This window comes from Notolabrus celidotus, chromosome 9 (genome assembly GCF_009762535.1).
Source record: "Notolabrus celidotus isolate fNotCel1 chromosome 9, fNotCel1.pri, whole genome shotgun sequence".
Lineage (NCBI taxonomy): Eukaryota > Metazoa > Chordata > Actinopteri > Labriformes > Labridae > Notolabrus > Notolabrus celidotus.
Window position 1 is genome coordinate 18,269,333 of NC_048280.1, and position 236,218 is coordinate 18,505,550.

General features: G+C 40.7%; 16 protein-coding genes, 1 long non-coding RNA gene and 1 other non-coding gene across 29 annotated transcripts; 9 read left to right on the top strand and 9 right to left on the bottom strand.

Annotated features, from left to right (window-relative positions):
• The first annotated feature begins 20,940 nt into the window (after positions 1–20,940).
• Positions 20,941–70,936, top strand: fam222a (family with sequence similarity 222 member A). The gene is made up of 3 exons (XM_034691050.1): positions 20,941–21,879; positions 47,496–47,633; positions 63,930–70,936. Exons 1-3 carry the CDS (start codon positions 21,831–21,833, stop codon positions 65,396–65,398), a joined length of 1,656 nt encoding a protein of 551 aa, XP_034546941.1. The 5' UTR covers positions 20,941–21,830; the 3' UTR covers positions 65,399–70,936.
• Positions 70,937–75,404: 4,468 nt separating this feature from the next.
• Positions 75,405–89,465, bottom strand: trpv4 (transient receptor potential cation channel, subfamily V, member 4). Its single transcript, XM_034691049.1, is given in 22 exon segments — positions 75,405–75,781; positions 75,903–76,024; positions 76,116–76,246; positions 76,802–77,103; positions 77,684–77,750; positions 77,838–78,003; positions 78,353–78,425; positions 78,519–78,615; positions 79,201–79,359; positions 79,494–79,571; positions 79,573–79,674; positions 79,783–80,082; positions 81,544–81,617; positions 81,620–81,647; positions 81,649–81,683; positions 82,411–82,563; positions 86,067–86,242; positions 86,748–87,190; positions 87,756–87,836; positions 88,560–88,716; positions 88,868–88,974; positions 89,090–89,465. Coding segments are annotated over 19 exon segments (2,616 nt in total). The 5' UTR covers positions 87,765–87,836; positions 88,560–88,716; positions 88,868–88,974; positions 89,090–89,465; the 3' UTR covers positions 75,405–75,680.
• Positions 89,466–91,836: 2,371 nt separating this feature from the next.
• On the bottom strand, positions 91,837–96,995 carry gltpa (glycolipid transfer protein a). The gene is made up of 6 exons (XM_034692374.1): positions 96,792–96,995; positions 96,445–96,574; positions 94,113–94,171; positions 93,873–94,006; positions 93,599–93,749; positions 91,837–93,481 (listed from the first exon to the last, which is right to left on the bottom strand). The coding sequence occupies exons 2-6, from the start codon at positions 96,545–96,547 to the stop codon at positions 93,299–93,301; spliced, it is 630 nt and encodes a 209-aa protein (XP_034548265.1). The 5' UTR covers positions 96,548–96,574; positions 96,792–96,995; the 3' UTR covers positions 91,837–93,298.
• A 519-nt stretch (positions 96,996–97,514) lies between these two features.
• tchp (trichoplein, keratin filament binding) lies at positions 97,515–102,993 on the top strand. 3 transcript variants are annotated; one of them, XM_034692373.1, is made up of 13 exons: positions 97,515–97,700; positions 98,840–99,034; positions 99,495–99,705; positions 99,789–99,845; positions 100,157–100,225; positions 100,644–100,817; positions 100,998–101,110; positions 101,187–101,253; positions 101,354–101,526; positions 101,610–101,691; positions 101,786–101,971; positions 102,132–102,275; positions 102,349–102,993. In XM_034692373.1, the coding sequence occupies exons 2-13, from the start codon at positions 98,844–98,846 to the stop codon at positions 102,379–102,381; spliced, it is 1,500 nt and encodes a 499-aa protein (XP_034548264.1). In that variant the 5' UTR covers positions 97,515–97,700; positions 98,840–98,843; the 3' UTR covers positions 102,382–102,993. The 3 variants fall into 3 exon arrangements, with proteins under 3 accessions (XP_034548264.1, XP_034548263.1, XP_034548262.1); XM_034692372.1 differs by having other exon boundaries at positions 97,515–97,654; positions 98,821–99,034; XM_034692371.1 differs by having other exon boundaries at positions 97,515–97,654.
• A 68-nt stretch (positions 102,994–103,061) lies between these two features.
• Positions 103,062–118,065, bottom strand: git2a (G protein-coupled receptor kinase interacting ArfGAP 2a). 5 transcript variants are annotated; one of them, XM_034692984.1, is made up of 20 exons: positions 117,513–118,065; positions 113,525–113,658; positions 113,095–113,207; positions 112,840–112,945; positions 112,647–112,733; positions 112,411–112,541; positions 112,224–112,318; positions 111,946–111,991; positions 111,495–111,546; positions 111,333–111,405; positions 111,149–111,246; positions 110,929–111,040; positions 110,695–110,837; positions 110,453–110,602; positions 108,581–108,829; positions 107,680–107,769; positions 106,151–106,233; positions 105,837–106,028; positions 104,867–104,930; positions 103,062–104,469 (listed from the first exon to the last, which is right to left on the bottom strand). In XM_034692984.1, the coding sequence occupies exons 1-20, from the start codon at positions 117,562–117,564 to the stop codon at positions 104,257–104,259; spliced, it is 2,283 nt and encodes a 760-aa protein (XP_034548875.1). In that variant the 5' UTR covers positions 117,565–118,065; the 3' UTR covers positions 103,062–104,256. The 5 variants fall into 5 exon arrangements, with proteins under 5 accessions (XP_034548875.1, XP_034548877.1, XP_034548876.1 ...); XM_034692986.1 differs by lacking the exon at positions 108,581–108,829; XM_034692985.1 differs by lacking the exon at positions 107,680–107,769 and having other exon boundaries at positions 117,513–118,063.
• Positions 118,066–119,382: 1,317 nt separating this feature from the next.
• On the top strand, positions 119,383–127,462 carry ankrd13a (ankyrin repeat domain 13A). The gene is made up of 15 exons (XM_034692990.1): positions 119,383–120,575; positions 122,032–122,167; positions 122,457–122,581; positions 122,700–122,745; positions 123,057–123,200; positions 123,306–123,495; positions 123,930–123,996; positions 124,105–124,186; positions 124,265–124,326; positions 124,409–124,539; positions 124,634–124,791; positions 124,888–125,019; positions 125,121–125,281; positions 125,389–125,453; positions 125,630–127,462. The coding sequence occupies exons 1-15, from the start codon at positions 120,468–120,470 to the stop codon at positions 125,826–125,828; spliced, it is 1,806 nt and encodes a 601-aa protein (XP_034548881.1). The 5' UTR covers positions 119,383–120,467; the 3' UTR covers positions 125,829–127,462.
• Positions 127,463–135,672: 8,210 nt separating this feature from the next.
• Positions 135,673–143,329, bottom strand: slc6a4b (solute carrier family 6 member 4b). Its single transcript, XM_034692213.1, has 13 exons — positions 143,052–143,329; positions 141,924–142,058; positions 141,582–141,801; positions 141,305–141,443; positions 141,045–141,179; positions 139,959–140,062; positions 139,207–139,334; positions 138,999–139,111; positions 138,385–138,516; positions 138,080–138,179; positions 137,865–137,965; positions 137,198–137,365; positions 135,673–137,113 (listed from the first exon to the last, which is right to left on the bottom strand). Exons 1-13 carry the CDS (start codon positions 143,278–143,280, stop codon positions 137,033–137,035), a joined length of 1,785 nt encoding a protein of 594 aa, XP_034548104.1. The 5' UTR covers positions 143,281–143,329; the 3' UTR covers positions 135,673–137,032.
• Positions 143,330–149,374: 6,045 nt separating this feature from the next.
• Positions 149,375–182,462, top strand: sgsm1a (small G protein signaling modulator 1a). Of its 3 annotated transcripts, none has more exons than XM_034692791.1 (25): positions 149,375–149,461; positions 149,593–149,636; positions 158,749–158,824; positions 166,542–166,704; positions 166,977–167,129; positions 167,219–167,286; positions 167,797–167,941; positions 169,416–169,553; positions 170,549–170,673; positions 171,237–171,304; positions 171,447–171,610; positions 172,014–172,149; positions 172,955–173,084; positions 173,540–173,604; positions 173,760–173,905; positions 175,757–175,885; positions 175,967–176,149; positions 176,516–176,581; positions 176,859–178,037; positions 178,138–178,262; positions 179,757–179,839; positions 179,970–180,079; positions 180,208–180,304; positions 180,767–180,934; positions 182,089–182,462. In XM_034692791.1, the coding sequence occupies exons 8-25, from the start codon at positions 169,443–169,445 to the stop codon at positions 182,175–182,177; spliced, it is 3,174 nt and encodes a 1,057-aa protein (XP_034548682.1). In that variant the 5' UTR covers positions 149,375–149,461; positions 149,593–149,636; positions 158,749–158,824; positions 166,542–166,704; positions 166,977–167,129; positions 167,219–167,286; positions 167,797–167,941; positions 169,416–169,442; the 3' UTR covers positions 182,178–182,462. The 3 variants fall into 3 exon arrangements, with proteins under 3 accessions (XP_034548682.1, XP_034548681.1, XP_034548680.1); XM_034692790.1 differs by having other exon boundaries at positions 149,378–149,461; positions 176,796–178,037; XM_034692789.1 differs by lacking the exons at positions 149,375–149,461; positions 149,593–149,636; positions 158,749–158,824; ... (1 more) ...; positions 166,977–167,129; positions 167,219–167,286 and adding an exon at positions 172,248–172,397 and having other exon boundaries at positions 167,828–167,941; positions 176,796–178,037.
• Positions 182,463–187,194: 4,732 nt separating this feature from the next.
• Positions 187,195–190,164, top strand: pxmp2 (peroxisomal membrane protein 2). Its single transcript, XM_034691967.1, has 5 exons — positions 187,195–187,381; positions 187,749–187,871; positions 188,571–188,733; positions 189,216–189,335; positions 189,430–190,164. The coding sequence occupies exons 1-5, from the start codon at positions 187,272–187,274 to the stop codon at positions 189,496–189,498; spliced, it is 585 nt and encodes a 194-aa protein (XP_034547858.1). The 5' UTR covers positions 187,195–187,271; the 3' UTR covers positions 189,499–190,164.
• On the bottom strand, positions 189,918–195,997 carry isg15 (ISG15 ubiquitin like modifier). 3 transcript variants are annotated; one of them, XM_034691971.1, is made up of 3 exons: positions 195,752–195,966; positions 195,399–195,653; positions 189,918–190,395 (listed from the first exon to the last, which is right to left on the bottom strand). In XM_034691971.1, the coding sequence occupies exons 2-3, from the start codon at positions 195,642–195,644 to the stop codon at positions 190,174–190,176; spliced, it is 468 nt and encodes a 155-aa protein (XP_034547862.1). In that variant the 5' UTR covers positions 195,645–195,653; positions 195,752–195,966; the 3' UTR covers positions 189,918–190,173. The 3 variants fall into 3 exon arrangements, with proteins under 3 accessions (XP_034547862.1, XP_034547860.1, XP_034547861.1); XM_034691969.1 differs by lacking the exons at positions 195,399–195,653; positions 195,752–195,966 and adding an exon at positions 190,777–190,944 and having other exon boundaries at positions 189,918–190,665; XM_034691970.1 differs by lacking the exon at positions 189,918–190,395 and having other exon boundaries at positions 194,902–195,667; positions 195,752–195,997.
• Positions 195,998–196,744: 747 nt separating this feature from the next.
• gatc (glutamyl-tRNA amidotransferase subunit C) lies at positions 196,745–200,296 on the bottom strand. The gene is made up of 5 exons (XM_034691968.1): positions 199,940–200,296; positions 199,809–199,859; positions 197,246–197,415; positions 196,999–197,102; positions 196,745–196,869 (listed from the first exon to the last, which is right to left on the bottom strand). The coding sequence occupies exons 1-5, from the start codon at positions 200,123–200,125 to the stop codon at positions 196,808–196,810; spliced, it is 573 nt and encodes a 190-aa protein (XP_034547859.1). The 5' UTR covers positions 200,126–200,296; the 3' UTR covers positions 196,745–196,807.
• Positions 200,297–202,148: 1,852 nt separating this feature from the next.
• Positions 202,149–202,221, top strand: trnak-uuu. The gene has a single exon. It is a non-coding gene; the product is annotated as a tRNA-Lys (tRNA).
• Positions 202,222–203,805: 1,584 nt separating this feature from the next.
• LOC117819437 (uracil-DNA glycosylase-like) lies at positions 203,806–206,719 on the bottom strand. Its single transcript, XM_034692802.1, is given in 8 exon segments — positions 203,806–204,245; positions 204,335–204,513; positions 204,622–204,710; positions 204,806–204,903; positions 205,777–205,872; positions 205,953–206,153; positions 206,484–206,555; positions 206,557–206,719. Coding segments are annotated over 8 exon segments (903 nt in total). The 5' UTR covers positions 206,584–206,719; the 3' UTR covers positions 203,806–204,104.
• Positions 206,720–207,851: 1,132 nt separating this feature from the next.
• On the top strand, positions 207,852–210,427 carry alkbh2 (alkB homolog 2, alpha-ketoglutarate dependent dioxygenase). The gene is given in 4 exon segments (XM_034692803.1): positions 207,852–207,947; positions 207,949–208,148; positions 208,231–208,429; positions 209,061–210,427. Coding segments are annotated over 4 exon segments (801 nt in total). The 5' UTR covers positions 207,852–207,879; the 3' UTR covers positions 209,395–210,427.
• Positions 210,428–212,395: 1,968 nt separating this feature from the next.
• Positions 212,396–217,849, bottom strand: usp30 (ubiquitin specific peptidase 30). The gene is given in 16 exon segments (XM_034692805.1): positions 212,396–213,138; positions 213,140–213,194; positions 213,501–213,633; positions 213,699–213,776; positions 213,779–213,924; positions 214,099–214,148; positions 214,150–214,179; positions 214,321–214,407; positions 214,524–214,583; positions 214,679–214,773; positions 214,868–214,913; positions 215,040–215,138; positions 215,251–215,354; positions 215,458–215,631; positions 215,713–215,825; positions 217,711–217,849. Coding segments are annotated over 16 exon segments (1,539 nt in total). The 5' UTR covers positions 217,782–217,849; the 3' UTR covers positions 212,396–212,940.
• Positions 217,850–219,436: 1,587 nt separating this feature from the next.
• svopa (SV2 related protein a) lies at positions 219,437–226,693 on the top strand. 2 transcript variants are annotated; one of them, XM_034692806.1, is made up of 16 exons: positions 219,437–219,638; positions 220,809–220,966; positions 221,111–221,196; positions 221,304–221,402; positions 221,875–221,946; positions 222,048–222,172; positions 222,262–222,325; positions 222,460–222,585; positions 222,678–222,806; positions 222,918–222,991; positions 223,085–223,161; positions 223,537–223,641; positions 224,257–224,368; positions 224,644–224,725; positions 224,843–224,932; positions 225,025–226,693. In XM_034692806.1, exons 1-16 carry the CDS (start codon positions 219,604–219,606, stop codon positions 225,235–225,237), a joined length of 1,647 nt encoding a protein of 548 aa, XP_034548697.1. In that variant the 5' UTR covers positions 219,437–219,603; the 3' UTR covers positions 225,238–226,693. The 2 variants fall into 2 exon arrangements, 1 of the variants encoding a protein (XP_034548697.1); XR_004632550.1 differs by having other exon boundaries at positions 219,456–219,638; positions 224,814–224,932; positions 225,025–225,135.
• A 66-nt stretch (positions 226,694–226,759) lies between these two features.
• On the bottom strand, positions 226,760–231,479 carry LOC117819441 (D-amino-acid oxidase-like). The gene is made up of 11 exons (XM_034692807.1): positions 231,380–231,479; positions 229,880–230,075; positions 229,682–229,796; positions 229,206–229,282; positions 228,881–228,946; positions 228,532–228,586; positions 228,186–228,290; positions 228,010–228,092; positions 227,618–227,735; positions 227,205–227,303; positions 226,760–227,133 (listed from the first exon to the last, which is right to left on the bottom strand). Exons 2-11 carry the CDS (start codon positions 230,071–230,073, stop codon positions 227,008–227,010), a joined length of 1,038 nt encoding a protein of 345 aa, XP_034548698.1. The 5' UTR covers positions 230,074–230,075; positions 231,380–231,479; the 3' UTR covers positions 226,760–227,007.
• Positions 231,480–231,574: 95 nt separating this feature from the next.
• Positions 231,575–232,561, top strand: LOC117819213. The gene is made up of 3 exons (XR_004632487.1): positions 231,575–231,686; positions 231,769–231,928; positions 232,282–232,561. It is a non-coding gene; the product is annotated as an uncharacterized LOC117819213 (long non-coding RNA).
• Positions 232,562–236,218: the final 3,657 nt, after the last annotated feature.

Consider the following 236,218-nt stretch of genomic DNA (forward strand, 5'->3'; position numbering starts at 1 on the left):
GGATTTGGGGAGGTAATTCAAGATTTCAGAAAAGTAGTTCAGTAGAACCTTGCCATAGAGAACATGTAATACCAGCTTTAAAAGGAGATTTATGCATAGAAATAACAGTCTAATCTTTCATATTTCCTTACAGTGATATAGAATGACTCAACACAACAGAGTTCCCTTGTTTTTGTGTTTTTTCTGTTAGCTGACTTTTTGCCTGCAACATGAGTGTTACTATTTGCCACAATATCAAGTTTGTAGCTGCAAGAACCCTTACAAACTTTACATGGTTCTCATTTTAAAACAAGACTGTTGGAAATATCTAAACTTTAGCCAGCAACAGCAGATACAGTGTGTTTAGTTAACTTAAGAAGCTAACATTAACATTGTTTGTTAGCTGCCAAAGATGTGAAGGCTGCTTTGGCCTGACCCATAGACTGTATAAAATATGGACGTAGTATCCGTGACGTCACCCATCTGTTTCTGAAGCGCTGTTTTGAGGCCAATCGGCGGCAGCCATATTGCTGCTGTCGAGCCATTGTGACGTAAAGAGGCGGGCTTTGAGCCTTCTAGCCAACAGCTACAGTATTCCCGCCTGTCAATCAAGTCAGCTGGGCCTCTTATTGGAAGACTTGTGATCTCAATATCTTCAAAATTGCCGCATTAGAAAAAAATCCCCCCTCCGTACAGTGTGTGCCGATCGAGAAATTAGCCATCCAGACTACACTCGTATTTTGTACCACGCTGTAAACATGTTTATTTCTGGTGTAAAGATTGTCTTTTTTAATTGGTGTGTATGTGGTTTCCGGTACTTCTGGAGCCGGCCTCAAGCAGATCCTCGATGAACTGCAGTTTTTAGCGCTTCCACGTTGGACTCATAATTTTAGACCAGAGGTTGCCGCTTGGTCTGACCCTATATGTTATGTCACTAAACTGGAAAAAAAAAGTGTGGTGACTCTTTCACTATTGATATGGCAAACTTATTAGACTGGAAAACTATCTTCACAGGGGTTTAAATGGTACTAATTGCGTGGTTTACCAAATGGATTATTGTCTCTACACATGGCCCTTCTTGTCCTGTCTGAGCGCTGCTTCCTGCCTCCACCCACACTTGTCTCCATTTCCCTCTCCTTTGCTGTGGCCGGGTGTCCTCTCACCTCTCCTTCCCTGAGGGCCCTCTCCCTTATTCAGTTCCCCCCTTATCTGCCACATCAAAGGATCTCATTACGAGCGGTGACACCACCCCCACCCTGAGCCAACCTGTTCCTACCATCACATTTAAATAGCATCACATTGTATTCATAATAGGTAATGTCATGCACTGCAGTCTCTGATGTCTCACAGATCTCTCTTTCCTTTCCTTTCCTTTCTACTTCTCTCTCCCTATTTCAACCCCACATGCCCGACAGACGCCCCTCTATAAAATTCTCTTTTATTTATAGCTTGTTTGCTTTTTATAAGGCAGCTGTGTAGACCAAAGTCGCTCGTCTTGTTTGATGTGCACATCTCTCATCTGTGATTACGAAGTGAATCTTAAAAAAAAAGGACAGGCTGTTAAATGAAACGACTGGAGTGGAGCCTCCTTAGTGAAGATTATTCTGCAAGCATTTTATTTGCCTTCTCTCCATCGACAGCACATAATTTGTGTCTCAGATCCTTTTTGAAGATCGCCTGTGCTCTACTGAGGGGCCTGATTTGACAACCCCACCTGGAAACTTAAGTATCCTAGGCCCTTCCTGTTAGCTCAGGCGTCCCAGAGCTAAACGAAGACTCTAATTAACAAAAACAGGGTCCCTTTTTACCGACTTAATTTATTTACTCAACAGAGCATTGGCTCAGCTCTGTTCATGTATGGGTAACACTCTCCGCACTGGCAGGGCTGTTAAAGATCAGAGCTGAACTTTCCTCATGTGTCGTAAAAATCTCTGTGGCAGACTTTACTGGGGCCACTGCGCTCGGCCAGAGATGAATCTGATTCTAATAGCGGATGGGGAGCTTTCGTGAGCTGCATTTATCACGACCGATGTGAAGACAATAACCTCCTAAGGAGTGATGGATCTTTAACTTTGTCTCCTCTTTGACAGATATCACTCATACCTCACCTAGGCAGCCAATTAAATCACTATATGGTCTAACCTGGAACCTCTCACTCACCTGACCCAGAGACAGAATGCAGTTAGTGTGTGTGCTCTGTGTGTAAAGTGTAATGGTGGGAGAGTGGGCGCATGCAGAGTTTAGGCAGAGAAAGCACAATTGCAAGGACAACTTCTCCATCTCTTGCAGACATTCATCCGACACTTGAGAGTAATAGATGAAGGTTGCAGCATTTTTGGAAGGGGATGCTAGAGTTTTATTTCACAGGATGTTTTGTTTTTCCCGTAGAGGATTTATTTGGCAGGGCTGTTACTCACAAGCGCTGCTCTTTCCTCCCTCTACTCTCTTCCTCTCTATCTATCTCTGTCCTCTCTTCATCTTCATCCTTTATTTCTCTCTGAGGTGCTGTCTCTTTCTTACAGTCCCCCCTGCTTGATAAACTTTTGAGATTTTGTATAACAAAGCACACAAGAAACAGCAGCCACATGAAAAAAAGGACATCACACTGTCAAGGTGCTTTGAAGAGCAGAGCAAGCAGTGCAGCAGCAGATTAATGTCCTCATAAAGCAGGGAGCTGATTTTGATGGAGGACTTTATAGATTTTGTAGGTGGACCACCTCCTTTGGGTGATATTTCTTTCTCTTTTGTTCTGCATACTTGAGGTAAAAGAGAGAAAGATGAGAGGAGATGTGAGAGTGGGAGTGAGCGCAGGGGTTGACGGTGACAGTGACAATAACTGGATCAGCGACATAGTCAGTCATGTATATGAAAATCTCTGCCTTGTGTGCGAACTGCATACTGTTTCAATGATTATTACCTCTCAGGAACATAAGAGCATGTTTTGCCTTTAGCCTCATCCTCCCAACACACACTCCCACACATGTAAACAGAGTTTTCAGACAGCTGAAAAGTGCCACTGATATTGCACCATCAAGAGGCAATTGTCCAAAAATGATTGGCCCCTTACAATGAATCACTAGTTACTATGGAAATGGAGTCAAAAAGAAAACATCAGTGGTTGTTGACGTGGGCAGGTAATGAAATGATAATACCCCGCAGACGGAGCGGTTGTCAAGGAGTCATTGACCTTGATTCTTCCCTGGGTTCCTCCTTGTCCCGGAGCTCAGAGTTGATGAGAACAAACAAGAAACCTGCATCATCAAAGACCTGTCAGATCAACACTTTTTGTCTGAAATATTTTTTGAATTTTCCCATGCAACGCTGTGTGTATCTGTGTTTGATGATGGCAAACAAAAAGTGAGGGTCTATCCTCAACTGGTGAGTAAAGACTGCTGGAGTGATAACTCAGATGGTGTTTGCTTTTTATAAAATCAAAAGCAAACAGCAGCCCTTCCTGAACATTAAGTGTATGTGATTGCATGTTTGTCTGGAGGGCAAATGGAGAGTCTGTGGAATACAAAAGCCTTATGTTATATCTTTCCTTTTTCGTTCCTTTTTTTGCTGAAAATCAATTTAAGGGCCCAAACAGCAGTAAAAAAGAGCTTGATGGAAGAGAGTGGAGCCGGAGCCACGCAATTCAGGGTAAGGAGACCTCCCTCTGCGCTTGGCAGACCAATACAGTTTATTGATTTTCTGTCCTCTCCTTCAACATCTGGAATGCACCATACCCAATAGATTATGACAAACGTGCCCGCCAGAGACCAACGATCCTCTAATTGAACTTGATGGAGTGCAGCTGAGGATCAAAGGTTGGGAAAATTCGGTGACAGAGCAGGTTTCTCTACTCCTCCCAAAGACACTCCTTCAAAGTCTATAAAACAGGTCCAGGTCTCGGGGAAAAATGCCTACATTCTGTCCAACTGTCTCTTGTCTGTTGCGTTCTCCATGGCCGTGGACAGCTAGACTTTCACCGCACCACTGAGCACAATGGAGTCAGTGCTTTACAATAACAACCTCCTGCCAAAAGCACAAAAAACAAGGCAGGAGAAAAGCTCAGTGCTCTATTTTGATGAAAGTAACAAGCACAGCTTGTTGTAAATAGGCTTTCTGAAGCCTGAGGCAGCTTTTCTCCCCAGGGGACGTGCTTTCTGCATCTCTCCCAGGGTTGCTGTCGCCAAAAGGTTCTCTCTGTGAGGGAAAAAGGAGGCACAAACAAGTTGCTTCAGCTTTTCTGGGAATAGGAACTCATCCCTGGGTAGGGCACACTAGCTGGGATTTACCATCCATTCAGATTAGGAGTAAGATGTATGGGCTACAATACATGGTTGTTTATGGGCCTTTTTGTTGGCTGCATTGTTAGGATTACAGTCCAGGTGCACACAGACACATTGTTAGCAGAGTGTGTTGAGGTGTTGAGCTGCTGAGGAAAGAGGTAGAGCCCTGTCTGCCTGTGAGCTCTTCCTCCTGATCCCTGATAACTCGGATGTGTGCTTATTCAAATGGGGTTTGCTCCAGGCACCCTCTTGCAAATCAGGTGCCATCCGCACTGGCATTGTCACACAAATTAGAAACGGATGTTTTGGGCAGAGCCGAGGTGCAGAGTCTGTGGACATAGTTAGCCTTGGTTCCTTTGACGTGTTAGTGTCTCTCTCCACACCTCCACAGGAAGCTTAACAGCAGGCCGAGTCTCTCTCACCTCTCTCTCCTTTAAAGAGGGAAGAGGGACGTAAAAGATGATTGTCTTCAACCCACCACCCATATTTGAGAGAGTAGTTTTTTTCTTTTAATAAATCTCCTCAAACCTCTCTCTTCAGTTACCTTTCTCCCCAATGCCTATAAGCCCCTCTGATCCTTTCCAATAATAATGGCATTGCCAGCCAATCTCTCTGAAAATGGGTTCAGCGCATACCTAATCCCATTTAATTACTTAGACACACAGGGCTCAGGACACACTCCTCAGGCGGCAGCCCCCCCTTCTGTAAGCATGCCCTGTTTGCACCCCATCCACCTCTCCTCATGAATTATGGATCCCTGGCTGCAAGGCGAGGGGTGATCATTCCGCCTGCTCTGTCATAAGGCTCAGGGAGAGCCTTAGCTCAGTGTAAATATGGTGCCTGTCTGGGGTTGAGGTGCCCTATTGTGCATGGTATTAAAAGCTCACCACTCTCTCTCTCAGTCCCTCCACCGCTGCAGCGCTCGCAGCAGGGGGGCTGAGGTAATCGCACAGGCCTTCCAGCTCTCTGCTCGACTGCAGCCGGGCTCACGCTGACCGGCATTATGGCTGACAGTCATCATACCTGAGAGGGGGGAGAAATGAAAAGGAGATGGAAGCTGAAAACTGGAGAAATAGGCTGAATCAGCCTACTTATTTTTGTTGATTTGTCAGCACAAACGCCGGTTTACACAGTGAGGAAACATCAACACTTGCAGTGTGATCGAATGTCAAAGTCCGCCCGACCCTGAGCTCTGGGTGATGTAATGGTGATATGGCTTGAACAGACAGTCCCAGAATGATAAGGGATTTTTGAATTCCAGGCAGTGGCGGTTTGCTTTTTCAAACGGGAGCTCTGTATGCTATCTGAACACTCTGAGGGGCTGCTGCTGATTCCTGTTGCTGCCACGAGCTGAGCAGAGGAGCACACTGGATAAATCATGCTGTCCACTGCTCATGTGCTCGGCTGGCAGGATCAGACCTCTCCTCTCCAGCTGCTATCACATGCTGCAACTGCACACACTTCTAGGCATTATATCCCATTCTCTTGTGTCACTACCTGGCTGGAAACACAATGACATGTTTATAGAGAAGACTTGTCTACAGTAGCCTTCATCAGGATCGTATACAACCACAGAAATGGCTAAATAAAGTAGAAGACAGCCACCTAAGGACTCTATAATTGGCAATGTCACAGCTCCATCCTTGCCCTAGGAAAAGAAAGAAAGATGATGTCTGTGTCAGCTCTGAGATGGTTCGATGCTGTCTGTCAGGGCCCTGAGCACATTTCCCTGAGCTTGATACAGACAGGGCTTGTCTCGCTGCCCTCAGCAGCAGACAGACGTCTCATCTTTATCTCTCCAGATTTCTACCTAATCTGTTTCTCTCCCCTTGGCCTCTCTTCATGAATCTGTCATAAATCATTTTTGGATTCTGGCCCCGTTTGCACAGACGGTTTCATAAAGGGAGAGGAACGGGCATCAGATATCCAGACTAAATAGCGATCAAATTACACGGGATATGAAATGCTGTAGTTTGGAATCCATTATACTACTCAATAAGAGTCTTCTCACTGTAATATGTCAGCTCTGGCCCTGAAGGGACAAAAGCACAGATGGTACTCTATATGTGCAATATGCATATGACTGAGCAGTCTAATAACTATGGTTGACAGCTGAGTGAACAACATACAAGCTTAGTGCACACAACTTGTTAAAACACAAGCCTGCCTCTGTATGAGTCTCACCATATGTACATTACACTTGAAGCTTGATTGAAGCTAAATTTTGTTTATTATATGAAATGCTCAAAAACACAATAAAAAAGGCAGAGACCTTCAAAATGCTTTCAAACCACCCACACCAGGTGCTGTTATCCACAGAGGAGGGCTCACCTCACGCTTTGCCTTTTTACTGGTTACATTAAATCTGCAGGTTAATTACAATGTTTTTTTGTTTTCCCTTTTTTGGTGTTCCTTTTTTTCAATTCACGGTACAAATGAAAACAACTAATTACATTCAATAACAAACTAAAGTGATGATTTCACTAAATGGACTGAACCTATCTCCTCCATCTGTTAAAACCACTGCTGTTTTCCTTTTTTTTAAAAAAGGGCTCTTCATTTGGACAAGTATCATTGAAAAAATTCAGTAGCCATGGTAACGGCAGACTCATTACATTTAATCCACTAATTGCTAACTAGCTCCACAATTGGCCGTAATTGCTTTGGGGACACAGTTAACCCCTCGGTTGGTATGCAGAGCGAGGGTACTTCTGCTGCCGTCGGACAAAGGCCAGAAAATGAAAGATGGTGCATTGGAAACTCCGCCCACAATCCCCCCCCCCCCCCAATACACAAAAAAAATCTGTGCACACTCCGTCTTCATCATCCAAGCATCCCTAAATCTCCCAGTGCAATATTAATTAATGGGGATGGTTGCCATGGTGATTGATCACCATATTCTCTGTCAGCAGTATTTAGTCAAATGGACCCTAATGTTTGTTTGTTAATGGAGCAGTAAACAATACTGCTGGAGGTCTTTTATAACCTCCTCAGCAGCTCTGCCAGCACCTGGGCCTTTTAGCCGCACACTGTACGCTTAACATCATCTGAAAGAAGAAATGTATGTGTGTGCTTTGGTGAATTGTTCTTTTTATTGTTACGACCAAATTGAGACTGATCTCGACCTCAGATACATGAAAGAGTGCTAACCATATTTACACAGGGTCATTTTCCCTTGACGTCACACTTATAGTGGAAAGCTCAAATGTTCTTGCTGAGAATGAACGATAAGGATGATTTTGAGCTGATAAGAATTACTACTAATAAGTTGCTCCTGGTGGTTTGTACCAGATACATAGACGATTTTCTTTTTCAAGTTTTGTATTTAGAAATAAGTGGTAGCTTCTGCAAAGTAGTAGCGACTTTGGAAACTCTTCAAAATACAGATTTCACTTGGTCTCAGGAAAAGGTGATCATTGGGTACAGTATAGTCAGTGATTTCTTTTTAAATGGCTTAAGTTTTGGATTGTTTAAAATATCTGTTTAATCAACAATACAGTGCCATCTTTTGGTGCTAGCTCTAGCTTGTGGCTACTGCTGCTTCGTACTTCTTCAATACATCTTCAATCTGATGACAACTTTTTTGGTGACTTGAAAGATTTGTTGGGTTAAACATTGAGGACTTGTCATTTCCTCTAAATACTTGCAACACAGGTTTTGTAAATTGCAATCGTGTAATACCCCTTTTTAACATTGAACAACATACACACTGGTGACCCATTTTACTCTTGTCAGCTTGTTGAAACTGCACTTGGTCTTGCGTATTGCATTCCACAACGTACTGTGCAGTAATGTGAGGTTGGAAATGAAAGCAACTTTGATTGGTTGTTTTTTATCAGATACACTTGTTTAACCGGAACAATGAAGAATAAAATATTTCCATAATCATCTGATCATTTATTGGACCAATATATATTGCGCAACCCCGACTGTAACCTTATGTAAACTGTGTAGCCTCACTATAATTTTCAGGTTACTCTATCATAGATGCAGGCCTCACAGAAACAATAACATTAAAATCAGTTTAACATTTGCTCTTGCAAAGTGCTTTTTTCCTGTAGCCGACTACTTTAGTAGTGCTGACATTGATGTTTCTATCCATTTCCAAATCATGTTAGCTAGAATCACGTTACCCTGAACTTTTTGAATAAAATTCGTAACCCTTTTTCATTTTGTAACCCTTCTGGATCTGCCAAATTCTTCAGCCCATTTGTAGACTTGTTCAGAGGAAAGACTAGTTGGCAATTCAGGTTTCTTGAAATGTACTCACTGTGATATAGTTCAATCTTCCCAACCTTGACTTAACATCTCCAGGAAACTGCTGCCATGTGAATATGGTCAATTACAAACTGCCAAAATCCCTGACATATATAACAGTTTGAGAAAAGCTAGCTGCAGTACAGAAAATAAGAGCACAGCCAGGCCAAGCAAATGATTCTTTCATTAGATCATCAATTAAAATATCTGTTTGATGTCTTTTTTGGGAACCAGTGTCTTTATTAAAATGAGTCACACAAATGTATGTAAACTTATAGGGTGACCCATATGAAAGCAGCTTTTAGTTTCCTGTCTGTGAGTGTGTGTGTTCACATGTCAATGCTAGATTCTGTTTTAGTGTCTGTGTGTGTATGAGTCAGGGCACTGAACAAACCCAAACCCCTTTGAAGAGTGAAAGGCTCAAAGGATGGAGAGGCAATCCGAGAACTTCACAGGCGCAGAGGGGAAATTGCCTTGAACCTTGAGGTGTATGAAAGTGCAATTTGTGTCCCATCTGTTCTGCTTCCCTTCCATTAGGAGGAAGGGTGCTCTAAGGCCACCGAGGAGAAAATGCCCCAGTGAGGGTCTCTGGGTACACAGAGGCTCTTGTAGATTTAATTTGCCAGACTAGTCATTCCCTCTTTCTTCTCTGTTCTTTTAGACCTTTGAATGTCATTACCCCAGTCTACTTTGTAATTTTTTTTCTAATAAAAGAACAATATGTTTGGGGGGGTTCAAATTTTATATTCACCTGACAGAAGTAGCTTTGGGATTTGAGGCCAGGGAGCTAATAAGTGATTTGCGCTGTAACATTTCCACGCTGTATTGACCATCTTTCCAGAAGAGATGGGAACACTGGAGATGAGAGAATGAAAATGAGAGCAAGACAACCCCGCAGCTCTTAAGAGCTGACCCTCTCCACCTTCACTGAATCCTGTGTCTGTCACACCAGCCTGCAAAGTGGCTGCCTCGGCTTCCTTAACTTTTTGCCCTTTCTTCAGAGGGGATTTGCATGACAGAAGCTGGGAGAGAAGTTTGTTTCCCGGGTAACGGATTGCCTCCATCTGCGGTCGGAGCAGAGGTGTTACTAGAGGAGCTGGAAACCATGGCATCAGAGATCAGATTAGACGGATACATGTTTTGTCAGAGCTGAGATAGTAGAGTGTATTACTGGCACAAGAAAAGAGCCACGGTCATTGATTCACATTGTTAAAAGAGCCTCGCAGGAGAGAATTTATAAAGTGTCAAGTGCATTAGGTCAACCATTGACCATTTCAGCTTGCAGCTATCAGCACACAGATTTACATTTGAAAAGATATATCTGACACCTTTTGCTTCAATGGCAAAACTGTGGGAAGTTCATAAAACTTGCGTATTTTTAAGGAATTTCGAGTTACATTTTCTAACATCAGAAAAACTGCAGGTATTCCACAAGATGCAAAACGGTTTGTTCTATCTACAAATGACAAAAAGCCCTGTCTAAATGGAGAAATGGTAGTGGCAGAGATCCATAAATGTTGGACAGAGTAGGGTCAATTCTCTCTTTTGAATCCCTGTTGGGAATTATAAAGAGCTGTAATGGACTTGGAGTGGCCTTAATTGGCCCCTCTAGTATTATTTTTTCCTATTTCACTTATGTGCAACCTTTTTTTGGAATTGTTTTTGTATTAATTAGAATGCATATCTAGGACAAAGTTCTGCTTCCATAGTTTGAGCTTAATAACTACAAGTATTTTCTCTGTGAAAGTTGTGAAAGTAAATTTTGAAATGTACTGGTGATTGTGCTGTCTCTGTTCTCTCTATCTATTTGTTTGCTTTGCTTTGTGCTCTTTTAAAAGCAATACAAGAAAAGCCCTCCTCAAAAATGTATTTTTTAGTCTCTCTTTAGTAGAAGCCCATTTCAATCAGGAGAGACTTCATTATGAGTGAACCATTATTTATTGTGGCAGAGCAGATGAGAACAGATGTACATTTTTGTAAGCAGGAGGAGGTGGAGGCTAAATCTGGTTGGTTTAGTATACCTGAAACAGTTAACGCCCATGATTAGCTGTTCACCAGAACAAGGGGAGACAGAGAAGGAGAGAGATTGGCTGATGGAGTGACGTGAATGAATGATGACTGAAGAATGGATGAATGAATGAGTATGCAACAGTCTTCCTGCTTGAACTTAAGCTGAGCTTCATTTAAAAGGAGTCAGGTCGTGGGTGCAGACACCCCAGCCCCTTCCCTGCTGATAGAGCGAGTCCTAATGGCACCTTTCAGTGAAACGCTCGTCTCGACAAATTGATTTCCATGTGTGAAACAGAGAGTCATCCCCGGAGACAACAGCTCCTAAAACCCTCTTCACACGTATATGCTGCTAATTTAGAGGAAAGGACAGAAAATGAATGTGAAATAGAAATGGGGAATATTAATGGTGGTAGAGGCGAGAGGAGGGGGGGATGCGTGCAGTTGGCGATTAGAAGCACAGTTTATAGAGAGGAGAGTGCAGCGGTCCCTGTTGCCAACTGTGAAACAAATGGCATCTAAATTGAATAATTCAGTCTGGGGGAGAAAGACGTGGGATTTGCACACAAAGACTGACTGACAGATAGAGTGAGAGGAGAGGCAGCCAACCTTTAACAGAGCTGCAGAGAAAAGACAGTAAATGGCAAGTTTTAATAGATTGGCAAGGTCTCACAGAAGATGGGATAATAATTCACCAGGCACAAGAAAGGCAGCTTTTTCTGAGGTCAGAGTTGAGCAAGGAGGAATTATGAAGATGGAAATATGAATATTGAATAATACAGTCAAGATCCTTCCTTGAAACAAAAAAGGGATTAGTGTGGTAGTGGGAGTCAAAGGTTAGAAGCAGTTGTGGAGAGTGATAGAAATGAGTCAGGTGGTGGAGAACAGAAATCTGAAAGGAACTGAAGCATATAGTGGAGACAGAACAACTGAAGAAAGAAGAGTTAGCAGCACCAGACAGAGGTCACCATTTGATAATAATCTACATCCAGCACCACCATCTAAAGTCTGACTTCCCCTCTGTCTGTGCAGCTTAACCAGCAGCTGACATGCAGGCATGAAGTAACAAACGGACATGTAAATGAACACCTGGGCTCCCGAATGCTTCTTCAGATCCAGTTTCTTACAAGGTAATTTAAGCTGAACAAATACAAATCACTCAGAAGTCATTTATGTCATGGTGAACTGGGAAATGGACTATTTAATTTTACAAAGCAACCTCTAACTGGGGCTAATTGCATGCAGCTTATTTCTGCTGGTGTCTCTTCCCATGTGAGGTGACTGCATGTCTCTATCCTCTTCTGGCTCTCAACACCGCAGTTTGAGATTTTTCTCTAATCTCTTTCTTTCTTTTCCACTTTGAGCTTAGATGTCCTGCTGGGATTGTTAACCAGCTTCCAACACAGACTTTTAACCTGCTCTCTCAATCACGATTCCGCCGAAGCTTTTATTACCCTCCTCGTCTTCTTTTGTGTGCTTACTTTTGACTGACAGGTTTTGTATTTGTCTCGGTGAAGCAGCTATGATTTTTTTTTTAACTTACAAGCCATAATTCATATTATTACACCTAGATCATACCACATGACTAATTGTATGTAAAGGGTCGCTTGTAGTTATTCCATTGAGCATTGTCAGAGTACTTTTCAGTTCCTGCTAGCTTAATGAAGAACTTAAAGCATATCTAAAATCATTATTTGAATGTTTTTGCCTCAAATCATAAAGGTGCACTTCATTTCTCCTGCATGTGTGTCTGTGGAAAAAATTCTAAAGAACACAAACAACCAAACAAACAGTTCTTTCCCAGTACCAAACTACAAAAAACTGTTAGTGTAGCTGACTAAACTGCATTGTTAGCTGGAAGTCCTGGCTTACACCTGTCTCCCTGTTGCATCCAGAGCAATCATCCACTCATTAGCCGTTGTACGTTGTAAAAACTAAAACAACTTTATTTTGATGTTCCATCAGTGTCACAAATCCAAAAATTAGCAGATGATGTTGGATTCCATGATAATAAACACAATTCTAACAGACAAGGTAAAAAAATGTGCGACTCCAAACCAGTCTAGCTTCCACTGACTCCACCCACTGTCTGTGCCACACACAAGCCTATATAAAGAGACTGTGTCCTCTCATCAAAAAATAAATTATAATAGTACGTTAAACAACCAAACCTATTAAGTTTTTCTACACTCTAAATAAATCTATAAACAGCCATTAATAACCTGAAACACTGCTTTGCCCCATACAGTAGTGTCTAACTGGTCAACATGGAGTAGCATTTAGCAAATGGCAACATACTTCCTTTATGAGTTAGTGACCAAACAGAGTGCAAATGAAACCAGTGTTGAAAATGCAGTCAAGCAAAAGCAACATTTGGCGACAGCAAGCTTTTCACTGAACCTGAAAAATATGTTATCACTTGTCGAAGTGAGACTTCTGTCATTCAGATATTGGCCTAACATCAAATACTAGTATCTACTATAGTGATAGAAAAAGTAAAGAAAAAACAAAATGACTCAGAATGCAAGTTACATGACACCTATCTGGTGTTTGTGACTTTTAGCGAACATCTACGATCATTAGCTGAAGTTAAACCAGAAAAAATTGATATATAGCTTTGACAGTAAGCCAGGCTTTAGCTTGAAGGCCTTCAATCTGTGGTTGTTTGTGAAAAGCAGACTGTTCTATATCTTCTCACTCTAACAATGATCAATTTTACCATTTGTTAAAATGGTTTGTTGAGTGTTTTTGTTGTTTTGTATGAGAGAAACTATTAGGACAAACTCATCCTCCTAAAAAGGCAAATGCAAACATAAAGGCTAAATATAACAAGCTAAGCATCTTCAGCATCATATGGTTGTCATTACCATTAATATATAATGATCATCAACACTGTCATTATCATCATGGTTCTGCCTCCTTTAGTAAAAACTTCTTAATTTTTATTATACATTCCTTTTGTAATCATTTCAGCTTTACAATTGGTTTTATCAAGGACGATCAGTGTGGAGTTAAGTAATTGGACTAAGAATCCGAATGAGACAGTTTCAGCGTGGTGATTACTTCCAGGAGGCAGCGGTGCTCGAGTGTTGTGGAGAGGTTGTCTCTAATGTGATTAGCTGTCTGTTTCAAATTAAACACAAGCCAATAATGAAACAAGGGACAAAGTATCCCATTGTCCTTAGCATCCTTACAGATATCCTCACTCCTCTATTTCTTTCTCTTTTGAAAGCTTTTGTTCTGCCTTTCACTTCCAGCACTTGTCTTTTAAGAAATCGACAGTAAAGAAGAGGTGACTGTGTGTTCGTGTGTGGTGTGGGCATGTATGTGCATGTGTTTTCGGGGGTGCAGGGTGGGTGGAAAGGAGAGAGCACTCAATCCCAGTGGCTCTGGGGAGCTGTCAGAACTGATAGTGCTCTATCACTTGCAAACGGAGGTGCAAAATTGGCAGAGCTGAGCACTGCGCAAAGCAGAGGATGATGGTCCCTCTGTCCACTGGAGCCTGACTGACTGAGACAGAGAGGACTCGGAAAGTGTTCAACCAGCTGCCTCACAACTTGAAATGAACAGGCCCAAGCTTTTCAAAATGCAACACGGAATTCAGCATACAGTAGCAACAGGGACGACAAAATATCAAAAATCGGAAATCCTTTCTATTTGAAATGCAAATGACTGAGTAAAGATGCAACTATTGTTTCAATGGACATTATCCTGTATTGAGACCTTTTTCACCACCTAAAGCTAGAGAGCAGGTTAGCCTAGCTTAGCATAAAGACTGTCAACTAAAGCATGGTTTTGTACTTCTGCGTTGACACTTCGCAGCAGTGGCTGATGCGGACATGAGCACTACATACTTGTGCATCAATGTGTCTATTATCATACAGCAATGATTGCATGGTGGAATAGAGAGGAGACGTCAGAGAAGGTTAATGTTCGGCCAATGTACGGCAATTCAGGAAGTGCTGTAAATGCAGGAAATGCAATGCTGTCCAGTGGACCAATCACAGGGCTTGTCATCTGTGTCATTTCGATGCATAGTACATTTGGAGGAGGTGCCCGTTAGGCTATAGGAACGTCGGAAAAGAGCTATGCAGACCTATGCTGTAGCCTACGGCATTAATTCGACGCAGATGTATAAACCAGGCTTAAGAATTTAAAAAGGTAGAAGGTTAGAAATTCCCACAACTAGCCTCTACAGAGTTCAGATTTATTGTAAGGGAGTTGCCTTACAGATATAACTTGGTTGAAAGCTCAAGTAAGGCCCCTAAGTGGACTTAGAGTTGCTTTGAAAAACTAAAAACATTGAGCAAACCCCATGAACAGATCAAGACATTTCAATTAAATACCCTGGGATATATATATAGATAGTAAGTGACTCTGAGTCAAAATTGTTCAGTTAAACTATTTTCCAGTATAATGTGAATATATCTTTTTGTTGTTCAACATGATTTTTGATTTTGTTTCATCAAGGGACACACATCTTTCAATGCTAACAAAATGAACGCACTGTGCCTGAAACAAACGAGGATATAGTATGAAACTGGGACACAGGGAAGGAGTTTAATCAACTCTTACAGAGATTACAGTCACGTTTAAATCAGATTAAGATATCGAATTAGTGAAGAGATCATCACAATCCGTCTTTTCTTTACAGTGGGAGAACATAAGCTTGATACATAGGAGGAAATATATGTGCTTGTCCTCTATAATTCTTGTTTTTTAAACACACAATGATAAAAAATGAATACTTTCTTTCAAATGATTTCTGTAGTAATGTTATTAAAAGTGGGTCTTTTCTGAATCAAAGTGTATTCAGTGGCCTCTCACCTGTCCCAGACACCAGTGCTGTGCTGACGCTGCATTGTGTGTAGAGCAGAGAGACTCAACATGTGAAGCTCTCAAACAACAGGAACATAGCTGTGTTCTTGGCAGATCTGCCTCAACCAGCTGACATAAACACACTGTGAATTTGTGAGTGTTTCTGTGTGTGTGTGTGTGTGTGTGTGTGTGTGTGTGTGTGTGTGTGTGTGTGTGTGTGTGTGTGTGTGTGTGTGTGTGTGTGTGTGTGTGTGTGTGTGTGTGTGTGTGTGTGTGTAAGTGAGAGAGAGCACATGGAGGCTTCCTAAAGTGATAGGAGCCTCAGTTAAGCTGTTAATACTTGGTACTTTAGGTGTCGAAGAGGTTATATTAATACTATTATCATATATATATATTATTATAATAATAAAAATTGTTATTATATAGTTATAATATTTACAATAAAACCTAAACTCTTTTGAAACATGTTGCTGGCATCAAAATTAAAATGAGCACATTTTTTCATAAAACAACTAGTTACTAAGTTCAACTTGGGCTATTAAAAATAAAGCATAAATAAGGAGTTAAGGCAAATTTCTTTTTGAGCCACTAATTCTTATAAGGTGCCCTTAACTCATGCACGTTCTCCAATAGTTACCTTCAGCAGGGCAGCAGTAACGTTGTACAGGGCAAGAAGATACATTTTGAGCAGAAATGGATACACTTGAGGACCTTATACTGCTATCAAGTCTCGTTGGCCCTGTGGCATAACATTATTGGAGTCCATGTCTATTAAATCAATTCACTGATGCAAAAACATGCATAAATTGTCTAACAACGTTTTTGAATACAGTTTTATTCCAAGCTTACAGGAATCAAACTGCACAAAGGCAAAGTGGTCATTTGCTCGCAAGGATGGTTGGACATGCTGACTGTCTTTAGGTTGAAAAAATCTGTGAACTTCTGTTGTTGCTACTGTGGGATATTCATCTTTTTCTTCCACTCAAAGCAGCCGTGGTATCTCATCCAAACTTCACAGAAAATCTCACAAATCAAATTAGCAAACAGTAAATGGTACTCTAAAGTAAGAATCCCTGTTAGAATCGTCAGAATAGAGGCTAGTAAGTTAGCTGAACGAGATGACATTGGAATACTTTAAGAATACTTTAAGATCGAAAAAAAAACATTTGGCAAAGGTAAATGAGACGCCACCATAACTTTCAAATGTCACGTCAAGAAAAGGAAAATTCGCGATTTGGAGAGAAACCTGAATAATTCATTTTTTTTGAGCGAGATATAACCAGCAATATATATTCCAAAGGATATTACATATTGCTTTACAATTTGTGTATCATCCCAGCATGAACTGTTATGAGCTTAAAATACTTCAAAACTACTGATTGCAAGTAAAAAATGTGATTAATTTGCGATTAATTGTGAGTTTTCTATAAACTATCATGAGATCAATAGCAATTTTGAAATTGTATTGTTTAGCAGCCCTAGTTTCAAAATTGTACAAGTTGTCTTTGTACTTTTTTCATTGAGATATGTTTTAAATTTACACAGCATCCCAGCTTGTTTGTAAGTGTTTTCTTTGTTTAAAGGCTAGTGACAGCTGGATGCAAGAACCACTACTTCAAAGCCTTCAAATTACTGGACCATAACTTCCTGTATAGATGAAGCAAACACAATAATTCCAGAGTGCCACATCTTGTGTTTCTTCTTGTTTTCTGACGAGGACGAGTTGCCCTGAGGTTTAACAGGTGTGGATGTGACAGAGGTGAAACTGTGCGTGACCTTCTTTTACTTTGATGAATGGAGATACACAGGAGATGGCAATAAGAAATAATCACACCCTTCATCCCCAGATAATCTGTCCTTTCTGCCTGTAAGAGGTTTTAAATGAGAGATGTAGATATGAGTGTTGCCTTTTCTTGTTTCAAGTTCAGCCTCTCTCTTTCACGCCCTTATGCTATTACAGTAAGTGTATTAGGCTGTTTTTTTTATATGACACATGAACCTGTGAATGGCAGTAACAGTCATCACCCAAAAGCATGCTCTTCCCAAATATACAGAGCGTAACGTAACCTCAGCTTAGCATGTCTGTGTGTATGTTGAGGCTATGGGTGGTGTCTCATGAAGATATCTCTGACTGGTCACACAGGAAACCAGATGCTTTCGAGGGCTGAACCCAAACACTGCTTAAGAAAACAGCTTCCTAGGACACAAACATGTGACAATCCTTTTGTCGAGTTGAATCAGCTTCACTTAAACCTGCACCTTGGATAAAAAAAACACAAGGATAACAAAGCCTGTCACGGGGCATCACTCTATTCAGGAACTGGTTGTCCTTTTTAAACATTTATGGACAAAGCATGCCCAAAACCAAACCCACAAATTAGACCAAACTTAGAGAAAGACAGTCTGGGAAAATACCAGAAAATACCAACCAAACGTCTCTGAAAGTTGCTCCACAAGCAGGGGGCCTCATAGCAAACACAGAGCTCTCCTTCAGTTTCAGTGTGGACGTGAGAACAGCCACAGAGAAGACAGAGGGATGTTGTAAAAATACCAAAGTCCAGGAGTAACACTTCTCTGTCTGGTTCTCTGGCCTCTGATCTCTGTCCTGGCTTCCCCTCGTCTCATCAACATTTGGCTGTCAGTGAAGAGTCTCCTGGGAGACATTGATTTGCCAATTGCTGAGACTTAAAATATTGCAAAAGATGCTTGTCTTGTCAAGCACTTGAATATGTGCTTACTCGTACAGTATTATTGTAGCCAGCAGCCTTTGACTGAAGTTGGCCCCTGTTGTGCTGATAAGTGTTGAAACAGGGGTCAGCTTGGTGATGTTAATTTGAGATGCTGAAACTGTCAACAGGACTGAAGTCTTGGTTTTAAACCGGTGGCTTGATGGCTTTTTCCTCTGCCTTCATGGTGATCTCATCTGTCAAAAACATTTAGCACCCAACTTTGGAAACTAACCCCTAAATATAGTGTTGGTGTCATCCTCCAAACATTATTCCCTCTTATCAAACCTCCTTCTGATTACATACTTTGTGCCCTCGCTCTTTTTCCTCCTATGGATGCCCCCTGATCTCTTCCTCCACCTCTGTGTCCTCTAACCACTTGACACCTTTTCAGATTCGTCCCCATCCGTTGGCAGACAGCGTGCATTTCACCCTGCAGGGCACAATGCAGCGATCCCCCGCGAATCAATGGCAGATAAATCAATGCTATCTCTTTTTTCCATGCCTCTGCTGCCATCGATTTTTTCCCCCTGTTACTTTGCTGTTTGTGGAGTCTCGAACTTTGCTCAATTAAACTGAGTTCACTTTCAGGAACAAATTGTAACAGCGTAAGGCTTTCAGCTCAGAGACAGACACTAATGTTGGCTGTGGATGGGGTGAACGAGAGCTTTATTTATGAGATGCTCTATTGGAAGAGAAGCTGCAGAGGCTTTTATTGAACCTAGATTTATTGTGAACTCTCATTCAGATGAAGCATGCTGTAGGCTTGTCTTGATCTTTGATTTTGAATCAGAGCTAATACCTTAAACTGAGACAAAGCAAATATCCTTTGATCCTATTTACTAAGAAAGAAGGAGGCCTAATTAGCATGTGAATAACCCTTGCATTGGTGCTTTAGTGAAATGCTCATAGGTTTCTTGGCAGGAAAATTTCAAATGTGATTTCATATCTAATTCCAAGGCTTTAGATCCTGTCACTGGGAATGATTTCTGGGAAATGAAACCGACTCAGATGTATTATTTTGAAAACTACATTTAATATAGCCCAGAGAAAATTATCCACTGTGATATTTCGCTTGTCTCCCCCATAAATAATTCATTGTTTTTATGTGCCCTCATGCTGCCTTGGGGATTGGAACAGCTGAGTGTTTTCACAACGTATTTGTGTCCAATCTTGTGCGTATTGGGCGCGCTCTAATCAAACCACAGTAAACATGCCTTGAATGTTTGTTGAGTCATCTGCTTATCAGCTAATCAAATGGCTTATTTGCCTGCCTTCCTGCGTCGCTGGAGCACAACACGGCTCTGGTTGAATATTTTTCAATTAATTTGTTCATCTGTTTGATTGACTGTGCAGCCACACAGCAGCTTAGGTGATATGATTGAACACCACAGGCTTTAATGTATGCTCTATAGGTCCTCTGCAGCAATGAGGGGGAGATGTGATTGCACTGAATACATTTAAGGAATAGACTAAGTCAGAGGCTCTATTACACTGGAAATTTTACCTTCCCAGCCACACTTTTCACCATTTTATTTTTGTGTCATGTTGGTGTAAGACCACACTTAAGACCCCATTTGTACATACAGTTCTGTACCTATTTTTCTGTGAAACCAACTAGCATTAAGTGCAAGTCATGGAGAGAATTTCAAAGGCACAAGCCAGGACGGCGACATGGAGCTGCCAGGGATTGGTGAGCAATCAGATAGGGCAGAATTGATGACCTGGCTCAGGATGGATTTCTTGGAGCGGGCTGCCAGACCGAGGTAATACTTTCAGGCTCTTATCAGCACTGGCATAAGCTGAGTGCTGCATCACCCACTTCCCAGCGTCAGCTTATTATGAGAGTCCATGATGTGTGATTGCTTGTTCTGCCTTTGTGTGTCCCGGGGTCTGCTCTGTGCTCCGGACACAGTGTGAAAGAAGGAGAAGAAGAAGAAGAAGAAGAAGAAGAGGAGGAGGGCTACTGAGAGCCTCTGTCACAGTAAAACCCTCCACTTCCACGGTGTAGTCATGACGTTTGAAAAAAAAAAAGGTGCTTCGCAAGGTTTCCTGTGACTCATATAAGCTGAAGATGTCAGTGAAGGAATTCAGCTAAGTTAAATCGACTGTCACATATGCCATATTTTTTAAGACTGTCTTGCTGAAATAGAGGCTATCAACACCTTGAGGCAGAATATTTCAAGTACACACAGGACATGTGTGACCCAGTGCATTCTGGGACATTACCACAGTATAGATTGCTTTATTAATCTCTGGTCATAAGGACGATATACTGTGTCTTGTGTTGTATCTGGGTGATCGCACAGCAGCCATCCTTTCATATTATAAACTGATTATTGCTCTTCTTATTATCTGCGCAGGATATTTCTCCTATAGGAGTTTCAAACCAATTAAGTTAAATGGCATTTACAGTCTCCAATTCATAAACAGTAGATTCATTTTGCATGCTAATCACATTTAATTGTATTCTGGTTGCATAATAATGTTTTATTTCTCCCTGTAGATTAGCCACGGAGCAGCCTTCCTGCAGCTTTGAGTGATTCAGTGTCTTGCTTAAGGGCACATCTGCAGAGAGGGTGCCTGCAGGTTTGGGCTCAGCTCTTTCCATTCAGGGGCGCTGCCTTTACCCTTTAACTGAGCTGCTGATAAAGAGAAAAGAGTGATTAAAGATCTCAATCTGCATCCTGCCTCTGCAATTTATATCAGACGGGTTTTTTTTTTTTCTATTTCCGCGAATAAACAACGTGGTTTCAGACGCATGGACGCCGAGCATCTCTATGGTAACAGTCCTCAATTACCGATGATTGGCCAACCCGTGGGAATGTTTCTATTCCCTCAGCACAGTGATTGGTCGGTGGGCGGTCTGAGCAGCCTGACAGTCTGCAGCGTTCCGGGTTATTGTCAGTCTCGGCAGCTCGGCACAAGGGCAGGACCGCGTCCCGGAGCGGCCCGAAGCAGCTAGCCCTTTATTCAGACCGAACCTTTTCTTATTGGTTTGAACACCAAAGAGAGCATCCTGGAGCACAGCTATCGAGCAACTCCACAGCCTCAGCTGGAAATCTGAGTCTGAATCGGGAGGCGAGACATCTGAGAGGCTGCCGACACCGCGGAGAAAGTGACGGACGGAGCAGAGCCTGAGCACCGGGATTTTACACCGCGTCAGTTTCGGATATTTCAGGCAGCTGCTTTGGCCCAGCCTTGATTTCTTTCAGGGTACCTTCATACAACATTGCCTCAAAAATAATACTAACATTTATATCATAAAAACCCTCTAAGGTCTAAAGTGAGCTTGCGGACCACTTTATACCCATGCGTAACAGCGGTGGATTTTGGAATACTGCGTAGCAGTTCAACAATCCAGTTTTTCGAGTAACATTTCTGTTATTTGGAAATATCTACAAACAAAAAGAAGAGCACCAGGACCCTTTACTTCGTTCTGGGGGCTAAACGCTGAAAACCCGAGGCGCACTTGGTGCGCAATTCTTCCGAGGACGCTCCTGAAATTGCCGACCTGCGCTTTTGCCCTCGACAAAAATTGGCAGCCGAGTCGAGAGAAAAAAGGCAAAGGCTTATTAACTTTGCATGCTAGAGGCTAGAGTGTGGAATCTAATTCGCAGGGTTATACCGGTGTATTTGCATATACCATCGGAAGAGGAGGATAAACTTAATCACCGCTTTACATCGACGAAGCAGCTTCTGGATGTTGGAGAACAGAATGAATCTTTTTAATTTGGACCCCAGAAGTATGAGGCAGATTGCTCAGTGAATGCTACAATCTGCATGGAGTCCTAGTCTGCACTACGGAACAATTTATGGTAAGAATGCGTTCAATTAAATTGATGTTATTGTAAATATATCTGTAAGTCTGACAGTCTCTGAATGGTTGGGTTGATTCTTACAGCAATTGATGTAGCTACTGTAGGAGCTTCGCTGACACAATGTAATTGAAAAAAAGAGGAGTTATAGCAGAAAATAACGAATGTCCCTTTGAACCAGGATGTTGCTCATATAACGATGTCTCAGATTTAAAGCCTTTGTTTCCATGCGTGACCCTCTATAAAGGAAGTGTTGTAAAATCGACTTGTAGAGAGCCGCTCCCGAATGGCTTTAGGGACTGCTTTGATGTGTAATATTGGTCTTTTCAAGTATGGCTGGCAATTAAGTGTATTGTCGCGGGGATTGCACCGCAGGCACCGCAGGAGGAGTATGTGGCATTGGAGGAGTGTGCGGCTCAGAGCAAAAGGTGCGAATTTTTCATCTGCACGCCCCCGTGCGTCACAGCGCGTGGGGAGGGTGACTATACTGTGGTCTGCTGCAATTAGTGATTTTTCACCCTGGAGTGTTAATGATATACAATCTCTTTTTATGGCGTGCCTGCATATTGTGACAGGCTTTTATCAAGGTACTCATAAATCGAGGGGCATGTGTTCGTAACGCTGTAAAACTTTTCACTCCGTGCTCGGCGACATGCATGATGCTGTGTGCTGCATTCAGCTCTGGAGCCAATTTGTCATTGTCCTGTGAATTCTTCTGCAAATTTGTCCTCTGCAGCCCAGGCCTCCAATGCAAATAGCAATGTCTGATTATCTGGTATGTAGCCGAAGTTCTCGTTTATTTGAATTTCAATGTTGGCTGATAAAGTTTTGGCGTTTGGACTCCTGTGAACTTTGAGCTTTAGGGTTTGCTGAGGTTGTTGTTGGAATATTTAGCTTCATCGCTCACACTGCACATAAATGAGGCTGCACATTATGCTGACTGTGCAGTGAGAAAGCTGCACACAGTATGTTTTATCATTAAACTACACGCATCCTCAAAATCTATCTTCCTCACCGGCTCCAGTCATTCTCTCCCCAGCAGCCCTGCAGACAGCCGGCTCTCTGAATGTAATATGGGCCCCTACAGCAGGCAGGCGCCCCCACAGTCAGGGCACCTGCCATAGAGCCTTCCTGCCTGTATTGAATAAAACATCCAGTGATGTATGAGGCAGGGGCTGCACCCGAGGGGGCAGAACTGCCTCATTTACTTCCTCCACTCTGCGCCTGTGACCTGCTGAGCAAATTGTGCTCATATTAGCTCTGCGGCTGCTCCTCACCTAAACAAATAGTCTTCCCAGCATAATGCTCGCCTTAACTCAACATGATGGTTGGACAAGGCAGGGCAGAGCGGACGGGCAGAAAGGCTTTAATATCTAGGTCACTGAATTACCTTTTGGAGTTTGTAGGTCTTGTTTTTCTTTTCTCTTTATTTTCTGGCTTGCTTTTAGATCTTTTTTTTCCTGTAACATTGAAGCTTTAAGTATCCTGCTGCAAGACTTCACTCACATTTCATTTTCCTGTGCTTTCACCATGTTTCCTTTTGCTGTACACCTTCAACTGTCTTAACAAAGCCCATCAGTTATCCTAAAGAATAAAGCACTTTTAAAGTTTAAAAAAAAAAATGTTACATTAATGCGGATCACTCCAAGGTTGTAATACCTTACTTGCTAATAAAACTTTTTAAAATCTAAATGATCACATTAATATAATCTGCTCTTTAAATTTATGCTGCAACAGTTGAAAGGTGGAGAACACATTTCGGCATGACATTAATAAAAAGTAATTCACTGAAAGTGACATTTTTATCAATTTTCAGCTTGAATAGCGTATCAGTTTGGTTGATTGATAGCTTTTGGGTTCCTTACTGTATTCTTTGCTTATTAAAGTGGCTGCCTGAAGTGAAGAAGTGAGCTGCACTCATGAATATCGTTAAAGTCGCTGAAGTTTAATTTCCTGCCCTGTGTATTAATCTTTTTAATCCCTGCATGGTTTGATTGTCTCAACACCTACCCAGAGGCAGCAAAACTCATTTTGTCACTTAAGATGACTAAAATAGTAGATACAGATGTGTGTGCACATGTGTGAGAAAAAGTGTGTGTGTTGCTTCAGATATACCCATCCCTGAAGGGTTTAAGCTTTGCATGTCTATTCTTGTGTGGACTCTGTTAATGAAAGTTCTCCTTTTTATTCACACAGATTAAATAGAATTTATAGAACAGATTTTCAGTCTATATTCTGTCCAGATAGCATTAAAAACATTTTCTACCTCTGTCAAAGAAAAGAACAGGCAGCTCTTCATAGATTATCTGATATCTTTACAAAGCACAGAGCTTCTTGTGGGAAACACTGTCGGACTCTTTATGAAACATGAATGTTTCCTCTCAAAGCAGTGTCAAAACCAGCTCATTAGATACCTGATCAAAGAGTTGCATATCAAGGAAAAGTCTACAACAGTTCTTCTTTTAACACCTTTCATGTGCAGGCAAACAAAAGAGATGTGCCTTTTTTAGTACTTTACTATTTTACATGATTTAATATAAACTTCATTGCCTGGGCAGAGAGATCTGTCTTACACATCAGCACTCAGGGGTGTGAAGACAGAACGTGTTAAAAGCAATGTAAAACAGAAGCCTTACATACAAATGACTGTGGAGATAAACCAACACAGCTTTCAGCCAGACAGTGTGAATGACATGAGGCGAATGTGATGTTTAGTTTCTAGCAGAGATGATTGTGTTGTTGAGTCTAGCATTAAATATACAAGCTGAATTGGTAGGGATGTTTTCTGGTTCTGTAAGTGTTGTTTGCTTGACCTTGGACTTCTGTGTTGTATTGGTTGAGGAGGGAAGACATTGCGACACCTGGATATCTATATGACTGACCTCCATTTATTTTGATGAATACAACCTGTTATAGAACCTTCATGTCAAATGTATTGCCTAGTTCAGCTCCAACAACAAATACATACAGAGAGTCAGTTACTTTAGATGGCTGATAATTAAAGCTCCTGTGAGGATTTTGGCCATGTTATGAAACAGACTGAAAATAAAATTGATAGGTCACAGTGAGTGAAATGTTTGACTGTTAAAAGACAGCAGCAGAAGCAGGACTTTTCCCTATACAAGACAAGATTAGAGTTATCACAGTCCACAGGGGGCGCCAAAATTGATACAAAGTTCTTCACAGGAACTTTAAGTCAGCAGCAGTCACTCTTAAACAGCGTTTTTTTCAGTGCAAGTTTGTTGAAATAGAAAAATTGAGAGGCTGGATGGACATAACATAGTAGGAAATAAGAATTAACTGTCAAATATGATTGATAAAGGTGAAGTGGGATAATGAATCAGCTGATAGAAGTGACACTTACCTCTCCCACAGGGTACAAAAGTGTAAAATGGGAAGGGAAATAAATTCTAAAAGTACCATAGAAAGAAGTTTAAAACTGTTGTACCAGGTAGATTTTGTGTACATTTTACATCATGACAGTGAGGGATTGGGGTACTGTATGAACCTGTTGCATTAGCTGCAACCATGCAACAACCTGCACTTCTATGTTACTGTTTGACCCCCAGGCTTTAGAAGTTGGGCTGTTTTTGTTGTAAGGTTTTGCTTCTGCAACACGGGAGAGGGGAATAACAACAATGTACTTACATAGTTAAAAATGTAATAACAATAATAACAGTAATGATAATATAAAATAGAATAAAATAAAATAGAATAAAATTGAATAAAATTGAATATGGCAATATTACAGATATATACACACTATGTACACTTATATCTGATTGATATATAGTGATGTAAGTTATTGCACAGATAAAATTGCACCAGGTTATTAAAAAAACAAACACAGTAAGAAAAAACAGTGCGATTCAGATGTGAGATTGACAGAATAGTTTGTTGGTGTGAATGATAAACAGTGACCCGGGAAAGACAGAGACATATTGCCAAGTCACTCAGTAACTGCCATGTAGTGAAATGAAGATGATAACAGATCATTAATGGGTAATTAACGGGACATTGTGGTGCTGCTGTTAAATAGTCTGATTGCAGATGGGATGAAGGACCTGCGGTAGCGCTCCGTCCTGCAGGGTGGGTGTCTCAGTCTGCTGCTGAAGGAGCTGCTTACATCTTATTCCATGAGTATCTTTTTTATTGTGTACCCTCACTCTTTAAAATGGATATCAGACGAATTAGTACAAACAAATGGTGACTTGCTTAAGTTTGTTGTAATTTTTCACAACTTTAAATATGCAACAGTTATCTTATTTTCATCAACAGGATCTGATTTGTATTCAAGAAGGTTTTCAGTATCTCCACAAAATAAACTAGTATGCTTGCTTGAACGCATCTCTGCCATGTTTTTGATGATTTGAAACATGTTGGTGAGACCCTGTGTGGTACCCTGCTCATTAGTCTGCAGATAATATCCCATCATCGTAACTGTAGGAAAAAGGTGAGCCTGACCACTGCTCTGTTCATGTGATCTGATCAGCTGACATGGCAGATGTTGGCACTTCTTCATCAGGGTTATCTGCAGCCACTTAGTGCATGACGGACAGCCATGATCCCCCCCTGACCTCCTCCCACTCCGCCTCCTCTCAGCCCCCTGTCACACTGAATGGAAGTCATGTCTCAGCAGGCCTTGAGGTTAATGTATAGCCTTTAATTTGGAAGGTTAGAGCACTCAGTCTACTTTTTAGCTTGAGAATGCTCTCAGGCATGTGGAAATACAGTCAAACTGAACAGAGCAGTTTATATGTGGTTAATGAGTACACTAGTGTGCTGTGTGGTTTGCTCTCTAACCTAGTCTGGAAAGTGCGGGGAGGCCTGCTCCCTTCTAAGTGTTCTTGGGGGGAAGAAAGAGATAAAGCAAATCTGACAAGCTCTCCAACAGCGATTTACTCTCCTTAAAAACAATGCCGCTCTTGCCTTCCTCATGGTCACATTGATTTGTTCTGGGTGACAGTGCAGGCTGCTGTGAAATCACCCCAGCGCCATTGATCTCAAGGAAAGGAGGAGGAGGAGGAGAGGCTGGCGACAGAGAGCAACATGGGAAAATCCTCAGTGTGCCCTCTTCAACCTGAACCAGTAATAAAAAGATGGCCCTGCTTACTATCAATCAGGCCCTGCTGTACTTCTTCAGCCGCTGTATCGCTAGTCTAGTCCTGCGCTTTGATTTGTTTTTGGAGACCCGTACACTCTGTTTGATTGCTATTGTTGCCTCGCCATGTTTCACATATCAGCTGAACTCTTTATTGCCGCTGTTTTCCCATGCCAGAAGCGAGGCTGTTTTTATCTCATGCAGGCCTCTGATTAATTCCCCCTCTATGCTGGTGTACTTTATCTTGAATGGGAGATATCTGATTCTCCTCGGCTATGAGGAAGATCAAACTTTAATGGAACAAGGAACTGCACATCATCCTAATCTCCATCTCCCTGCATTTGGTTGACTGCTCCCCCCTCGGGCTCTGTAGCTTCTGCAGAAGCAGGAAACACATCAGACAGATAAGGTGTTTTCTCTCCAGCTGTGGTAATTTATTCCCTGTTGACAATGGCCACCACTTTACATCTGTTCTGTTTGATTACTTGGTTAAAGGAAAAACTGGAAGAAAACACAGGAATTAATTAAGACTGGTTGACCTAAACGTGTGAAACTCTTCCAGAAGCTTTGATTGATAATTTAGTTTAGTTTAGTTTTTTTACTTGAAAACACGCCTGCTATCTTTTTATTTATTGACGCGGGAGATTGGGTTGTGCATGACCTACGTCACTTGTCTATAAAAGCTGTGGGAGAGCTACATTAGCTGCATGGATGTTTTCAATGCATCTGATTACACTCCAGTCAATACAGGAATTAGCTATTGACTGCTATTCTCTACCTTCACTTTCTCCATATCAACTGAATAACCGCACATTATGCTGACCAGCATACATCTGCTGCTGCATGGATGCATATTGTTGCAAATGGATAACACTTATGGAGTGTCACACCTCCCGCAGACGGCTTGTGTCTGTGACAAAAAGAAGCTATTACCCAATTCTAAGGCGGTTTGCTGTAAGGTAATGAAATTTCCACTGACTGGAGAAAACAATGTTGTCTGGTCCAGATTGTAATTGCAGAAGCCACCTTGCCATTTTTTCAGCGTGAATGCAACACGATTTAATAAAACTCTGGAGATTTTATCATTTATTGCCAGGCCTGGCAGCAGCATCAGGGAGCGTAAAGCTGCGGCTTGCACAGATAAAACTCGTTCAATTTGCTTGTGGAATTTAACCAAGCTAGAGAGCGTTACAAAAAAGGAAACCAGCATGTGACCCAAAGGGACACATTCATGTGTTGTCAGCTGTGATGTTAATGCAAAGCCACCATTTCCTTCATCTAAAGAAGGAAAAGTCTGGAATTTTCTATCATTTCCCCAGCTTTTATTCTTTGTGTCAAGAAAGGGTTGAAAATCTGTGGGATATTAGACCCCGAGGCCAAAGAGCTTCTGTGTGCCTGCCTCCACTCAAATACAAAAACATAGGAACATTGACATGAGGACATGTATGGACACACACACTTACACACACTCACAGACTCACTCACTCACAGACACACATACACACACAGACACACTCACACAGACACACACACACACACCACACACACACACACACACACACACACACACACACACACACAGACACACACACACACACACACACACACACACACTCCTAGCCCGGTTTTATTACCTCCTGCCTGCTGCTGGAATTGCTTTCCTCCCTCGAGTGAGCCAGGCAAAGCCGGCTTATTGTGTTAACCTATTGTGTGTCAAGAGCGATTGCAGCGTTCTTTATCTCTGTTTGTATTCGGACGGGGAGACAGGCAGAGAGGAGAGAGAGAGAGAGAGAGAAGAGAGAGAGAGAGAGAGAGAGAGAGAGAGAGAGAGAGAGAGAGGAGAGAGGAGAGAGAGAGAGAGAGGAGAGAGAGAGAGAGAGAGAGAGAGCACAGTGAGAGAGAAAGGGGGGAAAGTAGAGAGAGAGAGGAGGGGAGGGGGGGTTCGCACAGGAGCCAGGCAAGCCACCAGAGTTAGGACGGATGGCCGGTCACCTCGCTGCACTCTGGAGGATAATGATGGTTGCCTTAGCAATAACCCGCCCCACCCCATTCCAGACTTGCATCCAGAGTAATCACTTTTCACTCTAAAAGATTTCATATATAATTATAAGCTCGCTGAAATCAGCCTAATGGCTCTTTGCTGTTATTTAGCTGATGTGGGTTGACGGTGTGTAGGGAGCTGGAATTTGCAGATTTTGGTGTTGCTGGGTGGCTGCTTATCAGCTCCTATTTTTTTTAGGATGCTTAACTCTGTGTGTGTGTGTGTGTGTGTGTGTGTGTGTGTGTGTGTGGTGTGTGTGTGTGTGTGTGTGTGTGTGTGTCTGTATGTGTCAGCATGTGTTTATATCGGCTTTGCATTGAGCAGTTGGTGGAGTTTGACCTGGATTACCACAAGGCCAAAGCTATGTTTCCTGCCAGATAGCTGCCTCTGTATGACTTTGACCTATGCATTGCCGCAAGTGGCAACATTCATTCAAATAGATGCATCTGCACAAGCATACACACTCAGATATTCACAATTTTTAAGGGCTGACTAGAGGCTTCGAGTACTTCTTCTGGTAAGCTCTTAGTTTTATTAACATTTTTATTGAGTGTTGAACAAATTGCTGACCTTTTGTGGCATAATGAATAGCACAGCCTGCATCGGAAAAATTAGAGTTTTGGCAGAAGTGACTGGCGCCAATCCAAGCTGTTTAACTCATGATTTGCAGTGTGTGTATTCAGCAGGTGACAATATTCAATACAGTTGAGTGTTCTCCAACATTTCAATTCTTTTCTGTTGCTTTTTTTCTAGTTTCTCAGTCAGGTACGATAATTTGTGACTGTCTTCAATTTGTACTGTTCTCCAGCAGGATACTATAATTTAAGCGAACTGTGTTTTGAAGTGGCAGGGTAAAGGTATAATATCTGAACATGACCTCAATTTTAAGTGCCTTTCATCATCAGCAGCCACTAATGTTGGCACAAATTCCAGATTCATTTTAATGCTCAGCCAATTATCCTTTCCTCTTTGGAAAATAGATTTTTTTATGTAAGAAAAAAAGGTTTTGATGTCCCTGTGAACATGTGTGTGATGCAAAAAAGTTGCTGGTGTTGAAACAGATTTTGTGGATCAGATTAAATGTGTGCAGCCAGTTGGTTTTTATTTCATCTTCATTTATGGATATACAAATTATAATTTACAAAAAACAAAATCATCTTTTGTTATCGGAGCTTCTTCAAATAGCATCAGCGGCCGTGTCTGATAGTTACCCATCTGTGCTTTCTCTCCATATTCTGCTCAGTGCCATCTTTCCTTATCCAAGCTCATGCTCCATTGCTACAACTGACAGCTCTGCACGTCCTGGGAACCTCGTACAGATAAACTAAACATACAGCGCTATCCCCCACCCCCATCTCTATGGCATGCTTCTGTGGCTGCGTCTATAGGAACAGCTGTCCAGCTGTCACCGCACCCAGCCAGTCAGCCGCTCTCCAAGGCAACATCTGCAGAGACGGAGCGCACAGGGTTGGCCTGCCGTTCTCTGCTCGTTCCCCAAAGACCACAGAAGAGTGTGTCAGGCCTTTTGGTTGAACATTACGGCTGACAAATCACCGTATCACTGGGTTTTGATTGAATGTTATCTGCTCCTGTCTGTGCCACTTAAATCAGCTCCGCGGGGCATCAAACTGTAATGTGTTGACACCGCTTTACAGAGATCTGTTACTGAAACAACACATTGCAACAGTTCTGAGAATCTAAACACAGGACTGTGCAGCCAAAAGAGCACAAGACATTATCGTTTCCATTAATAGTCATCTGCCTCTGCACAGGTGTGTGTGTGTGTGTGTGTGTGTGTGTGTGTGTGTGTGTGTGTGTGTGTGGTGTGTGTGTGTGTGTGTGTGTGTGTGTGTGTGTGTGTGTGTGTGTGTGTGTAAACAAAATCCCAGCGAGCAAGGTGCAATGGCCTGGAACTGACGAGAACCCACTGGGAGAGTCTCTCCTTGATGTAGCTCCCCCTCCCCAACATCTTTTCCTCCTGGCAGCGGAGTGACGGTGGGGGGTGGGGGGGGGGGGGTTGTGTGTGTGTGTCGGGGGGCACAGAGCCATGTGAGTGGGGAGCTGAACAGAGCTGTGGTTCCCTCTGTCAGCCACAAACCAGGATCAGGGAGATCACATGGGACTCTCTCCTAGGACGAGCAAACAGCTGTTCAGTGTTTTTCTCTTACTCCTTCACCAGCTCACTTTGGTTTTTTTCCCCCTCTTTGTCGTCTTCTCTCAGGCTGTCATTAGCTTCTGTCATGCTCTTATTTTTATGGAGGAGTTGTCTGAAAATGGAGAAAATGCTCTGAGTGTTTCTGCAGACATGGCTTAGATGTAAATTTGCTCTTTAAAAGTGGCACAATCACTCCTGTGCCTCTTCTTGTTGTTTTGAGAACTTTTTAAAGGACTTGATTTCTTCATCAGTCCTCTCAGTGACTGAGGGCCTCTCAGGCATACTGTGTGCCTCTCCCACCAGACAGCTGCAGACTCATACAGGCTCTGGGCAAGCTTTGATGGATCCTGTTTACTGGAGCTGAGAGAATGCCTGGGTATCTCAAATTAAGTGTCACTTAAAGCTTGTCTTTTAGTCAGCTTTCCATTTTGTTCCCCCATCTCCTGTGACAGCACTGTGCTGCCAATTGTAACAGGGATTGAGAGGAAGACATTTGGTGATTACATATTCTGTCATGATTGAGGGGTGAAGCCAGCGACTCCAGGCAAAAACCAAATTCCATATGGCTGCAGTGAAATGTCTCCACCCATTGTGAGTTACACTCTTTGCTGATGACGGGGAATCGCCTGCTCATGACTTATCGTTTTATCATTCAAATTCAGCCCATTGATGCTCGCTGCTGTGATTGACAGCCAGGCTTGAAAGCCACAGCTATCTCAATTGAGCTGCGGCAGCCAGTTGGTACCCGTGACAATGGTCTCTCCTCTTTGCCTTGTTTTCACACTTTTTCTGCTGTCACAGAAACCTCACTGATTGCTTCTCTGCCAAGACAGCATCCTATTAATCTTTTAAATAAGGGCCGCAGCCCAGCAGCATTGTTTGCAGAAAACCGAGAGGACCCTGTGAGACCACAGTGAGAGTGAAAAAAAGGCAACAGGGGCTGAATCCGTCTCATTGTGGCCAGAAAGCCGAGCCTCCTTAAAACCAACAATATTAGAAATCTAATAGCTGCTGTGGAGATAGATGGTGCTGAGGTTTGAGGTTAGCCAACGCTCTCTAGCCCCACCTGATGACTCTGCGGGATCTCAGCTTCACTCTCCAGGTGCATTCTGGGCTTTCATCTGCATTGTGGCACTCTGAATAAAAGCCTCTGTGTTTATAGCCATTTTCTTTTTCTATGCACTTATTGATCCTTTCAGGACTGTTCCAAAAGGCTTTATTTTTTCCATCCTGGGCTCAAACCACATAACAGCGGCATAGTCTGAAATAGCAGAACCATTGATGTATTGTGATGTGACCTAGGGAAGGAAGAATAACAGCTGAACCCTTTGTCCCTCTGTACTTAGCGGTTTAAAGGAGACACAAACATGAATGAAATAAGGTGTCCTTCACATTTCTTACAACCATGAAAAAACTACTTGCCTCTTTCTTGAAAAGGCTTGCTGCTCTCTGATTTCACGGACTCAGCTTTTGTGTTAAATTATGTGTGATTTGTGAACATTCTCCAAGTGTATGAAGTCTTTTTTTGAGGCTCTGTACTTTCTTGTCAAGTAGTTGTTGATGGTGAAAAGCTGCAATGCTCCAGACACCTTCTGCTTTGTAATGAGGGTCATTCTACGTGAAACAGTCTCATAAAGCAAACCTTTCAAGTGTAAGGAACATGTGGTGGCAGTATTTGGCATCTCTGCAGTTTGGAATGTCTAAAAATGACTGACTTTATCAGTCCATTGTGTACCTTTTCTGCTCTCTGGCCATACAAAGCCAGTGAGGCAGTGCAACCTCAATGACTAATTGACTTGCAGGTCAGAGCCACATGATAGCAAGACTGCAGGTCAATGGAAATTGATATAGTTTCCCCTACAGGGAGCTACAGCTGCTTTGTGATCATCTGTGTGATCACGCTCCCTTGCATGCACACACACATGAGCGTTTAAGCATGCAGCTTCATCTTCTGTGCCTCCTGCACTTTGAAAACACAGTCAATCAATCCATTTATAACAACTCCTCAAGAAAGGAATACTGCTTTTTTATATGGCTTGTGGCACTTTCCTGTCATTGTCCTGTCATCTTACATGGTGCAGCTAGAAGATTATTGAGAGTCTGAACAATAACTAATTGGTGAATTGAAGGCCTTCTTTTTTAATTAAGGGCTTCAAAACTATTCAATTATGACCTGGATATGAAATGTTTAACATCAGATTTAAATCCAGTATTTTCTGAAAAATGTCCTCAGGGTTCTGAAACTGTTTTGCAGAGGTAAAGGTTTTCTTTCTATGTCTGCATGTTGTTTTTCTGCAGAAATTGAAAGTTGTCTTTGCTTTACGTGCAGCTTTTTGCACACAAAGACGAGCGACTGCCTGTAACAGTTGGTCCTTGAAATGCGCTTAAAACCACAAGCCAGTGTTTCCTCTCAACATGCAAATGTGTGCACGCAGGGATGTCTTTATGATCTTGTTTGCAGGTTAAACACAACACTGCTGTCCCAGATTCACTCTGCAGCCCCCCTCCACCTGAGTCTGATCCCCGGCAACCAGCCCAAGCGCCTCACATGCAGCCACGAGCCTCCTCCTTCTCCTCCTCTTCCGCCAGTCATCCAAAAAAAACATTCTCTCAGTTCCTCCAGTTTCAAAGCGCCCGAATAGCTCGACAGTGTTGAAGCACACCCCTCCTCCCTGACCCCTCCTCTTGGAGACGGCACTCTTGACCTGCTGCCCCATTGTTTCCAGCGGGGATGGATGAGCCAGCGCGATCCTTCACTCAATAGCCGCTCCATCTGTTGACTGCGTGACTCTGGGTTACAAGCGGGGATTTTGCTCCGTCTGTGCAGGGTGTGAAAGGAGCTATCTCAGGGGCTTCCTGAATAGGGGGTTTAAAACTGCAGAAGCAGGGTGTTATGATGCCCCTCACATCCCCATCCCTCTCCCCTCCACCCGTCATCAGCCCAACACAGCCGGCTGGGTGTGTGCAGGATGAGAGGCCTTCATTGTGCCTGTTCACAGGCCCCTAGGCAACAGGGTCACCTTGTCCCCAAACAAACGCTGCCCTCAGAGGGATTGTTGGCACTGCATGTCTGTGTTTCTGTGTGTGTGTGTGAGGGGGGAGTGAGTATTTGAGTATAAGAATGCATCATCAGGAAGAGGGCAGAGGCCTTGGCTGTGAGGACATTTATCTAACATCTCTGCCTTTCACATCAAGGCCCATTCAGGGCAACCCGTCTGCGTCCGGCTTTCAATGGACATCACAGAGAGAGAAACACTCTGCTGCTTTACAGGTCAAACTGCTCACACTGAGCATTTAGACCAACAAAAGCTGCCTGTGTCATTTTCTGTTCCATTTGCTGAAAGAAAAAAATGAATTCTCTGTGTTTTTTGTATAACGAGTTTGAGCTCACATCGAAGAAGATATTTAGCGTTCTGTTCTGCGTTTTGTTCCTCTTTAATGGAGAGTGCTCATGAACAAAAAGAAGCGAATCTGCGTCTGTTTTGACTGCCGGTTCACCTTCGGTAATTAATGTTGAAATTGCAGTCTGCCAGACATTTGTGCTGAGGTCCTCTGTCTGTCTGCGTGGGAGTTGTTATTTGGCAATTCCTTTTAGATGAGAATAAGCAAGATTCTGCCCTGTAGGATCCCTTTCTTTTTCCAGCATTCAGTTTACATCAGCTAAATGTCAAACCTATGTTCAAAATGATTCAGTCTTTGAAAATGCATTATTCTATTGCTGTTCAGATAGTAAATGCATATATTATAGTCCATGTCATTATCATCCGTGCTCTCTCTTGATTTTGATTTTTTGATTTTTTGATTGATTAAGTCAGAGGCTTTGAATCCAGTTCTTCTTTTTTATATCTTTCTACCAGGGTGGTCCTACAGTTTTTTTTCTTTTCACCAGGAGCTCTTACTAAAGAGGCCCATCTAAGCACCCTCATCTGCCTCATTTCCTGTTCCTTTTCCTTTATCACTCAGCCACAGCCTCCACCCCTCAGCTGTCACAGTCTGTCCCCAGCACACCTCTTACTCCGTTAGGATGATTAAAGCAGCCCGATCTGCTCTCCTCATGTCTCTCACACATGTGTTTCACCTCCACCTTGCTCCCCACGCTGAGAGACGACAAAGTGAGCAACAGTATCAGAGAGAGAAGCAGGCGCTGAGCCCCCTCACCAGACGAGACAGAGTCAAAGGAGGAGGGAGGGGGTATTTGAGTGGAATGAGTGGAGGTAGAAAACTGCAGTGACAGCAGAATGAATAAATTGAAAAAGTCTCTCATTGTAAATTGTCTATCGCTTGTGACAAACGATCTGATAGGCGAGTGGCCCGGGTTTCCGACGCATCCGTCCCAATAGAGCTGTGAATAACCGGTCTATCTCCACACTGCTTAGCACTGGCCCCGCACTTAATAATTCATACAGTGTGAAATATTTTCCCCGGTACAGATATGCCAAAGAGCTGCCGCCAGCAGGCGGAGGGGCGGCGAGGGGGGGTGTCCCTGTGGTGCTAATTTGGGGGATGGTGACGTGCGTAGATTTCTGAGGGGGTTGTAGTGTAGAGGAGACGCCTCAGACACATTTGCTCTCCTGTACACTCTGTCTGAGCAGGAGACACAGAGAGTGCAGATGACATTTAACTCATGGCTGATCTGCCTGGAACCAAGAACAGAGAGGGGAAACACGTTTCCATTTGAGCTGACTGAGCACAGTTAGAAGCCACTGTGGGGACAAAGTGAGGCTGTAAACCTGCTAAGTACTTTTTGCTGTTTGCTCCTGTGAGTGTTGTGGCAGCAGGTTGTCTGTGGACACCTGGTTCATGTCTCTTGTTTCCAGCAGCTGACTCCTCCTCCTGCCTCAGGCTCCTGCAGGAACCCAGAGCAGCTCTCATGGTCCCTGACCTTACTGTCCCCTTCATTCACAGTACTTACCTTACACTACCTTTTTTCTTCATAGCAATGAACCCACAGCTTTAACGCCCTTCATCATAAAGCGTGCATAGACGTGTGCACTCTTGGGCTTCTCTGTAATAGTGTCATGCAATGTGGGTAATTTGTGTGTGATGGTGCCGTGTGGTTTTGTGTGGCTCATTTCACAGCGCAGTCCTGTACAAACTGGGTTTTTATGGTTCGCATTCAGGCCCTGATACCAATTATGCAAACTATTAAAAATTTAAGGAGGACAGTCTTTTATAATTTAATCCTAAAGTAATAGATTCTATTAAAAATGCATGAGAGGAGCTTTATAGATGGAGCTAGAATTAGTGTCTATCAAAGACTCCAGTCAAGGATGCAGAGGGAATGGGCGGCAGGAGTGCTGCTATTGCCTCATTATTCAAATAGGATATGATTACCATAGAGCAAGAGTCCCTCAGAGCTGAGGCAGAGCTTGCCGGCCAATGAGATCACACACAGAAGGAGCAGAGTTTGGTCCCCCAGAAGGAGAGCTCCACTTTCTGGTGCAATGAGCTGGTTTAAGGTTTTAACTTTCTCAAATGGGATTCCAGGGGATGCGCGATTTGTTGTGGTTTAAAGCATTCTGCCGCTGAAATGCTCTTTGTCTTCTCTGGTTTCTCCTCCCTGGTGTTTCACTCAGGATTGTTTAGTCTTGTCCTTCCTGAAAGCATGTTGAAGGTGTTCAAGCATGAAAACAGGAAGCCTGCAGTGCTGTAACTTAATGGCTCATACAGCAAGTGAGCAGCAGACGTTTTAACTGGCCTCAGTGCTCCTTGGTTTACCCCCACAGAGCTCCCCGGACAAGTGGAAAGCAAAGAGAAGACTTCACCGAGTAATGTGCTTCTTTTAACAAAGCAGCCATATTTGCACTCTTTCTTTTTTTTACGCTATCCGACACTGGCAGGGGAGCTAAACAGTTTTTCTGCATCAGAGGTTTTATGGGGGACAGATAGGAAGTGAATTTCCCTCTGTTGCCATTGTGCCTTGCTTCAATAATTACAGGTGCAGCAATTGAGATTCCAAAACAGCCTCTGAAAAGGCTCTGTGCTTATTAGTGTGCTGAAAGAAGTGGATTGTAAAAGCCAATAAAAATTGGAACCTCATGAAGCTTATATGGATTTGAAGTTGTGCCTTGGAGGTAAATTCCTTGCCTTTTTGATGTAATGGTTGCCTGTTTATGGAATAAATCCAACAGGCTTAATCGATCATCTCCGTGGAAAGGTCAAGAGGAGAAGCTGTGGTGTTTGAAGTGCTTATCCCATGGAGGAGCGCCAGAAATGTGACACCTCCTTATGAGTGGGCGGTGGCAGGCAGATTAGTGACGGACAGGGTGGCCCAGGGGTGATTTAGGGAGATTCAGCTCTAAATACGCTGTGTATATCAGCAAGAGAGAGGGGGGGGGGGGGGGGGGGGGGGGGGGGGGGGGGGGGGGGGGGGGGGGGGGGGGGGGGGGGGGGGGGGGGGGGGGGGGGGGGGGGGGGGGGGGGGGGGGGGGGGGGGGGGGGGGGGGGGGGGGGGGGGGGGGGGGGGGTGGGGGGGGGGGGGGGGGGGGGGGGGGGATCGTAAGCTGCCTTCCACCAATCCCCCATTTTCAACAGAAAAGCATATTAGTAGATTATAAGAAAATGTCCAAAAAAGAAGAGTGGGAAAACAAGGGGGTCCCAGCTGGTGGGGAAAGGTGAACAAAAGTGTATTGGTTTTAACCTCCTGCTCATGCCTTCTGTTAAATGTTGCTTGAAGTTAGAGGCCGGTTTCATCCCTCGGCACGCTAATCTAGATCTGGAGTGGGTGCTGTGGGCAGCAGCTGTGCTCCGAGTTGAAATCGGGCTTTCTCTCTGCCTAATCCTCTATCCAGGGATCACTCAGTAGGGTGAAGACAATTACCAGCCTGCGTTCTCATGCTAATGGAATCTCTAACTAGATCTTACAGAAAGAGGAAAAAATTGATGAAGGAAGAAGAGAAGCATGGACAATGGCGCAGAAAGATGACCCAACTAAAATGGGTTTTTAGATTACCGTTTAATTATTGATAGAGACCCAGTTGTAAGGCCTAAGGTCAGGATTTGGAGAGCATTTTCTGAGAAAGGAAATAGATTATCAGGTTATTTGCTGTGTGTGCGCAGAGGAGTGTGTGTGTTGTGTGAGGAAGTTGCTGAGACAGGCCTGATGTCACCCAAATATCAGCAGCTGTGTGCCTTGTAGTCTGCCTTTCAACCTTTTATCACCTGCCTCCAGCAAGGTGTCTGGAGTGGTTTTAAATTGCATTAATATGCAGGAATTTATAGATTGCCTCCCTTGGCATTTCTGCAGGGAGGGGAAGAGAGTATTACAGTCTCCATCTGCACTAATTACTGGGTCTTGGCAGTGTTACCTGTCTCTTGTGAAGGACAAACTAAGGCACAGAGCAGTACACACAGAGCAGAAGGAGCTCATCTTCTGGGGAGTCTTCAGGAAGACACATGTCTCCGTGCCATTTTTACCCCGATATGTTTGATGTGTTGGGAGCTTTGACGACCATAAAAAATCCCTGCTAGCAACATCAATAAACTAACTGCTCTGTCCAACTTGCAGCCTGAGCTCAGGCAGAGAAACTAACAGGCTTTACAACACCTGATTCCAGTGACAGTCGCACGTTTGCTCAAACTGTTGTAGTTGAATGTATCAACATATATCTTCTGTTAATCCTGCTGGAAACTTAAATGGACTGTCTCCTGGTGTGTCAGAAGATTTAAAATCATGGCAGCTCAAGAGTAAATCTTAACAGTGTACACCAATCGTGTTTGCCTTGAAGAGCAGCTCTGAGACCTGAAAACAGAAAGCGAGTCTTCTAAAATAAATCATGGAAGCAACGAAATGTATCAAAATCCTTGGGAGGGGAAGATAATCAGTCACATGTGCCGTTATCTCGGCGATGACCTCGCTTCTCAATTCTCTGCGTGTTGGTCAACTCGCTGATAACACAAAGCCTTATCAGGCTGCTTTTGTCATGGAAAGTATTTAAATCATTACAACCTGTCCACTTTTTCACTCATTCCCTAATCATCGAGCAGTGACACCAAGGACCTTGCCTGTGAAAACGAGATCAATGCTTTAACTCTTTCAGCATAGCTGCCAGGTTTATGCTTCAAATCTGCATGCAGTAACTCCTCGTCCTCGCTGTGGGTTTCTCAGGTTCTGTGTCTGTCTTTTGGTCCTGTCAGGAAGACTTCTTTGGATTGCTGCTGCACAAACATCTTGCTGCTGTTTGTGCCATCTGTGCCTTTAGCCAGCAGGTGATTACCAACCGCAGCCTCACCTCCCACTCTGTCCAATTGGATTGCGACTGCTGGCACTGTCAGGGCCAGGCTTTCAGAGGGAGCAGGATGACAACAGCTGTATAGCACACATTTATGGAGCGAAGGGAAAGGCTGCAATGAGAAGAAAAAATGTGCAGAGAAAAATAAATGCCTGCTTCCTCTCCCAGCCATCTTAGCTGTGAGCACTTGTGTCATCCTCTCTTTTCTAGTCCTTAATATCCAGCAGAGCAAAATGGTTTGTCCACACTTGAGATATATCAAATGAGATCAGTGTCAACATTTCAACGGTGCACCGTTTGATTGCCTTGTGGGCTCCACAACACACTAATGTTATGCTTGACTGAGTATTGGATCCATGACAACCCTCCAGTGAAAGACGGCGGAGCTGTCCTTTGGACCGGGGAATTGGGGTCACCTTAGGCCCTGCAGTGAGCTCTGTTTGGAGTCAGGCTTCGGCAAGTAAGAGAAAGAAATCACATTGTTTGAATTTAATTATATTTCATTGATTTATTGAACAGCCATTAATAAGCATACATTCTGAGGCAAGGCCATTTTGCGTGAAGTTTTTTTTCCCTGTCTCTCTCTCTTTCTTCTTGCCTGCTCACTCATTTCATCATAAATTGACATAAGCCTTTCTTTGAAGTTCAGGAGCCAGCTGAGGAATGACAGCACAACAAACAATGAACAAAACACAAAAAGACAATGAACACGGTTTGAATATTCAAGTGAGCCACCGTAGGACGGGTAGAGGGAGAAAAAGAGCCCTTGTTTTATTGTTGTTGTGTTAAGCCGTGAATGGACCTGTCTGGGGACAATAAAGGATTGTGTCACATCGGGATAAGAAATTCTGCAATATCAACATGCTTTACAAATGGTGTGTAATAAGGTTTACAGAGAAAATTTAAATCCAAGTATGAAAACCAAGAAGGCACAGCTCATTTTTTGGCTGAGTTTAGGTTGAGGGTTTGATTTATGTTTGAGTGTCCTGCCTGCAAGGCGAGGCTGCATTTGTGGAAAAAACCATGAGAAGCATAATTTTTCTAGAGAGATATTTAGTTTTTAATGCAGCCAGATTTGTGTTCAATTAACAGCAGCCCTCTGGTGTATCTGTGATCAAACTCTTCAGCTTCTCTCCAATCTGTTCAATATGTGTGAGTGTGCCGCTGCCGTTCGACACAACACAACACAACAAAGGGCTGAGGCAATAAGAGAGAAGCGGATGTGTTTCCCCTGTGGTTTGTCTGACAATCTTAAGCCATGCTCTCATTGCTCAAGAGTCCCTCGCTGGCATCAGCAGGAGCACAGAGACTCGGTCATGTTGCAAGAGCACCTTGGTTTGTACTGAGCTGCAAACTGATTGAGCATAGAGGGGACTCTCCCAGCGAGGGACGCAGTCTTTAGTCGGGTTTCAGACTGCACACTAGTGTAAATACAAATGAAAACTTTGACTCTGTATACCAAGGCACAAGTCCGTTTGAACTTTGGTGTAGTTTGTTGTAGGCATATTTTACATCACAAGAATCCTTTCAATTAATCCCCAAATCAGGAAAATGTTTCTACTTTTAAAAGTTACATATAAACATTTAGTTAACGTTATATACAGTGCTTCCTGGTTCTCGCCACACAGCTTTTTTCATTGGACAAAGATGAGCTCCGAGCCTGTTTGGTGTGAAGCTGTTTGTTATTCCTCTAGCTTCTGTTATGTTTCATATATATCATTCTTTACAACCACCCCACATTCTTGTCATTTCAACTTCACCTTTGCAGCACAACTCATAAATATTTCTGAATGACAGTCTGATTGAGAGCTTATTGTGGTCAAACGTTGCTTCTTAAATATTATTTAACTCGTCCCATGGTGCTGTGAGGCCAAGAAAGAGCATCTAGCAAACAAATCAAATATCATTCTGCATTATGGTACACTTCCTTGCCCTGCCATGCATTACCCCATATCTGCTCAGGGCTCTTGTATGTACATCTCATGTGAGATTAAACCATGTTGAGGTCAAGCTACTCAGGGATTATTTGACTGTACACTGGACACAAGGTGTAGGTTTAAAAAAGAAGTGTGCAGAGACTTATGTAACTGAATCTTTAGTAAAATCTACCCAAAGCTGCATATGTAATACTTTGGAGAATTCCTATCTCTGGTTGTTTCCCAGATCTGCAGTGGAAAATACATTGTTCCCCTCGCTAGCTTGGATAGCTGTGATTTGCAGCAATAAGTAAGAAGTCAGGCTTTAATTTATTCCCGTAATGCTGCTCAGGTAGTTGCTGAAAATACAAAGTTTAATAATTAATTGTAATGTTCTCAATTTTTCACCTTCAACAGTCCTGATGTGTTTGTAACGCAACCGCCCAGCTGAGTTTTGTTAGCAATCAAAGTCATAAGTGTCACTGTATGAATCTGCATCATTATCATTCATTCCATTTATCTTCATTTACTTCAGCTCTTTTTGTTTTCTACATTTTAAAATGTGGCTGCTGTGTCCATAATGGCTCACTGCCTCCTGAGCACCACATTTACCATTAATGAAACTTAGCCCCGCACAGAGATGCAGCAGTTGGCTGTGAAGTCAATTAGTCCTTGTTGCTATTACAGGGTTGACATTAGTCTAGGCAGGGCGTGTTTTGATTAGAGATGACAGACGACTCGCTGCTATTGGATTGCCAGACATTCCTCACCCTTCATCCCCTGGGTGAAGCTATTGAAGCTGACTGGAATATGGAAAGCTAACAGCTGAGTGTTTTTGCCAAGATGCCCTTCATCTGCAGAAAAACCTCTTATAAATACGACTGCGTGGCAGACGAGGCAGTATAAGCCCCATTAACAGTGACATGCTGCATCGTATATATAAGAATCAGCTGCCAATATGTTATTCCAGCACTGTATATCATGACAGTAATGCCTAAACTGCAGGCTTTTACACACAATGGCCTTTTGTTGTGCAGGTTATTTATTGTGCTGGTGAGGTTGTGCAGAGCATCCAGGGGCTTGTATTGTTGGGGAATCCGTGGCTCTTGTTTGTGGAGCTGGGAGGGTTTGCTAACAATGCCTTTTTTATGTCCCACAGTGCGTGCATGTCGGCAAACGTCCCCTCACAATTTTTGTTTGTGTGTTGTTTTGTTGTTGGTGTGGGTGTGGATCTGGGTCGGCGAACATAACCCTCTCATTGTGTGCCACGTCCACATAGGCCCATTTGTATCAGGTACATGTGAGCATTAGTGTGTGTGTTTCCAACGAACAGTATGAGTGCAAATTATTTAGTGCGGCTGTGTGGAAAGTGGCGAGCTGAAGGGCTTTAATGCCAGTCCTTCCTAATGGAGCCTTTCTCTCTGGCTCCATTCATGTGATGGTATGGTGACGGAGGAGGGGATGGAGGGGTGTGGGGGAGTGCAGGGATTAAGGGGGTAGAGGCAGTGCCTTGTTAAAGAAAAAGAAAGGGTTTGAGTGTGTCGATTGGATTAACTTGTTTGGGCTTATTAAGAGGGGAGACACAGCAGCTTGTTAAAAGCACTGCATGGGGTGTCCCACAGTGAGACGGCAGGGTCACCATTCAATTAGGCCAAAGCCCCGCCCCCAACTCATTGTAGCGGCTGTCTGCCAGGCTCCAGGACCATGCTGGTCCTGCACTGGGAGGGGGATTTTCACTGGAGACTTTTAAAAGCGTGATGATGGATTTTCTATTAAAAACACAATAATTTTAGCCAGGGCTGCTGCTGTTTCTAATACAGCACACAGGTTACAGTACCAACCCTGGAATTATACCTTTTTAATGAGTTTCTTTGAGAAATGTAAGCATGTTTTTTTCAGACACTACTGCCAGACAGCTGTGTGGTATTTAAAGATTCTGCAAAGCCTTGGATTACACCATTTAAAATTAGCTTATTCAATTCAAATTCAACATTTGCTAACATTTTGATACTCTTGGGTCACAACAGTACCCAAGAGTATCAAAATGTTTCACAATAGGGAAACTAGTTATTTGTTTTAAGATCAGACATGCTATGCGCTAATAGCTTATACTGCATCCAGAATGAGGGCTAATGTTAGCCCTGGTTGTAATCCCTGGAATATGTATACTTGCAAGAGTTTGAAGCAGTTATTCCCAAAAAACTGGGCTGGTTTACTAAAAAGGGATGTAAATATAATCACATTTTATTTCCGTCTGATAAAGAAAACAAACCTCACTTATGTTAGGTGTTGTCTTTACATGAAAGAATCACAACTTTACAAGATTTCAAATGAGGAAATCCAGTAGCTGACTAATTCAAGAACAATCACCAAAGGTTCTGCTATCTTTGGAAGTTTGGCGTTTCTGATACTCAAAAATATTTCAGTCCATATCAAAGAGTATTGAGGTCCACTCGTAGCCCCAGTATCACCTGCCTTTCTCTGTCTTTCACCTGAAACATTTGCAGCTCAAAACACTCACAAACACAACGCTTATTCACCCATGACCACCCTGTTACACCCCGCACTTGGCAGGATGCTTATCTGCGCAGACAGCTTTGGGCACGGGGAGCCATCTCCTCTGATCTCCTCTGCAGTTTAAGAACCTTTTAACTCAGAAATAGCCTTCTGCCGAGCCCACCGCCTCTTGATTCCGGCTTATTCCCTCATCTCTTGGGACTGATCTTCCGCCCCCATCGCAAACCCTGCAGCAGAGTTAGCAGAACGGGAAAGAGCCGATAGACATCCTGGCTTTTGAGATATCCCCGCGCTGGTGTAATAGGAGACCTGAGAGTGGATTTGATGAGTGAGTGAAGTGTAGGTGGGTTTTTTAGCAGTGTGAGTTGAGCAGTCTGTGTGTCTCTCCTTCACCTCAGGGATTGACCCAGGCATGACAGGCTATGTCAGTGCAGCTGGATGATGGGTCACAGAGCTTTGGTTGGGGGATAATTTCCTGCCTCTGATAGATATCTGCTAAGTAGTACAATAAGCTAATAGGCGGAGATGAGGGGAAAGGGAGACATGACAAACAAGCCAAAGACTTGCTCCTTCTGCCTCGCTCTTAAAGGCAATAATAGGAGAAAATTGGTTCTTGAAATTGAATTGGAAAAAAAAGTGGGTCCTCTTTCAGCCAAGTATAATGCCTCAGAATACATTTGGTGAGCAGCAAATGGAGAAAAAATGGAGGGTAGTTAGACAATTGTCTTTCATGTCAGAGAGGGGAAAACTGTGAAGGTATCCCCCCGTTAAGACCGGCTTTTAGTCTCAATCTCCTCCATGTGTTCCGCTCCACTCTCTCTCTCATCTCTCCCGTCTCCTCTCTCTCCACTCTCCGTCTCTTCCTCTCTCGCTCTCTCTCTCGCTTCTCTCTCTCCCTCTCTCTCTCTCTCTCTCTCTCTCTCTCTCCTCTCTCTCTCTCTCTCTCTCTCTCTCTCTCTGAACCACTATCTCTTAACAATGGGCTGTGAGGACGGGCTGGGTTGTGAAATTAGTATCCTCACAGAGAGGAACAGGAAAGGATTATGTGAATAGCCCGTAATGAGCTCAAAGTGTCAGTGTGTTTGGGCCAGGCCTGCCTGTGGTGAGAGAGGAAATGGCACTGCAAGCGACCTTTTTTTGCTCAAGCACCTGGCGATAAATAGAGTGGCCCCTCTCTCCATCTGCAGTGTATGTACGTGTGTGTATGGAAGCATGCATGTGAGTGTGTGTGTGCTAGAGTTAACGAGTAGAGTCTTAAGATTAATTTACCCACATTTATAAGAGCGAAGCCTTTCTGTGGACACATTTTTACACCATCAAGGATGTGCTAAAAGTTTTGTGTGCTGCTTCTTACAGGTTTTAAAAATACACACTGAATTAGTGTGTTAAGTGTGTTACACAAGCCTCAGGGTCTGAGGTCAAATTTAATGTGTTGTGAAAATGTTTATTTAAGATGCTTTTTAATGAGCAAAAGACTGAATTCTTAGAAGGATGGTGTCTTTTTTTCCTGCAACACCTGCTTCTACTTTAAGGATTCAAACCAGGAATTTTATTCAACCTTAATTATAGACAGTAAACTGAGTTGTGTTTGTCAATGATGCTTTTGTCTTTCAGTTGTCAATATATACTTTTAATCAGTTGACTTTATCTGTGGGAATCTTTTCTATTTGTTCAAACAGAGCAATGAAACAGTGTCAGTAAACATGGATCTTGCGCTCTGAGCTCTGATTTAAAATCTGTAGTTTGTGTAAAGAGGACTCTTGTAAGTTTATACAAATGTTCAATATTATTGGTTTTGATTTAAGTAAGCTTTAAAAAGGTATTATCTACATTTCTATAAGTGGATACAGTTGGTAAATGTACAGCGTGAACTCATAAGAAGAAGCAAGGATGCATTTTATTCATTATTTAGAAGATTTGTGGTACAAGGTCAGAGGATTGAGCATGGTCTGAAAAGCAGGCAGTGTATTAAAGTCACAGTGAAATAACCCTCATTGTATCTTCTGTCAAACATGTATGGCACCAACATTCAATAAAATGCAAATAAAAGTAATGCATTAGTGCAAATTGAACCTCTCTTACTTCAGAAGCAGTTTTCAACCTTGGTCAAATGTTAAAGGAACACACTATCCTTTCATAAAGAGTCAGTTTCAATTGAATGCTTAAATTTTTGTTTAATACTTTGATGCATTTTAATGTTGCTCTAGGACTGCCATTATTTATCTTGTAATCATTGTAATTGCTTCTTTCACATGAAAGAATGATAATCCATACAACTAAGTAATGGACTGAGGGCAGGTGGCTAAATGTTCATTTAGTGATTCACTGAGAAAATAAATAACGGCGAACAACCCTGTGACAGGCGCATGAAAATAATTTTTCAATAATCTGCCACGCATCATGGCGGGAGAACGCTGGCGCTGACAGCACCGATGAAATATTTGCCTCTGCTCTTTGTTTTAATATGAGAGGAGACCAGCCCAGATGGAAACGATACTGTTTCATATTGAATGCATTTGGACGAGGGAATCCAGCACATTCAGAGCAAAGACTAAGGCCACAAAAGCTTCTGGGCTTCTGTAGCATTAAACTCAGTACAGTAAGAACATGTGTTTTCCTGTAATTGAACTACAGAGGCATACATTTGGATCCCTATCTTATAAAAACACTTTCTGGACCTAAATGTTTCACTTTAGCTCTTCTCATCTGGCACATAATACTAGGAGAAGAGTTTGTAATCAGTCATCATTGTGCTTTGTGACACTGCTATGTTTCTCTGATGAATGATACCCTCCATGCTACTCGATTGTTGAGGGCTCTCAGTGAGGGAGCTGTGGGTTTTCTGTTATATATTTATATAAATATATTAGATGTGTCCTGTGTTTCCCACTGGGGCTCTGATGGGCTTTTGAGAGGAAACTCGCAGCACTGCCTCCTTCTTCCTGACTGAAGGTGGCTGTGGGGAAAAGTGGGAGTGCAGAGCTGGAGATTTATGGCCTAGAGGGAGATTGATTAGTGCCGTCCACTAGCCCTGATGTACTGTTTGGCAGTCTCCCCCTCCCAATCCATCGCCCACACATATGCATCCATACACCTCAACACACAGCTACACACACATCCAGACACTGCTCGGGTCCCCCAGGCCTCCCCTGACAGTCCCCAGAGCTGTTGCATGTTAAGTTGCAGGCAGACAGACTGCTGTTTTCTCAGCATTAACCATTTTTTTCTCTGTCCATAGATAACGCCATCAATCACCACATACACACTGCTGCCCTGGAAGGAATGTGCCTGAGTGCTGCTGCTTTCTGTGTGAGCCTGTGTGTTTGTTTTGAGGACGGTTTCATAGACAGGAGATGCGGGTGAATGGTTGTGTGGATGTGCTGTGTGAAGCTGCAGAGTGACTGGCCCTGGACTGTGCTCTGAAACCGTGTCAACCGTGCTGCCCCGGTGCAGGTGTGTGTTTATCATTCAGCACACAGAGCTGAGAGGCAGGCAGCTGTAGGCATGCTTCCCCATTAAATCCTGGGTGAGAAAGCTAGCCCGTCTAGCCCAGAGCCAGCTCCTGCAGGCTAACCGGACACAGCCAGGCAGGGTTTGATCCTTGAATCATCTGTTTTACTCACCCCGTTCTTCTTTCTTTCTTTTTCTGCTCCAGGTTGGCCACAGAACTCCCCCGGCTGTAGTACCGTGCCCACCTCACATGCTGGCTGTCTGCAGAGGAGGCAAAACCCTCCACCCAGCACCCAGTGTGTGCCAGCAAAACCCTGGAGCCCCTGCAAACCTCGGACGGAAAGTAAGTAGAGAATGTGATAGGGAGCCATGGGGTCAAGAGTTCTGTGGTTTGTTGTCACTAGGAATCTTATATAGTTTATTCACATTACACTTAGTCTTTGGATTGTTGTATTGTCTGTCCATTCGTTGTGAGGTCTGTTTAGCTGTGCTGATGTGCAGTCGTGGCAACATGGCAGAACAGACCACTGTTTAACGTGCCTCACTGGCCCCGGGGTGACCCTGAGGGTCTGTTAACATTTACAGTGTCTGGCCTGGCTGTGCCGGCCGCCTGTAAAGCATGACAGCTGCTCTGTTTGCTCCCTGAGCACCTCCCTCTGTCCACTCACAAAACGGTGTAAAGGGACAGAGATGAGCCAGGGCTGAAAACTGTTCCAGAGCCGGATAAACTAGTTCCAACCAGTTTGGGATTAGAGCTAGCAGCAGCACTCAGGCATCTGGAAGGTGAATTTCTCACTAATTTAGTTGAAGCTCTTGGATAAGCTTTTTTACAGTTAGTCCTTGTTTTTTTATTAAACACTCCTGGAGACTTTAGTGGCCTTTGTTTACATGGCAGGCCTACAAGCTAGCTCAAGCTCATTAAAAGGACTGCAGATGGAGAGCAGGGGAACACAAAACCTACCAGTTTCTACCTCAGCTTACAGAGGCTTAGTGGGAATAGCAGATCTGTGCCTCTGCAGCAGAGGGACATTGTACCAGGCCTGTAGATGTTTGTGAAACAAGAGTGGTAAACAGATATCTTGGTGCATTTAAGAAGGGGCCACACTTAACACTGAGTGGGGTTCAACTGGGCCCACTAGTGTGGTTTAGTGAGGTGAAAAGAAAGGGAGGTAAAAAAGAAACTGCAAAATAGAATTAGGGAAGTTTAGATGGAGAGGAAGTGGGGAGAAATGGAGGCAGTCCTGAACAGCCGTCTTAATCGATTCCATCCTTCCAATTTTGCAGGATTAGCCCACTTCCTCTCAGGGTCCTTTTATTGAGGAGCAGCCAGTGGGAGTCAGGACTCAAATCAATAGAAAAAAAGAACAGTCTCCAGCCCTCCCTTGCCCTACCCTTTCACTGACCCTCTCTCTGTAACCCCCCCCCCCCCCCCCCCCCCCGCGTCTCACTCACTTTTCCTCCACCTGTGAATCTTTTGATTGAAGACTACCACAGCAACTGACTTGAGGTCCATAATGAGGATGTTTGAACATAATAGCCCCCTTTCTGTCCTTGGAGGGGGAGGGGGAAAGCAAGTGTTGGATTTCCACCACTGTGCGCTCTTGGCCTCAATAAGGCGATTGTTCGTCCAGGCCCAGAAGGGGGTGCATAGAAGCAGACAGTGGGTCTGAGACAGTGGGTCTGGCTGCAGAAGTGGGCACACTCGGGTCACCATGCAGAGCAGGTCCCGGTGATTGATTGTTTTGTGACCCAGTTAGTGCCAACATGGGTCAAAGAAGGGGGATTGTGGGTAAGGAGACCTTGGTTCTCGACAGGAGGCCAAATACCAGAATACACCCCTGAAAGAGAGTGAGTGAGAGCATTGGAGGGGGATTATAGGGCAGGGAGGTAGAGGTGAGCTGTGTCATTTGCATCTGCTGTCCTTTACAATGTGTGTGTGAAGATCAGGATGGCAGAGCAGTTGGGATGAGAGGGCGAGGAGGGTTTTTAGAGAAAGCCCCTGCATGCAGATGCTGAGTGGCTGCACAGTTCATTGATGCGACTCCCATTAAAAATCCCTCATACCCTCAATAAAAAAGGACTTAACTGGCTCTGCCATCAGCTGGAAGCGTTCAGATCGGCTCGCCAGACAATCAATTTCCCCCAAGCGCACAGAGCTTAGCGGGAGAAACGGGAGGCGGAGAGCGGGATGTTTCCATTATCACAGCCCCGCTCTATGTCTGGACTCGGGGGGCTGAGGTTGGGGGGATGGGGTGAGGTACTGTAGTGCTGGAAGTGCAGGGGGGAGAGAATGAAGGGAGGTGGAGAAAGACAGACAAGTGGAGAAGAGAGAGAGAAGGAGAAAGGCAGACAGAGAAGCTGGCTTTTCAAAAAGCCATTGACCGCCTGCCCTTAAAAAAATCATATTGGATTAGCCTCACAGAGACGGGCCTTTTGATATTTTCTTCTTTGGCCATAGAATTAAGAAGAGTGTGGAGCATTACTTGAATTATAAATCATAGGCACTTGCTTTCTCTGCACCCAAATTCCACGCATATGTGGCTGCACTCTCCAGCGCCAGCCCCTGTCATTTTTAATTAAATCCCCCCTTATGGGTGACATTTGTAGTTTGCCCACCAACCCCCAAATCCTTCGTCCTCCCCTCATCTCGCTACCCACTGCCCTAGATGGAGACATGAAAGGCAGAGACGGCAGAGGAGCCAGAGCCTCTCATCCTGCTGTGCCCCAGAGAGAGGGCACCCATCCAGACAGATGAGAGAGAAAGGCCCTGCAAGGGGGAGAGGGGTGAATGGATGCCACTGACCCCGGCCACCCTCGGGCAGCGGCGTCCTCCTTTGCTGTCCGTCCCTCTCCTTGATCGTCCTCCTCCACTGTGGATCCAGAGAGAAAGGGAGAGCGCAATAGCGGTGCACCATTCCAATGATGAGTAACACCGAGATGGCTGGACAGGAGGCCAAGCAGCCCCCACCACCCTGCCTCCTCCCTGGCCTAGACAGCAATTACTCTGCCACATGTCAGCTACAGACTAACAGGTCCAGAATCCCTCAATTCACTGCTTGATGAGGAGATTTCTGCCGGGCTATATCCAAAAATAATATCTTTTCAGATTTCAACAGATTTTAATTTGTTCATTCATTACTTAGCTGTTACTTTTGTGCCAGGAATGACATTTTCTGAGAATGTCATTGTCAAACTAGGAGCGCATATTTTTGTTCAGTATTCGGGCTCATTGCTGGTTCTGCTGTCATTATCACACAGCTCACTACAGCTCCAATATCTGCCCTGTAATTGGTTCAGACTTTTGGCTAAACCTGGTGTTTCCACTTTTTCAAACCCCAGCTAGGCTACAAACATAAAGGCATGCAGATACATACATACAAAGTATTCTCATGGCAGCTTTTCCCCTACGGTGGGAATTCAGTTGCTGTTATTATATATTAATGCTGTATTCCTGGTTATAAGCCATAGAAACATTTGATATATGACCATTTCTGTCATTCCAGTGCTTCACATATATCTTTATGCACTGTGCAATACTATTTAGTTCCAGTGTTAGCTCTTAGCCACTTTCTATCTAATGGTAATTTTAGCTAGTAAGTGGCTGAATGCTAATGTAAGCCATTTTCTTGCCTGGCCCAAAATAGATTTCAATATGTTGTTTTAACTTGAAATGTTGCTAATATCCCTGCAGATTATTTAATCAAATCTGTTCAGTTGCCAATCATGTTGAATTGGTGAAATGGTGATAATATCTCAGATACCCTCATTTTATGACTTAAAAACTTGAACAAAGCAGATATTGTAACAGAACTCAAGCTTCCTGGCTTGTGTGACCTCAACGGAAAATTGACTATTTGCAAACATTTAAAATGGTTAAGTGACATTTGTGAAACAATTGTGTTACCCTTAGTAAGACAGAAACTGAGAATCTCAGAAAGCAGTTGTCTGCTCAGTTAATTGTCTCCAGTCAACCAGTATGAAGATCCAAAATTTGTATCCAAATGTGACCTGTAACACACAAACACTCCTGCAGCTGTAACCCTCTGTGACACCGCCCAGGAGGCCTGCAGTGCCAATCAGCCTGGTGCAGATGAAAGTTCCCAGAAGACCTTATATCCCGGTTCATGCCATGTCAGGCCAGATTCAGCCTTCCTCCAGCTTGATGGACAGAGACAACCTGGTCGTGTCACAGAGAGCCTTAGGACATGACACAGAGGTTCACCTGGGGATTGTAGTTTTCCTAATAGCCCTGTGCCTGTGCAGTCAGAGCTGCCAGAGCCATTAGTTTGCTTTGCTTTTAGCAGCTTCTCTTCCTATAAGCCACACTTCCTGTGAGAGGGAATATGCTCAGGTAATGACCTCCAGCCACCTTTCCTCCACTGTTGTCTGAGCCGCTGTGAGACATAACAGGGGAATTAACCGGCCATATCAAATTGCAGCAGGTTACTCCACCGTCTGTAATGTAGGGGGAAAAACTCGGGGTAGCTGAATATTTAAAAATGGTCACCAGCAGCTGTAGAAATAACAACCTTTTCCCTGATTGCCTCAGAACCCGGGAGGTGGGGGGCAGAAAGTGGAACCGAGGGAAAAAGAGCAGAGACAGAGTGAGCGAGGGAGAGAGAATCTGCATGCACTTGACCTTTTCCCACTGATTGAACTACCTCGCTTCTAACTCCCATTTGGAATTCCACAGAGTGCCCATAGAGACTGTCATTATTCCTCAGTCTGAGGCAGAGGTCAGGAGGTGTTTTTCATAGTGAAAGGTGATTGACAGCTATCCATGGCCTGCCTCCTCCTAGGTGCCTACTTATGCAGTGTCATTTTGGGGACTGCTGGGTCTGCATAGCCACATGAAAAGTGTCATCACACTTTCATCATGTTGCTATATTGCAAATCCAGAGCATTAATGGAGTTCCACTTTATCTCAGGGGGACAGCAATGTTATATTGGTACAACTAGTCTTACCTCATACTACAGGCTCCTCTGTCATGTTGCCGTCTCAGTGCTGGCACACACAGGATCATTTCCGGCTGCTGGCGTCCCACAGCGCCATGCCTTCCCTCTGCCCTCTGCCTTCTGCTGTGAGCGCGGGGGGCCAAGCAATCTTGTTGCCTCGGGTGGTGAGCTTGAGGAAGAGGGGCTCTGCTTCGGTTTTGGGTCACAGCGGGACTTGGGTTGAAAAACAGGTTCCTGGTTCCAAAGCCTCCGAGCTGGCATTTGGGCATCCCAGGTGCAAGGCAGCGACACCCTCTGTCTTCGCCTGCCAGAGAGCGGGGGTGGGTAGGGGGATGTGAGTGAGGGTACAGAGAGTGTCCGCAGTTCCTCGCTGTCCCACAGGAAACGACACGCGGCCTGTGCCATCTCAGAGCCGAGCCTGCCACAGACTGACCATGAGAGGCAGTCAGGAGGTGCTGCACCTTTCCTGGAACACTGAGTGTTTCTGAGTGGTCTCTTCATCCAAAAACTCTGAATAAAATGTGGTTTTGGAGCCAACATTTGGACTTTAAAAGTGCGTGTTATCCTTTTAGCCAGATTTACAGCTTTTAATCAAACTATTTCTCTCCACATTTTTTAAAAATCATCAAGAAATGATAGCACATTAAAAGACCCAATAGTATAGCCTAGATATTGCCAATCAAATATAGTGTTTAATAGCACGTTGTAAGAAAATGCTCATTGGATTTATTTCATTTACCAGACTATACCCTTCCATGCTGTTTTTGTAACATGAATAACATCTATCATAGTTTTATGTGTTGCTCGTTTAATCTCGACCATCATTCATAGTCATTGAAGGTGAATATCTATCTGTATTCTGTTATTGATTCTCCCAGAAAAGGGGAAAGATTAAAAGAAGTGATGTTTGAACATTGAAAAATAAAGCAGAGTTTGGTGTTTCGATCTTACCCAGTCATAAGGCTAAGTTTTAGTGCCATCTCTGGTTGTGGTTTTTCAGTCCACTCTAATAGTGCAGAGGGTTTGGCGGGGAAAGCATGGGAGTGCAAAGTGACCACAGCACAATGTTGAAATGATTGCTCCTTTGGGACATTTTACTTTGGTTTCTGTGGTTTGCTTGTAAGACTCATACTTGTAATGGCCATCTTCACATGCAAGGGTTGCATGCTGTTTTCAGACTTGAGAAATGATGAATCAGATGTGTTTGGTCATAGCTTTGGGGTTAGGGTGTGTTATTTTGCTGACCTCTGGCTGCCAGTTCCAAAACTCTGGTTCTCTGATTCTTTGAACAGATTTCTAACAGCCACTTCTCAATTTTTTATAGCGTTAACCCTGCAAAAAAAGAAGCATAAAAGAAGGATAAAAAGTGACATAATAATTTCAGAAACATTTCAGCTTTAAGCAAAACTTAAATTACTTTTATGCTTCTTTTAAATCCTGGCCCTGCAACTCCATCTTTTTTAGATTACTGAAAATGTACCCATACACCTCTCCTCTCCTCTCCTCTCCTATCCTCTCCTCTCCTCTCCTCTCCTCTCCTCTCCTCCTCCTCTCCTCTCCTCTCCTCTCCTCTCCTCTCCTCCTCTCCTCTCCTCTCGTTGGCATGTGTACTGTAGCCGCCTGCCTTGTTGTCTGTGCAGTGTTAAATATTAATTGGGAATCAGTGGAGGACTTGTCTCCTAAATGATAGAACAGAAGGGCCCAGGCTTGCCTCAGGCAGCCTGCAGGCGCCTTTCTTCTTCCATTTACCTGCAGGCCTGCGCACCAGCACTTCCTCCGGTCTGACAGGCCTGCTCGGGCGCCTCCAGCCTCCCCTCATCCCCCCTCACCCCCCCTCATCTCTTCCCCACTCTCTGCCTTTCTTCCTCCTCCTCTGCTCTATGCTCTGGTTCCCTTTCTTATCTCTGTATGTGCTTACAATCTCTACCTCTGGGGTCCTTTACTCTAAACCTGTGTGTGCTTGTGTGTACGTGTGTTTGTGTTGTTGTCCATTTGAGTTTGTGCATGACTTGCTCTTGGCTGTTCATGTAGCCCTTTGAGAAAACAGTGTCACAGTGTGGCATATTCTCTTAAAGACAGGACAGGGAGGGTGAAGCATGAATGTTTCAGGTCAGGATTTAAGCTTGTTGTATTTTCTGTCTTGTACTGCTCTCTGCCTCATCACTGATGATTTAATCTCTGTTTCTCCTTTCTGGTGTTTTCCCATAACCAGCCTTGTGGTTTCTTTCTTCTGTGAGCCATCTTTTGTTCCTCTCTATCAGCCGTGTCATCTGAAGAGGTGTACCGAGACAAAACAACCAGCCTGGCACCAGCTGTCTCTAACAGGACTGACTAGCTTTAACTTGTGGATGACCCTTCTGGACTGACATATTTCAGCTGCAGAGTTTTGTTTTGGAAATTGGTCCAGTCCAACCTGTTGTTGTATTTTGCCTCTGTGTGAGCACATCTCTCCAAAGGGTTCAGAGAGGGTGTTTTTCAGAGTAGCAGGGCTGAATGTAAAATGGAAAAACCTAGAGAGGGAGCAGAGGGCAGGAGAGAGGCCGGATGTAACTGGACAAGAGCGGGGGGCTGTGGTGGTGGTGGTGGTGGTGGTGGTGATGATGGGGGGGGGGGGGGGTCAACTTTGATGCCATAGGAATGAGTTCACAGGCTCGCGAGCACAGGCCTAATCGCACATGACAATATCGGCTGGTGTGCCAGTCGTAACGCATAACCGCCCCGCTGCTTGTGCTGACTCGGGGTATTTGCTGATAAAGCTCTGCTTTCTAGACCATGCTGTATGCACAATGAGGATGGCCCAGGCAGGCCTGAGGGCTGGATCATCACAGGCATCCCACAAACCGGGGAGCAAGTTCCCCCTGTCCATACAGAATCATGGAGTCCACTAAGCCCTTTGGCCAGATTTGATTATTAAACAGCGAGCAGTTTGTGATGAATATAGTTATTTTTTACATTTATTATCTATCATGCTGCCCATAAATTATTGCAAAGGAAAGCTGCTGGTAAAACTCTTGCCTGAAATGAGGTCGTAACTGTGTTCACAGTTTGAAATATTCAGGGTTCATATTTTTCTATTGAATGCTTTTTTTGGCTGTCATGGGAACAAACATGGAGGTTGTTCTTCTTTGTTTGGTGGTTTTGTTTCTGGAGTGCACTGTGTGGTGTGAGGTAAACATGTTGCCCCACTTTCTGTGTTTGTTTGGTGCACTGGTGTCCCACAAAAGGCCTGACATGGCTGCTGGCCTGCATTCCTCTGTGGCTCAGAGAGGACACAAACTACACACTGCTGTTGTTTCTGTTGGACAGTCAGCTCGATCATCAGTAATTAACACGTGCGGTTCTCTCAAGGGATCTGATATTTTGTTCTCTTTCAGTCGTATTCTCTGTATTTATGACACGAACTGACAGGGACAAAGCATATTAAAAACATTTCTGAAACTAGCCAGAGAGGCTTACGTTTAGAATATAGGCATCATCCGTGCATACCATGATGTCCTGCATTAAAAAAGGCAAAGCTATAAGATGTTGATATCTTTGTGTTTTTGTCTTTTAAAATGCTTTCCTCACAAGGTTAGTGCTGATATTAATGTTTTAATTCAGAGGCAGCAGGTCTGCTCTTGTGCTGTCAGTGGTGTTAATGGGGCAGGAATGCAGGACGAGCACTTTCCCACGCTGTTAGTTTTCTTCTGCCGGCCGCGTCTGAGACGAGGCTCTGGGCTGGCGAGGCTCTGCTAATGCAGCCAGAGTGCAGACAAATGGAAAGTGACACTTGTGTGTGTAGAATGGTATTTGTGGTGACGCTTTGACTACAGATAATAAAGTGTTCGCCCTGAGGTGATTTCGCCCGGCGAGCACCCCAGATGAAACTCACTTACTCAGAGAGGGAGACGGAGGAGACAGAGAGGGGAGAAGAAGAGACAGCAATGGAGGAAGGGGAGACAGATAGGGGGGCTGAGGAGGAAGGGATAAGGGGGTGAAGAGACCCAGACTTGGGGTGGAGTAAGGGAAGAGAAAAGGAAAATAAACAGAGGAGATAGAGGATGAATTTGAGAGAATGAAGTGAAAAGATCAATAGGCATTTAAAGAGAAAATATAACCATTTGTAATTTGAGTGCTCTATGGATTATAGACGAAGCAGAAGTCAGGGATTAACCTCATTTTAATTGTGTGTGACAGTTATTCACCTGTTTTAGAGGGTAAAAAATAAAAAAGCATTTGAAGAGCATGATTAAATATCTGGATTTTAATGCTTAGAGTTTGGCTTTGCTGTAAAGAGAGAGGATGTCTAGTTCAAATAGAAGGTAAAATGTCTGGATTGACTGTTGGTGGTTGGATCTGTGAGTGTGTTTCTGTGTGTGTGTGTCTGCCAGGCCATGTGTACAGAGGGAGTCCTTCAGGATCAATCAATTCTCAGTAATTTCCCCTACAGCCCATAAAAGCCAGGTCTGTCTGGAAGGAGCACGAGGTTGCCACATCAAACCAGCTAATTAATTTTCATGGCTGATTCAGTAACATCTGGCTTCAGAGATAAATTCTAACGAGAAAATGTAAACATGACAGTGTCCTGGTGGTGTAATATTTCACATTTCTTGGGAGGAAAGCTTTATAAGAGAAACCTAATTAGCTGTTTTTGATCTCACACGTTGTCCACATTCACATTAAACACATATACAGAACCGTGAAATAACTGAGATATTCACAGACAGACATGCAGAACAGTTCCAATAGATGTTGTTTTTCTTGCAGTCTGTATCTGTGTACCTTATCTGTGCCTCAGTGAACTGTATTACCAGCACACGTGCACCACCTCACTGCAGGCTCACTAAATGACCTCACGCTGCAGTCTGTGTGAGGATGAAGCCACAATTAGGCTCTCAATTTGGAATTTCTTCCATCTGCTTGTGCAGGAAATAAGATAGATTAAATCTCAGATTAGATTGGGTTTAATGAAATGAAAGATTAGATTTGCGAGTTTTGTCCAAGTTTTTTTTTCCCGTAAAATCTCTTTTAGTGATTAAATCCATTTTTGACATGGGGCCATGTCTACGTGCCTGTGAAGGATCAGTGCGCAGATTGCTTTAACATTCTTGTTATCCTCTTTGCTATTTGTGAAACATGTTGGCAGGTTAGAAGCCCAATATGTGCTTGCAGTGTTTAGCCCCCTTGTTGTTGTAAAACTACAGATTTTACTTACAAGATGTTTCATCCAATGAAATTATCTTCTTATTTAGTGTTGCACATGTCATTTCAAACTTAAACTTTGAAATGACACGACAGAAATAGTTTGTTTGAATCTGCGAAATACAGATTGTGAAATAAGAACAAATGAGAAGAGGAGTTAGGTACAGTTCACATTTTCTTCTCCACTGTCTCACAGTATGCATTAGTTTAATGCTTATGATGACACAAGCAGCCACAAATTCAGACGGCTCTATCCTCTGAGAAATCACTGCAGTTTGATTTCTATCTTTGTAATTATAGATAGCAAAGGCCTGCTAAATAATTGCCTTGATGTTTTTCTCTGTTGTGCACAGAAAATCAACCTTGAGATGAACAGAGGGAGATGAGTGTTCCTAAAAATGATTTTTCTGATATCAGGCAAACAGCAGGGTTTCCTTCCCCGTCACGTGCACTTGAATTGATTAGCACTCTGGCTGAGGGCACATTCAACATGTCTGCCCCCTACGAGGATGCGCTACCCTGTTGATCACTGGCTCATACATGTGCTTCCTCTGCTCCCTCGCTCCTCAGGAAGCTCCTGCGGGGCTCTGAGGCTTTGATTGACTGGCGGCCGAGTCCACGGGACGCCTCTATTATTATCATCTCTACCTCTGTGGAGGGGCGGGGGGGAGCTACGTCCAGGGGGTCTGGCCCACAGCCCCTGCTTTGTGTGCCCGATAGTCAATTAGAGGCAGCGCACTGCCGGAGACGAGTGGGATGCAGGGTTAATTGCAGAGGACCAAACAGCTGGCTCTATCAGGGCCCATTGTGTTTGCAGCAGTTGTCACGGCAATTGAGGCCCGGCTGTAATCGCTGACTAATCAGCCCTGTGCCAGATGACACCTCCATTAGCACAAGGCAGGTATTGTTCAGGACGCGGAGCTGCCTCTGGCTTCCCCCCCTGCCTGCCTGTCCTTTTACAGCAAGCTAACGGAGGTGGGGAGAGGATGTCATAGACCCTGATCCTATCTGCTGAGAGCTGAACAATAGCTGCAGGTCAAGGGTTCCTCTGTGGAACAATGCTGTTTGAATCAGCCTCCTCCAGGCTGCAATACATTTGACAGGTCAAACTTTTTCCATGCTGAATGATTATGGTTTGAAGTATTGAATGCTGTTTTAGCTATGAATTATTAATGTGAATAACTTAATTTCACTGAGCTCAAAGTGGCTACTAGTGGTGGACTGTAGTACGAGAATGCTGAAAGAAGAGGCATCCTGCTGGTTTAGTGGTATAAAACACAAGTGCCATAAATTCTCAGCCCAGCCTGTCCTGGCAGATGGCTGTCAAGCAATGAGTCTGGTTCTGCTTGAGGCTTCTGCCTGTTAAAAGGAAGTTTATCCTTGCTACTGCTGCCAAGCGCTTGCTCATTGGTGAAATACTGCTAGGTCATTGTAAACAGGATTACAAAGGCTACCTTCGTGTAATGTGTCATGAGATAACTTTCAAATTTGAACTTTATAAATTCATTGATTGATTATTGAAGAATCCTAATCTTAAATCCTGTACTTATTTACTCCAAACAAAGGACCCAGGTTACATAGCTACCTGTCAGGTTAAAGGGCATGTCAGTCAGTGCAGCAGCTGCTTTCCTCTTTTTTTGCTCAGTGACCATTTGTTTACTTTGGTCTTGAGCTGACCCCGTGTTTTCTTTCATCTTTCTGCTAATCTCTGTTCCTGTTGTTTGTCTGAACCTCATCACTGACCATCACTGACTGACCGTTCTGTTTGTTTGGTCAAAGTCAGTGTGTACTCTATGCACTCTATGTTCTGTGAAAACTTAATTGAAGTTCAACCAAATGGTCCTCTCCCTTCATTTAAACAGCACATTTTCCCTCCGACACGGTCAGAGTGGATCAAAGTGTGTGTGATAAGTAGGGATAGCTGCTTGCAGGAGTGAGTGAGAAAACGTTGAGGGCTTTTTGATGTGTGGCAGAGCTTTCTCCACTAATAAGAAGAAACTTCTCCAGCCTCTCCATAATTTTAGAACACTTGGAACACTAATAAATGGGAGCAAGGGCATTTCAGGCAGTTCTTTCCAACTTTTTCCTCTGCTTATTCATTTAAACCTCTAATTAAAATGCAAAGCATTCTCATGGTCCTCTGGATTTGGTGCTGCTCTCTCGCACAGCCTCTGACTCCCTATCTCCTCTCCCTTTTTTCTCCTCCTCTGCTTCTCCCCTTCCCTCCTCCTCCACCTCCTCCCTTTCCCTTTCCACCTCACCTAACTCCCTGCTCTCATACTCTCTCTGTCTGCCTCTGCTTCTTGTGATCAACACAATTTGACCTCTCACTTGGAAGAAGTGCACAGAATTTAATGGATTTTTTACAGTCTAATCTAAGCAGTTCCCTCTTTATTGCTGTTTTGTACCCAGTGGACCTCATCTTTACCAGGCCTCCCCCCACCTCCTCCACCCTCACACCAAGAAAATTAGTTCATCAGAATTCAAAATGTACTGCTAGCTAATTAAAGGAGTGTTAATTGAGTGTTCAGAATTGGGTACCCCCTTCACCAAACGCACTCAGATACACACACAGACATGCGGGCACACGCACACACATGCAATCACAGTGACAGCACGGGGTACACCAAGGACGTCGCGCTTGGGGAGTTTCATGCCAATCAAAAATGGAGAGAAAGGAGAGTGCCCATCCTCCAAGTGAAATGGGATTTCTAGATCATATCAGGGCCTACTGCAGCTCAGTCCGGCTCCGTGCTGCCATGTTATCCTATCCCAGCCGTTGCTATCTCTGTCCGCCCGCTGGAGAGAGTAACAGGGCACAGATAGAGTCTCTCACTGCGTGCATGGTGCTAATGAGGGGTGGCATTTAGAGATGTGCTGCTCTGACACATGGGCATTGTGTGCCAGGCACTGGGTGATTAAGGACGAAGGTCAGCCCATTAATTGCCTCCCTGCCATCGCCGCTCCCTGGCGCGTGATCTCTCAGAACTAATGCATGTGTTTGCCTCGGCTTTTATCTCATCTCCAATGCAGTTCAATCATGTGCTTGGTTTGTTTACATTCCTTTCATTTGAAAGTTTTTTTTCCCTACTTATTGTAAAAGCAGTGTTAGCTAGCCCTGGTTTCCCTCTGTTAGCTGTTTGGTGTGCTTGTGAGTGTGCATAGCCTCTGCTGCTCTCAGGAAGGGAAAAAGCATATTCTTCCATCCCCAGGGGAAATAATTAATCCTTACAAGGCTGTCGCATGTCGAAATGAAGCGAGTGTGAAGCATTTAGCCCAGGAGGCATTGCAGGCTGTCGCCCGCACAGGCACCTGTTGTTGTCCCTGCCCTACATTTCATGAGAGAGCGCTGAGCAGAGGATAACAACATGCTCCACTGATGCCAAATGAGACACACAACTGCACATGCAGGTTTGGGTGTGTATGCATTTGTGAGTGTTTTGCCTATTTCTCTATTGTGTTATCATGCTTTTTGTTTGCATGCACAACTGCGCTGCAGAGTGTGCACAGGTGCAGGAAACCCCCTACCTTATGAGGAGGTGAGGGCTCACACAAAAGCGGCAGTGCTGGCTGCCTTAGAGGCTGTTTATCAGGCGGCACCATCTGTATGCTGCTGCTCAGAGCTGTGATCTACTGCAGCCTGAACCAATAAGTCACAGAGCGCCCGCCTAAAAAGAGACTCTCTCCTTTAACCTCCATGTCCACACTTATAGACTTAGTGCTCTGGAGGAGAGCGATGTGGAGACCCTGTACATCAAACACACAGTGTGTAGAAGAGCCTGTGTATGAGAGGAAAATTACACCCCGCTTTGTGGCCGTACTTACTGTAATCAAGTTTGCTGTAAAATTTATACCATGGAACTTTTTAAAGAGGAAGCTGGAATCAGAAGCATCCAGATGCTCATTTGCCTCCTCCTCCTCTTCTCCCTTTATGCCTGTGGCTTCTAATAACCGGAAGCCTTTGTGGAGCTGAGATGGGTTTTGTAGGCCTGAAAGGCCTCTAATCCCTGTGGCCTGTGAAGTGTGAAACCCTTTGATGCCAGGTTGGTGTGCCAAAGGCTCTGCCTATTGACAAACAAGGGCCAAGCTGGGAAAAGACGGAGGGAAGAGGGCTTTCTCGTCTCTCTCAGAAGAAATGCAAGCTCAGGCATGGAAAATATGGACTCAGTCAAAGAGAAGGAATAGAATTAGCCACCCTTTAATGAATTTCCTGGCTGTTTTTATAGTTTTTTTCCTCATGTGGCAGTAATTAGGTGGAATGATGGGCAGATTGCAGCTGGGGGCTCGTAGGGGCGGCAGGGCACAGGCCCTTGATATGCCTGAAAGCCAAGTATCTTCCCTCATTTAGACCATGTGATGATCAAAGACTGCTTTTTTTGCCCTCATGTAAAGAAGATCAGAAAAAAATGCTGCCATTCCATTTGCATGTGGATCAGCAATGTGCTTTGAAATGAGCATGTTTTTCTCTTCTGAGCAAATGAAATAAGTCTTCTGTCAGTTTTTCACTGCTAGTCAGAACATCAAAGCAAATGGCGCTGCTGTCACCAGGGAGGCAGAGCTCTGCTTCAGTAAGGTTAGTTAGCTTTAGATAGGCTGGACTGGCACACTCAGCCTGGCCCATTAGGATGACACCAGGTTTCCTCTGACGGACTGAAACCAAGTTATTTTATCCAGACTATTTAACGTATTTAAATTTGATGCATATTGTTACTGATTTACAACACGTTTGCAGCAGGTTGAAGAGTACTGAGCAGAATAGGCTGCACTAAATTTGGTTGGAATATTCACTATCTGCTCTCCACTGCTAAATTCCCAATTTATTTCTGTTATGATATGGATCTTGTAGATTTAATCATTTTCACAGTTGGAGACCCAAAGGGTTGTTGAAATGAACTCCCCATGCTATCTGTAATGGGAGCAAAGAAATGAGAATTGTGTCTACTTGGCTGTGGAGTCTCTTTAAAATGATTTTGCAATCGGGAAGGAAATGGAGTGAGTCCTAGTCACAGCCTGCACCCTGCACACTCCTTGGGTTGCCAGGACATTTGCTGACGGCACAGTTATGGCAGTTAATTTTTGTGCGTTTTGTTAGCTTTTGCATAAAAATGTCATTTTGAAGGGGTTGCAAGTCATTGGTGGCAGCTGATATATTGCTTGTAAATTGAGTTCTTTTCCCAACCCCCTACCCTTTTTGTTACACTGAGCTAAGTAGCCATGAAATTGCCTGAATAATGTCGTTTAAATCCAATCTCACCGCGGCCCCTCACCTCCATACCCAGCCCCCAAACAATGACACATGGTGGGCTTTTTAGAAATTGCCATTTTCCTGTTTGCCACCTCGATTCACAATGGCCAAGCCTTGGCTCATTGAGCAATGCCCAATGCAAGTCTTACTTGCCGCATTCACTGCCGAATTGAATTTTGGGCATTGAATTGGTTTTATATTGCAAACAGTATAGAGCATTTACATTTATATTCAAAGCATCATCTTTGTACCTACCTTTTGTTTGTTCCGTCATGGGCTATTCTGCATGCAAAAAAGACTAATTTGAACAATCTACATGAACATAAAAATCATCTTTATTCATCATTCAAATAGGTAATGGTGATGAAAGACCAAACATTTGGCGATGTTTGATTTATTTTATCGCTACATTCATTAGCTTTTTAAATGCTTTGCAGCATGTTCTCATCTGTGAACTCTGTATGAACGATGTTTCGGATGTATTTTGCACTAAGCACTCCATCTTTCTTGACTAGTCTCTGCTCTGATATATTTCACCTTCACCGGGCTATTCCCCATAGATGTTTAATTGTTTTTATTTTTGTGAGGGCCTTGTTGCAAACTTCTGGTTTAAATAAATGTGGAAATTCTGTGGCCAAGGGTAAGACCCAGTAAGTGATACCACTTATAAATCTCAAATGTGCCACTGCAATTAAACAAGCTTTTATCCCCTCCCCTTCATTCCTCCTCGCCTGGTATCCAAGGCTAACCCAATTCAATGCTAAAGAGAGTCCGAATTAATTTCACAATGGACTGATTTAACAGCGCCTAAGGTACCAGGCTTTGACAGAATGAGTTTTTAAAAAAGATCCATTTGTCTAGGGATGAACCTTCACAGGAGGGTGTGAAAATGAGATGGAGAGAAAGCTCAAATGGAGCAGAGTGATGGAACATAAACGCACGTCAGTCCTGATTTGCAGTTTCCAAACTCTGCTTAGGTTGTTCTGCTGTTTACATCTGGTTTTATTTCCTGCTCTTGTAGAATGCTGACATTTTTCAGCTGCTTTAAATGTAGTCTCTGTAATCCTGCATGGTTTTACTGTTGCAGCAGAGTAGTGCTTATTGCAATTGATTGATTGATCTGACTTTGTGGCTCCCATTGCTGCTAGTTCCTTCAATATGTCTGGTAATTAAACCCAGCTCTGATATTCTGTTCCATTACACATGCCGCCATTAGTGTTCAATTCACCCATAACTTTCTCTCTATTTGTCCTGCAGGTGAGCTGGTGGTGCCTACACACTCCCCACGCTACCCCACTGCAGCAGAACTTGACGCCTTTGCTCAGAAGACGGCCAACAACCCGCTGTCCATCAAGATCTTCCCCACTAACATCAGGGTTCCCCAGCACAAGCACCTTAACCGGACTGTAAACGGATATGACACCACAGGGCAACGCTACAGTCCCTACCCTCATATCCACACAGGGGGTTTCCATGGCCTGCTCGCCATTGTCAAGACCTCCTCATCATCCTCATCATCTACCTTTGTTCCTTCGAAAGGTGTTCTTAAAAACTCAGACGGCAGACGGACTAAGCTCTCTCCAGCCCACATAGCTGTCGCCCCATACCCACCCCCTAGTAGTAGCACTTTAGCCAGTGGCCACGGCCAAATGGTCTACCACACGGGGCCCTCGAAGCCTCCAGAAGGCCCTGGACTGTCAGTTCCCCCCAATGTCACTGTAGCTGGCTCAGTGATTCCTGTAACAGGGGGCCGAGGCCTGGCCCTGCCCGCACAGTCCAACCTCCCCTCCATCCAGAGCATCATCTACCAGATCAACCAGCATTGCCAGGCCCAGGCTTTGCAACAGGTGTGCCAAGGGGCCGCCGCCACTACTGCACCGTCAAACTCCAGTCCCTCCAAGCAGGGCACGACTATCATGGGGCTCTCTTCAAGCTCTTCAGGGGGAGGCTATGTGGTGGGAATGGCTCCCCAGGCTAATATGGTGTATGCAGGGCCTGGGCTGCCAGCTCATAGTGCAGAGGCGATGAAGAGTGGGGTGTATGCAGATGGTATGGACTATATCCTTTGGCAGAAGCAGCAACAACAACAACAACAACAACAGCAACAGCAGCAACAAGCTGTGCTTCGTATGTACAGTGGAGGAAGCGGAGGAGGGGGCGCCATCAGCAAGTCCCCCGAAACTTGTGTTCCAGGTGGAGGGATCATGGTGGCCCAAATGTCCTCCTCTTCCTCCAGACCTTACCACCTGACAGTGAGCGCCGGTGGAGGAGGAGGTGGGATGGAAAAAGTCACCTCCTCCCCTTTGAACTGTGTGGGCATGCATGGAAATTTCTCAGTGGGTCAATACTTTGCCCCACCATGGAACAGTGTGCTGGTGACACCCGACAGTGACTGCTACAACCCCCAGGAGCTTATGGGTACCTCCACAGGGGGGCCAGTGACTGGGCACAGAGAGATGGGCTATCCCCACCACCATCACCACTACCACCATCATCATCACCCTGCCATAGACAGCGGGGGAGGTTTATGCTGCAGCCTGCCCAGCAAAAGCATGTGCAACACGTCGGTGCTGAGCAGCAGCCTACAGTCCCTGGAGTACCTGATCAACGACATCCACCCGCCCTGCATCAAGGAGCAGATGCTGGGCAAAGGCTACGAGACTGTGTCAGTGCCACGTCTATTAGACCACCAGCATGCACACATCCGCCTCCCAGTTTACAGATAGAGGAGGAAGGAGAGGAAGAGAATCAAGAGAAGAAAATCAAAGTTTAAGAACAGAGATGTTTTTTTCCCGAGTGGCACTGCTTTAACAAATTGTGAGAGCTTAGAGAAGAGCAGGTGTTGCTGTGCTGTGTGACCATAGGTGTGATGGTTTCAAGGAAAGCAGTGGAAATCCCAAATATAAACAGTGGTCGAGATGCCAGTGGGAGAGAAAAGGGATTTCAAGATTCTCCAGATGTTCCATTGTGTGGTTTGCCAATAGGAATTTTGGATTGATTTATTTTTTCTTCTTTTGTTTTTGTTGTTTTTCTTGCCTGGACATTTTTGATGAGAATCATAGGTTGAAATGAAGTGCATACACCATTTGTATCCCCTTTCCAAATACTAAGATGAAGCTACTGTGTAGGTTGTCACTGAAATGGTCTTAAAAGGGCCGATGTTTAGGGCTGCTCTCGGGATCCAAAACTCTGTAACACAGTTCTCTCACACATAGACAAACACATATAGAAACACAGATGTACTGATTCATGAGGATAAATTATAGGTGGTACTTTGGTGGAAATGTACAAGTATCATAAGGTTGAATTAAAAGGATAGTACAAATATTAGTTATTATTGCTGTTTTAATTGATACATAAATTGCACTGCTTGAATCTTGTTAACTTTGAAGTTTGGAATTGGGTAGTTTGGATATGATATATTTAAGAAACTTGAAAAACTTGAACCTATTTTTTGTTGTTTTATATATTTGTAGGTATATTATATGCATCGGCTGCTATGGGGAAAAGTGTCTCAAATGCTTTTTTTATTTTATTTTTTTTCCAGTTTTGTTTTTATGATTTAATAATTCCTCCTCAAGCTGATGTGCAGTTTCTTATGTCCTGGTGTGAGGCATAGTCGCTGCTTTGGTTCTGTAAGAACCTTGTTTGGAGAGCTCTCTTTTCCTAACCAACACTGGAATCTACAATACATCTTGAAATACTTATTTAAAAAGAAAATGTTGCAAAAAAAAAGTACAAGAAAACGAAATGTTACAATGAAGAATGTGACTGGGAGGTTAGCTACATAACCTTATGTGTATGTTTCTGCGTGTATGTGTCCGAGTGCATGCGCGTGTGTGCATTTTTTTTTTTTTGGTTTGTCTTCTTCAAAATCCTCAGACTTTTTTTCATTTGTATTATTATAAGATTTTATACCACTAAGACTGAAAACTGATTCACTAGTCCCATAAAGATCATATCTGAGAAATGTACCGCAGATATTTTGAAAACTTGCTCCATGTTTTTGGAGGTTTTGTTATTCTCAGAGCTAGAGTAGAGATCATTTCTCACACAACTACTGTAGTTTCAGTGCTACATCCTACTTCTGTCTAAAGTTGTCATGATGACAGAAAGAGGTGGGAACAAATGGAAGTCCTATTTAATCCTGCAGACAAAAACAAAATGAAAACAATCATGCCCTGTCCTCTGGCATCAGATGAAACGGGACGAGGCTCACTGCTTTTTCTCGTCCATTTCAGCCCCAGGTTGGGATTTTATTCAGCCTGGGCCAGTCTTAACTTGATGATTCAGAGCAGTGAAATATTTATTATGACTGTGAGATTCCCTTGAATGTACTGCACTTAAATTACTGCAATGTTTTATTGCCTTGTGGGACTCAAGTGAAAGAGAAAAAATTGGATCAGTGCAGCAGTCCTCTGGTCTTAAATTAGCATTTCTTTTGTCCGTCAAATTTCAATGCTAAATTGAATTTGGTAACTGTAGTGAGAGAGAGAGAGCTGGAGCTTTCTTGTGGGGAAATACTGGCATCAGTTGAGATTTATGAAGTGCAATTATTATGACTGTATTAACATTTTTCTCTGAGCTTACACCAAAAAATGTAAACTACAGTTGTCAATACATTCCCAATGTACCACATCCCTAATCCCTCTCCTTTTTGTTTTGAGGTGTAAAATAAATTTCTTTAAGAAGATATTCAGGCCACATTTTGGCTTCGAAGTCTGTCATTATTTTTTAACGTTTGTCCTCTAGAAGTCAGGGGTAATTTGACCCGTGTTTCAGCAAGTCAGTGAGATCCAGAGAGGAACGTGATGCATATTGTAGATGATTCACTGACCTCAAAGAACCCAAGTTTTTTCTAATTGATCATCCTGTAAATGTTTACACTTTGGCCATCCAAAGATAGAGGTCAGGGAGAGTTGCAGAAAATGAAAGATTTACTGATGAAGATAAAAGGGACAAAGGTGCAGGCAGAAAATATGTTTCTTTGACCATGTGTTTTCCATAAACAGACCTTTTCAACCATTACTTAATCTAAACTATAAGCCTAAATGTATGAGCTGTACGTGTTTATAGACACATTGCTGTCTTTGAAGGCTGACAAAGATTCCAGTCAAAAGATACCCAAGCCCCCTTTGGCTTAAATTTGCACAGTAAGCCTCCTTAACATTCCAGTGAAAATTTTTCATGTTGTTTCAACAGCTTAATACCCTAGCCACAGTGTGATCCCAGCATATTTTCTGTCTTGTAGAAATATTTTGACAGATTTACAGATACGTCCCGTCCCTAAATCCCCTCAGTTTGGCTTCTGCATCCGAGCATTAAACCCTGTCACATGATGTTGAAGTGAAGGGAGACACTTGAGGCACTGGAGTTTCTGGTGTCTGGCCTCTCCCACCAGTGGAGGTCTGAGGCACCAGGCCTCTCCGCTAATGGGAATATTGGGTGACGGCTGGCTGCTGGACACTGCCAGTGGATAGAATTCATTCAGTCAGAGGGTTGAAATCGAACCTTTTTCACATAGCAAGGGATTTTCTATTAGGTATGGAGTGTATCTGACCATTTTGAGAGTAGTCCAACTGAACAAAACAGATGACATTAAAGCAAATTTCTAGAAAAATTTCTAGCAGATGTGTTTTATCTAAAGTATAATTTTTTTGTGTGTTACTTTTAACATCCTTTCTTTGCATCTAAATGTTCTTCTGCATGGGCTCCAATCTGTCTTTACCTCTGCTCCTTTATACATCAATGAGCTCCCACTGACGGGGAGCATCTCTGCCCTGCGACTCTGGCCCATTCCACAATTCCCGATTTGGACAATGGACGCTTAGCCCCATATTAGGATAATAGAATTAAATTTCAAATAGATTTGTGCCTGAGCTGATCCATGCATGGCTCACTCAGCTGCAGAGGCAGAGTGGCATATGGCACGTCATTATCTAAGCCCCCCTTCCCCCCTGTCCGGGGCCAACAGGGTTCACCAGTGCTTAAACAAACTGAAGGTTAGGACTAGCTGGCTGGCGTTGAAGGGGAGGACAGCAGGGTTTGTAAAAAAAGGGGGGAAAGGGGGGGTGAGTTGATGGGTGGGTTGCTAAATCACAGCCTCCACAGCGTCTCAGAGGGCCTCAGCACCGCACCATGGCGCCTGTGCTCGGAGGCCTGCTTTAAAAGCCGGGCTGTGTTTGATGGAGGGGATTTGTTTTCTGTTGGATTATACATGGTTGCTCCCTGCCTGGCTGAGGGGCCCCGTGCAATGTGACAGATCTCTGCAAAAAAGACAGAAAGAGGGAGAGAGAGAGATACAGGGAGGGATTTTGGGGTCAGAGAAGCCTCGAAGCATCAGTAATCAGGATAATTGCCATGTTCCTGGTGCTGGTTTCAGCCGCCCCTCCTCGGCTCTGCGGCCTCATATTCATATTCAAGCTCTGAGGAAATCAAATTCCTCACTGAAACCGCTCCTTTTGCCTGAATTTACTAAATTCTACAAAGTAACATCTTCATTTGTGATTACATTTTTTGTTCTTAAAACATATTTAGCTGCCCAGGAAATGATAAATTACACCATCTGAGCTCATCTGAAGGAGGGCATTAGATCTATAACTTATCTGGGAGGCTTTACACTATTGACTGTTAACACATCTTCAAGGGCGATGAGACGCTTACGAGGCTGGCCTGAGGGCAAAGAGGAGGGGAATTGACTTATGCTGGTTGTAAAAATCCCTTAGTAAATCCCAATAAGTCCATGTGGACCTTTACCTAGTGCAAAGGTCTGGTCGCATATTGTGCTCCTTAAATACGACTGAGGAGGAAGGACAGAAGACAGGCCCGTTCAGAGCGAGGTCAGCCTGTTTCACTCCAACAACACTGAGAAGAGAAGGGAGGGACAGAGAAAATAAAGGCAGCTGCTCGCTCTGCAGAGTCCTGGCGCTGCTTCTCTAACCTACAGATGACAAAGGGGGGTGGGCAGGGGGAGGAAAGATGGGGAGAGGGGCGTCCCCTCCACGACGCTTTGGTCAACCTCAGTCCTGTCCCCTGGCTGCCCTTGGGCCCCTGAGGCTCTCAAGTCAGAGTCCTTCCCAGCATCCCTCTTCAGCGTCTGCAGCAGATAAAGTCCTCTCTGCTTGGCTCCTACCTAGCAAGAAAATACTTTAATCAATAATACAGATAGTCCTGAGGAGGCTTGTAGAGTTTACCCAGCAGCCTTAGGGCTGTGTTGCCCAATGTCATTTAAAGATTTGCTGTGTGTCAGGCACATTTTAATCTCTTTAGTGCAACTGAATAAAACTGGAAGGGCTGCACTTGAGCATCATAGGATCTAAAGTTTGTTCTTAGCATTTACCGAAAAAAGGTAAAAATCATCACAGATCACAAAATAAATCGGGATTTTACTCTGAAAGGCGCAGCTCTAGAGACCTTCTCTAAGAGCTCAGTGCAGCAGGTTGTAATTCCCGGAGCTTACAGCTTTTTATTTCTTCAGCATCACAACCATGTATGTTCAGCTGAAAAAGCTTATGGCCTCCAAATATTCATCTCGTTTACGTGCCGGGTTTATTGCTGTATCCAATCCAAACACAAAAGTCTGGGGATTTTGCCTTTTCTTTTTATTCCTGTTTCCTTTTTCAATGTTTGTGTGTCTCTCAGAATGTTCCTGTGGACAAACAGGGCTGTTTTTCCCAGAATGATCTCAAATGCACCGACGCTGCCAAAGTCTGAGGGTGCTGCAACCTTGAGAAAATCATATATATGGAAATGGGAAATCTATAAAGCATCTCTCTTATTGTTCTCCCTGCAGTGTTGTATTTATGTTTAAGAAATAATTTTGTCTCCTCAGGATGAAAAAATGTAAAGAATACCTTGCTTTTTCTTTTGGAAGATGATAATATATGAGTTAGATTTCGACAAAAGAAGTCTGAATATAAAAAGAGCTGTAAAATCCTTTAGTCGTGGGGTTTTCAACTTTTGAATGTGCCTACAGCCAAGCATCCCAGTGATTGCTTACCTTCTCCCCCCTCTGCAGTTCTGCAATCTTCCCCTAATCTCCCCTCAACCATCATCTTCAATTTGCTCAAACTGCCACTGCCCCCCCCCCCCCCCCCCCTCCCCCCCCATCCCAACAACCACACCAGATATTTTGTCTGTTCCCTGCTTTTGTCAATCTCAGGACTGAAATTTCTTTATTTTAATGTAGATGGTTGGTTTTTATTTCACCTCTCCTCCCTTATGTATTATTGTTTGACATAAGTAAATAAAGCAGATGACTTCCACGCCTGCCTTGTTGCTATAGCATCTTCTGTCAACTACTCTTCTTTCTTTTCTTGTCTTTCTATCCCCTTCTCCTCTCTCTCTGTAACATCAATTTTTAAGACTCTGAACAAGACTTTACAGTCATGAAGGTAAGCATATTAGTCTTAGGATGCACTTTGCACATCAGCACCATATGTCAGCCCCTACAATCCTGTTGTTCGCTTGACCTTTTTCACCTTTGCAGCAGTATATTGTGGCGTTACTAACACCCCACCTGTTGAGTGATGTGTCCTTTGTGCTGTTATTGGAAAACAACTTTACATTTGTGCAATCACACAATCAAGACAGAGAGAAAAAAAAGATGGAAAGCAACCTTTCATACCCTGGGAATAATTGCCATTTCTCCTGGAGCATGACTTGGAGAAACCGCTCTTAAGCAGAGGCAAAGGCTAAGACTCTTTACATGCAACTTACACAAGTGGCAAAGACAAGGTGTCCTTCCTTTAAGCCTGGACTTTCAAGCCATATCTAAAGGGAGTATCAGCTTTCTAAAATAGCTCCCTTTTCTGAGATTGCATAGAAAGAAGTGCTTCCGTGACTCAAAAAAAGTGTTTGCTCAGGGTGCTTCTTTGGATAGATGTAATCATTAATAACAAGTAAAACTTTAAGGCACTTTTTAAAGCAATTAAAAATGCTCTTATCGTCACAGTATAGTCACATAGACTGAACCTATTTGCTTTGAATCAAAGCACAGCCACTGATTTTTCTCTCTTTCTGCAGCGCCAACCCTTTTTTTGCTCCATGTACCACATCTAAGAAAGACACAGCAACCTGTCTCTATTCTTAAGAATAATTCAATCATTTCTGGTCCATAGTCTAATACCAAGCAATCAAAAAAGACATTTTGTTCATTTTGTTAACAAATTCTTTCAGATATTTTGCCAGCACAACTTGGTCTAACTTCAAATTGGCTCCCTAAAGATAAGGAACACATACACCCAATCTAAATGTTTAACAGCACAGGTAACTCCAAGAACTCAATATTGACGCCTTTTCCACCCTTCTCATTCCCCACCTCTCCGCCCACCTAAAACATCAGATAAGCCACAGACTGATGAGCCAGCCGCCTCCACCAGAGCGTGTGCTACTGGGAGACTGCACACTGATTTCATCCACACTCGCTCACACAGAAAAAGAGCTCTGTGGAGCAGAAATGCTTCTCTTATTAGCAAAACTCATTCACCTGCACGCCACATTGAGTCTGTGGCAATTTCACAATAAATCATGAGAAATGCCTACAGAGGCCGGGCAGCAGCAGGCTGATGCTGTGCTGCTGCCGTGCCCTCGCCTGTCAGTTTAGACACTCTGAATCATTTCGGGTTCAGCAGCCACGTTTCATCTCAGATGAACTGAAAGGTCATCTCACAGGCAACCTCACCAATATGTCTCTGGCTTCTCATCTCCCAGTGCTTCCAGTGATTGCTCATTCCAGTTAGAAATACCACACCTTAGTGAAATATTTCACTGGGGATTATGGAAGGAATTTCAAGGAATTACCTTACAGAAGGAAAATTAGCACTGACTTCAATCTGTGAGAAACCTGCTGCAGGAGTTATGTGTTATCTTTTAGCCCGTAGGCTCATCACCTACTTCTTTTGCAATATAATTGTTAATTGAAAGTGTGACCATTATGTAAGAAAGCTTTTCTCTGTATCAGGCTGCTGGACCTCAGGCAGACAATAAATGTTGCACTTGAAGCCATCAGTCAGTCTGAAGTGTGTTAAGTGAATGAAGAATGAGATGACATTCAAGTATCCGCTTGAGACTCATCAGCCTAAACACTTTAAAGCTTAACTGGATGGACAATAGCTGAACTATTTGTTCTGCCAATATCTAAGCTAGTTACTTTACCTAAGACCTTTGGCTGGGGCTTTCAACTTTCCCCCATGTGTGGTTACTAAACGTGGGCCGTTACAACACGCTCCTGCTTGGCTGTCACTCGGTTTGTTGAGACACAGTTTGTGGCAGTGAGCACACACACGCACATGCTGCAAGCAAGTGAGCCATTTTGTTAACAGCTCACACTTCCTGTGCAAAGTGTGCGGTTCCAGAGTTGCTGACAGTGACACTTGCAGGACAGAGCCCTGCCCTACTTAACAGGCTGCAGGGAGGAGGGCAGGCCAAGTTGTCAGCAGTGCTAGGTGCTCACTGCTTAGATAAACCTGGAGGATTAGTGGCCCAGTTAAAGTTGGGGCAAAGAGGATTAGCTTCTTCTCTGAGGTGGTGAGAGATTCCCTGTGTCCTTCAGCGCTGCCCGCCTCACATAGGGGAGAGAGAGGAAGAGGAGGTGAGGGGTGAGGTCTAAGTTATCAGGAGTGACAATCAGCATTGTGACATTTTTAAGAGGAAAAGGAAAGGTGCAGTGTAATGATGAAAGGTGAGAGGAAACGAAGCAGTTCGTAAATTGTTGCCAGCTTGTGGTTTTATTAGGAAGGCAGAAGCCCGTAATTACCGACCAGGTGTTAGAGGGAGGTCAACAAGACCAGAGATCCACAGAAAAAAAAGAAAACCCTTCATAAGTGGACTGCATTCTGCAAACTATAACCTATTATAGTTATAATATTCAGTGCTGACACTTTCATATTTACAGCTGTAATTAAAAAGAATATTTTTGCCCAACTGTAACTGCTTGAAAAGTCACAGCTTACACACTGCCTCAACTGTGAGCTCCACATGCAGCACAGCAGAGGATTCTATGCCTCTGCTGCCACCAGCAGGCCACAGAAGGAACTGCATATGGTAATTTACAGATGAAGGATGGAAATAATTTACAATCCCTTTAATTAGTTTCCGAGGATTAACTTAAATGTGGATGGTAATGAGTGCACTTTTTGTAAGAAACAGAAATGCAAATCTTTTTAAACCTGTGATGTCATCATAGCCTTTTGAAAAGATTATACGGATGAATGGCCAACAAAACTGTAATTCCTGAATATGAGTATTGTTATTTAAAATATTGTTTTTTAAGAGAAACAGAACAGAAACATTTTGATAGAAAAACAAATATATGAATTAAGCAATGTGAAAAAAATCCATCTATGTAGTAGAAAGAACAGAAAACCAACACAAATCCAGATTATTACCATATTATTAACCTTTTTTTTATTCATTGCACTTTCAAAAGTGTATTCTTCTGTTTTCATAGTTCCACATTTTACTTGCTGTCCATAATAAAGTGCCCTTTATTTTCTGTTCTTTTTAAAAATGATTAAATTGGTATCAGTAAAAATTAAATATTTTGGGGTTACTAGGGTGTGTTAACCATTTAAGCACTGGTTGGACAATATTTTCAAAAAACATATCTCTCATATATCGTATTTTAAATAATATCTCATATAAAATAAATGCAGGCCGACTACTGCGTGGATTATAAAATTAATTCAGTGTTTATTTTTCTGCGCAGAAATGTACACACATTAAAAAAATGTATAGACATTCCTCTCTATAAAAGCAATGTAAACACAGTGAACAATGGCTTGTGACCTTCAACAGTAATGAATTATCAAAGATAAACTGTAGAGTCTATCTGCTCTTAATCAAACCCTGTCATGCAGCACAATAACAAAAATACATGCATACATACAGTAGTTGCATAAACAAAAAAAGCTATATAGGGCAAAGAGCAATTGCAATGAAAACACTGCAGAAAATAGGGGAAGGCACATAATGGCAAGGCTGAGAGTTGATTATGCAAATACCCCAGCTGCAAAGGAACAATAACTGTGGAAATTCAAAGACAAACCATAACACGGAGGGCTATTGTCTAGCATTTGCATATTTGCTTGACAACTCTAACCTGCTCATCATGCCCATCTTGTTCGGAACAATGTCTTTGTGTTCATACAATAATGCACACATCACAAATTGTCATAGTGCATTGTTTCAGTTCAAATGAAGGCTTTGCAGCCTCAGCTGGCAGTCCAAGCCCAACACTTTATCATTTTGAAAATATTAATTAATACATTGAAGTAAATAAAGAAGAAATATACTTCATAAATACATTATTTTTCTCTTTCCTATACACTGAAGGCCATAATCATTTAAATCATTGTATAAAATAAATTCCTTATGAAGGAGCCCCGTAAACATCAAGCAAGCAAATTAAAAACTGATTTATTCTACAAGTCTATGAATATTATTATGTTTCTTTATGATATATCTCCTGCTGCTTATAAATCTTTAGAAGGCATTTATATAAAGCTTTTGTTTACAATGCTAATGCAGTAGTCCAGTAATTACCTTATATTCTCACAGACAGTAAACTAATGACTCTGTTTTTCCTGTAACACTTTAATGAGACTGGATATGCTGAAATATTTCACCCTTTTAAATTCCTGAGTGGTCAGCAGCTGATGTCCTTAATACAGAGGTGTTATACAGTTTTATGACATTTTCTATTCTTATGTGTCAAGTCAAAGTCAAAGCTCATTAGGTACTTGACTTCTTTATTGGAGTAAATATTTTTAACTTAATATACTTTTTGAAAAGCAGTTATTCTTTTTATCCTCATTTTGCATCCAGTGTGTCCATGTGCTTAGTCCTCTAACACTGACTGCTTAACTGTAATATTTATTATACTTTCTCTGCACAAAAGGCACATGAGATCTGTGCAAATTAGTGCACTTATTGGCCAAATCGTCCCCTGCAGAGTGATCCCACTGATGCTGATTGCTCTTTGCTGTCTCCTCAGAAAGAAGGACAGCGTCAGTGCCTGGGCGTCAGTGGCTCCATCTCTACCACTAGATCACGACTCCGCGGACCCTTACTTAACTCCAATGCCCGGGGAACCACTGTAGACCAGCGGTCTGGAGGGAGTAAAAAGATAAAAAAGAAGAGGGATTTAAAAAAAATGTAAGAGTGCCTTTCATGTGATCAAACACATATTTGTCTATGAATTCATTCATGAGAGCACAGTGAGAATTTCACCTCTCCTCAGGGCTCGGACGCCCTGCGGTAACCCGTTGGTTTGGCACGTTTCATTTTTGCCCGGATCCTCGTTGATTATCGCCAGGTTCTGATTCCAGTGGCACCAGTTCACTTCATCCACCCTGATATAACAAGATACCATCAGGACTAGCAGTTTGCTTTGAAGTGTCACTATGTTGTTGACTGACAATGATAGTGATACATGTAAAATACCTGAAGCCCCAGCGTCGGTCAGGTGTGCCATCCCAGTTCTTCCCCACAGTCACCATCTCCCCTACTCGAAAAGACCTTCGAAGGCAGACTGGAAAAGATCGCTCGATGTCCAAGATGGTAGTTGCCCACTGTAAATTAGCATTACACAAACATGTCTGAAGAGTGGTAATGCTAAAATAAATCCAAACAAAATGTTACCATATAATTTGGTACAGATAAACATGGTGCACAGAGAATCTAGCGTCCCTGTAAGGTAGGCATTTGCCATTTTAGACAAACTAATGTAGATTAAAAAACTTTTAATGAATTGTCATGAAAATAAACACACATATTCCTCATAGCTGTAGACTACTTTGTGTTCTGATTTAGTTTGCAAAAGTTTGTAAAATGTTGATCTGCTAGCATTAGCACATAAGCATCATCCTTGTGAACAGGTTACCATGTTGATGTGTTTTAAGCCTGTTATTTTTAAACTGTAAGCACCACCAGAAAATTAGTTTTTCCAGCTGTATGTTAGAGTACATATTTTACAGTTAGAATTTACAAATTCAAGCAAACTATTTGCAACTTAATTACAACAAAATGAAAAATATGTTTTCTGCATTTGTGAAAACAACCCTTCACTCAATATCAATATCAAAATTCATAGACACTGTCCACCACTAACAATAAGTTCCAGCTCACTGAAGCTTCCAGATCTTCTTGCTCTGCTTGGAAACTTGTCCCACCGTCTCCCCCATCAAAGCGATCAACATGTTGAGCAGCAGCACAAAGGTGAGGATGATGTAGGTAACCAACAGGATGAGGAAGACAGCAGGATACTGTGCACTGTCAATCATGTCCAGCTCTCCCATCCCAATTGTCAGCTTAAACAGGTCCAGGAGGAAGTTACTGAAGGTGTCTTGGTCCCTGCACTTGGGGTAGGTGGGGCATTCTCCACCACAGTCTGTGCCCGGTGGAGGACACACTTTCAGCAGGGACACCAGGGCTGTGGAGATCAACAAAGAAGGTGAGGTTATGTGTCTGTGGGTACTTTAAGGAAGTCAAGGTTTAGGAAACATGCTTGTTCACTTTCATGTCATTACTTTGGATTTTTGAAAAGATCTCTCATCTAAGAGATATTTCTCGTGTCTTTTCATTTGATATGAGCAAAGGTCTGAAGACGGTTAGCTTGGCTATCTACAAAGACTGGGAGCAGTTGGTAAGAATCAATCAGAGTCCACTAGGGCCAGGGTGCAGTTAGCTTAGCAAATCCAAATGACTAGCATAACTGGGCAACACCCAATTCAATTTTAGGTTATTGACTGATGGTTTGTTTTGTTTAGCATTAGATTAGAATTTGGATGTTTAGCTTAGCTTAGCAACAAACTTTGAAATAAAGGTGCGCTGTTTTTTTAAGCTCATCATCTCCTATCTGTAATGTTCGCTTCATCTTTCTGGTACTTTCCACTCATGTGAGAGTGTTACGGATACATCCTTATCTATGTATGTTTTAAAATGATCAAGATTTTTAACGTATCCTTGATGTAATGCCAATATACACCTGTGAAGTTAGGCTGGCCACCCACCTGATGCATATCCAATCATGAAGAGCACATACACCAGCAGAAATCTGAAAAGGTCTTTGAACAGAATCTAAAAATCAAAAGGAAACGAAGTGTCACGCAAAACAAGTGATGTCAAGGTGAATTATTTTTGTGTTACATTTATGCATCATCTTACCTTCTGTATCATGATGCTGTAGGTGCCAGTGAGCTTCAGGCCTCGGGTGAAGTAAAGCGTGTTCATCCAGCCCAACACCAGTGCAAACACCATAACAGACACGTAGGCCTCAATCCCAGACAGGTAAAGAACAGCAGTGACTACAATCAGTACAGAGTAGATGAAGCTAAAGAGAAGAGAGAAAACATGCTTTTTAGGAAAAAAATGTCACTGAGGAAAACATGAAAGCAGGAAGACATGACTGCTGGCATTTTTAACAGAGCGTAGACATCACAGCAATGTTGCTAATGATTTACATCAACACAGTTCATATTGGTGTTTGGTATTCTCTGCTCTTTGTTTGTATCGTGTGTTTAATTAAAGATGTAAACTAGAAAAAACATGCCAGGGAAGAGGTTGAGGAATTAATTAGGTGACTCAATTAAGAGGATGCAAAGTTTGCCTCCAGTAACTGTAGCAGGAGCCACAGCAGAGGTGAGAAAGAGGGGGAGCAAGGAAGGTGGATGGAGACTCACTACAGCAGTTGAAAAGATCCATCGATGAATAAAGATTTCACACCAGGGCACTTCTTCAAGAAGAGGTCTTAATCTGCAAAGAAAGAAACTTATTATTATTATTTCCATAACAATAACAACAAATATTATTTTAATGTTTAACTTTGAGACATCAGAGTGTGTTGACTCACATTGGTGAGGAAGAAGAAAATTCCTGATGCCAAGGTTATAATCTCCCCAGCCATTCTCAGGTAGTCAGTGGATGTCTTGTAGCTGTATGGAGGCTGAAATAAACAAGATGAGGGCTATTGTAACACTCATTTAACTTAGAATCAATTTGCTAAATGTGTAGGCAGCTAATGAAGTCATCACACTTTATATGACCTATGCCTCCATGTTCATGCAGAATAAAGCTAAATCCACCAGCTAGTTAATTTAGTTTGGTATTATGTATTAACTTTAGTATTTAACACCCAAATCAGTAATTTGTTCTTTCAGTTTGAGTAAAAATAAGATCAAATTTATTAATTATTAAAAAAAAAAGTACTATTAATCAAGTACTACAAATTTAGCATACAGATATGAAAAGGGTGTCATTATTCTCATGCACATCTTAGTGAAAAAAATGTGATAAGTGTATTTTCTAAAACCTTTTGAGTGTTCTTTTGATAAGATAAGTGAGTGGTGAAAAATTCAGAATACACGTGTCCTGTTTTTAGAAGGTAACATTCGTATACTTTTATTGTAAAAATGTTTGTTTATGTGTTGTCCGATATTGGATGGAAACAGTATTTTCCCATCAGGAATAATCGATCAGTTCCTACATCACCTGCCACACTGACCGATGTCCACGTTTTCAGTACACTCACCGTTCCCTGTGTTGGATGGTAATAAGCCACAAGGGTGAAAATGATCATGGTGATGAGGTAGGAAACCACGCTAATGTAAAATGTGACAGCCGCAAACTTCTGCCATTTGGCCCTCAGCAGCTCGTTGATGGGTTCCACGGCCAACATCTCATGGCGGTTCTGACGACAGACAAATGACGCTTAGTAAAATGACGATAAACAAATCCTGATCTTTCAACAACGAAAAGAGATCATTCTTAATATCCATTTCATATTTTAAATGACAAACCTAAAAAAAACAAATTTTAAGTAACCTCATTGCGACTGTTGTAGACGAGGATTTCCAGCACAGATGGTTCCTCTCCACATGTATCCAGTGATGACAGATCATAACAGAGATGAGTACACTGGCCCGTAAGCCCAGTCCTTGAATTTACGTGATAGATGACGAGCTTCCTCATCTTTGATCTCACGTCTGATAATGTGCTGGAAAACCTAAAGAGACATGGAGAAGCTGAGCTGCCGACCTTTGACTTATAAATGATCTAGCCCATAATAATGTAATTATGGGAACTTTTCATACTGATGTTTCAATATCCCTACCCCTATCTTGCCCAGCTTGGCAGCCATCATGAGAGGTGACATGCTGTCGTTGTTGAGCACATCCTCCAGGCTGCAGTCTGGGTATAGCTTGGCACTCTTGATGAGCAGCAGGTCGTACATCTTTGTGAGGAAGCGTGTGTTGTCCTTGGTGTTGTCCGCGATGTGCACCAGGGCGTGCAGCACCGTGTTTCCACGGGAATCCTGGCGTCGCAGGTCGGCCTTCTTGTGTGGATTCTCAGTCAGGTAGTGCACAATGTCAGGCTGGTTAGTGCAAGCAGCCAGGGAGAGAGGCAGCTCACCTGTGCAAACAGAGAGAGAGCGAGCACTCACTTCATTCTGAATTCATAAGAGATTAAAGGAACTGTATTTCATATTAAAATTAAGCAAATCAACAGGAGGGTTAATTAAGAACTGTAGCAGGCGTCTGTATGTTTTTGCAAAGCATACTAAACATGGATCAAAGATTTGACTTAAATCCCCGCTATGAAAACAGCACAATTAGCAGTTGTTTGAGGGAGGGGCGCAATGGGGCCAGAGTGCCAAAAGCAGCTGCTGAAAATGAGCCGTTGCCATGGGTGACAGATTACTTTGTCACCTCACATAGAAACGCTCCTCTTCATGGATTTGCACGGGTGCATGCAGAGTGTTAGCGTGAGTCTAAATCCCATTAGCCGTCAGCCCTGCCAGGTTCCTGTTCACCTCGCTGCAAAGCTCCGCAGCAAATTACTCACACTGTGCCCGGACACGCTGGGATTTGGGAATGACAAGCGTGCTAAGTGCAAATAGAAATCATCTCCTGTGTGATGAGTGAGGAATATATAACACATGAATGTAATCAAATGAGGTATTCTTATAATTAGGCAGGGTTAAAAATAAAAGAATCCATAACAAGCCGTGTCTACCTTCTTTAAGTTGTTTTGAAGAATGACACTAAAATAAATTATATTTGCTACGATATCATCACAGTTTGAAAGGAACATACTGCTATGAATAAAACCACTTTTCTTCCTGGGTACCACATAAAGTCATACTGAGATGCATCTTCACTGGCACCAGCAGAGGGAAGTGTTGAGTAGAGTTTACAGGCCCTAATTTGTTCATACACTCTTAAAGGTCAGTTAAGTCCTGCCCAGAGGTGGGTCTGCAGAGGATGTTTACTTTCTTCACTGCAGAACACCCACACCTTTTACTGGACAAGCCTCACTAAATATGACATAATGCTTGTCTTGTCATGTGTTTTTTGGAGCACTGCAAATGAGGGTTTTCTCGTATGATGCTTCAAAAAACCTCCGGTTGTAGGCTGGACCTCACCTCTGGACCACAGCGGTGGCCTGACTGTGTTCCTCAGCCAAAACCTGCCACATGAGGAAAAGCAGAAAGGGTGGATCCAATGCCACCCCACCTCTCCATAGCTGCTGCTGTGTCCCTGCCAGAACTATGTACAAGGCCATAACTATTTTATGCTGGCAGCTGCAGTAGAACACGTCACAGAACTTCTGTATTACCTAGCTGATGTAAAGACAGAACATACTTACTCCAACCCAGTGTGGAAACCAAAGTGAAGTCATAGAAACCACAGACACCCAACGTTATTATCAGCATATGAGGCAGAAAATACACAGTAATAGTTTCAGGCTCTCAGTGCCACTGTCTGCCGATAATTTTAAAGTTAAAGTATAAGGTTTGCCAAGCACAGAACACAAAAGAACAATAAGCTCTTTTGTTTTGTAGAGTAAATTTATATGCTGACAAGGCCATTACAAAGTAGAAGTAGCCCCCCTCGTCTCTGGGCTGGAAAAAGCGTCCCCTGGCCTGGGCATGAACATCAGCTCCTGCTCCACAAGCAGCTCCACGTATTGCTTACAAACGTCGCTCTATTGCTATGTGGAGCGCAGTCTGGCCTGTTAACACAAAAAAACACAAAAGTCAAATATTTGAGTTATATTAGTATTCCAGACTGCTACTTAGTGTGCTGGTGTTCAACAACAAAAAAACAACAGGTATAGATTTTTTTATTCCACGGTGTAGTGACTGAATTGAGAAGCATTGTGTATGTTATGTAGAAAGAGTGTGAACTCCTGCCATTTGTTAAGTTTTTTTTTCTATTTTAAATACTGATGCCCAAGTATGAGCTTGAGAGTGGAGGTCGTTAAAAAGAGACTAAAAGCCACAGGGGGTCAGAGCGACATTTATGTGCAGGCTGTTTCTACGAGTAAAAAAAAACAACAAAATTCAAAACCTAAACAGTTTTACTACATCACATAAATTCACATTTGCTCCCCGCAAATAACCAGTTATATTCTTTAACAAACTAACTATGTGTGAAAATTGCAGATATTAGGTAAAAATAGGTAAATATTTAAAAAATGCTGCAACTCTCATTTCCAGAGATGTAAATAGCCCTTGTATACACACATACTGTAAATACAGCCCTTCTCCTCAGAACTGGGCCTCACCCACCAGCCAGGGGCCCTAGAGTTACTCTAAACAAAACGGTGTCTACCAGCTTTTACTTAGTAGAGAATGAAGGAATCACAGTGATGTGTAAAACTATATTTATAGATTCATTCTTAAAAAATGTGAATTTATTTTGTCACTGTAATCTGTCATTATTGGGTAATTACATACCTCTGTAGTAGACATCCCTGAAAGGAGTGTTAATAAACTCTCTCAGGTTTCCCGTCTTCTCTGCTATATCCACCAGCAGAGGGATGCTGTCGTTCTGTCCTCCATACAGGTTCAACAGGGCTTTAGGCAAACAGGTCTTACCCGTGGATAGCTCTAGGAGAAAATCGAATCATCACAAATAATGATTATAGTATAAGAATAGACTGTTCATTGAAGTTTTTAACTACCCAACAAGTTCCTAATATATCAATTTGAGATAATATCAACTTGGTGTAATTTAATGACATACAAACATTATGTTGTTTAAACACTTTCTATAAAAACTGTACCTGTTTTTATATTACAATGTTACAATGTTACATATCATTTAGCAGACGCTTTTATCCAAAGCGACGAACATACAAGAACAAGAACAACACAAGCAAAGATCTAGACAAAAGGAAACAAGATCAGTACAGTAACAAAGTGCTTCAAGTCAATTTGGGTGTAGGTACTGCCAAGCAGTGTAAAGGCAATGCACAACAGTATGTAAGGGTTTTTTTTTTTTCTAAATAAGGAACATCTACAATGAGGCAAGCAACCATTTAAGACCTTCAATTATCATCATCAACAATTAACATCACCACAATAATGACCAAAGTACCAAGTGCTGGGTCACTCAAGAGCTGAACACAGATTCCCAGAGTAGAGCAGGACTGTGCGAGTCAATTGTAGCTGGAAGACATGATCTGCCCCTGGGGACAACAGTGGAGAACAGTCTAGCTAAGTGCATAGTGCTTCCTAAAGAGCTGGGTCTTTAGCGTACTAGCCTACTTATAGCTACTGTTCGGCTGTACATTCTTTACTTTCAGTGCCATATTAAACTGTTTTAGCACTTTATTTGAACTGTTAATGCTTAAATTTAGCTAAATATTTAAACCTTTTTGTCCATTTACCACTGTGAAAAGCAGCACGGATTATGCTAGCATACCATTCAACAAGTTAGCTAGCTATTTGAGGGACTCGTTACTTTTGGATACTTGTTTAAACTCTTATTTATTTATTTATTTATTTATTTATTTATTTATTTATTTATTTATTTGGGGGAGGCAGTAGCTCCGTCCATAGGGACTTGGCTTGGGAACCGAAGCGTCACCGGTTCGAGTCCCAGTATGGACAAAGTTTGGCAAGTGGACTGGTGGCTGTAGAGGTGCTGGTTCACTTGCCTGGGCACTGCCGAGGTGCCCTTGAGCAAGGCACCGAACCCCCAACTGCTCGGGGTGCAGGTTGATGGCAGCATCCTCACTCTGGCATCTCTCCCTAAGAATGTTCACTGCACGTGTGTGCATGATTGTATATATATACTGTGTGTGTAGCATGTCCAAAAAATAGCACCAAATGTATTTGGAATCTTCCGTCATTTCTATTAACTTACCATTTGAACGAATGCTCACTATTAGCATATATATTAGTATAACTGTTGAACCTTCACTCCCTGTTAACAGTATGAACAGTTATTGCCTTACTTTTGACTTACTACTTCCTCTCTATTTATTTATTTATTCTTGTTAGAAAACTAATTCAATTGTTTATCCATTACTATGCTAACAATCTGAACAGATAATTGTTTTTTAAGCTAACCATTTAAACTTCTTATCAACCTCTTGAGCTATCATTTTTTCAGTTTATCCTTTATTTATAGCAATTCTAAAATAAATTTGGATCCATTTCTCCTAGCTTATTCTTTGAGCTTTTTAAATATAACTTTTAACCTACTATTTGAACTGTTATCGCTCTACTTTAGTTTCACACTTAAACTGTTTATATATTTTTAGCCAACAATTTCAGCTACTTACCCATATCTCTTAAAACCAAACTTCTCTGCTTGATTCAATACTTCACACTCTTTATTGCAAGAGTTTATTATTTACAGATGTTTGAGTTGACTTGTTAGGAAATTACTGTATTTTTTTGTTTCTTAAGGCATTTTCTGTTTTCGTGAAATCTTTCACATATGACTTTGCAACTGCCAAGTACCCTAGGTTTGTATATTCTATAAAACATTTGTACTTATTTTTGTGTCCCTCCACATGTGTTCTGAATGAATATGTGGGGCAGGGGTGTCCAAACTTTTTTCAAAGAGGGCCACTTTTGATGTTGTCAGACTGCCTCAGGGCCAGCGGCTCCTACCGAGACTTCATAATCATAAAAGTTATATATGAAATCTCTATTTGATAACAATTATTAAAAAAAAATTCTCAATACATCAGTAACTAGGTAGTCCTCAGTTCTCCACAAGCCATGTATACATTAGCAAACTTTATCTTCTGGAGGAAAATGGTCGGGCAGTGTGAGAAAAATATTGTATCATTATTTTCCTATGGCAGGATCATGATCTGGATTTCATCACACTTCTTTTTCATGTTGTTTTAAAGACTTTTCTGACCAGCAGACAACATTTCAAGAACAAAATCATTATTTTCCTGAGTTCTGTTTTAAGTTTAGTTTTATGCACCAAATTTAGCCTTTTCTGCACAATGTCATAATTTTGATCTTGTCTTGTGATCTCTTTTGTGTCTTCTGAACTTTTAGTGTTCATCAAGAACATTTCCACATCATGATAAAAACATTAATTTGAAAAAACTGTCAGCTTTAAGAGTTCTTGTGTTTCTTCTTTATTGCCATCTTGCAGAATTCCCAGTGCTTGGCTTTAGACAGGTAGTCTATATGAAACTTTTTGAGATGTTTCTGGATTGACTTTAGTTTTGTTTGTGCGCTTGAAAGAAACTACAAATGTACAGATGATTCAGAATGGGATTAATTTCTGTGCTATAAATAAGACATTTTAATATGGAAGCTTGGGGCCAGAAATAAATGGACCTTGGGCCGCAATTGGCCCCCGGGCCACACTTTGGACACCCCTGATGTAGGGGATTAGTTGAGTATCCAGAGTTCATAAGATCAAATTGAAAAAAGGGTTGAGCAAGCCCTTTACTATTTTTAGTCTTCCAGTTTTAAAGAAGACTGAAAGCCCAGTTTAACTCTCTGAAGGATTGACAGTTTGCTGTGATTTTTCTCCACTCCTTGTTATAAACCTGAAAAAAAATCTTCTCAGAACACACAGAAGCTTCCTCAGGTCTGCCTCTGGCAGAAAAAAGACTCTGACATTACTCCACCTTTTCCCTATCACATCCTCTGAGTCGAAAACGGCAAGGGAGAAGCAGTAAAATACAAAAGATCAAAGGTGAAACAGTTAAGAAATAAGGCTGAGTAAAGATTCAAGTGGATGATTTTGTCATGATCTTTATGAAAGAGTGAAACAAATATGTATGTCCTATAGACCATATTAATGGCTTATTGGGGTGTCTGTTTCACTCAGTGGGTAGAGCAGGTGCCCCAAATACAGAGGCTATAATCCCCAACACATTCCTGGTGTTGATCTATTGATGCATTTCTACCTCATTCTCTTCTCCCTGTCTCTCTTCAGCTGTTCCTACAACTAGATGGAAAACAAGAAAAAACTATAGATAAAATAATATTTAAATTATCTTATTTTACAGAAAAATACAGTATGTTCCCTTTTAGTCAGACTTTCCAGTGGTTGGTTTAGAGAAACATAAAAAAATGTACAAATATTATCATATCTGATCAACTGAAGCTCCACATTTGAGTCTCACCTCTGAACTCCTCATCAGTTAACCTCTTTTCATGAATCTGCAGGTACTCCAACAGACCCTCGAGAGCCTCAGGGTCTCCACGTGACACACAGTCAAAGAGGAGAGAGCGGTTGAATACTTTCATCACTTTCGGGGGGTCTGGGCTTTGAGCATCATCACACGATGTTTCAGTTTTACTGCAAAGACACATAAAAATAAAATTATGTTGCTTTGTCACAAAGTCACTTTCTTAACAATTCAATCTGGAATCAATTTAATCATTTTACATTTAACTTATGGAGAACTAACTGTGGGTTTGATGTTAAAACCACCCTTTGAGCAATCACCCGTGCTCAAGTAAAAAGAGCCCTGTGGGTGTGTGTGTGGGGGGACGACAGGTAGAGCAGCCAGGAAGTGAAAGCAGCATAAATATTACCTCAGCGGCTGCAGACTGACCAACAACATGCTCTCTGTTGAATCAGTGAATGAGGCACTGCTTGGTTCATAATGTGTTTGTACGTGTGTGTGTACGTTAGTGTGTACTTCCACAATGGCAGTTGTGGGAGGTTTTGCTTTTTATTACATTTTTCCGAACCAGCCCTTGTGTCCAAACTGGGGTTACCGCTGTTAAAACAGACTGTAAATCTCTGAACTGAAAAGAAACACAGTTATCAAGTTTAGAGATAGTGGGGCCCCTCTCACCCTCTTGGTAGCTTCTTCCTTCGTCTCTTCTGGTTGCTGGTGTTCCTGTAGGTGCCATAGTCAAAGAGTGAGTCCATGGGTGCTTTCTTAGGGCCTGGGACCACATTAGACTCGTATATGGTAGATTCAAGTCGGTCCATTGGATTAGAAATGCCTTTCTTGAAAGCACCCTGGAACTTCATGCGCAGGTTCTGCCTGCTGTCAGCAGGTTGGTTTGGCTGGACCTGCTCCTGGGCTGAACTCTGACTTGTGTCTTGAGTTGATGGGGAGCCATCCTCACTCTCAAACAAATCTGAGATCTCACACAGGGGGAATACTGTGTCGCTCTCAGGCTGAGTGGTCCCGCCATCGTCCACAGAGAGAGAAGCTTTGGAAGGAGCAGAGCCGATGGTGTCAGCCTTGGACAAGGCAAGGTGACACCTTCTGAGTATAGCAGAGCGGCCCTAGAGAAACAACAAGAACAATTTCAAGTGACCTTAAGTCAGTTCAGAACATTTTTTACAGCAAGGAAAAATAAAATTGCTCTATCTTTTCACAAGTTAATAAAAGCTATGCTCACATTTACAGTGTTAGTAGCATGTGCCATTCAAGTAAAACTAATTTCCATGCGTATTTTGTTCTAAATACATATATATATATATTAATTGTTAATATTCCAAACTCAAAATTTGTCTTTTCTTTTTACTCCTAGTTCTCTCCCTTGCTGCCTTTGATGGCACACTGCAGCATATCTTAATGTGTAAATGTGTCGTTCTTAATCATGATATTAAAATTCCTTTTCTTTTTTAATATGTTTAGAAGGTTGATCTTTGCTATGTACAAGGTTCAGCCAAGGAAAACCTTAAATGGTTTTGTTTTCTATACCAATCAATAAAAAGCAAACTGAATAATATCATCAAGAATAAACTAATCAAAGATTTTATTACGACTAAAAATTCCAACGGGACATCTCACTTGAGGTTTGCAGTAAATTTTAGAGTAAACATTTGACATTTAAACCCTCTTTACCTCATTCATCCCTTTTATCACAAAGATGTGCCAAATTCCTCTAGAAATGAACTAGAAATGATGCTGAAGCATGAGGGCTTCCTGAAGAAACACAAGCAGAGTAATGTTCACATGAATAACTGACAGAAGTACAGACAAAAATAAACATTTGTAGGAACTATATGTCATATAAAGAGCTCTGTTGTTTGGGTGGGGATATATGAAAAAAAACAAAAAACAGAAAAGGACTGATGCCAACACAAATAACATGTTTGTGAATTCAGCCTCTCATTGGTCAGAAGAGTATGTTTACCTTAGTATGCAGCATCACACCACCTTCTGCTCAATCAGAATCAGAATTGGCTTTGAAACAGATAAATGAATACTCAGCTAGTTCTTCAGAGACACACACTTTTCTACACACACAGTGTGTGAACATCTACAATATGACGTCCTCACTTCCTTCCACACTTTCCTGAGTTTGTTCATGGCACTGACAACCTATGTAAGCCAGACTGATCTGCAAAGGAGCAACACAAACAGGGGAGCTGGGGTCCCTCTGAGGGGGAGGCATGAGTCACATCTCTGTCGAACACACAGGATTATCATGCCTTAACACTTCAGTGAACACCGGATAGTAAAGAGACAGAGGAACAAAGCGAGGTTACCCTTGATAAATTATTCTAACAGACTAAGAGTGAGGGATTAAATTGGTAGGTGGAGGTATATGAGGGCAGATAGGGCCCACTTAGTTTTAAACCTGCCAGAGAGATGGAACTAGATCATTAAAAATTGACACCCCAATATCAGTTATTATCCACTTACTGGGACAGGAAGTGGAAATCCTCCAGGGAAAGTTCCTTAATGAAAGTTATACTCCTAATGTTCCCCCAGAGAGGAGTGTCTTCCTGCTCTGTCACTGCCTATGTGAGACATTATCCAGTCACAGAGGCTGAAGGCTCTGTCCCGGGCTAAATGACTGCTGGAAAGGAAATATGTAATGTTTCTCATTAAAATAGATGTTAAGGTTTAAAAGGTCACAGAGTGTATCTCAGAATAAATATTACACCTGTGTGGATTAAATGGAAATGAATCAAGAAGAACAGGACAAATTAAAAGACATAGTTACCTACATTTCCAGAAAGACAGATTAAAGTAATGTGTAATGTGTTTAGTTGTAGGAGCGAGAGGACAGTTAGGAGGGATCATCACAAGATTAGACTGTCCCTCACCCATTCATCTATAATAATTATTAAACAAATATGAACAGTTAGCCCAAATATATTTGTTATTTTCGAAAAACAATAAGGTCTATAGGGCATAAACGAAAACTAGGTATACGTGCTGCTACTTACCTTGATCCAGGTTTTTTATTTTCTGACTCTCAAAAAACAAACTTTTTCACGAGTTATTTCCATACTTTGAAAATCTTCTTACTTCAATTTCTCTCCAGTGTTGAACGCTGCCGTGCTTCCCTCTCAGCTTTACTGACTTCTGTAAGGGAACACAAACTTCTTTTACTAGCAGTGTGCCTCCCATTCATGTGTCTGAGCGCCGGTAAAATCCGAAAGAACAACGGATGCTTTCACAGATTTTGGGTGGGACAGCGGCCGCTCGCTCACTTCTCTTGAGCCTTCCGAAACAGACGAGGAAATGTGAGCTGCCGTACCAGAGGTGTCCGCTAGATGATGCTATCTCCAAAACAGCACAGGGTTCATTTTCTCCTTTTCACTGAGGGGACTTTTTATAAATTCCAGGAATTACAGTACGCTTCAAACGTTTTAACGATTAACAAATCATCACAAGACTCAGCATGACGGACCTCTCATAAGTCTAGTTAAGCTACATAAAAAAAACAACCTTTCGCACCATTTTTGATCACTGAAGAAAGACAGTTTTTTTCATTAAACAACATTTTAATCTTAACTAAAGTGTGGGAAAACGAAAAAAGCCCCCCCTGAACAATAATGGATTGCATTAGTGAAGTCCTAATAGAACATAAAAGTGCATGAAAAATAGCCCAACTGTCATGTATGTTAGGGTTATGATTAGGGTTAGGGTGAATAATAGGGTTAGGGTTATGAAAAGGGTTAGGTTATTGAAGAGGGTTAGGGTTACTGTTAGGGTTAGGGTTTTGATTAGGGTTAGGGTTACAAATAGAGTTATGATTAGGGTTAGGGTTAAGGTTATGATTAGGGTTAAGGTTATGAAAAGGGTTAGGGTTATGAAAAGGGTTAGGGTTACTAATAGGGTTAGGGTTTTGATTAGGGTTAGGGCTATGTTTAGGGTTATGAATTGGGTAAGTGTTCTGATTAGTGTTAGTGTTATTAATAGGTTTAGGGTTATGATAGGGTTAGGGATACTAATAGGGTTAGGGTTATTTTTAGGGTTACTAATAGGGTTAGGGTTATGATTAGGGTTAGGGTTACTAATAGGGTCAGAGTTACAAATAGGGTTAGGGCAAGGGTTATGAATAGGGTTAGGGTAACTAATAGGGTTAGGGTAACTAATAGGGTTAGGGTTAGAGTTAGGGTTAGGTTTTTAGGGTTGCTAGTAAGGTGAGGGTTATGAATAGGGTAAGGATTACTGTTAGGTTTGTGAATAGGGTTAGGGTTATTAGTAGGGTTAGGGTTAGGGTTTTGAGTATGGTTAGGGATAAGGTTAAGGTTGGAGTTAGGGTTATGAATAGGTTTAGGGTTACTGTTAGGGTAAGTGCTTTGAATATGATTAGGGTTATGAATAGGGTTAGGGTTATGAATGGGGTTAGGGTTATGAGTAGGGTTAGGGTTATGAGTAGGGTTATGGTAATCAGTAGGGTTAGGGTTAAGGTTAGGGTCTCAGTTAGGGTTAGGGTTAAGGTTATGATTGGGGTTATGATTAGAGTTAGGGTAATCAGTACGGTTAGGGTTAGAGAATATTAGGGTTAGGGTTATGCGTAGGGTTAATTTTAGGGTTAGGGATATGATTAGGGTAAGGGTTAAGGTTATGCGTACGGTTAGGCTTATGCGTTGGGTTAAGGTTAGGGTTAGGGTTATGATTAGGGTTAGTTTTACTGTTAGGATTAGGGTTATGATTAGAGATAGGGTTATTTGTAGGGTAAGGGTTAGGGTTAGGGTTAATTTTAGGGTTAGGTTTAGGGTTAGGGTTGAGTAGGGTTAGGTTCATGAATAGGGTTTGGGTTATGATTAGGGTAAGGGCTACGGTTAGGGTTAGGGTTATAATTATGATGAGGTTTATGAATAGGGTTAGGGTCATAAATAGGGTTTGGGTTATGATTATGGTAAGGGTTAGAGCTATAATTATGATTAGGTTCATGAATAGGGTTAGGGTTAGGGTTATGAGTAGGGTTAGGGTTATGAATTCGGTTAGAGTTATGAATAGGGTTAGGGTTATGATTAGGCTTATGAATACGGTTAGAGTTGTGATTAGGGTTAGGGTTATGATTAGGGATGTGTGCTTTGTCTATTTTATGTTTTCGTATTTCTGAGAATGACAGTACTGGACAAGACACCTGCCTTTCGCTGTCCATCGGCGTCGCAGCTGAATCATACATTAATCAATCAGTGCTGTTTGCTGTCCTCTGTGCACCTGCAACATTTGAAATCGACAAGCAACCTGTTGCCTTTCATGGGCTGTCTTGGATCAAAAAGTGATAATATGTGTTTTTCATTGATAAGTAGGGGAGAAAATATATCAGCTGTTTTACAGTTGTGAATTTGACTATCAGAAGGGCCCCTTGAGGAATCTCCGCCCCCTTTGTGATCAGAGTCTAGCTAAACCCCTCGAGTGCAGATAAGTGGCCTATAGTAATCAATAGGACTACATATTTTTCTACAGCTTTCTAACAGGTTCCTCCCCTGAGTTTCATAGCTGTAACATAACTAAATGGCTTTTACAGATCTTTTTTTTCTGTGCAGTTGTCATCAACCTAAGAGCTGGGATTTAGTTGAGGGGTCAGCAGGTGTCAAATAACTGTAATGAGATGGAGAGTACAATATCTTTCATTGAATATAATTAAGTGGCAACAAAGTAATTCCCTCAAGCAAAGTAAAAGAAAAGTGCTGATCTGAGAAGCATCAGTTGAAAAAGTACTGAAAGAAACTTAAGAAAAAACTTTGTTGCATACATTTTATTGCAAATCTTGGTTTGTATATGTTATACAGGATTTGTTCTTCTTCACAATACACACTCTGCAACATAAGTCTCAAAAGACATCAGATGGTACTTTTGGGATTTGCATTAAAACAGTATTGATAAACCAAAGGCCACCAATATTACCCCTTTACAAGGTTTATAGACCTTTGATAATGCTTCACATTGTATCAATATAAGTGTATAAGGCAACTAGTCATGACGAAACTCTTTATTTTAGCAGACAGTGAAAATTAAAGAAATAACACATAATGCCGAAACCTGAATGTAGAGACGATAGAAAAGTATTTTCTTTGGACAACAGTACATCCTTACACTGCATACATGTATGAAAGAGGCTGACCACACCTTCAGTAATAACTCGCAGTTTTCTTAAAAGCCTGCCTTGTTCACTCAAAGTGGCATGTAAAAAAAAACATAAAGATCTTAAGGAAATGCTGTCACAGTCAGAAACGCTGTGCCTCCAGTTTAGGACACAAAGGGGTTTCTAATATTTGATATTGCTAACAACATTGGTTTATATCTACTTGTATTTTGTGAACCTTTCAAAAATTATCTTAGTATAATGTATTTATGTGAAGTCACTGTAATTAATAAATTACTTATGTCTTGCTCGGTGCTGAATAATTATCTCAGGCTATTTTAATAAAAGCTAAAAAGGTCTTGAATAGTAAAACAGATATTAAAATGTCCTAGGAAACATGGACAACTAACAATATCATTATTCTACTCTAGCCACAACAGTTGTTTTATTATTTTCTGACTTTTGTATGATCTAAAAATAAATGCAGCTCTTATGTTGGCTGGGATGTAGAACCATATTTATGAGGGGCAGCCTTTTGCATAGAAAAAATAGAAAGTCTTCCTTTCAAGATCTACTGCATAAATTCATGGTACAAGGAAAAAATACTTGAAATGGTTCAAAGTTGAGCATGTGATTTATATTCAGTTAGATCGTGATGATGGGATGTGATGTGGTTCATTAAACATTTTGACATCAGACACATCACTTGTTTTCTTCAGATCAGTCCTGGCTCAAAATAAATGAGTAAGTAACCCTTTGACTCCTGATATAACCACTCATTAGTACTTTAGATGAATGCACATAAGTATCTGGCAATACCTGTACTTTTAAATATAATTTCCTGTGAAGAGAGATGACTCAGAGAATTATAGAGTTTGAATGTGTCGCTGTTTTGCCCCAGAGTCAAACAGCACTGAGAAAGCCAGAATAGGCACACAGATGTAATAAAAGTGCATAAACAGTTGGTGTGAAGCAGCAGAGTATTAAAAAGACACTCCCGCAGTGAGCTGTCAAGTGACCTGCAGGAAGCCATGTCAGGGTATAGACCACAGAATGTAAATGGCTGTAAACTTAGTGGATCACTGGAGGATAGAGGAACGTCCTGCAGTCACACTGTGTAGTCGAGATCAGCGTTCATCTTATTGTACATCTCATAAATAGCATCCACAGTGGCAGAAAATGTGACGAGGAATTTTCTGATTTTTTCCAAGCACTCCTCGTCTTTGACTTCCCGACCCTTAGAGAGAGCCTTCAGGAAATCAGACTTATAAGGAGCTGCAAAAAGAGCTGCCTAAAAGAGAATACAAACGTATGACATGTATTCAACTGTATGCTTCATAGTACATTTTTTCAAGTTGAAAAACCTGCTTTCTTGGATACACTATTCTTATAAAGACTTTACACTCACCTTGAAGAGCTGTTGCACAAACCAGCCATGATACTTTTTCAGGGCAATTTCATAAGCTTTGGTGGCATTGACTCGAATAAGGTTTGGATTGCTGTCATCCTTTTCACCATCTGCCAGGCTCTGGAGGAAGACTTGAATAAACCGTAGACCTCTGGTTGATGATAAAAAAGAAAACTCAGTGATGATTGGGTAAATTCTTATTCAAATTGAATTAATATGAACAGCCCAACAATTTATTTTATCTGAAGAAAACGTTCTCAAATCAATCTCAAACCTCTTTAACCACATAAGTGCCAATGTCGCCCCAACTTTAGGCCATTCTGTTCCATGCATCTCCTTCTCTGCCTCCAAGATCTGCTGGAGCGTCTTGAACCGCGCAGGGTTACTATCATAAACCGCCTTGATTTTCTGTAATTAAAAATAATGTATCTAATTACTTTAAAAAGTCATTGAGTACTGTAAACATAATCTGATAAACTGAACTCAGGACACCTAAAAGAATACTAATACTCACTATGATGTTTCCAGCTATGTCAGCCTTTACTGGAGCAAAAATGGTAGAGCCCAGGCAGTCTGAGGAGAATTATATACACAACATGTGAGCAGGAATTTTGGAAGATATGACCTACACACAGGACAGAACAATAAAAAAACTCTTGATGTTACATGACAATATCAAACACATTTACAGCTACCTGTGCTGACCAATAACTTCTGTATTTAGTAGACTTGACACTCATGAAATGCAGTGATTTTTCTTTAGCTAGCTATCTTTATTTATAATGGGCTATCCCTTGTTAAAATCATATCTGGATACTTCATTATGATGCACATTTTGATATTTTAACCTTGGCTAATCCTGGCTATTAAACCTATGTTTTTGGTGGTTCACTGTTAAAGCTCATGTTGAAACAAACATAAATGATAATATAATGTATTTAAAATGCCAAGCTAAGTTAAGGGGACAGGTTGTATGAAAAGACACAAAATATGATTCATAATTCTTTCAAACTCTGAATCTGTTGCACTGATACATTGATGTATTATATTGCTTTTGCTGAGTGCTAGGCAAAGCAGATAAGAAAATACTGCTTTAGGCAATGTTGTCAAATACTGTGTAAATAACATTTTTCTTCAATGCTGAACTACTCACTGGACAGAAACTCATTTTTCTGATTTGTCTCCATCAATATTTCAAGCCATTTCCATCAATAATGGGTGTAGCAAGAGGTGCTTGCATTTTGCACCTCTGATCACCCAACAGAAATGCAACAAATTGAGGAGCGCTGAAGGGAAATTGTGGTCACATACTCAGGTGGTTATTGGACTCTTGAAAACTGCTTCACACACTGCCTCAAGGTTCATCAAATTCAGCTGTATAATGCATATCATTTCTACTTTGTACAGACACATTCTGTTAGTACCATTATTTAGATGTCTTTACAGGCTATACGAGAGGCCCTGAGTATTCAGTGACAGGAGAGTAAACAATAAGACATCCAGAGTTCAGACCTCACAGGGTGCTCAACCGACCCACTGACGCCACTGACACCACAGACAGCTATCAGCTCCTGAGCTGTCAGAGGAAACTACTCATGAAAGTCTGCTCTATTGTGCTGATGTGATGCATCGCCACAACACAGATGCTGGCATATCTGGTTTTGGAAACATCCTCACCTTGTGTGGCTCTCTATATTTTCCCCTTTTATTTCCCAAAGATTTGAATTACAAATACACTTTACTACTGGAAACAACAAGAATATCTCAAGCAAACACCCAGGAATAAACTAGAATGTACACTTTCAGCTACAATGAGTCAGCATCATTTGTTTTCTGGTTCTTCAAAGACACACTGGTGTTAATTATTCTGGCTAATTAGACGTGTTTTCAGGTTGAAGTTGGACAAAGGAATGCTGGGAATTTACTGAGGTCACTAGACTTCTTTACCTAAAAAGAGTGAGATGTCCTGTAACAACAGCTACAATGGGAGTGTGGGGCTACTGTCCTGGCAGCCCTTAAAAAGAGATCTAATTAGGCAAACTAATTCAAAACACCTGTATGAATGTACAATGAGACAATACAGGGATTTGATAGCATGTAGGAAAGTTGGCCAGCTAATTTTTAGGTCAGGACAAACAATGGTGAAGAGGAAGAAAGAGTTTAATATCGACAGCAGACTTGGTTCCTCTCAAGGGTTTCACATGGCAAATTCAATAGAAGGCCTTTGGCATATTAATACAGAATGAAGCAGCACAAAGATGCCCTGTTGCACAATGGTACCCGTGAATGGGCAAGGGGAACTCAACACCGTACTAGTCCATTTTCACAACTTAAAATCCAGGCCAGTAGATTAAATTATGCATGATGAAGGATTGTGGGAAGCTTGATGGAGAGAAACATGATCCAAAAAAAGATTATAATTTCGAAAGTGCAAGATCATATCATTAGGCTTGACTCTAGTGTTGTGACAGATTTCTTTCACAGGAAGCCCTGTGTTTTTTAATCAAAGGTGAACAAATCCCTTATGAGAAATGTGATACAGGGCGAGAAGTGACCGTGACAGTGGACTCCTGGCAGATATAGTCATGTATTTTTGTGCATGTTTGGCCAATTTATTTGTACTATGTTTTGAATCTATATGTTCAAAATTAATATAATACTGTCAGTGCCTTCAATGTGAGCACTACTGCTCTTACATCCCTGACAACTCAACTGTGAATGTGTCCATGTCTCTGCAGACCCTGACATCTGAGAATAACTTTTCCACATTTATTTCCACATAACTTCATCTCCCGGAATGTAACAGGTACCTACACAGAGTGTCACACTGTGGAAAGTTCACTTACCAAAGAAGGGTGGAAGGTATGACACAGCCTCCAAAAACGGTCTTGTTTCCACCTGTCTGTCAGCTGGCAGCTGTCTGAACTGGTGCTCCATTAGCAAAGCCATCTCTGTGGTCCGGACACACTCCTACCTCTGAAACGATAGCAGCAGCCTGACAGCCCTCCACCGAAGATTTACACCGACACCCCACACAGAGAGAACCAACACGCACTCACAGATGCACTCAGGTGTACACACACACACACACACACACACGCACGCGCACGCACACACACACACACACACACACACACACACACACACACACACACACACACACACACACACACACATACAAAAAGTCACCTACATTGAACCCATGTTTGGTGGAGCATCCAGAGGACAACTCGCATAATCGACTTGTTGATGATAGTTCCGGGTCTTCGCCACATATTGGTTAAAAAACCGATACACTGCCCTCAAACACAAGTCCAGCTCTAACACAAGAAGCCGGCAGCTGATGTGTTCTAATCAGCTGACACTGGTCCTCCTCTGCTTGATCACACATGCTGCATTACCGCCGACTAATGGAGTTTAGAGGAATGTCACAACGATATTACACTTAAATTTCTAATAATTGAATATTGGAAGTTTTAATTACTATTTGGCTCCACTTTATAAATTATGTTCATTATAAAATACTAAACTTTCCCTTAACTGTATGACAATTGTGAGTCGAAGGTCTGGAACATATTTTGTTTGTGATATTGCCGTTTTGTTGTGTAGTCTATAAGAACTAAGAAAAATGATCTGTGTATCACAAATCAATGGTTCGATATGTTAGTGGACTAACTTACACTGTCTAGCTTTATATAACATGATGCCATTTTATTGAAATGTTTCAAGAAAACAACAAATTGTTCAATCTCTTCCAATTGAAATGATTACATTTTATAGAGTTGATTTATATTGCTAATATTTAAAAATCGAAAACAAAAAAACGACGAAGTTTTAACTGAACATCGTTTTTTAAAAATACGTGGTTTTCGCGTTAACTTCATCAAGCAATTTTGACCCTTCCTTCATTCCGTAGCGTGGGAGTAACCAGGAAGTGTCTTGGTAACCAAGGGAAGCTGGGCGATGAAATAAAGGAATTTTTCCGTGTTGAGGTGGAAAACGTCGACATATCATTACGAATATTACGAGAGGGCAACCCACTTCGCTTTCAAAAGGGTAAGAAAGTGCTATGTTTCTACTGTAACAGCTCGTAAATACTGAGGTAATTGTTTCAAGTAGTGCGCGGAGTGACGTGAGTAATAACACACACATCGATTGATCTTTCTCTGCTATCTTGCTTGTCATTGATAACGCTACAAGTCCAAAACACATACACAATTGGCAGTAGGATAATTGGTTTCTTTCTGTTTTTGTGTGAATGGCTGGACTGGATGAGTGGACTTGTATGTTCACCCTACTTCTTTGTTTTGTACATTTGAAGCTGGTGATTGTGTTTTGAGCATGTAACGTGATTAAGGGTCAGGTTAAGGTTCTTACACACACAAACACACTCACCGACCACCTCAGGACTGAACCACCACTGCACCACTAACTGCACTTTCCATCCTGTACATTCATTCATTTATACCGCACACACTGTGAATTTTACTTTTAAAATAATGTAAAAAATATATATGTAAATCTTCTATAATCACTTTGCACTACTGCACTTTATAGTCGAATGCAGGGGTTCCCAAAGTGTGGGTCGGGACCCCCTGGGAGGTCGAGGCACACTGAGGAGGTCCTGAGATTTCTTCCAGAATGTTTTGGTTTTTTAACTTATCTAAATATAGTACATTTCACCCATTATAGTAAAGAATATCAACAAAAATAGTAGCTAAACTTGAAATAAAACCTTGAAAATAGAAAATGTAACAAGTTTTCTGCCTTTCTTTTTACCAGATGACTCCTAAGTTTAGGGATAGTGAACAGTGAATTATCTAAAGCATCAATAGCAGTAGATTAATTAATAACAGTACAGGAAACACAGCCACATGCTCATATAGGTAGACTAATTTTCTGCAGACCAGCTAAATGAAGCCACATTTAATCACTTTGAGGGACAGTGGGGGTCGCAAGTCACTGGCACCAATATTTTGGGGGTCACGGGTTGAAAAGTTTGTGAATCCCTGGTCTAATGTATGCCATAACCATAGTCATAGCCTGTTCATAGCCTGTACATACCTTCTGTATTATTTGTTTAATTTACTGCTAAAGCACTTCTGGTTAGGTGAAATCTATATTTCATTGCTTGTACCTGTGACATGCCTAATGACAATAAATTGAATCTTATCTAATCTAATCTAATCTCATCTAATCTAATCTAATCTAATCTTATGCAGCCTATTACTTATGCTTCAGGTCAATGGCTCTACCGACCCTCTCAGCTCATGTGCCCAGTCGGTCCCGGGTGCTGGCCGGACAGCTGGCCCGGCAGCGGGAACAGGAGGCTCAGTGGCGGCAGCAGTGGGAGCTGCATGCTCAGTACTTCAGAGAGCAGAATGTCCGCAGCCAAAAACAGGCCGTGTGGAGCTCCCGACAGTCCTACCAGCAGAGGTAACTTCATCAGATGTGACTTTTCTGACCCTCGTACCACAATAATTCACCAACAACTTCAAATATCTAAGTAATTATAAGAAAGGTGTTCATAATATGTATCTGATGTTGATACTCAGAGTAAATAAAATAGGAAGGTCTTGTTATTTATTTAATATGCTCCTTTTCACTGCCCCTCATTAGATTTCTCTGCAAACAATATTACATAAATGCGAGAAATATATAGGAACAAATGGCTAAACAATGCAACCACTGATAAACTATTACACATATTTTTGAATTCAAGTGTTGATCATATTCTTACTTTTACAAATTGTCGGAATAATAAAATGCCCAACGCAAATGCATGATTTTTCTGCACTTTGGCCCTGCTGCATTCTCTGTCAGATTAATTGGTTAACAAAAGATACTACAGAAAGACAACTGATTTTTTTCTTTTGTTTTAACCTCTGTATTTCAGTATGTCAGCATATCACAAACAGAGACTGGAGGAGGAAAAGAAAGCCAGCCTGGAGCAGCGCAGGAATCGGCTCAGGGCCATGCTGAAAGAAGAGCAGGACCAGCTGGAGGCCGAGCTCAGACAAGTGGTCCCTGACACGAGAACACTAGCAAATCAGTTGGTGCAAAAAACTGAAGCGCTTCGTACAGCTAGAGAGGATAGAAGACAAAAGGTTGTCAAATATAATTAACCATTCCCTCTTCAGCACTGCATCATAGTGTCAGAGTATAACCTGTTTTTCTTTTATATCCCCAGCTTGCACAAGAACTCCTACGGGAACATTGGAAGAAAAACAACCCACAGCTGCGAGAGGTGGCTGATTTTTTTAACTGTTAATGGAAAAGTCTTGACATGTTACCAAAAAGTCTGATTGTCAGTGAGGTGATACATTTTCTCAGGAATCTTGAGACCATGTTGTGCTTCTTTAGAAGAGGAAATGGACACTTTTTTTGTCAAGTCATCCACTTGATCTTGAAAGTAATAGGGCTTGTGTTGTGGATATTCCATGACTTTCTGTTAACCTGAGAGATTGATACGTTCTTGTATCTCTTCAGCCAAGGCTCAAGTTAATCAGTATCTTTGTCTAGTCATTGTCGTTACCTGCTCCTTTAATCTGTCCACAGGTGGAGTCAGCGTTACATAAAGATCATGTTGTCAGCCAATGGCAGGGGCAGATATCTGAGAGGAAAGAGGTAAGAGAATCATCACACCTGGCAGACCAAACAGATGAGTTTTAATTTGATTGTTTGAGTGTTTTTTATAATCGTCTACAAAATGCCAGTGTCTTTATCTTTATATCGTTTATCACGCCTGTGATGCCTTAATATGCAATTTAAATGAAAACAGAATGAGCACAAACTGCCTCGTATTCTCAAGTGTCACCTTGGTCAAAACAGAAGTAACACATATGACCAACAGACTGTTAAACTCTGTTGTTATCTGCTTACGAGACTAATTATTTATGTAACAAATCAATTTTTAATTAAGCAGTGCTCACCTGTGTGCACAGTATCAAGTCTGAAATGTACTCTCATCGGTCACTTCAATGTGGTAAATAACTGAGAAAGTTTTGACACCTACTGTAAGTGACCTGTGTTTATAAACATGCAGCAAGAAATGACGGAGCAGGTGGAAACAAGACGCTATGGAAATGAGTATGAGCGAGCTCGTAAAGAATCTCTGGAGAGGATAAGGCAAGCAGAGGAAAAAAAGAAAAGAGAGGAGCAGAAGAGGGCGGAGGATCTTCGAAAACAGATGGGGGAGCTGAAGCTGAGGGAAGAGGAGGTAATTTGTATTTGGTCTTAGCAGCAGCATCTGATATATATACATATATATGTATATATATATATATATATATATATATATATATATATATATATATATATATATATATATATATATATATATATACATATATACATATACATATATATATATTATTATTATTATTTTTTTTTTTCTCAGGCTACTTGCCTAAAGAAGGAACAGGAAGCTCTGCAGGTCAAGAAGTGGGAACTGGAGAAGATAGAGGAGGAGAGGGTGAAGGTGGATGAGAGGCGGAAAAAGTCTGAGATGGGGTAAGGATTTATCTTTTGGCTGATAACTAATCACAAATAAGGTTGCACTTCATTCATTGGATTTGTTCTTCATCAGGCATTTCTTGATCCGTCAATATCACGCTCAGCTAAGGAGGAGGGCTCAGCAAGTGAAAGAGGAACTGGTTGGTCAACATCATCCTCTTTAGATGTTTATATATTCATTAACAAGTAATGCAGCTTGCCTGTTTGAATGACTCACTTGAACTTCATCGTCCCCTCCAGGAGAGTGACAGGCAGATACTGGCTGCCCTGCTGGAAGGAGAGGAGGAGGACCAGAAGATGGAGTCTGCAAGAAGGGAAAGGGCTGTGGCAGACGCTGCCTGGATGAAATGTGTAATTGAAGAGCAGCTTCAGTTGGAGCAGGAGAGGGAGGCTGAGTTTAACATTCTACATAGGTGAGCACAGATATTCAATAAAGTCTGTCTCTGTGGGAGGGAGCTCTGCTCGAGTACAAACCGAGATATCTCAACAATTTCAGAGAGGAAGCCCAACAGGTGTGGGAGAAACGAGAAGCACAGTGGGAGAAGGAGAGGAAAGCCAGAGAACGGCTTATGGGAGAGGTGAATTGCTGTCAAATCAAACAGAGCCTTTTGAGAATGTAATCCAAAAGATGGGACTTCACAGTAACAGCACTTTTTTCTTCTCTTTAAAAAGGTGCTCGCAGGGAGACAGCAGCAGCTGGACCTGAAAGTGCAGAAGAACCGTGAGGCTCAGGAGGAGTCACTGAGGCGACGGGAGGAGATGATTCAGGAGCTGGAGCAGGAGAGGGAGATCAGACGGCTGGAGATGGAACAAGAAGAGGGTCGCAGGACTGCACACATGCAAGATATAACTGCTCAGGTTAGCACGTATTAAAGTGGTTTGTGTTTTCATTGTGCATAATTAATCATAAAGACCTTAAAGAAAGCTCTCCTGGGTCTCCAACAATAATGCTATGAGTGCAGCTCACTTATGTACAGTTGCAACCTTAAAGCTGTAGGTGCATGTGTTCATACTCTAGGTGGAGCAGCAGCGCCAAGAGCAGTGGGAGGAGCAACACAGGATAGAGCAGGAAGAGGAGGAGGACAGGGAGGTTCTCCAAATCCAGGAGGAGGAGCTAAGAGAAGAGCTCCAGAGGATGGCTAAGAGAGGGTACCACGACAAGGTAAGAGGTGAACTTCTTTAATGTAATAAAAAGCTATTTCATGTTAATATATCTGAAAAATATTTCCTTTTAGATTCACAGCAGACCCCGGTCAGCTTGGACGTGAGCAACCTGGAGAAATGTGATCAAAACAGGATTGTGAGATGTATTTTTTCTTGCTTGTTAAAGAACAGGTCACTGTATAATGAAAAAAAGTGTCTTAAAAAAGCCTTAGTCAAAACAAGCTCACCTCTCTCCTGGCTTATATTTTCTCACTGAGCCACAGTTGGATGCTAGCAAAATTAAGGAATGTTGCACTCAAGGAGAAACAAATTTGTTAGGAATAATTCACATGCCTGATGCCATAACACCTTGAGAAACATTCATAACATAAATTTTACAGTGTGTCTTAATGCATTTTATCCCCCATTTCTCACAGTGGATTTGTATAAAGCGTTGTTTCACAGCAAGTATTGAAAGACTGTACATTTTCATCAACAGTGCATCAAATTCACGTACTGTTCTAAGACTGATTCCAAATTGTGACTCTACCTGTAATGCTTTTGAAGGACTTATGTATTGATGTAAGTTGAGAGGCCATCTGTTGTGCCATCTTTTTGTACTTTTTAAAATTCTGGTTGTTTGCATTAAAAGACAATAATAGAGTTTTTGCACTTTTGAGCTGTATATTTTCTATCTGGAATCTCTAGACTGTTTTCAATAAAACTAATAAAACTGATTCAGTGTTTTCTGTCGAGATAAAACAAGTGAAACATGAAGAAAAAATCTGACCAAACACAACAGACAGATAGTTATAAATTAAGTTTATTTAGAAAATAATTATTTTTGGAAGTGCAACTTAATAGCTGCATCACATACACCTCTGCACTCCACTTGAGCACACAGAGGGACATTACCTTGATCAGATTTCAAAAAGAAGATGAACTCTTAATGAAACACTTGCTGAGGATGATTGTTGGGTTGCACAGAGATGCCTACAGTTCTATCCCATATGTTGCACATTTAATACAAAACTAGCAGCAACGGAGCAGAGCACAAAACACATGGATGCACATACAGTATGGCTATTAGCTTTGAACAACATCACCAGAAATGCAATGAAGCACAAGACCGCAGAATACAACCCAGTGTGGAGCCCGTTACAAACACTGATCATTTGAAATGAATACAACATCTTGGCACCGGTGAAGAGGATAACTTTGGCCCCCTGAACAAGTGTTGCATTCACTGACTTAACAAATGTGCAAACATTAATAGCTGCAACAAGTGCACTGCAGACTGGATTACACTTGGACAGAGGACAAACATATAAATAGCTTCTTGGTTGCAGAAACATTAGCATTACAGAGCTACATCAACATGTGCGTGAATTAAGTTCCCAACATTCGATTGGAAGTTGGCAAAATCGTCAGCTTGTTTTGAGAGTTAAACTTTGCAGTATGATAATGCTTGCACAGTGCAATTAATGACAGGAAGCTCCTTTAGCTATGAGTGTAAGCAATAGCATTCATTGACAGTGGATTCATGGCTTGGTTATGGCTTTTCAGCACCCACTGGCTTTGGACTGATACAGTAACCAATATTATCAGGTGGATCTGCTGTACTGTGCTTCTCTCAGTTACAGGTATTTACATCACGATCATTTGAATTGTTCAAGAGTATTCCGGAAAATATTTCAGTTCCCAGGCTGACGAGCTGTTGTACTTAGGCTTAGCAGGATTTGTGTATGTTATAAATTACCTCATGAGAAATTGTGCTATTACATTAGCATGGTATCTCTTAGTAAAGTTGTTGACCTTCTAACACTCATATTTTGTCCAGAGTTGGTTTTAATATAGTCAATAATCATTCATAAATAAAAAAAACATGCATGCATATATCACAATTACAAAAAACAAAAGACTCATTAAAATATATATATGTATATATATATATATAAACACAACTGAGATGCTGACTGCTTGGCAGCCTGTAAGTACTGTTAGTTTGTATTCTCTTTTGTAGTGATGGTCACAAGCTGCTTGGCTGCCTTGGCAATGTCATAAGCACATTGGATGACCTGCTGGGTGACCAGCTGCATGTCCGGTCCCGGGCAGCCCTCCGAGGGCAACGCCTTCCTGCACTCGCTCTGAAGCCGGTACGCACTCGAGGTCAACAAGCGCAGAGAGCCTCTCACAGTCTCTGAGCGCGGCTTCTGCAGAGGAAGGTTAAATATTTTAATACTGATGGAAAGTGTAAAAAAAAGAGGGGCAGTTCAGTGCAGATCCTTAAGAACCTTATGGATCTTTGACGGCAGAGGACCAACTATGGTATGTCCAACGTACCCGTTTCTTTTAACACACTTAAAACATGTATATTAACAACACAACAATATTCACATGAAGGGGAAATTCACTACACTTTGATGTCAGAAAAAAAATTCAAAAATAAAAACTAAGGAATAATAATAAAATAAGACCTGGTGGATTTGGAATTTGAAACTAAGGTATTTGTGCTTGTAATATCCTCAGAACAACACATTTAGATTTTTTTATTGCAGGGATAATAATTTGTTCTCTCAAAGTATCCTTTATACAGACATGTTTCCTTACCTTAGGAAAGAGAGCAGCCATTTCTGTTACAGCCACATGTATTCTTTCCGAGCAGGGTATGAAGCTGTGAGGGGAAGAGAGTAGTTGATTAGTTCAACATATTTTGAATATAAAACAAAATGATTAGCACTTATGTGTATCAGTCAACCAGAAGCTCTAACATGCAAGTCATATGACTATTAAGTATTTCCAGCAAACCATGCAATGCCATCTTAAACTTCAGGTTAACATGCTTTTAAACAGGAACTTTGGTGAGGAAAGACACTGTTATTTGGAAGCCTTTTTGTATTTCAGAATTATAGCCACACGGGAACAAAAACAACCTGTACAATATTTTCAATCAAATACTCTGCCTCCTCTTTCTTTAAATACAAGTCACTGCAGGGTGCAAGAATAATCTTTAACCAGCTGAAGCACCATCAAAGTCTGCGCTTCAGGAGAAAAAACTCAAATGTTTCAAATTCAACACTGTTATATCACATGGAGAGAGACAGCATGTTAGCAGGTGAGACAGGAAAGAAAGGGTGAGGTTGGAACTGCGTGAGGGAGAGAAAATGAAACTGTGCCTGGGAGGCAGGGACAGAGGCCAGAGTACCAGGAGGAAGGGTCAGGGGACCGAAGGCTGAGTGGCTGAAGGGGAGCGGGGGCCTTCTCGGCCCAAGGCACCAGAGTGCTGAAACATCCCAGACTGTGCCTAAGCCTGCGCACACCTTCCCGCTCACATGGTCTGCTCACAGGGGAAGGGACATCAAATGCACATCACAACAGTGGAGCAGAGTGGAAGTAAAAAGAGGGTGGAGAGTGAAGATGATAAACAAGAGGAAATGACAGGAGATAAACGCAGCTGAACAGAACTGAATAATGATGGATGTAAGAGGAACTTGGGGTTAAAAATGGAAGAAAGAGATTACAGATAAAAAACTGACAGTAAACTGATACAGAAAGATAAGCTTTCTCTTCAGACTCTGACCTGTCATGTTTGTTCTCCTGAGCAGCTCGCAGAAGCTCTTGGATGTTCTTGGTGATCTGCTCAGTTTTGCGAATGACGTCCTCTGTGCTGGGAAGTGTGGGGTCTGCCTCCATCTCTGCGTCTGCCAGCTCAGGAATGGAGCTGCCCTCACCCATCCAGCCGCTGCTCCTCAGCCTCACTCTCCTGCACAAACTACAGAGGGAAGTCCGGAACAAATCATCTCTACAGCCAAAATCCCTGCTTGTGTTTAGTCAGAAAAAAACACACAGCACATCCTTTCATTTGAACTGTATTTCCTAGTAAACAGCTCTTACCCTGATTCATCCATCTCGGAGTCATTGAACGTGTTGTCATAGTCACTTTCAGGCATGCTGCTTTGCTTCTCTAACTTCGATGCCTGGAGGGAAGAGAGATGTTGATGATATTGATGATGTGCCTCTCAAACAGAAACAGCTGTAGGGAAATCATGATTTCAATGCTTCATGTCAGATTTTTCAACAAAAGCATACATCTGTAATGTAGCTGTTCCTGTTTGCTGCGTGACAAACTGGAATATAAACAACAGAAAGCAGTGCAGATGACCCTGACTGAATTAAGCCAATAAAGCTGTGAAGCACATCATCCATTTGAAGCATTCATTCTGGGGTTAGTAAGAGAGTTCAGAATGTTTATTCACGTAAGTAGGCCATAACAGCTATAAGTAACTTTCCGCTCTTAACATTGACCTCATCTTCTTCTTGGATCACTCGTGATGATCAAATGTTTGTGGATGTATGAAAACCCCTGCAGTAGGGACTGTTTCACTTTGACAAATAACAAAACAATCAAACAAAAGCCAACACTGATAATAAGCAACACATGGCAAAAACATTACATCAGAACTGTGACACGCAAGCTTTACTTGTCCTCCAAACTAAAGGGTAGGAGACCCTAGAGAGTCTCTGTTTAAGGATCTGTATAGGAAGATGAGTTTATGAATTGAACCAAACCACATGCAACACAACCAATACCTGGACAATTGGATATCTACCTCATATTCAAACTTTTCTATGGAGGATTCAGGGAGATTTTCTGTAACTTTCTGCAGAATAACTCTTAGACTCAAAGCTACAGAGACAACAATGTACACTTGAAACTTGAATCAATCATGAATCTTTCCCTGCAGTACAAAATGCACAACACACATATGCCTGCTTCAGGGAATTTGTCTGTTACCCACATGTCTAAATTAAACTTCTTCCATGCCTTAACATGTTCTAGATCAGTGTTTGATTAATACTGGAGAAAGTGAGAGCATGCTGTTGGAAGTTTACTATACAAGGCAGCCAAGCATTTGTTAGACAGCAAACCGACAGGGGCTCCTCTTCTTTAAATGGAGTGTGTAAATAGAAAATCCTGATCATATCGACCACTCTAGAGGTAGACAATTCTCAGATAAATTTAACAATCTCACTCACTAAATACTCAGATTGTTCTTTCTTAGAACCGGGTTTTCTAAATTGAAGCAATACTGATGAACTTTCTGGTCAATCAGACTCTCTCAGCAAGGTCTGCTGTAGGTTTCTGGAGCAAAGGAAGAAAGTGATAAAAGTAGCAGGTGCTGTAGCTCCAGAGCAACTTTCTTCTCAACGTTGAGCTGCCAGGCAGAGATTTTGTCTTTACAAAACCACACAAATCCAGTAGTTTAGCTGTACAATGAAGGGCAGGTATCTGAATGTGGGGGCAGCTGGTGGAGGGGTGGCTCATGCAGCAGGGCAGATACGGAGCAGCATATGGAGGACAGAGGAAGGCAAGGGATACGATGCATCCCACGAGATGTAGACCGCGTGAGGATGTACTTAACCTTTGGAGCACTCTCGTCCCTCGGCCAGGAGAGGGTGGATGGAAATGAGGGGAGGGATGAAGATGTGGTCACAAAAGCGCCCTTTTCTGTCTGAAGACAGGGTTCAAACCACATTTAAAGGACACAGATGGCTTTGATAAAAAGAGAAACTTCTGTTTGAACTAACAAGTGAAATGATCAAGACTATAGTCCCAAAACTCTTCTTGAGCCAGTTGTTGCCTCAATGACTGCAGAATTGGAAGTGAAATATAAATTCTAGCTGTGCAATGACCAGCAGTTTAGGATTTGACACGAAATAAATTCTCTATAGACAACTTTTCTTGTATTTATCATCCCTCTATAATATTATCCAGTTGGTCTTAAAAAGAAATTGGGAAAAAAAATCATAACTGGCAATTAATCAACTGAAAACAAAGTACCAAAAAACTGACCCAAATTTAACTTCTATAACTATCTGATTTGGATTAATGAGAACACTCAAACAGATGAGAAGTAAAAATGAGTTTATAAAAAGTACCATGCATTACAAAAACACAGAGAACTTGTATGGTAGTTTTAATGCTTCATCAACATAAAACACAATACAAACCTTCAGAGTTTATCAAAATCACAGCATCCTGCATGTCCTTTCATGTACAAACAAGCAACACTCTAATAACAACAGACATATGTAGTCGTGAATATGTTTATGGACAAGATGACATGTGACTGGCAGTTTCCAAGTGCTCCTTTTGATGACTCTCTCTTTGATGTCAAAGAAAACCACCCAGTGACAAATGAGGAAGGAGAGACACTAAAGAGGACAGTTTGCAGACAGGGTGGAGAACATGAAGGGAAAGTCATGGAAAGAGGCCAGAGGAGAGGAAATGGCAGAGAAGAGCAGGGAACAGGTCTTACTTACATGAGGTGGGAAGGGTTGCAGGGTGGGGAGGGCCTCCTCAGGGTAAGGGGTTTCCCCTTTGGGGAGAAAGGGCTTCAGGCCTGAGCCGGTCTCATACATAGACATGGGCCGACTGGCCCGCGCAGACTGCCGGCGTTTCAGGGCTGAGGGGCTGGAGGGGTCGGGGTAGTCTGAAGAGCTGGGGACCTGATAGATATTGGTAGTGACCTGCCGCCTGAGAGAGGTGTTCTCGCTTTGCAGAGATTGCAGCTGGAAGAGATGGGCAGCAACACACTAAGAGGAGCTCTTAGCAAAGCAAGATATGTTCCCTGTTCTGATTGAAGCTACATTACGCTTAGAGAGTCTGCTACAGCCAGCATGCTTTGATTTCATTCTGCCAAGGTTTTCACACATCTGAGTAAAATCATGCTTTTAAATGTCAGAACCTGCCCTCAAACGGTTTTATTACCACTATATAGAAAGTTAAGTCACTAGTTATAGACTTCATCCAAACAGAACCCTGAGAACCAACTTTGTGATACTTTGTTTGCCATTGATATCAAGTTTGATCAGCTCTTAATGTGCTTAAAATAACAAGATTTTTTTTTTTCTTTTGGAGGGAAATTCTCCATGTCTAAAAAAATGCAAAGCAGGTGATAAGCAAGCAAAAGATAGATTCTTATGTAGGTAAGCAACACAGGTGCAGTTTTAGTTAAAGTTGGAGAGTAGAGACGGAATGTCTGAAAAATTGTAAGGTCAGGAAGCATCTGTGAATGAACAGAATCACAAAGATTTTGTTGCAGATGCAAAAGTTTGGGTGCAGAAAAACTGGCCTTAATTAATGACTTGACTTGCATTTAATGAGTCAGAAGAAAGTGAGAAGTATTGATCAGTGACTAACTACTACTATTAGGGGTTCAATCTGTCATTGGGTTTAAATAAAAGGAAACTACATTCACAATAAAGTGTACCTTTCCTATGCAGTGAAGCTACTACTATTATATCTCATGACAAGCCAAATGGAGATTTTTTTTCCTGTAACATCTGCATCCAAAAGTAGTCTTTTTTTTTTAGGAACTGTTTGACTAGTCAGTGGCACAACACTAAAAAACATCAGTATAAAAACAGTGCAGTATGCTACAGTGCTGTAGGGGTGGTCAAGTTTTCCAGAGCTGAAATAAAAACAACCTCAACACACACAAAAAACGATCAGTGGTAAAATTATAACAAATATAGCTGTAACATCCTGAAATAATCTGTTCATGCTAAGATGAAGCTCATTGCAAACATTTTTGCAGAATCTATAAAATCAGCAGTTTGATGTAACAGAATAAAAGCATTTGCTGAGTAGTATGCTTTCTAACAACTGTGACTACTCAAACAAAAACAGGTTTGAAAAAATAATCCAAAAACATTTTATGAAATAAACACAACATATGTGATGAAGCAAGGCACACACATACAATTTCAGTTAGTCAATACGAACTATGAAAGTTAAAAAATTCACTGTTAATTATGTCATGCTTTTTAAAAACATGCATGTTAGTAACATTAGAAACTAGCCTTAATTTATTACAAAAGGAGAGATCAAATGATACTGTTTTGGTTGTTAGCTGGAGAAACAAACAAAAGACAAAGGAAAAAGAAAAGAAAATCTCCAATTTCAAAATTCAAACATGCTGGCCTATACAGAGGGTGGACCAGCAGGGTGTCACAGCAGCATTATCTCTCTACAAAGCATTCCTTTTCAGATAGCTCGGCCTCCACTCCAGAGAGCGATTGCACTGGGCAGGAGAAGAGCTCTGCTGACCACTGTGGGCAACCCTCGGTCTGCCCCCCCACCCCCCCACCCCCCTGGGGTTAGTGATCATTTGGTTGGGATGTGGGGGATACCTTTTTTTGCATCAGCCGCAGCTCGTCGCTCAGGTTGTTGTTGGCTTTCATGAGGTGCTGGATCTTTGCTTCAGAGGCTGTAAGCGCGTGCTTCACCTCCAAGTACTCATGCATGGTTATGGGGCCGTCTGAGAGGTCAGAGTCCAGGCTCTGTCGGAGGTTTTGAAAAGGAAAAGTGAAGGCGCCTGCAGACAGACTTCGTCTGTCAGGGTTTGTTATTTGTGAAAGTGACCGTGTAATACCTTTGTCCTGTCTCCTTTACTGGAGGGGAGCTCTTGATCTGTGTCCTCATCAGACGCCACACTGTCATAGTCCGGCTGGTCATTGTCCTGACTGTCACTGCAATGCCGCACAGCCACGCTCTTCAAGATGAATTCAACATTGTCTAGAATAAAGAGGCACAAACTGACATTGTATATCTATGCCACGCTTCAGTGTCAGTCAGATCTTTGATTAAACCAAAACAAGATACAGACCTTTAGGGCTGGATACTAAGTTCCCTTGTTGTCTGCGCTTAGCATCACTTAATATGTCAATCACAAGTGTGGCAAATTCATGTGCGTTGAATCTTGCAAGTTTCTGTCGTCCCTGAGAAGGAAAAACAGAGTCACATCATTCAAACACATACATACTACATACATACAGAGGAGAACAAAAAAACACTTTGATTATGGGAGATGTGTTAAGCTGACTCGCCTGGTTTCTTGTTGAGGAATATTCTGGATTCACAGGAAGAAACGGCACCACAGTCGTCTCTGTCACCAGGGTGCTGTGATTCTGTGTAGCCAGCCACACTGCAAAAAGAAGAGATGGTGTGAGTAAAGCTGCAACTCTAGTGAAGGCTTCAATGCACCTGTGTGCTTTAAATGGATCATTTTACCTGCATCCGTCTCTCGTCTGTCCACCTCATCATACACGTCCATGGCCAGCTCCTCAAATAAATGATTACTCAGCTGCAAAATAATGAGGAAATTAAAATTAGTTAGTCTCAAGTCAAAGGCAGAAAAAGAGCTCAGCAACACAACTCTGCACAAATACTCACAGATTGCAGCTTCTTCTTTGCTGCCTTGGCCAGTTCTGATAAATCTAAACTGCTACAAACAGAAAAAAACAGTCGTTAACACCCTGCAGGTGAGTTGTTCAGTCAATGTACTGGAGACTTCAGTCTGAGAGATACTTACATGTTCCTTATCCATCAAAAGAGAGCAACAAAAAAATCAAATGGATGATTTAATATGATATCATAATGGCTGTCCTGCTTAATGGGAATAATATTTTAATTGAAATACAGAGCTTTTTTGTTTTTGTCAGCTGCTGCACAGAGTCTGTTTCCCCTCACAGATAATAGACTCTACAGCCAGCCAACAGCATGTTTGAACAGGCCTGAGAGCAGAAATACAACCAGCTCGCTCGGCTCACTTCGTCTGCTGGATTCAAGTCTTTAACAGAGACACAAATCACTTCATACTGAGTTGTAGTTCATGCTTTCTCACCTGTCAGCCATCTGTGGAACGATGAAGTGCTGCCCGTTTTTATGATCTGAAAGAGACAACATTTTTCAGGATGACTGCCAATTTAGTCATTAATATTTATGGGAAATTTAAACACTTTCCATTAAGCATGATTTAAGTGTAGTGCATGATCAATATTCACACAGAAGATTAAATGACATGCATAATTAAATTTGATCTGTTTGGAGTAATCATCAAACTCCAAATACACAAATGCGTGTTCCCTCTAAACACAGAGTCTTTCCAAACTCGCTCTCTACCTGGTTTCCTCCCGCATAGGTAGAATGCAAGTCGATCAGTTAGTTCATACTGGACCTCCACCAGTCTGTCTGCCAGGTCATGGTGGCCAGCTTCCCTGCAAAATGACACATTAAAACATCTCTATTCTCAAAGGGAGAATTGCCCATGATATTTTGTTTTTGATTATAAACGACAACAATGTCTAACTTTGCATAGTCGATGGGAGTTTTGCCGTTGCTGTCAGGGGCTCCAGGATCTGCCCCATAAACAGTTAACAGTTCAGCCTGAGATACTTGTCCTGCCTTTGCTGCTACATGCAATGGAGTGTTTCCTTTTTCCTAGAGGAGACATAGATTAAAAAAATAGATAAAGAGTTATGATCATAAATGAAAAAAAAAATAGAGATGACAGCTCTGGTTTTGTTTTGAGTGATTGGATCTTACAGGGTGGAAAAAATTAGCTTGTGCTCCCAGGGAAAGCAACCTCAAACATGTCTCGAGATTCCCAGTGCGTACACTTGAGTGAAGTTGCTGCAAAGAAAAAGAACATGTCACTAGACTGGCACGAAGAAGCTTAAAATGATTTTTTTTATTTTTATAAGAATTTTATAAGAATATGATTCAGTTTTCTCCTCACCTTGCTTAAATCCTTGGTTGTCGAGCTGTCATCCTCTCTGCAGGGCATGCGATGGACGAATGCCAGCATTTGATATTTGGCTCTTATAAACTCTGATTTGTTCGGGCTAAAATGAAACATGGAGGTTCAAACAGAAACACAGCAGGGATTGAATGAGTCAGCGGAAGATCAACAATCTACTTTTGTGTTTATGAAAATATAAATCCTAGTCAGTAGAAAGGATTTTGTCATTATTGTCACACAGTTATGACTCACTGCAGTTTGTCCTGAGGGTTGGCCTTGCGTTTCCCACTCATCACAGATGCAGGGTCCAGAAGAGAGTGCTCCCATATGGAGTTTGCACCGTTGCTGTATAATGTCTGGACCATCTAGGGTCAAATGACAGAAAAACAACTTTAAAATGTGTCACATTGATTCACATTGTATAACGCTGACTGGCTGCTAACAGTCCTCCTCCTGAACCAACATTTTCTATATTTAGACTAAATCAATACAGCTCGGTGGGATCTGATGAGAAACTGCCGACATCAGATTTATCTTGATGAGGACAGGAGCCGGCTGAGTTTAGAACTACGGGAATACTGAATGTGGGGTTGAACGGTGAAAAAGATTACATTTTTAAAACGGAAAATAGAAAGATGAGAAATGAGCATATATTTCCAGTGTTTTTGGTTAGGCTGATTACCTGTAGCTGTGTAGGAGGCCATGGTGTGTGCGTCAGGTGACGGACTTGGGAGCTGTGTCTGCCCAGACTCCGGTGAACACTACAGCACTCGTCACAAATCAAAACACCTCTGTTCACTGAGGCCCAGCGAGGATCTGAGAGGGAAACGACAACATTAATATCATAAAACAGTGAGCTAATGGATGAATCACAACTTAATACACATGTACTTGAAGGATACAATATTTTATCCAACTGATTTTACAACTTTGATTTCCTTTAGCCTACTTGGTCACATAGAAATGTCATGTCCTCTATGTTCAGCTCAAACTGACTAACAGGATACGATAAGTCTCTCCATCCTGCTTTCCCTTTTTTCTATGTTCCTCTCTGACATGATCCAAGGAGCTCTGACTTATGGTGTCTGTTGACACTCTACCTTTTCCTTATCATAACAGAATACTAAAAATGCTTAAAACAACAATAAGTAGACTCTACTTACTGTCTGTGACGCAAAACCCTGATACAACTTATTTTTGTGCCATAGAGCCCCATCATTGTAAGTTTACATCATTGAGTTTAAAAAGACATTGGTGAGCCACATAGTCATACAATCTGGTATTGTAGTTCATTCTGGGTCAATCCAAAACAGTCCCTCTGCCAGAAATATTGAGTACAGCACCAAATGGGTATCAATCCATGGCTGTCAAACACACTCCTGCTTGGGGCTGCATAATTAATCGTATTATCATCATTAGTGTAATAGGAACATTCTTAATAAACACATAACAAAAGCCTAAATTCATCACTATAAATAATAAAAAATCTTTGTGTAAGCAAACAATGCTTTCTCACTCAGGATGTGTACATTATGGTTTAAGGCTTTCACACCTTGTTGATGTGGTAAGACGCAGCTTGAGGCTAACTGTCTGCTCCCCTTAAAATTGGTTAGATTATTGGCATGTGTTCAGTGATGAAATAATTAAAATGCTTTCTGGATTTATTGTGGACCCAGGAGAAACTTGTCATAGACACAGGTTTTGTGAACAATATGAAGAACATCAGTTTAATCTAAAAACTGAGAATTATAGCTTGTATGCTTTTTTTTCTCTCTATTAATCACACTTTGTATTGTTATGGCATAATTGAACAATGGTATCACAAATCACAGATTTTTCTAACACCTTAAAGCTGCTGAAGTAACATGTTTGAAAGAAATGTACTTTTGTTTTTGAAGAGATTTATGTCTTCATTAAGAACAAATATGTTCAAGGCTGGGTTAGGGGGAAGAAGCAGGAAGTCCTGAGAGACAGATTAGCATTGTTGGTTTTGGTAATTTTGTTGAATTATTAGGAAAACACAGAATCATGTTAGCCTCATCCTGTAAAGCTTACTCAGAATCAGTTCCCAGCTAGAGACTAGTGGATGGTGATTAAGATGGTTATAGAGCAATCAGTCAATCTAGTGGTTCACAGTTTTTTTCTGCGGGTAGATCAAGACATTTTTACGCCCCCCTTCCCTTGACAATTGACAATAAAGTATAGACATATGTCAATATCTTTAAAAAAAAAACACTATCAAACACGATCTTTGCTAACAAACCCTGTTATCTTTAGAATGACTTAGAACATTGTGTGCTAAAGTGACAGAATGTCTAAATCAGTGTGCGGCATCAAACCACTTTTACAAAGCAAACAATAATAAGTGACACTGCAACATGCAACTCCCAAGTTTTCATGAGGGGGCGGTCCTCTGAGGTTTAGCCAAAAGAGAGGGATGACTCATCATAATGTCTTGTCTTTGTTTCAGTAGTTGTGATGTTTGGTGTTGATAAACTGTCGTCCTTGTTTACTTAGCAGTCAATTTACAGAATTGGTCATGCGGGTCATGCTTAGCTAGCAGTGCAGAACAGTGTGATATTTTTATTAAGCCTCCCACTGTCAAAGCCCCCCCCCAAACCATTGATTAATGTTTTTTATCACCAAATGCCCTCTGGATCACAAATCTCAAATCACATGCATCCAAACACAACCACACTAGATGGACGTAGAGTTATAAAAAGCCCTATGGACAATAACAAAGGAAGCATTTATGAGAGCTGAACTCTTTTTGAGACCAAATTTAGGTAATGCAAATTCAATCTATAACAGGAAGTGAGGACTAGCAGCTGAAGTTGAAGCACCCCTACCTTATTGTTGAGAAAAAGAGCAGCTTCCTCTTTTCATAGCATACATTAAAATCCCCTGATAAATGCTATCGAGAGTTTGAGCTGTGCATATTGAAGTAATGTATGTTAAAAACTGAGACATGGCACACTTACATGACACAGTAATGCACATGACTAAAATACATGTTTATTTAACCTTGACCTATTTCACACACTTCATCTGAGACAAATGTCACAGAGCTCTGTCGTCTCACAGAGACTCTTCTGACAGCAAAAACAACTCATGAAGAGGAATACTGTAAATGCATGTGGCACTCTGGAAGCCAATAAACTGTAAAGCAGATTGAAAGGCTGCTGGCTCTGTGACAGATCAGACAGTGAGGACTGTAAGTGTTTCAGCAGCAGCTGAGTTGGAGGAGGAACAGCTGCAGGAGTTGCTGGTCAAATTCCTGCACCTGGTCCCTTCGTTCCCAGAGTCTCCTTCTCTAACTTAACTTTTCACAGAGTCCGAAGAGATGGTGCTGACAGGCCTGTTTTACCCTTTCCTCGACAAGTGCTGCTAAATTTAATACCACATCTTGAAACTCTAAAAATATTCACACCCAACAACTGGTAGCAGTTGTATGGGAGGGCAATCCAGGCCAGCTGCTGTGGAGACCTGAGGGCTTTAACTAGCCTGAATGACATGATGAGAGACAAGGTACCATTACTGAATATTTGGAATACTTCTCACTGCTTTTTGAGCTTTTTCAAGCACAATATGAGTGAAAAAGTAAAAAATTCACATCTAAAGACAATGCATGTTCTATTGTTTAACATAAATCCCATATTCAATAAAAGATGGTCTCACAAAAGAGAAAAAACCTCTATTGCATTGAAAGTATGTGGTCAACTCACTCTGCATCCTGTTTTGCTTCCTTCCTGTGCCTGCTGAAAAACACCACGTCATTTCTGTATCAATGAGGCTTCTGAGAGCACTTCGAACACAATGCAACTTGTGCACAGTTAAGTTGGACTGTAGAAACACAATTCAGATTGTCTTTGAAACCCTGACACTTCTTAAAACGAACCACTTTCTGTCATATGATGTTAGGAGGCTTCTCCCAATCAATATAACAAATACAGGATTCAGTTGACTTGGTATTTCATCTGGGTTCATAAATCCAGCTTCTACAGTGACCACAGTCACTTTGTTCGAGTGTTGAAATTGGGTTAAGGGTGTCTTTTTTTTAAATTTTGCAATATGTTTTCACCAGTCAACAGTTTCCACGCCCGGCTTTTTCTCATAACCACAAACAACACTACTATGGTGACCCATATGTACTGGCTGTATTTGTCATTATGATGCAGTCATCGTAGATATATAGTATCCCTGGTTTGATCGAGACTACACAGCAGCTACTTCTGATCTAGGATGATATTTCATGATGGGCCAAAGTTCCCAGAAACGTCCGCATATCGAAGATATTATTTAGACATTTTACCCGATACCTGTGAGAAACCTGCTACAAAACCACTGTGAAATGTTACTGACACACCTCACAAATGCTGCCCTGATTATTTAAGGCAAGTATCACCGGATGGAAACAGTTAATAAGACAGCTGCTTCAGGTCTAATTGCATCCCCAACCCGGGGACCTGTCAGCAACAACTTGCTTGTCAAAACAACAGTTCACCCTGCAACCTAATTTACTGTAGAGAGGAAAGCAGCATGTGCAAGCAGTAGCACTAATAATCAGATTTAAGCAAACACAGTTTGGTGCAAAGCTTTGGATTACTGCCCCTTCAAGAATGAAACGTTAGTTGAAATAAAGGCAGCACTGCATGGATGAGTTAGCTTACCTGGGACACTGCAATCAGCGCACAGCTCCGTGTTTCGGAGACGTTTAGACATCCTCTATTCAGAAAGATCTGCCTTTAAAATGAGCAGACTATATTATGTCCCCTGCGTTAGGCTCACCATTGATCACTCTGTGGGGGTGCCTTCCGCATTAGCTAGACTTAGCTAATTAAAGAACAATCTAAACAACGACTTGCTGCCTCATTTAACTGTTGCTGGCCTTCCTGTTTTGGCTAAGCGTTACAACCATTATAACGCAACCCCCAAGAGTAAGGTACACTGCTGCCTGCCTTCAACTTAGCTGACTTAGCACCTGATTAGCTGACTAGCCCTCACCAGTTTGGTAGTTTACTCCTCAGTCTTTGGTAGACAGCAGACTAAACAGAGCTCGAGCAATCCCAGCGGCAGCTGAGACTTGCTGTGACGCACGCTGTGCCCAGTGCCCTGCCTTACAGGACGTAAACTTCTCCCCGAATCCTTAGAACTAGAAATATTTTGTCTCTTCGCTCCAAAATATGCCAATCGAGGCCCATGTTTTTTGAGACGCAAATTATAAACTGAATATTGGGTGGTCCTTACGGTGGCCCTTAAGTCCAAATCACAACGGCAAATCAGAAATCACAACGGCAAATCAGAAAACACAAAGGCAAAACAGAAAACACAGCGGCAAATCAAAAAACACAACGGCACCAGAAGAAGTAGGTACACTCAGTCCAATCAGTGACGAGTCATGTCCCTGGAGGGTAACTTCTTCTTCCAGTTTGGTTAATGCCGTTGTGTTTTCTGATTTGCCGTAGTGTTTTCTGATTTGCCGTTGTGTTTTCTGATATGCAGTTGTGATTTGCACTTCAGGGCCACCGTAGGTCCTGTTGGACAAAACAAATTTACAAAAGATGAAACACTTTTACAAAGTTGGAGACAAATTTAAATTTTGGAAAACATTTTTACATTTTATAAACCAAAGTTAGATTAGCAAAACACTTTTACCAAGTCCAAAACAAGTTTACATTTAAGGAAACAAATTTACAAAAGATGAAACACTTTTACAAAGTTGGAGACAATTTTACAAACGACAGAACCCTTTTACCGTTAAGTCCATAGACTGTAAATAAAAATGGACAGCGTTGCTCCGCCTTTTCCAATTGTACGGTTCTGAAGCCAAAAAATCACACTCCTGGGCGCAGCCATTGTGCAGCCAGAGCCTACGAAGCCACTGTAACGAGCTCCGCCCTACAGCGTAGCGTCACAAGACCTTTGAAGTTTCCCTCTACGGCAGCTGTGAATCAAAGCAAACATGGAAGTAAAACCTCGTTTTTTAAACTCTAATAACTAATGAAAAAGAAACTTTTCAGATAAAAGAGGCCTTGAACACAAAACAGTCAAATAATAACTACATATCACCACAGCATACGGATGTGAGAAACATTTGTACGACATGTATTTATTTTTTAAAGTTTGACTGCTCCCTCATTCAAATTAATGGGGAGACGGATTTTTTGACCTATACTGCAGCCAGTCATCAGGGGGCAGACACTCTGTTGAAAGCTTCACTTCCAGCCGAGTGAGATGCACCCCTGGTTAAGCCTGACTCTGTTTAGCCAAGTGTTCCATCGTTTGTAAAATTGTTTTCTTAAATGTAAATCTGTTTTGGCCTTGGTAAAAGGGTTTTGCTGATGTAATTTTGTTTTATAAAATGTAACAACTTTTTCCACAATGTAAATTCGTCTCCAAATTTGTAAAAGTGTTTCATCTTTTTAAATTTGTTTTGTCCTTCAGGGCCACCGTAGTACACATTAAAGTACTTCGTAGAGTTTATTGTAGGATAAGCCCGTTTTACACCTTACAGTCTGAACTGCGGGCTGAAAACATTTTAGAAACCAGGCAGTAGAGGTGAGCTTGATCTATGCACCGTTGTGACACGGCACCACAACAATACGCTCCAAAACTGAAAAAGAGACCACGCTTCATAGACTATCGTCATCTTTAGTACACCCTTTGTACACTTACATCATTATTTTATTGCTCACAAATTAGCGGGTAAATAAATGAATCAATATCGTCACACAACGGAGGTCAGCCTTGAGACAGTGTGGGTAGACTGGCCAGTAACTGGGTTAAACAATATATATATGCAATATATATGTATGCAGCCAGGCTCCAAGTATGTACTACAATAACACAACTTTATAAAAATAAATGTGTTTTGGGTATTCAGCTTTAAAGTACAAAGGACCGTTAACCGTTTGAGGTTGTACCGGGGGCCACAGTTCAGATTTTCAACCTCCCAGTCCGGAAACGTCAACACGTCAATACGTCAATGCGTCAACACGTCAATGCGTCAACACGTCGATCTCATCTCGATGTTATTTGCACAACAGTCGATATATGTGCTAGGTGACAAAACTTACATTTTCAACAGTTATCATATTATTTGAGGAATGAATCAGAAAGAAATCTCGTTCTTAAAATATGTATTTTCGTTCAAATGTAGTACAACCCCCCATGCGGACGAGTTGAATGGTTCCGTCCAACTGGAACCGTCTATTTTTTTTTTAAGCTTTGTTTGTTTTTCTAACTAATCATGCTTGTTTTATTTACTTAATACAATAATACTGATGCATTGAAATTATCCTTTTTTTAAAAAAGGGTCTATTGTAGAGATATAGGCGTTTATAAGATTCTGTGTCTGGTTGTAAACAGGACACCCCTAGTTTTATTTTGGCACTACTCCTCTCCTGCCACTTCCTTGTTCAAAAGTTTTATTAAGGGGAAGGCTTGGGGAAAAGTTGAGCACCGGTTTGGATGTTTCGACGTTTGTGTTGACTTATTTTATGGGCACAGGAAATGTTCATCATACATTTGGGCACACATGGCGTGTAAGTATCGCAGTTTAGTCCTATGGCTGTAGTAATCAGAGGCAGGCTAACCTTGCACTGAGCGGCTCCACAAAGAGGAAGATGTCCACGGCTAACGTTAGCGAAGACATCCGAGTGAAGTTCCCTCTGCACTCCGCAGTGTGGGAGAATGATTACAGGAGACTGGAGCAACAAATAACGTTACCACAGGTTGGTAAAACATTGACTACATCGCAAAGCTTCACTCTAAAGCCTGCTAGCTAGAAGAAGAGTGAGATGATAAATCTCTGTAGCCTCCCAGTTTAAGTAGGCCAGTCGTGTTGACAGATGCGTTACAGTGTCTCTAACACAGATTTGAGATAGATTTGTAGTTATTCACCCATCAACAGCTTTACTTTTTTACCCACAAGTTCTCTTTAAATATAAATTCATGAAGACGCCTTCTTCGTGTTGTTAATGAAAGGATTCTCAAACACAGCTGTGATATGACTAGATATGACAACATAGCAACAGCTTTACCAGGTAAATGTGTGTTTATGAGTTTACTTTGCAGACTGTCTTATCTAACCGGTTGTGTTATTAATGTTTCAAATCCATCCAATCATTGGTTAACCTCACAGTGTATACTGGGTGTTTTTTCTGTGTAGCTATTATAGTCCATGTTGTTATTGTGACAGTACAATGGTCACTAAAAACACATTTACGCAGTGGTGGACAAAGTACACAGCTTCATTACTTAAGTCAAAGTATAGATCCTCCTGGTCAAATATTACTCCAATAATAGTGAAAGTTGCTCTGTCAAATTATTACTTGATTTAAAGTCCTGAAGTACTTGCTTTTAAAAATACTTAAGTATTCAAAGTACTTTTTGAAATATCTGCAAATGTTGTATTTTCACAATACATGAGTGCAGTGAAGAATACATAGGAGTACATTCTGTTATATTATGTTTATTTAGAAACCATTACTTGAAATCTCTAAAAACTATACCATGAGATAAAAACAGACACTAAGTTACTCCAAGCACAGACAACTTAGTTTGAAATGTTCATCTGGAATGAAACAAATGTCAAGTACCTCAACATGCTTTCTTGGGTTGGACTGTGAATTTTTATGTTTGAGCAGAGTGGGAAACAGGGAGAACATTTCAAAACGATACGTATCATTCTTCATTTCAACCCCCCCCCCCCCCCCCCCCCCCCCCCCCCAGAAAGAGAAGGAAATTCCTGAGCTGACTTCAAAGCTAAAGTAGTGAGAAACTAGAGCATTGATAGAAATGTAGTGGAGTACAAAGTACAATAATTGTCTTCTAAATGTAGTGGAGTAAAAGTAATAAGTATCCCCAAGAAATAATACTCAAGTAAAGTACAGATACTCAAAAAAAGTACTTAAATACAGTACTCAAGTAAATTTACTCTGTTACTGTCCACCATTGCATTTACGTCAAAAGCATGACTCACAGGAACCCAACTTAATGCTTTGTCTTGTCAGTGTACCGAGCCCTGCTATCCTATATCATTAACAGTGATGACCTAAACTGTATGGTCTAAAACTATGACTGAGTAATGATGTCATCCCTGCAGTAACTATGCAGTCTTTGTGAGTGTCTTTATTGCAGTAGTCAAATACATTAATACAATTGTGTCTTTCTCCTTGATTTTCTTAGAGTGACGTAGAGGCTGTTGACCCCAGAGGTCGCACTCCTCTGCACCTGGCTGTGTCGCTTGGGCACCTGGAGTCAGTGAGGGTCCTACTTAGACATGGTGCTCAAGTGACCACAGAAAACTTCAACAATTGGACAGGTCAGTTTGAAGACAAAGAATGTCTGATCTTATGTATGTCTTGGATATTCTTTTAAAGGGTTTGAGAGTTGTGTGATCACTTAGAGACCCTCTCACTTCATCTGCTGTTAATGGGGCATATTGTGAAAATGTAACCTGACTCCTCTGACTGCAGCAAATAGTTTCACTTTCCTCTGTCATAACCATCACTGTTGAGGTTTTTTTTAATGGATGGTTGGCACTCCTGGGAAAGAGATCCTGTTCCTTTAAAAGGTTCAGTGGTTTGTAACGATTGTTTGCTCCTGTGCAGTTCTGCAGGAAGCAGTCAGCACAGGAGATCCAGAGATGGTTCAGTTGGTGCTTCAACGCAGAGACTACCTCAAAGCCTCCACTGCTCTGGGAGGAGTGCCTGAGCTGCTGGCAAAGATCCGAGAGGTTTTGCACCAAACATTTTGCTATCATGTTATTATTCATCTGTATATGTGCCTTGAAATATTGACAAAAAATTAAAAATATTGGCAAACAATTGCTGTTTTCCTCTTTTTCTGTACAGTCTCCAGACTTCTACATGGAAATGAAGTGGGAGTTCACCAGTTGGAGTAAGTTCTTTATGTGTATGTGTGCATAGTAACTGGTTTATGTTGGACAGGATGGTTTCCAGCAATGCCGTTTGCAAAAGAGGAAGTAATTTTCTTATGTTATTTTCTAGTTATTGCCTGCAGCTGAAAATTCAAACTAAATAAATAAGCATTGCCAGCCAAGAGGTTTAGTCAGGTCGTGCAGGAAAAACGACATACCTGCCTCTTGTTAGGTGAAGCTTTGGTTTCGTTTTAGCACTGAGTCACACTGTTTTCCATGTGCGCATGTTTTTCTTCCCACAATGGGACATTCATGTGCTGTTACTTCACAGTCCCTCTTCTGTCCCGGGTTTGTCCAAGTGATGTTTGTCGCATTTGGAAAAGTGGCGCCAGCCTGCGAGTGGATGCCACTCTCCTTGGCTTTGAAAACATGACATGGATCAGAGGGCGTAGAAGCTACATATTCAGAGGGGATGGTGAGATTTTTAATTCTTTTGAATGCAATAAAAAAAAAGGAGTTCTCTCTATGTTGTGCTATTTCTTTGAAAGTATCTAATTCAACCCTGACTGTATTTTTACAGATTCCTATGCAGAGTTGATGGAGGTAAACCATGACGATGAAGTAGTGGACACCGAACGCTTCAACATATCCCAAGAAATGGAGGATGTCACTCTGGAATCTATGCAGCCAGCTGAACAGGAAGTTGCCAAAAGGTTGACTACTCCTATTGTCAACACCTACCTGGACACCAAGGATATCGCTTTTGAGAGGCAAGAGTCACATCTTCTTTCAAGCATCAATGCTTACCTTTAAGTGAGCATGTTGTACCGACGTCAAGTGTTTATTAATATTAAAAATGGGAACAAAATGAACTAGGTATATTATATTAGTCAATAGTATAAGAAGACACACATCACATTATCATCATCACATTGTCTCATTAATCCTCAATATTCTAAATCCCAATTTTCTTTTCCTGCATGGGTCAAAATGTTTTCAACAAACATTTTTATTTGTGGCTGATATGATAAAATCTGCCTTATGGAAGCAGTGAAATGTATTATTTAGGAAAGTTTAAGAATAGAATGTAACAAAGCTAAGGTCTATAAAACAAGAGACCAATCCCAGATTAGTGCACATAATTAAAGTAGGGTTGATTGTGGATTTTAATTCTAATTATGTTTTTGTTCGTTTGGTTTCCCAGAAACAAGGCTGGGATTTGGGGCTGGAGGTCCGATAAAACCGAAATGGTCAACGGATTTGAAGCAAAGGTTCACAGAAGTTATACTTTCCCTTTTTAATTTAGCTAAAAAGAAGCACCACCAAAATGTGTGGATATTTACGATATAAGAATAAACACACTGTGTTTTTCTTCTCAGGTGTTTAGTGTGAACAATGTTAATGTGGTAATCAGGACAAGGACAGAGCATCTCACCGATGAGGAGAAAGCCAGGATAAAAAGTAAGTGAGATGTGTGATGTGATGAACAATGTAGATTTTTATTGTTTGAATACTGAAGCCGGCCTTTTTTGTCTACAGGTGAAAGGAACATTTTAGAGTCTCTGCTGGGGACGGTGGAGCAGCACATAAGTGCACAAGGGGTGAGACATGAATTCACTGATTATATGAAATCATGTATTTTTTTGCTTTCTGCTCGCTGATCTGGTATAACTGACATTTTAGGACCTGACTCTTGAGTTCGCAACTGCCACCAACCCCACTGCCATCACTCCAGATGAGTACTTTGATCCTGACTTTGACCTGGGGACCAGAGACATCGGGCGACCCATTGAACTCAGCATTCGAACACAGAAGTAGGAAAAACAGCTCACTGTACTCATGGTGTCGTGTTTATCTAAACTGAAGGAGTGAACACTGAGCTTTTTTCTGTGATCTTGTCTTGTACAGGTTCAAAGGTACATTGTGGATGAGTGAAGAACACCCTCTCTCTCTCGTGGAGCAGGTGACCCCCATCATTGACCTAATGGCTCGCACCAGTTCCCATTTTGCGCGGCTACGAGACTTTGTGACACTGAATTTTCCTCCTGGGTTTCCTGTGAAAATAGGTTTGGGAAATTTCTGTCACACTTTCCAGAAGCTACTTTCTCATTCACTGTCTGAAGTCTCCTTTTACATGTAATCTGTTATTTCATCCCTGGCAGAGATCCCACTGTTTCATGTGCTAAATGCCAGGATCACATTCGGTAACGTCAACAAATGCAGTACTGAAGAGGAGGCGAACCCGACGCCTGCGGCCACACCAACATCTTCAGGAGAAGAAGAGGAAGCTGCTGGTAAGAGTCAAGCCTGTTTAACCACAAATGTGACCTTATATCAAAATAGCAACACATTTACGATCTCTAAACTGCTTCTCTTTGCATTTTTATCTCTCTAGTCCTGCCTCTGTTTCAAGTGTGTCCTTCAGTGTTCGAGGTGCCTGCCAATTACCTTCGCCGGGGAGGCACCCGACACGCACCTGTTTCCAACAACGATGAGGAGCTTTTGCAGTATGCAATCCATCAGAGTCTCCTAGAGTCTCATAATATTCCAAGCCAGGTCTTAAACTTCATTACTTAATCGTTTCACCAACCCTCTGCTCCTATTCTACATTTTGCTGCAATTTGCTGCATCGTTGAAATCCTCTGGTGTTTGTGTCATTGCAGGAGAGGATGTTTGATGACGCTGATGGGGAATTCTCTGATATAATGCCAAGCAGTCAGAGTGACAGGTAGGGTTACACGTCAGAGTTGCTGGTATTGCAGTTACAATAGTACATGTGGTAAAAGGGACAGGGAAATGCTACATATTTGTCCTACTAGGGTTTGGATGCAGCTGTGTGTTTTCTTCTTGTATGTTGGCAGATCAGAGCTGGGATCTTACTTTCTCTTCTCAATGTCATTCCAGGAGTGTCCCAGAGGGGGTGCTAGTGGAATATGGAGACACCTCCAGCCCTGCCAGCTCCCTGTCTGCATCCAGTCCTGACTCAGAACTCCGCCTGGCCATGGAGCTCTCGCAGAGAGCTCAGATGGAAGAGGAGAAGATGAGGAAGCAGGAGGAAGAGGAGCTGGAAAGAATACTGCAGCTTTCGCTCACTGAGAAGTAATGGGAATAAGAGGGAATAATAATACAACTTTGTCCAGATGCAGACGCAACCACCACACCTCAATTTTCCTTCCTAACCACTTAAGTCATCTATGCAAACGCAGATTTCTTTCTGTAACAAACCATTCTTGCAATATCAAACTCTCGGTAACCAAGATTTTCCAAAAGGTATTTTTGGTAAGAGCATACTCCTTTATATATTTCTATCTCAGTATACTGTGTGTCTCCATCCTCAAGCTTAATTCTTGGACTCTGTTGCATAATTTTGGGGCGTTTCTTCTTTCAAACAATTTCTTTCTTTTATTTTCGAAAACAGAATCACAGCAGCAACCCATTTTCACATCCTGTCCGGAAAGGGGGGTCAAATCAGTGTATAAAGGTTTTATGAGCAAAAATGTTTGACTTTAAAGATGACTTCATATAGTGCCAGCACTCACCTCAGCTCCAGAGCTCTGTATGTTGTTATTTTCTTGGTACCTGTCGCCTCAGTCTCTCATATTTCGAGAGCTGGAACATAAACAACCTTGCATAATAATAGATAGCATAATAGAAAGCTCCTAGTACTGTGGGCCCAACGGTGTTTCCATGGTGAAGTCTTTCCTACAGTCACTTTGTTGTGAACCATGAGCACACGGAATCACAGAATTCTCAGGGTTCATATTTTACACATTGTCCCTTCACTTCGGAATTCATTTGTTAATCATTTATAAAGCCATCAGAAATTGTAGCCTGATAAATGTCTCTATGGAGAGACTCATGCATATCACTCTTTGCTATATTGACAATAAATTCAAAAGTTAAGTTCATTGAGTAAAACGTTCCTGTGGGAATCCTTGTGCTGGTGAATGTACTCTCTGCAGATGGGAAAAGCAAGTAGGTTATTATGAGGGAAAATGTAAATCGGCTGCATGGAATTGTTAGAGCTTTGCTGCAGTGAGGATGTTACTGAATATTTCACCAAGGGAAAAAAAGGACCTATTTTTATTAAAGCAACCTTGTATATTATCGCCTCAGTTCAGAAATGCAACAGCAGAGACTAGACTCTGGATTTTCAGCAGTTTTGTTAAGAAGTCACAAAAGCGGTGCTGCAGAGATTACCTAGATTCCTAAAAGCAATGTGTTAGCCTTTTGTAGCCATGAACAACTCCACACCTCCAAGCAGAAGAGGACAAGACAAAGCATGCTCGCCATTTGAAGGATATGTTTCTTCAGCATGTGCCAAGGGAAAAGCTTTGTCTTGGCAAGAGGTGGGGACAATTTTCTGTGGTGCCACTCAAACTTAATTTCTAAATATTTTTTTTAAGGTAGTTCAAAAACAAGCTAAAAGGCTTCAGTTGTACCCGTGTGACACTGAGTTACATGCATAACCACTAAAGCTGATTTCAGTGATCATCAACCACCTATTAGAAGTCTCTCTGGGATGCTGCATCTGTCTATCTGGAGCTTCAGCTTAAAACAAAGCCAATGACTGAACAGTTGACTTTAAAGAGGCTAGCTTTGGTTCATTTTATGCAGACCTTTGTACTGCACCGCTCCAGCTGCAAAGATTTTTTTTAAGTTTAAATTCTAAGAAAATGTGTTTGTTTTTAAATGTTGTGACTAAAATAAAAGCACTTTATTTCCATGAGGACTAAACATGACTTCATGTGCTTTAATGAACACAAGTTACTTTGTATTATTTATATATTTGAAACAAGAGGTTCCTTTTAGTTTGAGCTCAAGTTCCAACCTTTCGAAGACACTATAAAAATAAAATAATCTAGACATTCAAGTCCTAACATCTGCACTTTGGACATGGTTCATAATCTCTGTAATATAATAGTCATAATCTATCCAGTAGCGAAGCTGTATCTAAACACGTGAATGCAACTGAGCCATCTTCAGTGCTAGTAAGAGAGCTTTTTTTTACATAGTAAACTTACAGGATTCTGAGCTTTTGAAATGCCAGTGAGACAAACATACTTAAAACATTTTATTTAGAATAAGTTAAAATGAGACATAAAAAGTAAATACATTTAGAAAATGAATGTGCAGACTTAAAAAAATCACAGAAAAAGATTAGTGCTAACTCTGGTTCAACTGATGTACCACGAAAACTCTCCCTGTGCACATTCACATCAGTTTATTAAACAATTGCAGGCTTATTGACAAAATGTTCTCCAGATATGAAAATCAGGCACACAACCTCAAAAGCAAAATAGAAAAAAAAATTGCTGAATTTATTAAGACATAAAATCAGAAATGTGAATAATAAATCTTGCATCAGTGTGCCATAAATGTTAAAAAACAGTCATAAAGTTTCTAAGTCAAGTGATGTGCCACTACATGCATGCTGCCAGACCAGATAATGTACCTGAGAGCCAAAACTCAACTGGAGGAGTGATCACCATTCTACTTAAGTCATTTTCTTTTGATGGTGATGGTAGAGTGTTATCAAACACAGTATTTCTTGTAGGTGATGACTTTAAAGGAGCATGATTAACATGATTTTCATACTCATTGAACCATTCAGTGATGTGCTGGGCTCCGTTGGTTGCAGCATTTTCATCCTTGATACTACTCCCCTCAGGATAAAGATTTTATCTGGGAATACAGGACCACTTAAAGGAACCTCATATATGTGCTATACACTTTATGTCGAAGGGGACCATGTCAGCAATACTCCCCTCACAGCACAGAGGGGATACCAGATCCCATCACTGTGGTAGGGAGTTTGAGAATTTGGCAATGTGCCCAGTGATTGTCACCTTTAACATTTGAACCTTGATGTTGGTTTCTGCACCACTAAACTAATATAATAATAATAATAATAATAATAATAATAATAATAATAATAACTTTATTTATATAGCACCTTTAAATACAAATGTTTACAAAGTGCTTTGACAAACAAAGCATGGTTCAAATAACATAGCAAACATTTCAAACGACAGGGAGGAGGAACTTTAACAATGCAAAACAAAATGCAAAGCAAGAGGTTAAAAGGAATACACGTCAATTAAACAGAATGAAGTGGTGGGACTATAGACCAGTAAATCATTGCTGAGAGGTTTTTCAAAGATAAATAAATCAAATAAATAAATCAAAATAAATAAATCAAAATGGAAAAGTAAAAAATAAAAGCATTAACAGGACAATAAAATAGGTTTTTAGAATAAGAGGACATCACATCCTAATACAAAATTAGATAAAGTGTTCAGGATAAATTAGGAACATTAAAATAAAAAATGAAAAAAAACTTTTTTTAAAGGGATATAATAAAATTAATGGGAGTATATGCAGCTTATAGCTTAATTATGTAGTAGCCCACAGATTGTTCTTGCTCTCCATGGATGCAAATGCAATGATGAGCCCAAAATGTTGGGGTTCAAATTAGCCAAAATTTAAAATACACACAATATCCTTCAATATGCAGATAAATTAAATAAATATATTACATATTGACTAGGTACGCAGTAGTAAGAGCGAAACGACCTGCTTTCGTTAAACAGGAAAGTCATGTTATTATTTTTGCAGCCAGGGTGTCTGCAGCTGCAGGGAGCTATGGTGGCTCTCCCACAAGCCTGGAACTCTCTGCTGTAGCCGGTCGTTGCTCGGTGTCACTCCACACGGGGTGCACAACAGGTTTGTCTTGCAGTTTTTAGCTTCTCTGAGATTTTGAAGGCCAGTTTTTACCGGCGGGTCAGTGGTTTGTAGACACACACAGCCATGATGATCATCAACACTAGCAGCACTGCGAGGACACTCCCCAGCGTGACTGTGAGGACAAAAGCACAAGCCGATCAAAACCGGTAACAACACGTGAATAAAACACTGGTATTATTTGCTATGTCGTTCCGGTGTGGCGTTCAGGTAGTTGTCATGTTGAAATAAAGACAAAAGTTGAGTTAAAAGTCAAAGAACAACGTAATATTGGACGGGATAACAGTGTCAGCACGCGGGCCTTGAGGATTCATGCATAAATGAGTTTCCATCGTGTCTTACCTAAATTCTGCTTCTGTAGGACCACATAAGGCCTCTCGCCCAGCCTGGGGTCCTCTGTCTGCCCGCTTACTAACTCAATAAAATGCATCATTAGAGCTCCTGGGATGAGATTTGTCATCATAGTGGTGCAGCATCGATGTAGTATTAACACTGAACCCAGAGATGGCGCCTAACATGCCTCAAAAGTGAAGGAGAGTGATGATAATGGTGATGATGCTGAATGAGGATGAGGCTTCTTCCGGACTTCGGATCTGGGTCCTAAGGCCGCTGGGTAATTGCCTGTTGGCGCTCATGAACGAAATGGTTTGTTGATTATTTAATTAAAGGGCCAGTGTGTAATTAATGGAAGATTGTTCTGCAGTTAAAGTAGTCCATGAAATATAATATTCATAACAAGGCATTTGTTTTCAGTGGTTTGATCACCTGCAAATACAATTGCTTGTGTTTTTGTTGCTTTGGAACAAGCAGAGATGTCAGTGACTGAAAAATCCAACTGGAAAGCTAACATACAACTGTTAAAACAACGCAGTTCTTCAAATGGCCACTAGAGACTTGCTTTGAAAATGAGTCAACCCCATGCGGCAACCTCCGGTCTAAAAATATGAGTCCAATGAGGAAGTGCTAAAAACTGCAGTTCATCAAGGATCCGCTTGAGGCCGGCTCCGGAAGTACCGGAAACCACATACACACCCATTCAAAAAAGACGATCTTCACAGCAGAAATAAACATGTTTACAGCCTGGTACAAAAGACGAGTGTAGTCAGGATAGCTCATTTCCCGATTGGCACACACTGTACAGGGGTTGATTTTTTTTCTAAAGCAGCAATTTTTACAGAAGATATTGAGATTATGAGTCTTCCAATGAGAGGCACAGCTAATTTGATTGACAGGCGGGAACACTGTAGCTGTTGGCTAGGAGTGAGGGATAGAGAGCACAAGAATGCTTTCTCTAACCCCTGTTTAATCATTAGTGTATTATTTTCTGTTAACTGGTATATGCTGCTGGTGCCTAGAAAGATTTACCACTGAACATGAAAATTTAATTTAGCATTTATAAGATATTTTTGATGTGTTACTGACTGCGCCCTTTATAATTTTTTCACCTTGAAGTTTTATTAAAAAGCTAAAAAGCTCCACACTACCTAAGTTTTACCGCCATCACCATGAAAACCTAAGTATTTTATTGAATGTAAAATAAAATCACCTGAGGTGAAAAAATAACTTGTGTGATTTAGTTGACCTCTACTTATGGATTTCCAGAGACACAGAAGCAGGCCAATCGTCATCGGCAGCCATATTGCTGCTGTCGAGCGATTATGACCTAAAGAGGCAGGCTTTGAGCCTCCAAGCCAACAGCTATGGTGTTCCCGCCTGTCAATCAAGTCAGTTGTGCCTCTCATTGGAAGACTTGTAATCTCAATATCTTCAAAATTGCCGCGTTAGAAAAAAAATCACCCCCCTCACAGTGTGTGCCGATCCAGAAATGAGCTATCCAGACTAAACTCGTTTCTTTGTACCCGGCTGTAAACATGTGTATTTCTGCTGTAATGATCATCTTTTTTTAATTGATGTGTATGTGACTTCTGGTACTTCTGGAGCCAGCCTCAAGCGGTTCCTCAATGAACTGCAGTTTTTAGCACTTCCGCATTGGACTCGTATTTTTAGACCAGAGGTTACCGCTTGCACAGAAGTTGTTCAGACATGTGAAGGAGAAGAAAACAATATATAAGTCTTTCCAAAACTTGGTAGAAAAACCTTTATGTTTTGGTAAGATGTTTGATTTTAAGAAACAGCTGTTACATTGTTCTCTTCAAAGTCACCAAACTCCATTGACAAAATAATAAAATCTACCCTGCTGAACACAGGAGTTACTTTTCTACCTGTGCCTTGATTAGTCCTATGTCATTGAGTTAAAACATGTCCCCAACATGTTTACAGAAAATGGTGCATCAACTGTTTCTGGTAAAAAAAAACAAAAAAAAAACAACAACAAAAAACAGCTTCCTCTAATGAAATTTCTTTATCTACAGCAATATTATCCAAACAGTATCAACAAATATATAAACTTGACAGCGTAAAAAACACAACACTGTATGCAGATGATCTTTGATTGGTAGCATTTGTCTCAGAGATGACAACCCAGATTTTCTGAGTGTAGATAAGGTACTATTAGAGTAGTGAAAATATAATAGTTTAGCTAAAATAAATTTAATTTATACACTGAGTGTGTTCACGGTTTATGTCTGCATTGCTATTAATGTTCTCTTTATAACATTTGTGTACTCAGTCCCGTGGTCAGCTGTCTGTCCTGAATGATCTGCATTAAGTGTCAAGATGAGCCTGAATTTATCGAGGGAGCAGTGACTGTTAAATTTAAACAGAGAACGGTATAGTTAGTAACATCAGCCATCTTTGATGATTAAATAAGTTGTGTTAAGAAAGACATTAAACATCTGTTAATGTAATGATTTGTGACTGCACCTCTTTCTGCTCTCCTGCAGGTCAGATGTGAGTGTTTCTTCATTGTCATCAAGGAAACAATGGATGTCCTGCACTCGCTGTCCTCATTAATGACCTATTCTACCATTTTCTTTCTCAGTGAAGGGCAGCAGCACAGGCAATGGAGAAAGGCAAAGAAAAATAATGGGAAACCATGGTCAGAAGACAAAAACAAAAATACATATGTAATCTACTGACATCATGGGCACTAATGCATCCTGATAACATCACGGATGCTGGTTTTAAAACTGTGTGCTAATAGCAAGCCGGCTTGTCCCTTTCCTCTTTATAATGGTGGGTGCAGCGGCCATTATAAAGAGGAAAGGGACAAAAAGAATGTCAAATTTGGATTCTAGAGACCACAGGATGGGTTACCACTTTTCTTCAGTCCATCTTAAATGGGCTCAAGCCCAAAGAAGCCACTAGCATTTCTGGTCCATGTGTCTTCTTTGCATGCCAACCCATGACTTCAATCCCACTTCATCGTCTCCTACCACTCCTACAAATTATTAAAGTGGTGACAGCCAAAAAAGCCAAAGATGTTCAAACTGGTAGTGCTCAAACTAATAGCTGACGTTATAAATAGCTCTTGCTCTGGGTCTTCAATATAGCAGCAACATTTTTCAGTTATTTTCGATCATTGCTTTAGATTTGACTGATACACTTGGCTCATTAAAACATTGTTCATGATTATTTAGAAAAATAAAAAGCTTTCAGATCTAGCTAGATGAAAAGTTCTACCTTGACTGCAGATTGTTGCTGTCCCCGTTTTTTCAGGTAGTTTGCCTGTAGAAACACACTGTATAAAATCTCTACTCTTACTGGTAACCATCAAACAAGTGTGAGGTCTTCATCACATTTTTCCCATTTCTGAAATGTCAAAGAGCGATGAAGAATAGATATAAAGGTCACTCTCCTCGGGGTTATATCCTTATATAATTACTCTGCATGACTGATGTATGGCCTTTTACCTTCATCCACCATAGTACTTAAGATTGCACACCAATACACTTTTTGCTCTTAATTATTAGCTGGAGAAGTTTAATGAGCTCTCTGAAATGTCTATCACGGTGGCCTGATATTAAAATTGGAGGCTTCCTGGATAAATGCATCATCAACAAAATAACATTTCATTACAGTATGAATTAAAAGTTCCTGTCTTATAGGCATAGATATAGAACTAAATTCAACAAGTTTCTTTTTAAAATTGCATTATCTTAGTAAATAATTAAGTTGACAAACATTAACAAGAAAATGATCTCTGTCTTGTCATAATCTTATTGTGAGCATGGTTCTGGGAGTGTCAGCTTCATTATTTCTTCCTGTTGATTCATCAGTGTATTTGAACATTGTTTTGACAGCAGGTATAAAGAAGCATTACATAATCACAGGCATTACATCATTACATACACAGCATTATTTATCTACACACAGCTCATCAGTAGCTGGACAGTAACTTTCTTTTTACCGAGATGCATGAAAAACTTGATATAGATCTAAGGAATAATGACTTACTTAGCAGGGTGCAGGACATTGTGCATTGTAAAATCACTTTTCACCAGTGGATAAACTATGTAACGGAAATTATTTCTAAACAAACCACCTACAGTGTGACCTATTTGTGCTTTTCCGAACTACTGTTGTTTCTTTCAAGCCAACGAAGTTGCTCATATTAAAGGTGCATTTTTTATTATTTATTAATTTGTTGAAGTGGGGTTGTACAAGGTGCCTGTCAGTAGTAGGTGTATTACCCACTGGGGATCTCAGTCACCTCGGCCCTTTATTGTAAAACTGTTTGGGGAAAAGCCTTGGAAGCTAGGTTATCAGCTGCTATAGACAGGGTCAATTATAGCACATAATTTAGCAAATTTTTCGGCCATTATTAGGACATTTTTGTGCAATTAACTTTGCCTTCGGAGAGCCCACCACTGTTAACTATTACTATTACTACCCACTATTCACAGACGCAACATGCTTTCTCAAGCTGTCCCAATATACCTAATTTAATCTTACGTGTCTGGGGGAGAATAAGTTTCAGTGGACCAAAGGAGAGAAGGGATACACTTTTGGGCAAACTGGAGAGCAGGAGAGATCCAAGGCTCCCTGGTGGTGCAAGTATGTAAACTGTAAGCTCATGCCCATGAAATGAAGACAGCTATTGCTGTCAGTAGTACGCAATGGGTTCTACACTTAAGATTAACAAGTACCTCATAAACCCCAACCAAGCTATCCCTTACATATCTACCTGCAATAAGCTTTTATTGGCCAAACAATCAGTCAAGCTCTACAATGTATCTACAATGATAAAGATCAAATTCTCTCTTTATTAAACCATGCATCAGTGAGGGAGACTGATATGTAATATTCATATCAGCTGCTGGCTCAGTCATTCGACACACAGTAACCTCTCTATCTGGATATTCTGTCTAAAAACAGATGGAACTGTTGTTATTGTTATTTTGTGTTTATAACCATTTTGAAACATTACATTATACATAGCATTTGTTTAAATGGGAGATACCATAATGCAATAGTACAATAACATGCCAATCAAAAACATTGAACAATTGGTAACGTCAGCAAGTTGTGGCTGTATGTGAATATAAGAGGGTTTTTTTCTTCATATTTAAACACTGTCTCTCTGGAGTGAGTATGAGTGAAGCAGATTTAGTCATAAGACATACAGCATCTTTGGTGTCATTCTGTCTTTAATATACTGTGTGTCAAGCTGTTTATATCAGGTAGAGAAGAAGCATGTGTCAAGCACTGTCCCTTTTATGTGTCTCCTGTGCTCTCCTGTTCTCGGCTTCAATAGCCATCAGTGACACAAAGGGGCTTTGATCTGCACGTCCATCAACCAGCACCTCAATAGGGAATCGTATGTTCCCATCCACTCCCTGCTCCTGTGTGGCTTCATACCTGTCATCCTGGAAGAGATCAGGCTAGGCTTACCCAAGAATAAAAATCTGTTGAATGAGTAAAGATCTGAAGGGCACTGGCAGTAGGTACATGTAAGTGTATGTGTTTTTGAAGGTACAGGCTGCTCTATTCCTTTGTATGTTGATGGATTCTGGATGTTGCAAATTAGCCTGTTAATTAGAATATCTAATAGGGGTGAGCAGCAACAGCCAACGAACATTACAAAGACCAGAAGATCACCATATGGAGATTCACAAGGACAAATCTCTCACATGGTAGCCTACATACTTACAGTTGCAGGGGAAAATACTCTCTGTTTTGATGTACACTGAAAAATATAAATGCATGAAATACTGCATGATGTGTTAAAGGTTCACTTTTAATCTCAAGGAATGAAATGAAATACAAAGATAAAATATGTATACTATAATTTATTTCTACACGTGACTGTTACATAAACTAGGTTGAAGAGAACACAACAATCATCGCCTTGCTCATCACATTTTTTCTCTGAATAAAGAGTAGTTAAAAACTTAGGCAAAAAACACAAATTATGTTATTGTCTCTGCAAAGAGATCTGAACAGTCTTAAATGAGAGAGTGTAAACATTGGAGAGCCACATAATCAACACAAGCTTTACAGTTTTGTACAGACTTTTATATTCAGGCTGATTAAGGCAAAACAGGCTATCTGGATTCAAATGAAGCCATCAGATGAAGACCAAAAAGTTCATTTTCCATTCAAAGAATCACTACATTTTTATTGAACTGTATCACCAGAAAAAACACAAGCTCTATAAAAAATGAAAAACAATGCTTTTACAGTAAATTATGTAGTCTCAAAAATCATTTGAAAATGAACTGATGTGTTTTTTAGGATGGCCTTATTAATCTTTGATACAAACAGACGTTGGGAGAACACAACCATTTTTGCAGATATAGCAAGCACCTGGCCTATAAAAGCACAGTATTACATAGCTACTGTGTAATATAATACAGCAGTGCAAAAATAAAGGAGTAGTTATAATTAATTGTCAAACTAATTAGGCTTTGGTCCTGTTTAATCTCTCTCATCATCAGACAATGTTTAGACTTCAGACCACACACATCTGTTTCAACTGCTACAAGAAATGCAGCAAAGCATTTAGCACTTGCTGTGAAAAACAATAGCTGAGTGTAAAGCATGTTGTTCACTGAATGGATAAAAAGCTCACTTAATATTTTTTATGCACAGAAAAATGCATGCAAATAGCTGCTGCAGTGGTTCTAAATCTGTTAACTTTGCAGTCATGTCAAGTCTAAAACTGGTGTTTCCATTGTTGCTGTATAAAAGCATGCAGAGCTGAATTCATCTGAAAATAAAGACCTTAACAAGAAAAACAGCCCCATGCAGTACGACAGATGTGCTGTTTACCACTTACAGAAATACATGTTTTTATTTTCCTTGGCATGTTGTTCTTAAGGGAAAAGCAGACAATTATACAAATATGACTTCTACAATTGCACAAATGTAACACCTGAAAAAAGCAACAAATAAAAGTTTTGCACTATCTCAGTGACGCAGGTTAATCTGAATACACACAGAGCAAATGGTAAGGTATGAGTATTGCTTTGTCGGCTCCTCAGGGCTACAAAATTAGCAGCATTTACTATTTTACAGAGTGTTAACATCATAAGCAGGTAACAGTCATGATGTCAGATGATATTCAAATTCCAACACACATCACTTAAACCTTAGGTAGAAAAAAAAACTACAAGCAGGGAACGAGTTGTGTGTTTTTTATATACTTAGGTGCTCATCATTCTAAGGTACAGTAACCATGGTGAGGTTGTCGGTGTGGATGTCTGGTATGGTCCTTTCTGGTCTTAGACACACTGCCAGCCTCTGTGCAAAACATACAGAAGGACAGAATTTGAAGGAAATTGTATAAAAACTGAATGGTTTGATCATTTTACACGCTTTACTGACCTGTTTGAGAGATCCAGGAGTCCACACCAGCTTGTAGACCATGTAGATAGGGATCCACATGAAGGATGAGAAGCCCACAATGTATCCCACTGTGATGCTCCAGTCTGGATACTTATAGTCGAACAACGAGAGGGGTGGCGCTTTCAGCAGGGAGCTCACGATAATGTACTGAAAGGAGTTGGAAAATATACCCATTATTTACATTTATGTAAATGTAATTTTTGATTCGTGACACATAATATTGAGGTAGGATAATATAAATGTCACCATGGATTTTAAAATATATTTATAAAGGAAGAAATTATTTAATAATGCAAAATGTCAAGTGGGAAATATTTGGGGAGGGGTTCAAATAAGACCAAAAATCCTGAAGTGTTATCAGAGAGAGGACACTGACATTTAGCCAGGTATTTTGCAATATAAATATACTATGGAAAAGAGGGATATAGAGAGGAATCTAATCTAAAGCATGGGAGTTGCGGGGTAGCTGTTTGGTTATCACAGCCTTCAAAGGCCACCCATTAAGTTGGCTTTTAATCTTACAATGATTTTTTTTGTCTTGATCCCATACCTACTCTGGGTCACCAAGAACTTGGCGGTTATTTTGTGCAATATTAAAAATGTTTCCCTGCTGATGTAAATGTAATTGGAATATTTGATGTCTTACCGCTAGAAATGCTGGACTGATGGCGACCCAGCACACCCTCCAGAATAACCCTGGAGCTTTGCCCAGCATGGCCTGGACATCATTGCTAAACCTATTGATGCCTGAAAACAATCAAATAAATTAAAGACACAGACTCCCACAGTGTTTTTTTTCACATTGCCGATGAACTGAACTGTATACCAGCTGACTGGTACAAATGATAATCTCTTATTTACCGTAGAACCAGGAAACAGCAATCGCCTCAAGGAAACCCACAGCTATGATAGAGGATCCAACTCCAAATTCCTCCAGCAGCTTCACTACATAGGCACCACCCTGTCGATAACATTTTTCCCTTATAAACAACAAAATTTTTTATATGAATGTAACATCCTGCAGGTCTTAGCTGTGATTCGACAACAGTGTATCCTAAACTAACTCAAACATACAGTAAACATGACAGAAGAAAACTGACAGAGATAAAAAATATACTGATTTATTTTCCTTTTAGGTTAAGTAACATAAAATGTGGAAAACTCACATTTGTAAGGGTGCTTAGGGAGCCCAAGAAGCACACAACAACCAAGCCCAGAACAAACAGCTCACGTCTGTGAGAGAGTTGATCAGGGTATTCATCCATCACGGCAGTGATGATGGCCTCCAGCCCACCAAACTGAAACAAACAAACACACACACACACACACACACACACACACACACACACACACACACACACACACACACACACACACACACACACACACACACACACACACACACACACACACACACACACACACATAAAGATCACAATCTATTAGAATTAATTGTGCCCTTAACTTTAGATTACAAAGACCATTCAGTTCATTATATCAGCTGACATTTTAGATCAACTGTCCTTATTACAGCATTGAATTTTGGCCTACAGTAGCACAGTGTGTCGAAAATTTTATGGATGTCATTGAACTGAAATAAAATCAATGCTTTAGGACAAGAAAAGATTGTAGGATCTACTGAGAATATGGCAGATCTTGCAGTGTTTATGTAATGGTTTTCATCTCATATTTAGTTTAAAGATTTTAAAACTTATAAACATGTCTTTCAAAGTGATAACTGATTTGTTGTAAAACTGTAACTAGAGTTTACAGTCCGTACCGTGCTGTCAAGTCCCAGCGTGATCATCATCGTGAAAAAGATTATAGCAAAAAAGGTCGAACCCATCATGTTTGCAATGGCTTCTGGGTAGGTGATGAAGAGCAAACTTGGTCCTGAAAGAACATGAAATACATCAGGCGGAGCATTTACATACAGTACAGAGTTTTTCCACTTCTCATTATTTTTCGTGTTGAAATTATCTGCTGACCTTTATCCCTGGCTACATCCTCCACATCCACCTGCCTCATCTCTGCCATGTAGCCCAGCACAGTGAAGATCACAAACCCTGACACAAAGCTGGTCAGACAGTTCACCAAACTGGTCACGATGGCGTCTCTGTGGAGGAAGAAATGTATCTCTCATCTGTAACCCTTGAACTAATCCTCCTTCAAACCAAACTTTTAATGTTTATCAGAGATTGTATCCAAAGCTGCTTGATGTATTTTTCTACCCTCTTGTAGCACATTTTCTAACCTTTGTGACCTTTGTTGAATGGCTCTCTTTATATTTTTTTCTTCAGCTTTGTGTGGAACACAGGGATACTCAATGCTAGCAACCAAAACTATCCTGACACACTAATGAGGGATATTCCACTGAGGTATGTATGTTGTGTGTTCATTAGTGACATAAAACTCCTAGGCTAATTAGCAAGCATCAATCTGCAGGAGCCTTAGAATGACAGAAAGTCTTCTGTCTCCAAGAGGGCTCTTCAGAAGTCATGGTTAGAAAAAAAGAGCATCAGTGTTATGCCACAAATCCCACAGCTGCTCTTTTGACAACATACTGAGAAAAAAGGGATTAAAATAGATTCTGTAACTCGGCAGGTGGTGTGATTTCTTATCAGAGTACAAAGAGAGTACAAAGGTTTTGGCTTTTGATGTAGATGCTCTGCTCATACTTATAAAACTTGGTTCAAGCCACCAATGTGGGTTCTCATGACTCAGTGTTGTCAGTTCTCACCGATAGCAGTTATTTGTGAAAGAGTTGTAGCTAGAGAGAGCCAGGAGGACCCCGAATCCTGGCCCCAGAGAGAAGAATATCTGTGCTGCAGCATCTACCCACACCTGAAAACATGGAAAGAGAGACAAAAATAGACATTACATTTTCAAGGACTTCTGACTGGCTAGATTATGAGACGATTTGGGGCATATTAAAACATAAAAATACAATTTCTTGCACAGAATTGAACACATTTCTGCCAAGTCTTTCCTTCCTGTGATTTATTGTCACTTTATCTTCCAACTTTTATTTTCTCACTTCTCTTGTGGCCCCTCAGTATTACATTTGCCAAACAGAGAGGTGTTGTACCAGTGGTATAGTAATGTAGTGGCCGCACAGCTGTACACAGCGAGATCTGAAGAGCTGCACGCATTCGGCTGTAAAAAGAGGAGGGCAGTGTTGGGTATCGGTGAGTGAGATAGAAAGGGAGGCCTTTGTTAATGGGCAGAAAATCTAAACCAATTATGCATCTTATTATCCTGCTCTGTGGCTTATTTATGCATCTCATTTCATCTCATCCATATTCTCCTGCAACCAAAGCACTCACACATGTTGAGCAAACAACCACAGTGAGCTGGAGAGGAAGATGAGGACATTTTATAGATGTAAAAGAATAAACATGGACAGATTCTCAACAGAGTAGTGGATAGAAATGAATGAAGGTGTGGATTTAAACACTGCCCTTTAGGGTCAAAAGATGTGTTATCAGAATGGTTCCAGAGGTTAGATACCACAAAGAACATACAATCAAACAAGAATTAATATCCTGTGATTTTGCCAAGTCCTTTTGGAAATTCGTACACCATCAAATAGATGGAAAAAAATTTACTAAACCAATAAATGAACAGCTAGCTTTTTATAAATGAAGCAGACAACATACAAATAATACACCTTCTGTTTTTGTTATAAAACCAACATACCATTTGAATTAAAAGTAAAAATAGGATTTTGAAAGGAAAAAACATTGAGGCATGACCATGCTTGTGTTGTAAGAGGCGAGTGCACTGTGTCCTTTTCTGTTATGTGACCAACCTTCTACAAACTTACACTGGTCTCCAGCAGCTTCCCCCACTGTGGCTTCAGATAAAACACCACACCTTTCCATGCGCCCGGCAGAGTGGCCCCTCGAATCAACAGAATGAAAAGCACTATGTAGGGCAAGGTGGCTGTCACCCACACCACCTGGTTTAGAATAAAGAAGACAGCAAGGAGAAACAGATAGATTGCATTTGTGTGAGATTACAGTAAGTATAAAATGCAGAAATGTTCAATATGGTTTCAAATGTAAAGTTACTGCATTGTGCTACCTTTCCTGAAGTTTTCACGCCCTTCCACAGGCTGAAGTAGACGATGGTAAAGATGAGAAAAAGGCAGAGCATCAACTGCCAGCGAACACCCCCAACGTTTTTCAGCCCTGATGCTTTGTGGATTTCCAGAACATTTCTCCTGTAAACACCCAACACACAATTCAGAGTATTTTCATCCCACAAGAAACCTCCCTCCTTCTCAATCTATTTTTGTAGAGCATTACTGTAAAGCTATTTATATATGTGGTTTCTGTTACTCACACTTACATGCACTTACGTGTAAAATTCCTCTGCCGGAGACCTGGAGGCATTGGTCCAGGTGACGTTGTCTATGCCAAAGTAGTTGGTGCAGTCGGGGGTGTTCCACACGTTGTCACAGTTTGTCCAGGGCAGGATGCTGGAGAAGGAGGAGTAGAAGTAGAAGAGGGCCCAGGCGATGATGGTGTTGTAGTAGAATGACACGTACAGAGCGATGATACAAATGGCATATCCTATTCCTGAAACAGAGAAAAAAAGATCAATCAAAAGTGAAAAAAAAAAATCAAACCCTTTTCGCTGTACTGAGTGGATTTTTAGTCATGCATCTGAACATCTGCCATTGAGCAGTGTGCGGCCTTACCTTTGAAAATGGGACAAATGTGTTTCCATATGGAAATGGCTCCGGTGCGGTGGAACTGTCCCAGTGCCAGCTCCATGTAGAAGAGCGGCACACCACCAAAGATGGCCATTATAATGTAGGGAATAAGGAAAGCACCTGCATACATGCAAGAAGATACAGTAGGGCTTCCATGTAAAACTGAGTATTACAGCTCATGTACAATAACAAAGTGAAGACATTCATAAACACAAGAAGGACGACTTCAAAGGAAATTTAACTGAAAGAAAACAATTAAACAAATATTTTTCCTATGTTCAATTAAAAATCTTGTTTACATTTGACTACAGTTGAAGAGGAGATTATATCAGTTTACATTTTCACTTCATTTAAATAATTAGAAAAAAAACACATTTTCAAGGATTTGTAGAAGAATAAAAATACAGTTAACTAATGTCTGCAACACTTAATTTTCTCCACAAATGAACTTTACAGCAACATTTCCAATTAACATTCTACTTATTCAAAGTTTAATTCTCTTTTTGTGCTTTTTCAAGTGTTTTTATTTACTTCTGTATACCTTATCTTGATGTCTTGTGTCTAAAGTGCAACACTTTGAAATGTCTTGTCTTTTAAAATGTCAATTTTCCAACATTTCCCTGGCATTACAGCTTGATGGCTTCTGTAATAAAACTAACCTGTATTTGCTGTTGTAAATGCTAAACCTATTCAAACTTAAGATATATCCGTGTTAGACTTGTAAGTATCTAAAACATGATTTCTATCATAAAAATCATTTTTTATTAATTTCCTTTCTTTCTTTCTTTCTTTTTTGTAAGGTGAAAAGTGGTCTTGCTCACACACTGCGAACTCATATGAAAAAAGGGAGCACTGCAAAACTAGAATGAAGTTATGTTTGAAGTCAAACTTTAAACAGGCTTTCTTGGGGGGGCGTGAAGGCTACAGTTGTGCAGTTCAGCACCATGGACAGTTTCTGCTGCCAGATGCGTAGCTTCAGCCTGGTCTCTCTAAAATTTAAATTCTGTCATGAAATAGAATTGAGGACTCTTTAAAAGTGTTTACCGAGTGGCTCCACTTATAACTAATCAATTTAAACTAAATGACCCCGTTGAAAATGTCAAAACCACTCACCGCCACCGTTTTGATAACACACGTAGGGAAATCTCCAAACATTTCCAAGGTCCACAGCAAAGCCAATGACAGACAGGAGAAAATCCATCTTTTTGCTCCACTTGTCCCTGGAGTTGGTCTGAGTGAGAACCGGAACCGGGCCCGCGTTGTTGTTGGCGGTGTAGCCGGGGTTTGGGGAACCTTGGTGGGTCAGACTGACGGCCATGACCGCTGAGTCCTGTCGGGGCATCGGACTGTGAAAAGTCAGTCAGAGGAGCAGCTCCACACGGAGGAGGATGTTTCCCTGTGATGATGACAGACAGGCCAGCTGGAGGAGTGGGTGGAGCTGAGGCGGAGGCTACCTGTTGGAGGAGAGAGATAACATAGTAACTTTAAAACAAATTGAGCCAAGCGGATTTTGAGGGCACGTGTTCTATTTCCTTTATCACTATCAGTAGTAGTTTGTAGTTTTATTAAGGTAGCGTACAGGGCCTGTGACTGAAATATTTGACATTCTTACCACAAACCAGTAATTAAGCGTGGACAGTCAAAAGTGCACATTTGTATTCTCTTTTATGCATGGGCCTGCACGTTTTTGACAAATTCAAATTGTCTGTTAAAAACAGCAATAAAATGTCAGACAAAGTAACAGCTGGTTTCGACAGAATTTAAGATCCCAGAGGTCACAGTGCTGCGTCTGGTAGAGCTGACCATAAAGCCTTATTTACAGAAAACCAACTTTATTGACAGTTTGTCACCAGGTTAATAAACTTACTCTCTCAATATTTAAAAATACTTGCAAATGCATTTTTTCTACATAGTTCCAGATTCTTTAAATAAAAAATGAGATGTTTATGTTTTATATACAGTTGTCCTACATTGAACAATGAGCAATCGTTCTATGAAAGTATTTCAACTTCCACGTGGTGTTTAGCCTTCAAATTAAGAATTTAATTTATATGCAAAACTGTGGTCTTTTGGAGAAATGTTATTTCCAGCATTCCAGTTATGACCACTGATGTCATATAAGGCTAATAGTAACTAAGATATATTAGGCTACTGCTTTTTTCAGCCGTTAATATTTTGTAACATATTGTAATGTTGAGTTCATTGTTCACACAAATCTGAATATCAAGCAACTTGTAACATGTTTTGTTTCAGACAGAAGCCAAATTTTTTAGTATGGTAACCGTATTTAACTAGGTAGGTCGTTCCAGAGTTGGGATGCAAGGACTGCTAAAGCTTAATATCCCCATGCAGTCTCAACCAGAATTTCTTGAATATACACTTTTATTAAGTTCCATGAAGTCCAGCAACTCATAAGAAGAACAGACAGTAGTTGTTTGAGACATCTGGGATCGCTGGATTGCAAAGGTACATAAAACAGGGTGCTGTCACATGCAATTGGAACCATACATTAATATTACTGAACTTGACCCAGCAGAAGCATAAACGGAGAAAAGTAAGGTCTCTAAAACTGTACCTTGAGGAACACCTTGGATGAAATGAAAAACAGAAGATGTGTTATTGATAACAATATCTAAAAGATTCTGTGTTTGAAAAACATGGGTCATGAGTTACAGTTTTTCTCAGTAGCTTTGATACATTTCTCAGATCTGAATTGAAATTCTCAAAACTACTTGTTCAATCTTCACATCATTGCGTCACTTGTGCACATCAAAAAAGCAGTTTCTCATTTCTTTGAACAAGTTGCAAATGCTTTGGTACACCCATGCAAATGATTATGTACAATTCTCTTTTGTTTCCTACATTATCAAGTGCTTCTGTCATGTTGATCACATAATGGGTCTCTGTTGAATAGTCTCACCCTCCACAATATTTAGGCATTAGTTCATCGCACAAGTCTTCACATGTTATATTGATAACATGACTAAGCAATTTGACTGTCTTATCCGTACACAATGAAACAAGGACTTGTCATTCTGATGGCACTGACATGTTCATTGACACAGATATTTACTTTTGAGAGATGAACTAAGGATTTTAAGCAAGATACTGGCTTTTGCAGGTAATCCATGGTGTTTTGCTATTTGTACAAATTGTTTTGAGAAATGCACTTACTGTTTTGCAAATGTTGAGGATGATTTGAGAAATGTACCAAAGGGACTGAGAAAAACTGTTACTAGGTGGGTCGTTCCAGAGTTGGGATGCAAGGACCGCTAAAGCTTAATATCCCCATGCAGTCTTAACCAGAATTTCTTGAATATACACTTTTATTAAGTTCCATGAAGTCCAGCAACTTATAAAAAAAACAGACAGTAGTTGTTTGAGATTTCTGGGATCGCTGGATTGCAAAGGTACATAAAACGGGGTGTTGTCAGATGAAATTGGAACCATACATTAATATTACTGAACTTGACCCAGGAGAAGCATAAACGGAGAAGAGTAAGGTCTCTAAAACTGTACCTTGAGGAACACCTTGGATGAAATGAAAAACAGAAGATGTGTTATTGATAACAATATCTCAAAGATGCTGTGATGTAGCATAAGTTGCTTTTACAGGTATAGTTATGATATGCAAAGATGCTAGAGTGCATGTTATGGTGTTGTGCATCGCATTCTTTCTGCTATTGATTACTCTGCCTTTCTATGGTGGCTAAGTTAACCATAATTATGCTGAGATAAGTTTTGATACAGACTTACTGGTTACACTTACAAGAACATTGCTATGCAATGTCTTTAGCCAAGACCACTGGTAATATGTATCGTTAATACATCATATTTTTGCAGTACTGGTTTGACAGTCTGATAGTGTCCTTCCACTTACAGGTGGCACCTACCATTAGGAATTATTTATACCGTCGGAAGACGAGTGGCATACTGGTGGCATACCTCGGAGAAAACTGGTACAGCAGTCAAGCAAACGGCACATGCCTTGGGCACCCAAGGGGCAGACATGCTGCCGAACTAACATTAAGAAGTGTCTCATGCCAAGGCATACCATTGGCCACTATTTGATCAAGGCACTGCTGTAACAAAACATTTTACAATGAACAATGCACATAAAACCAATGCAAAAGCAACAGATAGAACAGAGACAGTCAAATCAGTACAATAATAAGACTGCTCAAACCAATGGACAGCGGTTTATTTGAACCACTAACTTTTTGATTCAGAAAGCTATAAATAGCACTTTGGGCCATCTTAGCTTCCTAATCCCATGTTAATATCGTTTGGTGAAGACAGCAGGAGAATCACAGCAGCTTAACTGCACTCATTAGGAAAAACCTAATAAAAAGACTTGATAATCAAATCCTCCGCTTTTAGCACTGAGGCCTTTGAAAAGACTGCTAACTGGATATTCAGAGAGCAGCGGTCACGTAGGTTCTGCCAGTGAAGAGAGTGCATCAAATGAAGTTACTCCTGGAAATGGATATGACACAGAGACAAATAGATACTAAGCGCCATCAGGAATTTGTCACTTAAAAGCCAAGAGGAAGCTAAAGTGTCTGGCCTTTTCTGGATTCATTACCTAGGAGACATGAAGAATATGTTTGCGTGTCATCATAGATAGATAGATAGATAGATAGATAGATAGATAGATAGATGGATAGATGGATAGATAGATAGATAGATAGATAGATAGATAGATAGATAGATAGATAGATAGATAGATAGATAGATAGATAGATAGATAGATAGATAGATAGATAGATAGATTCAACATGTCCTGTCTTTGCCTGAACAGAGAAGGAGTAAACTATCAGCTGTTGGAAAAGAGGCTGTTATTGCTCAGCTGAGGTGCGGGGGCCCCTGAGGGCCAAAAGCCACAACAAACCAAACAGCTCTGGCCTTCTCTAACATACAATCTGTCAATCTGCATCGGAACACATGGGCAGAAGAACATCAGACTGACAGGAGCCTGTATTGCATGCCCTAGTGCCTATTTGAGCATGTCGACTCAAATCACACATGGACATGTGCATGTTGGCTGTGCCTGCAAACTTTGCTGACGGGCAAACATACATAGATATGACACAGCATTGTTGCTTCTGAAATTTAGGTTTAGATCTGGTTTAGAACTACATTCCCTGTTGGCTGCAGTGTTAACTTGTCTCACTTTTTGTCTTCTGCATTTTGGTCTCCTGAACATCTGCTGAAACGTGACATCTATTTACTCATCTATGTCTATGTTACTGCACAGTATCTATTGTACATTCTACTGTTAATAAATTGTGTTTTTTGTTGGTTTTGTAAGCACTGGGCTAATAAATATGTAAATACAAGTATTTTCCCATTGACAAGTAAGCAAAGCTGCAAGCTTGAGGGAGCTTTGGTGTGCTGTTTACTCAAGCAGAAGTCCTGGTGTGGCATTTAACAAACATGCTACTATCTCATATTATCTAAAGCCACTGTAAGGCGTTAGTCATCTCAGCGAGGGAATCCTGGGCTCTGGAAGATGTCTGTGAGAAAAAAAAAGAGGAAAAACTGGATCAAGATACAGTTATCAAAAAGAAGCCACAGCAAGAGGAAGGCTCAGCCAGGTTCCTAAAAACAGATGTTGTCATTTCTTTATGTATGACATTTTTGTTATTGTTATTTTTCCCCTTGATATACTAAAGAGTGGATTTATTGAAGTTTGGACAGATATCACTGAGCAAAGTTTTCAGATAACCAGTCTCAACAAGTGAATACTACAAAGTGAAGTAATCATATCACGGGGCCTATCCAATGGATTTAGCTGCTTTAAAAAAAAAAAATGAAGCTGTGGGAAGGAGGTGTTGGAGGAGGAATGGGGCGTGGGAGTCCCCTCCTACTTCTGTCAGTCTGTCATCCCGTGTTATCCCTCCATCCTTTTCAACCCCTGATCTACCTGACAGCTCAGTCCTGCAGGCAGAGCCGGACCTCAGCCCCCTCCCCAAAAAGAACTTACACACTCCAGTGCACTGTTGCAGTCCCTGCTCCTCCACTTCTGAGCACTCAAAATTGGTTTTCCTACATATATTTTACCTTATTTGACCTGCACCTAAAATGTCTTGCTATTTTTTGAAGCCAAGAAAAATCTCTTTGGATTCGAGTTTTAAATATGACAGTGTTGCCACCTTCTGGACATAATGAGACATACTTGTTTCGTAACTATTTTAGGTATAATTATGCTTTGTAAAAGTAATTTATCTTCATAATTTATCAACATGAATTCATATAAAGTAATGTTTTTATCAACACCTTTCAACCTTGATAAATATGTTAGAGTTAAATAATTTTAACTCTGGCTTATATCTGCCAATAAAACTTTTCAGTTCTTTGTATAATCCTCCCTGATGTTAATACAGAAATTTGACCTAATATCTTTGAGGTTGTGCTCCATGTTATTTTTCTGAGTGTGTCCAGCAACAGGTGCACATTGGGCAGGGGAGAATATTCTTTAAGAACACAGTAAGTGATTTCTGGCAATACATTTTTTTTAGCATTTAACTCATAATGAGACCAATAATAACTCATGCAAGGTTTGACTAGATACATGTTGACTTTTCAATTATCAGTATGGTATGATGATATCTGATGTATGATTTTGTCTCCAAGGCTTTCCAAAAATTTGCCACTAGATGGCGTGAAAGGAAAAGCGTTTCAATATCATGGAGTTTACTACAAGCCATACAGGATTACTGACAGCTCAATTTACTGTTTGTGTTCAGTTCAGGGTTTATTTTCTATATTGATCCACCATAATTTTATTTGCAAATTATTTATATGGAACTCTGACATTACAATAGAAAAATCAAAGCATCTAATTCCTTCAAAATTAAAGCTGCTGTTGGTTGTCGTTTCGAATGTCAACCATAGACTATAAATAATGGACGTAGTATCCGTGGCGTCACCCATCTGTTCCTGAGCGCTGTTTTAAAGCCAATCGATGGCGGCAGCCATATTGGAAATGCGGAACTCAACCAGGCAGAGTGTGACATAAAGAGGCGGAGTTTGAGCCTCCTAGCCAACAGCTATGTGTTTCCGTCTGTGAGTCAAGTCAGTCATGTCCTTATTTGGGCATAAACTCGTAATCTTAATATCTCCTGAACCGTCGCGTTAGAAAAAAGTCCCCTCCCCGTTCAGTGTGTGCTGATAGAGAAATTAGCTATGTGGAGCCAAGCTGTTTTTTGAACCAGGCTGTAAACATGTGTATTAATGCTGCAAATATCATCTATTTGCTGTCTATGTGGTTTCCGGTGTTTCTGCAGCCAGCCTTTGTATGTAACTGATGATAATTTCTGCTTTTAATGGTAAAAGCTTTTCATTGATTTAAATTTAAAAAAGCGTTGAGCACCTGAAAGACTCGGTGCCTGTGTCTTTAAGAGGCGTGTACTCGAGGGGGAGGAGTCCGAGCTTCATCGCAGTGCACGAGCAGCCCTCAGCTGATGGGAGGGTCGCTGCCTGCAGACAGGAGACAGGCTCCATGGCAACAATCATGGCAGGTGGGAGCAGAAATGAAACATTTGGAGATAATATTTCTGAATGAATTTAGCTTTCTTGTGAGAATTTGTCAGAAGTAAAGTTGTGACTCTGTGTAAAACATGCTGTTTGGACTGTTTGTTCTGTGTTTCAGAGGCAGAGACCCGTCAGAGGCTGCTGCGCACCGTCAAGAAGGAGGTGGGTGTTTTTCTTTTTTTCCAGCTCACTCGGCAGTTATCGAGTGGGAAAAACAAACACACTGGATATAAAGCTGTGTTGTTAAACCAGTGTGAAGGGAGGCGTCTCAGGTGATCTCTTACAAACGCTCGTTCAAGTCTCTGCAAACTGATTAGTCTTTGACTGATGATGACTCCTGAGGCAAATTGATTGGATGCTCATCTCTATCTCAAAGAACAACACAATTTAACAGTATTAATTGTGTTTCATATGGAAGTTGATTGTTTTATCTTTAAGCTGTAATCGTGTTCAGTGATCTGTTCTGTTGATCGTGCTACAGCTCAGTAATTATTCGGGTGGAGAAGCAGCACTCAGGAAACAGACTGTAGCCAGTGTTTGTGGTGTTTATGGCAGAGCAAACCATCAGCTTTCCTCCAAGTCATTTTGTGCTTTCTGATACACATAAAGTGTGTGTGTGTGTGTGTGTGTGTGTGTGTGTGTGTGTGTGTGTGTGTGTGTGTGTGTGTGTGTGTGTGTGTCTGTGTGTGTGTCTGCGTGTGTGTCTGCGTGTGTGTGTTTGTGTGTGTGTGTGTGGTGTGTGTGTGGTGCAAGTAATGTATTATATGGCGTTGAATGGAAACAAATATGTAAGCAGCTCATGTGGTTTACTCAGCTGGTTTTCTGCACTTCGTGTCACTCATGGAGGTTGCTGTGGAAATTAAAGAAGTGTTCAGCAAACATTAAATGAGAAGTCAGTACCATTTGTACTGTGCTACTTTCAACCCAAAGGTCCAAAGGGACATGGAGTTGATGAAAACGCAAAAAAAGAAACGCCCCAAAGATTTGAACTTTATTGCTTTCAGATTGTAACTGAAAAAACATCAAACATTGACAACTAGTAATGAGTTTTGTGTTAAATCACTGCATAGAAATAAGAGTGGATTGCAACAGCAGAGGGCGTGTCCAGATTTTTTTGTCTGGGGTGGCCCAGCTGGGGCACTGAGGCAGGGTAGGCCAGGGTATGTGTGTGCAATGCACACACAAATGTAGAGTACATACCCTCTCTGTCTTCACTATATTTAAGTATCATGTATTATCTGAGTGGCAACACGTACATTATCTAAGGTTATTTTTTTTATGGTCTTCATAAAGATATTTTTGTCACAATTGAGGGTACTAAAGAAATAAATGTTACATTTATATACAAAGAAAGCTACTTCCAGCCCACTACTTCCAGCTCTGCATATGTGGCCTAATGAAGTCCGTGAATGAACCAACAGCACAGCATGATGGCTCTCTCAATTCTCTGGTGGCACCACATTGAAATAGGCAGAGGAGATAAATAGTTGTAATTATTATTTTGGTGTCTTTCTGATAAACCTGTTTCAGATAAGTGTTATTTTTTATACTGAGTCCTGTTAGTTTACAATTATAATTTCACTGTCGGGGGTTTACCATACGGTGTCCCTATGCTGTATGTTCTCATGCTCTCCATGCCAAGCTAACACATTCCAAATAGTTGATTTAACCAAAAGTCCTGCCACTGTCAAATCAAATAGCCAAACGTGGCTTAGAATTTGAGGGTGGCACCTGGGATGGCAAATCTGATTTCAGGGGGGGGGTAGTGCCACCCAAGGCCACCTCTTTGGACATTCCCCTGACACCAGTTAATTACAGATAACCAAGTTTGCATGTCAAGTCACAGCTAGCTTACCACAAACGGATGCAATGATTCAGATTCCCTCGAAGTAAGAAATGCCATTGTGAAGGCTTTGATAGGCTACGTCATTTGGTTGCCAAAAATACCTCTGTCCAATCAGAGGCAAGCAATTACAATATAAGGCAAGTGTTTTTGCAAATGAACTCTTCAATTATATATTTACTATACCAGTATTATCGAGTCTACTAAAAAAAATTGTAGATGTAGTATAGGTGCCTGTTTTATTTATATTTTCAGTCAGTGAAATATATGTTGAACTTTATGTAAAGTTACAAAGATACCCCATGAAGCTAGCTTAAACTAACCAGCGTCATATGTTAAAGCTAGGCTGATAGACTGTCATTGTCATATTGTTTTTTGATGTATTGAAGCTTAGCGTTTAAGCACATTGTGTTACTTTGATCAAGTTTTAAGTAATTATGGTGACCCCTGTGATTTTAATTTTCAAATGAAACTGTCTGCCATTCAAACTCTGTATTAACGCCTACAGTAAATTGTAGCTAAGAATAATGATTATAATGACAGCATACATATATATATAACAGTTTGAATAATTATGTATAGCTATTACATCCTACAATGAATCATACACTTTCTAGATAGATGGTAGTCAACCTATTTCTTAATAAATGCTGAAATCCCTCTTTAAATATTAGCAGACTGATATGATTTATATCTGTTGTGATTCTATTGTCCATCAGCAGTTTGTGCTTTGTGGTGTCTACTGTTTGTTTGTACAGTCTGTCTCCCTTTGTTTGGTGAGAGTATGTTTTTTTTTAAATCTGTAACATCTCACTCAACATTTAAACACTTATAGCAAACAACCTTAACCCTTGCAGCTCACAGACCCTTTACTCCTCTCCTGTTGTTGGCTTTGTTCACATGTAGCAGAACTCAACTGAAACAGAGGAACGTTCACTATTATCTTAATGGAAAGAGGAAAAAAAGAAAAGAGAGTGTGTTATTGATTTCCTTTTGATAATATACCTTAGCCAACAGCCAAGTTTTTAACTCCCTTCTTTTGAAAATTGATGGATTTTTATCACTACTTTCATCCCAGATTGTCCTATAAATGATAAGACTTTATTTCTGCCTAACAAACAAAGATAAAAATCAAACCCTGGATCTTGCAGAAGGAGAAATCCTGAGGCTCTGGTCTGATATGTTTTCCTCAGAGTCCTGTTTGCAGTCTTATCAGTGGAGACCAGACCCTTCCCATGATTAAACCTGCCTCCTTTCTGCTGATAAGGCCTTGCTCTGATTCATTCACAATGGCTGCTCCGCAAATGTGGCCTAATGGAGTCCGTGAATGAATCAACAGCACAGCATGATGGCTCTCTCAATTCTCTGGTCGCACCACATTGAAATAGGCAGAGGAGATAAATAGTTTTAATTATTTTTTGGTGTCTTTCTGATAAACCTGTTTCAGATAAGTGTTGTTTTTTATACTGAGTCCTGTTAGTTTACAATTATAATTACACTGTCGGGGGTTTACCATACGGTGTCCCTATGCTGTATGTTCTCACGCTGGTTATTTGTGACTAGTCTGCTCAGATATACCTGGATGTGGGCCATTATCCAGAAAGCACCGGATGTCTGTAGCAGCAAAATTACCTTCTGGCACAAAATTGGCTTGAATGAGATCTCTAATTTACCTTAGCTTTGATACAGAGCCCCTCAAAGTCGGTCTCTTTATCTTTCTCTTGATCAGGCCTCTGAATAACGCTCCTCCCTTTTGTCTTTTTGTACATCACGAGCACACAAACACAAATACACACCTGTGTTTGCTAAAGGATAGAGAGAGAAAGAGAGTGATAGAATGACAGTTAGAAAACAGGCTGCAGAGCTCCTGGCCTTCCTGGTTTGACCTTTTTTTTCCAGCTGATTGCTTACTCAGGATTAGATTTCACACAGCACACAGTAAGCCAACAGTTTTGCTCTGATGATTTTCTGGTTTCGGGTTTCATGAAAAATACATTTGTACAGGACTGATTCATGATGCAGGAATGATCTGCAAGGAAAGTCACAAATATAATGATTGTCCCAAATACTTACAGGTATTATCACACTGAGACTTCAATGCAGGTTTTGACCCTTATAGAGGATTTAAAATCCGATTGTGGTATGGATGGGACAGGATTACCATACTGTGAGAAATGCCCCTGCTCTAGAAATTCTTATTAAACTAGAAAACCTTACATAAGGACCATGGGATGAGATTACCAAGGCTTTGTTGTGGTTGTATTGATTTTTTTTTATGCATCCCAGAAGTATTCATCTTTTATTCAAGCAATCAGCTCTTAATTTGAATGTGTAATTGCTATAAAATCACTTTAAATCATACTTGTGTTGATGTACTGTATGCACAGATTAATGTGATTATTTCCCCCTTTCCCTTGTGTTGTACTCCCTTCATTCATCTGTTGCTGCCCAGATGATGAAAAAAAGAATAAGGGATGTAAATAGACAGGTTTTTCTCTCCGGCTCTTATCCCTCAGCTCTGCTGTAAGAGGAGTTAATTGGAATACTTGGAAGATCTTTTATCACTCTGGCTGATGCCTTCGAGCTATGGAGGCTAGTTAGAGCAGTTTAATCAGGCTTTTCAGGGATAACAGAGACAGTTATTTAACTTGTCAAGTCACACATATTGTATCATAAGGTATCTTTCTAAATGTCTTGGTGGTCTCTTTTAAATTGTTATGCTGCTGCAAGTGATTCATTTATGTTATATCTTCCTCTTTATTGACGCCAAACACACCAGGACTCTGTATTGTTGGATATCTTGTGAAATGACATTGCAGAATAGATTTAGATTCTCATTGGTTACTGTTGAGAGCCTGCATTGCTTTTTGTTCATTTCAGAGATGAATGGATGTTGTTGACGCATCTCTTTAGGCGGAAGTGATCCACTGTGCGACACGTGCGGTCTCCATAGAAACCTGCTGGTTGTCTGTGCTTAGACACTTCACCATATTAAATTCCTCATAGGCCTAATCTGTAGCTCAGATGAAAGAGATGAGAAGGGAAACACAAAGAGTCGGCATCCTCAGGTTGAAAAATCAATCAGGTTCCTGTATGCCAGGTCCACTTAGAAAGAAACTGGTTCATACAAGTCCCATGTGTTTTGTGTGTGTGTGTGTGTGTGTGTGTGATGTGTTTGGGTGGCTTCTTTATAAGTGTGATCATAAGCAGAGCAAATTGTGCACCCCATCAGACTGGCACTGTCTGTGTTGTTTTGGCAGCATGAATCATGTCTGTTGATGCTGAAGACAACAAATGCTGCTAAAGCAAACAGGCCAAAGTGTGCCTGATGACTCTGTCTAATTAGTGAATGTTTCCACGAGTGTTTTCTGTGGTGGCAGGGTTCCGGGCACAATTTTTTCAAGTGTTTTGTAAAACCTTTGTTTTCTTTCAGCAAGTGAGAGATGAATCATTTTTGGTCTCTCGTCTTGTTTTAACAGTGAGGGTGCAATCAGTGCTCAGTGGGAATATTGCATTCAGCACCATGCTGGAAAAACAAGTTGTTTTATATCTCACAGTGAAAGGTGAAATTGCCATTTCTGTTTCATTCTTCTTCCTCTCATATGTGTTGTTCCTAAGAAAAAAAGAACAGATGGCCTTGTGTGCATTCAGAGATGTCTGGGGTTTTTTTCAGCGTTAGATTTGAAGTATAGAAATGAGAGGCTTTCTGTACGTCTTCTGCTAAGTACAATATATTACAATCTTACAGTACTTTTATTGGTTTACTCCGTAGACCGTATAAAATAAGGACGTAGTATCCGTGACGTCACCCATCTGTTTCTGAAGCGCTGTTTTGAGGCCAATCGGCGGCCGCAGCCATATTAGTGCTGTTGAGCGATCGTGATGTAAAGAGGCGGACTTTGAGCCTCCTAGCCAACAGCTACAGTGTTCCCGCCTGTCAATCAAGTCAGCTGTGCCTCTCATTGGAAGACTCGAAATCTCAATATCTTCAAAATTGCCTCGTTAGAAAAAAAATCACCCCCGTACAGTGTGTGCCGATCGAGTGATGAGCTATCCAGACTACACTCGTCTTTTGTACCAGGCTGTAAACATGTTTATTTCTGCTGTAAAGATCGTCTTTTTTTAATTGGTGTGTATGTGGTTTCCGGTGCTTCCGGAGCCAGCCTCAAGCACATCCTCAATGAACTGCAATTTTTAGCACTTCCGCATTGGACTCATATTTTTAGACCGGAGGTTGCTCCTTGGTTTACTCATTAAAACTGGAGGTCCTTCTCACAGACCATGAACCAGAACCAGTGATAGTCTCAGTGACATCACAGTCAGTGGTTTCCTAAAGGCACATGGTAAATGGACCGTACTAATGTAGTACTTTTCTAGCCTTTTGACCATTCAAAACACTTTCACACTACTAGTCACACTCACCATTTCACACTACATTCATACTGATGGCAGAAACTACAGTGCCCATCAGTAATAACTAATCCCATTCCCTCTGCTGACTATGCCCCAGGAAGCATTTTGGGGTTCAGGGTCTTACCAAAAGATTACAGAAGCTGGAATCAAAAGTCCAACCTACCAACTGAGCTAACTTACTGTACCACTGAGCCACAGCTGCCCCGTTTACTAAAGAGATGTGATGAAGCCCAGTGACAGTGGTTTTATTATTTGAATCCTGACTCAAAGTAACTAAAGAAACCGGAAAAAGTGATGCAGAGTCCATAGCCTTGCTGACTGGTCAACAGTTACAAATGTTACACATGAGCCATGACCCTTATTATGCATGACTTTTACCCTTAATTTAATCAAAATGGTTGAGAGAAAAAAACAGACAAAAATTCGCCCCATGTACAATTTTTTACGAAAAGAGAAATACGCTATAGAGACCACAACCTTTTTTTGTGCCAGTCTTTAAACATGTTAAATTGTACTGTAAAAACAGATGTTATAATATGGGCTCTGATGGGTTACCATAACATTAGCTTTCTTTTGGAGCCAGCCTCAAGTGGACATTCGAGAGGAACTGCAGTTTTTTGCAGTTTATTGGCATTGCCTTTATTTTTAATACCAAGGTTTGCTTCTAATTCTCCTAAATCTTAATCGCAAATACAACCAAACTGCCAAGTGCCATTATATGCTACACATATTTCTTAAGGTACAAGTGTGAAGTGTATACACTTTTTTGATTATTTCTACTGCTGAGGTATTCTATTAATACTCCTTTGTCCAATTGCTTTAGTCATCAATTGCTTAAAAGTTCAAGGATTTAATAACAATACTTGAACTTCTCGTGAAAGTCTGTACTTTGTCATAAATGTTCCCGTGTTCAGTTTGAAGTTTCAGCTTGTTTTCCTTTTCCTATTGAACTCGCCATCAATGCAAGAAGGAACTAGCTGGAGAGAGAGAGACACATTTAAAAAGACAGCAGAACATTGATAGGCTAACGATAAGGGCGTGCCACTGAGCTATTGGATGACAGCCGTCGCTGATTAACCAATGACAGCTCCTGAGCATGCAGCTGGAAGCGGGTGAGCTATTGAACGAGGGAGAGGAGAGTTAAACAACTGCTGTGATTTCTTTTATAATCTTCCTGTTTGAACTTTTGCCAGAGCTACATTTGTTTGAACTCATTATGAAACAATTCAAAGGAGGCCATTCTTCTAACTAATAAGTACTTTTTAGCACTTCCGCATTGGATTTTTCAAGTTAACTATGTAGCTAATATGTCACTTAAATAAGAAAATAAATGCTTACTGCATGATAATTACATGAATTGGAATTTTTACTCAAGCAAAATACAACAACAAATCTCTCACTACTGACTATTTCAGGTGCTATATTCCATACACCAAGCAAATGAGGTATCAAAATGATTGATCCCTGAAATGAAACTGTCGTGGAAATCCAACATGCGGACAGAACTTTATCCTGCAGAAGTCTTTATGATCAAGCTGTAAATATGAAACTATAAATCAAATGTTAAGAGCTGGCTACAACGTACAAACTTTCCTGCTTACAGGGATAAGATTGATCACTCAACATAAGGATTGGAGTGGACAGATGTATTAACTGGAATAAGACGCATATAGACTGCATTGTGTACAGAGGTGGGTAGTAAGGAGTTACATTTACTCCGTTACATGTACTTGAGTAGTTTTTTCATAAAATTGTACTTCTGAGAGTATTTGTTTTGCAGAGTACTTTTTACTCCTACTCAAGTACATTTGTGTTAAAAATATGTACTTTTACTTCGTTACATTGGGCTGTCCAGTCGCTACTTTTACCGTTCCTTTTTTTCTTCATTTTATATTGTTTTATACTCAGCTGATCTCTCATGCAGCTCCTTCTGATCCAGAGCTATAAATAGCCTCAACACTGAATGAACGGAAAAGTAGCTCCGCCCCCATTAAAGGCAGTGTGCACTTCACATTGTTATTAGCATTTCCAATACAGTACAATTTTATATATGATACTATTCACAAGTTACTCACTACTTGAGTAGTTTTTTTTTAGGTACTTATTTACTCTTACTCAAGTGCTTATTTCTATGAGTACTCTTACTTCTACTTAAGTAACATCATTAGAAAGTAACAGTACTGTTACTTGAGTACTGTTTCGGTTTACTCTACCCACCTCTGATTGTGTATGACTTTGTGTGTATGTGTGTATTTGTGTGTTTGTGTAGTAGATTGACTTGGCAGTGTAATGTGGTCATTGTGGACAGACTTATCTAACAGGAAATTGCAGTGATCTGTGTGACTGTGTCCAGAGGATGATATTCCCCATGCAGATTGCAAAGTGGTGCCCACACAGGGGATGTATCCATATGCACTGATGGTACTCGTACATCATTTGCCAGCATAGAAGGCGCTCACTGTGTCAACAAAACCTAGTTAATGAGTGACGCCTTGTGAGCACGTGCGTTTGACCTTCTCCTTTTCTTCTAAAAAAGAAGTTTCGCCATCAGTCTTTGACGCAATTGAATCAATTACTTCCACCGAGGATAACAAACTGTTCAGAAAGGGGAGTCTATGATGGATGAAAACCCCTCCCTTTTTTGTCCCCCAGCATCCCCATGTGTACCGCTTCCATCTCCCAATAGAGGTCCTTGGGATAAGAGCTGGTGACTCATCCACCAACTTAACATGCACTCTTCCCACTCTGTGTTTCTCCTCTCTTAACTTTTCAATCCACCTCATCTGCGAGAGCTGCACTCTCTTCCCATTATTTTACCCTTAAAAGACACATAAATGCTTACTGCAACATTATTCTCTTAAATTGTTTTAGCACTCAGTCAAACTAAAAAATAAGACCCCTCACAGACTGTGTGTGTGTGTGTGTTTGTGTGTGTGTGTGTGTTTGTGTTTGTGTGTGTGTTTGTGTGTGTGTGCTTGCATTGCATGACTCATCAAGCATCTGACGTGTCATCAACAGGTGAAGCAGATCATGGAGGAAGCTGTCACGAGGAAGTTTGTTCATGAAGACAGCAGCCATATTGTGTCCTTTTGTGGTGAGTACACATACAAGTGATTCTTGTGTTTGATGTTTTTAAGTGTTCTTTAAAAAGAGCTCAAGTAAGACGATCATTTATATCATTTTATTTAGCAAGTGTAACCTTCAGTGACTTGTGTCACCCCTTCCATGTTGATTTGAATCTGTAAACTAACAATAATATTTTTGTAAGCTAACTATATTTTTGGAGCAGTTAAGTCACCATAACCTGAAGTTTATAAAGAAGGCCACTGTTTCACTTCAAACTTTACTTCTACTGCATCAACCTCGGCTGTCTGTGTGCGATCTCATGGATGTGTTGGAAACGCATTTCATTATTAACATTAGATTTAACATTAACATTAGAACACTCTGATTGATCCTCCTGTCTGGCAATTCATATGATCGAAGAGCCTGCAGAGCTAAGTGTTGGGTGTATGGAAATGCGCATTGTGGCTATTTTAATGGGGAGATGCAAGCATTGTTTCTTCTTTGGTGGGTCACTGCAGATGTCTAATAAAAATCTTGGACCCAGTGGTTGAGTCACTTTAGAGGCTAACATAGTCATCATCTAGCAGCTCACTAGCAGTAATATTATCAACAACCCAAGTAACTTATGGCCCTTTTCCACCAGCCCGTCTTAGCCCTACTCTACTCGACCTGACTCGACTCTACTCGGTTTGTGTTGCGTTTCCACAGGCGCGGTACCTCGTGTCAGATACCAGTTTTTTCGTACATGCTCTGCTCTGGTTCCACGCAAGCTGAGCCGATACTAAAAGGTGACAACCACTGATTGGTTAGAGAATGTCGTCCCCGAAGAGTCATGAGCGCGACGCCCAACAGGAAATCAAACTTGCCATTTTTACGAAACGACATCAGTAGTGTACAATGTCTCACTGCCTGCAGCCTTCTTTTGCTTTCCTCTCTCTCCGTCGGCCTGCGACAAAAGCCACAGACCGAGCAGCAAGTAAACCATTGCCTCCATGTCCTCCATTGTTTGTGATTGTTGTGTTTGTGTCGCGTTCAAAATGACGTGAACGCAGTTTCGCACAGCTGTGTTTATGACGACCACGCCCACTGTGAGTTGGTACTCGAGCTGGTGGAAAAGGTACACAAACCGAGTAGAGTCGGTGAAGAGCCGTAGTCGAGTCGAGCTGGAACTAATGTCGTGGAAAAGGGCCATTAGTCTTCATACTTAGATTTCTGGGTACATCCAGTAGAGATGTCTTTAAGATTAGGCTTGTTCCTGTCTTCACCCTGATAGTTCTTTTTGATATCAAACATTTTCACTGTTTATATATTTTTAAAGGGACCATGTACTTTATTAAACACAAGTGTTACCTTTTGATGCATTGTACCAGAGTTATCTTAGAGCAAACTTACATCTGCAGTCCCTTGACAGATGGCCATCTTGCAATTCTAAATAATAATTGTAATTATAATTATTGTAATTATTGTAATTATTAACCTCTGAAAGCATCCTGGCAGGAATTGTTGCTGAACAAGGTGGCACGTGAATGTGTATGCATACGTGCCAGTCCTTGCTCAAAACTGAATGAATTAAGGCCTTGTACAAAAAAAACCTAAGAAAAACATTAAAACAGTCTTTATCGCCAAACAAACTAATACATTCAAGTCATCCACACCATCTTCTGAGTGTGAATGCAGTCAGTGCTGGAGTCCAACTCATCAGTGCTTGAGTCCAAATCGAGACACTGTTCTGAAAATGAGGACTGAGTATGACTCAAGCGCAGGTTCTGGATTTGTTTTAGAGATACATTTTCTAAGGAATTTCAACCTGATTACTTTCTTTACATAGACGGATGTCTGTACCTATGCTCTGTTTAGTTTCCTATCTGTCAGATTTTCTACACTCTCATTTATTTGCATGACCTTGATCACAGATGACATTACACAAACACCCAATCCTGTATCTAGCAAAGCAATATTTCATCACAGGGTAAAATACAAAAGAAAGTAAAAAGCAATTAACTTCAGTATGCAGCCTCCTAATAGTTCAGTTCAATTTAAAGTTAAGAGTATTTTCCTCAATGTTACAGTTATGCAAGTGGACACAAGTCTACTCTCAATCATTATGGGAATGTAAACAAAAACACAAGCATAAACAACATGATTAAGAAGGCTTCATCAAGCCAAAGAAAGACTGAGGCAGGTCCCCTCCTTTACTAAGTGGTGACAAATGAGCTCTCTTCACAAGTATTACACACACAGTATAACTTATGTGGCTACACCAATCTTATTTCATTGGAGCGGATACAATAAAGTTGTTGGTCCTTTTCATTGGATTAGTTTTTCTCTAATAGGAATCTTTTTCCAACAGAAAGGACATGTACGCCTCTAACCTCTTTAATAGGAAGGAAGTTGAGACTTAGATGCCGTAAACAGGCATTCAGTTAATGGACATAAAGAATCATCAACAAAGCTTTTACAAGTGTATATTTAGAGTTAGAAAGAAATAAAAAACACTCGAAAGTCACGATTCTACCAAATGTTATTGTTTTACCTTTAAATGGCACTTAAACCTAGTGAGGAGCTTTGACTGAGAAATACACTGCCCACACGCAGAAAATCATGCTCATCAGAAATCTGGCTCAGTCTGGAGCTCCAGTGAAAACATTTTTTAGGATTGTAGTGGGATAATTTTACTCTCAGCTTGCAGAAAAATTTGGTGTGTCTACAAGCTTGAAGCCATATGTGCAGACAAATGCACAAGGGACTTTTGAAAAGCCAATTAAATGAAGAAACATTTACAAAAGGTAAGACGGAACTCCCTCATACAAGAATTGCGCAAATAAATTATTCATCTTCATCATGCTGATGGGTAAATCTGGAGAGGACATTGGTCTCTATTGGCTTGTCTGCTCATTGTCCAGAAAAGCTAATATCACTTTGGTATTAAGCAGATGTGGTGTATATGTTGCAAACATCACTGTTTAAATGAGAAAAGAAGTTGAAATCCATCTATGACACATGATTAGTTATACAATTACAGTTTGAGTGAGCCATACCTTTGTGTCATCTTTGTTCTCACATGAGATGTCTGCGAGTCAAGCACAATATTGAAAAACAGGCTTAGTCAAAGTGACTCCAGCATTTTATGGCAATCCATATTGTATTGCACGCAGGAGACATTTCTTTTTTTTCCTGAAGGTGAGATCACTGCTTCGTGATGAAAGGAAAGCAGATTTGGGTTTCCTAGTGTGAAAGAAATTTACTGCACAGCTTGAAAACTTATTAAAGCAGCATAAGTTAATGTTGTGTCACACCATGTAACCAGCTTTTCCCCAAATCTCATTCCTCACATGTATTTTTGCCTTTGACTGATTCTGAAGATAGTTTGTCACATAACACAGATTTTACTCTTTTCTTCTAAGGTCAGTATTATGGGCACTGCATTTGCTCTATTGGTCTCTGTCAGAGCTCGACTATCCCTGTAGCGTGAATTGCTTTGTGGTTTGGACAGTAGCCATTGGATTACCTGATAGTCTGTTTTAATGGCTTCCATTAAGGTGTATCGTCACCTATCACACATCTCTGAGGACACTTGACAGTCCAAAATATCGCTCTCATCTCTGTGTTGTTGTCAGCTAGCTTCCTCCTCCTCCTGACTCCTCTTGTGATCCTCATAGTGGCTCTTATTACTACGCGTCCTCTTTCAGTTGTGCTCTGTTGAAGGGTGAGTGTGGAGGATGGGAGATGAGCTCGGCCTGCTCATCAGGGAGCAATTAGCTCCCGCCATCATGGCTACTTTGATGAGCTGCCCAGGCAGTCTGAAATGTGGATCTTGTACAGGGAAAGTGTGTCAGAAGGCTTCTGCTTTCTTCAGTTAGTATAGGCAATGTAAAGGAGCAAATCTGTAAACAACCACAGCTTAAGTTGAAGATTAAAAGCTCTCTTTCAAGATGTGTAGTGTGAAAAGGAAGGTAGGAATCAAGCGCAGATGGTCACAGGCAGACTTGTGAAACTTACTTAGTTTTAGAAAGCTTATAGCTCCTAGAGTTTTGGAAGTTGGAATATGACCTGTGATTTATTAGTAACAGTGAGACAAACTATTAATGATTTTGTGGTTAATCCATAGTTTGCTCATATGCAAGTTGGAACTTCCCCTACCAACCTTGAGTGTTTTGGTCTTTCCTGTGTACAGTCAGTGTGTCAGTCATAAGAGATTGACACAGTTTTTGCCATTTGCTGTGTCATTATTCAATAGCAGTGAGAAGATCACGTAATACACTTTTACCTGATGGAAATACTAGATGTACAGATGCAGATGCTTTAAAAGCTGTTAGATCTACTAATTATACTATTGTTCAGATCAGCAAAAGTAACTTTTGACTTTTTCTGTCATGCCTGCCAAAATGTCTCGTCCGTTGCAGCTGAATTGCTCAAGAATATAAAAACCATTGTGCTTTTTAACTATGATTTTCAAGAGGTTCATATAAGATTAGATGATAATCTTATCAACTAAATGAATAAAGCACGTTAAAGTTGCAGCATTAATAAACATGTTTACAGCCTGGTTTAAAAAACGGCTTGGCTTTTCTTAGCTAATTTCGGCACACACTGTACGGGGGTGAATTTCTTTAGAACACAACGGTTCAGAAGATATTAAGATTATGAGTTTTTGCCCAAATAAGGACATGACTGACTTGACTCCCAGTCGGGAACACATAGCTGTTGGCTAGGAGGCTCAAACTCCGCCTCTTTACGTCACACTCTGCCTGGTTGAGTCCCGCATTTCCAATATGGCTGCCTCCTTCGATTGGCCTCAAAACAGTGCTCAGGAACAGATGGGTGACGTCACAGATACTACATCCATATTTTATACAGTCTATGATTATAATATATCTTGTATATTCTTGTTATGTACAATAACACTTTACATGAAACAAAAAATGTACCCAAATTTTTTTAGAAGTGCATCAAATTTTTGAAAAATGCAACACTTTTCCCATCAATGAAACAAAAGTGTGATTTAACAACAGTTTTATTGTACATTTTTTTATTATCAAAACTGACTTTTGTCTCTATTTAAATATTCATTCTATTACAAAATGTAAAAAAAGTGAATGAGATTAACTGTACTCTAAGCTGTTGATGGTAGAGCCTTGTGTGTGTTTATGTCGACAGCAAATTGCTGTTTCATGACTGATTTTACAAAGGGTAAATTTAGTAAACAACATATGATTCATTACGATTATAAAATGTCAAATAATGATTACAAACTCCAGGGGCACTACAGCCAAGAGGGTTGTCTAAAAATGGCTCTTTTTTCCATCTGAACCAGAGTCCTCAGCCTTGTGTATATATCAAGACCTCATGTTAGTGAATCTGCCCTCAGTGAAGACCTGGTCAGCTGTGTCTTCTCTCTGGATGCCCTCAGTTGCCACAGATACAGGAAGATTAGAGTCAATTTAGTGCGATGGCTGTTTTACCAGGATGGACTGCACAAAGGAGCGAGCCCACTGACATGATGCTCTTTTTTATGGCACACTAAAACTGCTGTTTGTCTGAACATTCAATAAGTTCACATTCTCTTTTGTTGCAAATGACAGTTTATGTTCTCTACCCCTCGTTTGTGCTCATACAGAGCCCTTTGTTTGTCTTCATTCTTACTCTACAGTAACAAACAAATTTCCCATGTGTGGGGCACACAGCTTATTGTCCTGAAACACTGTCACTGATGCCCTCGTTCACTTCAGAGGAGTCTGTAGCTGCAGTCACTGTAGGAAAGATGGGGATTTTTCTGTAACTTGGTCGACAGAGGAAAGAAAGTGTGTAGGTTTGGGAGTTGCCGTCTTTGCACTTGTGCCACCTGAGACTGTTGGCAGACACGATGAGAGAGTAAGGAGTATATTTGGAGGCCCTTTAACACCACACTTTGTTCTGACATGTAAGTCCTTTCTCCTGTGATGATGTGGAGGGAAAAAAGCAGTACAGAGAAGCAAGCAGCAAATGCAGAAAGACAGGGCGAATGAATGAAGAGATAATGATGCAGGGAAGGTAATGAGGACATATTTAAATTCATAATGAAAAAGTGAGTGATGGGGGCTGTAATTGTAGTTTTATTGCTTGTGCTGGAGTAAAACGCCGTTAACAGTGATTGTGGAAGCAGCAGCGACGGAGTAGGTGACCGATTAACAGAGCGGCAGCATGGATTCAGGAGCGAGGCCGTGTTTGAAGGAGTGAGGACGGTGGAAAGAGAGAGATCAGGATGCTGATGAGTTGCAGACAGTCCTCCCTCCGCTCATCTCTCCCAGGGCTCTATCGCTCCATCAACGGGGGTTTCCATGGCAACCCCAGCCTTCTCCCGACCCCATGTGAACAGAGCCACAGGATTAGTCCAGAAAGAGAACTCAAATGTCAACAGTGCTCCAGGCGCTGCCACGTAGGCCTGAGAGGAAAGAGGGGTGTCTGTTTTTCTGCACAGCTGAGTGGTCGTACAAGTGTTGTCATCTCGGCGTCCACGTGTCCGCTACAGTCCACTGAATGAGAACCACTAATGAAAGGATGATTCTGTGAACAGGAGCATAGTTATCAATGATTTTTGCACTGAGAAATCACATTTTGAAAATATACATTGTTCAACCTAGCAAACAGTGAAAAGAGCTGTTTCCAAAAGAGTGAACAGTACTGATTAAACAGCCCAACGTGAATCCAACAGATAATATATTGAAGTATTGAGTCATATCCTCTCATTCACTTTTACTAGCTATGTAGAGAGCTGTTAATGGCACCAGTTTTCACATGTTGTCATATTTGATTTCACACTTCATGTCATAATTTGCCCTTAATGAAACAGTATAAAACATGAAAACTGTAGATATGCCCTGTAAGAATTATAGAAAGGGGTGATGATTGTTTGACATCAGCATGTGAGCACAAACTTTTAATATAAGATGTTAGAATTATAGCCAACACTCCCTTGAAACAGCATTAACTGTGATTAGATTATCCTGATACAGTCAAAAAAATGTAGTTGGGCCAATGCACGCACCCCACATACAGAGGCTATGGTCCTCTGTGCTGCAGTCGCCTGCTCGACTCCCAGCCTCCACCATTTGCTGCATGTCTTCCCCGACTCTCTGCTTCCTGCATTTCTGTCTCTCATTAGCTGTCCTATCAATCAAAGGTGAAAATGCCCAAAAATATGACTTAAGAAAAGAAAATGCAATTGAAGGGAAGAACAAAATGTCAGACAGTGGCATTGCTATAATTCTGTGCCTCAAAATACATTTTGGTAAAGAATGGAATAACATTACGGTGCACATTAGCATCTTTCAGCTTGTTGTTTGGATAAACAGGTTGAAAACTTAATTTGCTAAAAGCTAGCTTTTTCCCCAGGAGCTGTGGAAGACCAAACAGAGCTAAAAGAAGACTTCGGTGAATGTGTTTGGGCTTTGTTTACTTTTTGTTTCCTGTAACAGTTAAATCACATAATGACAAGTTCACTCTTTTTAAACTCAAGCAAAATATCAAAGCAGCTCCTGGTAATGCATTAATTACTGTACGTCACTGGTTCATTCTTCTAACAAAATGATCTGTGCAATAAAATAGCTGCTTTCTTCTTTGTGCTTCCCCTTATCATAATTATGCCATTAGGAAGTTTCTTGTGTTCCTCATTATGATGCAGTTCTGTCGTAAGGTATTAAGTATAATGCACTTTATCATATAAACAGTATTTTCATATACACAACCGTGTATTTGTGTCCTCACAGCTGCGGTGGAGGCATGTGTTTTGCACGGCTTAAAGCGTCGAGCAGCCGGCTTTCTGCGTAGCAACAAGATAGCAGCTCTCTTTATGAAGGTGGGGAAGAGCTTCGCCCCGGCTGAGGAGCTGTGTAGAAAGGCCCAGGAGCTGGAGCAGATCATCGAGACAAAGTGAGAGCTCATTTTCAAACATCACAGCAGACTTAAAGCAGATATCAAAGCATTGTGCAAGTAAAAGCAACACAACAACAGCTGTCTGCTATTTGAAGGGTGTTTTTTTATTTAGAAAAGCGTCTAAATTATTCATGATCATGAGCTTTTATGACTCATGATTGAACGATGCCTTTGGCTTCATGCAAATGCAGTTTTACTGAATGGAATTTATTTTTAAAAACTGTTATGATTGGTTTGTTAGACTAACGCTTGACTCTGTCTATCTGTAGAAGAAGTCAAAGTTTGCAAAGTCAAGATGGTCTTCGCAAAATGCCTCGACTGCCCAGCCTCACACCTCAGGGAGTCAGAAACCTGTGGATCCGGACGGCTCTATTTGAGAAGGTGCTGGACAAGATTGTCCTCTACCTGGTGGAGAATAGCAGGTGTGTGGAGATAAGCCTGTGACAATCTCTTCTACTTTTAGTGTTACAAAATGTCCCTTCAAAATTCCCCTTTCTTGCTTGTCTTCCAGTAAATACTATGAGAAGGAGGCTGTTCTAATGGACCCTGTGGATGGACATATTCTTGCCTCTTTGTTAGGTAATTGTATTTAAGTGAAAATGAATTTCTTTTAATGTTGACCTATAGTCTAGGCTCATAATTGCAGGAAAATATGAGGTCTTGATAGACTTGAGAACAAGAAGAACAGACGTGTACTTTTTTTTTGTTTTCATCTACAAAAAATGAACATGAATAAAAACATTATGGTACCTCTTACTTCTGCTCTTAGCCAGAGGCTGTAAACAGAAGCTCACAAGCTGACAGGGCAAGAAGTCAAAGTCCATTTTGCAGGAACAGGGACATCATCCCTCACTTGCTTCCCAACATTAAGCTCCATTAAGCTTCTGTTTTTGCATATTGTTGTCCATAAAATAATATTTGGAAAGAAAAGTATCTATTTGACTGACAGTTCAACAACTTACCGCTTTCACAGTTTTATTTTGGAATGTTCTCTCCTTGATGTTTAAAAAACTTCCCAGACCAATCCCCTGTAAATCATCTTTATAGCTTTTTTCTGCACTGTGTAACTCTTTATCTTCATTGATACAGTGGGACCCTGTGCCTTGAGTACACAAAGATGAAGACAGCAGACCACTTTTTGGACAGACCCATCTGCTGACGAGTTGGTACAAAGACACCGCATCCATGGTGGCCACTGCAGACAGGATTCTCCCCTAAAAGGCCTGCACTGTGTGTAAGTAAAGAATCTAGTTAACTGTAGAAGCTCAGGATGAATTAGTGCCAGGCTACTTTATCCATTGATTGTATTAAACATGGATGTAGTTTCAGTGATGTCACCCATTGGTTTCTGAAGGGTCATGAACAAGCGGCAACCTCTGGTCTCAAACTATGAAACCAATGCGGAAGTGTTTATAAACTGCAATTCATCAAGAATCCGCTTGAGGCTGGCTGCAGAAACACCGGAAACCACATAGACCCCAATTAAAAAAAGACGATCTTTACAGCATTAATAAACATGTTTACAGCCTGGTTCAAAAAATGGCTTGGCTCTTCTTAGGTAATTTCTCTATCGGCACACACTGTACGGGGGGTGAATATTTTTCTAACGCAACGGTTCAGAAGATATTAAGATTACAAGTTTTTGCCCAAATAAGGACATGAATGACTTGACTCCCGGACGGGAACACATAGCTGTTGGCTAGGAGGCTCAAACTCCGCCTCTTTACATCACCCTCTGTCTGGTTGAGTTCCGCATTTCCAATATGGCTGTCGATTTGCTTCAAAACAGCGATCAGGAACAGATGGGTGACGTTATGGATACTACATCCATATTTTATACAGTGTGTGGTCATGAAGCCTAAACATGGTGTTCGCCATAATGAGAATGCTGACTCCAACTAACTTTCAAGTACTCCAGAATACAGAAAAAAGGTGGAGTTGAGGCAGGACTCTCGCCTGTCAGTCAGATCAGCCACGCCCTCACTTTGCATAATAATGCAAAACTCTTGCCCTCAATATGATTGAAATGTATGAGTTATAAAATTATAATTTAATTAAATTAAATTAAACCCCAGTACAGTTTGTATGAATAAGGAAATTAGCTATTAAGACCAAAATCATTTTTATGAGGCAGTTAACATTTTAAATTCTGCTATAAAACAGAATTTTCATATGGGCTCTTTTTGGGGTTTTCTCTTGGCTTTAAGAGCCCGCCTCAAGTGGACACTCAAGGAACAGCAGTTTTTTGCACTTCAACATTGATTTATCTTTCAAAACTGGAGGTTGTTCTTGTTTTTGTCTCACACCTCTAAAAGAGACACTGTCTGTCAGATCAAGGAGGACCTGCTAAAGTTACTGTGTAAAATGAAGAACAGCCCGTCCCAGGAGAAAGAACGCAGTGTATCTGAGACCTTCCCACTTCTTTATTCTGTAGGTGAACCAGGGTTAACTTGGCCTATTTTACAGCAAAGCAAAACTTTTTACACTTTTTTGTGGTACTGTGTATCTGTGTATGTGTGTGTTCTAAGCAGAAGTAGACTGGTCTCAGAAATTAGGATCAAGGGAAGATGCATTGGTGCACATGAATGAATGTTCTGTTTTGAAAAAGCTACACTCTGACAAGTAAGCTGTAATAACTTCTGCAAAGACCGTCATCACTTTAGCACCGGTTTATGATGTTTGTTATCTGATTTGACATATTTGTGCAGATCCAGAAGCGGCACTCCAGCAGCAGCATGGATGAGCGACCTTCCCCTTCGCCATCAGCTCGTGAATATGTGGAATCACTGCATCAAAACAACAGAGTGACCCTACTGTTTGGCAAAAACAATGTGCTTGTACAACCGGTAACTGTCTGACTCCTTTTTTTACTCTTCGTTAAGTAGATATGGTGCTGTATATTTCAGTTTAAAAAAATATAGAAAGTAAGCCCATGCTGTTTTAAGTCTGGTTTCTAAGTCTTAATTTTAATACAGTTTTTCTCTCTCACACTTTACAGATTTGTCACAGCTAAAAAGCATAATTAAAACAAGAAAAAGTTCTTCCTGCAAGTTAAATCCCTGAATTAAAAGCTAGTTGTTAATTGTGTTGCCCTATCATACATCTCAGCATATTGCATAAAAACATAATGTGCTTCAAAATCCTCTCAGCAGCTGATTAAAGTTTCATTTATTTCTATATATACTACAAACACTGAATGACCAAATGCCTCTAAGACATGCTTGCAGCCTTTCAAATGCAAAACTTCACCTGCGTGCAATAACATAACAATACAAGGATATATGATGAAAGCATACATCTCTTCCCCTCGTATCCTCCTTATTACTCTCAAAAAACAGGATTTTTTAATTGGCGTTGACATTTGTATATGAATGCCTTCTCCTCCAAAACATAATCCTCCTCTTGTGCAATCTGTCCTTTGTTGTCATCAAGTGTGTGGTCTCTAAATATTTGAAGGTTTGAAGACTCCTGTAATGCGTGCCAGCCTTTAGAGAAATTCTTTATGATCACTTTTATTTGTCAATGTGTCTACTTCAAATTGTTCATGGTTGGGAGTTGATCGGAGCAAAATTGTAGGATGGGTTCCCCTACATACGTACCTGCAAATCGCCAAAATCTGGCCTTCATCTTAAATTTGTGCACTTCCTGTTGGGTTTAGACCATGACCATAAAATACTTTTTTTATGTCTTGACATGATAGGTATGTAAAAAGCACATGAATTGAAAAATCGAGCAGTGATAATGTTTGTGAATTTAAATTAAAAGTAATTGATTGCCGTTTTAGACCCTGGCAGCTCTTTGGGTAATCAAACTTAAACATTCTTTCATCCTTCTGTTTCAGAGGGATGACATGGAAGCCATCCCAGGCTACCTCTCTCTGCACCAGAACGCTGACATCATGACCCTGAAGTGGACGCCCAATCAGCTAATGAATGGCTCTGTTGGGGACTTGGACTACGAACGCAGGTGAGGAATCATTCAGCTGCCAATAATGTAATAGTGTATAATGCTGATTAGTTGGTAATCCTCCTTGAATCAATGTAATGTACCTCCAGAAATGCTTGTAAACACTGCATTGTTTCTTGACTTTGTCTGACTGCTGTTTGTGTAAGCCTGAGGTGTAACTGAATAATGCAGTGTGTTGTGATTGTTGTGTGAGTGAGGGGCTCAGTTGGTAGCTGATCATATGAGACTTATTTTCAGCACACCAGCAGCCAGCAGATGGTTTATTGGCCGTAATCTCTCAAACTAGCAAACTACATTTTGTCCCTGCATCTCTGCATGGCTCCTCTCACCAATAATTGATTGTTCCATTATCTGGCTCTGCTCCTGCTCCTCTGTGTGCACTCTTGTAACTTCTGTCTTTATTAGCCATTAAATTAATGATCCTTGAGATTTGACTCTCACAGATAATGTGTAAACACCCCCTGAGGTTTCTTTTTTCACTATGAGCTATTGGTGTGCCTGTTTTACTAAGACTTATTGAGTTTTGTTGCTTTAGTGATGGTGTTTTATTTGATGTTTTTTAGTGTTTACTGGGACTATGCCATGACAATCCCTCTAGAGGAGATAGTTTACTTGCACTGTCATCAACAAGGTGGGTGCATACAAACTTTTTTTGTCAATCTTACTCAGTATTTGTGTCTCAGCTGCTCAGTGTCTGCAATGAAACACAACTTTCAAAAAATGTCATCCTGAATAATTAAACAAAGATATTCTGACCTGTTTGTCTCCTGTAGTTGACAGTGGAGGAACAGTGGTGTTGGTCAGTCAGGATGGGATCCAAAGGCCTCCACTTCGCTTCCCCAAAGGAGGCCACCTGCTCCAGTTCCTCTCATGCCTGGAGAACGGCCTGCTCCCTCATGGCCAGCTGGATCCTCCTCTCTGGTCCCAGAGGGGAAAGGTCAGCACAAGGGGTCTTTCACAGAGGTCGCATTTTCTTCAGAGCCCATGAAAGGCATTTAAATCTGATCAATAAATCAATAAAAAACACATTTAGCGCACTAATGCAGATGCACTGCCTGGTTGTAATATTGCTTGGAGTGATACTGATGAATCTGTGGCTTAAAGTTCTTTCTACGGCACCGCACAATAAGTGTCTACTTTAATGAATGGATGTTGTAGTGGGACTGGGACTGGCATTATATCTGCAGCTAAACCACCCACGCATGTTCACTCACTATTAACAGGCTTTAGCATGCAGACAGTCATCATCTTTAATTCACATGGAGGGCTTAGCTGGGCTTAAATGGCTGAGATTTTTTGTTGCCAGCTTTACTTTAATACCAGTTATATTCTCATTACAGGGAAAGGTGTTTCCTAAGCTGCGAAAGAGGGTTCCTCAGGGATCCGGATCTTCAGACTCAGTCTCTGACAAGGAGGAGGACGAGGCCACAGACTACGTCTTCCGCATCCTCTTTCCAAATAGCCAGTCAGAGTTTGGTGAGATTTCCTCCCGAGAAGCAAAATTATTAGCAGAGCTCATGGGCTGCTCCATATTGTTGCATTTTCATGAAAATGTTACTTGTTGTTTGTTGCAGTGACTGTAACCCATCCTTACCAAACACATCTGACTCCCTCCCTCTCCCTTCATCTGAGTGGACAGTCCCTCGCCCAAACAGGGACTGTGGTTGTATCCAATATGTCCTGCATCTGTCCTGAAGAATCCCCCTCACTCACAGGAAACATTTGTAACACTGTCACACCTTAGCTTTTCTGTCTGTGGCTGTCTGTCTGTCAGCATGTCTTGCTTTAATTCACGGCATCTAATATCCTCCTGCGCCTCTGGCCAACTTTATTGATGTGCCGGGTTATTAAAGCCCCTCCCACCCTGTGCAACCCTGTGCCACAACTTTTTTACTGCATTACAGCGCTGTAACCTTTTAGCAACCAATAGGGTAGACAACTGACCGATCGAATTCTGAGAGAGGCTCCTGCCCAATTCATCTTTCTCTCTATAATAATGTAATTGGATATGACAGCTACATGCTTTCAAATTATGCATCAATTCTAGCCTGAATGTTTTGTTTATGTGCTTTCTCTTTGCTCTGACAGGAATCAAGCACAAACAAATTGTGCAAAAAAAGTGCTTTCAGCAGATGATGAGCGATTAGCTTCATTCTGCTTATATGAAATGTTTCTGCTTTGCTGGAATCCTCAAAGTATAAATGTAATTGCTCTTGAAAGCTTAAGCAGCATAATGCTTTGTAAGGAATAACTCTGGTATGTGTGTATGTGTTTGTTGCAGTGACTCCTCCAGACTTGATGGATCAGGGTGCCACAATGTGGCATCCCACTCTCAGGAAGGCTTCGTGTTCCTCTTGTTCTCAGGGGAGCTTCTCGGATGGTATGACACCCAAGGGGTGCAACCATGAGAGGTGGGTGATAAACACTCTTGAAGCTAGACTGGATTGTGTTAGAATGTGACAGGAAAACTGCTGAAGGCTGCAGAGACACGGAAGAATCACCTTACATCCCTTAGAGCCAACAAGAAATTCTCAGCAGTGGAAAAAATGAACCAAGCAATTACCCGGGAGACAATTATGTGACATTTAGCTCGCTTGAATAAGAATGTGTTGAGAAAATGAGCAGATAAGCAGCGAGGCAGGCACAGTGGATGAAAAGGCAGACCGCTGGGCTTATTTATTCCATACAACAGCACAGTAGGTTCATATTTGAATGATAAAAGCTTCGCTCTTACACTGTAATAACCTCTTCATTTAATAAAGTATCTCATACATTCCTGAAAACATGAAAACATCATACACAAGATTACTTTGATGATAACTTAATGAAAGAAAACTAACATACTGTGTGTTTCCTCTTCCTGCAGGACTCCTCTGAAATTGCTGTGCGACAACATGAAGTATCAGATCATCTCTCGGGCGTTTTATGGCTGTATGTGATTGCTTGTAGTGTACTCTATTAGTAGCATTAGAACTGTCCTCACATTCGCTATTAACATATGAAGCTAGTAGCAAGATGCATTGCCCTCATTCTGATTGCCACTAGCTCCTCAGAGGCATCAAGTAATTAACTGTGTTTTCCACTAGGGTTGGCATACTGTCGTCACCTGTCCACTGTGCGTACACACCTTTCTGCTCTTGTCAATCACACCATCGTGGCCCCCGATGTTCCATGTGATGCCTACAAAGGGCTCACCACAGATGTGTGGCAGACGTTTCTCCAGGACTGCACAGTAAGCATTGCTTGTCTCACAGCACTGAAACACAAACATCACATGCTTGACTGTTTGCTAGTATGCTGTCTCCACACACACACACACACACACACGCACACGCACACGCACACGCTCCAGGGCTTTCCCTCTCACTCTGTCACTGGCCCGTCTCATCCATATTCATCCTCTGCTAATTATGCGGCTCACAACATTAGTCTCATAAAAGTGTGCATGAAGCATGACTAATGGCGCTGTCAACATCAGCAGCTTATTACCTCAGCATAAACAAACATTTTTCAAGTTGGCTTTTTATTCCTTCTGTTTTTTTCTTTTTACTGTTTTATATTAGTGAAAATTTAGAAATAAATAATTCATTATTTTGGGGAACTCCCACAGAAAATAGATACTTTTAAAAATGGCCGAGTTAACAATGAGACTGGCGTTCCCTGACTCTAGAATAGATGAAGTGATTGGACTGTAGCTATTTCAGTTTTAATTACATTTAATTCAGAAGCAGTTCAAGTCTGGGTTAGTGTGAGAAACAACCACGAATGTAGATAGTGCCCTTTATCAGACAAGACCGAAAGATGCAGAAATCAACATAGAAACATAATCCAAGTTGCAACAGCATATGAAATAAAGGGAACAAATTGCTCAAACAAAGCAATAAAGAATTTACCAAACAACGTTTATTTGAAGGACAAATTGTACAAAGAAGGAAAGAGGAAATTAAGACTAAAGGAATCTTTAGATTCTTCAAAATCATAGACTGGAAATGCAGTACTTAAAGGTATAAACAGCAAGAAAACTTTGCCTGTGTCTGCAGAGGTAGAATAGCACAATACAAATCAACAAAGATCAAAAAAGCCAAGTGGGAAAAGAGAACAACAAAGAAATGTCAAAAGAGCATCAGTGTTCAAAGTGAAGCACATAGTGTACATACAGAAACGAGTTTGAAAAAACAACTTTTTTATTTTTCATTTCACCACAAAGTATAGGAAGCAATCCCAGTCATAACAGCTGTGGAGGAGAGTGTGAGCACATAGACGCTAGCAACCCCCTTATCTTTCAAATATAAAAAACACATATTTTGGGGTAAAATATGATTCACTCAATAACGATTTTGAGCATGGAGTCTGTATCCATATTAAGATCAGGTATAGGTGAAATGACTGAAGATTCAATTCTTTGTTACAGTTTGTCCTTTTATTTCCTTGACTCTTTTGTAGTTCACACACATTAAGTTGATGAGCGAGAGTTCAGTTCTTGAAAGTGAAAACCGTGGAGTGGGAGAAAAAGTCCATTCAGTCGATTTTTTTCAATGCAGATTTCTACTGCACCTCAGAATAAGCAGATAACTCTTTCATGCTTATAGAGATGATCTGCTGTCATCACATGGCCTGGATATAATTAAAAGAAGAAATTAGAAATTCATAGTTTAAACTTTTACTCTATTGATTTATTTACCTCTGAGATACTATATGAAACCCTTCAAAACCTGTATTCAAATGAACTCCTATAGAGGAGATCAAATTAATCTTTTAAATGCATTAATATGAATAGAAGGAATATAGACAGGTTGAGTTTAGGCCCTGGACAGATTTTGTCTGATCAGGACTTAATGAGCATCTAAAGAAGATTTTCATTTATCATCTCATGAAGTTAATTTTAAATAATGAGCACATAATGTAGAATGACAGCCGGGACATGCAACAGTGCCTGTGGTCTCCCCCATCTGACCCCCTCTGTGTTGTATTCATCATTATCTGCACTGGCAGAGTCAGAGACAGACTGCTATTTTGTACACATTTTTGTATTGGAAGATATTTTTTAATTTCTGAGCTGACAGATTATCTTTGATGTCTCCAGGCCTATGAGGAGAAGGAACTGCTTCGCCTGGTCTACTTTGGTGGTGTTGAGGCTTCCCTGCGTAAAGAGGTGTGGCCTTTCCTGCTGGGTCATTATCAGTTTGGGATGTCAGAAGAAGAGAGGAAGGAGGTTGGTCATTTCATTGATTATGACCTTACTTCCAAAGTTCATCCTATCTAAACTACTAACCCTGAAAATGCCTCTCCACAGGTGGATGAGAAGGTCCGTTTGTGCTACCAGCAGACCATGTGTGAGTGGCTCAGCTGTGAGGAGATAGTCAAGCAGCGGGAGAAGGAGCAGCACGCTGCAGCTTTAGCGAAGTGCTCCTCTGGAGCAAGCATAGACAGCTCCAGCCAGAAGATGGTCCACCATGACTCAACTGTCAGCAACGAGGTGAGGCAAAAAATAGTTTTATATTCAGAGGTAGAAACTTGGTAACACAGAAATTTATAAGAACGATAAAGTCAATATTTTGTTTCCTTAGTCAGTACTTGACTTTTTTAAATTATTTTTTTAGTCTTTGCATGTTCCATTTCACAAGGTTTTGTTTAAGAAGCATGGCCTGTAAATATCCTATTAAATACCAAAATCCAAATTATAAAGCTGTGAATTTACTCGATATAGGTGGTCTTAGGCAGTGATATGTATGAGTATGATGTGAGCTCAGATAAAAACATTAAAACTGTATATTAAAAAGAAATGATTTCATGTTATAATAATAATTTGCTTGGCCTGAATATCTTTATTACTCAATCCCAGTCCTCCCAGAGTTCAGACAGGCAGAGTCTGGCTCGCCTGCAGAGTGACTCCAGCAGCAGTACACAGGTATCAACACTCACTCTACTACAGCCTGAAATGTGCCCTCAGTCTTTTTAAACTGTCCTCATTTAAATTGAACAGCACTTTAGTTCAACTTTTTAAAAAGCTGACAGCCTCATAAGATCTTTTCTGATACATCTCTTGGTATGTGGCGAAATTAAAGCATGTCATCTCAACTTTTTGAACCAATATTCCTCATCCCTGCACTCTCTCCTGCTAGTTCTTCACATCCTCCCATCCCTTCCCCTGGAGTAGCCTTCTTCCCTTTGGCTTGTTCTTTCAGGTGTTTGAGTCTGTGGAGGAGGTGGACCAGATTGAGATGGAGCCCAAGAATGAGGAGACCAAACAGGCGCCAAAGATGCCAAATGGGGCTCTGCAGAATGGGACGAGCTCTCCTGACTCTGGACATCCCTCCTCCCGCAACTTCTCTGTCACCTCAGGCCTGTCGGAAGGCTCACTTAGTACAGAGGACAGCGCTGCACATGATCTGACTCAGAGATCTACAACTATCAAACCTGGAGGGGTAGAGAGTGAAGGTCTGACTGAGGAAGTGGACAGCCAGATGAAAGGTAAAGGGAAGGACCTAAAGGAGGAGGAGAAAAGGCAGGAAACTGCAGGAAACACTGACAGTGAGAGAACAGGGGATATCATGATCCAACCCTTGGAAGAGGGGCTTGTGAAGGACGAGACAGAAAAAAGCATGCAACCCAAATCACAACAAGCTTCTCAGGAGCCTGGAGTTATTAATAAAGAAGAAGATAAAGACCTAGATGCATTAGCAGGCTTCAAAGGAGCTGAATGTGTAGAGTCACAGGAAACAAAAAAAGAGGTGTCTAATGAGGATGCTGCTGAGACTCTGATGGTCTCAGCAGCTGCAACAGAAATAGTTGGAGAACTCAATGAGCAAAGAGAAGGTGTGGAAAAGAGTAATGAGGAAACATCAAAGAAAATTGCAGAAACAAATGAAGAAAAGACCAAGGAAATGGACCAATTAAATTCAAGTCAAACACAGGAGATTTCTTTGAATGAGTGCAAAGAAAATGTAACAGAACCAGTAGCTTCTGAAGTTGAAAAGAGCCTCAATTTCCTAGCAGACACTGGGGTATCACAAGCAAGGGAACCTTACATTATTCCTCAAAAAGAGGAGGCTCAGGTCATGACTGAATCCGATGAGTCTCCCTCTGCCATAGAGATGGAGGAGATCCCCACAGCCAAAGTTTCCATGGTGCCTTGGAGCAGGAAAGGGCGCTGTGAAGTGCCGTCTTTTTCTGAGGACTCCACCCCTAATGTGGAGCTCAGGGAGGAGGGGGAGCAGGAGAAGCCCAGTCCAGAAGGCACAGAGTCCATCCTGTCCGAGGAGCCGGAGATGGAAAGCCTTTACCCTCAGTTTGATTCTGTGGCAGGGTCTGAAAAACCGAAGAATGAAGCAACCCATCCTGGGTCTTCTGAGGGAGCCTTCTCTGTATGCACATATATTGTGTCAAATTTAAATTAATTTAATGCAAATTAAAGCTGTGATGACATTATTATTTTATTTACTCTTTGTTTACTGTTTGTTTCAGCAAGAGCTTTTGGACCTGTATACATTAAATCTGCACCGCATTGATAAGGATGTCCAGCGCTGTGACAGAAACTACTGGTACTTCACTCCTGCCAACTTGGAGAAACTGCGTAACATCATGTGCAGGTGAAACACCGACAAGGAGGTCAGAAAGAGCGTGAAAAACTCAACTTAAATGTTTTATATTGAGAGAGAAAATTACTGGCCTATCAAGAGGGGCAATGTAAATATGAAACAGAAATTATATGAAGTAACAATTTCATGATAAAAAAAAATCTACTTTTACTATTAAAAATCTCATGAGATGACCAAAACTAGCATGAACTGATCCTAATGTGATGTCTGTGTTGCCAAACCTGATGCAGCGTATTCCACAGTGTCACAGGCCTCCGCTGTCATCCAAAAAACAGACAGACACATCAATGAGTCACACATGCAATCTGTGACATTCAGCTTAACCATTAGGAACGTGGCCACTGTGGTTTATTTCACATCCACCTTTTGTGTATCAGGCCGTGAAATACGCCACAACAAAAGCAAAACTTACACTTGACTGAGCAACACTCTTTAAACTACAGTTCACAGCTGTTAAAAAAATGCATACCATTCTCAGATATAAATGTATGTCACGTTTTTATGTGTACAACACATTTTTAACTTGTGAGGTTAAATTGAAACACAGACTTATATTTGGGTTTTCTTACTAGATTATTGACAGTAGAATATTACACTGATACCATACCAGCTTTATCCTTTAACACTGAAAGATTTCTTCTCATTGGCTGTGAAAGCTAATTTACAAAATGTATAAAAACAAATGTATGTTCTCCCCGATGTAACTTAAATTCAGCACAACTAATACCTGGGGTAGGACAATGTATTGTACGTCAATTTTTGTAGTTATGGCTTATGCAATATTATTACGGTATTGCTTGCATCCAGTATTGATCATTTAATTAAATAATTATATTAAACAGATTTCCCTCCCAATTTGATTCATAGTATCATGACTGCTTGCATTGGCACTTATGTCTGTCACCCTACACTTTACCTTGTTGCAGAATTTTATATTCTTCAATGTGCAATTTATCGGGCAAATTTCCCTGTAAAAACCATTCACCATCCCCGGTGTCCGCTCCTCCTATCTTACCTACCCATATATATAGACGTCACCCGGTGCAAAACTATCAACCTATAAAAGTGAGTAACCAAATATACTAATACCCCTATGGCATCAAAGGTAATTACCCTAAATTAAATAACAATAAATAAATCAATTGATTAAAGTAAAAATAATCAAATACACGAAACAATGCAAATAGCTCCAACACAATATTTGTATTGCATTGCATTAATTTTGTGAGTATTGTGAGTTATCCTGCAATTCACCCCCAACTAATACCATATAAAGAAAACAGGAGCCCCACTTCATCAAATTATGCAATCATGAATCTCTGCATGAAGTACTTGCCTTGCTAAATCATAAATATTACTTTGAAAAACATGTTTTCAGCATTGGATAAAAAGTAGAATAACACTGACAGTAGCGCGTGACTTAGATAAGCAGACAAAACCGGCTGAGAAAGGTCAAGTTCACATGTCTTGGTTGTATATTTTCAGCTATATCTGGAGGCACCTTGACATCGGCTACGTGCAGGGCATGTGTGATCTGCTCGCTCCTCTTCTAGTCATTCTGGACGATGGTGAGTCACTTTGTATTTTCCCCCTTCTCTGACATTTTGGTGTATTTTTTACAGTTATTTATGAAACAACACAGCACAGTTTGCCCACTCATTTTCTCACTCCCGCTTCCTTTCACTTTGCTCCTCTCAGAGGCCCTAGCCTTCAGCTGCTTTACTGAGCTCATGAAGAGGATGAATCAGAACTTTCCACATGGAGGAGCTATGGACACTCACTTTGCCAACATGCGTTCTCTAATCCAGGTGACAGCCCCTGTAAAGTAGCTGTTAGATACCACTTAATCCATGTTTAACCCACAAAGAACCTGCTTTCTCACCACCAGTCTCATTATGTCCTTCCCTGAATCTCCTCTGATCCCCTTTCTGTAAAGATCCTGGATTCTGAGCTGTTTGAATTAATGCACCAGAATGGAGACTACACCCACTTCTACTTCTGCTACCGCTGGTTTCTTCTTGACTTCAAGCGAGGTAAAGACACAGCTTGGTGTTAGAGATTTTTTGCCAATTAGAGGAGTGGGAGTTACACTCCTCTTAAGCCTTATTTGTGGATGAAATGCCAAGCCTCTTGTCTTGGCGGTTTGTTAGCAAGAGATGCAGTTATTAGGGCTTGAGAAGGATTTAGAAATCAATATTATTTCTGGAAAAACAACTCTGGGGGCTACTTAGGAATTCACTGAGAAAAAGTGTGTCTGCATGAAAAAAGTTTTTAATAATTATGCTTTCTGCTGCAAGATTGAACAATGGACTCTTGTTTTCTGTGAACTCTCTCACTGTGGTGTCTCAGTTTATCCTCTTTCACACCCTAACAAACACCTGCCCCCACTCTTATCTCTCTGTTGATAACTTGGTTTCCTTCAAGCTCGCTCCCATCCAGGCCCTCAAACACTGACACACTTTCACTCCTTTTTCTTTGTGTGTCCTGTCTTCCAGAGTTGGTATATGAAGACGTGTTTTCAGTCTGGGAAACCATCTGGGCAGCTAAGAACATCTCCTCCAGTCACTTTGTCCTCTTCATCGCTTTGGCATTGGTGGAGATCTACAGGGACATCATACTGGAGAACAACATGGACTTCACTGATATCATTAAGTTCTTCAATGGTAAAACATGTCACTTTACAGCTAATGTCTTCACATATCCTGTCACCACTTGCCACTGATTTTACACAAAACATAATTGAATGTTGTCTGTGACCCTAAAGAAGCTTTGTCCAGTCTAATGAAATCACCCAATGATTTCATCAGGGTTATCTCAGCTTTGGAACAGAGATGAGAGGTTTCTAACTGAAAAGTCAAATCTTTTAGATAGAATTTGCTTGATGTGAACATTTTTCAGGAGTTATGGGAATTTTAGGAGCTAGCACTGTCAGAGTTTGGTCATACTGGACATACTACCATATGTTTTCTCCAAGCGTCAACCTCCGGTCTAAAAATATGAGTCCAATGCAGAAGTGCTAAAAACTGCAGTTCATTGAGGATCCACTTGAGGCTGGCTCTGGAAGTACCAGAAACCACATACACACCAATTCAAAAAAGCTGATCTTTACAGCAGAAATAAACATGTTTACAGCCTGGTACAAAAGACGAGTGTAGTCTGGATAGCTCATTTCTGGATGTGCTCTTACTGTGAGGGGGGTGATTTTTTTTCTAACGCGGCAATTTCGAAGGTATTGAGATTACGAGTCTTCCAATGAGAGGCATAGCTGCCTGGGGGAACACTGTAGCTGTTGGCCGGGAGGCTCAAAGCCCGCCTCTTTACGTCACAATCGCTCGACAGCAGCAATATGGAAACAGATGGGTGACGCCACGGATCCTACGTCCATATTTTATGTCTATGGTTTTCCCCCATCCCACACCATTTTTTTCCTTTTTCAAATCCACCAAATTATAGATTTGACTACATACATACTGTATATGGCTGCTTCAGCTTTTATTATACTTGTCACAATTTAAGTTGCATTACTGTAAAGCTCTGAATGGCTTGGCTGCTTTCAACAAGGGAACACTCGTCAGTGTGTACAATTCATGTTGACAGAGTAGATTATTTTGGGGTTTAGAGATCTGAAACCAGACCACCTTTTAATGGTGCAATGATACATTGCTAGAGCACTACTTTCAGTGAAATCTATCAGAATCTGATGCTTCACATCTTTTCAAAACATACATACATAGTGAAGATTACAGGGTCCATTAGCTCTTTGTTTTCAAAGTACACCTACGCAGTAAAAGTAATGTTATATGCTTTTGTCTTTCAGAAATGGCTGAACACCACAACATGAAGCAGATTCTGACCCAGGCCAGAGATCTTGTCTGTAAAGTGCAGATACTTATAGAGAACAAGTGATCACTCTGTTTGTCTTCTTTTCCTTCCAAGTGATGTGCAAACGGCTGTAGCAGCATCAGAGTTAAATACTTATGAGCACACACAAACACACAGACGTTACACAAGGCCTTTACAATCACAGTTTGCTGCTATGAGCCTTATTAACTGTACCCACAATGTTGTTTGTGTTGTCAACAGCTGTAAAAGAATATTTTCCTTCGTATTTGTCAGTATGTTTGAGTGAAAAACAAATCTATCAGAAAAAATAATGCTGGTTTAATTTTTAAATATTTTTGTCAGAGATCCCTCAAGTGTCAGTCTTAATCTGAGTGCACTTAATATTTTGAGATAAGGATGGTTTTAGTTGCACATATTGAACCAAATAATGCAGAGCAGAACTCACTCAGAGGCTATATTTATGAGAAAAATACATTGAGATAAGTTTGTAATACATATTTTAATAGTCAGAGCCTACAAGATTAAACAGAACGTATATCAACAAAATGTTACCCTTATACTTTCACTTAATGAAAGACTGTCAGAAGAAAACTATATATAAACAGCCACCCAAAATCTGATTTATTTTAACGGATGACTGATTGAGAACACTGGCCTGTAGTCTAATATACAACCTTATGTTATTTAAAACCAGAGGTGGGTAGTAATGAGTTACATTTACTCCGTTACATGTACTTGAGTAGTTTTTTCATAAAATTGTACTTCTGAGGGTATTTGTTTTGCAGAGTACTTTTTACTCCTACTCAAGTACATTTGTGTTAAAAAATATGTACTTTTACTTCGTTACATTGGGCTGTCCAGTCGCTACTTTTACGGTTCTTTTTTTTCTTCATTTTATATTGTTTTATACTCAGCCGATCTCTCATGCAGCTCCTTCTGATCCAGAGCTATAAATAGCCTCAACACTGAATGAATGGAGAAGTAGCTCCGCCCCCTCCTCCACCTACAGCTGGGGAGAGAGGCTGGGTTATACCTGCGTTCCCTTTGGAGGAACATGTTTACCCTGTACTCAACATCCAGACTCTCTCATAACTTCTAAATGACGAGGAGAAACAATCACATTATGCGCTGCTTACTCTGTTCTATACGGTGGAAATCTTGAGCTTATAGAACAATTAAATCTTAAAAAGCATGTCATGGTGAGTTATCAGTTAGGTAAGCTAAGGATCATACTGGTTAATATTAAATCTTAAAAACATGTTATAGTGAGTTATCAGTTAGGTAAGCTAATGATCATACTAGTTAATATTAAATCTTAAAAGCATGTCATGGGGAGTTATCAGTTAGGTACGCTTAGGATCATACTGGTTAATATTAAATCTTAAAAGCATGTCATGGTGAGTTATCAGTTAGGTACGCTTAGGATCGTACTGGTTAATATTAAATCTTAAAAGCATGTTGGAAATGTTGGAAAGTAATCTAAAGTAACTTATAAGAGCAGTAAGGTAGCATGCTAATAAAAACAGCAGCTTCTGAAGCTCAACAGTCACCTCAGAGAGATTCTTCAGGACTGAGTTCATGGCCTTTTTAAACACTTCCAATTTGTTTTAGTATTTTCAAGTTATGTTTTTAAGTAAGATGTACTGAAAATAAGTTAAAGGTTAAAAAAGAAAGTTTGGAAGGCATAGATATATTCTTTATTGTAATGTTAGAGTATTAATGTTCTGGAGTTCTGATGACATCTCAGACAGTTTGAAGTTCTAGCTTGTTTTAAAAAATGAAAGCGGGTACATTAGTTTGAGCGCAGTGCAGCTTCTCTTTCTTTAATGTTTGAAAGTAAACCATGCCTAACAGCATTCATTTTGGCCTTTTCCTATTTATGTCACTTTATTAAAGGCAGTGTGCACTTCACATTGTTATTAGCATTTCCAATACAGTACAATTTTATATATGATACTACTCACAAGTTACTCACTACTTGAGTAGTTTTTTTTTTAGGTACTTATTTACTCTTACTCAAGTACTTATTTCTATGAGTACTCTTACTTCTACTTGAGTAACATCATTAGAAAGTAACAGTACTTTTACTTGAGTACTGTTTCGGTTTACTCTACCCACCTCTGTTTAAAACACACATCAATAGGAATGATTTAGCTTTTAGCACCACGTCAGTGATTTAGCATCCAGCAGTGTTTTAATGACCTAGGACTGCCTTCTCTGCCAAATATGATGTCTTATTTGTTATGTGTGAAGTGTACTGTACTGAGAGATAGATGTGTTTGACTTATGAGGATTATATTATGTTAACACTTGTTAAATCATAACCTGATAATTAAGTGACTTATGGATGTCTTAGCGGAGATTTATATAAAACAACAAGCCTGATTTTTTCATTATGTAGTGATCCAGTGTATATTTTTGTCAATTGCGTAGTTAACTCACCTTGTGTTTTGTCTTGTAAGTCTAGCACTGTTTGTTAAATTCAATGTTAATTTCAGCTTGAGAATGATCATGAAAAGGGAAGACTAGAAGAGAGAGTAGAAAGCTCCACAGAAGTGACTCTGATTAAACAGGGAGATAAAAGCGAGTTTGATCTACTTTCTCATGAATGCTGCATGACCTTCTGTTATGAGGGAATTGTTTTGGCAGATTTTCAACATAAGATTTAAATGTTTTGAACAATTTAAATTACAACTAAAGTTGGTCATTGTGTCCAGCATTCATCTGTGTCATTCATTGCCTATAACTTCTGTCAGTTTGTATTCAAGTATTGCTTTATAATTGTGGTAAGATCAACTGCTTTTGATATTTGTGTTTTTCTGTGTGAATACTTACTGCTGTCTGAAAACCTCTTTTTTATTTATTGTAACATTTATTTGCCAAATTATTTATTTATTTATTTATTTACTTTTTCCCTGTCATATTCTGCTTTATTTGTAAAAGCTGATATTCTTATTTTGTGGCCAGTTAAAAATGTGTACTGTAAAACAATCAAATTCTATAAATAGAGTTCTATGAGTCTATATACAGTATATATTAAATGGTATATGTTCTTATAATAAAATAATAAAATGGAATCATCATTATTTTTCCAAAACATATTGTCATGTGCATTTCATCATATACATTACAGTATAGAAATAAGCAACGATTTTGCACACAGCTATAGATGTAGTTATAAGCTCATCTTTAACACTGTAGATTTCTGAAGTGAAACCACCAGCATCCTCTCTCTCTAGATCAACTGAAGTCACTGACTTTTGCTCAATAAACAACATCATTACTGCATCAACAGTTACTGTATGAAGTGACGTTGGCTTAAAGCTCATTATGTGCCTAATGGCTAACATCTTGCAGGTGCAAAGGTATATCAATATTATATGACTTCATAAGGTGATCATGTGTGTTGATTTACAGATGGATTTTTGCTGCCCCCATGTTTCCAAAGAATGTAATCTTGCAGGTTTTGACTCTACAACCTTAGTTAACAAGGCATTAGTAACAAATTAAAATGGTTGCATAAAAATTAAATAGTGGTTAAGTCAACTAACATAGCAGTTGTTTTTGTATGAAATGTATTAGTGGCTGTATATGGCATGTTTGAAGGCAATGTTAAATGTGTATATTTACTGGGTTTTCAACAAGATACAACTATGTTACCTGCCATGACAATTCAGTCTATGTCCACAGATCACCTTTTAGTGTTGCAGGCTATTTTGAAATTCTACAAAAAAAATATGAATAAGACACAGCATGTTTGTGTACAGCCTAGAGCATTAAGTCATTTTCTGGCTGTGAAATGTCAAGGTATTAAGCTGATGAAGCTGAAGAGTTCTGCATTTGTCAAAATGTAAGTTATTTTCCTTTTGAACAGCCTTAATTGATAGTTGTCCTACATACAAATATGAAAAAAATTCAAACCGGAGCAAAAATGACAGGGGCCCAGACACAACCAGATATCAAAAATGGCAAATAATAGGCCTACTACTAGTTGTGGACAGTAATGAAGTAAATTTACTTCAGTACAGTACCTAAGTACATTTTTTGAGTATCTGTACTTTACTTGAGTATCATTTTTTTGGGGGAATCGTATTACTTTTACTCCACTACATTTCTATCAATGCTCTAGTTACTAATTACTTTTACAACTCATGAATGTCCTTCCCTTTGTCTCAGTGGTTTAGCTATACCTGTGTATATCGTGCGTCTCCACGGTTGAATGTGGAGCAAACACAGAACAAATTTCACTCAGATCAGGCAGTTCATTTAGAGATGGCAATGATAGCTATAATTCTCCACCTGAGCACCCATGGGCCATGGCCATATTTTCAGCCTGTGTTCGAGGTTTTTGAAATGAAGAATGATACGTATCGTTTGAAATGTTCTCCCTGTTTCCCACTCTGCCCAAAAAAAAATTCACTGTCCAACCTGAGAAAGCGTGTTGAGCTACGCAACATTTGTTTCATTCCAGATGAACATTTCAAACTAAGTTGTCTGTGCTTAGAGTAACTTAGTTGCTGTTTTTATTCCACTGTTTAGTTTTTAGAGATTTTAAGTAATGATTTCTAGATGAACATAATGTAACAGAATGTACTCCATGTATTCTTGACTGCCATCATGCTTTGTGAAAATACAACATTTTGAGATATTTTTAAGAAGTACTTTAAATACTTAAGTATTTTAAAAGCAAGCACTTCAGTACTTTAACTCAAGTAATAATTTGACTGAAAAACTTTTACTTGTATTGGAGTAATATTTGGCCTGAAGTATTTATACTTTGACTTAAGTAATGAAGCTGTGTACTTTGTCCACCACTGCCTACTACTGATAATACAAAAAGTTACATTATCAGCTCTGTAAATTAAATGTCATACACAGACTTATTTTTCTAACAATAGCTAACAAAATGAGCAGTCCACATTAATACTGTTTATAAGTTTTTGCAGGAATAGGAGGGATTCAATTATGAATTATTTCACAACATACTTTCTGAATGTTCTCAGTTGAGCGTTGTCAATGTGTCGTTTACTGTTGTTGACGTCGACGCTCAGCACAAGGCGTGTCTCCACATGTGACGCAATGACGTCGACAGGAAGACTTTGGCTGAGTTTCTTTTCAACTTCAGTCTTGTTGTGGTAATGTTTGAAGAGAGTGACAATGCCTGTGCAGAGTGTTCCAGTCCGAGATGCGGCCATACATTACCGTTTACTGCACCAGTATCTGTTTCTGCTGAAGAAATACCCCATCCTCACTAAGTCAATAACAAGGTCTGTTAACAAGTTTGACTGCTTCCTTCATGCTCACTGTTTTCAGTCGTGTTTCACCAATTTGACATTTTAGAGTTGAGACGTTGTCGTTTTCCGCAACACTTACAAACCAAGCACTAAAGTTAAGTTTATTTAATTACTGTTAGAAAGTAATCTGTCATTTAAAGTATTTGTTTTTTAAATGTTGACTTCAGATTGCATCTTTGTTTGCACTGACCTCAGTCTGCCCCTGCACTCTGGTTTTAGCCAATCAGCATCTTCAAAGAGATCCTCCCTACAAAATTGATCACTGATTTATTTCACCAATGTTCCTACTTTTGTTGCACAGTCAAATAATTGTGTTTGTGTGTCTCCTTGATATTTTCAGTGGCACCCTCTCAGCATTAGGAAATCTTCTGTCACAGTGTTTGGAGGCAAGAAAAAAGGCCAAAAATGGAGCCCCAGTGAATGAGATTGACACAGCTGGAGCTGCAAGATATGCCATCTATGGGTGAGACATAATGCAGAAACAGACTGATGATGATGTGCTTGTTATGGCTCATTTAAAAATGAAATGAAATAGGGATGCACCGATCCTACTTTTTAGGTCCCGATACCGACATGGATACCTGGGCTTTGGTATCTGCCGATACTAGCCGATCCGATCCTGGTATTGATTTAACAATCTCTATTCCTTAATGTGAGGATAGAATCATGTTTTGGCAACTTCAGGCTTTTCATACTTTGTAAATCAAAATAAAATAAACATTTTTAAACTGACAGAATCATTATTCAAGAGATTATAAATGTGTACCAGCAGTTTGGTGAGTTAATCTTCATAACCAACAGATACTACAATTACAATTCAACTGGGCAAAAGTGCACAGACCTGCATGCTGATGGCTGCACATGGCTGTTGTAAACACAGCACACAAAGCATAGAACTGAGATGAATAGATCTGCCATAAGGATCAGCACTATATATCGGCCCCTTGTCACCAATATCCGATCTAGCTTTTTGAGTCCGATCTGGCCGATATCCGATACCAGGATCAGATGAAATATCATCTATATTCCTGACAGTGTGAAATGTATGATTTATTGCGTCATACTATCGCCAAGCGTACAGAGAGAATACCGTGTCCCCCGCTGTAATCTGTCCATCCTAAAGTTGAACATATCCATGTCATTTTATTTTTTTCTGTTGCAGATTGTTTATCACAGGACCAGTGAGCCATTTCTTCTACCAGCTGATGGAGTTATGGATACCCCCCAAGGATCCGTTAGTTATAGTCAAGCGCCTGCTTCTGGATCGGCTTATTTTTGCGCCTGGCTTCCTCCTTATTTTCTATTTTGTCATGAATATCCTGGAGGTAGGTCATCTCAGACATTCTCACCCCACTAAAGGGAAGCTCTAGTGATTCAATATGGCACTGGTTTAAAGTTGGCAGACTTACAAAAGATCAATTTAAAAAAACAAAAAATGACTACAGTAGCTGCTGCAGAGATGTCTTGGATTTTAGATTTAATTTGCAGGGTCCTACACCCTATAATAAACTTGATGGCATCATTTATTATACCATCCCTCTGTGATACATCAAGCTTCCTGCATCCAGTTTGTAACACTGGTTTTTCAGTCATTAGCTGTTATGTTGCAGTTCTGGAGGACTCCATTGACTAGTTATTCATGTGTAGAATTGCCAAGCTGCCCTTTTGAGTACAATTTACAGCTACTCATGCTGTCTTTAAAACATAATGTAGTACTTAGTCCTCTGTGTTGTTTGATTTTTTTCCATTTTAAACCCACTGTATATGCTAAAAGATGTATACATATAATAAGCCCAGTCTTCTTTAGGCTAAAGGTTGGGATGACTTCGAGAGGAAGATGAGGGCAAGTTACTGGTCCGCCTTAAAGATGAACTGGAAAGTGTGGACTCCCTTCCAGTTTATCAATATCAACTTTGTGCCTGTCGAGGTATGCATTTAACTGGCATCCTGTCATTGAGCAGATGATGAGTCACACAGCGGCACCACTTGTAATCTGATCTTATCTCTGTTTGTGCTTTCAGTTTAGGGTGCTGTTTGCCAACATGGTCGCCTTGTTTTGGTACGCCTATCTAGCATCTGTGAGGAAATGAAGCTCTCTGACCTGAGAGAAATGAATCTGGAGAAATCACCTTCTTTACAGTGACTTTAACATGATTTGTTCCTTGCACCACTGTATACCTGTTCCTAATCAGTAACTCTCACTTAGTGTAACTGGGATGACTGCCAAAATACCTTCTCATCAAGGGTTAAACCTTCATAAAATGCTGCTGTGACATTTTGGATACTACTGCCTTTGTAATTCTAAAAGTAAACATAGTTTACAAAATATATATATATTTTCACCTAACACTATTTTTTGTAAAAAAAAATATAGAAGTGTACTTGGAACTATTTGATTGACAAAGTCTACTGTTTTAATTTTTCACTGCTGAAGATTACTGTTATTTGGGGAAGCTCCACCCCTGGGCTGAAAGGGTGGTACAAAGTGCATTAAATATGAAGAGACATGTTAATTAACAATTTGAATTTATTTTTAAACAACAATAACATGTATTTGAGATAGAAAAAAAACAGTGTGCCTTGCTTTTAACATAATTGAACTGTCAAGCAAGTAACTTCTAGGCCACAAGTTTTAAGACGTGTGTTCAGGAATGCATCGTTCAAAATCAAGTTACATAACAAATGGCCATACGACATTTGTATTTAGCTTGTATTAAATAACTAACAGCAGAAAAAATAAAAATATGTATAAACTAGAAGTGTCCTCAGCCTCCTCTCAGGCGCATCGTCATCTCGATGGTGCTGTGCTCTTTGACGTGGTAGTCTGAAAGTTTCCCCTGGGTCATATCTCTGCCCTGGAAAACCAGCCTCATCTGACTCACAGCGACACCCTCTCTTTTCTGGACTTTGGTCTTGAATTCGTCCACAGTCTCATCCTTTGTGATGTCGTAGGTTGTCGTCTTATTCTTCTCATTCTTGAGGAACACCTGGAAGGTGGCCGGCGGCTGGGTGGCCGGCGGCTGGGTGACCAGCAGAGTCACCCGGGAGCCGGACTGCAGGGAGTAAGACCTCAGGGTCCTCGAGTCGTCGCTGAGAGGAGTCCTGTGTCCGTTATCAAAGACCAGCCTCTGATCCTGATAGGGCACATTTAATTTCTCCTGGATCAGTCTCTTCAGAGACCCCACAGTGTCGTCAGGGTTCACACACAGAGAGTGGGACTCACCCAGCATCACGATGGTTAGCTCCATTTCAGATACCTGAAATAAAAATAAATATAATATATAAAATATATAATCTTTAAAACTATATAATATACGAAACCAATAAAGTATAATTTGATGACTTTGTCGATAAAGAGAGCTTCTCACCTTTTGTTAACTTCTGAAACTCCTTCGAGAAACTTCGAGAAACTTCTGGAAAAGTCTGGAGACGTCTGAGGATGTGCGGACGATGCTGAGCTGCAGTTGTTTCAGATGTTATGAGCTCAGCACTATTTATATACAGTCTGCAGCAGCTGATCAACACGCCCACTTTACTTAACATTCGTTTTCCTCATACCTCCATTACTTTCGGTTTCCACTCTCCAAACATAACGTTATGACTAATCAATACAAGGCAAGCCAATGAATTTACAACCTACTGTGATTATAATATTGTATCATCAAACAGGTGAAACTGAAAAACAGCTGATTGTATGACTGACTCATCACTGGATTTACAGTGAACAACAAGAAGACTGAGAAAGGAACAAAACAAAAACAATTCGACTTGATGACGCATGACAAACAAGTCATATACTGTTTTCACATACTGTATATCATTTTTTATCATTTTTCTTGAGAACCAATTGACAAAAATGTCACTTAATTTTTTTTTATCAAAGTTTAATTTATTTTAATAATTCTGCCAGCAGGCAAATGTGATGAATGTCTTCATAAAACTGGCACCGTTATTTACCCCACTAGATAAAACAATCTAACATGTCATGTATACAAAACCATACAGAACAAGTACAGATTAAAAACTATTAATCAAACAAAACTGATAAGTCTACTGAGAGCCGGAACTTTTAGTCAAATTAATCAAAAAAAGATCAGCAAATGCTTTTTTAATACCGCTCAATTGTAAACAGTAGCCTATGTCATGAACTTGCGCACATTCATCTTAGCATGTTACATGTTTAAGAAAACAATGAAGTGGAAGATTAATGTAAGATAAGATAAGAAAAGAGATTCCTTTACTCGTCCCACAATGGGGAAATTCAAGTGTCACAGTAACAGAGTAGACAGTGCAAAATAAATATATAAAGCAAACAAGAGCCTATAAATTAACAATTATTAAAAAGTTAAAGTTAAAAATAAAGAGATAAAAAAATAATCACATCTTAAAATCACACACACACACACACATACTTTTATATATATAAATATATATATATATATATATATTATTGGTTATAGAGCCTGACCACTGCAGGAAGAAAAGACCTGCGGTATCTCTCCGTGAGACACCGCAGGTGAAGAAGTCTGTCACTGAACGAGCTACTTAGTGTTGTTATGGTCTCCTGGAGGGTGTGTGACGTGTTGTCCATCAGAGAAGATAGCTTTGCTATCATCCTCCTGTCAGCCACCACCTCCACAGGGTCCAGCGGGCAGCCCAGGACAGAGCTGGCCTTCTTCACCAGTCTGTTCAGCTTCTTCCTGTCAGCAGCAGAGATGCTGCTTCCCCAGCAGGCCACTCCAAAGAAGATGGCTGATGCCACCACAGAGTCAAAGAAGGACTTCAGAAGAGCCCCCTCCACACGAAAAGACCTGAGTCTCCTGAGCAGAAAGAGTCTGCTTTGTCCCTAAGGGAGTGGGGTGAGCAGGCAGGAAAAAAAAAAAAGAAAGAGAATGAGGTAGATACGAGCTGAGAGGGAGGTGATGATGTTGGCTGGACAGAAGGGCAGTTTTAGAGGTCAACTATCCCAGATCCAACATCATTAGTTGACTCAGTGGACTCACTGAAGGGGTGTACTTTTGAGGGATCCAACTCTTGCAGAGAGGTCTGTTCCAAGTCCCATGAAAACCTTCTGAATGGTTTCAAATGTGTACCTCAGATCTTTTGGGTACTGGAGGTTTAAAGCATAGGTTAGACCAAAGAGATCAGCAAAAGCTGTTGGCAGGTTGGGGAGACCTTCCAGGACAATGGCTTCTTCTGAGGCCCTTCGTCTGCCCCTCTTCTGGGTCAGTGGCCTTGTGACAGGACATTTCCAACAAACTAATTGTAAATCAATAACTGCACAAAAAACATTTTTTTCAACTATAATTCTGCATCACTATAAACATTTATATCCCATACCCCACAGTGGAAGATGTAACCAAGAAACACTCATTTGGAAACAACTAGATCAAGCCAAAGCCAGCACATTTCAACTATTGAAGACATTCTGGGCACTGGAAGAGATGAAGAGAACAAGGAGGGAAATGAAATAAACAGCTTATCCTGTCTAAAAAGAGGCAACAGGGCAGTGATGTAATGAAGTCAAACTAAAGTACAGCATAATAAATACAGTATAATAACAAACATTTACATTTTCTACTTTTAACTACTGTTACAACTGGCTCCAATTTGTAACAACACACAGGGCAAACACAGACTGATTAGTTAGCACGTGTTTATTTGGGTCACCACAAAACAAACACCAACATAGGAAACTTGTGCATATGTAATATCAGTGGTGTCAGGGGTGAGTGTATTATGTAGTGTAAGGAAATAATGTCAAAAGGGATAAAGAGAAGAGACGTCCTCTCCCATGCCGAGCCAGCCAGAGTAAGAGCGCTACTGAAGGCTTGCAGCACCTTTTGTATCTGCCTGACCAGGGCAGGTGGGCTCAATCAGCCTGAATAGCCAACTTGCTACACAGGGAAAAAAGAGGGAGACACAAACACAGCAAGACAAGCCCCAGGGTTGTCACACTACTTACAAGAAAGATCTGAAGAGCTTCTCATGTCTGTCACAGAGGTACAAAGGGAGGCCCTTCATGGCTGCAGTTGGTCGATGTGCTGTGATACAGATATCTGAAACATTAAAAGATATTACTGACATACAGTAAGCTGACAGCAAACAGCTGCCCTCATCCTTATCCTGAAAATACCTATAGAATGGAAGTCAGTGGTTTACACCTTTGAAAGGGTGTAAGGGCCATTTCAAGATGTTTGTGTGTGTGTGTGTGTGTGTGTGTGTGTGTGTGTGTGTGTGTGTGTGTGTGTGTGTGTGTGTGTGTACGACACTAAGTTGTCCGCTAGGTGTCACCCTGGTTTGGGTCACCTGCATACTTAGGTAGGAGCCTTTCATCAGGCAACAGGTGTGTTTCTAGACGGTGGAGCACAAATAGTTTTTTGATCGCAACGCCGGAAAGCAGGCTGGGTGAAGTGTCGTGGAGTAATTGTGATTTCTGGATTTTGATTCACACCTATTGTTGGATTCTTGCATGTAACACATTGAAGAACAGACGGTGAACAATAAATTATCCATAAAAAATGCAAACAGAAGACGTCGGATGCTTCATTACACAAGACACAACGAAGCTGTGTACGGCGAGCGTGTCAATTATGTTTAGCCTGTCTAGGCAGCCCCTCAGTGGCTTTAAGTTTTAGGCTTAGCCGCTACAAAGGGTAACAAACATTTTCAACCTGGGCCCTATATGACATTACTCATTGTCAAAGTTTGCCCACTGAAAGGGCTTGTTTGTGCCACTGACAGGCTGATTGTGATATTGTTATTGTTAGTGTGTGACAACATTATGAGAAATGTTAAGTTCTCTTGCCTTGGGAGTACTATGTAATCTTGAAAGTGTGATTTCAATGCACCAATGTTTCAAAAAGTGCAGAAGCGGTCCTGAAGGATGCAAGGCCAGGCTGCTCCTCTGTGATGAGGGCAGTAGTAGTGTTACAGCAGAACGGCTTTAATGGCATGGATGAACTTCCAGAATTTGCATATTAGCTAATTCGTAAACTAGGTTCAAATGTACACCTTGACTGCATCCACTTCAGGTAATTTTCTCTGAAACCACGAGGTAGGCTATCAACAAAGGAAGGACACAGTCACATGTCAGGCTCCTGGGCAAAAAAGAAGACAAAGGCCTGAGTGCAGGATTTTATCATGTTGAGGGATCGGCTTGGTCAGGTGTGACCTGATGAGGTGCTGTCATTCAGGTGGAGTGGAGACTTGTGATTTAACCTTCATAAAATGCTGCTGTAACATTTTGGACACTACTGCCTTATAATTATGAAAGTAAACACACACAGTTTACACAAGGTATATATTTTCACCTAACTATTTTATTTCATTTTTTTTTAAATATAGGAGCAAACTTGGAACTATTTGACTGACAGTACTTTGTTTATGTCAATTTTAATATTTTACTTCTGAAGATTAACTATGTGTTATTAGGTGAAATTCCACCCCTGAGCTGAAAATGTGGTATGGTACAGAAAATATGAAGAGACATCTTCATTCACATTATGTATTTATTTTTAAATGTTCATTTTAAATAACAATTACATTTATTTGAGAGAAAAGACAGAAACACATAGTGACTTGATTTTAACATAATTGAACTGTCAAGCAAGTAACTTCAAGGCCACAAGTTTTAAGACATGGGTGTTCAGGAATGCATCGTTCAAAATCAAGTTACATAACAAATGGCCATACGACATTTGTATTTAGCTTGTATTAAATAACTAACTGCAGAAAAAATAAAAAGATGTATAAACTAGAAGTGTCCTCAGCCTCCTCTCAGGCGCATCGTCATCTGGATGGTGCTGTGTTCTTTGACGTGGTAGTCTGAAAGTTTCCCCTGGGTCATATCTCTGTCCTGGAAAACCAGCCTCATCTGACTGACAGCAACACCCTCTCTTTTCTGGACTTTGGTCTTGAATTCGTCCACAGTCTCATCCTTTGTGATGTCGTAGGTTGTCGTCTTATTCTTCTCATTCTTGAGGAACACCTGGAAGGTGGCCGGCGGCTGGGTGACCAGCAGAGTCACCTGGGAGCCGGACTGCAGGGAGTAAGACCTCAGGGTCCTCAAGTCGTCGCTGAGAAGAGTCCTGTGTCCGTTAGCAAAGACCAGCCTCTGGCTCTCACAGGGCACATTGAATTTCTCCTGGATCAGTCTCTTCAGAGACCCCACAGTGTCGTCAGGGTTCACACACAGAGGGTGGGACTCACCCAGCATCACGATGGTTAGCTCCATTTCAGATACCTGGAATAAAAAAACTATATATATAAAAAACTATATAATCTGTGAAAATAATACAGTGTGATCTGATGATTTTTTTTCGTTGATAGATTGCTGCTCACCTTTTGTTTTCTGAAACTCCTTTGAGAAACTTCTGGAAAAGTCTGGGGACTATGACAGATGCACGGATGAAGCTGTTTCAGGTGTTTTGAGCTCAGCACAATTTATATACAGTCTGCAGCAGCTGATCGACACACCCACTTTACTTAACATTCATTTCCTCTACCTCCATTACTTTCGGTTTCCATTCTCCAAACATGACGTTGTGTTACTGTGCAATACAAGGCAAGTCAATGAACCTACTGTGATTGTAATCTTGTATAATCAAACAGGATTTACAGTCAACTATTAAACTAGTGTGACGTCAAAAGAAGGCAAAACATTTTCACCTGATGAAGCATGACAAACACGCCAAAGGCTATTTTCAGACATATAATTAATTTAAAAAACAGAGAATAGAAACAGAAACAGAATAGAAAGACAGAAATGTCAGTGTTTTTTTATTTAAGTTTTATTTCATTTAATAATTATCTATTATAATACTGTACAAGAAGGGACAAAGCAGACTCTTTCTGCTCAGGGGACTCAGGTCTTTTGGTGTGGACGGTGTCTCACTGAGAGATAACGCAGGTCTTTTCTTCCTGCAGTGGTCAGACTCTATATTCGATGACTCTATAATCATATATATATATATATATATATATATATAATGTGTGTGTGTGTGTGTGTGTGTGTGATTTTAAGATATGCTTATCTTTTACCTCTTTAATTTTGATTTTAATTGTAATTGGTAATAACTTTTTAATAATTGTTAATTTATAGGCTCTTGTTTACTTTATATATTTATTTTACACTGTCTACTCTGTTACTGTGACACTTGAATTTCCCCGTTGTGGGACGAGTAAAGGAATCTCTTATCTTATTAACAACGGGCAATTGCGATGAATGTCTTCATAACACTGGCATTCAAAACACTGCTCAGTCACAATTTTGATGAAATGAAACTAAAACTGACAGAAAAGAGAGAGAGAAAAAACTCAACTCAAGCAAGAACATCTCGACACATGATCAGATTATTTGATTTAACAGCTTAAAAAGAAAAAACAAAGTCATAAAGATCAAAACTCTGAGTTTTTCAGCATGGCAGTCCTCTCCTCCCTCGTTGGTAGAGGGATATTGCCTATGGTGAGAGAAAAAAAATATTGGTTAAGGAACCTGTATGGAAGATGATATATTTTTTAATTTAATTTGCCTGTCAAATGCATCATCAATTATCAAGCTCAGCTTTCATTTAAAGTTTCTTCCCTACCTGGTGGTGCAACAAAATATTCTTCAACTGTGTTTTTAGAAAGCTGAAGCAGTTCTTCAGCACAGTCACCGTCTGTCTCAGCATCACCCCTTAGGTATAGTGTTCTGAATGTGCATGGATAAAACAATTTGCATTAATAAAATAGACTTCACATGAGTTTTGGATGTAGCGATAGCTGTTGTTCATGTGTTATGTTATTTGGTTGTAACTGTTATTATTTTTACAAGTTAAAAATGTCTTTTCACACCTTTCCTCCAGAACTGAATCCATTGGTTCAACCCCAGCTGTGTCAACAACATGGAGCTGATCTGCAAACCGTATAGCTTTCTCCAAACAATCCAGTCCCTGTTTGGTGCGGAAATCAACCAAGGCCAGGCGCTCCAGTTTGTCCACCAGGTCAGCAGGGATTTGGGCAGGCTGTAAAATCATTGACAGGAAACATGAATTTTAGAGTATGCTTTCAACAATCACTCAATCGTTTATATGTTCTAAAAATATTAAATACATCCAACTTCATTGGGCTGTTATGGCTCATGCCAAATTATCTTTGATCTTTGGTCATTTCTATTGATTGATGTGTTTTTGTTGTTCTCATGTGATCTTCTCTTTAAAATAAAAAAATACAAGGTCAGTCTCTGTATTACAAAAGTTTTTTAAATTTTGTATAAGCTACAAATGTAAACCTTTAACTACACCCACCACTTTTACTCAAACAAAAAATACTGGAAAGTTATATATCAGTGGGCAATAAGGGCAACAAACAAAACCGGTTTCAATAGACTGACAGGTAACTGTGTTTTGTTTTGGAAGAAAGTCAAGGTAGCTGTAGCTAAAATACATCAGTCTCAGTGGAATTTCACAGCACTGAGTCCTCCAACATTTATTGTCATCACACCCTGCTAGATTTTAAATCGTGTTCACTGGCCCAATCTCAATGTCCACACTCACACACTCACTGACTTTGGCTTAGAGCTATCCCACTGTCAAATCTTCAAGTGCGTGAGGGATCTCTGGCAGACTCTCTGAGCCCTTTTATGCCCCCTTTCAATAAGTGGGCTTTTTTGCAGACTTAGCATGAGGGAATTAATCACAGTTCATAGCATTGTGACGTGAAACAATGGATTCCTAGGGGAAGCCCGCAAGCATGGATGGGTAAACAAACACCATAACATGAAATAAAAAAAACGAGAGATGGTAAACAAGAAGCACGGAAGGAAAAACCAATGTTGACATTTCAAAGAAAAGTTTGGCTGCAACTGTTGTGGTTACGCAGTCTGTATTGCAAGAGCCTTGATAACATGCAGTGGAGGACAGTAACAAAGTAAATTTACTTGAGTACAGTTTTTGAGTATCTGTACATACTTGAGTATTATTTTTTGGGAAATGTATTACTTTTACTCCACTACATTTAGAAGACAATTATTGTACTTTTGACTCCACTACATTTCTATCAGTGCTATAGTTACTCACTAATTTTGCTTTGAAGTCAGCTCATAAATTTCCTTCTCTTTTCTGAAATCTGAACCCTAAGACAGTAAAATGTCCACATGATCTCCTATGGCCATATCTTGTAAAGAATGATACATTTCAAACTAAGTTGTCTGTGCTTGGAGTAACTTAGTTGCTGTTTTTATTACATGTTTTAGTTTGTAGAGATTTCTAATGTTTTCTAAATAAACATAATGTAACAGAATGTACTCCTATGTATTCTTGACTGCACTAATGTATTGTGAAAATACAACGTTGTGAGATTTTTTAAGAAGTACTTTGAATACTTAAGTATTTTTAAAAGTAAGTACTCCAGTACTTTGACTCAAGTAATAATCTGACTGAATAACTTTCACTTGTATTGGAGTTATATTTGACATGAAGTATCTATACTTTGACTTAAGTAATGAAGCTGAGTACTTTGTCCACCACTGATAACATGACAATAGTTGGTCCCTTAAGCGCCTTGAATTTGAGGAAGTAAACATTGTGCAAAAAAATTCCGAATGCCGCTAAGGTGAGCTACATGACGTCATGCATGTTACGTGAGAAGTCGCAAAGTGCTGTCCCACCCATGGGAAGTAGGGGTGCTGAGGGTGCTGCAGCACCCCCTGTTGGAAAAGGCATCACACATTTTTTTCTGAATGCATAAATAAGTTGAAATAAATACATTAATTAACACAATAAAACAGTTTTTTATTTTATTTTCATTGTATTATTTTCTGAAAATGTAATGCCTGAGGAAGATTTGAGAATTAATTATAGCAGTTTAAATAATTATTCATTTTAAAATAACCCGATGCATGGGCCCTATGTGTGTGCGTGCTTAAAAACTAAAAGTATTTGGATAAGTTCTGTTCAATGCGCTTCACTGCCTTTTGGGTCTGTTTTACCAGGTTTGGCTTGTATGCTCATTGCTGTACAACAGTGTATAAGTTGCAAGTCGGGCATTTGATACATATTAAAGTAGCCTGTATTATATTCGTTATTGATGTGAATTTATAATGGAAAGTACTCTTTAAAGCTTGTAGTCAAACCAGATAAATAAAAATAAAATGTATGTCAGTATAGCCTATCAGTTGCATAAGTAACCTAAATGCAAAAAGAAAAAAAATTGCACCTCTTACTACAGCACCCCCAACTTAAAGCAACTTCCCACGGCTCTGCCCTAGTTAAACAGCTTTGAGCCCCTTGAGCCCTTAAAGCCTCCTGCCCTCAGTCACTTTCCAGGTGATGTCAAATAAGTCAAGAAGAGAAGGGTTTAGGGCTGAGGGAGGACCATAGGGGAGGACATCGAGATTCAGCCACTGTGAAGAAATTACCAGTGGCAGCTGGTCCTCTGAAACTGGTTCCCATGTTGCAACCTTCGGTACCTACATGAGGAGAGACAGTCATCAGCACAGATCATATCATACCAATTAATACAACTGGAACTATCATTAGAACAGTTTACCTTGGAGTTGAGTGTTTCTGAGCTGAATGGACGCGTTGCATTTGTGATGTGGTTTCTTCTGCCTCCACGGGTCTCTATGTTTGTAACTGAGTCCACATCGTTAGCTAACACTTTAATACAGGGCCAAACAATCCGTGATAGCACGCCGCGGCGTGTGCCTTTCACCAGGAGGCTAAACGCCGACATGTTTGGTACACTTGTCTACAGATCCATGTATGAACTGTTAAAACGGTGTGACATATTCTGAAACTGTACTAACCCACCAGGAAGGTCAGTATTCGGATATCAATAAGGGACACATGTAAACAGCACACGGCTTTCCGTAGCTTCCAGAGATGTGGCGTTCGCGAACGAGTCTGTCTTTTGAACGGCTCTTTTAAGTGAACGATGAGAACCGATTCGCAGTTGCGAGCCGTTCAATTGTGAGCCGTTTTTATATGAAGATTGCCAACGCTGCCTTCACATGTCACCTGCGTACCCCATAAGTCTGAGATGTCACGCTGCCTTCACATTTATTCTTATTCATTATCTTTTATATTTTTTTCTGTATTGTTAAAATGTTCTTGTGTGGAAACTTTTACAGTAAAGTTGTTTTGCATTGAAGTTATCTGTAGCCTGTGTAGTTTTTATAGTGCCACAATATTTTTTAGGTGAGGGAAAATTCAAAATATTGATGTCACTGTCGAAGCATGGGGATATGGCACCATCTTATGTAATGTTTACACTGGCTACGTTTACATGAGCCTTTTAATTCCTCTTTAATTCAGAATTAAAAGTAAATCCTCTTTAAAAAGATTTAAAATAACCTTGTAAACACCTAATTCCGAATGAAAATGACCATTCCGAATTAAACTTAAATCCGAAGTAAGTGGCTGGTTTATTCTGATTTTAAATCCGAATTGAATAATTCCTCGATCATGTATACGTTCATTCCACTTTAAATTAATTCCGGTCGTTCTGAGCATGCTCGTTCCCTTGTCCTGTCGCGATGACGCACATATTCCGCGCTGGCGGGCACATATTCCAGGTTGAGGTAGAGCAGCTGTTGCACTAACTGGCTTTGATTCGCCACAGTACGGTCTTCCGCCTTCCTTCTCCGGTCGTCTATCTCTCTTCTCCTCCTCAGCTGACGAAAGTGAAGCAGTATGTTTGTGTCGAGCTGCTTATTCAAAACTATAATCAAAATCAAAGCGAAAGTTGTACTTATTGCGTGGTCTTCCATGTTGTAACCCAAAATAAAAGAAGCAGGAACTGGAGTCTATTTTCTTCCAGTAAACATAAATACGTCACGCCCGCCCCTGTCCAATCAGAACCCTTCCCAACCCCCAGATCTTAAGCGGAATTGAATAAAGACGATTAGACGTGTTTTCCATGTAAACCTCAATTCGGAATGACTATTTCCATGTAAACACGAAGGAGAATACTTTGATTCAGAATTATTCAATTCAGAATAATTCATTCTGAATTAAAAAACATAATGTAACCGTGGCCATTGCCAAATTAAATTGTAACCAATATTTCCGAATAAGTCCCACCAATAGAGTATATATATATTGGTGGAATGTGTACATTTGAATTATTATGATCCAGATATTATCTAATAACTGCTACCAGTGATTGTTTCCTTAATAAAAACGAGTTACCCTGGTTGACTTCTAAAAAATAAATAAATATAACAATGAGCCAAAGAGCCAGTCTTTTGAACGGCTCTTTGAAAGGAGCGGCTCCTCAAGATCCGGATCCCTCCAAAGAGCCATACATCCCATCTCTAGTACATAGACTGTAGGCTCTAGTAGCGTCACCAGGAGAGGAAGGACAAGATTCTTCCCTCCTATTCACTTCCTGTTTCGCAGGCAGCAGAATTAAACAGATACATTCACAAACCACCTTTGGCGATACCTTGAATTTGTATAAATGTTTGTGAATGCAATCACAGACATGCCTTAGCAAAATCTCACCGAGTAAAACAATATTAAAAACATTATTGTGATACCAATCTGTGCTGTTAGTAACTTCACCGTGAGTGCAGTTGTACTATTGTTCTACTGGCTTTCAATACACGTAAATATAAGCTGGTGGTCGGACTCGGTGTCATGTAGTGTAGAGCCCATACATGCAGTTTATGGTAGAGCCACACATTAACTTAATCGTTGTACCTATGAATTATTATTTCTATTTGGAGAACAAATGCATCAGAGCACCACCATGGGCCCGGATAGCTCAGTCGGTAGAGCATCAGACTTTTAATCTGAGGGTCCAGGGTTCAAGTCCCTGTTCGGGCGCACCATCTTTTGATTGATGCTCTATTGAAAAATAATGTAGGTAGCATTTTGGAACGATACGGTTGTGGTTGCCAGTTCCTTGCGACAAATCCAGCCACCATCCTTACGAAGTTCCTAGAACTGCTGTCTTTACAACGTGCAGTGTTTTAATAAAAAAGAAACAAATCTTTAAGACTGTCAGTGGGCTGGACATTTACACAAATTCTTATAAAAATTGGAATATATGGCATAAATTCATTAACATAACCTTTTTTGTTCGTGTTGTTAAGATGTGTCACAGAACAACATAGGGCTGCAGGAATGGCTTAAATAAACATGTTTTGCACTGCCCCCAACAAACAAAGGTCACATCATAATGATTTTGATCATTTCTCTGTAGTGGTAATGGAAATTGTAATATAAGAATTAACTTTCACACAATCATAACTTCTTTATCTTGGTGCCGAGGGGGCGACTGGCATGCATAGTTGTTTATTTGTTTAGTAGTATTGTCTAATATATAACATTCATGTAATTCTAAAACATCATTTACTATCTGCTGATGGTTAGACCACCAATACCAGACAGAACCACCCCAATGCTTCAAATTAGCCAACATCTACAGGAATTCATAACCTGGCAACCCTGGCAACATCAGAGGGTTGCTTTCCCGACCAATGAAAATCCCCAGGATTCCATTTTATTACAATAAATTACACAAAACCGCCCCATTTTTCTTTGACCTTGTTTTCAGTGGATGGCCTAAGATTCAATGCTTTTCTTTGACCCCCAAACTCGCTTACGGACCTCCGCAGTACTTCAAGTGTTTAACATTCATGACTCAGTGTTTTCAGAAAAAGCTAATTAATACTTTTGAATTCACAACGTTAACAACAAAGCCCCCGGGAGAGGTTTTTAGTAGCAGCCTTAGGATCGACTCCTGGCCTCGGCACTTCCTGTCAGCAATTCTTCATACTCTCTTCAGCTGTTCTTTTGAATAAAAGCTAAAATGACCCATACATTAACATACATGGTAAACAAGAAGGACGTTATACCCCTAACCATTCATGAGTCAAAACTATATTCATCTAGCTTATGATATTTGTTTAATTGGTGACTTTAAGCAGTTATTTTAGGGAGATAATGATCAACTTAATTCCTTCAAAATCATCTAACAGAGTAAGAATATATAATAAGGACACAAAATAAAAAATAAAATAAGCTAGACATTATTGTGGAGAGCCTATAGGGTCATAAGGTACATTTGTTCTGTTTTGCCTATGCCATTATCACAATTTTTTTTAATTTTCCATGCACTCTTTGGAGGAACCTAAAACAAATAACATACAAACTGTGCAATGGCTTATTCAGCCTCCATACTAACTTTGTATCTAACTAACAGGCCTGAACTGGTACCTTCGATTGTAGCATGAAAGATTAAATTAAGCACTTAAATACCTTTAAAAATATTATCCTGTTTACCTTTGTCGTTTTTTTTCTTTTATTTATTAAAATTATGCTGTCAATGTCAAACTTTGTTCTCCCATTCTTATATCCAAGTTTTTATTCTGGACTCACTAGGAAGAATTTCAAGACACAAACATGTAGGATCAACTTTTTAGGACTATTTTAATAGAACCAATACATTGCTTAAAAGACATGAAAGAAAAACAGAACAAATATTTACAACGCTCAAAACGACAGGTGCAGATAGTAACTTAAATGTGTTAAACATCTTGTGATAGCGTTTTCATCAAAGATCAGTGTACAGCACAAACGTAACAGTGCAACCTTAATCTCTGCATAAACTACTGCTAAATACAGGAAACAGATAAAGCTTATGGGCAGGATATAGTCCATAGTTCAATAATACATGTTTTGGAGAACTTGAGATGAATGACCACTTAAAGTGATGTCCAGTCTACAGGAGACTTTCCCGATTGCTTCAGCAGCTCGTTGGCCTTGGAGAAATGCTTGCAGCCAAAAAATCCTCGATGAGCGGATAAGGGAGACGGATGCACAGCCTTCAGGACGTGGTGGCGTTTCTACAAACAGAGATTTTCCTCTTAGATTAAATAACATTGAAACATTTTTGGTCCAAAGTGTTTGCATTAGAATAAATGTGTAGACCCACCCTGTCTATAGCGGCTCCTTTCTTCTGAGCATACGCTCCCCACAGCATGAAGACGAGGCCGTCCAGGTTGGTGCTGAGCCACTGCACCACAGAGTCAGTGAATGTCTCCCAACCTTTGTCTTTGTGGGAGTTTGCCTGGTGGGCTCGGACAGTCAACACCGCGTTGAGCAACAGCACACCTGAAATGCAAGGATACAGATGGGGGACATCACATTTGTTAATGACCAACAGCTTCCTTGTTGTGTAGCTGTGATTAGAGTTTAACAGACCGCTTGGTTTGAAATTACCCTGTCTGGACCATCCAGTCAGATCTCCATGTCCAGGGTGCTTAAAGCCCTCAATGTCCGTCACCAGTTCTTTGTACATGTTCTCCAAACTGGAACATTTTCAAGAATGTAATACATTAATGTCATCATCAGTAAACGGACATTTAAAACAAGAGTTTGAAATGCAAGAGAGAAAGGTTTCTACCTGGGAGGAGAAGGCACTGGTCTTTTAACACTGAAGCACAGTCCATGGGCTTGATTAGGACCATGATATGGATCCTGTCCAAGAATCACAACTTTCACCTGGAATGGCACACAAATCTTAAATTAAAGTAACAGTCATTTTAACACACTCATATTAGAAGAAAGTAGACAACTCTTCGCCTTTAAACCTAAATTTGTATAATTTGTACAATTAACGTAATTGGTGGCAAATCCTGAGTGAAACTTGAGACATAAAGATTAAATTTGATCACAACCTGGATTTAAGGCTCCCCGATGCTTAAAGTACTTGATTTCTGACTACAAGTAGTCTTATGTTTGCAACAGGTAAACTTGAATGGAATTTGCAGCACTTTTGTCACTGTTGCTATTTGGTTCTTGAATAGTCTTTGAAGCTCCAGCGCAGTGCAAAACTAAAAAAAACTTAAAGTGGGGTTGGTAGTCTCAGAAAACTAGCATGAATTTGAATGTAGCATTTCCTCATGACTCCATCTAACCCCTCCCCTCCTCCCTCAGAGCTCCTCCAAAACGACTCAGAGTACACGCCGGGGAAATGTACGCGCAGGAGGCGGGCAGAACGGCAGGACAGGATTTGAATGGTTTAAAATTTTGGCACCCAAAAAACGGTGATTGGTTGTTGTTTTCCCAGGTTTACTCCAGCTGTAGATAGCAGCTTTTCTTCGCTCTTTTTTTAAGAAAACATCATGTATTGATTGCCATCAGGACATAAAGATCATTTTAACCAGTATAAAAAAAAGTGTATCTAAATCTGATTACCAACCCCAGCTTTAAGTGCACAGTTTAATTTGAAAAGTTCACATTGTGTAATTGTATACAGTATTGCTCATTTAGTTTAAGTATAACTTTATTAATCTCTACTCATATTAAATGCATCAAATGTGTTTGTTAGGACAGCATCCCTGGAGAATGTAGTGTTAGCACAGTATCACTTACATCTCGGATCTCACACATCTGAGTCCAGGTGAAAACTTGCTCAGCAGGTGGGTACACGGTGTTGCGTTTTCTCTCTTCAGTAACAAAACTCATCAACTGTTGCAGAGAGATAAATTTGGTTAAACCATTAGAAACAACAGAGACACCGTGTGCAGTTGGGTGACATTTCCACTCACCTGTTTAAAGTAAGGTTTTCTAAACTCAGCCGCCAGTTCCTCTTTCCAGCTCTCCCCGAATCCTGGAGGTGTTTGAGCTGAAGAAAGCTTCTCCAGCGCCGCCTTCTTGTTTCGGGCGATCCTGTCAAGCTGCTCCGGGGACAGAGGAGCAGGAGTCAGGGTGGACGACTCTGCCTCCGACGCCGAGGACTTTGGCTTCTTCTGCAAAATTTTAATGTATTGAGCAGAATATAGAGCTGATGAGAGGCTTGTGGCTGGAAGAGAAGCAGGCTTTAAAAAACACCGACAGTGTACCGAAAACATGCTCGTGTTTTCCAAGCTAGTAGCAGCACGTTAAGTAACAGTCGGGAACACAGCAGTGCCTGTGAACGCAGCTTGATTTGCACTGAACGTGTGGCATCAAACTGCAAACCCTCAGCTGTCTAAATAACTTCAAGTGGACTGTAAGTGGCATTTAAACATTATCGATAAGTTAAATGATTTCAAGCCAGAGATGGCGTCATATCAGTCAGCGGCAGGAGTAACTCTCACCGGGTCTTTAGCATCCTCTTCTTCTTCATTTAAATCCTGAGAAAGTCTCTTTTTGGAGACAGGTGAAAAAAAACGAGTTAATGGTCTTCTGTCCTATCATTTTGGCGAAAACAACCTGTCACCAAGTTTCAGTGAAGTTATTAATTCAACCAGTGCGGTGGTGCGGGGGCTGAAAATGCGGTAATCCGGTAATCCCCACGAAAAGCCTCAATCTGAGTAATTCGCGCCAAAACAAAGTGACGAAAGCAGATATGTTAATGAGCTGAGCGCTGTTCAAAACAAACAGTGTGAATGTGTTCTCTCAAGCTTGAAGCTGTTCAAGCATCAAGCACATATAAATAAGAACATACTAGATCAACTTATTGTAGTAATTACTTGGTATTTAATTGTCTCAAGACATAATGCCAGTACTTCGAAGTTAAAATTAAATTGATGGTTTCTCAGGTCGCTGATCAGTAGCCTGTCTGGAATCTTGATGAATAATTTCAGTGATAATTCAATCAAAGTAATGATCCATATTTCCTTTTTTTTGTCAACAAATTAATTTTCAAATATATCTCCATAACTCAAAGTGAAGTTTTTTTCACATTTCCACAATAGTGAATAAAAAACGATACATTAAATAACAGTAGTTGTATTTATTTTATTTTTCATTTAAAAAGGACCATGCATATATTAACACTTCTGTAAATATGCCAGAGTTAGCCAAAAGGCTAGGTTACATCTGTAGTCTCTTGCCAGATGTTAAAAAGGCTCCCCAAAAAGATCAAGATTAAACAAAAACAAAAAATAAAACAAGTAAAATAAAATCAAAATAAGAAGGGAGAGGAGAAACCAAAACACAAACAAAAAAAAAAGAGAAAGAAAATAAGAAAAGAAGAAAAGAAAAATACAAATAGCACCATACGATTAAAATGACTAAAAGCTACTTAAGGACATGATATGACCGTCTTTGAGAAAGTGGCTATGGATATACATTACATGGAGCAAGACAATCAGGAAACAGCAATAAGGAAATGTTAAGGAAGACACAAGCAGACAAAACAGGACAACATTTAACAGTTCTGTACACATTTGCATCAGACAGTGACTTTCAATCATTAAACTAGCTTTCAAATAAAGCAATGTATAGACTGAGCAAAGGATGCACACAATGAATAGACAACACAAGTAAGAGACAGAAAGTTAAAAAAACAAACACAGGACAAATTCACAGATAGCCGACCGGGGGGCAGTAGCAGTTCAGTGATTAATTGATAATGAACATCCTCAAAAGGCAGAACAACATTGAAGTCTTTTTTCATTTAAATGATAAAACCTTTAATACCGAGGTTTCATTTTTTTTTTAATCCTAAACTTCAGCTCATCAGAGGGCCACAGCGAACAAATTACTGCTATGGAAAAGTCTGTGGTTGGGGGAAAGAAGAACTTCTGCAGCAGTGATGGAAAAAGTCCATGTAAAAAATGAACTGGAGCGTGATGAAAGCACGAAGCAGGAAGAGGATGCAGAGGACGAACATGCAATATTAGCAGAGTTTTCCCATCCTGTTCCCTGGCAGAAAATAGAGGCAGAAGGACTGGACTGTGATTATGCTCAGCTGTTCTCCAAGGAGGAGGCAGACCTGCTTTTTAAACAGCTGGAGGAGGAGGTGGTGTACTCAACAGGTACAACATCCTGACTGTTACACTGCAGGTGTGACCAGAAGTTAAGAGTATTGTTCTGACAGTTGTGTCTGTTTTTGTTCCAGGGAGGAAGCAAAGGTACAGGTGTTTGGAAAGGTGTACAACATTCCGAGAAAGCAGGCAACATATGGAGATGAAGGTCTGACTTACACTTATTCAGGAGTGACACGTTTAGCCTGCCGGTGGACTCCAACCTTGAAATACATTCGGGATGCTGTCACAAAAACAACTGGACAAACATTCAACTTTGTTCTGGTAAACAGGTGAGAACAGGGGCGGAGCTTGAACCTTTTGGCTTGGGCGGACAAACTTGGGCAATAAAGTAAAGTAAGTGCTTTACAAAGAAAAGATAAACAGAAAGAAATACAATAAAACAAATAGGCAGCATAAAAAGTGCAGTGGTTACAAGATCCTTTAAAAGCTTTTTAAAAGTTGTGAGGATTAACCAAATGCATGTTTGAACATGTATTTAACCTTTCTGTCTGATCATAAACATCCTAACTACTCACATGTCAGAATCATACAGATGTTATGTTCCTGTGTATATGTATAAATGTAACACAATGACATGGCAATTTTAAAAGAGATAAATAAATAAAAAAGGACACAAAAAGATGAATGTCCAGAGTCACAAATCAAGGCACAAGTACAAAGGATGACTGCTACATTTACATGCAAGAAAAAACTACAGCAGCCCGTAACAACACAGTCCAAATGGTTGACTTTACAATACGTCCTGCCTCTGACGATGCCAGATAGCCAATCATGGTTTAGGATTTTGGAGTGGGTAGTCAGATTCCAGAGGGAGGGCACCACCCACTCCTGGCTCCACCCGAGTGTGAGTTGTGACTTTTCAAAATGAAAGTTTGATTGAAGTGTCCTTCCCTTCATCAGGTACAAAGACGGCCAGGATCACATGGGGGAGCATCGTGATGACGAGAAGGAGCTGGACCCCCTCTGTCCTATTGCCTCCGTCTCCCTAGGAGCAGCACGAGACTTTATATTCAGACACAGAGATACTCGGGGGAAACAGAACCGCAGACGCGTTGAACTCGTGAAGCTGGAGCTTGCTCACGGGAGCCTGCTCCTCATGAACTCTCCTACCAACACTTTCTGGTACCACAGCCTCCCTGTTCGCAAGAAGATTTTCCTGCCTCGTATCAACCTCACCTTTAGACGCATCCTGCTTGACAGGGATAAAAAACCCCGGCAAGAAGTAACTGAATAAAGCGCTCTTATTTAGCCTGATAGGTGGGGCTTTACATTAAACTTCTTGTGTTGCAATGGAATACACTTTAAATGTACATAGGTCAGCAAGGAGGCACTTATCCAAGTAACCCCTCTAATAATAGATGAAGAATGATGTGCTATTCCAAATGAGTTACATGGATAATGGACTCAGTGTTTGATAAGAATATAGATTGCTATTGGTCCTAAAATGTATTGCTGATGTATTGGACGGGGGCCTGCTGTTTGACTAGTCCTTTCTTGTTTATGGACAGTTCTCTGTTAATGTCCAATGGTCTTCAAAGTTTAAAAGGTCATTATTATCATGACAAGTTAACCTATTTTCCTTGAACTTTCAGCCAAATCTCAGTCTTGATAAGCTTAAAAACTCCATAAGTGTAATTTCTTGTGTATGGGAACACATTGGCAGTGTAGATGTTATTCTCTTTAATTTATGGATTATCTCTATAATAAGGGCTTTTATTGTTGAAACCCTCCAATAAGGTGTAAATGGTTATAGCACTTTTTGTGGTCTTCTGACTTCACTTTTATTATAAGTCACATTATAAGTCACATTCACACCTCAGTCATCCACTGATGGCAGAGGCTGCTATGTGAAGCCATCACTATTAGCTAATCCCATTCACACAGATGGCAGTTCAGGGTTATATGTTCTTGCCCAAGGGACACTTAAGCATGTGGACAACGGTCCTGGGATCAAACTCCTGACCTTCTGATTGAGAGGGGACCGCTCCACACAAAAAGTAAATGCTTCTTTGGAACTCTTGAGAAAGTCTTGATTGTCAGTGTGTCTTCTCGCACAGTTTGTCTCAAGCCAAAATGAAGTGCAACCGAGTCCACACTTGTTTTAATGTGTTAATACCTGAAAACAATCACCTTTACAGATTGTACACAAACACACATAATCTCACATGGATATTCATTAGTGCAAATTGCAAACATTTACAAGGAGTTTTGCACCAGACCAAATTTCTCAAAGACACTCACTTGATTTGGTCGGAGCAAATGGCAGTCATCAGTTACACAGAATTCAAAATACTCTGAATAACTTACCCATAACCTGCAGTCAAACCTGTGGCTTTATAAGATGAGAGCAGATTATTAATCTGTTATCTGTGTCACATCAACTTCATGCTAAATGGCTCTGCTGCATCCTAACTGTACTTTCACATTCGTAGTTGCACACATGGCTTTGCATGTTAAAAATGTCAAGGATTAGAGACAACTTGGCACTTCAACTTCAACTGTGGCATCTCAGCAAATCATGATAGAGAAGGGATATTGGGGACAAAGAATTCAACTTGTATGAACAATGTCAGTTAAAACATTACTTCCTATACAGCTTACACACACTGCTGGGACTGACTAGGCAAATTAGATCAGACCATAGAGAGACAGAGTTCAGGATAATTCACCTATTTCAATTTCACAATATAGAACAAATTCCAAGTAACATCTCCAAAGGTTTTATAATCAGTAACTTCTGTTTGCATCAGCGCTGTACAGGCAGCGGACAAAAAAAACAGGAACACCTTCAAGGACCGGGTGTAAGATTTAGTGGCATCAAGCAGTGAGTTTGCAAGATTGCAGCCAACAAATAAATCAGTTCCCGCACCCTACCACCTAAAAAGCATGCAGAAGAACCTGCAGTGCATGCTAAACTTGATTAAAAGCTAACTCTAGAGCAGTGGTGACAAGAAATTTGAACTAAATTTTGGTCATAGCCATTTTGAGAAAATTGTATAAGGTAACTTACTTTATTTTTTAGTAGCTTTAGTCAAGTATTAGTCAGTGAATTACTAGTTAAATGTGTTTATTTTTATCTGTTCATTTATATTATGATTGCATTTATATATTGTTTCATGTAAAACACTAAATAAATTTGTTTTCACCAAAATGTAAAAAAGTCTTGTGTAAAAAATCCATAAACTACTAATTAAAAAAAAGTATTAGTCAGTGAATCACAGTTTCATTTTAATCCCTAATTATTCAGTGTTCATTTAGTCTTATTGAGTCATAATTAAAATTTCTTTCTCAGTTTTATGCTAAGTTTTTTAAACACAGATAGGAGGAAGTTAGGAAGAAAGAATATTATTTCTGGTCATCTTGACTGGAAAGGCGTTGTAACTTGCACTTCTTCATAGTCACATCCCAAAAGTATGCCAAAATAACTTATGAAAGTGCAAGTCATACCCAAACCAATTCCCTATTCACTTTGGATGTCCTGTGTTTCTTGAATGCTCGCTGAATGACTCGGGGTCTGCACGCGAATCTTAAGAGAGCAGAGGCATTACTATTATAATAAGTATTATTTAAGAGTAGCTTAAATCCGTTACAGTCGTTGGCCACTTCTTGTTTAGCTCGTCGCTACTGGGTGTTCTGACGAGTTCTGCTGCCTTGTCTAAAATTGCTCCAACCAGCGCGAAACGACAGCAGAGGCCCAGGTCCGCAAATTAGTTGTGTATATTGCATCTAGGGAAATAACATATATTCATGGCAACCAAATCATCACAATTATTTTTTTTTTTTACCTGGGCAGACAGTTCGGGGTGCTTCGTCTCCAGGTGTCGTTTCAGATTCGAAGTGTTTTTTCCTCCCACCTTGTATCCACAAGGCACTCCTTCATCATCGGGCACGGTACACTCAGACTTGTGTTCGGTTTTACTGTACAAAAGTGTGTCCACAAGTTGACTCGTTTGTTCCTTCCCCCCGCACGGGCAGCTGGTTGTTGAGAGGCACTCATTTTTCGAGATGACAGCTATCAGCAGTAACTTTTAAATAGCTTTTGATAAGTTAGCTTATGGCTGCCTAGTTCTGGTTTCTCATCATAGACTGTAATAAGACCGACTTCTTTCCGACATGCACTGAGTCAGAACCATGTGACAATGGAAAAGATTCATGGAGGCGGTGTCGACCCCCACCGGTGCACTTCTTGCAGATAGATGATGGGTCAAAAAGGGAAAAACAAACAGTGATGCTACTTTCTTAGTCCGCCCAACAGAGACTACTGTTTAGTGTGGTCATTTACAATCAGGGTTTTATGAACTGAGATTTCACCACAGCTATCATTTTCAGCTAATTCACCATTTATCTTATTGTCCTCCATGAAGTCATGAAAAATAAGTACGTCAACTAATACTTATCATCATTTTCGTTGACAAAATTAACATTGCTCTAGAGCCAGTGTTTCTGTGTTCCTGTTTTTTTGTTCCTCAAAAGCCAAAATGGTACATGATAGAAACTGTTCATGATAAACTATAAACAAATATCTGAGTAAAAATCCTGCTGATCAATCATCTTTGGGTTGAGAGCTGTCAGCTCTGGATCAGTGGCAAGAGGCAAAAGGCTGCAACTCCAACTTTCATCATGTTGCTGAGATCAATGACACATACTTATCCATATAGTAACACAAGGATGGATTTCCTCTTTGTTCTCATTGTTATGAAGTGACTGTCCACCTGTTGGTAACTGCACGGTCACTGGAAAAGGCAGAAGTCAGCCAGGCTGTGAGGTCCTAAGCATCCGGTCACTCCTCTGAGCAGAGAGGGAGGTTCAGTCTTCGCACCCTCTCGTAAAAGAGCATGTAAGCGTTGGAGGACAGCACCTCATGGAGGGTAGCTTTCCGTACAGAGTCGTCTGACATCCACAGCCACTGAGAGCTGAAGGGTGAGGAGCTGCGGGGCGAGGATGGGCTGCGGCGGTATGTTACGAAATGTCCTGAGTGCCATGTCACCATGGTGAACCAGCACAGCTGTGAGCTTGAAGAGGTACTCTGTAGAACTGGCAGGAAAGACACTGTTATCAAACCATTAAGAAATAGAAAAATCTTAGGTCGGCTGGAGAAAGTATAAGAGAGCTCCTGTACTCCTCTGCATTCATTTTTCATAAGATAGTCTTACATATAGGTCCTGATTATAGTGTGGGAGATTCTGTCTTATAAATATTTTACAATCTCCTCAGGTGTTGAATGTGGTTTATCAAACAAATAACACCAACTATGTGGCATTGAAGGGCTTTTAAATACCCTCAGAGCACTACCTAGCTTAATATGCTCTTTTTATTGCTGCACCTTGTCATGAAGTTTACCTGTAGTCAAATGTTAGGCCGAGCTGTGGGTTCACACCAGGCGAGTGAAGGAGTACAGACGAACAAGTTCCATTCGTAAAAGGTTTGTTGTTGTTGCAATGCTCTGCATCTGTAAAACAAAACCCAACCAACACTTGACAAAAAAAAAACCAAAGTAAACGTGAAGAAGAATGGTATCACAGAGTTGACAAATTAAACACACCAGTCCATTGGCTGTGGGCTTTTCATTGGAATTGTCCAAGGTTTCTGTGTTCACGGGCTTTGGAGCACATTGAGCCTCTGAATTTTCTGTGTGGAAGCATTGTGTTTGTAGCGATCCATCAATAGATGCTCTGTGAACTGCACATGCTCCTGTCTTTTGATGGGGGTTCCTTCACTGGACCACGGCAGTCTTTGTAAATGGATGCAGACGGCACTGGGGAAGCTGGTAGAAAGGAATTGAAGAAAATAGTGTAGATACTTTTAGAACAGCTCTAACTCAAAAACAAATGAATGTTTTTATCTACATAACATTTTAATATCAGATTTTCCTCTCAATCTAGATAACAACAACCTTAGTTATTACATTTTCCCCAATGTAAATGTGAATGACACTTACTTTTCCCAGTTTAGCTGTTTAACAAATGTGGTCCTCTGGTTTTCCAGAACTTGGCCCGTTTACTGTGGTCCCTTGTTGAAGCTGAGTAGAAATAATGAAACAATCAGAAGTAAAATAAGCCAGCCATGAATGCAAAATGGAAGTAGTAATTTGATCAATTATGAACGTTTAATCACATAATTGACAAAATGTTGCGTGAATCAGACACTGTAGTGAACATACCTTTGTGCAGTTTTCACACTCCACCTCTTTGATGGTTTCTGAGGAGATTAAATGCTGGAGACAATGATCTAGAGAGATAGGGCGACCCTGAGGACAATAACAGATCATGAGTATGACAAATAGCAAAAATCAATTAAATAGTAAGTTATATATTGATACTGTAACAGCTTGAACATCTAAGTGTTCCTGAAATTGTTGCTTACCCACTGAGGTATAGGGATAGACAGGGAAAGACTCTCAAATGAGTCGTACCTCACAGGACTCTGGACAAAAGCAAAGCAAAGAAAGAGAAAGTCATTGAGAATATCAAACCTCCACTTAAACAGAGTATCTTTCTGTGGCGACCAAATGAGCTCACTTGTTGTTCGCAGCGCTTGCATGACATGTTGCTTGTTAATCGACCATGAAAAGGATGCTGCAACTTCCATGAACCTGGTATTGGATGAAGAGGGGCTGCGAAACAAACCATAGAAAGAATACAGATTAAATAAATTATATCTCCTTGTAGTTTGAAATTCCAGGCTCAATTATTCCTCTGCTTTCCCACCTCGACTTCTGCAGGTCATTGTTTTCAAATCTTGATCAGGGAGACTCTGGTATGAAAACACATTCACACAAAATGACAGGGAGAATGGGACCACGTTGGATTATGTTGACACTTCTACGAACGCTTACTAGACTTAGTTTCAGGGACAAACAAGTCAGCAAACGTGACTCACCTCAAGGGACTGCATGTCAAACAGGTGAGTGACTTTGGGTTGTCGATCCCGCTCCTCCTCCAGAGAAGATGTTAGGACATGAAACAGCTCGTGTGCATCCTGAGAGGAGTAAACATAACACACACACAACTTTTAAGACTTAAATGAAGCACTTAACAAAACATTAAGCCAAAAAATATATTCTTAAAAACACTTAATAGTAGTCAGTAACCTGCTCTTCAAAAGAACTGATGTGCCACCGGTACAGTCTGAGGACATCAAGGAGGCATCCAGCATCAAGCACATCTTCCTCCCCAGGCTCATCACTGGAGAGAGCTGTTGGAGATGTTGTCAAGCATGTTAAAAATATAAATCAACACTCTACATTTCTACATTTCAGATACACTCCACTGACTTATCTCTGACTGGTTTCAAGTACCTTTGAGAAGCTGAAGTAGCGTTGAGGACAGCTGGTTGTCTTCACATGATTGGATCACAGGTGAACTACAGAACTTCTCCAGCCACCGGATGAAGGACGGGCATGCTGCCAGACCCTGAAGCAGAGAGTTCAGGAAGCAGGTGTTGCCCAAGTTCAACAGACCAGGAACCATACCTGTGAGAAAGTCATAGCAAGTTATTGCATTACATCCACTGCCCTGCATGTTGTCTGTGTATCACACGGTCAGACTGATACTCACCTCTTTTCTCTTCCTCCTGTCAGTTATCGGGCCCCACAAAACATAAACTCCAGCTGCAATCGCAGCAGCTATCCCACCAATGACACCCCAGTTTTTTATCATTTTGTTTCTGAAAAACATTAGGGAAAACAACAGTTTGGATGGAGGTTACTATAAAGAAAATGCATGTTACAACAATAAGTGTATTCAATAATACCAAATACCAAATAAGACTTGGTAGCTTGTTATTTTGTGAGAGGAAGAACGGCTTAGTTTTACGATCCTTTTATGAGATATTTCCTTAAATGGTTGATATGCTTCCTTAATTAAAGTTGTATTACAACAGTCTTTTTCTATGCAACATCCTCCATATCTGCCAGACTTTGCCTTCATGTTCCCTTTTGAACTCTTTAATCGCGCTGTATCGCACTAGGTCCAGTGAATACATCCAGCTTATCCGTGCTCATGCAGCAGAAGAACACTGGTCTGCGAGGTGCGTCCAAAAATAGTGCCAAAACAGAGGGGGTTTCCAATGCCAAACTGAATAGCTCCAATTTTTCCTACTGGTGCATGCATTTGCACGTGATGAGTTCCTGGACCATATTTTCTCAACTTAAGCGAAATTACGCGAAATAGGAGGCCCCGTCCGCAGAGAATTGTAGCCTAGCTTGCTTTCCGGTCCTCTGGGAATTTTCTCAATAAAGGGGAAGAGCTCACCGGCACGCATCGTGGCTAGCAGGAGCAACAGTGTACTCTAACTCATATGACCCCAGTTAAAAAAACTGAAATATCCCTTTAACTTACATGCATACTTATATATACACACATATTTTTCTTACACCTCACGCACATTGCTTGTTACTTGTTCACTTTTGTTCTATTTTATGTTTACATGTCTAAAGAACCTTTTAGTTCAGGGTAAAGTAGTTCTAGGGCCGGAAAGACCCCGGAACTCTTGGTCGAAATGCACTTTCAGTGTGTGTATTTGTTCCTGTTGGCGCCTCTTGGTCAGGTCATGTTGTAAATGAGAACTGGTTCTCACCATTTTACCTGGTAAAATAAAGGTCTAATAAAAATCTCAAGTTGTACGTACAAATTTTGTTTTATCAACATTTTCATTGTGTCCCAACTTTTTGGGGAATTGGGTTTTTGAAAGCCTTATAAGTAAGGGCAGAGTCAACTTCAAATCTAAAACATAATGCACTAATTAAGAAAATCATGTTGCTTTTGCAGACTGTGGTTATGACAACAAATCTGGCATATAGGTTTACGTTGTGTTTTTCTGTTGTACTGAGTTGGATTGCTAAGTAATAGAACAGACAAAGCAGTGTTGTAAAATCCTGTATTTTTAGTGGATCTTGAACTGATTTCGGAGGACCCTCGGAGCGAGTGTTTTCTTTTATTCATCACTACAGCGTGCTTTGTACTCCATTGTTACAGGGACAAACAACGCGTCTACTAATGCAATCTAATTGCATTATTAATGTAATCAATTTACCCCTGATCCTTTTATCTGTGTCAAACAGACCTGACGCGTCTTTCATCAGGCAGTCTCCTCCAAATTAGCCTCGTCTGTTAGTGCGAAGATTAGTACGCTTCAAATATAAATTATAGTGTTGGTAACAATATAATGAAGCACTGCAAAACATATTGTTGTTGGTCGTCGTACTGGCCACCCCCACATCACTTTGTGTGACCTCGGGCCAGCTCACACAAGCATTAGCAAACAGTTGAAAAGCTAGCTGTAGCTAAGTTAAGGCTAACTTACCGACAGCAGCCCCATGCGCGCTATGTCGCCTCCAAAATCACAAACCAAAGCTGTTATCCTGAATTATAGCGAACATTACCATTGCTACGTATCTACGTTTGTAGTTAATGGCGTTAAAGCGGATTCCGTGCCTGTCTGCGCATGTTGCACTTTGGGTCAAACATTTGGCGGCGTCATGACCCGCTTTCCTCCTGGTCGAGAGCACCAAATAAGACCTACTTGTTGTTTGCCAAGAGGAGAGGTTTACCTGACTATGGGTCCAGTGCCAAGGTACTCCCCAATAAGCTTATCGGAGCTTTCTGGTCTGCACCACAACATCCTTCTTTCATTGCGGAACTCTCGTCCTTTGTTACGTGTTTCAGTACCGACTCGCAGATGAGCGTACCAAGGTGTTCACTGTTTACACTCCGACCACCTACATTTGCACATAGACTGTACATCGCTGTACATACGGTCCATAATTCGCCCCACAACATGTTAATGTGTATAAAAACAAATCAAGCTCAAACCAAAAAGTCCTTCTTCCTTCAGTCTTTGAATCAAGCACAGAAACACATTTATCTCGAGTATCTCACGCTGAAGTCCAGCAAGATATTTATTTATTTGTTAAGTTTTTTAATTTCTGTCATACTGTCTTAAATCGCGTTGTAATTGTTATGTACTAACCTCTAATCAGACATGAATCCTTAAGTTTGATTTACTCTAGTCCCGGGAAAGCAAGTTAATTTCAGCGATTTACCAAGGTCTTAACTTAACCTTAATGGATTATTACTTGTGTCTATAGAGTGGAAACAGCACAAAAGAAACATAGTTAATTAATTAGATAGATAGATAGATAGATAGATAGATAGATAGATAGATAGATAGATAGATAGATAGATAGATAGATAGATAGATGAATAGATGAATAGATGTCATTGTATTACATTTCAATTTCCCCCCAGTGTTGCTTAAAATGAAAACAATATATATATATATATATATATATATATATATATATATATATATATATATATATATATATATATATATATAGAACAAACCTCATTAGTGTGGGCAAGCATGGCATGTTGTGATCTAACTCATTACAGTGATCAGCCTATTGTTTTGTTTTGTTTGTGGCTGGATTACTGTATCTTGTTAACATGAGAAAACAAGCTTAATTAATTTATGATAAACAGGAATAAGTCGAGATTTATTCTCATTATTGGTTTCTCTTTTTATGGAAGTCAAGAGAAGACACGTATACACATCAACTACATTTTACTGTGATAACTGCAGTATTTACTTTAATTCAATGTTCATTTAATAATTCATTTATTGTCAAGACTATTTTCCCACCTGTTAGGATGAAAACTATCTCTTATAATAGTCAAATATTATTCTTCTATCTGTAGCAACTGATGCTCCTGTAATTGATTTAAGTCATGTTTCTAACACACATTTTTCATTCTTATTTCTTCTCACATTATTGTCCTTATAAATTTTCAAAAAAAATTCTTTTTTTATGTAGATTCTAAATAAAGTTACATTTTCAAGATACCTCTGATTAGTAAAGTAATTTTGACTTCGTCAAAGCCACCCAACTTCAGTTGATTGATAATACCAAAAGATTGTAGAAAAAAATGTGTTTATTGAAACATTTTTTTTATTTTTTCAAAAGTGAGTTTACTGTTTTTGCAAATGAACTCTTATCTGTATTTTTTTCTTTTTGCTCTTCCCAAGATATCAACACTTTTTGAATGAACTATGTTTAACAAGGTACTACAGAACAGTTGTCAATTTATATTAATTAAAAAAAATGTTAATCATCTCAAATCTGTTCATAAATTACACTTCACATTCAGGTTGAGAGGTGTTTTAATATCAAGACAGTGAATATTCCCCCTGTCTCGTACCTTTGTGATGGTAAGTCATGTTTAGGATCAATCAGTAGTCAAGTAGTATCAGATGCTCCTGAGCTCATCCTCCCCACTCTCTCCCTCTGTCAGTCTCGTGCTGAGTCGCGCAGGGCGGTCTCTCATTGGCTGTCGTCGGAGAACCCGGAGCAGGTCGCTCTCCTCGGTGCTGAAATCGTTGTTCGTCGTGATAATGTGAACGGCGATGAGGCCAAACGGAGCGTCCGTCAGTAAACACTAAAATGGACGATGATCTGTTCCAACTGAGACAGCTGCCGTGAGTAGATTTCAGTCAGCACTATACGCCCTTAGGATTTTCATTCAGTCCATCCTCTATCCGTGACACCATGTTTGCCCGACGCGTCGCCCTCTGACGGCTTCCTATCGTGTTTGTTCGATTAGCTCCTTACAACAAAAATAGCCTGAAAATACTTAAAGGCAGCAGACATCTAATGACCACTATATCCTTATAAACAACCTAAGACTGTTTCTGTGTTAGGAAGGATTTTAAAATATATTAGCATGTTCAGTCAACGCTGGGGTGCAGTTTGTTTACAGTCATAGCATGTCTGTCTAAGAGGAGTATTGCTTTGATGTATTCATAAGAGGCATGTTTGTTGTGATTTCATAGCTGATCAGCACCCCATATTTACTTGCAAATGTGTTTGCTGTCATGACTCAGTGCCTAATGTGATTTATGTCCATTCTGCTGTACATTCATTAAGCTCACACAAGTCCAGACTGACCATAATCTTACAGACAGACTCTGAGAGAATGATACGCGGGCTTCTCTTCTTAAAGAAACTGGGTTTTTTTTAATCAAACAATAAAGATATAGTATTAATGCACTGATTTAGACTGAGCACCTCAAATGTATTCCAGCCAATAAAAGACTCAATACAAATATTGTTATAAACATTATTAATAGATATATACATTCATTGGAATCCTTTGTAAATATTTAAAAAAAAAAGATTTTAGTGGCTGAACATCTCGCAATGCTCATCTGCAGCACTGAGACTTACATTGCAAGTAGGCTGTGTTATGTAATTACAGTGATTAAGACCTCACTGGCACTCTTCAAGTTCTCCTTTAGTGTTTCCTCCTTAATTAACCATCTACTTATATACATGTGGGAGAAGATTACACCTTCCATCTGTAGATAAAACACCCTTTCTCTGGGTGTTTGGACTTTATAATATTGTCAAACAGTGTGCAGAGCTGTCAGTTAGCCTGACATGGTTCACTTATAGGATGCTGTTACCACCAATTCACTAAATAACAGCCAAAAAAAGCTCATATCACCTAGGCAACAGCATCTGACTCCCATTTGTACTCTGCTTTGCTCTCCTGGCAATTGCCCTCTGAAACCCCCGTGACCAGTCATACTGTAGAGATGTTCTTCAGGGCTTTCAAAATAATGATTCCTCTCTTTTTCATTTTGTAGTGTTGTGCGCTTCCGACGCACAGGTGAGAGCACACGCTCCGAGGATGATGGCGAGAACAGAGATCAGGTTATCAAGGTTGCAGAACAGACTGATCTGGAGTCTGTGGCACTTGCAGATGGAGCTCCAGTGCCAAGGGAGTTTGCTAATCCAACCGATGGTACAGTATGGCAGGGCTTGATACATTTTCACACCCAGTGCTCTCAACATTAGGTTCACAAGTTTAGCTCCCTTTGGAAGCTCTTAGACCACTGCTCAACAAGGGTTTGCACATATTCATTTGACTAATTTTACATTCCCTCAGACACGTTCATGGTAGAAGATGCAGTAGAGGCCATAGGCTTCGGGACATTCCAGTGGAAACTCTCCATCCTCACTGGTCTCGCCTGGGTAAGTACCGCTCCATACCAAAAGTATAACTCTCTGTATTCTGTAATACTGTGTATGTGCGTTCTTCCTTTTTACTCAACACAAGTATTTTCTCTATGTTTTCTTAGATGGCTGATGCTATGGAGATGATGATCCTCAGCATCTTAGCCCCACAGCTGCACTGTGAATGGAGACTGCCCAGCTTGGAGGTGGCACTGCTTACATCGGTAAACACTCTTTAGTGTCTACAAAGTGCTCTTAGTGTATTATGGCTGTCCTCATAATCACTGTCAGAGTGCCTGGGGATGGGTTTGAAATAAGGACTTGTGGAAAACAATACACCACTGTTGGTTTACTCTCAGATTTGTGCTGAAACTTTCAGATTTATGTAACCATCATAAATTTCTTACTTTTCTGAATTTGATTAGATAAAACAGAGGGACTACAGCAGATTTTAACTGAGACCTTGAACAGTGCATGTTTGTTGATGCCTGGGATTTCAATTTTAATTAATCTAACTGCTTGTGAGAGGATTATCAAACAAAAAAAAAATCTCCTTTTTGGCTTTTTTTGGCACTCACACAACAAAATGCAACAGCTCTGGATGTTTGTAAATGCTTAGTATGAGCCATATAAAAGGACATTACTGTCACAGCAGAATTCCTGATCCTGTTATCACTGTTTTTTTTATCAACACAGGCAGTATTTATTGGGATGATGATCAGCTCATCTCTTTGGGGAAACATATCTGACAAATACGGGAGAAAGACAGTGAGTTCTAGAAAAAGCCTCTTCGGCATCATGATGATTTATACTTTTTCTTTCCTGCAAGAAAAACTTTACCACAATGTGCTGATTGTATGTACACACAGGGTCTGAAGATGAGTGTGCTGTGGACCATGTTCTATGGCCTGATGAGTGCTTTTGCACCTATTTATGGCTGGATTCTCGTCCTACGTGCACTGGTGGGCTTTGGGATCGGTGGAGCACCACAGTCGTGAGTAACCCTCTTTTATCTCTCTGAAAACAACACCATGATTTAAGACTTTGTATCAGAATTGAGTTTGATCTGTTCTTCCTAATTAGGGTGACACTCTATGCTGAATTCTTGCCTATGAAGTCTAGAGCCACGTGTATCTTGCTGATTGAGGTATGGAAAAATCTGTGCTACCATCTCCCTCCCCTATCATCCAACTGAAAATAGTCTTAGTGTCCCCCAAAAGGAGAAATGCAGTGTTGTGTTTTCCTTGCAGGGTTTTGTGTAATAGAGAGTTTTCCTTGCAGATATTTTGGGCGCTGGGTACAGTGTTTGAGGTCCTCTTGGCCATCCTGGTGATGCCCACTCTGGGCTGGCGCTGGCTGCTTGGCCTCTCCACCATTCCTCTCTTTATCTTTGCCTTCCTCTGCTTTGTAAGTCTTGAAACAGTATACAATATGTATAAATAACAAAGTACAGCTTTATCAATGCATATGTCTGATTTTTGGGTGTGGTTTGGAATCAGTGGCTACCAGAGAGTGCTCGGTATGACGTGCTGACAGGGAATCAGGAAAAAGCTCTGGCAACATTAAAGCGGATTGCTACAGAGAACGGAGCCCCAATGCCGCTGGGAAAACTTATTGCTGCCAGACAGGTAAAAGCTGTTTCTGCAAAACCCAAATCCACATCAATGGATCAACATAAGCTCCCTTTTAAATTTCAGTCTGTATATTCATTTTTTTCCCACGTCTGTTCTTTGAACTAGGAGGAACGTGGTAAGTTCAGAGACTTGTTTTCATCACACTTTCGCTGGACCACAGTGCTGCTGTGGTTTATTTGGTAGGTGGAGTGAATGATAGTGACTCTGATTTTCATTTCTTACTCACTTAACATAAACCACAGCTGTGCTATCATATGTTTGTGTCTCTCTAGGTTTGCAAATGCCTTCTCCTACTACGGGCTTGTGCTGCTCACTACAGAGCTGTTCCAGGAGGGAGGTGCATGTGGAAGTGAGTCACTGCTCCAACACCAATAGATGTCCTCTCACACTCAAGGACAGATATTCACACTTAATCTGGCTGATAAAACAGACAATGTAGCTCTGTGACTTGTGCACCCAACCCTTGATGGTAAAGTAGAAGTTTTTTAGTCAATATTTTGGCAGGAAGGACACAGGTTCAACAGATAACATTAATAACAAGTACAGTTATTCTTAATGTTGTTGTAACAGCTGTTTTTTTCCTCCCATGAAATGTTAGAATTCCTGTCTAGTGAAAGGGCTGGTACATTTACACTGTGTGTTTCTAAAAAAGCCTAAAAGGCCTCAGAGTAGGATGCTAGTGGGTGTGAACCATCTCCTTCTCTTATTTTTTGTCTCCCTCTAGTGTCCAAAAGTAATAAGATGGATCTCCCATGCAGCCTGGAGTGTAAATATCTGAACTCTGATGACTACAAAGACTTACTGTGGACTACATTATCTGAATTCCCAGGTACACAACAGTTCATTCTCTGTCTTTGCAGTGTACTGAAATGAACTGTTATCCTGTAGTTGTAAATTCATCGTAATCACTATCTAATGTGGCAAAAAGGTATCTGTGGTTATGTATGCTAAAATAATAAAAGGGAATAACTGAGCTGTAACTAACTTTAATTGTTAATAAGTACGTAGCTGTACCTATGGCTTGTTAAATAAATAATTGTCATCATACTGAAGTTAAATACTTGGTAGCATGACAGCTACAAAGTATCTCCCCAAAGTATTTCAGTTACAGATCAATGTAGTAGAAAGATTAATTCATTGGAAAAGCAAACACATTAGCAAGTCATCATAACTATAACACATAATAATAATTTCTCCTCTATGGCGAAGTCTTAATATCACACTAATGATGGTAACATCTTATTAAGATGCACCAGGGTCCAGATGGCGTTGTGGCTCATTGAGGAAAATACTGGATTGCAGAAAAATGAGCTATTATTATTAAAGATCTGCGCGTTTAGTTAGAAAAAAAAGCTAAATGAATCGGTGTAATAACTATACTGTAAGTTAAAGACCAAACCAGCCAACTATATTTTACACACACGGAATTTTCTCAATGTTGTAGGACTGCTGGTGACACTGTGGGCCATTGATCGACTAGGAAGGAGGAAGACCATGGCATTATGTTTCTTCATTTTCTCCATGTGCATCATACCCCTCTATGGTTGTGTTGGGAGGTAAGTTGGACAATAAATAAAATGTTTTTGGGGCATTTTGTCTTTATTGGGTAGGAAAGTTGAAGAAAGGAATAACTACATGGGTAGTAGTGAGTGGAGTAAGCCGCAAAGGGTCTTGGCTTGGAGTTGCACAAGTGCCTGCAGTGACAAGGACTATATTGTCTGCATTTGGGGCACTTGCTTTAGCTGTTGAGCTAAACTGCCACCCCAAAGAAAATGTTAAACATTAACTTTCTCCCACCACTTATCCAGCTTTTTTGGCTTCTCTGTTGCAGAGCATCCATGACAGTGTTGATTTTCATCGCCAGAGCTTTCATTGCAGGAGGATTCCAGGCTGCCTATGTGTACACTCCAGAGGTAAGACATCGAACCAGTTAAACACAAAGAAAAAAACATTAAGTATGGCTTGGATTAAATCAGTTAATGAGAGCCAACTTTGTTGCAGCCTCTTCAGTATTTTCTGAAACGTTGCAGGTTTATCCAACAGCCACAAGGGCTTTAGGTCTGGGAACCAGCAGTGGGATGGCCAGAGTGGGAGCCCTCATTACACCTTTCGTTGCACAGGTAACTCCATCTTTCTGTTCCCCATTTAATTGCATCTTATTTGAAGACAGAGATGATCACTTTTTATTTTATCACCACGCTTCTTCCTGCAGGTAATGTTGGAGTCATCCGTGTACCTGGCTCTCTCCGTGTACTGCTGTTGCTGCCTCCTCGCCGCAATTGCCTCCTGTGCACTACCAATCGAGACGACTGGCCGGGGCTTACAGGAGTCCAGCCAACGAGAGTGGGGCCAAGAGATGGTGGGCAGGGCCTCCTCTCAGGGCTCAGAGGGAGTCCCTCAGTCCAGCCCTGGGTCTCAGGGCTGAGGACAGGCTGAGGAACATTTGAGAGAGCTGACTGCGACGAGTAAAAGAGGGACAGAGACCAGACAACGCTTTCTGTGTCCATCTCCTATCCTTTGACTCTTCAGTTTGGGCACCACAGCGGCTTCAGAGAGGCAGACAGAACAATAGTAAAGTATTATTATTGTTATATAGTATTCAGCCACCATTGTTGTCACAATTTTGCCACTGACCCACTACACATGGGTGTCAGCAAATAACCTACATGAGTGCAAGGTTGAAAAACCAAAGGTGGACAAGCGAAAGATTTATAAACAAGTGAGAATTCAAGTGTTTGAAGATAATTTGTCCTTTGTGCGGGTGGCACCGGTGAAAACATATTAGGTGTTAGCCTCACTTTTGAAGTAAGCTTCAAATTAACATCTTCTTTTTAAAGAGCCTTAAAACTACCAACTCTTTCTGTGTTTCAAGACATGCTTTTAACTTCATGAAGAAGTTTGGTCTTTAACATTATGAAAATACATACATAGATAAGAAAGGACAGTGGATCCTGCAAATGAATACTCCTATTGCAAATGTAACTTTATTACTAGTGCATCAGAGGGAAAGACCAAATAAACAGACCTTTCAATTAAAAAGAGAAAGGACAAATTGCACACCGAGTCACAGGTTTTCTTACATTCCTCTCAAGTCATGTGTTTAATATTTCTTTTTACTTGTGTCAGTATTGTTTACATCTTTACATGAGCAATAATTGTTTTCTGCGGAAGAAATTACAGAAAGGCAGGTATTAGTCGAGATATAATGAAAACATCAACTCATATCTTGATCGTTATGAGATCACTTTATCAACTACAAGATGACAAACCCGCCAAAGTCTCCATCAGAGCTGAATAACATCAGGGGCATCATGCAGTGACATTTCATATTTAGAGCACTACTGAGAGATGTCGGCTGCATTTTAGGGACATTATGTAACTTCAACTTGAAATATTAGGAAATCTTAATCCGAAACTTTCATCATCCAAATCTGACTTGACCCAGTTATCAAGAGTCACATGGTTTAAAAGTGACATTAACATGAGGGTATGGTGTTGAGACCTATAAACCCTGCTGTATCTCTCATCCATATTAACTCACATTCATGTATAAACATTTATCTGGATGTTACATTCTGTAAATGATGTATCTATACCTGGTTTAGTTGTTGTCTTTGCTTTTGTTTGTGAAAAAGGTGACGTGATGACGGATTTGGCCCTGTCGGATTTTACCAGTAACACACTGAGCGAAGTCTTTTTCTTTTTTGTTTAGAAAAACAAACCGAGAGAGTTAACTAGTAAACTAGTAGATATCCTGTGAGCTGACTCTTACCTGCCAGTGTTTGATATAGTGGTGCATTAAGTGTCTGTGTGCACAGATTCTTGTCAACACACTGGGTGTAAATGTGTATGATACTGTAGTAAATAATCTTTCAAAAAGAGGAGTGGATTCATGTTTTTATTTATTAGCAAACTGTGTTGGGTTAAATAAGAAATAAGTGCACTTCTGAATACTTGAATTTTTAATTAATCCCTTACAGGTATAAACATTACATGTGAATGAGCCATCTCTTAACAGATAATGGACAACAAGTACAAGGCTGTATTGGTATATTTACTTCAGATGCATATGATATCTGTTTGCAGTGATTGTTAAGTTAGAGGCAATAAAAGTGCTATGTTTAAGATACAAGGCACTGATAGAGATTGGTATTAAAAAAAAGGAGTGTACCGATCTCTACTTTCTGAAACAAATTCACAAACGAGCTTTTGGGCCTTCGCCTTTTTTGTCCACGATCTCACCAAAGAGCTTTGCTGCCTCCAGAGCGCAGCCTCTGTGAATGGTGAGTCCGAACCCTCCATGGCCGTAGTTGTGTATAACCTGATGGAGAGCCATAATGTTAAAAACAGCTAAAAATCAAAGTTAAGTTAAGCTTTGCTGTTAACATTTACCTCTATGGGAGTGGCACTTGACGGTATTGTCTCCCTCTCTAGCCGGACTTTGTTGCGAACAGGCCTCAGGCCCGACCAGTCCTCTACTATCCTGGCGTGCTGAGGGAGGAAAACAAGAGATAATACTTCCTAAGCTTTAAATTATGCTACAATATCAAAATTCCCATCACTTTAAGACTCTTGGTTCACACGAAGACAAGTGTGCTGTTTGACAAAGTTGGCCCTCATATATGAGTTTTTTGCTCTGTGTCTCCAACATGTTTGAAGAGTGAATCACAGAGAATTCTGAATATATCAAATGCTAAATGTTGAATACTTCAGCACTCCTGAGGACTCTTTGTAAATAATTGATTACAGTTACAACAGCAAGTCTTTTTATGGCCTCTTGCACAAACATTTTTATATCATCTCACCTTGAGACTTGGCTCAAGCTCACAGGCACCCTCCCAGATATTCTTATGGTCGATGGAGTTGTTCTGTCGACTCCAGTTTCCTAACTGGAAAACACCGCCCACTGTCACAAGACGGCTTCTGTAAACATGGATTTAAAAACATCTTTGGCTTTCTAGCAACAGAATCATCTGCATCACAAATTATAAGTGTTAAGACATAAAGCAACAGTATAGCAACTAGATGGCTATGTCAACACCAGCCTGTTAGATAATAATACTATAGAATCTAAAGGTACACCTGCATGATATGTATTAATCCAACAACAACACAGTGATCGTATGCCTCATACGACTGCTTCTACAGGAGGAGCATCTGTCTGTTCTATAAGTGTGTTGTGTAGCACTGCATGTACCCTGGAATGATGTATGGTGAATTGTAGACTCCAGCCTTTAAGTCATGGGTAAGAATCCAATGCTTCAGCCATGGAGCATCCACCTGAACAAAACAGCAAATTATAAGGCTCATCCACTGTTTATGCTCTAATGCTCATTTTACAAACAATATCCAGGAAGATAAACCCTTTCTCACCTTTACTATCTGACCCCGGCCTGGTTTGAGCTCAGGGTCAGGCTGGAGGTCTCCTGATCTCACCCCGGTGCAGTTTATTATCACATCTGCACCTGATTCTGCCAGCTGAATCCAGAGCAGCGTGATAAGAGATAATAAGTGATAACATTTTATGAGTGTCTTGTAAGCAGGAAATGCAACAGTCTGGGTGTTACACTACTACTTCTTTTTTTACTTTATCTGACATTTGACCCATGTCAGTTTCAGGCATTAAAATGACTAAATAGAAATTATAAATCTTCTTCCTTATTGTCTTTTTAGCTTTGTTGATCATACAAAAGTCTAGTATGGAAAAGTATTCACTGACCTCTTTGAAGGACTCTATTTTCCTTTGATAAAATTTCACACCCTTTTTTATCAACCTAGCACAAAAAACAAACAGATCCATGTTAAAACATTAAAAAACCTCTCGTGAAAAAAGGTCTACCATTGAATATCTGTTATTTGAAACTATTTAAAATTAAGATCCAGTAACCCAAAACAACACAAAAGGACATCTTGACATGAGACACCATCAAAGGATTCTAAAAACAGAAGCAGAGAGCACTACAAAATGGTGAAAACAGTATATAGTCAATGGTGAACACAGGTGCCACACCTCAGGATTCCTTAATGTTTGGTCAACTAAATATCACAGAGAAAATCTGATCACTTACCAATCCATCAGCCAGGGTAAGTATGTTTTACCCTCCACCATTAGAGCAGTATTGAACCAGCCATAACTGAAGAGAGTTGAAGAGATACAGTATTTGTGTTGGAGTGAGAGAGTTTGTGACACTGAATTATCCATTCAGTCACTATAAGTATCTTTTCATGGGAATATATTGTTAAGTAAGTATGGAGAACATAATACAAACAATTTTCACAATTTATGTTTTTCGTTTGTCTTTGTATGTGTCTCAATCAACATCTTCCTGTAAGCCATGTAGGAAATGTCAAATACACAACTACCTAAATACCCAAGTTTGAGCAGGAACCTACTTGTATCCAGGAAACATCTTCAGTTCTCGCTCTGTGAGTTGTCTGAAACCCAGGACGATGTCTTTAAATGAGGGATCCTAAAAACGACACAAACAGTTTTGGTTTGTTTGAATCCTGTAGTTTAAACCAATCATGGCGGTGTTAGTTTGCAGTGTCACAATACAGAATCCAAATTAACCCTTGAGTCTGAGTGTCAACCCTTGATGAGGCCTCTCTGTTTGTATATGCCAACAAAATAGGGCAGCTATGTTTGTGCAGTTAAACAAAGCTCTACTTTCAGACAGGCTGAAAACAGATTGAAAAACAATGCACTGGTGCGTGATAAATTTATGATGAAGTAATCTGAGGTAATAAATAAACTTTATCTGTGGTTTTTACTACCTGGTGCCTTTGCTCTGGGTGGTAAAAGTCTTCAAAGAAGGTCAAGTCTAACCTTTGAGTTCAGATGAATAGAATAGGATACTTGTGCTACTCACTGGGGTTGGCTCACTGAAGAGGTTGTAGCCAGACTGAAGGAATATACCCATTTTTACAGACTCTGCTGAACTGAGACAGGTCACCAAGTAGTCAAATGTCTCTTTGTTCCATTTTCTAAGAGTGGGGACAAATATACAATTAAAATTATCATTGAGATAAAGTGTAGAATAAAAAGAGTGTTAACAGAATGCACTCACGTCTCTTGGACTTTGCCATTGTCATAGAGATATGGTTGCCAAAAGCCAGCAGCTCCATCACTGGTGGTCAGTGGAGTGAATTGGTCTGCATACACCTCAATGGTCAGCGGACTGACGATGGAGTGATACTGCTCATAGATGCACTGAGCTGTTGACAGACCAATGACTCCCGCTCCAATCACTGCCACCCGCATGTCTAACAGGCAAAACACATCCACATCTCAAACTCATTCATCCACAAAGGCAACCAACATGTAAACAGACCAAAGCTGTCAGATAACGATATGCATCTCTGCTTATTTATATTCTAATACAGTGTTTTTCAACCTTTTTTGAGCCAAGGCACATTTCATACATTAAAAAAAATCCTGAATCATACCACCAACCAAAAGTGTTACAAAATGATATATTTAGTCTCTCAATTTATGAATCTTTTTATCTGAGTCACGGCAAAGCATCTCATTTACAATGGCTTTTGCAGGTATATTATTGTCTCTGCCACAGTGTGTGGCTTTTTTGATTTGGTTACGAGTTCAGCTAATAAGTAGCTAGCTTTGAGAGCTCTCACAGACACAGATGTAGTTTTTCTCATAAAAGTTGCCTTTTCCACCTCCCGTACCATGCTCTTCATCGGGGTTATAATTTATCCGGGGCCCATTTAGAGTTTTCATTTTTCCTTTTTCAATACTTATCCATCGCTGTTGTACGCCTACGTCTTATCACATACACCTCTTGTATGCCATCATTAATTCTACTGTCTTAAATTAACAAGGTCATTAGTGCGCTTTATTGTAACCCAGTGGGTGGGTAGCCCAGGTCAGTACATGGACAAGTATTTAATTATTCCGCCAGTCACTACTCTGCAGGCACAGACGCACTACATGGGAAATTATTTGCAGTATATGAATAAATAATATTTTTTTGGAATAATTAAGTGAAAAATTTGATAATGTCCCAAAGCACACGACTTTGACGATTTGTCACGGCACACTAGTGTGCCACGGAACAGTGGTTGAAAATCCCTGCTCCAATACACTACATTGGATGTGACTGGACAGAAGATTTAACAAATATAATAAAAATATGTACATTTGACAATCATATATCATGATTTCAATGGTTTATTAGCATTGAAATATGAGTAGACTTAACAAAAATCAAAGCATCAATCATCAATAACTGGTTGTAACAGTTGTTAAGGACTTATAATTGAATAAATTGAATTAAATATTACTCTTCACACTGAATATGTGCTGAATGAATAATTTGGATAACAGGTTTGGCTGAATCATTCACTGCATTCAAGATAAACTTTTGCATCTACACTTTATAATAGAAGAGTAGTATTATGTAACGTATCGAGAACATTTCTGAGGAAATAATTAACACGCTAAACTGCTGTGAATGCTGCATAAAATAACAGATCTGAAGCAATACACCACACAAAGGCTGATTAAGACAAAACATGTTCTCTTTCATGTTCAAAACGTGTTGTTTTACCTTCAAGTTAGAGTTCGAACTTCTCCGTTGAAGTCTGTCACGAATGGGACACACGCTCCGGTCGAGAGGCACCCTACTGCAGGCAAGATGGCGCCGCCACAACATCCACACCGGAAGTCCATACCGGATGTCCATACCGGAAGTGATTCTTTAACCCCCTCTCTACCCAATGCCGGATGCTTCGTTCGAACTGGAAGTTTCTTCTTCGTGTAGCGTATTGATTGCATTAGTCTGTCGCTGCTAAATCAATTAGCAGAAAGCTAGCGATAAAACAGCCTTCTCGAGACACGACACTCCAATAATTAAAGTGAACACACATGCACACTGCTCCTTCCATTGTGTGTACGTGTGCTTGCGTATTGAAATGTATATTTATTCCTTTCTTCCAGATGCATCCGTCGATTATTGAAGGAGACCAGGGGTTGGAGTACACAAGTGTGTCACCATCCCACTTTGGCTGTCCCCTCTGCCCCAGCTTCACCACACGGAGTGCAGGAGTCATCAAGAGGCACCTGGAAGCTCATGTGACAAATGCAGTGCATTTCATGGGTATGGCCTTAAAAATTATCTTTTTGAGATCATATACCTTCACATGTCATTTTTAACGATACCTTGGTTTCTGCATGTCTAAGGTCATACTTTAACCAGTGTTATATTGTAGTTGCACTCCTTTGCAACTGTTTATAAGCTTATCACATAAAGCAAGTTTCTTTCAAGTGATCCCTCGCAGCACTCAGGGAATTGTTTCACTTTTTGAAATAGACGTAACTGTTTATAGTAAGGAAAGATACATCTGTATATACTTTATTTATTTTTATATTTAAATATATGATGTTAAATGAAAATGTTTCTCTCAGATACTGGATGATTTTTAAAAACAATTACTCTCGCCCTTTTTTTAGAAATGATGATCTGCAGATGCAATCTCCACTGCTCCAGATGAGCCAGATGTGGGTCAGTCAGCGCCGGCTACTGCTTCAGAGGAGCCCATTGCTTCAGAGCCCATTGCTTCAGAGGAGCCCATTGCCCCAACCCACATTAAGTGCCCGTACTGCCCAGTTGTCCTCTTTAAGAGGAATTTGGTTATACATGTTCAATGAAAACATGATAAAGAAAAAGACATCACGGAACTCAAGCTGTACACAGAGATCTATATTCACCACAAAAACAACAGAGGCTCCCCAGAAATGTGTACTGTACATCTATCATCAGTGGCTGACAGTGTTGCCTCAAGTTGAAATATATTAGTCCTAATATTTTATGTTGATTTGGAGTTTGTAATAGCAAAAGTGCATTGTTCTTTTTCAAGTACAACATTATCAATACAAAAGGGTTAAGACATCATACATATAACATTAAAAGAACATAAAATAAAGTATAATTCTACATTTCAAGTAGGGGTTGGATGGAAAGAAACAGTAGCTATGTATACATTTGCAGTTTTTCTAGTCATTCTAATTGAAGGTTCCAACTTCAATGTTTTCATGGACGCCAAATAAAGTGATCTTGTTAAGACATTGGTGTACATGCATCAAGCATTCAATCTGAATAAAACTGTTTGACAAGCTCAGAGTGTTTACGCCCATCTAATGTCTCAAAATAGAAGGAGAAACCATTCCCTCCGTTTGTTCTTGTGGTTAATGAACACCCCTGTCACTGTGTCATTGTAACGTGTTACAAATTATGTTAAAAAGAAACAGTCACCACACACCTCTACATTTTCCTCCTCCACTCGCCCCTGCACCATAGATAACATTCTGCTCTTCTCTCGTGACTGTGGATCTACTCTGGATCTGTATTTCATTCATTCATTAATCTATACATGTGATCACATAGGCAGACAGCATGCAAGGTAATTTGGAACAAACACTACAGCAAACTGTACTGAGGTACAGTCAGGCTAACACAACTTAAAATAACATATGACCCAGACAAAACAAGAGAGGCATATGCAGATGTCATCACGGCAGCATCATAATCAGCTTTAAGTATTTCAACACACACTCGGAACAAAAGGCTGTGCATGGCTGAGACGTTAACACTATAACTTAGTGATTCGTGCAGGCTTCTAAGTAACTTGAATTCTCAACAGCCTATACACTTTTGGAGTCAATCAACTAGTCAATAATACTGATACGATTAAAATGTAAGTGCAAAAAAGTTCATAGAATTACGCGTAAACCTACGTGTTTTTGAAGGCTTTTATTTTGCGTTCACGTTCCTGTTTTTCAAGGCTTTTATTTTTGTAACTTCCGGTGTGGATGTTATTGCAACACTTTTAGCTTTGTAACTTCCGGTATGGACTTCCGGTATGGACTTCCGGTGTGGATGTTGTGGCGGCGCCATCTTGCCTGCAGTAGGGTACTCTTGCTCCGGTCTAGCTGTCACGTGGGTGGGGGGCGGAGCCAGTAGACACTCTCTATATGTTGGATCTGTCACAGCCATGTAAAGCAATGTACATGGCAGTGTGGGATCTATGTTTCACAGGGTAAATATATACCTAAGACGTAACATAACCACTTTAAGTTAAACCTTAAACCACGTGACCTATCTCTCTCCTTATTATTATAGAGTATGTAGGAGACCATGCACGTCTTGATACTTCCTGTGTTGTGATTGTGTTTGAAATGGAGTAGATCCAGATTTCACATCTGAAGGAAGTTTTGGTTTGACTGTTTAGATAGGCCTACAAGATACTTTTGAAAATAGTTCAGTGGATTTATTTAAAGCCTGGAGTAATGTGCTTTGGCCACCCACTGGACACACATCATGTGTTTTTAATACCAGGCAGAAACCACAGAGGGAAAAATATAGGAAATCAAATCAAATCAAATCAAATCAAATCATCTTAATTTATATAGCACTTTACACACAACACAGTTCATCCAAAGTGCTTTACAACAGAAAATGAGGAAAACAAAGAGAAAATGAAGTAAAAAACATACAAACAGAGTGGTGAGAGAGCAATATAATAAAAAAATGAAATTAACAGTATAATAACAACAGTAATAACAATAAATACAATTAACAGTGGAGTGAGTATCTGAGTCAGTGTGGTTAGAGGCAGTTAAAAGCTAATGAATAAAAGAGTGTTTTGAGACGACTTTTAAAAGTCTCGACCGAGGGGGAGAATCGGATGGGGGAAGAGAATTCCACAGTTTTGGGGCACAGATGGAGAAGGCCCTGTCCCCATATCTCTTTGTCCTTGCTGTTCAGACAGACAGGAAGCTTTGGTGTGATGATCTGAGAGCTCTGACAGAGTGATACGGAGACAGGAGTTCTGAGATGTAAGAGGGGGCCAAACCATGAAGTGCTTTATAAACAAACAGAAGGATTTTGAAATTAATTCTGTAAATGACCGGAAGCCAGTGTAGGGAGGCAAGAATTGGGGTTATGTGGTCTCTCTTTTTTGACCTTGTCAGGAAATGTCCCACATTTTGTTTTCCTACATATTTAATGATTATAACTTTGACGGAAAAAGGGCACACCATAAGCTACTATAAAAACAGTCAAATTATACATTAATTTATCATTTTCTAAAGATAATCGAAATGTCTGCCCTATTGCAGCTGTTGATATATTTCCCAGCGATAACACTGCACCTTTTTCCAATCATATAAGTTTATCATTCACCCAATGAATCCTGGACTCCATTTAAGTTCACTGTTGCTGTATGATATCTGTGCTGGACAATGTGCAGATAATAAAGGCCCTTTAACAATGTTATCAAGTTAATGATTAATGTAATAATGCCAACTTTACCTCTACACAACTGCTGTTATCTTGGTTTTACTAGCACCCAAAGAACTGCAAGCAATGATGAGAGTCTGTGAAGAAGTAAGGATGTGATTGCTGCTGTTGGTCCACTCAACAATTTATGCTGAGATTACATTCAAACACAAGACCCAGTGCTCTTTAGGGTACATTTGCCACTCACATCTCTCTATTTCTTCTTCATGGCATGTCTGGCTTGGTATTGAGGAAGAGTTAAGGGGGAGGGCAGGGGTGTGACTTGGTCAGGTATGGTGGTGTATGTCGGGTGCAGAGACTAGTGATTAAAGAGTCTACAAGTATGTGGCTGCATCACTTAAAGCTGCTGTTGGTAGTCATGATATAAACATCAGTTCTGAGCAAGCAGCAACCTTGGATCTAAAAATATGAGTCCACTGCGGAAGTGTTAAAAACTGCACATCAAGGATCCGCATGAGGCTGGCTCCGGAAGTATCAGAAACCACATACACACCAATTCAAAAAAGCCAATCTTTACAGCAGAAATAAACATGTTTACAGCCTGGTACAAAGGAGGGGGGGGGGGGGGGGGGGGGGATTTTTTTTTCTAACACGGCAATTTCGAAGATATTGAGATTACGAGTCTTCCAATGAGAGGCACAGCTGACTTGATTGACAGGCAGGAACACTGTAGCTGTTGGCTAGGAGTATCAAAGCCCGCCTCTCTACGTCACAATAGCTCGACAGCAGCAATATGGCTGCTGACGACAATTGGCTTCAGAACAGCGCTTCAGAAACAGATGGGTGACGTCTTGGATACTACATCCATATTTTATACAGTCTATGGTTCTGAGAGATATTTCGAATGTCAACACTACCCCTCACCTCTCTGCAGTCGTAACCCCACCCACAAAAGATTGTTGTGCGCGTTCTATGAGGAAGTAGTGGCCAGCCAATCAGGGCGACGTAGTGGGTTTGCCAATTGACCAATCAGGACAGAGGATTGGAGCTTAGCTCTGATTGGTCCGTGATAATGGGAATGAGGGGAATAATAACATTGCTTGATAAAAAGGCATTGGAAAACACAGAGGATTCACCACAATCTCAAAT

What these genes read in the sequence shown, in the direction of transcription:
- svopa (XM_034692806.1), top strand. Translation starts at nt 219,604, where the DNA reads ATGGACGATGATCTGTTCCAACTGAGACAGCTGCC. An exon ending in TCTTTGCCTTCCTCTGCTTT is followed by an intron (nt 222,586 to 222,677) that starts GTAAGTCTTGAA and finishes GTTTGGAATCAG; the next exon opens with TGGCTACCAGAGAGTGCTCG. An exon ending in CCTATGTGTACACTCCAGAG is followed by an intron (nt 224,726 to 224,842) that starts GTAAGACATCGA and finishes GAAACGTTGCAG; the next exon opens with GTTTATCCAACAGCCACAAG.
- fam222a (XM_034691050.1), top strand. Translation starts at nt 21,831, where the DNA reads ATGCTACAATCTGCATGGAGTCCTAGTCTGCACTACGGAACAATTTAT. An exon ending in GCACTACGGAACAATTTATG is followed by an intron (nt 21,880 to 47,495) that starts GTAAGAATGCGT and finishes TTTCTGCTCCAG; the next exon opens with GTTGGCCACAGAACTCCCCC. An exon ending in CTGCAAACCTCGGACGGAAA is followed by an intron (nt 47,634 to 63,929) that starts GTAAGTAGAGAA and finishes TTTGTCCTGCAG; the next exon opens with GTGAGCTGGTGGTGCCTACA.
- ankrd13a (XM_034692990.1), top strand. Translation starts at nt 120,468, where the DNA reads ATGTCCACGGCTAACGTTAGCGAAGACATCCGAGTGAAGTTCCCTCTG. An exon ending in AACAAATAACGTTACCACAG is followed by an intron (nt 120,576 to 122,031) that starts GTTGGTAAAACA and finishes TGATTTTCTTAG; the next exon opens with AGTGACGTAGAGGCTGTTGA. An exon ending in AGCACATAAGTGCACAAGGG is followed by an intron (nt 124,327 to 124,408) that starts GTGAGACATGAA and finishes CTGACATTTTAG; the next exon opens with GACCTGACTCTTGAGTTCGC.
- LOC117819441 (XM_034692807.1), bottom strand. Translation starts at nt 230,073, where the DNA reads ATGCGGGTGGCAGTGATTGGAGCGGGAGTCATTGGTCTGTCAACAGCT. An exon ending in AAGATGTTTCCTGGATACAA is followed by an intron (nt 228,947 to 229,205) that starts GTAGGTTCCTGC and finishes AACTCTCTTCAG; the next exon opens with TTATGGCTGGTTCAATACTG. An exon ending in CAAGTGCCACTCCCATAGAG is followed by an intron (nt 227,134 to 227,204) that starts GTAAATGTTAAC and finishes GCTCTCCATCAG; the next exon opens with GTTATACACAACTACGGCCA.
- slc6a4b (XM_034692213.1), bottom strand. Translation starts at nt 143,280, where the DNA reads ATGCCCCGACAGGACTCAGCGGTCATGGCCGTCAGTCTGACCCACCAA. An exon ending in CGCTGGGACTTGACAGCACG is followed by an intron (nt 138,517 to 138,998) that starts GTACGGACTGTA and finishes TGTTTGTTTCAG; the next exon opens with TTTGGTGGGCTGGAGGCCAT. An exon ending in TGCTGTTTCCTGGTTCTACG is followed by an intron (nt 137,966 to 138,079) that starts GTAAATAAGAGA and finishes GATTGTTTTCAG; the next exon opens with GCATCAATAGGTTTAGCAAT.
- isg15 (XM_034691969.1), bottom strand. Translation starts at nt 190,656, where the DNA reads ATGGAGCTAACCATCGTGATGCTGGGTGAGTCCCACTCTCTGTGTGTG.
- gatc (XM_034691968.1), bottom strand. Translation starts at nt 200,125, where the DNA reads ATGTCGGCGTTTAGCCTCCTGGTGAAAGGCACACGCCGCGGCGTGCTA. An exon ending in GATTCAGTTCTGGAGGAAAG is followed by an intron (nt 197,103 to 197,245) that starts GTGTGAAAAGAC and finishes ATGCACATTCAG; the next exon opens with AACACTATACCTAAGGGGTG. An exon ending in ATATTTTGTTGCACCACCAG is followed by an intron (nt 196,870 to 196,998) that starts GTAGGGAAGAAA and finishes CTCTCACCATAG; the next exon opens with GCAATATCCCTCTACCAACG.
- gltpa (XM_034692374.1), bottom strand. Translation starts at nt 96,547, where the DNA reads ATGGCTTTGCTAATGGAGCACCAGTTCAGACAGCTGCCAGCTGACAGA. An exon ending in ATACCTTCCACCCTTCTTTG is followed by an intron (nt 94,172 to 96,444) that starts GTAAGTGAACTT and finishes AATTCTCCTCAG; the next exon opens with ACTGCCTGGGCTCTACCATT. An exon ending in GCACTTATGTGGTTAAAGAG is followed by an intron (nt 93,750 to 93,872) that starts GTTTGAGATTGA and finishes ATCATCAACCAG; the next exon opens with AGGTCTACGGTTTATTCAAG.
- sgsm1a (XM_034692789.1), top strand. Translation starts at nt 169,443, where the DNA reads ATGGATGAGCGACCTTCCCCTTCGCCATCAGCTCGTGAATATGTGGAA. An exon ending in ACAATGTGCTTGTACAACCG is followed by an intron (nt 169,554 to 170,548) that starts GTAACTGTCTGA and finishes CTTCTGTTTCAG; the next exon opens with AGGGATGACATGGAAGCCAT. An exon ending in GACTTGGACTACGAACGCAG is followed by an intron (nt 170,674 to 171,236) that starts GTGAGGAATCAT and finishes GATGTTTTTTAG; the next exon opens with TGTTTACTGGGACTATGCCA.
- tchp (XM_034692373.1), top strand. Translation starts at nt 98,844, where the DNA reads ATGGCTCTACCGACCCTCTCAGCTCATGTGCCCAGTCGGTCCCGGGTG. An exon ending in TGCAAGATATAACTGCTCAG is followed by an intron (nt 101,972 to 102,131) that starts GTTAGCACGTAT and finishes TTCATACTCTAG; the next exon opens with GTGGAGCAGCAGCGCCAAGA. An exon ending in AGAGAGGGTACCACGACAAG is followed by an intron (nt 102,276 to 102,348) that starts GTAAGAGGTGAA and finishes ATTTCCTTTTAG; the next exon opens with ATTCACAGCAGACCCCGGTC.
- pxmp2 (XM_034691967.1), top strand. Translation starts at nt 187,272, where the DNA reads ATGCCTGTGCAGAGTGTTCCAGTCCGAGATGCGGCCATACATTACCGT. An exon ending in CTCACTAAGTCAATAACAAG is followed by an intron (nt 187,382 to 187,748) that starts GTCTGTTAACAA and finishes TGATATTTTCAG; the next exon opens with TGGCACCCTCTCAGCATTAG. An exon ending in TTGTCATGAATATCCTGGAG is followed by an intron (nt 188,734 to 189,215) that starts GTAGGTCATCTC and finishes AGTCTTCTTTAG; the next exon opens with GCTAAAGGTTGGGATGACTT.
- git2a (XM_034692984.1), bottom strand. Translation starts at nt 117,564, where the DNA reads ATGTCTAAACGTCTCCGAAACACGGAGCTGTGCGCTGATTGCAGTGTC. An exon ending in CGCTGATTGCAGTGTCCCAG is followed by an intron (nt 113,659 to 117,512) that starts GTAAGCTAACTC and finishes TTTCCCTCTCAG; the next exon opens with ATCCTCGCTGGGCCTCAGTG. An exon ending in CAGACGAGAGACGGATGCAG is followed by an intron (nt 111,247 to 111,332) that starts GTAAAATGATCC and finishes TTCTTTTTGCAG; the next exon opens with TGTGGCTGGCTACACAGAAT.